This window comes from Vipera berus, assembly GCF_964194415.1.
Source record: "Vipera berus genome assembly, chromosome: Z".
In the NCBI taxonomy this organism is placed as follows: Eukaryota; Metazoa; Chordata; class Lepidosauria; order Squamata; family Viperidae; genus Vipera; species Vipera berus.
The window spans coordinates 124,064,779-124,353,136 of NC_138205.1; positions in this window are offsets into that span (position 1 = coordinate 124,064,779).

A 288,358-nucleotide genomic window follows, 5' to 3' on the forward strand; every position below is an offset into this window, starting at 1 on the left:
GGGCGGTTCACAGGGCATATATAAATAGGTATACAAAAATTAAAAGAGAATTAAACCATGCCCAATTAAAATACAGCAATAGTAAAATAATAAAACCAATTAGAAAACCCATATTCCCCTTCAGGCCAGACCAGCTAACTCGAACAAGTGGGTCTTCAACCCGCGACGGAAGGATCGGAGGTCCGATGCCATCCGGAGCTCAACCGGCAGTTGGTTCCATAGTGCCGGGGCACCCACAGAGAAGGCCCTCCCCCTGGGGGCCACCAGTCGACATTCCCTGACTGGAGGCACCCTGAGGAGGCCCTCTCTGTGGGCACGCACAGGGCGGAGGGGAGTTGACGCCGGCAGCAGGTGGTCCTCGAGGTATCTCGGACCCATGCCATGTATACCTATGCATTTGATTTTTCCTGCCTAAGTGTAGAACCTTACATTTTTCACCATTGAATTTCATTTTGTTAGATAGTGCCCAGTGTTCGAGTCTGTCCAGATCCTTCTGTATCTTAAGCCTATCTTCTGGAGTATTGGCTATTCCTGCCAGCTTGGTGTCGTCTGCAAATTTGATGAGTTACCCATCTATCCCCTCATCCAAATCATTAATGAAGATGTTGAAGAGCACTGGGCCCAGAACAGAGTCCTGGGGCACCCCACTACACATAGAAGAGACATTCCCATTTCCAAGTAGAAGGAAATTACAAGGAAGCGAATTAAAATTTGGGGAGGAAAGAAGGATAGGAAGCAAAAGTAGTCAGAAATAACATTAAGATTAGATCCAGTTTCTGCTTAAATGTTCCCCAATTTACTGTTCTGGTGAAAAACTGTGACTTCTTATCCATTAATTTAGAAGTGACGCTGATTGAAATGTGTCGTGAAACTCAAAGACGATGCTGAATTTTCATGAGTTTTATAACACATTTAGATATACAATCATTCATTTTTAGTGACTATTCAAAGTTACAACAGCACCGAAAATAGTTTTGACTGTTTCTCACACCTACAATCGTTGCAGCTTCCCTATAGTCACATTATCAAAATTCAGGCACTTGGCAACTGGCATGTATTTATGACAGTTGCACTGCTCCAGGGTCATGCGGTCACCATTTGTAACCTTCCCAGCCGGCTTCTGACAAGCAAAGTCAATGCAGGAAGCCAGATTCATTTAATGATCGCATGTTTCACTTAGCAAATGCAGTGATTCACTTAACAACTGTGGCAAGCAAGGTTACATAATGGAACAAAGCTCAATAACAATTGTGTGGCTCAATTTTAGGCTCAGTTGTGTTTGTAAGTCCAGGACCACTTCTACCTTCAAATGCACTGTTAGCAGGTCGCAGCTTTCCTGCTTTAGCAACGAGACCACCTTTCCTAAATTGGTATCCCTAATTCCCAGCCTGATTGACCTTGGGCTGAACAAGCAGGAGCCTGAAATAAACATAGATCCTGGTTCCATGTGCTGCACAGAGGTGTACATGAACAGATGTTTTACCGTTTTTGTTTATTGTGAGCATTCTACTCCACTGGATTCATTCTGTCCTTGTAAAGCATAAATCAACAGGAATATTTAGGAGCCTTGGTGGAGCAGTGGGCTAATGCCTCCTTAAGTAACACCAGCTGCCTGCAATTAGTGCAGGTTCGAGTCCCACCAGGCTCAAGGTTGACTCAGCCTTCCATCCTTCCGAGGTAGGTAAAATGAGGACCCAGATTGTTGGGGGCAATAAGATGACTTTGTAATAATGCCGCTTGGGGGGGGGCAAAAGCCCTAATAAGCAGGCATATACATAGAATGAAGGCTATTGCTAAGCACATTGATTTGTGCTTAAATTGTAAGCCGCCCTGAGTCTTCGGAGAAGGGCGGGATATAAATGGGATTAAAAAAATAAATATTTACCCAAGCCATTCAAAACCCAGGTTGCTATGCAGAATACTATATACCTTCATTAATAAAGTGCCTGTAAACCTGTCAAGGTTTTCATGTTTTCTAAGCCTGGGTCAAAACACGAGAAGATTTTCAATTTCTGATGGGAAAGGCTGCCTATTAACACCACCAGCACCCTTTCTCACAGTAGGAAGTTGTCTTTGGGTGAGCCAAGAAAAGAATAGGTGGGTGGTACAAAGGCAACATCAGTGTTTGGGAGTCAGGCTCTTTCAGCTTTGCTGCTGAAGAGATGCCCAGGGTGAAGCATTTTTAAAAATCTTGAGTGTACTGTCATGGTCAAGACTCACATCTGGACTACTGCAACATGCTCTATGTGGGGCTCCCCTTGAAGAGTATTCAGAAGCTACAGTTGGCACAGAATGCAGCTGCGCATACAGTTCTTAGAGCCCCTAGGGTGGTGCATATACTGTAGCCCCACTGCTGTATGAGCTGTACTGGTTGCCATTGCTTCAGAGTGTTGGTTATTACCTTTAAAGCCCTTCATGGCATGGGTGCAGGATATAAAAGGAACTATCTCACCCCAATGGGCCGACCTGCCTCAATTATACCAGCAGAAGTGTAGTATATGCGGCTAAAGCATACACAGGCTGTCAGCACAGCAAGGGGCTGGACAGCTCCAGGCTATAACCGCATTTGGCGGGAAAGCCTGGTTTGAACGAGTTTGACAGCCCTGGGCTATGGCGAGCCCTGGCGGGAAGCCAGAGTTTAAATCTATTGGTCACCTGCACTGGCGGGAAGCCCAGGTTTGAATCCATTGGTTGGTATTCACCTGGGCAGGTATAAAGATACGCCAGGTAACCCCCTTTCCCCAGTTTCGTTCCTGACCTAAATAAAGAAGTTACCACCCAGCTGAGTGTCCGTCTCTGTGTGCGCCCACGCTACATTACAAGAAGAAACATTCTTGGACCCTGTCAATCAAGGAATTCCATTTGGTGGGGTCAAGGAGAAGAGCCTTATTCTGTCATGGCTCCCACCCGCTGAAACATCATGTCCCTCTAGGTGAGATCCCAGAACCTCGCACTGCTGATTGGCCTGGGGTCCCTATGAAGGTATTTCCTACTGGAGGTGGTTATTGGACTGAGAAAAGATTCTGCCTCCACCTAGTTTGTAGCCTGCTTCCTTCCTTAGCCATTTTTAGTAATTTTAATGCTAATATTTACTTTCTTAATATTTTAATGTTTTATATTGCTGTTTTTGTTGCGCTGATGTTGAGATGGGCACCAGGTAAATGTAATAAATCAATAATGTTCCTTACAGCCAGTGGTGGGATTCAAATATGTGAACAACCGGTTCTCTGTGTGGATGCCGCTTCCAGGAGTCCATTCTGGGCCTGGGCAACAAAAAAATTAGCGACTGGTTCTGCCGAAGTGGTGCGAACCAGCTTTAATCCCACCACTGCTTCCAGCTATTACAGCACTCTGCCTATTGTTTTAGCAACATGGAATTCAACATCCAAAGTTCAGCTGCCATTTTAAGGAGGTTATCATTTATAATATATACTTTTGAAGTAACGGTTGATACAAAGCAGACTTAAACCATCAGTTCAATGTTGTTTGAACATTTAGAACTGCAGCCATGGAAGACTTTGCCCACCATTTCTTTTTTCCGTCTAATCTCAAAAGAACAGAGTTGGAAGGAACGTTAGATTGTAATCCAATCCCCTGCTCAAACAGGAAACCCACACCATCTCAGACAAATGTCTGTCTAATCTCTTTTTAAATGCCTCCAGTGATGGAGCACCCACAACTTCTCAAGGCAAGTCATTCCACGGGTTAATTGGTCTAACTGTTAGGAAATTTCTCCTTAGTTCTAGGTTGCTTCTCTCCTTGATTAGTTTCCATCATCTTCTCTTATTCAGGGCTTATAAAACCATGCAGATTCACAGTGGGACCTCCTCCAAGATTAGATGAAATTAGAATTATGGCTTTTGCTTGCCTGGTGCTCTTTTCCAGGAGGCAAAAGCAAGAGAAATTACAGAGACAACCTGTATCACCACCTTTAGCTATTGGAAGCTATTTTTGCAAGATCTACTTCAAAGTTGTTGCTACGCAGCAAAGCGCCAAATGACTTATTTGCAAAGATAGACATGGTGGGTGAAAGCATTAACTCTGCACACAATTTCATGATTTATAGCTTTTAACATTTGAGTTGACTTATCTCAACGTTAATTATAAGGCACAAGATAAGGAGCCATGAAATAATATTACAGCAATTCAGATCACTAGTCCATTAAATAACCCTGTACTGTTTTCTTTTGCCTGACATGAGAGGCTGCACCAGAGACATTTCTTATCTTCTGTTTTCTGGCTACTTAACTAAAGATGTTGTTAGGAACTTAATTCATCATCTATGTTTGCAGGTTCTACCTAATTATATCTACTGTTCAAGAGTCTTTCATCTTACTGCAAGGGAACTCTGCTATCTTCTTTACAGTAAGTAAAGGTAAAGGTAGTTTCCCCCGCACATGCGTGCTTGTCGTTTCCAACTCTAGGGGCCAGTGCTCATCTCCGTTTCAAAGCCAAAGAGCCAGCGCTTGCCGAGGATGTCTCCATGGTCATGTGGCCGGCATGACTAGATGCCAAAGGTGCACGGAACGCTGTTACCTTCCCACCGGAGTGGTCCCTATTTTTCTACTTGCATTTTTACATGCTTTCGAACCGCTAGGTTGGCAGAAGCTGGGATAAGTAACAGGCGCTCACTCTGTTACACGGCACTTGGGATTCGACCTGCCAAACTGCTGACCTTCTGATCGACAAGCTCAGCGTCCTATTAACTATGTATTTCCTGCAGTCAGTGTTAGATATTCACTTTCTTCTCACTGAAATAATTGTTACATGACTTGATATATATTTTTTTCCCAGGGGAGCAAGAAGTAAATAAAACCCTCCCTTGTGCAGAAGTTGTCTCCATGAAGTTCAATCTCACATGGGATTTATGCAAACAAAGTCAGAATCCCTTCATTGATCCATATTAAAGAACACATAAAAGAACTTAAATAAACATGCCTATTTCTGACCATGAAGTAGACATGCATTGTTTTAAAAGATGCATTACAATAAACTTTTTTTATGAGTGTCACACAGTTATTCTCAAGAGCAATATAGATTTAAAAATATGGCGTGCCAGTAGCTTTCTTGCATATTTAACAAAACTGTTGTAAAATTTCAGTGTTGTTTAGCAGCAGTGCTTATGCTAAACACAAGATTTAAACTCACATAATTACACTCTGTGGTCAGAATTTAAAAGCTACTTTAGACGTTACAGAGTCTCCAATACCCTACTATAGTTTTTTTGAATAATATTTTTCCTGTCATCGTGGCCTCAATGGAAATTTCTCTAAAGCAGGGCTTTTCAACCTTTTCACCCATTGTACCACTTTTAGGGTATGGCAACATCCAAGTACCACCAGTCGCCTAGCAAGGTGTCAAAAACTTGATGACCAAAAAAAAAAAAGGGAAAAAGTGATGAAGTACAGGTAGTCCTCGACTTACAACAGTTCGCTTAGTGACTGTTCAAAGTTACAGTGGCACTGAAAAAAGTGCCCCCCAAGCCACAGCCGAGCAAGACACCTGCTGCCCACCCGGCAGCGCTCTTCCTCCTGTCCGAGGTTTTCATTGTTGTGAGCATTTCTGTTGAAGATTGGCAGCAGGGGGGTGGGTAGGGTGGGGGAGTATTTGGTTTTTATTCCCCCCTCTGCTGGGTGGTTGCAGCAGGTTTTGGTCACTTCACATGACCCTGGGACTCTGACTGTCATAAATATGAATCAGTTGCCAAACATCTGAATGTAAATCACAAGACCCTGGAGATGCTGCAACATTCCAGCTGGAGCCTGGCGCTGATCCTGGCGCTTCCGCTGAGCCCTGACAGCCCTGCAGCTCCAGCCATCTCTCACTCAGGCTTGTGCGGTGCTGCCACCAGTTCAGCTCATTCCCCTCCCCCGCTACCACTTTTCTAGGATGGTCACGTACCACCTGCCAGGTGCCAATGTACCACAGGTGGTACCCGTACCACTGGTTGAAAAGTCCTGCTCTAAAGCAGAGGGGGAGAGAGAGAGAGAGGGAGGGAGGGAGGGAGGGAGGGAGGGAGAGGGAGGGAGGGAGGGAGGGAGGGAGGGAGGGAGAGAGAGAGAGAGAGAGAGAGAGAGAGAGAGAGAGAGAGAGAGAGAGAGAGAGAGAGAGAGAGAGAGAGAGAGAGAGAGAGAGAGAGAGAGAGAGAGAGAGAGAGAGAGAGAGAGCACTCTTGGTTGTGATGCTGATAAAAGAGCTATTACATAAGCAACACAAATCCAAAATTGGAATACAATCGTGTATAAGCAATACCTTATCAGATATTTAAATCCTAGCATTGTATTGGTGCACAGTTTTTTTCTTTCCAAATTATATGTATTTCTTCTTCTCACAAGAAGAATGTGATGCCTTTTATTATTCATAGGTTTAGACACAGGAAAATCAATTTCACAGACTGGCATGTGTAAAGCCATCTTCTTCTTTTTTAAATAGAAAAATCTGTGGGTGACTGAAAGAGGACATGTTCCCCTTATAAACTACTCTTATCTTCAAGATTATTGGTGGAAACTCTTTTTGTGGTGGGTGGGTTATTTATTTTCAGAATATCCTTCCAGTACCAAGTTAAAATTCATTTACTCTGTCATTTTACCATACGGGAAAGAAACTTGTTAAGGGCATTTGTGGTTGCCTGGATTTGAAAGATGCACTGGAGAAGGTAGAAACATTAATGAGACAATTAAAGGACTTGGTTTTAATAATCAGAAGACAAAGATATTAACGAAAATCAGCAATTAGAAAATCAAATAGAACTGATGGAGAAAGCTAATTTCAAAAAGAAAAAGTGAAATACTTGAGTATTGCTATGATAAATGTGAACTTGTGTTAAGACATGGGACGGAATTAAGAAGGGATGTTAAGATGGGAGAAATTAAAACTGGCACTGTTGAGAAGAATCTCTGTGATAAAAATGAAAGTTTTGCCAAAAATGATGTTTTTGTTTCAGACAATTCTTGTTTTAAAAAACGATCTACCCTTCAAGCAATGGCAAAAAGATAAACCTATATGGCTGCAGGGGTGGGGTGGGGGATATAAGTGTAAATATAAAGTGTTACAAGATGCAAAAAAAAAGTGGTATAGGTTTTGGGTGCATATGAACCAGAGCCAGCTGAGTGGTTAAGGCACCAGGCTAGAAAGCGAGATACTGTGAGTTCAAGTTCCGCTTTGCCATGAAAGCCATCTGGTTGACCTTGGGGCAGTCATTCTCTCTGACTAACTCACCTCACAGGTTTGGAGCATGAAGGTTTGCTGGATATGTTTGCTAACTTGAGTTATTTGTAAAAATATAAAGGTGGAATACACATACATACATACATAAAGGTAAAGGTTCCCCCGCACATGTGTGCTAGTTGTTTCCGACTCTAAGGGCTGGTGCTCATCTCTGTTTCAAAGCCAAAGAGCCAGCGCTTGTATACATACATACATACATACATACATACATACATACATACATACAAACATACATACATACAAACAAACAAACATACATTCATAGTGTCAGTTCATCTTCTGTAGAATGTAAGGCAGAGGACCTTGAGAAAAAATATGGAAGAATTGTTTCATAAGGAAAGGAGGTTAAAAGTTTAAATTCCAAGAGGCAAAATAATTTCAACAGAAGAGAACATCTGCAAATTCATGGTTAAACTGTAAAGTCCTTGATGGTCTCTGAGCTTGATTGATTGCGTGTTTGTAGATATTTCATGATCCAACCAGATAACATCATCAATGCTGGTAAATCTGCAATTGACTGCCTATATTTGTACTGATGGTGTTACCCAGCTGGGTAATAAAACGTCTGCAAGCAAGCTCAGAGACGTCTGTTTACAAGCAGGATAATAATCATGATCCTACCTAATTTATTGGAGTCTATGAAGGAAGGGAGGTGAAGCTCAATCAGGATTCTGTTATTATAATCTATATTCAATATCATAGTTTTAGTCTCCTTGTAGGGCTTGTTTCCTGATCAGACCTGCCCAGTGGTGCTGACAGATAAAAGATACATTTAGTCAAATCATAAGTTTAATTAATTTAGCTACTGGAAGATGGGAACTTTCCTTGAGGCAACGTTTTTCAGGGAACATCCTCAGGGCTTTTATCATGCAAAACATACACTCTATCACTAAAATAATCTTCAATTTCTCAACTAGCTTTAAGATGTCATTAATCCAACAAGAACTAACTTTGCTTAATATACTTCCATTTTAGATAGCGATGGTTATTAGATTTTGAGTTTTAATTCCTAGGTCTTAAAAAAAGCCTAACAGCTGGAAGCCTAAATCAATCTGTACTGTACTGCCTTCCCTGATGGGAGGGAGGGAGGATGGTAGGAACAGAGGGAGGGAAGGAAGGAAGGTCTTTGAATCAAAACAGTATCAAAGTTCTAAATAATTTATTAAAAATACAGGATACTATGTGAAGTCAAATAAACACAAAAAAGCAGGGTAGGAAAAAAGAAAGCTCCAGATTCAGAAAACTAAATTTTATTTTTTGCAAATAAAAAGTAAGTCATGCAGATTATAGGGACGCTTACAGGATGGATTTCAAAGGGGAAAAAATGACTTGGAAGACTCTACAGAAACGTGATTATCTTGAGCCAACCTGCCCATGGATATTCTCACTAAACATATCATAAAATTCTTGACTTTGACAACCTGGCTAACTGTGTAGCATAAAAATATCTTTCTATATACTCTCCATATTCCTTGATCAATAGAAAAATCACTATGTAATGCATTTTAATTTCAAATATATTATTGTCGAGTCGGTCTGGATTATTTCCTTAAATTCCAGTTATTTCCTTAAATTTTATTCCTTCAATTCTTCTCTCTACAGCATCACAGTATAACAGGAGGGGGCAACTGGAAAAGCATAACATTCCTTTGAGGATCTTCAAAGGTCACCTTAACCCAAAATATGACAGATCAAGCAGTATCACCATTACGGGTCCCACTGAATTGAACACATCAAGATGCTAGAATTAAACACAAAACCACCCTATTCATGTGTGGGCTTGCCCAGCCAAGTTATTTTTTAATCCAAGTTTCAAATACACCCCAAAAATGCTCAGGGAATTCACCAACTTGACTGAAACATTTATTCTCCGGTGTGATGATCCAACACAACATCAGTGGTGGGATTCAAATATGTGAACAACCAGTTCTCTGTGTGGATGCCACTTCCGGGAGTCCATTCTGGACCTGGGCAACAAAAAATTAGCTACCGGTTCTGCCGAAGTGGTGCGAACCGTCTGAATCCCACCACTGCACAACATGAACCCTTACACTTCAAGCCACTTTTTTTTTTACTGTTTCTCAAAATACAACTCCTGAATTCATAAACACAAACCACAGTCAGCCAAAAATAAATTTGGTGAAACAGTGTACGACTCTTATTTCCTTGGTTACAGAAGGACGGCTTTTCTTTACATTTTTATTCAATATCAGACAAGTAAACAAATTAGACTAATTTTTGGTACCAATACTATATAAGAATTGTACGATAAAGATTCAGTTCCTTTCTTCCATTTTACTAAGCTTTCTACTGTACCACTGTAAATAGGATCCAGGCCAAGATTATGTGATGTGATCCTAATTCCTAAGCACCTAAGTAAAAACTTCATAACTGTAAGTTCTAGACTCGCCTGTCACTTACAACCACTGAAAGAACACAATGGCAAACTACTTCCAAAGATGTTGCCAAGGCAGTTGCTAGGAGTCAAGAAAATACACATATGGCTGGAAAAATGACAAAAAACAAATTAACTGCAGCAAGAATTATATATTATATTATATTATATTAATTTTATTTATATACCGCCCTTCTCCCGAAGGACTCAGGGCGATGAACAGGGCAGATGTATAAAATACAAAAAATACAAAAGTTAAAAGGAATTAAACATAATGCCCAAGTAAAAACGATAAATACAAATGTTAAGAGCAATAAAAAACCCAACCCACCCCCTATCAGGCCAAGCCGGCTTGTTCAAACAAATGCGTTTTCAGATCGCGTCGGAAGGAGCGGAGGTCGGGCGCCATCCGGAGCTCAACCGGCAACCGATTCCATAGCTCCGGGGCGCCCACAGAGAAGGACCTCCTCCTCTTACTAACAGAAGAACTAATTAAGAAAATTTTAGATTGTGCAGAAAGCCCCAAAGGCCCCCGCGCACACACATGCACACATACAATTTTCTTAGTTGCCAAATGTATACAGAATTAAGTTGCTTATAGACTGCCGTGGTCACTATCAAGGAAAGAACAGTGGCTCATTGATTTAACTGCTTAAATTAATTCTTTTCCTGGATGGTTCAATGCCTCTAATTTTATTAGATAATTTTCATTCTGCTCAGAGGAATTCTCCAGTAGGAAAGCTATAGTTTTATGGATATACGTCTGATTTTTAAAAAGTTTTTGTATGCTCGGTTAGCTCCAAATTGTCCTCAAACCAGGAACACACTGAACCTCAGAAAGATATAAGTGCAATAGTCTTTTCTTTTAGGATGGCTTCTATTGTGTAGTGGGTTCTGGAACGCAGGAAAGACACCAGGCAGAGGAGTTCAGCATGCAGCTCTTTATTGGTGGTAGAAACGGTACTGAGAAATCAGGGGTACCTGTGCCCCTTATATACTTGGCCAGGTATGCATTCAACCAATAATTTCAAACCTCAGATTTCCCGCCGAAAGCTGATCCAGCAGTTTTGGTACAGCGCCACCTGGTGGTATCCGCTGCGCAGCTGCTGCAACTGTTCTCGTTTAACCCAATACATAACAGCTTCCTTCAGAACAAATTCTGATCTTGCACAATATGTTTGAGAGCAACCAGCTATGAGCAGAAGAGTTTTGCACTAGGATGTGTTTTACACATTCTGTATTTGACCTTTGGGTGGTGAAGATGCCACAACATCTTCCTTTGGAACGTGCTTATCTATGTAATATGGAAAAAAGTAAAAATGGTTATTTTATTTATTAATTAATCAAATTTATAAAGTTGTCCAATCTCTTCTTAAAAATTGCCAATGTTGGAGCACACAACTTCTGAAGGCAAGCCATCCCATTGATTAATTGTTCTGTCAGGAAATTTCTCTTTAGTTCTAGGCTGCTTCTCTCCTTGAATAGTTTCCATCTGTTGGTTCTTGTCCTGCCTTCAGTTACTTTGGCCAAGCACCTGGGGATGCTGTAATGGTCATAAGTGTGAGGACGGGTTCCATGTTGCTTTTTTCAATACTGTTGTAACTTCAAACAGTTGCTAAATGAATGGTTGTTAAGTTGAGGAGTACCTGTAACTAAACTGGCTTGATACACTTATCATTTCCTCCTCTTTCAAATTATGATGCAGTAGATTCTGAATAAATGGGCATATTTTTGACAGTGGCTATTTATATCACTTCAACAATTGACCAAACTGAAATAATTCTGTTGGTGTTACTTTTGAAATAATTTGATTTTGTGCTTCCTGAAAATGATGTACTCTATGCATGTATTTTGATTTATGGCAGGCTTATACATTTATGCATTTGTTTATTTCCTGCCTTTATTATTTTTGCAAATAAATCAAGGCAATGAACACATCCAATGCACCTACTTCCTCCTATTTCCCCACAGCAATCCTTTTTCAGAAAGGTCATTATCTGCCCCTCCCCCTCCCCAAATTAGGAGACCAAGCTAGATGGCTGAGGCTTCTTTCAAAAACATATATTGCATATGACTTCATATATTTAAGTAACCTTACTCAAAATGGATTTTTAAAATCCATAGTCTTTAATTATAAAATCCATGCTCTGTGGGAAAATTGAGCAAAGATGTACATGAAATTTATTTTATAATTATCTCTTTTCCCCCTTCTTTATAACTTTTAGGCTAGGAATTGATCCAAAGGGTTGGACTAAAACTGAAGGATTCACATGTGCAGTGGTCCTCAACTTGCACCCATTAGTTTAGTGACTGTTCAAAATTACAACAGCACTAAAAAAAAATCGTTCTTCACACTTACAATTGCCATAGCATCACCATGATCATGTCATCAAAACATAGGCACTGAGTAACCAGCATATATTTGCAAGAGTTGCAGCATCTGTAGGCATGTGATCACCATCTGCAACCTTCTCAGCTGGCTTTTGACAGGCAAAGACAATGGGGGAAGACAGATTAGTTTAACAAATACACAATTCACTTATTGCAGTGATTTACTTAACAACCATGGCAAAAGGTCATAAAGTTGGGCATGACTGACTTAACAACCAACTTGCTTAGCAACTGAAATTCTGATCTCAGTCATGGTCATAAATCGAGAATTACCTGTAATCACCATTCAGCCAAAAAGCACACTGACTATCTTTCTGCCATATAACTGCTCTCAAACTGACCTATCAAATGAACAGTATAAGCAGAAACCCAGAGAATAATTATGTGTTGCATTCAGTTCTTGGATGAAAAAAATCTAGTGAGCAAACAAATCTCAAAGACTAACAGGAAACTCTACTGGAAACTGCAGATTACAAAAATAAACTAAAATAAAATAACATTATGTATTAAATAAAATATCTCAGGGGCTACCACAAAGAAGAGGGAGTCAAGCTATTCTCCAAAGCACCTGAAAGCAGGACAAGAAGCAACGGATGGAAACTAGTCAAGGAGAGAAGCAACCTAGAACTAAGGAGAAACTTCCTGACAATTAGAACAATTAACCAGTGGAACAACCTGCCTCCAGAACTTGTGAATTCTCCAACACTGGAAGAAGAGACTGGACAGCCATTTGTCTGAAATGGTATATGTTGTTGTTGTTGTTGTTAAATGTGTTACTATATTATCCAAATTAGTTCAAAGAGGGATGCAACATTGTTAAGCTAATTTATTGCATTTGTAAATATCTCATCTTTAAGATTGCAATTCTTTCTAAAGAAACTACCTAGTAACAAGTTACAACTGGAAAAAAACCCCAAGACTTAACACTATACTTTTATAATGAGAAACTTTTTTTTTAACTTTTGCAATCACACTGTCCTGAGGTAACTATGTTAATATTAAAAAAAAACCCAGGTAGTCCTCATTTAATGACCATTCAAAGTTTCAACAGCACTGAAAAAGTGACTTATGATCAATTTCCACACTTTTGACTGTTCAGCATCCCTCCTTTCATGTGATCAGACTTTGGGGGCTTGGCAATGGCATGTATTTACCATAGTGGCAGCATCCTTGGCCTCCAGGATTGTCCTTTGTAGGCTTCCCAGTCAGCTTCTGACAAGCAAAGTCAATAGGGAAAGCTCGACCACATGATTCTCCTTCAGCGATTCTCTTAACCAAGGCAAAAATACAGCACGATTCCCTTAATAACTGTCCTGCTTAGCAATGGAAATTGTGAGCTCAATTGTGTTTGTAAGTCAAGGACTACCTGTAGAGCAATTCAGAATTAAAAGGCTCTTTTGGGGTTATGTATGGATATAGAAAGGGACGCGGTGGCTCAGTGGGTTAGGACGCTGAACTTGTCGATCGGAAGGTCGGCAGTTTGGCGGGTCGAATCCCGAGTGCCGTGTAGCAGAGTGAGCGCCTGTTACTCGTCCCAGCTTCTGCCAACCTAGCAGTTCGAAAACACGTAAAAATGCAAGTAGAAAAATAGGGACCAGTACGGTGGGAAGGTAACAGCGTTCCGTGCACCTTTGGCGTCTAGTCATGCCGGCCACATGACCACGGAGACGTCCTCGGACAAGTGCTGGCTCTTCGGCTTTGAAATGGAGATGAGCACCGGCCCCTAGAGTCGGAAACGACTAGCATGCATGTGCGGGGGAACCTTTACCTTTACCTTTATGGATATAGAGCATGGTTTCAAAGAAGTGTTTATTATGTATGCAAGACGTGTATAGTTAGTGCTTTTCCTGAACACTTAGAACAGCAACTGTTAGTTAATATTGCAAGTGAAAACGGAATAAAATTTTACTGTCTGTTTAGCACTCATTAAAAATGAAAACAGCCAAACTTGGTATCCCAAATAAAAAAGAGACCTTTAGCAAGAAAGCAAAGCAAAACAAAACACTGGGCTATTTGATGTGGGTTTAATCACACCTAGTTTGATCTTCTCTTTATGTGGACATCAACCATTTAAGGCAATTAAATATGTATGACTTGTATACACAATAAAGAGACTAGGGCTGTGTGAAGTTTTGATTTGGAGATTTAATCCAAATCACTGAATCAAACTGAAATGGAAAGTCAAATAAAATCTGAAAATAGAATCTGATTTTGCTGAATGGCAAACAGAATGCAACAGAATCAGAGTATCTTGAATAATGAGATAGTTTTAACTGCTATCTAAATTATTGAAGTTCAGTATTATTCGGACATCAGACAGTTGTCCAGAATTTACAACCTAACAGACAGAATGAAATGCATTAAAACACAAAAGGGAAAAAAAAGCCTTTTTCTACTGCAACATCAAACATTTGCAAGACACTGCAAAATCTGATTGACCGTGACATATATTTTATGGAGAATTATGAAATTACACAGTCTGGATTGAATCACATTGTAGTAAATCACTGGCTTTAATGCTGTGAATCTGGATGGTGTTTAACTGGGCATTAAGTAGTGTATACAATGAAACCGTATGCTTGTTTTATGAGATAATTTCATTATATTATATTAATACATATAAAATAAAGAAGCCAGTTTTGTAGTTAAAGTAGTAACAGGGAAATTGTGAGATCTAGTCCTGCCTTGGGCACAAAGCTAGCTGGATGACCCTGGGCCAGTCCTTCTCTTTCTGCCCTAGGAAGGAGGCAATGGAAAGCTGCTTCTAAAAAAAACTTTGCAACGTAAATTTCAGGGACTTGTCAAGAAAGTCTCTGAGAATAAGAGAAGACTTAATAGGGAAAAAACCCACACAAAATAATCACAGTTTTCCCCAAATATTCTACAAAACATGAAAAAGGTAGAATTTAGAACTACCGTATATACTTGAGTATAAGCCGACTCGAGTATAAGCCGAGACCCCCAATTTCACCCCCCAAAACTGGAAAAAGTTATTGACTCGAGTATAAGCCGATCCGCCGTTCTGCAAGCCTGAATACACAGGAATACCCTGTGTGGCCGCGGCTCGTCGGCAGGTCTCCGTTCCTCCTGCCGACCTTTGGGGAGGTTTGGGCGCCTCCCCAAACCTCCCCAAACGTCGGCAGGTCTCCGTTCCTCCTGCCGACCTTTGGGGAGGTTTGGGCGCCTCCCCAAACCTCCCCAAACCTCGGCAGGTCTCCGTTCCTCCTGCCGACCTTTGGGGAGGTTTGGGCGCCTCCCCAAACCTCCCCAAACCTCGGCAAGTCTCCGTTCCTCCTGCCGACCTTTGGGGAGGTTTGGGCGCCTCCCCAAACCTCGGCAGGTCTCCGTTCCTCCGCGCAGACCTGCCGACCTTTGGGGAGGTTTGGGCGCCTCCCCAAACGTCCCCAAACCTCGGCAGGTCTCCGTTCCTGTTTGGGGAGGTTTGGGCGCCTCCCCAAACCTCCCCAAACCTCGGCAGGTCTCCGTTCCTCCGCGCAGACCTGCCGACGTTTGGGGAGGTTTGGGCGCCTCCCCAAACCTCCCCAAACCTCGGCAGGTCTCCGTTCCTGTTTGGGGAGGTTTGGGCGCCTCCCCAAACCTCCCCAAACCTCGGCAGGTCTCCGTTCCTCCGCGCAGACCTGCCGACCTTTGGGGAGGTTTGGGCGCCTCCCCAAACGTCCCCAAACCTCGGCAGGTCTCCGTTCCTGTTTGGGGAGGTTTGGGCGCCTCCCCAAACCTCCCCAAACCTCGGCAGGTCTCCGTTCCTCCGCGCAGACCTGCCGACCTTTGGGGAGGTTTGGGCGCCTCCCCAAACGTCCCCAAACCTCGGCAGGTCTCCGTTCCTGTTTGGGGAGGTTTGGGCGCCTCCCCAAACCTCCCCAAACCTCGGCAGGTCTCCGTTCCTCCGCGCAGACCTGCCGACCTTTGGGGAGGTTTGGGCGCCTCCCCAAACGTCCCCAAACCTCGGCAGGTCTCCGTTCCTGTTTGGGGAGGTTTGGGCGCCTCCCCAAACCTCCCCAAACCTCGGCAGGTCTCCGTTCCTCCGCGCAGACCTGCCGACCTTTGGGGAGGTTTGGGCGCCTCCCCAAACGTCCCCAAACCTCGGCAGGTCTCCGTTCCTGTTTGGGGAGGTTTGGGCGCCTCCCCAAACCTCCCCAAACCTCGGCAGGTCTCCGTTCCTCCGCGCAGACCTGCCGACCTTTGGGGAGGTTTGGGCGCCTCCCCAAACCTCCCCAAACCTCGGCAGGTCTCCGTTCCTGTTTGGGGAGGTTTGGGCGCCTCCCCAAACCTCCCCAAACCTCGGCAGGTCTCCGTTCCTCCGCGCAGACCTGCCGACGTTTGGGGAGGTTTGGGGAGGCGCCCAAACCTCCCCAAAGGTCGGCAGGAAGAACGGAGACCTGCCGAGGTTTGGGGAGGTTTGGGGAGGCGCCCAAACCTCCCCAAAGGTCGGCAGGTCTGCGCGGAGGAACGGAGACCTGCCGAGGTTTGGGGACATTTGGGGAGGCGCCCAAACCTCCCCAAACAGGAACGGAGACCTGCCGAGGTTTGGGGACGTTTGGGGAGGCGCCCAAACCTCCCCAAAGGTCGGCAGGTCTGCGCGGAGGAACGGAGACCTGCCGAGGTTTGGGGAGGTTTGGGGAGGCGCCCAAACCTCCCCAAACAGGAACGGAGACCTGCCGAGGTTTGGGGATGTTTGGGGAGACGCCCAAACCTCCCCAAAGGTCGGCAGGTCTGCGCGGAGGAACGGAGACCTGCCGAGGTTTGGGGAGGTTTGGGGAGGCGCCCAAACCTCCCCAAACAGGAACGGAGACCTGCCGAGGTTTGGGGAGGTTTGGGGAGGCGCCCAAACCTCCCCAAAGGTCGGCAGGTCTGCGCGGAGGAACGGAGACCTGCCGAGGTTTGGGGACGTTTGGGGAGGCGCCCAAACCTCCCCAAACAGGAACGGAGACCTGCCGAGGTTTGGGGACGTTTGGGGAGGCGCCCAAACCTCCCCAAAGGTCGGCAGGTCTGCGCGGAGGAACGGAGACCTGCCGAGGTTTGGGGAGGTTTGGGGAGGCGCCCAAACCTCCCCAAACAGGAACGGAGACCTGCCGAGGTTTGGGGACGTTTGGGGAGGCGCCCAAACCTCCCCAAAGGTCGGCAGGTCTGCGCGGAGGAACGGAGACCTGCCGAGGTTTGGGGAGGTTTGGGGAGGCGCCCAAACCTCCCCAAACAGGAACGGAGACCTGCCGAGGTTTGGGGACGTTTGGGGAGGCGCCCAAACCTCCCCAAAGGTCGGCAGGTCTGCGCGGAGGAACGGAGACCTGCCGAGGTTTGGGGAGGCGCCCAAACCTCCCCAAACAGGAACGGAGACCTGCCGAGGTTTGGGGAGGCGCCCAAACCTCCCCAAAGGTCGGCAGGTCTGCGCGGAGGAACGGAGACCTGCCGAGGTTTGGGGAGGTTTGGGGAGGCGCCCAAACCTCCCCAAACAGGAACGGAGACCTGCCGAGGTTTGGGGACGTTTGGGGAGGCGCCCAAACCTCCCCAAAGGTCGGCAGGTCTGCGCGGAGGAACGGAGACCTGCCGAGGTTTGGGGAGGTTTGGGGAGGCGCCCAAACCTCCCCAAACAGGAACGGAGACCTGCCGAGGTTTGGGGACGTTTGGGGAGGCGCCCAAACCTCCCCAAAGGTCGGCAGGTCTGCGCGGAGGAACGGAGACCTGCCGAGGTTTGGGGAGGTTTGGGGAGGCGCCCAAACCTCCCCAAACAGGAACGGAGACCTGCCGAGGTTTGGGGAGGCGCCCAAACCTCCCCAAAGGTCGGCAGGAGGAACGGAGACCTGCCGAGGTTTGGGGAGGCGCCCAAACCTCCCCAAAGGTCGGCAGGAGGAACGGAGACCTGGGGAGGTTTGGGGAGGCGCCCAAACCTCCCCAAAGGTCGGCAGGAGGAACGGAGACCTGCCGAGGTTTGGGGAGGCGCCCAAACCTCCCCAAAGGTCGGCAGGAGGAACGGAGACCTGCCGAGGTTTGGGGAGGCGCCCAAACCTCCCCAAAGGTCGGCAGGAGGAACGGAGACCTGCCGAGGTTTGGGGAGGCGCCCAAACCTCCCCAAAGGTCGGCAGGAGGAACGGAGACCTGCCGAGGTTTGGGGAGGTTTGGGGAGGCGCCCAAACCTCCCCAAAGGTCGGCAGGAGGAACGGAGACCTGCCGACGTTTGGGGAGGTTTGGGGAGGCGCCCAAACCTCCCCAAACGTCGGCAGGTCTGCGCGGAGGAACGGAGACCTGCCGAGGTTTGGGGAGGCGCCCAAACCTCCCCAAACGTCGGCAAGTCTCCGTTCCTCCGCGCCCTGCCTGCCTGCTTCTTTCCGCTGCGGAAAGAAGCAGGCAGGCAAGGCGCGGAGTTTGGGGAGGTGCGCGCGCACCTCCCCAAACCTCCCCAAACTTCGGCAGGTCTCGGACGGCGGTGGCTTGGGAGAGGTGCGGGCGATCCCGGAAGCACCAAAGCCTCGGCCGCGCACAAGTCCTCGGTAAGTTTTTTTTGTTGACTGGAGTATAAGCCGAAGTGGAATTTTTCAGCCCAAAAAGTGGGCTGAAAAATTCGGCTTATACTCAAGTATATACGGTAAGCATATTTTCTGCTCTCCTCAAAACGATAAGAGAGCTACAGTATTATGGATCAGGAGACATCACTGAAAAATTTATAACTAAAAAGTATAGTGCAGCAACATACAAAACAAATACAATAAATATCTCATTCCTCTGTGCTTCCTGTCTTCCACGTGTTGTGATGTGCTACACAATGCATGAAGATCAGAAAATTTCCTCTTAGTTGTTACTTGAGAAAAACAAGCATATTTTAGTATGAGTATAACCAGTGCTTTTTTTCTAAAAAAAAAAAAGGTGCTGGAACTCTCATCTTGGCAGGCGCAGGAGGTGGGGGCGGGCGGCGCTGCTGCGGTCATGGGTGCGAGGGGTGTTGGTGGCGGGCTTCCCCCCAGGGCCAGAGCTGCTGCGGCTGGTGCAGTGGGAGCAGCGGGGCCCACTCTATATGGCGGGGCTGCGCGGGGCGGGTGGCAGAGGCGGTGCAGGCCAGGCGATGCAGGGCGGCCACTTAGGTGCGCAGGGCGAGGTGATGGTGGCGCAGGTCCAGCACCAGGTAGGCCACCAGCCTGGCTGACACGGGTGAGCATAAGGAAGGAGTGCACATGGACTCTGCAGAACCCACCTCCCATTCCTTGTCCTCTCTTACTTACCCAGTTGAGATGGTGTAGTTGGGCAGCAGGGAGGGATTCAAACTTCCTGCCAACTCACCTTCGCTGCAGACAACTTGCCGGTGCAACGTTTGCCGGCCGGGTCTTTTGGCGCTCTCAGCAGCAATTCCTATTGGCTTTCAAAAGCCAATAGGCTTTTGAAAGCCAATAGAGGGAGTAGCATAGCTTGTGCAAAAGCTTTTTTTTATGTGTGTGTGTGTGTGTGTGTGTGCAAAAAAAGATGCCGGAACGCCATTCTGAGCATTCTGTGAGAAAAAAAGCCCTGAGTATAACAGAGTTGGAAGGGATCTTGGAGGTATTCCAGTTCAATTTCCTGCCCAAGGAGGAGACTACATACAATCACAAATGGCTTTCCATCTCTTCCCAAAAATCTCCAGTGATGGTGCAACCACAATCCCTGAAGGCAAGCATTCCACTGTTCCCACTGTCAACGTCTCACTGTCAACTTCTCTGCGCATTATTTTTTTTAAAAAAACAAAAAACTGGCAATGCTGCATCTGATATAGTAGGCTGAGAAATTGGAACAAGTATTACCACAGTACAACAATACAAACTGACCCGGACATACTCAGATTAAATGAAACCTGGCTCAAAAGCAGTAACTGTGAGAGGGATTTTAGAGTCCTAGTGGACAATCACTTAAATATGAGCCAGCAGTGTGCTGCAGCTGCCAAAAAAGCTAATGCAATCCTTGGTTGCATAAACAGAGGCATAAGATCAAGATCACATGAAGTATTAGTTGTTGTTCTTAGTTGCGAAGTCATGTCTGACCCATCGCGAGCCCATGGACAACATTTCTTCAGGCCTTCCTGTCCTCTACCATCTTCTGGAGTCCATTTAAGCTCATGCCTACTGCTTCAGTGACTCCATCCAGCCACCTCATTCTCTGTCATCCTCGAAGTATTAGTACTATGTAACAGTAAGCAGGATCACACCTGGAATATTGGTCACCACATTATAAAGATTTTTAGACTTTGGAAAGAGTGCAGAGAAGGACAACAAAGATAATTAGGAGGCTAGAGGTTAAAATATATGAAGAACAGTTGGAGGAACTGGTTACGGCTAGTCCAGAGAAAATAAGGACTAAGGGTGACATGATAGCAGTCTTCCAATATTTGTAAGGTAAAGGTTCCCCCGCACATGCGTGCTAGTTGTTTCCAACTCTAGGGGTTGGTGCTCATCTCCGTTTCAAAGCCAAAGAGCCAGTGTTTGTCCGAGGATGTCTCTGTGGTCATGTGGCTGGCATGACTAGACACCAAAGGCGCACGGAACGCTGTTTCCTTCCCACTGGAGTGGTCCCTATTGTTCTACTTGCATTTTTACGTGCTTTCGAACTGCTAGGTTGGCAGAAGCTGGGACAAGTAACAGGCGCTCACTCTGCTATGTGGCACTCGGGATTCGACCCGCCAAACTGCCGATCTTCTGATCGACAAGCTCAGCGTCCTAACCCACTGAGCCACTACATCCCTTATCCAATATTCGAGAGGCTGTCAAAAAGAAGAAGGGATTAACCTATTTTCGAAAGAACCAGAAGGCAAGACAAGAAACAATGGATGGAAACTAATCAAGGAGAGAAGCAACCTGGAATTAAGGAGAAACTTTCTGGCAATAAAAACAATTAACCAGTGGAACAACTTGCCTCCAGAAGTTGTGGGTGCTCCATCACTGGAGGTTTTTAAGAAGAGACTAGAGAATCACTTGTCTGAAATAGCATAGGGTCTCCTGTTTGAGCAGGGGTTGGACTAGAAGACCTCCAATGTCACTTCTGAGTCTATTATTCTATATTATTTTGTATTCTATTCTATAACATCTATAATGCCATAAAGGGTGCTCATAGTTCCCCAATACTAAACTACTCAATTAAAAATAAAACGCTCAATATCTAAAAACATTCAATATCTAAAATCCCACATATAGTTGGCATAAATATGTCAACACACCCCTGTTAAAATGTCATGGTTTTGAGATGTAAATATATATATATATATATTAGGCCAAGATAAAGTGCTTATATTTTCTCCCCACATTTAATATAATGTGTAAGCTGTAGAATTCAAAGGAAAAGCAAATTGAAAACTTTTAGGGGGGAAAAATAGCAGTTGAATATACGTGGGTGACCTGAAGAGGGCTATGCACAAAAGATGCCCTGGCAATCAGACAGATTTGGACCGCTTTTGCAAGGGAGAGTGGGCAAAGATTCCCAAGGCAAGATGTGCAGGCTGAATGCCATCATAAAATAAAAAAGGTGCTTCAACAAAGTATTAGTTTAAGGGCGCACATCTTTATGCAGTCACATTACTGTATGTTTTTATTGTTATTTTTTCTCTCTCAAAAGATTTCAGTTTGTTTTTCAATTGAATTGTACAGCTTATATGGGATATTAAAGGTGGAAAAAAACCCTGAAGTGATTTAGCTTATTTTTATAAAAGGGAGCAAAACTCACTTAAGAAATGTTATACCTTAGCAACAAATTATGGGTTCAATTATAGTCATAAGTTGAGGACTACCTCTAACTCAGGGGTGTCAAACTGCTGGCCCATGGGCCAGATGCATCATGGCGAAACCGCGCCCACCTCATTGCCGACAATGGCAAAAAAGTCGTGATATGTCACGACACATCACGTGACATTGCGAGTTTGACACCCCTGCTCTAGCTGTACAACAGTTACTCAACTTCATGGGCACCAAATGTCACATCAGCTAACCAGTAATTCATCAGTAGGAGGGAAGTCTCAAATGTAAAGTCTCCCTTGATATTTTTATTGTTATAACATTTTGCATCATTTTATAAGCTTGCATGTCTTTCCTCTACTTAAAATTGTTGGTCCTCTCTAGTGTCCAGTTTTTTGAAATCATGACAGTGCTTACATTAGTTATGTCTTGTAAAAACCAAATGAATATTAATTTCTCACAAGTTGTTTGTTGTTTATGATTAACTCCAAAATTTTATTGTAAAAGTTTAAATACTCCAATTTTATCTGGACCCTTCATTTTGTAACAACAAAACCTTATTTAGCTTTCTGCTGTTTATTTCAGATTCTTTATATTCTTATTATTAACAAGTTTTTTTTTCCATTCAGGATTGAAGATAGACTTACCTGATATTCTCAAACTTGTCTTTCTAATGGTCAGTAACAGCTTAGAAGTAGTTGTCGAGCAATTTCCAAAAGTGAGCAGAAAGTGCGATTTGCAAATTTAGTTTCCTTTAAAAGTCTCCACCGTGATTATGAGCCGGATGGCTAATCCCATAGACTCCCAATACTGAACTGAATAACAGAATAACAGAGTTGGAAGAGACTTTGGAGGTCATCTAGTCTAACACCCCTGTTCAAGTAGGAGACCCTATGCCATTTCAGACAAATGGTTGTTCAATCTCTTCTTAAAAGCCTCCAGTTTTGGAGCACCCACAACTTCTGAAGACAGGCTGTTGCACTGGTTGATTGTTCTCACTACCAGGAAATTTCTGTTTAATTCTAGGTTGCTTCTTTCCTTGATTACTTTCCATCCATTGCTTCTTTTTCCTGCCTGCTGGTGCTTTGGTGAATAGGTTGATCCCCTAGTCCTTCTTTTCACTAGACTAGACATACCCAATTCTTACAACCATTCTTCTTATGTTTTAGCATCCAACTTTCTAATCATCTTCGTTGCTCTTTCTAGAGTCTCAACATCTTTTTTATATCATGGCAAACAAAAATGGAATATTCCAAGTGTGGCCTTACCAAGGCATTATACAGTGATGTAATGTGATCTTGATTCTATCTCTTGGTTAATGCAGCCTAGAACTGTGTTGTCTTTTTTTGGGAGCTGCAGCACACTGCTGGCTCATATTTAAGTGATTGCTCACTAGGATACCAAGATCCCTCTCACAGTTACTACTGTTGAGCAGGTATACTATACTATACCTGTGTGCTTGGTTTTTCTTGCCTAAATGTAGAATTTTACTTTTTTCACCATTGAAATGCATACCATGGAACATTACTGTCCTGCAGTTTCCTTAGGGTGAACAGATGTCTGGAATACATGTGGGCAATCTCCTGTCCTCTCCTTATCTGGATAGGTGGTTTGTTTGTTTGCCACAGTTGTCTGCTCTGCTTTACAAAGCTGCCTTCAAGTTCACCATATGTTGCCTGGAAGTGTCAATGTGACTTCATTGAAGATTTTCAACGAACCAAGCCCTGTGTGTGAATTTAAGTCTAGCTAAGCCATTAAGAGTTAGGAGATCTGTAATTTACTGCTAAGTATCCTAACACCAAGAGTACTGTAGTTGTGTTATTTCCTCTTATACTACGATAACATTTTCACCTGCACAAAGGTTAATTTTGAGGGGCTTCTGTACAACACATTTGAATAGGAAGTGATTAACAAAGAGTGAGCCCGGGGGGGAACCGGTATATATTTGTGACAAGTTGTTGATCTTTTTAGATAGTGAAAAATTTAAATTTGCAAAACACGTTTCCTTTAGCTAAACACCCAGACATGTGCGATATCAGCCTACTCGGTGGCTTTAGCTTTTAGCATATGGCAGATTGAATAATAAAAGCAAACACCATACATTGCTCCTCCACATGGTAATAGAAGTTGTGACACAGAGGGAGAAGTGCTGGAACATATTTATAAGTGTGAAAGAACCTCTCACAAAAATCATTAGTGTTAGTCACAGCTGCCAGGAACATCAAAGAGAGCTCTTTAATATGGCCCTGAGTAACACGTTTGTTATTCTTTTCATAATTCTGACTCAAGTTGGGAATCCCCTTTTCTAGAAAGCCAGTAAAAGTGATTATAGAGGAGTGGGAGGAAAGTCCCAATTAATCAACTGAAAATCTACACCACAAACTTCATCTATGGCACTCCTCAAAATTCACTCACTCTTTCAACATAGAGAGAAAAAAGTAAAGGCACATGTAAAAATGGAGCAGGATCTCAACCATTCAGTCATTGAATGAAGCACTATTCAATCACAGCCACCATTTTGATTTTTTTTAATCCCATCCCGTCCCTTGCAACCATTCCTGAAATATGCCTTCATAAGAATATGAAGTCCTGCTGGGTTGGGTCAAGGTCCACCTTGATGTCCATTTTATTTCCGAAGACTTTTTGGGTGCTCACAAGTGTGATATGAAGATACAACCCTTTCCTGCTGCAGCTCATCATCAACTGGTATGGTACCCCAATCAGAGATACCAATGAATCTTCAAGAGTCATCAATTATCTCAAGACCTATCTTCCACGAATCTATCCAATTCTTCTCTGACTGAAGAATTCCATAGGTTAAATATATGCTATGGGATATGACACCACCCATCTCCTGTTTACAACACAGTCCTTTCAGCAGTTCCAAGAAGCTTCCATACCTATTTGCACTGTTCAGGTGACCCTGAGGGCACAGATAAATCTCCAGGTACCCTCAATGACTCTCAGAAAGAGGGCTAATGACCAGATGACTGCAAGAAATGTAAATCCTTCCATCTTCCACCATCATTCTGAACTGAAGAAGCTTCTTAGTTGAGAAGCGAAGCATCTTCAAGCAAAAAGCAAAGTCCAGTTCCCTTTTGAAAAAAATAATATCTTTGGAACAAATGCTATGGGAAGATACATTTCCTTTTGTCTGTTGCAAATCTAGTTCCAATCAGCTAATTAAATGACCCTTAATGCTAGTGTTGGAGCAGGGGGCCGAAAATCTTCCTTTTTCACTTTCTCCATAACCCACATGATTTTATATACTTTAACTATATTTGCCCATCCATCACTCTTTTTCCATGCTAAAGAATTCCAAACCTTTTAGACTTTTCTTGTAAGGAAGATAATCAAGTTTACAATCACTTTAGTTGTTCTTGTTGATTGTTTTTTTTAGATCTGTATTCTTTTTTTAAAAAATATGCCAACGAGAAGTGTACATAATGCTCTAGGGATGGATTCCAAGGTGTTACAGCATAACAATTTCATTTTCAATCCCTTTCTTAATGGGGACTAACATGGCATCTGTCTTAATCTGGCTTTTTCTGAAGCGGCATTATGCCCCTAAATGACCTAAAAGGACTTGAATCCCAGAGTTAATACATCAGCCATGCTGACTCAGGATTTCTGAGAGTTGAAGTCCACAGGTCATAAAGGGGGCATGTTGCCCACCCTCTTTTATGCCTTTTTCTAAAGCCGCCTTCTGAAAAAAAATTCCTTTTCCTGGTCTAGTCTATAATCATAGGAAATTCCAAGTGATCCATCAGCCAGGTACTCATGAGGTCTGAAGTCCACTTCTGCTGTGCATGGTTTGTTTTGGTGTCTTCAAATAAATATTTGACTCTTAAAAAACTCCCTGGAAAAGTCCCTGCAATTTTCTTAGCAAGGTTTTTCAGAAGTGGTTCACTACTGTATGCTTTCTAGGATTCATAATCTCAAGTTACTAGCTTGGTGCACTAATCACTACATCAAAATGGCTTATTTGTTGTTTTAGTACAGTGGTGATGAACCGTTCAGAGATTGAGTGCCCAAACTGCAACCCAAAACCCACTTATCGCTGGGTGCCAGGTGGACGTGGCCCACTGGGTGGGTGTGGCAAGGGCCTGACACCACCGGCTCCCACATGGGAGCCAATGGTGTCCGTCCGCAGCCACAGCCTGCCGGCCCCTCGACAGGCACACTCTGGGGCTCCGCAGCCCGTCGCCAGCAGTTCAAAGAAGCCGCCTCCGAGATGGATGGTCAGCCAACAGCTGAGGAGGCGATGCAGTGGGTTGTGCCTGGGAAAAGGAGAGCATGTGAGGCCAGGAGGGATGGGATGGGGGGGAGGGAAACCAGCTGTGCCAGGATGCATTCAGCCACGTGGGACCTCAGCAAATTAGCAGGCGGCTGGTTGAAGAGGGACAGTTGCTACCTCTGAGGCATGGCGCGGGTGCCCACAGAGAGGGCTCTGAGTGCTGCCTCTGGCACCCATGCCATAGGTTCGCCACCACTGTTTTAGTATATAACAATAGCAACAGCAAGGCAATAAACACAATTTGCTTTGGACTGATTCAAACTCCATTTCATTTTCTGTGCATAATTCACTCACAACCCATGTCTCAGTGTAGAAGCCCAATTCTCTCATTAACTATCCCTGGTCATAATTCAGTGGCTAAAACTTTTTTTTTTTTTACAAAAATATGAATACATAATATGCAGTGCTTTTTTTGTAAAAGAAAAAGGTGCCGGAACTCACACATGTCGTACAACCCGCCTTGCCTACCCTACAAGGTTCCATCCAAAAAAGGTGCCGGAACTCCGTTCTGAGCGTTCTATGAGAAAAAAAGCCCTGATAATATGACTTTTTAGGGGTGATACAAAGAATAGACCAATTTCAAGCAGGTGTCACTGTATCTCTTTTTTCATTTTGAACATGCTTAGCAAGTTAATTGCAAAGGCTGTTCAGTTTTGGGATGCCAGGGTCAGAAACTGTTTAAAGCAGCTGTGTCTTTTACAGGGATACTGCAGATTCCCTCCTTGGCTGTAGTATGATCTCAGGAAAAGGCACAATGCCCCCTCCCAGCCGGGGCTATATGAGTACCCCCATCTGCTCTGAAGCACTTTCTCCTGGAATCTGAAGCACCACATAGCCTTTCTCACTGTCATGACTGACAGCTGTTTTTAACCCTATAGGCAAATGATCAAGAAGTGCTATTTATACCTGCATGGGCTTTTAAGAGTATGTTGAATCGGTTATCTTTAAAAAGCACAATTTAAACTGTTATCTTTAAAAGCACAATTTAAATTGGAATCTTTAAAAGCTCACTGTAGTTTAATTTCAGTCACGTGTGATGTAATGAAGGCAAAAAACACCATCTTTCCTATGATTTAAATGCAAACACGGCTTGGAATTGCAGCCTCTACTCTAGTCCTCTGCAGGTTCAGCCTCCTGCTCTTTGGATTGCTAACACCATTTGGAGCCACGTTCCCCAAAGACCATTAAATGCCATCCCATCCATCACATTCTCCTTCTTCTGAAGTCTCCTTCATCACCAATCTCCATGATGTGGAGCAGGTTTTCTTCACTTACATATCTAATGCATTTCTCCATAACGGTTGAGTAAAACCCATTAATCCCTCTAGTGTCCCCATCAAACTGCCTAGACACTAAACTTTCTTGTTCATCATATCTGACCTGTCTTTTACGTTTTACAAAAGAACATCCCTTCATTTTGCCAGGAAAATAATTACTGCAGAAGGAAAATAAATGCCCTGAATTGGCTACTATGGTACAGAATGGAAATTTTTCTTCCATGTGTTTGCTGTGAACAAACCAACCAAATCACATCATATATTAAGATGTGGCAAGGTAACAAGACTCAGAACAAGTTAGCTATGGATTATAGTACCAATTAACCAGGTTTCAGTAAATGGAAATATTTGTGAAGAGAAAATACAATATACTTAAGTTTGTTAGTGGAAAGAATATTAAGCTTTTTCCTTGTTTGTGGCTTATATCGACACCAGAATATTCTGGCGCTCCAATGTTGATGCATCATCTATCTTGAATCCTTTCACACTCACGAGAGATCTAAGTCCAGCCCACCTTGAATTCCTTTGACTTTTATTTACCACCAATTCACTTTGACTGTTAGTAGTTCAGATTCTTGTAGAGAGCTTTAGCGTGCAATAAACCAATTCATTTGAATTGCCTGGATTCCTACTTTCCTGTGCTTGACAGTTGCACTTTGATCATATAATGATGATATGATAATGCATTTGTCATCAGATGTGTAGGTGACCTTGGGGGATGAGGGGAAGAGATGCAGCCTAGGAAGCAATCAGACAAGAGAGTTGCCCCCCCCAATGGATTAACAGAGGACTTAGGAAGGACCTGTCCTAATTGATCAGGTAGTTAAAAGGAGTGGCAGGAAGACCTTTACCCTTGCAAGATTCTGTTAATGTAGCCTTATTATAATAAAGTGGAATTAGCTTATCTAATTATGTTTCCTGCCTGGTTTACCCAGAAAGGGTGACCGCGCTGCAGTGAATTAAAGACTGAAACAGTATTAGGTCTATCCTTCACATTTTGAAAAATAATGACTTTGACCTACTTAATCCACCATGTAGCTTTGTAACAGAGTAAACTCTATTATGCTTCCTGATGTACATGCACACACACATATGCAATCTTGCTCAGCCTCTGCTAGTTTCACAGGTGCCTGTATTTTAGGGTGGAGAACTAGCAACACTGTTACTTGCATACGAACCACTACAGTATATGGAATTGTCCTGTCCTTTCTGCAATTCTTGTCTGCAGAGAAACATGTCTGTAAAATCAAAACACAACTGAATGACTTTCTCTTTGACTCAGAAGTGGAATTGATCTTCTGCACAGTAAAGAAAACAGAAGCTTGAAAAGCAAGAGGAACAGCAGAAACAAAAGAGGAGGAGGAGGAGGAGAAATAGGCACAGATCTGGATTTAACGTGCTGAATTTTTAGTCCAGGGTTACAGGAGTGAGGGAGTCTTTCCCAGACAGCAAAAAGAGAGCAGAGTTTGGAATGTCTCGTGGGCAAGAAAAGAGCAAATCAGGCCTTCCCTAGCAATTCACAGAATATGCTCTAGAGTTATTGCAGACAATTGCTTCAGTCTGGCAAGATTCAGTCTGTAGGCGCAGAGAGATAAAATAACTAATTCCACATAGCTCTTTGGGTTCTTTGGGTCTGACACTTAAGTGGCAAAATGTGATCTGGAACAAATATGGTCATGCACTTAAACCAAACTGGCCTTTCCTAGGAATATTTATTTATTTAGAAAATTTCTAAATAAATGTCTATGATCACCCAACTCACAGTGACTCTAGGCAGCTCACAGAAATGAAACTCCAGCACAACCCAATAAACCCTGAACCCCTTGGAGACAACAATCAAACCAGCCACCATTTGAAGGGCTCCACGTTACCTTAGGGTCCCAGACCTGTTGGCAAAACCATGTCTTCAAGGCCTCTTATAAGAGTGTCAAAGTGGGGCCAATCTTATTTCCAGAGGGTTGATGTCCCACAAGGAGGGAATCACCACAGAGAAGGCCCTTCTTTTTGGTCCCAGCAGATGGATCTCCTTGAGAGACAGGGCCCATAATATACCCCTGAAATCACATTTTGCCTTTTAAATCCAGCTCTAGTCAACAGCAATTCTCTTTTTAACTATCTCAGCTGTAGTAGCTTATAGTATCAGCTTCTATTACAGCATGGGTGTCAAACTGCCGGCCCACAAAACCATGCGCACCCCAGCTCCAGCAATGGGGAGAAAGTCGTGATACATCGTGACATGTCACGTGACGTGGCGAGTTTGACACCCCTGTACTACAGTATCATTCATCCTGGCTTAGGCTATCTGAGCTTCTGTTACAGCTGCTTTAGAGGGTTATCTGATTTATGATTTGGCTCTAACTTATCTCATTCCTCACTATGAATTGACTGTAAATGGATGGCAAAACTCATTTCAGATCTACAGCTTTGTGAAAAAAACTTCTCTGCTGGATGAATTCTTCATTTCCTTAATTTAGTTAATTTTTTTGTGCTTGTCTGCTTTTTTTTAATCTTCAGCAACTTTCAGTGGAAAGATAGAATGTAGATTTAGTAAATAAAATAAATAACTAATTCTTATCATTGGTTATGAGAATGCTGCATAGGGCTTTTTTAAAAGCAGCTTTGCAAATAAATGATCATTGTTTTATTAGTCTCATGTATCAGCACATTTTTCTTAGTTGCATGACAGAAGCATTTTTCCACATGTATTTTTAGCAGCTATATTATTGCTTTTATTATATTTTTAATTAATTAATCAAATTTATACAGCCACCCATCTCACAATTGATGATTCTGGGCAGCATACAGTAATTACTCCTCTTATTGTTTTTTATACTGAAATAGTTAAGCATACAAACACATTTAACCTGTAAAATATTTTTTTTAAAAAATATATCAGGGCTACTATGTCAATGCTGAATAAAAGTGATAACTGTACTATGAAAAGTCCACTGTTTTAAAAATGTTCTTCACTCAAGAACCACTGTTGATGGTAACTATTCTTTTCACTGCTTATTCTCAATTATTTCCCCTTTGCCTTCAGCCTTTGGTTGCACTGTATTATTTTTAGACTCTGAAAAGCTTCTTTGCAATGAACTCAGTCATGGGTAGAGATACTGTATTTAATTGTTTCAGATTACACAGTAAAACATGCTTTCAAATAAATACTGTCCTAGTGTGTTTAAAATACTGTATATACATGTTCTATTAACCAGTGATTATTCTGATTATGTGCTATGAAGACAGGATTGACTCTTAGTGGCCACATACAAATAGTCCTCAACTTATGACCACAACTGAGCCCAAAATTTCCATTGCTAAGCAAGGCTGCTGTTAAATGTGTTTTGCCCCATTGTATGACCTGTCACAGTTCTTAAGCAAATTACTGCAGTTGTTAAGTGAATCACACATTTGTTATGTGAATCCAGCTTTCCCCCATTGACTTCGCTCGTTGAAAGCCAATTGGGAAGGTCACAAACAGTGATCACATAACCCTGAGACAGTGCAACTGTCATAAATACATGCCAGTTGCCAAGTGTCTGAGTTTCGATCACATGACCACAGAGATGCAGCAATAGTTGTGTGAAAAATAGTCATGTCACGTTTTTCAATGCTGTTGTAACTTCAGTCACTAAATGAATGGTTGTAAGTCAAGGACTACCTGTAGATTTTCTCCAAAAGATCTGTCCCTAATTTGATCTTCAAGAGCACCAAAATCACCACTATAACTCAGTCCATTGCTCCCTTAGTACTGCTCATCTTCTTCTTTTGCTTTCTACCATTCCCAGCATCTAAGCATTCTTTAGAGATATAGGTTTTCTCATTGAATAATTATAGGCTATTGTTGTTGTCAACTGTTAGTGACAATCTGTTTCTCACCTGGTCTTTCAGCTCTTCCAGCTGTTCACCCTTCACTACTGTACCTGAACACATCCACCTTGTTGCTAGTCACCATTTTCTCTTGCCTTCCATCATCCCCTTATATACAATTCCCATAGCATCTTTGTAAAATAGGTATTAACTCAGAGACAAGAGAGAAGGCAGTTAGAAAGAAAATAAAATTCCAGGTTAGTGTGTATGTGTGTTTGTGTGTGTGTGTTATCTATCTATCATCTATCTATCTATCTATCTATCTATCTATCTATCTATCTATCTATCTATCTATCTATCGATATATAGGGACACGGTGGCTCAGTGGGTTAGGACGCTGAGCTTGTCGATCAGAAGATCGGCAGTTTGGCGGGTCGAATCCTGAGTGCCGTGTAGCAGAGTGAGCGCCTGTTACTTGTCCCAGCTTCTGCCAACCTAGCAGTTCGAAAGCATGTAAAAATACAAGTAGAAAAATAGGGACCACTCCGGTGGGAAGGTAACAGCGTTCCGTGCACCTTTGGCATCTAGTCATGCCGGCCACATAACCACGGAGACGTCCTCGGACAAGCGCTGGCTCTTTGGCTTTGAAATGGAGATGAGCACTGGCCCCTAGAGTCGGAAACGACTAGCACGCGTGTGCAGGAGAACCTTTACCTTTACCTTATAGATATATAGAGATAGATAGATAGATAGATAGATAGATAGATAGATAGATAGATAGATAGATAGATAGATAGATAGATAGAGACAGACAGACAGACAGAAAGACAGACAAATAGATAGATAAATACATTAGTCCAAGACAGGAAATGATTCAGTGGCTGGAATTCTTGCAGCCCAAATTGCTGTCTTCTCAGTGAATTTTGCTAAAGAATTACTTTTTGGTTCAGGCAGATGGCAAAAACATGAAAAAGGAGGCAGGGGCAACTGTATTGATTACGGATTGAATAATTGCTCATGAAGCTTTGCACAAGTTCTTGAGCATCTGAAAATCTAAAGCAATGGTCTCCAACCTTTCAGGCTCCAGGGACTGGCAGAGGTGGCAGCAGCAGCAAGGGATGGTGGGTTTCATGCTTGCCACCTAGATCCTGTGCATGCACAAATGAAGCTTCACCCATCCCACTGAACGACCGGGGTTGGGGACCCCTGGTCTAAAGAAAAAAGAACAGCCCATATGACTATCTATTCACACATGCATATATAGAAAAGTTTTATTTTTTTTCTGAATTTAAAGTTCTAGATTTCCTCTTACAGTTACAATTTTCTATTCCAGATTTTATATATACACTATATTTACAGTGTAATCTTATGCTTATCTACTCAGAAGTAAGTCCTGATGAATTCAATAATGCTTTCTCTTAGGTAAATACTGGGTTAAAAACATAATGATCAGGACTCTTTTCCTTAAGCTGATGCCACTGAGATGTGTGATAGTATTGCATTTCCGGGAATTTCCAATCATTCTGAAGAATAACAAGTTGGGAAAGCTCTAATAACAAGTTGGGAAAGCACACAAGTATCTTGACTTGTGTTGTTTTTCTGGTTCTGTTCTGAAAAAGTGAAATTTTCTTTCAAGTTTCCACCAAACCCTACTGCTATGTTTGAAAGCAAAAAGGTGCTTCAGAGCTTGTGAGATAAAAGGTAAAGGTAAAGGTTCCCCCGCACATGTGTGCTAGTCGTTTCCAACTCTAGGGGCCGGTGCTCATCTCCGTTTCAAAGCCGAAGAGCCAGCACTTGTCCGAGGACGTCTCCGTGGTCATGTGGCCGGCATGACTAGACGCCAAAGGCGCACGGAGCGCTGTTACCTTCCCACCGTAGTGGTCCCTATTTTTCTACTTGCATTTTTACGTGCTTTCGAACTGCTAGGTTGGCAGAAGCTGGGACGAGTAACAGGCGCTCACTCTGTTACGCGGCACTCGGGATTCGACCCGCCAAACAGCCGACCATCTGATCGACAAGCTCAGCGTCTACTTGCCAAAGTTGTTGTTGTTCTACAGTCTTTCTCCTGCCTACCTTTGAGAGACAAAAGAAGGGGAAAACAAAAAAGAAACATAGCTCAAATTAAGTTATACCAACAGCATTCACCATACTGTGCAATTGGGTCCCATTTTCTGTGCATGTATTGGTGATCCTGGTATTTGCTATTATTAGCATGATGGCTTTAACCTTGGAGCGCTGTGGCCATGCATTCAAAGGATTCAAAGATAAAGAAGGAAAGCGCCTGTTTTGCTGGATGCGATTCAGGAACTGAAAAGCTATTTTTATGCATGTGTTGTTTTTACTCTCGGTGTTGGTTTTAGCATGCGTGAGTGTTTCTTGTTGCTGGAAAAAAATTAATCAATAAATAATAAAAAACTTTTGGATTTAACAGACATTTGGATTTAACAGACAAACAGTTCCATCAATTAGTCTGTTAAATTAAAGGCTTACTACGCTTTAAACAACCTAGAGGTCCATACCTGCCATGTTCTTATTTAATTTTTAATTTTTTAAGTACTTCAGTATTATGTAGTTGTATTAGTTTTATCTGTGTGATACAATCTTCACTAAAATTATTGGAAAAATAAAGGAATATAGTGAGTTGAAATTTGCAGCAATATTGATCATTCTTTTGGAGAACACCAAGGCTAAAATCTGAGATCTCTTAAGAATTTATTGTGCAAAGGAAAAAAAAATCTCCATAAGAAATGATTCGGTTTTGCTAAATATTATGAAGATGATTGAGAGCCAATCTTATACAGCTGCTGTTAACAAACCAGTCCAGAAATTGGGAGACTGTGAGTTCTAGTCCCACTTTAGGCATGAAGCCAGCTGTGTGACCTAGCCACACTCTCAGCCCTAGAAAGGTGCCAATGGGAACTCACTTCTAAACCTGCAAGGATTAATCCAGGCCATCACCAGGAGTCAACATTGATTCAAAGGCACGAAAAAGATAATGAAATAGAGTGGATAATTCAAAAGTCTTTTTCATTCAATAGAATGTCCATTGTTATACCATCCCACTAACTCAGGCAACCTTGGCTCTTTTATGCCTCGTGGACTTCAACTCCCAGAATTCCTAAGCCAGCATGGCTCAGCTTGGAAACCTCTCCCTTTCCTCTCATCATGGCTGGCTCAGGAATTCTGGGAGTTGAAGTTCACAAGTCATAAAAGAGCCAAGGTTGCCTACCCCTGCACTAACCCAATTTTTAAAAGATACATGTTTTCAGGATGATATAATGAAGCACATCATGTAAAATGGTAAAAATAAATGTTCTTTTTCTTAACCCCCCCCCCTTCTGCAGTTGAATGACCTCACCAATGATGGTCTGATTTGAGGGCACTTGCCAGCTGTTCCCGAATGTAATCCTTACTCTTTGTTGTCCACAAAGGGTTTTCATTTCCACATTTAACTCAATATTTAGACCAATCTGAACTACTTTAAGATATGTGGAGGAATTTAGATTTAGTTTTTTTAAAAATATCCTGCCTTTATTATTGTTATTTATTTATTATATTTTATGCCACTCATCTCCCCATAACATGAGTCTATTATTTACAAATAACACAGCGACCCTACCTAATATTCCCTTCTTCCTTCTATTTTCCCCACAACAGCCCTGTGAAATGGGTTGAGTTGAGAGAGAAAGTGATTGGCCCAAAGTCACCCAGCTGGCTTTCATGCCCAAGGCAGGATTAGAACTCACTGCCTCATGATGATTGGCCCAAAGTTATGCTGCTGGCTTTCATACCTAAGGAGGGACTAGAACTCACATTCTCCTGGTGATTGGCCCAAAGTCATCCAGCTGGCTTTTGGGGCTAAGAAAGGACTAGAACTCACTGCCTCATGATGATTGGCCCAAAGTTATGCTGCTGGCTTTCATGCCTAAAGAGGGACTAGAACTCACAGTCTCCTAGTGGTTGGCTCAAAGTCACCCAGCTGTCTTTTGTGGCTAAGGGAGGACTAGAACTCACTGTCTCCTGGATTCAGGTCTGATCCTTTAACCACTAGACCAAACTGGCCCTAAAGTCCACACATTTTAAAGTTGCTGGTGTTGAGAATCACTGGTCTAGAGAAATATACGTGGACTAAAGATTATAAAAGCTACCGTGTAAATGTATGCCTTCTTTTTTCTAATATTGTCTCAAACTAGATAGTCCTGGCTGGGGATTGTTACTGAACTGGGCCTCATGCTACATGCCTCCGAATCAGGAGGGGAGGAGGGCATATAAAGTTTTAGAGCAGACATGTCAAACTCGCGATGTCACGTGACGTCGCGCAATGTATCGGGTCAGTTTTGCCATTGCCAGCAATGGGGTGGGCGTGGCTTCCAGATGATGTGTCTGGCCTGCAGGCCAGGAGTTTGACACCCCTGTTTTAGAGCCTGTATTAGCTACTGTATGAGCCTTGGTGGAGCAGTGGGCTAATGCCTCCTTAAGTAACACCAGCTGCCTGCAATTAGTGCAGGTTCGAGTCCCACCAGGCTCAAGGTTGACTCAGCCTTCCATCCTTCCGAGGTAGGTAAAATGAGGACCCAGATTGTTGGGGGCAATTAAGCTGACTTTGTAATAATGCCGCTTGGGGTGTGTGTGTGAAAGCCCTAAAAAGCAGGCATATACATAGAATGAAGGCTACTGCTAAGCTTGTAAGCCGCCCTGAGTCTTCGGAGAAGGGCGGGATATAAATGGAATTAAAATAAAATAAAATAAATAAATAAATACTGACTAGTAGAAGGCCTCTAACAGGTAGATCTTGCCTTACAACCATTCATTTAGTGACCGTTCAAAGTTTCAAAGCCCTGGAAAAGTGACTTATGACCATTTTTCACATTTGCAGCCTCTCCATGGCCACATGATCAAAATTCAGATGCTTGGCAACTGGGTTGCATTTATGACGGTTGCAGTGCCCCAGGGTCATGTGATCACATTTTGCAACCCTCTGGCAAGCAAAGTCAATGGGGGAGCCAGATTCACTTAACAACCATGGCAAGGAAGGTTATAAAATGGGGCATGACTCACTTAGCAACGGCGTTGCCTAGCAACAGAAATTTTGGGCTCAATTGTGGTCATAAGTCGAGGACTACCTGATTACGACTGGTTTTGTCCTTCTGGGATGATTTCATCCTTATGTAGTCTTCAAGTTTATGTATTGCCCAAACTACATACCTGCGTAGGAATTAGAGTTTGTTCAAAGCAGAACCTCATTCCCCTTTGGAGACCAGATTCATTGCTCAGTATTTATTTTTATGTATTTGTTTAAAACATTTACCTAGCCACCCATCTTCTAACAATTTTTGAGCAGCTCTCAGTCAATTTCTGAATTCTACTTTAAGACTAGATGTTCCTTGTCACCTGTAATTATTCCTATCTAGGCCCATGTTTTAGCTGTCCCACAACTGGACTACTGTAACATGTTGTACATGGAACTGCCCTTGAATATTAATAAGAAGCCTCAGGTAAGAAGTAAGGAAAATGACCTTGATACGCAAAGCATACCTGAAGCATTTTATTTAGTCTCCAAGGATAAAGATATTGTGGAGCCCTTGATGCTTTCTGAGCTTGGCTGTTTGTTTGAAGATGTTTTATCCTAAGACTGATGTTACTTAATTGGGTAATGAAAGAACAAATAACCAGGTTCACAGACCACCAAGGCCTCCACAGTTCAACGTATATTCTCTTCTATTGATTCAAATACATATGTAGATTCAAGTAGACGCCTTCCTAATTTACTAAACTATAAGGGGAAAGATGCACAGCAGAACCAGATTTGAGAGGTGTTGCTATTATGGGCCATCTCAATCAAAGTAACTTACCTTACCTGTGAGGTTGATTCCTGTCTGATCTGCCTACTGAGAATGACAATCTACTAATGTAGACAGCGGTAGCAGCTAGAATGTTAAGAGATCCATCCATTTTACAGTGATTCTAATGGAACTGCACAGATAATCTATTTGCTCTGGGATCCAGTTCAAGATTTTGATATTTTTTAAGGCTGTAAAATATTTGGGCTCTGAGCACTTAAAGAACTTGCCTGTAGATGCTTGTCCCATAAAGATCTCCAGGTAGGACTGTGGGTATTAAGGCACTTTTAAGACAGCTCACATAGGCTAGAGAGCCCACCAATATCAATCTAGCAATCCTAGACATTTTCCATTGGCGTTGAGTATTTTAAGATGTTTATCTCACTGTGTTTTTTATTTCTTTCTCATGATGATTTTGAGACAGTAACTTTCATCATTTATTATATAGCTATATCAGTGATGATCATCCTGCCTCTCAATGACTTTTCCCAAAGCATCTTTGTGTTAGAGAGGTTACTCTACCTTCAGAGAGTCTGAAACACAGTCTGTTGGGAGATTGTGTGACACCGGCTGCCGCCTTGTCGTGTATAAGAAAGAGACCACACGCACAAGATCCAGCACACTTTTCAGCAACATGTTTGCACATTTCACAGCGTTTATTTCGCTCCTTTCCATTCCACCAGCTAGAAAATTCGGAAATGCCAAAGATTCAGTCTGGTCCCGGGCAATTCACGCTAATTCCTCAACTAAGACGCGCTGGAAATGCGCGGCAGGAAAAAGGAGAAGGGGGATAAAACGCGATAAAAAGAAATAGCTTGGGATAACTTGCAAAGCAAGACACGTCGCCACGACGCGCCTCCCGTTTTGCTCTTGCAAACCTCTTCCAAGAAACACCACCACCCCCGTGCGCGCGCAGCTACGTGCAAAGCTGGGGGGGGGAAACCCCCCCCCCACAGCGCTGCGTTTTTAGATCTGCTCCAACGTGGCAAAGTACAGGTGGCAAAAGCTCGATCTTTCAGGTGAAGCGCGCCGTTCTCCAAACCTTTCCTAGGAAACACCGTGTAAGTGTACACGCTTTTTTTAAAAAAAGCATAACTGGTTGTTTTTTTTAAAGCATAATTGGGTGCACGCACGCGCGCCGTCAACCAGCAAATAACTTAGCTGTGTAAGAAACCAACGGCAGCTGTCCCCATTTACACACACACACACACCCTTCCTCTTTGTGCACCCCAAACTTTCCCAAGGCACATTCGGGGGCTTCCTTCTTCTTTGTTTTTTTTTTTTAACCACAGAAGCCATCAGCTTCCCACATACCTTCATTCCTCCTTTGCCGCTGGGGCAGCGGACGGTGTTGGAAACGCCGGCCGTCTGGTTCATTTTTGCGAAGTTTTGCGGGAGAGGGAGGGGGAGAGGAAGGTCCTTCGAAGTTTTCACCCAGGCGCTTTCTTCCCTGGCGAGCAGGTCGCGTTGGAAGGCGGACAGAGAAGCCCAGCTGCTTCCTTTCGCGTGGGGACCCGGGAACGGGGTGGCTGAGGTGGCGTTGCGTTTCCCAGGCGCGCGGGGAGGGAGGTGTCCAGAAAAAGCGCGAGGAAATCCGGATTCCCTTTCTGGTGTGGAAGACGAAGCTGACGGAGCCGCGGCAGCCTCTTCGGCGAAGGTTTTGCTTGGAGAGTGGCTGGACTTTCCGCAGTAGAGGCGCTCCACCTCCACGCGGCCGGGAACCCGAAGTTTCTGCTGGAGAAGAGGGCGAGGCGGGAGAGGAGGCGAGGCGCTAGGCGCGGCGCCAAAGATGCCGCTGGCTGAGAAAACCGCTCTTCAAGAAAATGGGTCTGTTGCCCACGCTGGGGATACCCGGCATCCCACCTTCTTCTTCAGCCCCTTGGTTGCGCTGGAGGGAGGGGTTGTCTTCCTTCCAACCAGAGCTTTTCCTCACCCCTTTTCCCCTCACACCCGGCCACTCTGAGGCGAGGCTGTTTGGCAGTGGGCGCGAGAGGTGGGGGGGGGGGCGGGGGACTCCTTAACTGGCCGTCAAAGACACGAAGCTCAGCCGCCGCCCCCTTTCCTGCCGGCTACCTGCCCTGCCGCTTTCTGACGAGCGGTGCGTGACCCAGCCCGATGCGAAGCTGAAGTGCCTGTTAATGGCCAGGTGGCCACGCCGAACCGGAGAGGCGGGCCGGTAGCTGCGACGTAGGGGACCCCTCGCCCACCACAGGCTCCACGCTGGCCGAGCAGAGCTTCCTCGCGGTTTGAACCCTACAACCCCGCCTTTTCTACAGACTTAGCCAGCTATGAATCCTGTTGGATTCCAGAAACCCGCTTCCCGCAAAGCAGGAGCCAGTCAGGGCTTCCAGGGCAAAACGCCAGCCTGTCTACAGCTGGTTTTCTACAGCGCGGGTTTCTGAAAGTTCCTTTCTTTCCGTGGTCCTGAAATTCCGTCACTTTTAAGAGCTGGACTGCACTTTTCACTTCTGTCCTAATATCGTCTCTCTCTCTCTCTCTCTCTCTCTCTCTCTCTCTCTCTCTCTCTCTCTCTCTCTCTCTCTCTCTCTCTCTCTCTCTCTCTCTCTCTCTCTCTCTCTCTCTCTCTCTCTCTCTCTCTCTCTCTCTCTCTCTCTCTCTCTCTCTCTCTCTCTCTCTCTCTCTCTCTCTCTCTCTCTCTCTCTCTCTCTCTCTCTCTCTTTCCCCCCTCCCCCCATAGCCTCGGAGATGCTGGTTTGCACTTCTTGGGCACTCTTGAACACTGAAAATTTTTAAAGGAACCGGATCTTCGTTGCAACCATGGGCTCTGTTACTCAAATGTGGTGTCCTGAAAACGGTTGGGTGACCTTCTCTCTTGAGAGAAAGTTGGGGAGAGCAAGTCTGTGGTTTGTTTGCCACAATAAAACCACGAGGCTCTTGAACTTTGGCAACTTTAAGATATCTGGACTTCAAACTCCCAGAAATTCTAGAAGTCTAGCTATCTTAAAGTTGTCAAGTTAGAAACACAGACCCAAGTATTTGTAAGCACCAAAAGAAATCTAAGGCACATGTGTGCTAGTTGTTTCCAACTCTAGGGGCCAGTGCTCATCTCCATTTCAAAGCCAAAGAGCTAACGCTGGCATGACTAGACGCCAAAGGCGCATGGAACACTGTTACCTTCCCACTATAGTGGTCCCCATTTTTCTTCTTGCATTTTTACATGCTTTCGGACTGCTAGGTTGGCAGAAGCTGGGACAAGTAACAGGCGCTCACTCTGTTATGCGGCACTCGGGATTCGACCCGCCAAACTGCCAATCTTCTGATCGACAAGCTCAGTGTCCTTACCCACTGAGCCACCACGTCCTTATAAAAGAAATCTATACAGATTTAAAACTGTGGACTTGGCCTTGAAATAGCTACACCAATTTTTAGATATCCTTGCTTGTTTTATGACATTTTGCCTAGGAATAAATATTTTAGGTAGCTGTAGAGTTTGAAGTTTCCCCCGTAGATCAGTACATCTACATCTAGTGCAATTTTTTTTGTATTCTTTATAATTCCTAAAGAGTTTCTATGCAACTATTAAAAGGAATACTCTATTTCTTTATCTCTGGTTATCCTAAATGCAGCAGGTTTTCTAAATTACCATGTGACATTGACATTTCTGTATTATATGACTATCAAAAATATAGTTGCACATGTTTTATGTGGGATTATAGTCTAATAAAGGTTGCATTTCCATTCAAGTAGAAAATTATTCCACTTAAATTTTTGGTTGTATTCCAGTGATTGTGGTTATCCCCGTTGAGTAAAATTTCCAGATTATTATGCCCTGCTTTGCACAACAGATTTTTTATATTCTGATTTATTAGACACAGATTGGTTTTCAAGGCCAACTTGTTAGTAGAAAAATAAGAACTTCACAGAACACATAATGCTTAAATAAGTGATATTTCCTTTTTTTCTTTTTCATTTATCTAGTCTGGCCAAACAAGAAAAAGCATACAGTGTACATCACTGATAAGCAAGCATGATAGGATGATTATAGAGTTATAAAGAATTGTTTTTTATTGTTACATGGGCATTGGATCAAAATGACACATCCACATTTTAATCCTTGAGATGATTGTGAGATTGTTCGGCTAGAAATGTAAATAAAACTTCCTTCCAAGACTGTGGAGTTCTTAAGCAGAAGTAATATCAGAATTTGTAATAACTCATCTATAAATTTGGTAAATAAATCCATTGGTGGGAAGTGCTGCCTGACAAGCTGTGCTATAAATTCAGTGGTTCCTCCCTTCTCTGTACAGTGATGTTGAATCACCAGTCATTTGACACCAAAGAAGATTTAAAATATTCTGTTCCAAGTTCACGGTTTAGTAGGATGGTGTTCACTCTTTGCTGAGCAAAGTACTTTCCCTCTTATAAATCAAGCTACAAATTTTGCATTGCATCCCTTAAAAATATTAGTTGAGTTGAGTCTCTTGGATATGAAATAGTACAGTAACCTTGTACAAGGAAAAATATGATTAAGGTTGACTTAAGTCCCCAGCATCTTTGGACCAGTAGGAATATTTAGAACAGGAGTCTTCACACTTGGCCCTTTTATGACTTGTGGACTTCATCTCCCAGAATTCCTCAGCCAGGCACACTGGCTGAGGAATTCTGGGAGTTGAAGTTCACAAGTCATAAAAGGGCCAAGTTTGAAGACCCCTGATTTAGAACCTTAAAATCAGAACCTTGGAGGTCTACTAGTCCAACCCCCTACCCAGGGCAGGAGTCTTTATACCATCCTGGACAAATGGTTGTCCAATCTTTTGTTGAAATCCTCCAGCAATGGTGCACCCGCAACTACAGGAAGCGAGCAATTCCATTGGTAACTGTTCTCCCTTTCAAGAAATTCTCCTTTTTTTCCAGATTGCATCTCCCTTCTACCTGTTGCTTCTTGTCCTGCCCCCAGCCACTATGGAGAATAAATCAATCCCTTCCTGCCCCCTTGACAGTCCTTTCAAGTATTAGAAGACCGCTACCATGTTTCCCTCAAGTCATCTCTTCATTAGGCTAAACATCTTGACAAGACGTAGTAGGAACTTTTACATATTAATGGTGGTAGGGGAACTCTGCTCAGTCCTTGGCACTATATTGGAAGTGGCCAGCCATAAAAACCTACTGTGCTTCCTTGAAGGGAAACTAATGATTTCAAGCAAATTGGTAGCTAATTATTATGTTTCCATGGGAAACTCCATGTCCTCAGTTTTCTCTTTCTATGATTGTTGTGATTAAGTTAAGCAAAATAATAGATTTTTTGATAAATTTACCCACCAATTATGCCAATTTTCCTGGTATTCCACAAAGCCCAGTGATTAGAGCCAGCAACCCTACTCCTACTTACCTAAACAAGTCAGGGAGCTTTTTTCACTATTGTGCAAATACTCAGCAGCAAGGAAAGCAAGTAAGAACTTGCTTTTCAGCTGAAGGCAATTTTTATCCAAAAAATAGATGAGTATTTCTTTTCCTCTTACTAGTTGTTCTTCTCCCCAATTTGTCTCTCTTCTTTTATCACTAACCTCTATCTGTGTCTTGCACTCCACACATCATGAATGTCTTTGCTTCTATTAGCTCCTTGGCTAATTATTTTCCCCTCCTTTCTTTATCTTATTCTACTCCTTTTCCTCTTCATTATTACCCAGCTAATGAACTATTCTTTAACTCTTGGTAATGTGCCAGTCTTTTAAGCAAGGTCTTCTCTGTTCCTAATGGAAGAAATCTTGTTTGGTCTTGCATCTCTGCTTTTTGTGTTCGCTCGTTCGTTTGTTTGTTTTATACTGTATCCCACCTTTATTATTCAATTCAAGGCGGCAAACATATCTAACATTCTTCATTCCTCCTATTTCCCCTGTAACAATAAACCTGATAGGTGAGTTGGCTGAGAGAGTGTGTGTGACTGGCTCAAGGTCACCCAACCAGCTATCATTGCTAAGGCTGGACTTGAATTCAGTCTTCTACTTTCTAGCTTGTGCCTTAAGTAGACCAAATTGGCTCCCTTCTTCCTTGTTTTATTTTTTATCATTCACGTTTCATTTTGTCCCTCCTTTTGCATCCTTTCTTTAATTATTCTATTCCACCATTTCTTTGATATTAGTGTAACTCTTGTCCCGCAGTGAGTTGTCCCCCAGCAAGTTGCCCATGGCAATTTGGCTGCGGTGAGTTGGTTGTGCAGAATTGTCATAGACCCTTCTCCACCTAGATTAGTATTTGCCAAACTTGGCCACTGAAGATGTATGGACTTCAGGTCCCAGACTTCCTTAGCCAACCAGGCAGGTTGTGGAATTCTGGTTTTGGTCAGAAAGGAATATGCAATATTCTAAATAAAAATCAAGGCCAGCAAAAGAAATGTTTGCAAAACAACAAGTTGCTCAGAAATTTTTATCTATTTAGATATCACTTTCACTGCTTTTTTTTAACCCAAGCAATGATTAAAGAAAAGTAAAACAAAATTAAATTAGAGTGATGTAGATATTCAGGATTCCTGGCAAATAGATGGGGAAGAAATGGAGGTAGTGACAGATTTTATTTTCCTGGGCTCCAATATCATTGCTGACAGGGAACTGCAGCCAAGAAATTAAGACACTTGCTCCTGGGGAGGAAAGCCATGGCAAATCTAGACAACACACTAAAAAGCAGAGACATCACCCTGCCAACAAAAGTGTGTATAGTCAAGGCTATGGTCTTCCCAGTTGCAATGTATGGCAGTGAAAGTTGGAGTATAAGAAAGGCTGAGCGCCAAAGAATTGAGGCCTTTGAACTCTGGTGCTGGAGAAGACTCCTGCGAGTCCCTTGGACTGCAAGGCGATCAAACCGGTCAGTCCTAGAGGAGATCAACCCTGACTGTTCTTTAGAAGGCCAGATCCTGAAGTTGAAACTCAAATACTTTGGCCACCTAATGAGAAGGAAGGACTCACTGGAGAAGAGCCTAATGCTGGGAAAGATTGAGGGCAAGAGAAGAAGGGGACGACAGAGGATGAGGTGGCTGGATGGAGTCACTGAAGCAGTAGGTGTGAGCCTAAATGGACTCCAGAAAATGGTAGAGGACAGGAAGGCCCAGAGGAACATTGTCCATGGGGTCACGATGGGTCAGACACAACTTCGCAACTAACAACAACAGATATTCAGGATGTCCAAGGAGACTTAAATCTGCAGTTTGGAAACTGAGGCTGAAATTCAGATGATAGCTGGCGAATTCAATGTCATCTTTTAAGGACTACATTTAGAAGCTCTACATTCAATCACTGATAAGTCAATCCTCTCCAGTATCAATTATTTTACCTCATTGTTTGTCTTCAGAAACCTGAATGAGAATAATTTTAAGAAGTCACCCATTTAGGATACTTTGTACTCCATAGCAGCAGCAAGCAATATATATTGAAACTGAGCAAGGGAAGCATGCTCTGTACCTTATATTCAAAATATGTAATTAAATTAGTAGCCACCAATTCTATATTTGGGGTCTGTGATGTCAACAGCAAATATATAATACTTATAAAACAGGTAGTCATCAATTTACAACTATGACAAGAGCCAGGGAAATCAGAAAATCAGTTCAAACAGGTATAAAGATTTATTGTAAGGTTAAACTCTCTCCAAGAATCTGAACTACTAATGGCAAAGGAAAATTAGTGGGAGATAAGAGTAGAAGGAATTCAAGGTGGGCTGGACTTAGACCTCTTATGGATGCAAAGAGATTCATGACTGATGACATATTTGACCACTCCCTCGGGCTCAGCCTGATCATCTCCTACAACCATTTCTTTAGCAATCATCTAAAATTACAACAGCATTGAAAAAACTGACTTACAATTGGTCTTCACATGACCACCACATCCTCCCCATGATCACATAATCAAAATTCAAGCACTTGGTAACTGGCAGGATTTACAATGGTTACAATATCCCAGGGTCATGTGATTGCCATTTGTGAGTTTTCCAGCCAGTTGCCCACAAGCAACGTCAATGGGGGAAGCTGGATTTGCTTAGCAAACACACATGATTCATATTAATACTGTGATTGGTGCAGGGGTTAAAACACAGTACTTCAGGCCAACTCACTGTTCATTCCAGGAGTTCGATCCTGACTGGCTCAAGGTTGACTCAGCCTTCCATCCTTCCAAGGTTGGTAGAATGAGGACCCAGATTGTTGGGGGGCAATAGGCTGACTCTATAAACCACTCAGAGAGGAATTTAAAGCACTGTGAAGCAGTATATAAGTCTAAGGGCTATTGCTTTTGCTATGCACTTAACAAATACGAACCAAAAAGGACATAAAATCAGGCATCACCCATTTAATTTCTACCTTGTTTAGCAACAGAAATTCTCATTACAATCGTGGTTGTAAGTCAGTGACTACCTGTACATGAGAAAAACCAATCTAAGTTCATTGACATGGTCAGCACCACAGACAGTTCCACCAGCACTTCACTACAGCATTAATAATGCTGTAATAGAAAGAGGGAAATGTTGGTATTTTCTTTTCCTTAATTTTAAGACAATGTCTTTCCGAGGAACAGTAAGGTAAACACACATAACAACCCATTCCTTGTCAACGAGGGTGGTCAGCTCTATCAGAGTCCAGCACATGACATACTTGTGAAGTGGATGTTTACATGCATATAGATTTGCCAAACAGAGGCTGCATCCAAAATAAGACTAAATAGCATGAAATGATGACTTCTGATGAAAAATAATTGACTATAAAATAGCACACGTGTGTGCACTCGTGCACATGCATGGACACACACACACACACACACACAGAGACACACCAGGTAAAATTACCTCCCATCCCATACCCTAATTATTTGCCATGGAGAATTTCTATGAGGATTTTATATCTATTAAGGATCTTGATTTTTTGTGCATCCTCACATGAAGGGTTTTCATGGATAGAGGAGGATATCCAATGCAGACCCTTCAGTTTAAACATTAAATGCTATGTCACCATTTGGAACCACCTGGAATTGAGAGGCATATACATATAAAAAATAAAGTGAAATAAAAGAGGACTTGACAAAAAAAAGTGAGGGCTAGCATTTGAAATGAGAACTGAATCTTTTCCACCCCTCATTACAAGCCTCTGGTTTCAGCTCTCTGTTGTTTCCTTTCTAGTCACTTGCTGTTATCAGCATCTTCCATTAAGAGATAGATAGATAGATAGATAGATAGATAGATAGATAGATAGATAGATAGATAGACAGACATAGATAGATAGATAGGTTTAGGTTTAGGTTTTATTAAATTTTTATACCGCCCTTCTCCCAAAGGACTCAGGGCGGTGAACAGGGCATATCATAAAACTACAAAAATACAAAAGTTAAAAAAGAATTAAATTATTGCCCAAAGTAAAAACAATAGAAAATATATATAAATATTAAAACCCTAGGTAACTCCCCATCAGGCCAGGCCAGCTTGTTCAAATAAATGGGTCTTTAACCCGCACCGGAAGGAGCGGAGATCCGGTGCCATCCAGAGCTCAACCGGATAGATAGATAGATAGATAGATAGATAGATAGATAGATAGATAGATAGACATAGATAAATAGGCATAGATACAGATAGATAGATAGATAGATAGACAGACAGACATAGATAAATAGGCATAGATACAGATAGATAGATAGATAGATAGATAGATAGATAGATAGATAGATAGATAGATAGATAGATAGATAGATAGATAGAAGGATGGATGGATGGATGGATGGATGGATGGATAGATGATAGATGGATAGATGGATAGACAGACAGACAGACAGACAGACAGACAGACAGACGACAGATAGAATATATTCCTTCTGGTTCAAAGAAGTTACCCCCGTTGTGCAGTTTATCTGTGGACAGAAAAGTGGCTCTGCAGTCCCAGTTTGCAAGCACAGAACCTAACACAATGGGTGCACTGGAAATTCATTGTTTCAATAATTGTGATGACACTCATGATTTTCTATCCGTTTCTGCAGTGCCTTCAAAGCCTTTCACATCACAAGACTCACCAGCAAATTCTGTCAACAGCTGCAGATTCTATTTCCCTTGGCTGGAGGTGGCAGAAGCATAGGGTTTCCTTCACAGTATTGTTGTACCACTGGCACGAATAACCTTGAGGTCTGCTTCTGATCTCTAAGTTGCCGTACAGCAATTGGTGTAACATAGGGTGGTCATCCATTCTGATGATATGTCTCACCTATTTCATTTGTCTCTGATAATCAAGCACTCAATGCTGGTGGACTCCACACAATTCAAGACCTGGAGACACGGTCTTGCCAACAAATGCGAAGGATGGAGTGGCGAGCATGCATGTGAAAATTCCCCAGTTATTTTATTATTTTACTTTACCCCATTTTACTTTATTTTATTTTATTGACAATGAATTAGATGGTCCATAAGCCTCATAGGTGGCAGACACGATTACTTCCTTTCAGGTAGATATGGAATTTTACTTTTTAAATTATAATATGATATATTTATCTTTCTGTCTATAAGTTTCCACAGAGATTGAGCATATATTGCATTCATTGGTATCTCCCATAGTATCCGCCCCATTGCTTTTGATCTGGCATAGTTGGCACACTCTGGGTTCCATCAATTAAGCAGTGCCATCTGGCTGAATCCTATAGCACTGTCTGCCCTCCAGAATCAGGTTTTCCCTGAAATTCAAATGGCTTCCACCCTACTGGTATTTTCAAGGGTCTTCAAGACCTGGCTGTTTGCCCAGGTCTTTGGAGAGGATGATAAACACCCCCTTTTTCCCTTTTGTTCCCCACTGGGTTTGTTTTCTTTGCCCTTTGTGTTCTTTTCTCTTGTACTGTTTTTTGTTTTTATACTGTTCTATGTTTTTAAGGGACGCGGTGGCTCAGTGGGTTAGGACGCTGAGCTTGTCGATCAGAAGGTCGGCAGTTTGGCGGGTCGAATCCCGAGTGCCGCGTAACAGAGTGAGCGCCTGTTACTCGTCCCAGCTTCTGCCAACCTAGCAGTTCGAAAGCACGTAAAAAATGCAAGTAGAAAAATAGGGACCACTCCGGTGGGAAGGTAACAGCATTCCGTGCGCCTTTGGTGTCCAGTCATGCCGGCCACATGACCACAGAAACGTCCTCGGGCAAGGGCTGGCTCTTTGGTTTTGAAACAGAGATGAGCACCGGCCCCTAGAGTTGGAAACGACTAGCACGCATGTGCGGGGGAACCTTTACCTTTACCTTATGTTTTTAAACGTTTTAACCGTTGTAAATTGTCAAGAAATGCATTGGCGTTGAATGGCACATCAATTCAATAAGATTATTATTATGGATATTTAGACTGCCTTTAGCATTTTTTGACCACCTATCAAGTCCTTCCCACGGACATGGGACAGACAGATGTAATGTTAAGATATCGTCAGAGGATGTAAGCTGTTTCAAGAAAAGCTGCCTTTTGCGATTGACAGATGATGATTTTATTAATGTCAATGGTGTTCAAGCAGTGCTCCAGATGTTTTGGGATTGCACTTAAGTCACGTACTACTGCATGGATGAAGGGCGTAATTCATCATCATTGTGTTTCTGGCTTTCCTCTCCAAGGATTTTAGTTCTTTTTGAGTCCAGTTCTGTATTCCAGCTGTTTATCTAATGACTAGAATTGCCCTGGTGTTAATTGCTATAAAGGTATTTCCTCCACTGAGTTTGGACTTGAATATCTGCTTCATTCTCACGATGTATTCACTTCTAAGCTTCTTCTTGATGTCACTGTGCTTGATGTTAGCAAGGATGCTCAGATATTTATTGTGATTGTCTTCAAATAACTCTTGATGTTATTTCCATAAGAGATCTTTATTCCTTCACTTTTGACTATTCTTTTTCCTCTGTTCATGATGAGGTCCAAATTGTATTACAGTATCTTGGCTACTTATACAGACTGTACTGAGCAGCAATAATTATTATAATTAAATAATTATTATTGGACATACATGGTTTTTTTCTTCATTGTATGATTTGCTAATTTTGGAGTAGCTAACTTCTAAATTTAATTAATAAAGTATCCTGAAAACTGAATTTATGACCCTGAAAATAAATATTGTGACAATTGTGTTGAAAGTTCTATGAGTGAATGTTTGCCTTAATTTTCCTTTTAAATTTCTTAGTTTCATAATTATAAAATATTTTATTTTCACAGAAATAATTTAAAATTTACTTATCAGCTACAAAGTAAAAAGAAGCAACATCAGGCCTGAATACTAAAAAGTACATTCTTATAGCCCGTATATGATTTTTATAGCATCACAACCCAGGCTGTTTTTCTCTTTAGAGAAAGTAGCAGAGGGAAAAAAAAATTAAGTACAATATCTGTTTTTAAATCACTTTTTGAGTTTTCTGAAAAATGTTATTGTACAAATCGCTTAAGCTGATCCTCGACTCAGTTTGTAAAATATTCCTTGTTGCAAATATTGTAAAGCCAATGCAAAATCCTTTTCATCAAATATCATGGCTTAAGATATTTGCAAAACTGGATCTTTTGAAGAACCCTTCATATTGTTCTCTTAAGCACACTGTTATTCAGCCAGCTCATGTTAAATGGTAAATTTTATTTCTTCTTTTTCCTGCACGGATGCATTCAAATGCATTTTTATATAATCTGTTTTGATACTTAATCATGGGGAAGGATAATCCACAAGAGGTGTTTGGGTGGGCCATTTTTATAATCATATTTGCCAAAATATCTTTCCTTCTGAATAGGCACAAACTTTGGGATATTGATCTGAAAAAAAAAGGAATTTCCAATGCTAATCTGAATACATTCAATGCTTGCCAAATGTATAATATGATTGTGCAGAATTTGTGTTAGACCTTTATACCTGTTCATACATTGCTTGCCATTAAATGGCTGTTTGATTTAGGTTTAGGATGTTGTGTGAATCCACCATTGTGGTTCGTAAACTATGGCTTCTGTTTTACCATATTGCATGAATTTTGCCGGTTACTGTTTATTCAGCCAGGAATAGTTAAACAACTTATCTGCTTTGATTTTCTTTTTATCTACTGTGTATTTTTCTTCTAATATGTAATACTGGTGTGGTCTAATTACATGGTTAATGGTGATGGTGAATTTATACCCATACAGATGGGTACCCAAAGTGGTTTCTTCTAGAAATATCTCAGTTTCTATGACTAAGCAGGAAGGAAATTAAGTAGGCAGACTATGAAGTGATGGTGACAATGCATTGCAAAATCAAATTTATGAAGTCTCTTGCTTTAGGAATTGTCAAGAATCTGTTGCAGTCCCATTAAATATGGGCCCAATTTCTAATTTTTGCAAGTTTTTGGAATTTAAAATGGTTTAAATGCTGCAGTCCCATAAAGTTCTCATTCTGCTTACATTCATCATGAAATAATATTGATGGTAGAATAGCTATCTAACCAGGAGCTCAGTATTTTTTTTTTATTTTTATTTTGTGAAAGACCTTTGTGAAGCAACCAAATGGAAATACAGATGTGTCACCATTTAATGCCTGAGTAAGGAACGATGCTTGTTTTCTAGAGCATGGTGGATAGTTTTTAGACATATCAGTGATGGGCTGAAGAAATATTGTTGGAACAAAATACGAGATTCACATCACTGCACGTAACTTGTTTCAGAGCCAGTCCAAAACGTGTCGTGACTAAAAGGCTGGAGATTCCTTAGTTCTGAAAAAAAAAGGCGGGGGTATCTCTTTACTCTCCTACCATCGGGTAGGAGATATAGGAGTATAGCCAGCCGCACCAACAGGCTGAAAAACAGCTTCTATCCGTGGGCTGTTAGGCTTTTGAATGAGAAATAACGTTTGTGAACTTTATGCAGAATTGACTTGGGAGGCCGGTGTGTGGTGTAGTTGGTTCACATGGTGTAGTAAGATGGAGGGTTTGTTGTCACTGTGTGTTGGGGGGTGGGAGCACAAAGGGAGGCTCAGCTAATCTCAATGTACACATAGTTGTACTTTGACAATAAAGGTTCATTTCATTTCATTAGTCCAAGCTGCTGCTTAAAGCAGAACCTATACCATCCCAGTCAAATGGTTCTCTGAAATTTTCTTGAAAACCTTCAGTGACTGAGCACTTATAATCCAGGAGGAAAGCTATTCCATTGATCAATTGTTGTCACTGTCAGAAAATTTCTCCTTAGTTCTAGGTTGGATTTCTCTTTGACAAAATTCCACCCATTATTTCATGTCCAGCCCTCAGGTGCTTAGCAGAAGAGGTTGCCTCCCTTTTTGTGTGACAGCCCCTCAAATACTAGAACAGGGGGCCCCAACCCCCAGTCCATGGCCGTGGCATGCCAGCAACTTGGCCGCACAAACAAGCAAAGCCCCCATTCGTGGGATGCAGGCAGCACACAAAACCATGCCCCCTCTGGTCCATGGAAAAACCTCTCTCCATATAAATGGTGCCCAAAAGGTTGGGGACCTCTGTACTAGAACACAGCTATCATGTCTTCCCAAACCTTCTCTTTGTTAAGCTAGACATACCTGGCTCCCTCCATTACTACCTCTGAACTGGAAGCTTCATGCAGCCAAGTATTGGACTAAGGTGAGTTTTGGCTTGATGCAGCAAGGTGTTTTTTTTGCATAATATACAGAAGACTAGAATTGGAAAGTTTCAGCCTCTTCCACACACTGGAAGGAGCAGTGTATTCCCTAAACATTTTAGCATCTTTTATCTTAAGCTGCCATAGGAGATAGTATCACAAATCTCGCCATACTATATGTGTGTTTGTCCTTCGGGAGGTCATAGGAGGCATATGATGTCACACACCACAACAATGACACAAATTATGTGATTTGTATATTCTTCTTGTTGTTGTTAGTTGCAAAGTCGTGTCCGACCCATCAGGACCCCATGGACAACGTTCCTCCAGGCCTTCCTGTCCTCTACCATCTTCTGGAGTCCATTTAAGCTCATGCCTACTGCTTCATCACTTCATCCAGCCACCTCACTCTCTGTCGTCCCCTTCTTCTCTTGCCCTCAATCTTTCCCAGCATTAGGCTCTTCTCATTAGGTGGCCAAAGTATTTGAGTTTCAACTTCAGGATCTGACCTTCTAAAGAGCAGTCAGGGTTGATCTCCTCTTTGTATATTCTGCATGATATTATTCTGTGATATCAGCATGGCTTCTGGTGACTTTTGCCTAAGTGTTCTTTGTTTTGCTATTGCTAAATAAATTGTGTATCAATCAATCCTAAAGGAAACCAACCTTGACTGTTCCTTGGAAGGACAGATAATGAAGCCAAAGCTCAAATACTTTGGCCACCAAATGAAAAGAGAGGACTCATTGGAAAAGACCCTGATGTTGGGAAAGATGGAAGGCAAAAGGAGAAGGTGATGGCAGAGGATGAGATGATGGTTAGATAGTATTGATGCAATGAACATGAATTTGGGCAAACTCTAGGAGATGGTGGAGGTCAGGATGTCCTGGCATGCTATGATCCATGGGATCACAAAGAGTTGGACATGACTTAGTGACTGAACAACAACAATAAATTGTGTGAACCCCTGCCATTTGTAAGTTTACTATATGGAATAAAAAGGGCCAATCTCAGTTTATTTAATGAACTATAGTTAGGTGAACCATGAATAAGTTTTATCATAGAATTTCTAGGTGGACTGGGGCAGTTATTGGATAAGATTCAAACTTTTCAGGATTAACCTCTACCCCCTCCTTTTTATTATGATGATGATCCCCCAAAGAAAGCAAGAAACCATAATTACTATCTAATTAATGCAGTTAGGTAATTGGAATTCAATATGTGAAAGTGTACAATCTGGGGAAAAAAATCAGTCGTAACATTTAGAAGTTCTAATCCTGCCATCTGCTGGAGACAAACGTCATTATTACTCTTGCTGGCAATATTGATATTTTTAATTATGTCATTTGTGGAAAGGGAAGTAAAAATCAGAATGTATTGAACAAGTGTTTTTCAACCATGGTGACTTTAAGATGTATGGATCTCAGCTTCCAGAATCCCTAAATGAAATCTAGGTGCCTGCAATTAATACCCTTATTTCTGTTCCTAGTTTTAGTGGCAATGGAAATATTTGCTGATTATATGCACTTTTTTGGGGTACCTGAACAATGATATCATTTCTCCCCATAGTCTTCTTTTCTCCAGGCAGAACATTCCAAGTTCCTTCACCTCTTAGCGTAAGCCTATCTTCAAATTCCTATGTTCTAGCCTTTCAATATGCAAAGTGTGGACAGAATCACGAACAATACAGTATATACTACACGTCTCTTGGGAATGGACCAAGGAATTTGCATGTCCTTGCTTCAGTGCTTCTTCTAATTCAGTGTTTCTCAACCTTGGCAACATGAAGACATGTGGACTTCAATTTCCAGAATTCTGAGTGTTGAAATCCACACAACGTCAGGTTGCCACAGTTGAAAAACATGATTTCTAATGCATTTGAACCTTCTGGCAGGTGAAAATGCTATCTCTTGTTATTAATCACATCCATGTACTTCTGCAGTGTAGCCCTGAATCTCCCATCTATCCTGTAAGTGCGAACTACATTCTTTTCACCCTCTTACATTCCCCCCCCAGTTGAAGAATATTACATTGTTTCCAGTCCAAGCTTCCAACTAATCAAAATTAGATTGTAGTCTTGTTCTAGCCTCCTGAATGCTGGTTAGGCCTCCCAATGTTGTATCCTCTACACATCTGATAAACAGACCATCAATCCCTTGACTCAAGTCATTAATCAAAATGCCTGCATATTTTATGTAGTGGTGGAATATTTTACAATTTGCTGTTGCAGCAAGCAGTCTTATATCTTAAACCATTTTGCCAGCAAAAGTAAAAGCTGTACCCCAAAAGCAATATAAAACTTTCACTGTACTATTTGCGGTATAACTTAGTTGAATAATAATTAATCTCCTTTTTTTAATACAGGTAGGATATTTTGCCTCTAAAATCTCTAACGGTGATAATATCCCAAATGCTACCACATATGCATGCAATAATTGCTGAGAAAGATATTGGCTTCTGTGTATCTTAAGTGTTTTATTTTTCAAAGTCTGTTACAGATTGCACCGGGTTGTACATAATTTATTTTATAATTATCTTAAGAGAAACTATTGACTTTTTTCTCCCTGTGGTAAGGAAAGGTACAAGAAATATGGTTCACCACAGAATCTTTTCAAAAGATTTCAGAAGACAAGATTTTGACATTACACTAGAAACTGTAAGTAAAACAGTTCTCAAATGTGGCATTGGTGCCATTTTCTTTAATCTACAAATCAATGCAGTTGTCTTTAAAAAGACTATAATAATAAATAGAAAAGAAAATCAACAGCCTAACCTTTTATTTAATAGGGATTCCTCCAAAATTATTTCTGTCGATGTGTTTTCCTAGATTTTTAGGTATCTAAGTCACCCCAATCTTGTTCCTTAATTGGATCTGATGCTCCATTCAAAAATTTCTACTTTTCTGGCTTTTATTATATTTTGTACCAAATGCTGACTGCATCCAGTTTGCCACAATTTTCAGTTCTGTGTTATATGACTTCCTCTATTTTTCAAGTATATCACTCTATCGATAAATCATTGTAGGAGATATTTTGAAGCCTTAATGTGTAAATCTATTATTATATTGTGCAGTAGCTTAGAGCAAACAAGGCATCATAATTTACTAAATCCATAAACATTTTTCAATGAACCTTGCAATGCAGAGAAGTGTTTTGTCGTGATCATTCAGAATCAAAAGCTTTTTTTTTTTGCCTGTTACAGACAATGGGAGGGTCATCTAGTCACTTGATAAAGAGCAAAAACTGGGACCTATTTTAAGAGAGGCAGGTGGTGTGCTAAATGATACCCTGCCATTGTATTATCAGTGGAATTAATCAAATAGCACATTGCAGATGTCTGTTTCTGTTACAAAGTGGAAAAAAGAAAACTTTTGTCAGTTTAATGCTCTCTGTTTAATGAAAGAAACCCATTTGAACAAACACTCTTGAATGTCAGGCAAAGCATCTACGTCCTGATCCGTAACATTGCTTGATTTTAATGTATTGGCTCCCTAAACAGCAGATTGCTTTACAGAAAATCCAATCTTGATTTCTTCCCAGGCACCAGAGATCAATAAAGACTCATTTGCATTAAGATGTTATAAAGATCCAGGGGAATTTATCCAAACACTGATGGGGAGGGGGGCAACGATCGGATTGTATCTCATTCCAATTAATATTAAAAGGAAATAACCTAGACTTCCAGCATACAAGTTTTAATATAGTGCTATCCATAGTTAAAACTTTTTTAAAAATTTCACTGGGTGATTAAAGCAACAACAACAACAACAATACTACAAACCCAGGGCAGAGAAAATAAAGCATGAAATGTTTATTTATTTATTTATTTATTTATTTATTAGTTTTTATAAACCGCCCTTCTCCCGAGGGACTCGGGGCGGTGTACAGAGGAAGGAAGGTCTACAGATGAACAATAAAAAGTAATAAAAACAATATTGAAAACAAACTGGGACCCCAATTAACGCTATCATGCCAGGCCGGACTGCTGGAACAGGAAGGTTTTTAAGTCGCGTCGGAAGGTACGGAGGTCGGGGGCCATCCGGATTTCGGTTGGTAAGCTGTTCCAGAGGGCTGGCGCACCCACTGAGAATGCCCTCCCCCTGGGGGCCACCAGCCGACATTCCTTGAGCGGTGGCACCCTGAGGAGGCCCTCTCTGTGGGAGCGCACAGGACGGTGGGGTGCTGACATCGGCAGAAGATGCTCCCGTAGGTAGTCCGGACCCATGCCATGTAGGGCTTTGTATGTCATTGTTAGCACCTTGAACTTCACACGGAAGGCAACCGGAAGCCAGTGCAGCGCACGGAGGAGAGGTGTGATATGGGAGTATCGGGAGGCTCCCAAGAGTGTCCGTGCCACTGCACTTTGCACCAGCTGAAGCTTCCGAGTGGATCTCAAGGGCAGCCCCATGTAGAGAGCGTTGCAATAGTCTAGGCGAGAGGTCACAAGGGCATGGGTGACTGTACGTAAGGAATCCAGGTCCAGATAAGGCCGTAGTTGGCGAACTAGTCGTACCCGGGAGAAGGCCCCCTTGGTCACAGCTCCTATGTGGTCTTCTAGGGAGAGCTGCGAGTCTAGGAGGACACCCAGGTTGCGGGCCCTATCAACAGGGGGTAGTAACATGTCCCCGATGTTAAGCGATGGGACATTCTGAATATCCTGGTTTGCCGGAACGTACAGCCATTCAGTCTTGTCCGGGTTCAGTTGAAGCCTGTTCCTCCCCTCCTCTCCTGTTCCTTCTACTTATTTATTAAGAAAATGTATATGGCCTTCCAACTCAACTCATGGTGTCTCTGGCTAATTTACAGAAATAAAGTCCAATAATCCCCACCCTTCTGGTGACAACCACTTGCTGGGCTCCACGTCATCCTGGGTCTCTAGGCCAACTGTCAAAACCATGTCTTCAGGACTTTTGGAAAGAGTGTCAAGATGGAGCCCAGTCTTATTTCCATGGGGATGATGTTCCATAGGGAGGAAGCCACAGAAAAGGCCCTTCTTGTTGGTCCCATCAAATGAACCTCTTTAAGAGAGGAGAATCTGTCAGGGAGAGACTGGCTGAGCCAGGGAGAGGAGTCAAGCAAGGAAATAGTCTGGAGTCATTATGTAGACATAAGAGGGCAAGATTTGAAAAACAAAACCCTTCCCATTGTATGCCACTGAACCTTATCTAGTCTAGCCCAAGGGCAGACTACCAATCTGGGGAGATTCCTGTGTAATAGGCATGAGCAATAAAGTAGCTAATTGTACTCTTCACATCTGGATCTGGTTGTTCATGCCTGATAGGACCCATAACATAACCTCCCTCCCTCCTCCATTAGATCAGTTACAAGTAGCTAAAAATATTGTTGTTCAGATAACTTGGCCCCAAAGCAAGTAGGGCTTTAAAGGTGGCAAGTAGCACTTTGTATTGGACCTGGAAGCAGATCAGCAATCAAAGCATCTCCCACTTCTCTATTGAGAGCTGTTTTGGTTGCCAATAAATGAATGTAGACTTGCACAGAACCTTACCACCTCTCTTTTGTTCCAAAGCTGGATGGAATAGCTGTGGTTGATTTTCACTTTCCTCAAAGAGAAACTTGGCAAAGACTTCTGAGGATACTATGGACAGCCAAGAAAACAAACCAATAGATCATAGAACAAATCAACCTAGAGTTCTCACTCAAGGGATAAAGGACCAGGCTCCAATTGTCCTGCTTCAGACACATTAGGCAAAGATCCAGGTTCTGGACAAAGCTCTGATGTTGAGGAAGATGGAAGGAAAGAGGAGGAGAGGATCTGCACAGTCAAATGAGGCACAGCTAGTTTTCATTATTTGAACTAAAATATCAAATTCAGCTGGTTCTTCTGGTTAGGCAGCCCATTTCTCTGTAGGATTAAACATTCACTGGAGTTGTCAGCAATGTAAAGAGACGTGGAATTACAGCACCATAATCCTATTAAGCTTTAAATAAAAAATGTTTGGGGACAAAACTGAATTGGCATTGGAGGGATGCTGGAATTCTTGAAGCACAGGTAGTCCTCGACTTATGACCACAATGGAGCCCAAAATTTCCATTGCTGGGTTTTCTCCATTTTATGACCTTCCTTGTCATACTTGTTAAGTGAACCATTGCAGTTCTTAAGTTAGTAACATGGTTGTTAAGTGAATATGGCTTCCTCATTGACCTTGCCTGTCAAAAGGTAATCACATGACTCTGGGAAACCGCAACCATCATAAATCCAGGATAGTTGCCAAGTGCCTGAATTTTGATCACACAACAATGGTCGTAAATGCAAAAAACTAGTCATAAATTACTTTTTCAGTGACACTATAACTTTGAATGGTAAACGAATGGTTGTAGGTCAAGGACTACCTCTATTTTTTTTAATTGAAAAGTTTTACAGTACATTTTTAAATACAAAACCCCTCCCCTCCCCCTCCCCTCTCCCCAAACCTCCCCAACTCTCCCCTCCCCTCCCCCCTCCCCGACTTCCCAGAGCTAAATACAGGGTATAAAAATACAAACAAGCATAATTTAAAATATGCAAACAACAATAAAAGATTAAATTCTATCGCACTTTAACTCTTAATAAAATAACTACAAGCTAATTATACATCATATAAATCCATTACTTATTCTGTGTACGGTCACTCATGTGCTCGTGACCTCTCGTCTGGATTACTGCAATGCTCTCTACATGGGGCTTCCCTTGAAGACCACTCGGAGGCTCCAGCTGGTACAGAATGCAGCCGTGAGAGTTGTCTTGGGAGTCTCCCGGTACTCCCATGTTACACATTTGCTCCGCGAGCTGCATTGGTTACCAGTTGTCTTCCAGGTGAGATTCAAGGTTCTGGTAATGGTCTTTAAGGCCCTACATGGCATGGGTCCGGAGTACCTCGGGGACCACCTGCTGCCGGTGTCAACTTCCCTCCGCCCTGTGCGTTCCCACAGAGAGGGCCTCCTCAGGGTGCCTCCTGTCAGAGAATGTCGGCTGGTGGCCCCCAGGGGGAGGGCCTTCTCTGTGGGCGCTCCGGCTTTATGGAATCAGCTGCCGGTCGAGCTCCGGACGGCACCTGACCTTCGCTCCTTCCGACGCGGTCTGAAGACCCATCTATTTGAACAAGCCGGCCTGGCCTGATGGGGGATATGTTGGGTTTTAATGGGGATTTTTATATTGTTATTGATTGTTTTAGCTGGGCTACTATTTAATTCTTTTTAAATTTTTGTATTTTGTATTTTTTATATGTGCCCTGTTCACCGCCCTGAGTTCTTAGCTACCTCTGATAAGCTGCAGCTCTATGTCCAGCACATATCATGGCATTGAGAATTACCCCCCCCCCTCATTTTCTTCCCTTGAACTGCTTGACATTTGAATGGAGAGTATGGCTAGGGATAAAGTAATATATGAAGAACATTTTGAGCTAATACATCTTGTCAAGGCAAAAGTCTAACAGAAATTTTATAATTAGCAGTGCATTGGTTCATGCAACAAGTCAACACTAAAAATATCATCAAGCTTAATATGATGTATGAAGCCTATCACCTATGCCAATTCAGTGTAGAATCTAGCACAGGGGTCTCCAACACCCAGTCCATGGACCAATTACTGGGCCGTGGCATGCCAGCAACTGGTCCACAGAAACAAGGAAAGCCATATCCACAGGATGCAGGCAGCATACAAAATCACGCCCTATCCAGCCCACGGAAAAACCTCTCTCCACATAACTGGTCCCTGGTGTCCAAAAGGTTGGGGACCTCTGATCTAGCAGTTAAAGCATCTGTGTAGAAACAAGGAGATGGGCAGTTCTACTCCTGCCTTAGGCATGGGTGGTGCAGTGACTCAGCAGTTAGGACTCTGGGCTTGCTGGTTGGAAAGCAGGCAGCCCAGGTTCGTGACCCAAACAGCACATGACAGGGTGAGCTCCCATCCTCGCCCCAGCTCCTGCTAACTTAGCAGTTTGAAAACATGCAAATGCGAGTAGATAAATAGGTATCACTTTGGTGGGAAGTTACAATGCTCTGTGACATCACACTGGCCACATGACTATGGAAATGTCTTAGGAAGCGCCACCTCAGTGGCTTTGAAATGAAGATGAGCACTGCCCCCTATAGTCACAAATGACTAGCGGAGTAAAATTCACTTCTTAGGAGTGAAAACCAGCTGGGTAACTTTGGGCCAGTCACTCTCTATCAACTCAACCCCCCTCACAGGGTTGTTGTGGGGAAAATAGATGGAGGAAGGAGTATTATGTATGTTCGCTACTTTGAGTTATTTATAAAATTAATAAAGGCAGGGTCAAAATATAATCGAATAAAAGAATTCTAAGAGTTAAATTCAATACTTTCAAAGGACTATAATGAGGGAATGGCTGCTTTAAATTATTTGCTTATCGAATATCTTTTTTTTCCCCCAGGACAAATCCTGGATGTAAAGTTTTGTCATACATTAATCTTTCTTGCCTTTTAGTGTTTGACAAGTAACATTTGAGGTGACCTTTCTTTGCTATTAGATGCTACGCTTTACAGAATTTCCTTCTCAGATTCTCCATCAGCTTTTCATGGTAACTTGTCAGAGAACAAGTTCATTTTATTTAAGTATCATGAGTTTTTTTCCACTGGCATACTTTTAGATTTCTATTTTTGCACTTTCAAGTTGGGTAACAAGGACTTACATTGTAACACTGGCACCAAATAGATATCATCTTCCTAATAAAATGAGGGTGCACTTTAGGAGTTCAATGCCCTCTGCTCTTTCCTAATGGCTCCAATATAATGCCTTTAATGGACGAGAATATGAAACAACATTCTGAAGTATGTCTGTGTGTTTACACATTTTTACACATGTCTGGGATGGAGGAAAAAATAGTAAAGTGGGAAATAATAATAATAATAATAATAATAATAATAATAATAATAATAATAATAATAATAATAATAATAATAATAATAATAATAATAATAATAATAATAATAATAAAGTTGGAAGAGACCTTGGAGGTCATCTAGTCCAACCCCCTGCTCAGACAGGAAACCTTGTACCATTTCAGACAAATGGTTGTCCATTCTCTTCTTAAAACTTCCAGTGTTGGAGCATTCACCACTTCTGGAGGCAGGTTGTTCCAATGGTTAATTGTTCTAACTATCAGGAAGTTTCTCCTTAGTTCTAGGTTGCTTCTCTCCTTGGTTAGTTTCCATCCATTGCTTCTTGTCCTGCCTTCAGGTGCTTTGGAGAATAGCTTGACTCCCTCCTCTTTGTGGCAGCCCCTGAGATATTGGAATACTGCTATCATGTCCCCCCTGGTCCTTCTCTTCACTAAACTAGACATACCCAATTCCAGCAACCGTTCCTTATATGTTTTAGCCTCCAGTCCCCTAACCATTTTTGTTGCTCTTCTCTGTACTCTTTCTAGAGTCTCAACATCTTTTTTACATTTTGGTGACCAAAACTGGATGCAATATTCCAAGTGTGGCCTTACCAAGGCATTGTAAAGTGGTATTAACATTTCACGTGATCTTGAGTAGGAAGCCAAAAGATAACTGGAATAACAGGCAAGTTTGGCCTTGGAGTACAAAATGAAGCAGGGCACAGGCTGATAGAATTTTGTTAAGAGAATACGTGGTCATAGCAAACACTCTTTTCCAACAACCCAAGAGATGGCTCCACACATGGACATCACCAGATGGTCAACACAGAAATCAGATTGAATCAAAAGTTGGAATTAAGATTGCCAGAAGAAATATCAACAACCTAAGATATGCAGATGATACCACTCTAATGGCAGAAAGTGAAGAAGAACCAAAGAGCCTCGTGTTGCGGGTGAAGAAGGAGAATGCAAAAGTTGGGTTGAAACTTAACATTAAGAAAACCAAGATCATGACACTGGCCCTCTCAATTCCTGGCAAATAGATGGGGAAGAAATGGAGGTAGTGACAGATTTTATTTTCCTTGGCTCCAAGATCACTGCAGATGGGGACTGTAGCCAAGAAATTAAAAGACGCTTGTTCCTCAGCAGGAAAGCCATGGTAAATCTAGACAGCACACTAAAAAGCAGAGGCATCACCCTGTCAACAAAAGTGCGTATAGTCAAGGCCATGGTCTTCCCAGTTGCAATGTATGGCAGTGAAAGTTGGACCATAAAAACGGCCGAGCACCAAAGAATTGAGGCCTTTGAACTATGGTGCTGGAGAAGACTCCTGCGAGTCCCTTGGACTGCAAGGCGATCAAACCGGTCAGTCCTAGAGGAGATCAACCCTGACTGCTCTTTAGAAGGCCAGATCCTGAAGCTAAAACTCAAATACTTTGGCCACCTAATGAGAAGGAAGGACTCACTGGAGAAGAGCCTAATGCTGGGAAAGGTTGAGGGCAAGAGAAGAAGGGGACGACAGAGAATGAGGTGGCTGGATGGAGTCACTGAAGCAGTAGGCGTGAGCTTAAATGGACTCCAGAAGATGGTAGAGGACAGGAAGGCCTGGAGGAACGTTGTCCATAGGGTCGCGATGGGTCAGACACAACTTCGCAGCTAACAACAAAAGCACACTGCTGGCTCATATTTAAGTGATTGTCCTCTAGGACTCTGAGATCCCTCTCACAGGTACTACTATAAACTAAGTTTATAGTATATACACTTAGTTTATAAGTTTATATTAGTTTATAGTTTATAAGTTTATATTAGTTTATAAGGAAATGAAATGTCGAACATATAAACAATGATAATTATTTGATAATGCCAGCTCACAAAAACCTGTTCAGGTTTCATAAATATACAGTACTTACATGAACTTATTAACATGTAGATTCATACAACATGCTTATCAGTTGAAGACTTAGAAGCTTCATCTCACAACTTAAAAATAAATTCATTTAAAAATGGGGTAGTTTATGTAGCCTAGAATGTAGAAAAAAAATCCACAAAATGATTAATTGATTGCTTTCTGATTCAAGATATTGGGTAAATCCAGAAAATGGATTTATTTGTTGACCAAGTTGAGCATGTTCAATGAACTAGCTAAAATGTGATAACAATCTTTTCTGTTTGATCAATACAACCTGAGAGCCTTACACAATTACACAAGTTTCAATTATACAATGAAATTAGTCTTTCCAATTATTTTGCTCAAGTAATGATACTTTTGAGGTCAGTCATGAAGTTTTCTGTTTAGTAGCATTAGTAGCTAAGTAGTGTTCTACTCACTGGCTTGGAAAATGAATGATTTCTGATGTCAGCTGTATTATAGCAGCCTTGAGTAAATTGCTGTTCTCCCCTTGCAACTCTGTGTATGAGAACCTGAAACCTGAAACAGGGCAATCCTTACTTAATGAGCATTTGTTCAGTGACCATTGAAAGTTACAACAGCAGGGAGATAGGTGGGTGGAAGGAATTAAAGCAGAGACCAGTATGACAGACCCAGAGAAGCATGAAGTCCTTGCCTGACAAATGATGGAGATGTAACTTAATGATCACAACCAGGTCTACTGGAACTGCTGGAATTGCTAAAAGTTATGGTCATGTGGTTCCACTTCATTTAGCAGTGGAAATTCTGGTCTCAAATAAGTTAGTTAAGCAAGTTCTACTTATAACTAGCAGCTCGAATTGCAACCAGAAGTAAATCAATCAATTTATGGAGCAAACGTTTAGCATGAATGTTATGCAACACTCAAGTTTACAAGTATTCTTCAAAGACAGCCCCATATGAAATGCATTGCAGTAATATCTCTTCTTAAAACTTCCAGTGTTGGAGCATTCACCACTTCTGGAGGCAGGTTGTTCCACTGGTTAATTGTTCTAACTGTCAGGAAGTTTCTCCTTAGTTCTAGGTTGCTTCTCTCCTTGGTTAGTTTCCATCTGTTGCTTCTTGTCCTGTTGGCACACAATATGAAGCTATGCAAAGGTCCTTTGGCCACAGCTGCCAACTGCTCTTCAAACAGAAACTGTGAATCCAGGAGGCTCCAAATTGTGCACTGATTCTGTAGAGCAACCCAAAATAGAACTAAGGATGGTAGATCATTAGATTCACAAGGTCCTAACATCCAAGCCCACTCCATCTTAACAGGGTTAATCTGAATCCTGTTTACCAACATCCAGACTTTACAGTTCCAGACGTGAAGACAAAACAGCATCCACAGCATCACTTGGTGGGTGCTGTGTGTGTGTGAGAGAGAGAGAGAGAGGGGGGGGAGGAGAGAAAATATAGCAAGAGTAGCATATTGCCTCCAAAATTCCGGATCTTTATTTTACCGACCTTGGAAGGATTGAAGTCAATCTTGAGACCTGTCAATATGAACTCCTGGCAATGGAATGCAGAGTTAGCCTGCAATACTGTATTTTAACCACTGCATTACCAGCATATAACCTTAGGGAGCACCTGCGACCAGCATCAACTTCCCTCCGCCCAGTGCGCTCCCACAGAGCGGGCCTCCTCAGGGTGCCGCCGTTCGGAGAATGCCGTCTGGTGATCCCCAGGGGGAGGACGTTTTCTGTGGGTGCGCCTGACCTATGGAACCGTTTACCGGTTGAGCTCCGGATGGCTCCCGACCTTCGCTCCTTCCGACATGACCTAAAAACCTATTTGTTTGTACAAGCCGGCCTGGTCTGATGGGTTTTGTTTTAATTATTGTTTTAATGTAATTTATTTTCTGCATTTGGGCACTAGGGTTTAATTTGTTTTTAATTTCTGTATTTTGGGTATTTTGGTATTTATGTCCTTCGGGAGAAGGGCGGTATACAAATCAAATAAATAAATAAATATAAAGCTATGTTGCATGATCTCATTTAGCCTATCCCTGACATAGGAGAGCTTGAGAGGCAGTCCTTTGTCACCCCTCAATAGCAACTGGAACTGAACACAGAGGGAGGAAGAGAGCCACTATGTCCCCAATTCTTAATCTCAGGAGCTGGTTTAGAAGGATATGGTCAATAGAATTGAAGGCCACAGAGAGATCAAAGATGGATGCATTATCTCCATTCCAGTCCCCCCCCCCCCGTTGATCACCTACAACTGCGACCTATGCTCTTTCAGTCCCATAGCTAAGCTCCAGACCCAACAGGAAGTAAATTTACTTCCAAGAAATTCCAATTTACTTCTGCTGCTTAATGAACATTTTTTCCTCTATTTTTCCACATAAAATCTTTTATCCAGATTAATAGCATTTTCTTTCCTCATGGATGATTATGAAACCTAACTCTTAAAAACAGCTGTATTGTTTATTTGCAGATCTCAGCCTTTAAATTTGAGATGGGTGATATGATGGCCTTTCTGAAACCCCACGTTCTGTCTTAGCAGCTAAACTACAGAAATAAGATCCTTTGGGCTTTAAACATTACAACAGCATTTATTATTTGTTCTATCTTAAATAGGCAAGAAGTTGCTAATTTTAAGATCCTACAGGGATTGATAATAACTCTGTATAACATCCATAGGGGGGCAAGTTGATCTGTCTAGGATTGTGTGTTTGCTACTAAACAGACCAATTTTAAATCCACTGTGGAGGCAGGCCTACTGGGTAGCATTATGTTCCTTGGTAATCAAACAATTACTCACTCAGCCAAGAAATTAATGCTTAAAATCTATACCAGCTTTCTTACACTTCATTCAAGATGGGCTTGGATTATAATTCTTATATTAGCTAACCAGAATGTCTTAAAACTTAGGCCCCCAAACCTATCATCCTGATTGATTGAATGAATTAATCACTACATTTACATCTTTGTCTTCCTGTAGGAGTTCAGTATAATGTACTCAACACTGCATTGAATGTTGTCCTCCTTTTTTTTACTCCAAAGAGTGATCCTATGAGGAAAACAGGATTTGGAAAGAGCGATTGGCTCAAAATCACTCTGTGAACTTCTGTATCTGAAAAGGGAATTGAGCTCAGATCCTCCAAGTCCATCAACCTAACCACCTGGAATTCTGGGAGATGTAGATCCCTTGATTTGTTCTTCAACTTTGTGCTGTAAATTGTGCATGTCTGTCAAAAACAGTTAGTTGAGCAAACTGTGGTTATGTAAATGTTGGATATATAACATTTTGATTTTATTTTTAGGACACTAGGGGGAGGCCATAATGGGGAGTGAAACTGATCTTAGAACAAAGACCAACCATCAACAAAATGACATCCAGGCTCTTAATATGTGGTTGACATTGATGTCCTACTCCAGTCTCAAGGCCTTCTTATTTGACGAAGAAGACCTAAAGCTGCATACCAAGAATCAGACATGGTCTTCTGTTCCTTAGAAAGCTTTGCTGACATTGAGCCAATAACTCCTACTATCCCTAATCCCTAATCTGGATACAACTCATCCTGACTTAGACCACAAAACTTCCCCCTGTTCAGTTCTTGTGAAGGTTATGCTTTTGGGGCTGAAAGTTGAAGACCTAGAAACATAGGGATGTTCAGGTACAATGAGAAACAGCTGGACTATTGAGAATAGCCTGTTCAAGAATACCTGGCTTGACTAGAGCCCAACTGCAGGATCAAATATTCTGGTATTTAGGATCAGCTAAGGCACACCACAATCTGCTGGAACAATACTGATAATTGGAGACCAGCCTCAACTCTCAATTTAACTGGATTTTTTTTTTACAACCAAATCTTTGGCATTGACTTCTCTATTCATTTACTCTGAGGGTTGCTGTCTTAGTGAACTTGTTTTTTGTTCACTAAACCTGAACTAGACCATGACATTAACTTGACAGATTTATGATGATAATAGCCTTGTGGATAATCATTCTTCTGAGATTAAGTCAATTGGAACCCCTTTAGCAGTTGGTAGCACCTGGTTAAGTTGACCAGCTCAGAAGCTAAGTAGGATCAGGGCTGGTTAATAGATGAATGGGAACTTTCAGGAAAGTCCAGAACTCTGTGCAAGCATAGGAAGTTTTTTTAAAAAAAATATCCTGAAATAATGATAATTATTTCTGTATTGTTGCAAGGAAAGCTGCATTAGGCTTCACTGACATATATAGTGTGCAAATGTTGAAAGGCATCATGATATAGAAAGTGGGGAACACAAAGCAAAGGAATTCAGATTTTTGCCCATCAATATAGATCCTACATGTGAGAAATTTTGGTTTTGACAAATTTTGGAGTGTGATTTCAGCTGCACTGGTGTGTAAATAAAGGTTTCTGGTTTAGTGTTCTGTATAAGCCATCCTGTTCCATGAAGCATAATTAAAGATATTAGATAATATATATTCAGTATACACAGTGAACCACACAGTATCCTATTTTCATAGAATTGTTGATGCTATAGGTAGTCCTCGACTTATGACCACAATTGAGACTAATTTCCATTGCTAAACAAGCTGGTTGTTAAATGAGTTATGTCCAATTTTATAATCTTTTTTGCCACAGTTATTAAGCAAAATATTGCAAGTTTTAAGATATTATGCAAATCTGGCTTTCCAATTGACTTTGTTTGTTGGAAGCTGCCTAGCAAGATTGCAAATAGTGATCACATGACCCGGGATTCTGCAACTGTCATAAATACATGCCAGTCGCCAAGTGCCCGAATTTTGATCATGTGACCATGAGGATGCTTTGACCAGTTGCTTTTTTCATTATCATTACAACTTCAAAGAATTGCTAAACAAATGGTTGTAAGTCAAGGAGAGATACATCATCCAGAGCAGAGAAAAAAAATTATTCCATAAAATAAAAGCAAGGAGACATGGATAGCTGATGGAGCAGATAATTTTTGATTGGATAAGGAGCAGTGTCAGTGTCAGAAGTATATAAGGGGATAATGGCTGGAAATGCTGAAAAACTATTTGTTTGCTGCATAATAAGCTTGATATTTTTGCATGCTTACCTGTTGATATATAGAAGTTCAACTATTCTGGTGAACATAAAATATTGTTTGCTAAAACCAATTACTTCTGGTGGTCCTCATTTAGCAACTGCCTTATTTAGCAACTATTTGCAGCTATAGTAGTGATGAAAAATTAACTTTATGAATAATCCTCACATTTACGTCCTTCAACAGAGCAAAAAAACAAACAAACCTGAAATAAGATTAGGAGCACCATCATGATTTTATATCGTATTTGCTTTACCTATTGACCACCATTACAAATTACAATTACAATTGTGGTCACTAAATGAAAGCTACCTGTAAAGATTTCCTGATTTTGCTGAATGTTATTCTCACTAAAAGGTCACTTCCAGATAAAGCTCTATTTAGGCACATTCTTTTTTTTTTTTTATTGAAAAGTTTTAACATACAATTTTTCCTTTAAATATCCCCCCTCCCCCTCCCTTCTCCCTCCCCCCCTACCTCTCCCCCCTCCCCCCTCCCCCCCCGACTTCCCAGAGCTAAATACAAGGTATATATAAAAAAAACAATCATAAACAACCATATACTAACAATCATAAACTCTAAAATCCATCACTCTCTAGCTTATATAGGATAAAACAAACCTTAGTAATATTAAATATATATAGAAAACAAAAATAAAAAAAAGAAGAAAAGAAAGAAGACTTATTCAAATGCTACATGAAACTTCTTAACCCTATACTTGTTCTGGATAAACTCAATCCATTTTCTCCATTCCATAATATAGCGTTCTTGCGAGTGATCTTTCAAATAGGCCGAAATCTTCGCCATCTCAGCCAGGTCGGAAACCTTTAAAGTCCACTCTTCTATGGTCGGCAGTTCCTCTTTCTTCCAATACTGGCCTATCAAAAGTCTCGCTGCCGTAATTAAATTCAACATCAACTTAGTGTCCACAACTGTAGCATCTGTAATTATTCCCAACAAAAAAAGTTGCGGACAAAACTTTATCCTCTGTTTAAAAATTTTCTGCACGTTCCACCAGACTTTTATCCAAAAAGCCTTAACCTTTTTACAAGTCCACCATATGTGAAAATATGTTGCATCTTCATCACCGCACCTCCAACATTTAGGCTGATAATTCGGATACATACTTGCAAGCTTTTTAGGATCTAAATGCCATCTATAAAACATTTTATAGAAATGTAAAAATTGTAAAATTTACACAAGCTCAAAACCTAAGAGAGAATTTCTATAAAATGTCTTTTTTTTTACTTCATGGAATTTTATGGCTATTTCATATTTGGAACCTGCCCATGTTCTTCTATTTCTTGTGTATTAAAAAAAAATAAGAAAAATGGTATTAATACACATTACCTTTCAAATTCTCTTTCCATCACCTAGCAAAGAAAGTTTCTAGCGCTCAGATAAGAACTATTTATTTTCATCTCAGTATGTTGTTGTTAGTTGCGAAGTCGTGTCCGACCCATCGCGACCCTATGGACAACGTTCCTCCAGGCCTTCCTGTCCTCTACCATCTTCTGGAGTCCATTTAAGCTCACGCCTACTGCTTCAGTGACTCCATCCAGCCACCTCATTCTCTGTCGTCCCCTTCTTCTCTTGCCCTCAATCTTTCCCAGCATTAGGCTCTTCTCCAGTGAGTCCTTCCTTCTCATTAGGTGGCCAAAGTATTTGAGTTTTAGCTTCAGGATCTGGCCTTCTAAAGAGCAGTTAGGGTTGATCTCCTCTAGGACTGACCGGTTTGATCGCCTTGCAGTCCAAGGGACTCGCAGGAGTCTTCTCCAGCACCAGAGTTCAAAGGCTTCAATTCTTTGGCGCTCAGCCTTTCTTATGGTCCAACTTTCACTGCCATACATTGCAACTGGGAAGACCATAGCCTTGACTATACGCACTTTTGTTGACAGGGTGATGTCTCTGCTTTTTAGTGTGCTGTCTAGATTTGCCATGGCTTTCCTCCCAAGGAGCAAGCCTCTTTTAATTTCTTGGCTACAGTCCCCATCTGCAGTGATCTTGGAGCCCAGGAAAATAAAATCTGTCACTACCTCCATTTCTTCCCCATCTATTTGCCAGGAATTGAGAGGGCCAGATGCCATGATCTTGGTTTTCTTAATGTTTAGTTTCAACCCAAGTTTTGCACTCTCCTTCTTCACTCGCAACAAGAGGCTCTTTAGTTCCTCTTCACTTTCTGCCATTAGAGTGGTATCATCTGCATATCTTAGGTTGTTGATGTTTCTTCCGGCAATCTTAATTCCAACTTTTGATTCATCTAGCCCTGCCTTTCTCATGATGTGCTCTGCATATAAGTTAAATAGGCAGGGCAACAGTATACAGCCTTGCCGGACTCCTTTCCCAATTTTGAACCAATCAGTGGTTCCGTGTCCAGTTCTCACTGTTGCTTCTTGGCCCGCATATAGGTTTCTCAAGAGACAAATAAGATGGTCTGGTATGCCCATCTCTTTAAGGACTTGCCACAGTTTGTTATGATCCACACAATCAAAGGCTTTAGCATAGTCAATGAAGCAGAAGTAGATGTTTTTCTGGAACTCTCTAGCTTTCTCCATGATCCAGCGTATGTTAGCAATTTGATCTCTAGTTCCTCTGCCTCTTCGAAATCCTGCCTGTACTTCTGGTAGTTCTCGATCCACATACTGCTGGAGTCTAGCTTGTAGAATTTTAAGCATAACTTTACTAGCATGTGAAATGAGTGCTATGGTGCGATAGTTTGAACATTCTTTGGCACTGCCTTTCTTTGGAATTGGAATGTAAACTGATCTTTTCCAATCCTGTGGCCACTGTTGAGTTTTCCAAATTTGCTGGCAAATTGAGTGTAGCACTTTTACTGCATCGTCTTTTAAGATTTTGAATAGCTCAGCTGGAATACTGTCACCTCCACTAGCTTTGTTGTTGCTCAGCTTTTCTAAGGCCCACTTCACTTCACATTCTAGGATGTCTGGCTCGAGGTCAGTGACCACCTCATTGTGATTGTCAGGGATGTTAAGCTCATTCTTGTATAGTTCTTCTGTGTAATTTTGCCATCTCTTCTTAATCTCTTCTGCCTCTGTTAGGTCCCTGCCATTTTGGTCCTTTATCATGCCCATTTTTGCATGAAACGTTCCTTTCATCTCTCCAATTTTCTTGAAAAGATCTCTGGTCCTCCCTATTCTATTGTTTTCTTCTATTTCTTTGCACTGTTCATTTAAGAAGGCATTCTCAGTATATCAGGAATTAATTATACATGAAAAATTTATATACCGCACAATGACTCGTAATTCATTTTGCTCTTGATAAGGGAGAATATAGAAAGCCGGTGGTTGCTTCATAATGTTTTTCCCACAAGTGTCTGCTTTTTTTGGATCTAGCATGTGTTGATGCAATGGGATTGACAGGAATTGATCTGCCCAGCTTGTAACTCAATCCTGACATTGTGGGCTGAGGATTTCAGTGGAAAAAAAACAAGATATCCTGAGCTGTGGTGGACTTGCCATCTTTGACATGAATAAAAATCGACTTGATAATGTCCTTTGTTGACGGTTCTTTGACATTCAGAAGGAGAAGCCTTGGATACAATGCAACAAACTAATAAAAAAACCTAAGGTACATAAGGTTTGAGGCAATGATCCTTGGCTCCTCTATTTGGCAAAGAACATGATCATCTGAAAATCTATTCCTCAAGGTAGAGGCATGTGAAAATATGATATGATCTGATAGAAGACAGCCTTCTAAAGTTTTTCAGGGGACATGTTCAAGATTGCTGTCTTGAACCTCAATATCTGTTTAAAAATATTGTAGTTTGTTAGCATTTTTGTAAGTAACATTCTTTTTAATTTTATGAGACTAATGTCCATGGGAAGAATTCTCAAAAGGTCTAAAATCTAGAATTAAAAACTGCTGAGAAACTATGGAAAGATGGGTGGGTTTTCTTGGAAGATTTGAGATTTTTGTTTCCATCCTCCAACTAGGTTGGGTTTATTCTAGGAAAGAAGAAGTTGAGGCTTTAGAACAGGCAGGTCAAATTTGCGGCATCACGTGATGTGTTGCGACGTATCTCAACTTTTTTTCCATTGCCAGCAATGGTGTGGGCGTGGTTTCACCATGACACCTCCGGCCCGTGGGCTGGCAGTTTGACACCCCTGCTCTAGAAAGAGTGGAGAGAAGAGCAGCAAACATGATTAGGGGTCTGGAGGATAAAGCGTATGATGAATGGTTGCAAGAATTGTATCTATCTAGTCCAGAGGTAGACAACTTTGGCTCTTTTTATGACTCGTGGACTTCAGCTCCCAGAATTCCTGAACCAGCATGGCTCAGCTTGGAAGCCTCTCCTTTTCTCCTCAGCATGGCTGGCTCAGGAATTCTGGGAGTTGAAGTCCACGAGTCATAAAAGAGCCAAGGTTGCCTACCCTTGATCTAGTCTAATGAAAACAAGGACTAGGAATGACATGATAGCAGTGTTCCAATATTTGAGGGGCTGTTGCAGAGAAGAGGGGGGGGTTCAATCTATTCTCCAAAGCACCTGATGGCAAGACAAGAAGCAATGGACGGAAGACTATTAAAAAGAGATCAAATCTAAAATTAAGGAAAAATTTCCTGTCAGTGAGAACAATCAGTGGAACGGCTTGCCTCCAGAAATTATAAGTGCTGCATTACTGGGGGGTTTTAAGAAGAGATTGGACAGCCATTTATCTGGAATGGCATAGGTTCATCTGCTCATGTAGGGGTTTGGACTAGAAAATATCCAAAGTCTCTTCCAACTCTGTTATTCTGTATTCTGTAGAGCAAAAATACAAAGAGTAATAATAACATTCACTGTCAATAATAACATTCACTGTTGCCCTGAGCCCATATTAGCTTCTTAAGTCACACCAATTTCAGCAGAACTTAGGAATCTTTCCAATGGTTAGGGACAGAACCAGAAAGTATAATAAGAATTTGCAAATGCCATTCTTTTTTTGTTCACTGTTTAAAGTTACATTGGGATATCAAAATTAATCAGCTGGATCAAATATTTCACTGATATTGGCACCAAGCCTTGTACTTAAACATGAGAACTATTGAAATACTTTAGATTTTATAAAAGTAGAATACAACTCGCTCTTGACCTACAACTGTTCCTTTTGCGACCATTCATGTTCCAGCAGCATTTTAAAAAGTGCCTTATGACCAGTTTTTCCACTTATGACCGTTGCAGTTTCCCTACGGTTACATAATCAAAATCTGGCTACACTTGACTACTGGCGTGTATTTACGACATTTGCAGCACCTCAGGGTCTTGTGATCACCATTTACAACTTTCCTAGCCAGCTTCTGATAAGCTAAGCGAGTGAGGGAACCTGGATTAGCTTAATGACTGTGTGATTCACTTAACAAATGCACTGGTTTGCTTTACGACAATGGCAGAAAAGGTCATAAAATTAGACATGACTCACTGAATAACTGCCTTGTTTAGCAATGAAAATTCTGGTCTCAACTGTGATCATAAGTAAAGGACCACCTATATTTTTCAAAGAAATTAGAGCCCAGATTATTAACAACAACAACTCAACACCTGGACAATTCCAGTCATTAGATACACAGCTCAAATAGTGGACTGGACTCAAGCAGAACTAAAAGCAATGGATAGGAAGACCAGAAAAATAATGACAATGAATCATGCCCTTCACCCACGCAGTGACATTGACAGACTCTACCTACCAAGGCAAATAGGTGGATGTGGAATGCTGCAAGTACATCAGATGGTTGAAGAAGAAAAAATGGCTTTGGAAGAATATCTGAAGGACAACAATGAAGATGCACTGAAATTAGTATATCAGGAAGGCTTATTGACTACTGGAGAGACCAAACTGGCCTACAAGAAAGACCAAATGAAGAACAGAATAGAGGCATGGGAAGACAAAGCACTACCACACCTGGAATACTGCATACAGTTTTGGTCACCACGATGTAAAAAAGATGTCGAGACTCTAGAAAGAGTACAGAGATGAGCAACAAAGATGATTGGGGGACTGGAGGCTAAAACATATAGGGAACGGTTGCTGGAATTGGGTATGTGTAGTTTAATGAAGAGAAGGGTGAGGGGTGACATGATAGCAGTGTTCCAATATCTCAGGGGCTGCCACAAAGAAGAGGGAGCCAAGCTATTCTCCAAAGCACCTGAAAGCAGGACAAGAAGCAACGGATGGAAACTAGTCAAGGAGAGAAGCAACCTAGAACTAAGGAGAAACTTCCTGATAGTTAGAACAACTAACCAGTGGAACAACCTGCCTCCAGAAGCGGTGAATGCTCCAACACTGGAAGTTTTTAAGAAGAGACTGGACAGCCATTTGTCTGAAATGGTATAGGGTTTCCTGCCTGAGCAGGGGGTTGGACTAGATGACCTCCAAGGTCCCTTCCAACTTTATTATTATTATTATTATTATTATTATTATTATTATTATTATTATTATTATTATTATTATTATTATTATCATTATTATCATTATTATTATTATTATTATTATTACATGGCCAGTACATTAAAAAAATAGCTGGGAAAGCAGATAATAACAAGATCTGGCAATGGCTAAGAGCAGGAAAATTGAAGAAAGAGACTGAGGCACTAATTCTGGCTGCCCAAGACCAAGCCTTAGGGACAAATGCATACAAAGTCAAAATTGAGAAGACAGCAACAGACAGTAAGTGCCGCCTATGCAAAGAAGCTGAAGAAACAGTGGACCACCCAGTAAGCTGCTGTAAGAAGATCGCAGAGACTGATTACAAGCAGCGACATGACAAAGCAGCAACAATGGTGCATTGGAAGATCTGCAAGAAATATCATTTGCCTGTAAGCAAGAACTGGTGGGATCATAAAATAGAGAAAGTCATAGAAAATGATAAAGTTAAATTGCTCTGGGACTTCAGAATTCAAACAGACAAGCACCTGCAACATAACACCCCTGACTTAACAATTGTCGATAAGAAAGACAAAAAAGTCTGGATAGTGGACGTGGCAGTGCCTGGAGACAGCAGAATAGACGAGAAAGAACTGGAGAAGATAACAAAATACAAAGACCTACAAATAGAAATAGAAAGACTGTGGCAAAGGCAAGCAAGGGTAGTACCAATAGTAATAGGCGCCTTGGGTGCAATCCCAAAACAACTGGAGCACCACTTGAACACCATTGGCATTGACAAATTCGCCATTAGTCAATTGCAAAAGGGGGCCTTACTAGGAACTGCTTCCATCCTGCGATGATATCAAAGATCTACATCTGCCTATCCCAGGTCCTTGGTAAGGACTTGATAGGTAAACAAAAATGTCAAATCCAGTCTGAACATCTGGCTCACTGTGCAATGAATAATAATAATAATAATAATAATAATAATAATAATAATAATAATAATAATAATAATAATAATAATAATAATAATAATAATAATTGCTGCTGAACACTGTCCGTATATATAGCCAAGATATTCCAATGGAGTTTGGCTTGGACAAATGTGCCACACTTACTCTCAAACAAGGCAAAATAATGAAAACTGAAGGAATAAACATCTGGCTGACTGCGATGATCAATAATAATAATAATGGTGATTATGTTGGAAGGGACCTAGTCCAACCCCCATTCAGACAAATGGCTGTCCAGTCTCTTCTTAAAAACCTCCAGTGTTGGAGCATTCACAGCTTCTGGAGGCAGGTTGTTCCACTGGTTAATTGTTCTAACTGTCAGGAAGTTTCTCCTTAGTTCTAGGTTGCTTCTCTCCTTGACTGGTTTCCACCCATTGCTTCTTGTCCTGCCTTCAGGTGCTTTGGAGAATAGCTTGACTCCCTCTTCTTTGTGGCAGCCCCTGAGATATTGGAAGGCTGCTATCATGTCCCCTCTCGTCCTTCTCTTCATTAAACTAGACATACCCAATTCCACCAGCCGTTCCTTATATGTTTTAGCCTCCAGTCCCTTGATAATCTTTCTTGCTCTTCTCTGCACTCTTTCTAGGTTTCAACATTTTTTTTTTACATTTCTTTAAAAGTAATACTGAGATGCAGAAAAAAAATCATCCAAAACTTATTCTGTATTCGGGATCACTCACAAATTTTATTAATCTTCTTACAGCAGCAGGCTCTTTTTAAAAAAAAAACTAATTATGTACTTTTAATTCAAAACTCTAAGAAGTATAATTAGTTGAAAAAAAACGCATGAATGAGGAAAAACATTCTCTCTTGCTCCCTTTTTTGCAATGTTCTGTCTTGGGAGCACCTAATTTATGAAAGTTCAACAAGTGTGGCCATTAGAATTTTTCCAGTGTTTTGGTGAACTGTTTTGCATAGACACTTTAAGTTGTGTGCACATCTTCTATTTATGGTATTGCTTTGCTAATTCTGACTCTCATTTTTTATTGTTGTATAATAGTTTATTTATTTATTTATTTATTTATTTAATAATATTTATATACCGCCCTTCTCCCGAAGGACTCAGGGCGGTGAACAGGGCAAGAATAAAAAGACAAAGTTACAAAGTTACAAAGTGCGACCAAAGTCAAAAATAACAAAAAATGCTTCTTTCAACATATAAAAAACAAGAAAAAAGTTAAGGAAATGATTGGTCCATTAGTGGGGGAAAGTGGCAAGAAGGTGACAAGCAATAGGGAGAAAGCAGAACTATTTAATTCGTTTTTTGCATCTGTCTTTACACAAAGGGAAAAAACAGTCCAACCTACCCAAACCAGTGCCATAAAAAACAGAATAGAAACGCAAGTTAAGATAGGCAAGAAAATGGTAAGTGAGCACCTGTCCAGCCTAGACGAGTTCAAATCACCAGGACCAGATGGATTACACCCCAAGGTTCTCAAGGAACTGGCAGACGTGATCTCAGAACCACTGAACTATATTTTTCAAAGATCCTGGAGCACTGGGGAACTACCAGAGGACTGGAAGAGAGCTGATGTAGTTTCCCCTCTTCAAAAAAGGGAAAAAAATGGATCCAGGAAACTACAGACCTATCAGCCTGACCTCAATACCTGGGAAGATTCTGGAAAAGATAATCAAACAACAAATCAGTGAACACCTTGATGCAAACAAAGTCATCACTAAAAGTCAACATGGGTTTGTCAAAAACAGATCATGCCAGACAAATCTTATTACATTCTTTGACCAAGTGACAAAACTAGTGGACCAGAGGAACGCTGTAGATATAATTTACTTGGACTTCAGTAAGGCATTCGATAAAGTAGATCACAACCTACTACTTGATAAGATAGAAAAATGTGGGTTAGATAGCATTACCACCAGATGGATTCGTAGCTGGCTGACAGGCCGTACTCCGCGTGTGGTCCTCAATGGAACCGCATCTACATGGAAGGAAGTGTGTAGTGGGGTGCCCCAGGGCTCTGTTCTGGGCCCAGTGCTCTTCAATATCTTCATTAATGATTTGGATGAGGGGATAGATGGGGAACTCATCAAATTTGCAGACGACACCAAGCTGGCAGGAATAGCCAATACTCCAGAAGATAGGCTTAAGATACAGAAGGATCTGGACAGACTCGAACATTGGGCACTATCTAACAAAATGAAATTCAATGGTGAAAAAAGTAAGGTTCTACACTTAGGCAGGAAAAATCAAATGCATAGGTATAGTATAGGTGGTACCATGCTCAATAGTAGTAACTGTGAGAGGGATCTCGGAGTCTTAGTAGACAATCACTTCAATATGAGCCAGCAGTGTGCTGCAGCTGCCAAAAAAGCCAACACAGTGCTAGGCTGCATTAACAGAGGGATAGAATCAAGATCAAGTGAAGTACTAATACCACTCTACAATGCTTTGGTAAGGCCACACCTAGAATACTGCATCCAGTTTTGGTCACCACGATGTAAAAAAGATGTCGAGACTCTAGAAAGGGTACAGAGAAGAGCAACAAAGATGATTAGGGGGCTGGAGGCTAAAACATATAGGGAACAGTTGCTGGAATTGGGTATGAGTAGTTTAATGAAGAGAAGGGTGAGGGGTGACATGATAGCAGTGTTCCAATATCTCAGGGGCTACCACAAAGAAGAGGGAGCCAAGCTATTCTCCAAAGCACCTGAAAGCAGGACAAGAAGCAACGGATGGAAACTAGTCAAGGAGAGAAGCAACCTAGAACTAAGGAGAAACTTCCTGACAGTTAGAACAATTAACCAGTGGAACAACCTGCCTCCAGAGGTGGTGAATGCTCCAACACTGGAGGTTTTTAAGAAGAGACTGGACAGCCATTTGCCTGAAATGGTATAAGGTTTCCTGCCTGAGCAGGGGGTTGGACTAGATGACCTCCAAGGTCCCTTCCAACTTTATTATTATTATTATTATTAAATTAAAAAAAGAATTAAATATATGCCCACTAAAACAATCAGTACAATATTAAAACCCCAATAAAACCATAATAAAAAACCCCACCAATCCCCCATCAGGCCAGGCCGGCTTGTTCGAATAGGAATGTTTTTAGGTCGCGGCGAAAGGAGTTGTTCTTATTAACCTTATAATTCTAAAACTTTCCGAGTATTGTGCCATATCTTAAAATTAATAATACCAATCTAAAAAAAAGTTTTGTCTCAATAAGCAACAGTAATAAAAACAAATGCATTTTTGCATAACCTTAAAATAGTTTGATTTGTTTCAGAAAAATTGTTTTAATTCTATGCAAATATATGCAAATGCAATTATAAGATTCATCACTTAAAACTCACCCAAATGAGAAATTAAAATCAATGGAAAAAGATTGCAAGCCCACTAATGATTCATTCCAGATCTATATCTGGAATGACATGAAACCGCTGGGTGAGATCATTCGTGGTTTTGGAGTTGGGTATCATCAATATGCTGATGATACCCAACTTTTCATTTCGACCCCAAACCACCCCAGTGATGCCCTCGCTGTGATGTCCCGTTGCCTGGAGGCGGTTCGGGTCTGGATGGGGAGGAACAGACTTCAACTCAACCCTGACAAGACTGAGTGGCTGTACATTCCAGCATCCCGGGACATTCAAAATGTTCCATCACTTTCTATGGGGGGTGAGTCTTTACCCCCCGTAGATAGGGCTCACAACTTGGGAGTCCTCCTGGATGCACGGCTTACCTTAGAAGATCATGTAGTAGCCGTGACCAGGGGGGCTTTCGCACAGGTTCGCCTGGTGCGGCAGTTGCAGCCCTATCTAGACCGGGATGCCCTGTGTACGGTCACTCATGCGCTCGTGACCTCTCGTCTTGACTATTGCAATGCTCTCTACATGGGGCTTCCCTTGAAGACCACTCGGAGGCTCCAACTGGTACAGAATGAGGCCGCGAGAGTTGTCTTGGGAGTTTCCCGGTACTCCCATGTTACACCTTTGCTCCGCGAGCTGCATTGGTTACCAGTTGTCTTCCGGGTGAGGTTCAAGGTCTTAGTGATGGTTTTTAAGTCCTTACATGGCATGGGTCCGGAATACCTCGGGGACCACCTGCTGCCGGCGTCGACTCCCCTCCGCCCCGTGCGTTCCCACAGAGAGGGCCTCCTCAGGGTGCCTCCAGTCAGAGAATGTCGGCTGGTGGCCCCCAGGGGGAGGGCCTTCTCTGTGGGCTTTGTGGAACCAGCTGCCGGTTGAGCTCCGGATGGCACCGGATCTCCGCTCCTTCCGGCGCGGGTTAAAGACCCATTTATTTGAACAAGCTGGCCTGGCCTGATGGGGAATCACTTAGGGTTTTAATATTTATATATATTTTTTATTGTTTTTATTGTGGGCAATAATTTAATTCTTTTTTTAACTTTTGTACTTTTGTAGTTTTAAGATATGCCCTGTTCACCGCCCTGAGTCCTTCGGGAGAAGGGCGGTATAAAAATTTAATAAATAAATAATAAATAAATAAATAATAAATATATATTTCCAGTTTGCATACCTGCTCACAGTTAAAATACTTTTTTGTGAATGTTATTAACCAATTCATTTCCTCTAAACATCTCAACTACCTTTGATGTTATAGTCTTCCTTTTTTTATACTATACTTTTCATAATTACATTAAGGGGAACTGTGATTTATTGTCAATTGGTTAATGGATGTAAAGCCAGTTTGTAGAGCTGTTAATGCATTAAAATGAAAGGAAGAATTATTTGGTATTTGTTTTTAAATCTTCAAGTTATAAACATTCATTTAATGCCCATTCAAAGTTACAATGGCACTGAGAAAAAAAATGGCTTATGATCAGTCCTCACACTTACAACCACCACAATATCCCTACTCTATAATCACCTGATCAAAATGTGGACACTTGGAAACTGGTGAATATTTACAACAGTTGCACTGTCTTGGGTCATGTGATCACCATTTGCAACTTTCCAGGCCTTCTGACAGGGAAAGCCAATGGGGGGAGCCGGATCCACTTAACAACCAGATGATTCACTTAAAACTGCAACGATTCGCTTCACAAAAAGGTTGTAAAATCGGGTATAACTCAGCTAATAACACCCTTTTTTAGCAGCATAAATTGTGATCGAAAGTTGAGGGCTATCTGTGTTTCAGTGTTTCTCAACCTTAGCAACTTTAAGATGAGTAGACTTCAAATCCCAGAATTCCCCAGGCAGTCTTGGCTGGGGAATTCTGGGAACTGAAGGAAATTTCTGAGAGTTGAAGTTTATTCATCTTAAAGTTGCTAAGGCTGAGAAAGCTGTTCTATTGTTAAACAACTGGGATAAACAATCCTTTTTTTAAAAAAAGGATCTCTGTTGCTCTGATGCCCTCCAGATAGATTAGGACTTTAGCTCTTTAAATTCCCAGTCAATCTCTTTCAATCTATTCCCAACACATGAAGAGGGTACCAAATTGAAAACAACGGCCATTTCACAGTAATTTAGAAACACTGCCAATCCATAAAAAAAACCCCGATCAATTGCTATTTTTGTAACTATCTCATGCAATAAAGCAAACAAATGCGTACAGGTGGAAAAAAAGTGGATGGAAAGGTTTAAGAGGCCAATGCTATCAGAACCTAAAAGCTACCTCATTAAATTGCAATGAGTATTTCTATGGGTAAAATGCACGGATGTTTAATGCTGTCTGTCCATTAACTTCCAGCGATAACTTCAGATTTAGCATTTTTAATGGTATCCATTTCAGACTGAGCAGAAACATTACTTGAAGCTTAACCGTCCCAAATGAAAATCTACAAAAGACAATCAAGCTTGGAAACTTTTCTGCACAGAGCCTGCAATAAAACAATTTTACATTTATCATCCCAGTTAATTGTAATGAGACTAAACTCTAATGATCCTTAACTCTAAACTCCATTTAAGACAATACTTAATTACTTCATTTTAATAAGTGTTGACAGAAAAGTGGACCGAACAATGATTGAACGTTCAATTACTACATAAGCTAGAAAATGAAGATGCTGAAGGCTGGTTAGGGTTATGTGCCACCCTAAATGGAATTAGATCCATCCAAAAGATAAGAAGAGGCATTGATTTCCAACACAAGGAAAAGAAGCAGTAAAAGGGTGTTTTGGTGTGAGAATATTTATTTACCTATTCGTTCATTCATTTTTACATTTCTAAATCATCCATCTCCCTCAAAGAAGGATTCTGGGCAGTGTACAATAAAGCCAGGTAACATCTGGAGTGAGGTTTGCCCCAGTGGTGGGATTCAGCCAGTTCGCACCAGTTCGGCAGAACCGGTAGCTAATTTTTTGTTGCCCAGGCCCAGAATGGACTTCCGGAAGCAGCAGCCACACAGAGAACCGGTTGTTCACCTATTTGAATCCCACCACTGGTTTGCCCTGTCAGTGTTGGTGGTAGAGGTCTTGATGCTTCTTTGAGTAGGCTGCTGTTTACTGCTCCAAGTTTCAACCAGTAGATGCTATTCGGTGTGTCAAAACTCCAGTCAAGGAATTACCAACTCAGACAAACAATCAGACAATAAACTCCGCTCCCTTCTAGCACGGATGACGTTACCTAGTTGGGTAATGAAATGTCTGCAAAAACAAAAAACCCCAAACCAACCAAGCTTAGAGACCGCCAAGGTCCTCACAGCCAGCTGATTCCTAATCAGGGAGAGTTTGCAACTACATTTCTCACACAGGTTTAGCTTGACATACTGAGTCCTTTTAGATGCTGTGTTGTTATTCTCTCTTTCCCCCCCCCCATGAGAGTCCCTTTGAAGTAGAGTCCATTGAACAGGATGGAGTTCCCCACAAGTATTTTTTTTTCACATTCAGTTCACTTGGGGGGAACTGCAGGTCAGAAGGCCATCAAGGTGTGGGAACCTGGTGTGGAGAAGTCAATGTTCACCCAGGAAACTTTTATTTTGATACAATTTACTACAGGAAACAAAAGTCAGAGGATTGCTGATTGGTTGCAAAATTGCATGACAGTCGAGCCTATGCTTCCAGCAAAGCCATCCCCAAATACTCTATGAATGATATAGTTCTACTTCTGTCATATAAGTTGATTACCTCTGATTGTGGTTTTTTTCTGTGCTAGGGATAAACTTTGCTTACCTTGTCTGGATGCCTCTAACTACTGCTTAAGCTAAATACCATATCACTTTTATTGATTCCAGTCCTTCTTACAAACATTCATTTAGTGACTGAAGTTAGAAGAACACTGGAAAAAAGACTTATGACCTTTGCAGCATCCCTATAGTCATGTGATCAAAATTTGGAGGCTTGACAACTGGCATGTATTTATCAGGGGTGCAGTGTCCCAGAGTCATGTGATCCTCCTTTGCAAACATCTGACAAACAAAGTCAATGGGGCAGCTATTCGCTAAACAACCATGTTACTAACTTAACAATTGCAGTGATTCACTTAACAACTGTGGCAAGAAAGGTCATAAAATGGAGCAAAACTCATTTAACCATCTTGCCTAGCAACATAAATTTTGGGCTCAATTGTGGTCAAGGGTTACCTGTAATGGGTTCACTTGTAAGGCATCTTAACTGAGGTTCAAAGTCACAATTCTGCTACAATTCTGACACATTTGTGGTCAACTCTCATACTCCCACCAACAGGTGTTAAAGAAATGTTACTTCTAAACAGGCAAAGGCACAAATAAGCTAATGGCTCTGGCTAAGGTTAATGTATAGCTTCCCAAAGCCTCTATTTATAAATAAGCTTTGTAAGCTGGATGGGTGTCACAGCTATAAGTAAGAACCAGGCAAATTTCCATTCATCCTGTGACCCAAAGAGGCTTACAGTTCACTTCTCGCCCAAGAAGCTTCTTCAGCTCTGACTGGATGGTGGGGAATGGAAAGATTTATACTCCTTGCAGAAAGCTAGCCATTTGCATTCTTTGAGAGGGTTGTTGAGGCCACCTGGAGGCATATATGTGTCATCAGGGTCACCTGAGAGGTGCAAATGGGCGTGGAGCCTTCTTGGAACTGCTGAAAGGACTGTGTTGTAGACTGGAGATAGATGATGTCGTATCCCTCCCCCTCTGTTGAGAGAGGGCTGTTAAATTTCCAGTCATCCTTTGGGGGCCCTTTACTTCAGCCCCTTATATCAATACTGCTAGAGAACAGCCATATGGTCTTTATTAATCATGCAAGCTTCAGGCACTTAAAAAAAGTAGAACTCTTTTTCAATTGCTTTGCTCATCATTCAGAAGCTCTTGAGGTATCTACTCCCTGTTTACGCCAAGCTTGCTGCATTAAGAGGAAATAAAATCTTTCCAAGAGAGCCTTTGGAGCACCTGGACCTGGTGCCTTTATATAACAATGCAGCAGTATTATCTTTTTTTTATGCACTCTATATTCTGTTTGCTTCTTAACTGGGCCGTTTCTAAACAGCTTTGCTTTTACACCCTTCAGTTATGCACTCCAAAACTCTTGAAAACATTGAGTGGGCCGTTTTCATTTTATAGTTTGGGTTTCAGGACAATGTTTTGCATTTTTGTCTCTTTATTTGCATTTGTCATTTAAGACACTGTGCTGCTGGATTCTACATACGTGGGAAAATTTAGATTCTAGTTTCATTATACATGACATCACCAAAACAGTAAGCACAAAGGAAGTATTCCCAGGATCATCTCTCGCAAAGATTTATCACTCACTATTATTACAGGCATCCACCGAAAAGATTTTTCTCTTTGAAATCCTGGATAATTTCTAAGATCTCAGCTAATGAATTTCAGCCCCATGACTGTGCCTTGTTATTTTAATTAGCAGCCGAGCAATTATATTGAAAGCTTAATGGAAATCTGAGCACTTTGTAGTTTCCCATGGTATTACAGAAGCATTTAAAATTAGGATTACACAAGGCTTCTTCCATTTTGAGCATAGAAACTAAAAATAATCTTGAGATTATTTTGAGATTCAAGGTGCTGGTGATGGCCTTTAAAGCCCTAAATGGCGAGGGTCCGGGATATTTGAGGGAACACCTGCTGCCAGCATCAAGTTCCCTTCGTCCAGTGCGCTCCCACAGGGAGGGTCTCCTCAGGGTGCCGCCGGTTAAAGACTGCCGGCGGGTAACACCCAGGGGTAGGGCCTTCTCAGTGGGTGCGCCTGCCCTGTGGAACCAGCTGCCTGCGGAGCTTAGGACTGCCCCCAACACCCAGGGGGTAGGGCCTTCTCAGTGGGTGCGCCTGCCCTGTGGAACCAGCTGCCTGCGGAGCTTAGGACTGCCCCCAACCTCCGTTCATTCCGCCGGGACCTGAAGACCTGGCTCTTCGAGCTCTCTGGCCCAGGCTGAGAATATTTTTAATTTTAATTTTAACTGGGTTTTAATTTTCTCAAGGTTCTATTTAATCTCTTTTAATTTGTTTTAACATTTGTATTGATTGTTTTTTAAATGCCCTGTAAACTGCCCTGAGTCCTTTGGGAAAGGGCGGTATATAAATCTAAATAAAATAAAAAATAAAATAAAATACCGTATATACTTGAGTATAAGCCGACTCGAGTATAAGCCGAGACCCCCAATTTCACCCCCCAAAACTGGAAAAAGTTATTGACTCGAGTATAAGCCGATCCGCCGTTCTGCAAGCCTGAATACACAGGAATACCCTGTGTGGCCGCGGCTCGTCGGCAGGTCTCCGTTCCTCCTGCCGACCTTTGGGGAGGTTTGGGCGCCTCCCCAAACCTCCCCAAACGTCGGCAGGTCTCCGTTCCTCCTGCCGACCTTTGGGGAGGTTTGGGCGCCTCCCCAAACCTCCCCAAACCTCGGCAGGTCTCCGTTCCTCCTGCCGACCTTTGGGGAGGTTTGGGCGCCTCCCCAAACCTCCCCAAACCTCGGCAAGTCTCCGTTCCTCCTGCCGACCTTTGGGGAGGTTTGGGCGCCTCCCCAAACCTCGGCAGGTCTCCGTTCCTCCGCGCAGACCTGCCGACCTTTGGGGAGGTTTGGGCGCCTCCCCAAACCTCCCCAAACCTCGGCAGGTCTCCGTTCCTGTTTGGGGAGGTTTGGGCGCCTCCCCAAACCTCCCCAAACCTCGGCAGGTCTCCGTTCCTCCGCGCAGACCTGCCGACCTTTGGGGAGGTTTGGGCGCCTCCCCAAACCTCCCCAAACCTCGGCAGGTCTCCGTTCCTGTTTGGGGAGGTTTGGGCGCCTCCCCAAACCTCGGCAGGTCTCCGTTCCTCCGCGCAGACCTGCCGACGTTTGGGGAGGTTTGGGGAGGCGCCCAAACCTCCCCAAAGGTCGGCAGGAAGAACGGAGACCTGCCGAGGTTTGGGGAGGTTTGGGGAGGCGCCCAAACCTCCCCAAAGGTCGGCAGGTCTGCGCGGAGGAACGGAGACCTGCCGAGGTTTGGGGAGGTTTGGGGAGGCGCCCAAACCTCCCCAAACAGGAACGGAGACCTGCCGAGGTTTGGGGACGTTTGGGGAGGCGCCCAAACCTCCCCAAAGGTCGGCAGGTCTGCGCGGAGGAACGGAGACCTGCCGAGGTTTGGGGAGGTTTGGGGAGGCGCCCAAACCTCCCCAAACAGGAACGGAGACCTGCCGAGGTTTGGGGACGTTTGGGGAGGCGCCCAAACCTCCCCAAAGGTCGGCAGGTCTGCGCGGAGGAACGGAGACCTGCCGAGGTTTGGGGAGGTTTGGGGAGGCGCCCAAACCTCCCCAAAGGTCGGCAGGTCTGCGCGGAGGAACGGAGACCTGCCGAGGTTTGGGGAGGTTTGGGGAGGCGCCCAAACCTCCCCAAACAGGAACGGAGACCTGCCGAGGTTTGGGGACGTTTGGGGAGGCGCCCAAACCTCCCCAAAGGTCGGCAGGTCTGCGCGGAGGAACGGAGACCTGCCGAGGTTTGGGGAGGTTTGGGGAGGCGCCCAAACCTCCCCAAACAGGAACGGAGACCTGCCGAGGTTTGGGGACGTTTGGGGAGGCGCCCAATCCTCCCCAAAGGTCGGCAGGTCTGCGCGGAGGAACGGAGACCTGCCGAGGTTTGGGGAGGTTTGGGGAGGCGCCCAAACCTCCCCAAACAGGAACGGAGACCTGCCGAGGTTTGGGGAGGCGCCCAAACCTCCCCAAAGGTCGGCAGGAGGAACGGAGACCTGCCGAGGTTTGGGGAGGCGCCCAAACCTCCCCAAAGGTCGGCAGGAGGAACGGAGACCTGCCGACGTTTGGGGAGGTTTGGGGAGGCGCCCAAACCTCCCCAAACGTCGGCAGGTCTGCGCGGAGGAACGGAGACCTGCCGAGGTTTGGGGAGGCGCCCAAACCTCCCCAAACGTCGGCAAGTCTCCGTTCCTCCGCGCCCTGCCTGCCTGCTTCTTTCCGCTGCGGAAAGAAGCAGGCAGGCAAGGCGCGGAGTTTGGGGAGGTGCGCGCGCACCTCCCCAAACCTCCCCAAACTTCGGCAGGTCTCGGACGGCGGTGGCTTGGGAGAGGTGCGGGCGATCCCGGAAGCACCAAAGCCTCGGCCGCGCACAAGTCCTCGGTAAGTTTTTTTTGTTGACTGGAGTATAAGCCGAAGTGGAATTTTTCAGCCCAAAAAGTGGGCTGAAAAATTCGGCTTATACTCAAGTATATACGGTAAATAAAAATCTACTTAGAATAAAAAAAAACAATTCTACAATTTCCCAATTTGTTTCATTTTGTTGATATTAGTTTTTGTTCTGTTCACAAAATCTTGCTTCTTTTACCTTTTACAAAGATCCCAGCTAATTAGGTAGGACATATTTGATGTGATGGCATCTTGATAATACCTAGTGCATTTCATTCTATGACAGTGTTGAAGATGGGTAAATGTCTATGGAAATTCTCAGTCATCCAGGTCCTGGCTGTGTCAAAGGCGCTTTTTCAAAATGTAACTAGACTTTGTTTTTCCTTGAAGAAAAAGTTTCGCTTCTCATCCAAGAAGCTTCTTCAGAACTGGTCACCAAACATCCTCATTTCCATAGATAGAAATTGTCATGAAAAAAAATATTTTCATGAAAAGTAGAAACAAATTAATTAATAGAAGAACTTTTTTTCATGTATGGTCAAATGTATACATATCACTTCATTTCATTTGCAAAGAGGTAGCCCTTAACAATTATCTGATTTTCTGTCTCTGAAAATGATTGATTAAAAATTGCCCTTAGGCAGTGAACAAAGATTAGGAAATCACAGCAAAAAATGGACCAGATATGAAACAGTGATACGGTGGATAGCGAATTTTTCCTGAGTCATTTGGATGGCAAAATAACAAATTCTTAATTTTTTTTTATTTTATTTTAATTCCATTTATATCCCGCCCTTCTCCGAAGACTCAGGGCGGCTTACAAGCTTAGCAGTAGCCTTCATTCTATGTATATGCCTGCTTATTAGGGCTTTCACACACACCCCAAGCGGCATTATTACAAAGTCAGCTTAATTGCCCCCAACAATCTGGGTCCTCATTTTACCTACCTCGGAAGGATGGGAGGCTGAGTCAACCTTGAGCCTGGTGGGACTCGAACCTGCACTAATTGCAGGCAGCTGGTGTTACTTAAGGAGGCATTAGCCCACTGCTCCACCAAGGCTCATAATAAGAATGACTTTATGAACTTCATACTCCAGAGAATTGTAGATACATCAAACAGTTGACCTGATGCCATGTACTGTAGCATCCTCGTGGTCATATGATCAAAATCCAGATGCTTGGCAACTGGCCGGTATTTATGACAGTTGCAGTGTCCCAGGGTCATGTGATCACCTTCTGCAACCTTCTGACAAGCAAAGTCAATGGGGAGGCCAGATTCACTTAACAACCATGTTACTAATTCAACAACTGCAGTGATTGACTTAACAACCGTGCAAAAAAGGGAGTAAAATGGGGGGGAAACTACTTACCAACTGTTTTATTTAGCAACAGAAATTTTGGGTTCCATTGTGGTCATAAGCTGAAGACTATTTGTACATTGTGAATTGCTTTCACCCTCTTCTGTGCCGCGAATTACCATGTTATTTTTGTGATGGGCATGGCACAAAGTTTCCCTAGACTCCTGATCTTAGAGCATTGTCCCCACCTCTTTCTGCTGTCTGAAGAATTCATAGAGCAGCAGTTGAAAAAGGGAAAAGAGGAGCTTGAAATCCTCTGATGGATCAGAACAGATGGGAGGGATGAATTTCACAGTAATGAAATGTGTGGACATAATTTTGCTTTCCTGCACATCTGGCTTTAGCAATGTGGTTGCAGAGGTTTGTTTTTTCTTCCTCTTGAGGTTCAGTATGATTCATGGCTACTTTCTCCTTGGATGGTCCATCTGGGGATCATCTTCAGAGAGAGGAGGGGTGAAAATCAGAAAGGTATATTCTGAAACTGCACATATATGCATGGGATCCTGATATTTATAGGCTGCCTGTAAGGGGGAACATCGGTTATTGTCCGAGATCAGATCAACTTATTTGCCCAGTTTTGTATGGATTTAACTGATATGGTTTTCATATCACATGCTAATTAATCAATTAACTGATGAAATAAACTTTAACCTGTACTAGTGACATATGGATGCCCTGCTGTTGTTCCTTAACAGCTTCTCAAACATTAGTAGTCATGGTGTTTATTTATTCGTTGGTTTTAAAATCATACTAATATCTACATAGGTAATAGATGAATATGGATAGTAATACTCATATAATTCTGCTGAATTTATTTAGTTCTTCCTGCCTGGTAAAACTGGTTAGAACACAGTAGTGAAGAACTCTCTTAACAACTCTCCTGCTTAGCAGCAGAAATTTTGAGCTTGGTTGTAAGTCGAGCACTACCTGTGGTTTATTAAAACATAGTCCACAAGTACACACATTGAAACACAGGCGTGCAATATGTCTACCAAAAGGGAAGGCAAGTGGAGCAAAAGATAAAGTGGTCTTCTGCTGGATAAAATAAAGTTTGGAGATCTAAAAAGCTCTTGCTGGAGAATACCAGCATTTCAAACACCATGTTTGATACTCTTTGCTATTCAGCTCATGGTATCTTTGCAAATCCTCTGCTTTGGCCTCCAGCCTCTCCTTCTTCTTTAGATGTGTTAGTACTTTCTTAAGAAAAAATTGCTGATTAGTACCAGCTCAGTAATCATGATAGATACGTATTTTCCTTAGCCTGCTTCAGCTAAGAGGCATCAAGTTGTGATTGCAGTCTGCATCTCTGGCCTGGGCTATTTTAATGTCTGTTTGAACCCCTTCAGGCATGCAGAATAGAAAGCAAATAAAATGGATATGGGATATCGAGAAAAATAGAAGAATATGTACAGATTGTTCTTGACTTACGACCATTCGTTTAGAAATGGTTCAAAGATATAATGAAGAAGTTGGATTTGCTTAATAATTGTGCAATTCATTTAAAAACCACAATGATTGGCTTAACAACTCTGGCAAAAAAAGGTTGTAAAATTGCGTCCCTTGAGCAGGTAGTTGTATTTAACCCTGGGTAAATTCTTGCTTTTATTACTAAGGCAAAATGGTATGGTATATTTCTTGTTAGAAGGGAATGAATTCATATGTCCGGTATGATTTCCAGAAGGAAGTCACGAAATCTATACTGATTTTATCCTGTATTTTAACTGCATCTCCAGAGAAGATTCCTTACTATTGCATTCATATCTGCTATTCATTTTTTCTCTTTATTTTATTGATCTTGCTGCATTAAGATAATAAATGTAATCTGAACCCTTTGTCAACCCACAAATTCAGGCTGGTCATCAATTTTTCCCATCAGTTCACAGAGGTTTCCAGATGTGTCAAACTTTGGTTCAGGAGAGCAGAATTAGTTGTACAAAATCTTCTGCATTGAAAATGACAGTATTTTAGGAAAAGACCTGGAGGAGATAATTGCATCTGGTTTAATTTCCTGCAGTAAAATGCAAGTCATGCAGAAAGAAGAAATATTCTCTAACTACAGGTAATCCTTGAGACCAGAATTTCTGTTGTTAAGCAACACAGTTGTTCAGTGAGCCGTGCCAAATTTCATGACCTCCCCCCCCCCCAGATTATTAAATGAATCATTGCAGCTGTTAAATAAATCACTGAGTGAACCTGGCTTTCCCCATTGACTTTACATGTCGGAAGCCAGCTTGCAAGATCCCAAATGGAGATCACATGAACCTGGGATCCTGCAACCATTCATATGAGAAATAATTCGGAAATAAACCTCTGTTTGGTTATCAATGACAGACACTCACAGAAACAGAACTTTTATTATACACACTAGAAAACTACAAAATCACATTATTTTTTAACAAAATCACCATTCACATTGAAGCACTTGTCATAACATCTTACAAGTTTTGAAATTCCTTCTGCAAAAAAATCTTCCACCCTGAAGCCACCCTGTAACAGCATCGTGAAGCACCACTTCTTGCCTCAATGGGCACATCAGTTCGTCCATCTTTAAACATGCGACACCATTGATATATGACACCTTCACTCATTACATTTGGTCCATAAACATTACACAGTTTACAATGAATCACAGCTGCTGAAAGTTTTTTCGCACACAGGAATTATTATTATTATTATTTATTATTTATTGAACTTATATACCGCCCTTCTCCCATAGGACTCAGGGCGGTTCACAAGGCAATTAAAAATAACACTACAATACAAAAAGTTAATAGCAATTAAAATAATTAAATTATCCTTGAGTAAAATATAAAACCCCTGTAACTCTAATTAAAACCCAATTACAATAAGTTAAAAATTAAAATTCTCAGTCCTGGCCGGAAAGCTCAAAGAGCCAGGTCTTCAGGTCCCGGCGGAACGAACGAAGATCAGGGGCAGTCCTGAGCTCTACGAGTAACTGGTTTCAAAGGGCAGGCGCACCCACAGAGAAGGCCCTCCCCCTGGGTTTTGCCCACCGGCAATCTTTTGCCGGCGGCACCCTGAGAAGGCCCTCCCTGTGGGAGCACACTGGACGAAGGGAACTTGATGCCGGCAGCAGGTGTTCCCTCAGATATCCCGGACCCAAGCCATTTAGGGCTTTATAGGTCATCACCAGCACCTTGAATCTCACCCGGAGGGCAACCGGAAGCCAATGCAGCTCGCGGAGCAGAGGTGTTACATGGGAGTATCGTGAAGCCCCCATCACAACTCGCACGGCTGCATTCTGCACCAGCTGAAGCCTCCGAGTGGTCCTCAAGGGCAGCCCCATGTATGATTGTATGATTGTATGATTGCACACAGTTCCCATTTGGTGGGATTTTCTATGGCAGGGTTCATTATTAATTGATCTAGCGGATGAGTTAACCGCAACATAACTTTCTCCTTCCACTCCTCCCTGCCTTCTGAATTACTGTGCAGGGCGCCATAGAACGGGCATTGCTATCCCCGCCTATTTCTCGCACAAGCTCAGACGGAGGTTTATTTCCAAATTGCCCTCATTAGTTGCCAAGTGCCCGAATTTTGATCATGTGACTGTAAGGATTTTGCTACAGTCATAAAAATTGAGAACTGTAAGTTGCTTTCTTTTCCAGTTACGTTGTCATTTTGAGCAGTCACTAAATGGATGGTTGTAAGTTGAGGACTACCTGTAATGATTTTCTTTTTCTTCTTGAAAATGTGCCAGAGAAGCATATGGGGCGAACTGAGGGGCTATGTCAAGACATTTGTAAAAAAAATAGGCTGTGACCTCCATCTCTGATCCCCTTTTGACCACACTCTTGCAGAGAGCTCAGCACTGCAGTTAGAATAAATTGTTTTAATATGCACCAAAGAGATGAAGTTGAGATTTTGAGCTTTAAGTAAGATCATCCTTACATTCTGTAATGTTATTACAGTCATCCTCGATTTATAACTGTTAAATAGCGGGTTCTTTGACGCAGGAATGAAGATGCAAACAGAGTACAGGTAACTCATAGTTTATTTCGTGCTGTGACTGTACTGAGGGAAATGGCTGCAACCAGCCGCAATATATAGTTTAGCCCCTAGGCGGCAGCCAATAGGTTTGAATCAACCATTGCAGCCTGGGGATAGCCAATTGCAGCACAGGAGACTGGTAGTCTGGGTTGCTGGAGAGCCTAGCTGCTCCAGCAACCCACGTGGTATTCCCTCAATAAGCCCAGTACGTAACAATAACCATAATACAACATTTACAGTGGTGAGTTTATGGAGTAAGTGACATCCATTGGGACTTTAGAACTAAGTAGCCCTGTGGGAAATCACTTGTAACTTTGAATGGTCACTAAGCAGCAGATCATAAGACAAGGACTTATTGTACTCATTTCCTGATCAATGGCTGAATTCCCAGAAGCCTCCGTGAAATTTCCCCCCCCCCAAAAAAAAGAACAGGGTACAGAACTATGTAAAGAGAAATAAAATCTCCTCAATCAATCAATCAGATCAATCAATCAACCAACCTTTATTATCAAAGTACAGCATGTGTACAATGAAACTGGCTGAGCCTCCCTTTGTACCTCACCACCACCACCACAACTCACAGTGACAACAAACCCACCATCTTGCTACACCATGTGAGCTAATTGCACAACGTGCCGGCCCCGCAAGTCTACCATACATGTAGTTATTTCCCATTCAGGAGCCTGACAGCCCATGGATAGAAGCTGTTCTTCAGCCTGTTGGTACAGCTGGCTATACTAGGAGAGTAAAGAGGTACCAACCAGGGTGTGAGTTGCCCCTGAGAATTTTCCTCACTCTTCCAAGGCAGTGGGCCCTGGCTATATATGTTCATTGTTATTCTGGAGATTACAACAACCTTGTGAAGTTGATTACTACTATACTATACTTGGAAAGAACATTCTGGGGCCAAAACCTCCTTATCAGTTTCAGAATTGGCTTTTCATTTCTGAATCAAAAAGTTTTATGCTGGCTACCCTGTACTTTTGATAAAGTCTAATAAAGAAGGATCAGCATGTTCACGTAGAATGTTCGGCCTGCAGATACATTTCCAGTTGTGTAACATATATTATGTAGTTTGGTGTAGTGGTGAAGGTGGTGGCCTAGAAACTAGGAGACTATGAGTTCTAGTTCTGCCTTACGCATGAAAACCAACTGAGTGACTTTGGGACAGTCACTTTCTCTCAGCCCAAATCACCTCAGAGAGTTGTGGTTGTGGGGAAAATAGGAGGAGGGAGGAGTATGTTTGCCATCTAGAGTTATTTATGAAATAATAAAGGTGGAATAAAAAAATCAAATCAATCAAATTAAATATACTCAGAATTCTAATGGTCAGAATTCTCATTCAGAATTCTTACTGTCTTATCCAGTGTTTCTCAAACTCAGCAATTTTAAGGTGAGCTGAGGAATTCTGGGAGTTGAAGCCCACACATATAAAGTTGCATATAAAGTTGTTGAGGTTTCTCCACTGATTTACTGGATTCTTATTCTCAAGGTTAAGTGTGCAATGCCTGGCTAGATAGCAGCACATATCTGATCTTGATTGATCTCAGAAAACTAACTGAGGTCAGATCTGTTTATTATTTGAACGGTAGACCACCAGGAAATCCCACAGCTGTAGATTAGACTAGGAGGTAAAAAATAAAAAAGTCTAAAAACTGACAAATCACTTCTGTCTTCCAATAAAGGAGAATATCTGTAGCTCAGGACTGAAATGAGGGGCCCTTGGTGCTCTCTGAACGTGGTTGTTTTCTTGCAGATGTTTCATTACCCTAACTAGGTAACATCATCAGTGATAACGATATTATCTAGTTTGGATAATGAAACATCTGCAAGAAAAAAAGCTAATGCAATCCTGGGTTGCATAAACAGAGGCATAGAATCAGGATCACGTGAAATAATATTACCACTTTATAAAGACCTAGTAAGACCACACCTGGAATACTGCAGCCAATTTTGGTCATCATATCAGAAAAAAGATGTTGAGAGTTTGGAAAAAATTCAGAGAAGAGCAACTAAGATGATCAAAGGCCTGGAGACTAAAACATACGAAGAACGGCTACGGGACTTGGGTTTGGTTAGTCTAAAGAAAAGAAGAAATAGGGGAGACATGATAGCAGTGTTCCAGTATCTGAGGGGCTGCCACAAGGAAGAGGGGGTCAAGGTGTTCACCAGAGCACCAGAGGGAAGGACGAGAAACAATGGTTGGAAAATGATCAAAAAGAAAAGCAACCTGGAATTAAGGAGAAACTTCCTGGCAGTGAGGACAATCAACCACTGGAACAGCTTACCCCCAGATATCGTGGGTGCTCCATCACTGGAGATTTTTAAGAGGAGACTGGATATTCACCTGTCTGAGACAGTATAGGTTCTCCTGTTTGAGCAGGGGGCTGGACTAGAAGACCTCCAAGGTTCTATTCTATTCTATTCTATTCTATTCTATTCTATTCTATTCTATTCTATTCTATTCTATTCTATTCTATTCTATTCTATTCTACTCTACTCTACTCTACTCTACTCTACTCTACTCTACTCTACTCTACTCTACTCTACTCTATTCTATCCTATCCTATCCTATCCTATCCTATCCTATCCTATCCTATCCTATCCTATCCTATCCTATCCTATCCTATCCTATCCTATCCTATCCTATCCTATTCTATTCTATTCTATTCTATTCTATTCTATTCTATTCTAAAGTAAGCAAGCACCATAGCACTGGTGGTGTTACCTAGTATGGGTAATGAAATGTCTGCAAGGAAACAAGCAAGCTCAGAGAGCACGAAGGACCCCTCCTTTCTGTCTTCTTCTATTGGCTCTTCCATACTGCTAGTAAGAAAACTACATGTTTGGCCTTAACTTGAAGTGAACATTATTTTATCACATCCTTAATCCTCTCAACATAAGAGTAAATTTCTCCAAGTCCTCTTTCCTGTCAATCATGTGCATTAAAATGGCAGTTTTTGACAAGACCACATATATTAAGGAACATACAGTATGGTGCTTTACCTGTGTGAAAAAAAATAGTTCAAGAGTCAAAGAGCATACCTAGCACTTATTTTTCCTCTGTTATCACACCCCTGTAAGGTAGGTTGGGTTGAAAGACAATGAAGGGCCCAAAATCACACTGCGTGATTCATTTAAGCTCCTGCTCTTTTGCAACCCAGCACAACACAACGTTCTTTCTTTTGCGAGAAAGATAGGATTGGGGCCACAGTAAAATTATTCATGCTTAAGGTGCCACAAAATCCATTACTTATGCAGAGAACAGAAGGCTTTTATTGAGAACAACAGCACCAGCCATTCTATTCCTGACTCCATCAATTGAAAATGCCAATAATCTTTGAAGCATGCTTGAATTACACATGGGAGTGAAAAGGGAATAAAATCAAACTCTTCAGCGCCTAAAACTCCAGCTTCTTTCATGGTGAACTTTTCATGTTGATTTTTGCACAGGTTTACTGTTGACTAAAGAAATAGCTTTGCTAATCCTGCCCCCTTTTTAATCACAGCTGAGACTATCATTTCCTGCTACTCAAGAACAAACTAAAATGTGATTTATTGCTGCACTAAAGATATTGAAATTATGTACCAATCATTAACAGCCAGTTCATGCTGGCATTTGTTATATTAGAAAGCTGTAAAGGTGGGATGGTGAAATGTTATTGAATTTGCATGTTTTAACAGTTGCTAAAAGACAGATTCTCTCTGTTTTGCTGTATTGATTTCACTGACGTGCCCTTGCCCCACATGATATTATCACGTACTGTGGACCTTTAAGTAGCAATTGAAATTAATGATGTTCTTTAGAAGTTTGGGAATTTTGTCATAACCTTTAAACATCATACAGAATAGAAATAAAAAAAATGGGTCAAAGCTCCTTCACAACAGCGCTTAAATTGTATAGCTGGATGGATGTGCTTTTTCTTCATTTAAGGATTTCAAGAAGGACCAAGATCTGGTTGTAACTTTATTTAGATGTTTATCATGGTCCATGGATACTTCCCCACCTACATCTTTTTTTTCTGATGGTGATGTTATCCATTCAGTTGTGTATGACCCTTGGTGATTCTATGGGCCAGGTTCTCCAGATCTTCTGATCTTGCACTGCTCCACATCTTCTAGACTCACTCTTAAGCCAAAATAATGGTAACCAAGACAGGCTTTATATATCACTTCAACAATGGCTGTGTGATTCCATGAAGATGTTATTAATCTTGGTGGACTTGGCCTAAATTTACCTAGTATTCAGAAAGGTATACAGCATGTGATCATATTGGAGGATAGATATAGATATAGGATAGATAGATAGATAGATAGATAGATAGATAGATAGATAGATAGATAGATAGATAGATAGATAGACAGACAGACAGACAGACAGACAGACAGACAGACAAATACACAGACAGACAGACAGACAGACAGACAGACAGACAGACAGACAGACAGACAGACAGACAGACAGACAGACAGACATTTTAGTGACCATATCAGTAGATTTCCTCCATGATGATCTATCCCAAACCTTTTCTTCCAATTCTTCTTACAGGGTCTCCATCACCACTGTAACTGCATCCATCTATCCTTTGCTTGTCATACTCTTCTTCTCTTTCCTTCCAACTTTCCCAGCATCAAAACCTTCTTCAGAGACCTAGGTGTTCTCACTGAATGATTACATGCTTTCAATCTGGTATCAACACTTAGTGATCACATAGATAGATTTCTTGTTTGATGTTCTCTCACTAACCTGGTCTTTCAGGTCTTCCAGTGATGCCACCATCCCTACTGTAATTGAGTCCATCCATCTTCTACTGGTTGCCCTCTTTCTGTCCTTCATTCCACTTTTCCCAGCATTAAAATCTTTCCAGGGAGCTAAGTCTTCACATAATGTGTCCAAAGTAGGATAATTTGAACCCAGCCATTCAAATTATATATATTCCCAGAAGTCTAAATTTTCTTACAATTTGGTCTATTTCTAATCTGCCCTTCTGCTGTACAGTTCTTAAATGTTAAGAGCTTCCAAAAGCATTGAATGAAAATGTTAAGAAAGACAATCTGTAAACAAAACTAGAAAAGGGATGCAGTGCATTATTGCAGTGTAGAGAGGTCCCTGAATTCACAGTATGGAAGTATTTGAGAGAAAAGGATTATCTCTGCCTGTACTGAAAAGATATTAGCCAGGGCACCAACACGTCTTCTGAGATCATTCCATAAACAGACTCTACAACTGGTGAGTTGTAATCACCTACTTCATTCTTGACTGGGGAGTATGAGATCTGTGGTCCAGGGCACAAGGTGGACAACAATTCACTCACAGCATTACTGTGACTCATTTACAATATCATGCTTTCACTCTTCTAATAATTGTATTCTGTTTTTTTCCTCCAGAGTTGGAAAGGCTGTAGGCTATTTGGAAGAAGATATTTTCCCTAATCTGCTTAAAATTTAAGCCCTTAATCTATTTAAATATTTACAAAGAGATACATTTCTACCCAATATAGCTCCTACAATCCTCATACATGTTTATCAGAGACTACGTCTCATTGTGTCTCTTATTTGGAGTGCTCATGTACAAGACAGTAAACAGAATTTCTCTAGGCAAGGGAAGAAACACCAGTGAGCTTGTGGTTTTGTTATTTTTTCCTTGTGCCCAAGTACACAAGCAGTGCGGATTATAAATATCCATTATTCAGAAGTAGTCAACAACAGGCTTATTACAACAAAGACAGACGTGAGTGGAGTCAGCTCCTGGGAGTTGGTTCCATACAGTTTTTTGGCAGTGTTATCAAAGTGGATTGCCCTTGTCTTCTTGCAAGATGTTTTCTCAACTTCCAAGCCTAGCCAATAGCTCTAGAATTCCCAGGTAGTCCTTTATCCCTGGACTAACTAGGACTAACCCTTTTGAATTCAGAGAGGGTCAACTAGGAAATGCCTGGGCATATGGTGTTTTTTCCCCTCTTCAGTTGTGTCTAATTCTCAGAAACTGCATGAGAACTTGCTGCAATTTTCTTGGCAAGACTTTTTTGAAGTGATTTGCCATTGCCTCCTTCCTAGGGCTGAGGGAGAGAAACTGGCTCAAGATCACCCAGCTGGCTTTATGCCAAAGCAAATCTAGAATTCTTGGTCTCCCGATTTCAGCCTGATGTCTTAATCACTTAATCATAAGCCTTTGACTTATGGCCACAATTTAGATCAGAATTTCCATTGCTAAGGAAGGCACTTGTTAAGTGTGTCATGTCCAATTTTACAACCTTGCATGCCATTGTTGTTAACTGAATCATGTAGTCATTATAGGAATCCTGCTTCCCTCATTGACCTTGCTTGATGGAAGCCGTTTGGGAAGATCACCCTGGGGGCCGTGTAATCATTGTAAGCCCATGTGGATTGCCACGCCCCCAAATTTTGATACTGAGGCTGAGGAAGTTGCAATGATCATAAGGTGAAGAAAGATTGTATGTCACTTTTCTCGGTGCCCTTGCAGCTTTGAATAATCACTAAATGAATGGCTGAAAGTTGAGGACTACTATATACCAAACTGCTCTATATGGAATATAAAGTAAAGGTAAAGTTTCCCCCGCACATGTATGTTAGTCGTTTCCGACTCTAGGGGCCGGTGCTCATCTCCGTTTCAAAGCCGAAGAGCCAGCGCTTGTCCGAGGACGTCTCCATGGTCATGTGGTCGGCATGACTAGACGCCAAAGGCTCACGGAACGCTGTTACCTTCCCACCGAAGTGGTCCCTATTTTTCTACTTGCATTTTTACGTGCTTTCGAACTGCTAGGTTGGCAGAAGCTGGGATGAGTAACAGGCACTCACTCTGCTGCGCGGCACTCGGGATTCGACCTGCCAAACTGCCGACCTTCTGATCGACAAGCTCAGCGTCCTAACCCACTGAGCCACCGCGTCCCTATATATGGAATATAGGAGCAATCAAATTCCTCATCTCTATTTAAAAATTGATGCATCTTTCCCTAGCAGGAATATATAGAACTGGCACTGAGATGCTGTTAAAGTTGAATTTAAACTGCAATTAAACCATTGTTTAAGAAAAATGTAAACTTGTATTTTAAAAAGCATGTTTTGTTAGCAAGAGATGTACACCTCCTCTTTGTCCTTACCACTGTTTTGAAGGCCACATTTCTAAAAGAGAACCATAAGGGCACTAGTAATGACTGTTTGCATTGTCCTCTAATATATAATCACATTTCCCCCCCTCCTATCTGTTGTTTTCCTCCATACAGAATCCATTATAAGAAGAAAGACATTTTTATTGGTGGTATTAGGACCCTCCTGGATAGAATTTTCCCCTTGGCTCTGCTATTCTTTTATATTGGTTAATGATAATTTATTCTTTCTGTTAAAAAAAAATCAGTTGCATCCCTCGCCATAGTCAGAAACCACGGATTCGTTTTTCTCTTCTGGACTGTCAGCAAGGAAACAGCACAATTAAATACATCTTGAAGTCAATAAGGATGCCAGCTGCTTGTTGAGCCATTGATTTGTAAATAAGCTTGCTTGTTTGTCTGATTTTTAAAGTTGAACATTTCAAACCTGGCAAGAGATTCCTCTTTTAGATGTTTGCAGAAATACTGATTAGATTAGACCAGCCACCCCATTTGATAACTGTCAAAATCCTATGCAATATAAAAGTGAAATCTATTTACAGGCGGGGAAAATAAGAGAAGCCAAAGCTGGTGTTTGCTTCAAGATCCCAACATCATTACATCATCATTTCCGAAACAGCAAGTTAAACTTACTTAGGATTTATAAGAGAATGAGGTGGCGGGATGGAGACACTGAAGCAGTAGGCGTGAGCTTAAATGGACTCCAGAAGATGGTAGAGGACAGGAAGGCCTGGAGGAACATTGTCCATGGGGTCGCAATGGGTCGGACACAACTTCGCAACTTACAACAACAAGGATTTATAATCCCAACACACAGTTGCACGTGGAGTATTTTTACATTTCATAGCAAGCTGTTGTTCCATGCAAAAGCTACACAACTCAGTTTCCATATTCTGAGCAGGATAAGTTGAGAACAAGTTTTGAGTCTTCTGAATCTCACCCTTCGATCATCAAGTAAAAATGGTACCACATTTATTCCTCGATTAAATTCTAGATTTTAATTCTAGATTTATTCCTAGATTAAATCCTAGATTTTAATTCTAGTTTATTCCTAGATTAAAATGTTGATCCAGAATGGTTGCTTGTTAGTTAAGGTGGAACTTTCTGGCCTCGGAATTCCTTGTCGGAATGCTGATTAAGGAGTAAGAACATTTAACAATATTATCAAAAGGAGGCAACATTTTGAGATTAAGGATTTAGAAAAAGCTAGGTCTTTGCAGGAGGCCTTGTTCTCAGACTTGGCAGCTGCCTAAAAGTGAGCAGCTGACTTCTTAACCCATCGCTCTCATAAGCATGATCATCATCGCTAAAGCATATAATTGAACCTGTCCTAGTGTGGAAGAAAGTGTCATAAAGACATCAAGGTGTCTTTAGGTTTCAGCATGCTTACATATACATGTATGACCACAGAAATCCAAAATTTCTGTTGCTAAGTGAGACGGTTGTTAAGTGAATTTTGCCCCATTTTACAACCTTTCTTGCCACAGTTGTTAAATGAATCACTGCAGTTGTTGAACGAGTCTGGCTTCCCCCATTGACATTGCTTGTTAGAAGTTCACAAAAGGTAATCACATGACCCTGGGATACCACAACTCCCCAAAATATGAGTCAATTGTCAAGCATCTGAACTTTCATCATGTGACCATAGGGCTGCTGCAACAGTTGTGTGAAAAATGGTCATAAGTCACTTTTTTTGGTGCCGTTGTAACTTCAAATGGTTAAATTAAGTTTTGTAAGTCAAGGTCTACCTGTTTCCATGACATAAGATTCCTCACTGGGAAGCTTCATGTAACGTCTGAGGACTTCATGTAACTTCAATATAGGAGAAACTTCAGTAGAAGCACAGCATAGATGTAGAAGTTCTTATATGGTGTTTCTACTACACATAGCCCTGAATTTATGACCAATCATTTAATGACTGTTCAAAATTTGGACAGATTGCTTTTGGGGTCTGTATGACCCAGATTCAAAATTTCTCCCTCCATGGTCTGGTCACTTTGGGTTTTTGGCAACTGTCTGGCATTTATGGCCATTTGCAGCGTCCCATGGTCACAAAAGTATGTTTTATGACAGTTTTACTGAAGACCAGCATTTAGCAAAGAAACCATGACTTTACTTAATAACTGTGGTGGTCACAGTTTATGACTATCACATTTGCTTAATGACCACCACAAAAAAGGTTGTGAAATCAGGTGGATAATGTCAATATCCTGACTTATGACCATCATGACTGTAGTCTCCATTAAGGTCATAAGTTGAAGATTACCTGTAGAGGGTGCGTGCCACTTAATGGAAGTGCTGGAGAAATTGTCCTGCTTTATGAAGGAGCTTGGTTGGGTGATTTTCTTCCAAGTATCGTCAACTGCCTGCATCCTTTTGCAGCTTTGCATAGCCTGAGCAGCTTTGCAGCTTTGCAGCTTTGTATAGCCTGAGCACATGAATGTATCAAGATGATTTTACTCTGACTGTAGATCTTGTGGTTCACTTGCAAAATGCATAAATTCAGGAAAGCATACCTCAATCCATCGATTTTAGTACAATTGGTCCTGCTGTAATCTTTTTTATAACCTGAAGCAAATATCTCTAGAAAATTTACTTTCACTACTGCTGGGAATTATAAACACTACCTTTACAGCCTACGCCTGTCTGAGCACAGCAAGAGTAATGTTTTCTTTATTTCTTCCTTCATCTCTTCTGTCTTGCAGAAGATATCTCTGCCACAACTTCTTTAGAAAGCCCATCCCTAATTTTTCTGGACCAACAACATTTTGTTGTGACATTTACTTCAAGTCCCATACAGGTGATCCTTGATTATGACCGGTTGCTTAGCAAAAGTTCAAAGTTACAATGGATTACCCCACCCCCCCACACACACACACACCAACTAAGGGTACTTAAGGCCTGGATTTGAAGTTCTGATGGCTGGGCCATGGTCACATGATTGCATTTTGAGTGCTTAGAATCCAGCTCACATTTACAACCATTTTTGGTGTCCTCCTTCCAAGGCATGGAAGAGAGAGAGTGACTGGCCCAAGGTCACCCAGTTGGTTTTGTGCCCAAGGTGGGAGTACAAATCACACTCTCCTGGTTTCTAGCCTGGTGCTTTAACCATCATACCAAACTAGCTCATTTATTGTTGTTTTAGTGTGCACTAACAATAGAGTTCAACTTGGGCTTTGTTATAGTAATAAAGACAATTTGCCTTGGACCAATTCAAGCACCGCTCCACTCTCTGTACAGTCATTCACTCACAGTCCATGTCTCAGCGCAGAAAGTGAATTCTTTTATTAACTATCCCTGGCTATAATTCAATGCTTAATTTTTTTTAGATAAACATGAATATACTGGATGATTTTCCAGCGTGGTAGTAACAACTTATGAAAAGAGTAACCTTGGCCAATTTCAAACAGGTGCTCATTGTCCCTCTTTTTCCTTTGAATCTTCTTACCAAATTCATTGCAAAGCTGTTCAGTTTTGGGATGCCAGGATCAGAAACGCTTTACAGCAGCTGTGTTTTTCCATGTGTGCTGAAGTTCCCCTCCTTGGCTGCAATGTGATCTCAGGAAAAGACACATTGGGTTGTATTAAAAGAACAATAACAGGGGCCGCATGAATACCCCCATCTGCTCTGGAACCCTTTCCCCTGAAACCTGAAGCACCATACAGACTTTCTCACTGCCACGTGTGACTTTTTTAATATACTTTAACCACTATTCCATTTTTTTGGTTATGTCTACCCCACTTTTTCTCTGTGATATCAATGCTCTTCATGCTAGATTTCCAAGCCAACTTTTAACAAAAAGCAATGGTTTGGTAAATACCACTTAGCTTCATCAAAACTACTGCATTCTGTGCCTTCACCCTATGTCCTGGGGCTAATGAGAAATCTGCTAAATACCCTGACATTTTCTTGCTATTTAAACCTGCTACTTTCTTTGTCTATGGCAAGATATAATGTCTCTAGGAATTAATTGCAGTAAAGAAATTGGAGACGTGAGCTTGTGAGAATCTAAATACCATCTCAACCTTGATGCTTCTGTCTAATAGGATTTCAGAGGTATAATGCTATCACTAAGCATTTTATACAGATTGGATCTAAAGGATAGCAACAAAGGATTGAAGGACAGCACTTTTACCCTTGCATTTCAAGGGCAGATAGCCCTGTCTAGCTGCTAAGTTGCCCCCAAAGAAAACTTTTTTATATGGAGAATGTTGAGAATGAGTAATGCAAAAGACCTTATTTTCTTTTGGAACACACTTCTATTAATGAAGTGATATAGCTGATAATTTAGAGCATGATCCCAATTTCAAGTTCTTAGCTACTCACCATCTTAGATGAGACAATGCACAAGAATGAATGGATTAGTCAGTGTCTACGATTCTTCTTCATAATGTGCTAAAATAATTGTCCTTGCAATAGATAAAGAAGCAGGAGAGAGGGGGCCCCCGATCCAACTTTATTTGGTGTCAAAGCTCATTGGACACTTAGAGCAACCAGAAAGTGGAAATATGGCAAAATAAACGTGTAGATTTGCCTGACATTTGCATATGCTGCTTTGTGTGTTTCCATGCAACTTTTGAAATAATTACAGTACATTTTACTTTTAATGGGGAAGAGTGAGACTGAACCACTAGAGCTATGTAGAGATTTGATTTGAAGAGTCAAATCAAAGATAATTCGGTCAAATCATTCTATTGAATTGATGCGTCAAACTGTATTAGACGTCCCTGAGTTGATTCAAAGTTTTGGTGGAATTTTTCCTCTTGTGAACACATACTTTTGCTACATCAAACTGAGTCAGCTACTGTTCATGTTCAGCTACTGATTTTAATTGGTGCACATTAAGTTGACTCAAATGCCACTGGCTGGCCTGTTATTCTGTCACAGACTGTTATGATTAAGCTGTGCTTCAGACAACAAAGGATCTATTCAAAATAAACATCTATCTTTCTACACCACTTACATTTGAAAATTATTCTCTGTAAGGGTGGAACCAGGATCTGTCCTCATGGTTACAGAAACCTAAATGGAAATCACTTGGTCAGTTCAACAAGGATAATGTAGGGGTATGTAACATTCTCCACCTTACGCTTGACTGCTCCATTCCAATGGTTGCGTTTCATTAGAGGTGGTCCTTGACTTATGATGGTAATGGAAACTAGAAGGTCCAGTGTAAGTCATAACATAAGTCAAGGCACAAATGCCACTGAATCCAGCTTTATGACTTTTTGTGGCAGTTGTTGGCAAACAATGTGGGCGTTAAACGAACCCATGTATTTCTATGGGTATATATATATATATATTACTGAAAACTGGATAAAAAAACCAGAGAATGGCAGAAAACATCATGAATCAGAGTAAATCTGCTCAGAGTTGCCTTAACTCGACTTCCCTCCGCCCTGTGCGTTCCCACAGAGAGGGCCTCCTCAGGGTGCCGCCGGTCAGAGAATGTCGACTGGTGGCCCCCAGGGGGAGATCCTTCTCTGTGGGCGCCCCGGAGCTATGGAATCAGCTACCGGTTGAGCTCCGGACGGCGCCCGACCTTCGCTCCTTTCGCCGCGAGCTAAAAACATACTTTTTTGAACAAGCTGGCCTGGCCTGATGAGGGGATTGGGGGGGTTGTTATTGTTATTTTATTGGGTTTTAAAGATGTATTTTAGTATATGGGCATTTATTTAATCTTGTTTTAACTTTTGTAATTTCTGTATTTTTATTCTTGCTCTGTTCACCGCCCTGAGTCCTTCGGGAGAAGGGTGGTATAGAAATATTATTAAATTAAATTAAATTAAATTAAATTAACTGGAGATGGGCAGCAAATAAATTTGATAAGTAAATAAAAATAAATCATGGTCACTTTAGTGTAGGAGATGACAATTCTAAGCCTGAGGGAGGGGTCAAATGTGTCATCAGTCAAGAGTCTCTTTGCACCTGCAAGAGATCTAAGTCCAGCCCACCTTGAATGCCTTTCTTATCTCTCATTTCTCTTGACCGCTAGTGGGTCAGATTCTTGTGGAGAGCTTAGGCTTCCAATAAATCTTTATACACATTTGAACTGATTTCAAATCTCCTGATTTCCCCAGAGCTTGACATTGACAGTGGATTGTTACAACCAGTTGTAAATGAGTCAATTGTCAAGCACTCCCAATGCAGCTGTGTGACTGTGGATGTGGGTGCAGCTGTCAAAACTCTGGAACCGGATCGTAAGCAGTTTTTAGCGGGTCTATTTTAACTTTGGTTGCTAAGCAACTGTTTGCTAAATGAGATGTATCTATATTCGTTATATTTAATCTAACCTTGCTATGTCACAGAAGATGCAATGGGTCAGCATGCACCAGTTCTATATTTTATTTTATTTTTTCATAGAAGTCTTTCGTGCTTAGTAAACAACATGTTGTCTGGGTTCAAATATTTAACATTGACTTTTTCAATATAAATCTGTTTAATACTACACAATCCAGTATTTTTTCCTCTTTTCTTCTCCATATTTTTTCCATTTTCCCTTCATTACACCATTACAATTTTTGGTACTGTTAACGTAAACAAAGTTAGATACAAGCATATTCATCATATTTTACTAATATCATACAAATAACAATAATATCAATTCATAACTCAATAATGTCAATTCATTAATCAATATCCTGTTTTTCGTGCTCTTGTTAAAGTTTGATTTCCCATCAGTATTTGAAATAGCCTTATATTTTCTTAATATTAATTACATTTATATAGCTGAACGTTTTGTTTAAATAAATTCTCCTATCTTCATATTTCCCATATTAAGAAAACCTAATTCTAAATCATATCTTTCATAAGAAAAGTCTAAGAGGCTGAGAGGCTGAGAGATTTTAATTGGGGTTTTATATTTTTCAGGGATCAAATTTAATTATTTTTAACTGTTTTTATCTTTTGTATTGTATTGACGTTTTTAAATACTTTGTAAACCGCCCTGAGTCCTACGGGAGAAGGGCGGTATATAAATCCAATAAACTTAAACTTAATTATGTCTAAAAGTCTTCCATTCTTTTAATCTTATTCAAAAAAGTATTTAAACATATAATGCCCCCTCTTGAAGGTTAAGTCTTCTGTTTTTTTTAAATCTGACTCTTGCTTTCTTTCTTTGCCAAGTCACTTTCCATGTCAGGGCAATTAGATCAATCAGGAATTTTCTTTTTATTTTTGTGAAAATTGCTTGGCATGAGGGTATTCTTTAAACAACTCCCAGTTCCCTTCTCCCTCCATTTCTATTTTCATTTCCTGTCTCTCAAGTTGTGACATTTTCCTTAATAGCTCTATATTCCCTTTTTCAAAATCTTTTTCTTTGCCATCAGATATATTTTGCAGACCTAAGGGGTAAAAGGTCTTTTGCATTTTCATTGTTATAGCTAAGTCTTGTATATATGGTATATGGTATAGTGTTTCCTGCCTGAGCAGGGGTTGAACTAGATGACCTCAAATGACCCTTCCAATTGTTGTTGTTGTTGTTGTTATCATCATCATCATCATCATCATCATCATCATCATCATCATCATCATCATCACCTCTTCCATCTCTAAATCTATTTCCTCTGTTTTATCTTCTGATTTCTGGATTATTTGTTCATACTTTGTAGTTGTTATCTGGGAGCTTTCTAGCTGTAGATTTAATTTGGAGATTTGCTCATTTATATTGTCTAAATTGTTTTTAGTCTCATTATGATTTATTTTTATATCTTCTTTGCATTCAACAATTGTTTGGTGAATTAGTTGTAGCACAGCATATATTTATTTCTGAAAGGTGTTTGTTTTTTCTTGAGACATCATTCCTGGAGATTAGTTTTCTGGTCTTTATATGTATCTTTTATAATCCAATATATTCCAAAGTATGCAGCTCTGAAGACAATATTTTATAGTAATCCCTTGTCTCAAGTATCCCAAAAGTTGTCAGTCAGACAAGGTTGTAATCCACAACATTCAAAGTGTTCCAAATGTGCAACTTCTCTGAAAACAGCTCAAAGTCTCTCCCAGCCAGGCGTGGTCCAAGGTAAAATTTTTCTTTCTCTCCCACTAGCTCTTAAAGTTAAAAGTCCAAGCTCAGTAGGTATTTATAATCCAAGAAGGTCAGGATGATAAGTATGCCTAAATATTTTCCTTTATTTCCAGCTGTTCTCCCAGGGTAGGAATCACCAAGCAAAGCAAATTATAGCACTATACATAAATCCACCACTAGATGTCACTCAAAGTCCATTTTCCACTCTTAAAACAAAGGATTGATATCTTATATTTTGCCTCATTGTTTTTTTTCTTTTTTCAAAGAGAAAATCTTAACAGTTATCTCAGTTCTCAAATTTATCAAAACCATAGCTTTATGTTACTTCCACTTTGGTATTGTATGTTTCTGTCCCCCATAAAATTAAAATGCCGCTTCCATTTACATTTGGAGGTTTTTCGCTTCTTGGGAGCCTTTCCGAGAAACTTCAGTTGTAAAATAGTAAATAAAGGATCAATATTCTCACCCAGTTCCAAACACGCTATTTACGGTGTATTGGTGCTTTTTTCTTCTTCGGTTGTCAGCAGCTAATGGCCGGCCACAGGATTGTAGCCAGTCTTTCCCCTGCCAGTTTGGAGGGCTTTCCTTGGATCAATTGGAAAAACCACCATCTTTCTGTGATCGACAAGGCACTTCTCCTCTTCATCGTCTCTTTGGGGCAATTTTAGGCCCTCAGCAGGGCAAAATCAGGCGCAGAAGGCAGAGCCCTGCCTTCCACCATCCCATTACAGTGAGACACAAACCAGAAGTCTCACCAGTTGTATATTTTAGATCAGGACGGTTGCTGGAATTGGGTATGTCTAGTTTAATGAAGAGAAGAATGAGAGGAGACATGATAGCAGTGTTCCAATATCTCAGGGGCTGCCACAAAGAAGAGGGAGCCAAGCTATTCTCCAAAGGGCCTGAAGGCAGGACAAGAAGCAATGGATGGAAAGTAATCAAGGAAAGAATCAATCTGGAACTAAGGAGAAACTTCCTGACTGTTGGAACAATTAACCAGTGGAACAACCTGCCTCCAGAAGTTGTGAATGCTCCAAAACTGGGGTTTTTTAAGAAGAGACTGGACAAACATTTGTCTGAAATGGTATAGGGTTTCCCATTTGAGCAGGGGGTTGGACTACAAGACCTTCAATGTCCCTTCCAACTCTGTTATTCTGTTACTTGATACCCCTAAAATATAATTTTAGATTACCAATACCATTGTTTGCATAGCTGAATTATTTTTGAACACTACAACTTCAAGGTATCTTGACTAGATTTGTCTGAAGTAATACACCAGTTAACCTTTGACTAAACCAACTCAACAAAAAAAGTGAATTTACTTATCAAGGAAGAGAATTCTGTATCCGCACAAGGTTTTAAAAGTTTTAAAACTCTGAGAAAAATAGACAGCATAAAGAAATGTTTATTATAGCAGATCAGTTTTGCAACTGCCTAACGATGATACTTTTGAGGTTGAAATTTGCTTTTTTAAACTCAGACAAGTACATATTAACATTATTTGAGAAAGGATTGGCAGTTTAACAGCTTTATTTCCTGTGGACACTGAATGTAAAGTAGCCGTGGTTGTATTATACTAACCATTGAGGGTTTATTTTGCCATTGATTACTGAAGAAGTTTTATTGTCTTGTGTTTATAATATAATTAATGATTTAATGGAATTGAGGTTTGAACTTTATCTATTTTATGCTTCTGAACAGCAGAACCACTTTAAGGTGGAAGAATTTTTCTATTGTATAATTTAACAACTCTTAAAAACAGACTTTTGAGTAGGCTGATCTAAACATAATAGTGCTATTATTAAAAGTAACAAGAGCACCTGAAAGGGTTTACTGACAAGATGGAGTATTCAGCAGCTGAAAGGAAACAAATCTTTCTTTAATGATGAAATATAAATGTTATTCGAACTATACAGGTATGAGAAAAGGAAAGCAGATCATTTTTAAAGTTTTAGTAGTGGCATAAAATGAACCTGCTGCATTTGAATGTTCCATACATCAATAGTTTTATTACCAAATCATTTAACCTCTTTTAATAGCAGCACAGCACACTCTCTCATGCTCAAATCCCATCTGAAGAAGAATGAAACCTTGGCTACATTGGGGAACCATCTCCTGTGAATTTTAAAGTTTCATATCATAAGCATCAACCTGATCTTTTACTGTAAATCAGTTCTTGCAGTGTTGACACAGACAGGTATCCAGCTATAGGTTCCCTCAGCATATAGCTATATCAAGGTATTTTTCAGAAAGATTCACCCAACTGAACTGAAAGGAATACAAATAGGAATAGGAATAGGAAAAAGAATAGGAATGGAATGGAATGGAATGGAATGGAATATAGAATAGAATAGAATAGAATAGAATAGAATAGAATAGAATAGAATAGAATAGAATAGAATAGAATAGAATAGAATAGAATAGAATAGAATAGAATAGAATAGAATAGAATAGTGGAATGAAGAATAGAATAGAATAGAATAGAATAGAATAGAATAGAATAGAATAGAATAGAATAGAATAGAATAGAATAGAATAGAATAGAATAGAATAGAATAGAATAGAATAGAATAGAATAGAATAGAATAGAATAGAATAGAATAGAATAGGAGTAGAGTGGAGTGGAGTGGAGTAGAACAGAACAGAACAGAACAGAACAACAGAATAGAATAGAAGTAGAGTAGAGTAGAACAGAACAGAACAGAACAGAATAGAACAGAAAAGAACAGAATAGAACAGAACAGAACAGAACAGAACAGAACAGAACAGAACATATTTATCTCTGATACTTGACTTAGGACCATAGTTGAGTCCAACATTTCCATTGCTAAGCAAGACAGTTATTAAATGAGTTTTGCCACATTTTACCCCCTTTCGTGCCACAGTTGTTAAGTGAATCACTGCAACCATCATAAATTTATGCCGTTCGCCAGGTGTCAAACTATCCTGTCTTCCCTTCTCTTATGCTATGAATAAACTCCAAAAGGATCTTCTGGTCTATAGCTGGATTTCATTTTGCCAAATTTATTTCCAAGACCATATGAGACCATAGATATATTGGATGCTTATCCTTAATTAAAAGCACTACTCATAGCCGGTAAATGTGACACGTGAGAGGGCTCCTAATTTTAAGCACACATTTCTTCTGCTACTATGCCCTTTCCCCCCTTAATAAGTTAGATTTTCTAGTGGCCAGAGCCCAACTGTCTTACAGTTGTTGCAGAATAATACAAAATCTCAACTTTCTTAGCTGTACAGCTGTTGGCCAGCAGATTAAAAATTATCATAATCCTGTGTTTTTGATAACTATAAAAAATGCTGATGAAATGTTGTCAGTGAATTTTTAATGTAAGCAAGGGAGAGAACGTAGAATATTCCCACAGCAAAAAGAAACCAACTAAAAAAGCCATTTATCTCTTACTCAAACAATAATCATTTGATTCAGCAATCCATATCTAAACAATGGCATGCTGTATAGTTTGAAGGTAGAACCAGTTCTTCTTTAGGATCTTGGAGATTTGAGGCTATAGGTTCTGCGGGGAGATTATTCAACTTGAATCGGTTCTGTCCTGGAGTTTCACCGTTCCACTTTTGGAAGTGAGCAGGACAGAACACCAGATATAGGAGAGAGGGAAGCCATAGTTCATTAATTCTTGAACTTCATTTCTTGGCTTTAAATTTAAAGGATCTAAAATGCAGAGTTAGAGTTGTAGAATGATTACCATCTTAAGGTGTTCATGGGCTTCATAGAGACATCCATTTTTTACTGCACAAGGTAGGAAAATAACTAGGCAGGAAACTAAATAGCACACACAGAGAACAGCCGAAAGCATGCAGAGAAGTTCCCTGAGACGATGGGTTCATTCACAAGTCCGAAAGCTCGGAAGATTAAACCTCTGGTCCCAGTGACTGACCCAGACTGGACCCTGCAACATTATCCTTGGACCCATGTGTTTGCCTTCATTCGTGAGGAAACTAACTCCACAAACCAAGAATGACACGTGGAGTTACTTCTGAACAGTTTTTTTATTGTTCACCCAAAGACAGACTCTTGCTAGACTAAAATAACTTTATGCATAAATACAGTCTGCAAGGGTCCATCTTTACTTTTTCCTAAATACCAGATAATCCAAGCTCTGCTGGCATTTTTTTTTTATATTCCATTTATATCCCGCCCTTCTCCGAAGACTCAGGGCGGCTTACAAGCTTAGCAGTTTTGCCCTTTAAGAAACATCCTCTTCCTCCTGGGACTCTGGATTGTGTTCCTCCACAAAACTGGGTTCAAAGAGCTGCTCTTATGCACCAGGACTTCAGAACTGAACACAAATGGACAGCAAAGTTCAAAATGCCAAATACGACATGGATCATCTGATCCCATGAGAGGGGATAGATGGATGATGAAGTCAAAGAATTAGATGAGATAAAATGTGCTACAGCAAATGGGCCAAGAGTCCTAAAATTTTCTGAACAGTCAAGAGGAAAAAAAATAAAAATAAAAACACAACTGCAAAATGAAAATCCAATGAATAAGAGAAGAAGATAGCTCCAGGATGATAATACACTGAAAACGGAGGGAGAGATGAATAAAAAGTATGGCGAAGAAGAGGAAAAAGAGGTCTTGACAAAAAATTTTTTTAAAAAATCTTTCCTCCAAATATGAAAAAAAGTGCTTTAGAAAAACGCAGGTGGAAAGGAGGTATACTGCACTGTAGAAAATATACAAGTGGATGGAAAGGAAGAATGTGAAAACTTAAAGAAGAGCAAACCACCATAAATGGAGACCTGAACTAAGCAGAGATTTATGGTGACAGGGAAGATGTTGCTGCCCAAAAATGGATCATGGCAAATGAATGAATGAACCTTTATTGTCAAAGTACAACCATGTATACATTCAGATTGGCTGAGCCTCCCTTCGTGCCCCCACCCCCCCCCCCAGCTTACAGTGACACAAACCCTCCATCTTATTACACCCTGTGAACCAATTGCACAACACACCGGCCTCACAAGTCAATCATGCATAAAGTTTATAAAAATTATTTCCCGTTCAAAAGCCTAACAGCCCATGGATAAAAGCTGTTCTTCAGGCTGGCTATACTCCTATATCTTCTACCCGATGGTAGGAGAGTAAAGAGATACTGTCCAGGGTGTGAGTTATCCCTGAGAATTTTCCTCACTCTTCCAAGGCAGCGAGCCCTGGCGAGGTCATCCAGTGGTGTCAGGGGACAGCCCACAATGTCTTGTGCTCTGCTCACCACCCTCTGTAATGTCTTCCTATCCGCGGCTGTCAGACCAGCATACCAAACCACAATACCATACGAGAGGACGCTCTCTATAGTAGACCGGTAAAAGAGGGTCATTAGCTGTTGTTCTACCCTGTTCTTCCGCAAGACCCTAAGAAAGTGAAGCCTCTGTTGGGCCTTTCTAGCCACCTGAGTTGTGTTAACTTTCCAGGTCAGATCTTCACCGAGGTAGGAAAAATATGAAAAAACCCATAGAGGTGAAATAATGCCCGCAGTGTTTGAAAGGCAAAGGTCAAATGGAAGAAAATAAATCATGAGAGAGATGGGAAAATATGGTAATTGAAAGAATTAACCTACTGAACCGATCCCCAGGCAGAAAGCTCAAACAAGTGGGAAAACCTGCATAGAAAAAGCCACCATGAGATCAATTTGAATTCCGGTGGCCACACACAAAAAAAAGTAATAATGCATAGAGGTAGGTCTCTACATATGACCACAATTGAGGGCAGAATTTCCATTATTAAGCTACATGATTGTTAAATGAGTCGTGCCTGATTTTATGACATTGTTGCCATGGTTAGGTGAATCGTCACAGTCATTTAGTGAATCACGTGGTCATTAGGCAAATCCAGCTTTCCCCATTGATGTGGCTTGTCAGGAGTCAGAATTACAGAATAAAAGAGTTGGAAGGGCCCTTGGAGGTCTTCTAGCCCCACCCTCTGCTCAAGCAGGAGACCCTGTACCATTCCAGACCAGTGGCTGTCCAGTCTCTTCTTCAAAGCCTCCAATGATGGAGCATCCACAACTTTTGGAAAGGTAATAAATGGTGGTTACATGCCAGCAGGCCTGGGGAACTCAGAGCAGGCTAGAGTTCATTAAAAGGTTAGTTTGAATGTGTGTTGTCGACAGGGTGGGGTCTGGAGGGGTTATTATTTCTTTTTTTGTTATTTTTCTTCTTTTTTATACAGTGTTTTTATATCTGTGCCACATTGGTACAGCAACTGAAGCATAAGAGTTTGGCATGATTAACATGAGATTAACATGACTTCATAGGAACTTGAAGCCAAGAAATTAAAAGACGCTTGCTCCTCGGGAGGAAAGCCATGGCAAATCTAGACAGCACACTAAAAAGCAGAGACATCACCCTGTCAACAAAAGTGCGTATAGTCAAGGCTATGGTCTTCCCAGTTGCAATGTATGGCAGTGAAAGCTGGACCATAAGAAAGGCTGAGCACCAAAGAATTGATGCCTTTGAACTATGGTGCTGGAGAAGACTCCTGCGAGTCCCTTGGACTGCAAGGCGATCAAACCGGTCAGTCCTAGAGGAGATCAACCCTGACTGCTCTTTAGAAGGCCAGATCCTGAAGCTGAAACTCAAATACTTTGGCCACCTAATGAGAAGGAAGGAGTCACTGGAGAAGAGCCTAATGCTGGGAAAGATTGAGGGCAAGAGAAGAAGGGGACGACAGAGAATAAGGTGGCTGGATGGAGTCACTGAAGCAGTAGGCGTGTGCTTAAATGGACTCCAGAAGATGGTAGAGGACAGGAAGGCCTGGAGGAACGTTGTCCATAGGGTCATGATGGGTCGGACACGACTTCACAGCTAACAACAACAATAGGAACTTGGGCTCTACCCAATAGCAACGCCAAATACAGAAGAGGTTGTTGGCTGTGGCCAATCCTCTCTCCAAAGAATTGTTCCCTCGTGGGCAGCCATTCCTGCTGTATGATAGTTAGCAGCAATGGGAATGCTAAAAAAAAGCAGCTTTCCAAATCTTTCTGGAAGCAGAATGAATAAAACTGTTTACTCATCTCTCCCCAAATATAATTCAACCTGATTGGCAGCTGAATTTGAATTTAACATGGGGCAGGAGTCAGTGGTGAGATTCAAATACGTGAACAACCAGTTCTCTGTGTGGATGCTGCTTCCGGAAGTCCATTCTGGGCCTGGGCCTCTGAGGCCCAGAACGGACTTCCGGAAGCGGTATCCATGCACTCCCGGTGGTCTGTTCTGGGCCTTGCAAAAAAGGGCTAGGGCTTCAGCCAGTTTGTTGAAGTGAACAAAAAATTAGCTACCAGTTCTGCTGAACCAGTGCGAATTGGCTGAATCCCACCACTGGCAGGAGTTAATGGCTTATACTGAATGTGTAAGCGAACAATTTACAATTCCCAGCATCATTTTTGGTTGTATTGGCTGGAATCCCTGGGTGTCCTACTTCAATAGCAACTGGAGGGGGACAGTTGAGCCATTCTGAGCCCTGATTTTCTGTACCTGAGAAGAGTTGGGGACTGGGAATTTTTCTTCATCTGCTGATATTTTTTTCTGCTCTTCCTACAGATAGGGCAAGTTTCCGTCAGATCCAATATGTGAGGAAAATATGCCTAACTATGGGCTGCAGTAGATTTTTTTTTTCTTTCGATTTTACCAAGCAGGAAAAAAAACTCGATCACATACTCAATATAGCCCAGGGAAGATAACAATCCAAAAGGGCCATTTTCTCTGTTTTGTTTTCTGCCCATTATTTTTATTGCTTTTTTTTCTACTGCTTTTATTGTCATAAAACTATTTGCTGCAGGCAAAAATAAGAACAAAAGGGGGGGGAGGGGAACAAAAGCTGAAAGCAATACAACTGTACTGTTAACAATTACGTTGTGCCATACAGTATCAATATTTAAAGTAGTGACTTTTGGCTCCTAAGTGCTTTCTTTATTTTTCTTTTTTTTTTTTCAGGAAAAAGAATTATTACATCATCATTTCCCCACATTTCCAGTACGAGCAGGACTCAAATTATTTTGTGTAAACAAAAATTGTTGCCGTGTTTGAGGATTTCTGTCCTCTTTAAAAAGGTAAAGGTATAGGTTCCCCCGCACATACGTGCTAGTCGTTTCTGACTCTAGGGGCCGGTGCTCATCTCCGTTTCAAAGCCGAAGAGCCAGCGCTTGTCCGAGGACGTCTCCGTGGTCATGTGGCCGGCATGACTGGACGCCAAAGGCTCACGGAACGCTGTTACCTTCCCACCGTAGTGGTCCCTATTTTTCTACTCGCATTTTTACGTGCTTTCGAACTGCTAGGTTGGCAGAAGCTGGGACGAGTAACAGGCACTCACTCTGTTACGCGGCACTCGGGATTCGATCCGCCAAACCGCCGACCTTCTGATCGACAAGCTCAGTGTACTAACCCACTGAGCCACCGCGTCCCTGGGTTCTTAATACTTTGTGTTATATTCTGGAATCAACATTGAGAGAATCTCCTGTTTGATGAGGGGTTTGGACAAAGAGCTCCAAGGTCCCTTCCAACTCTGTCATTATACCATTGAAGGAAAGTTGCTGTAAAGTTCTGTAAAGACGTTCTTTCAGACATGAGAATTACATTCAATTAATTATCTAGAGTACTTCCTGGTGGCCAGTGTGCCTTCTTTCATCCTTGTGCTGATATAAAAACTGACTTTTCCTTGGTCTTAGAAATGACACACTACATCAGGGGTGTCAAACTCAATTTCATTGAGGGCCGCATCAGCATTGCGGTTGCCCTCAGGGGGCCGGGTGGGTGTGGCCAGGGTGGGTGTGGCCTACTGGGTGGGTGTGGCTAGAGTGCATATGGCCTACTGGGTGGGCGTGGCCAGCTCTACATCGTTCGCATCAAGGGTGCCTATGGGGGCCTGGGCAGGAGTGGGACAGATCTGAGGGTCTCTGGGCCAGGGCCAAGGCAGTGGGGGCCGTTCCCTCACTGTTTCCAGGATGGCTTCGCGGGCCACATGAAACCACTTCGCGGGCCGGATTCGGCCCCCGGGCCTTGTGTTTGACATGTCTGCACTACAGGAAAAATAATTACCCATCGCTATCCAGAATGTATGGGAGGTTGTGTTGGGCAATCCCTGGTGTTCTTTCCTGCTTCATCCTGCAACTCTCTTATGTCCCATTGGCCAATCAACTTAAGTATTTGGGGGGGAGGGGAGATCAATAATCCTGTATAAAAACAAACCAACTCCTTCCCCCTTCCTCCTCTTCTTTATCTTCAGAATCACTTCGGCTTTTTTCTTTGTGCATTGTACTGGTCTTGAGAGGCAGGTGGAAAAAGTTCAGGCTGGAAAACTGGCAAGAAAAAAAGATTTCTCAGTCCACAAAAGGAAGAAGGGCACGAGAAACATCTTAGAAGGGACCCTCCCTCATTTTCCAGAGAGTAAAGGAAAGGAGGGAGACATGCTTTCTGTCTTGCAACATTCTGTTAATCTATCTGAAAATCCACAGCAAGGCCTGGAATGCTTCATATTTCCCACTAAGACATGGTCTGTTTAGCTACAGTTTCTATGTGGACCACATATTGGATTGGTTGGATTAGTTTATGCCACCTGCTGAGCTAAACAAGCCACATTACAGTATTACACCGATCCAATCAGTATAGTAGACAACATTGTATTAGATGGATCAATGAAAATCATCAGCTAGTTGGAAAATGTCTTTGAATTCTGTCTTTGTCTCCTAAATAAAGGTCTGCAAAAATGAAGTTTGTTGCAATATCCTAGCAGATTGCTCCAATTTTCAAAAAACAAAAAATGAGACCAATAATAAAAATCCCTACATTAAGATCTAGAAAAATGTAAATGTAGATTTTACAAAAGAAAATTGGTTTAACCAGGGCTTTTTTTTCTCATACAACGCTCAGAACGGAGTTCAGGCACCTTTTTTGGATGGAACCTTGTAGGGTAGGCAAGGCAGGTTGTATGACATGTGTGAGTTCCGGCACCTTTTTCTTTTACAAAAAAAGCACTGGGTTTAACTCAGTCCTTGGATTCTGCAAAGCAACCTCGCTTCTCTCTCTCTCTCTCTCTCTCTCTCTCTCTCTCTCTCTCTCTCTCTCTCTCTCTCTCTCTCTCTCTCTCTCTCTCTCTCTCTCTCTCTCTCTCTCTCTCTCTCTCTCTCTCTCTCCCTCCCTCCCTCCCTCCCTCTTGAAAAAACCACTCTTTTTTCTGAGTCATGTCAGAATAGGGAATACATGGAATGTTCAATAAGTTGCAAACTGTTCAGGCTGTATGTAAGATTGCTCTTGGATCTGAAGGCTTAGAGCTGTTTGGGAAACCTCCCAACCCAGCAGCTAGGACAGAACAGAAGAGCAGAATGCTAAGCGTATTCTTCAGAATCTGACCAAAAGTTGACCCAGCCCAAAGACTTCTGAGCTCCCAGCTGAGAATTAAACTTGGCCTAAGTGAAGGGATCACTATGTTTCCTGCATCTTGCAATCCAATCAAAACCTAGCATATGTGTAATGTAGTGGGTCCGACGCAAGGAAGAGATGCCAGCCGGAGTATGTGTTCAGCTCTTTATTGTGGGGGGTTCGTACTAGAGAACAAGGGCTACCTGGCCTCCTTATATACCTGGCCAGGTGGGCGGCTAGCCAATGGGGTTGGCCCTAGGTTTCCCGCCGAAACTGGGTTTCCCGCCAAAACCGTCCAGGCCAACGCCCCCTGGTGGCTGCTGCTATGCAGATGCCTGCACCTGGATACATAACACCATGGATGAGAATTTATGGTTCTTGGGTGTTTCATTGTTAGACGTGCCTTCGATCTCCTGGGTATGCCATAAAGGACACATGTGAGAATTGAGTTTTGCAAAGAAAGTGTCGATCTGGCAGTTAAGACACACTGTCTGATGGGCTCCTGCTCTGCAGTTAAGAAAATAAAACTTAAAACACGCACACACACAAATACACAGAGAGAAGCATTCTGTACAGGTAGTCCTCCACTTATAACAGTTTGTTTGGTGACCATTCAAAGTTACAATGGCACTGAAAAAAAATGACTTATGACTTTTCACACAAGAGTTGCAGCATCCCCATGGTCACGTGATCAAAATTCAGATGCTTGACAACCGACTCAGATTTATGAAAATTGCAGTGTTCTGGGATCATGTGATCCCCTTTTGCGACCTTCTGACAAGCAAAGTTAATGGGAAAGCTATATTCACTTAACAACCATGTTAGTAGTTTAACAACTGCAGTGATTCACTTAACAACTGTGGCAAGAAAGGCCATAAAATGGGGCAAACATCACTTAACAACTGTATTGCTTAGCAACAGAAATTTGGGGCCCGGTTGTGGTGGCACATTGTATTCAAGAATATTTGAAACTACAAAACGAGATGACATGTGTTTCATTTGGGCATTGTTTCTCAACTTCACTCTGTCAATGCTGCTAACATCGGGTATTCTTGCTTTGACAACAAATGGAGATGCAACCATTTTCTTCTTATGTTTTACTCTTAGAATTAGAGTTAGAGTTAAATGTTGCTGGTTGGAAGAATGTCCATGAGAGTTTAGCTAGACATAACAATACTGAACCTAGTGTGAGAACCAAGGTTATTGAAATAAGAGATGATAAGAATTGGTGGGCTGGAGAACTGGAGGGGAAGCCTGCATTTTAAACTAATTAGATAATGTGATTTATGACTGCTAATTGGAGGAGGGAATTGTGTTTTGATACTATGTGCGCAGGGGAGGGAAACTCAGATTTTGGCTTCAACTATGTAAGTGCCAATGCTATGCTACTTGAATAAAAATTCTTTAAGATAAAGAACGCCTTGAAGTTCTTTGAAGAGTTTCATCTGTCGGAACCATGACACACTCACTTTCAGAAGTACGGACTTCAATTTACAGAATAACCTTACAATAAAGTTAGAGGTGGCACCTCTGGGTATGCTTCCTATCTGGACTACCTCACAAGACCTCTTGCTTCAATATTGCAGATCTGAAATTACATCTGCCATGCAAGGAAACTGAACCAGGCTGTGGACAGTGGCATTTGTTGCACCGGTATGGTTTTACCCTGAACCATGGAGCAGATCAGAAAATCTTGTCTGCAAATGTCAGCTTTACCAGGCAGACCTGATAGAAAACACGACACAAAAGCTTTATTGTAAAGCTACAATAAAGATTACAATTAACAAATTATTACAAGTCTGAAAGCACAATTCTCCCACTGTATCCTTTAGAATGGAATAACAGAGTTGGAAGGGAGCCTGGAGGTCTTCTAGTCCAACCCCCTGCTCAGACAGGAAGCCCTATACAATTTCAGACAAATGGCTGCCCAGTCTCTTCTTAAAAACTTCCAGTGTTGGAGCATTCACTGATTCTGGAGGCAGGTTGTTCCGTTGGTTAATAGTTCTGTCAGGAAATTTCTCCTTAGTTCCAGGTTGCTTCTCTCCTTGATTAGTTTCCATCCGTTGCTTCTTGTCCTACCTTTGGGTGCTCTGGAGAATAGCTTGACTGCCTCTTCTTTGTGGCAGCCCCTGAGATAATGGAACACTGCCATCATGTCACCCCTCGTCCTTCTCTTCTTTAGACTAGACATACCCAGTTCCAGCAACCGTTCTTTATATGTTTTAGCTTCCAGCCTCCAAACATCTTTATAGCCCAGTAACTTACAGTTCTGCCCACTTTACAAATAGGAGGATTATGTTCCCTCTTATCTAATTCTTCCATAGGGATCTAAAAGCCCTAATAAGCAGGTATATACATAGAATGAAGGCTATTGCTAAGCACATTTGATTTGCGCTTAGATTGTAAGCCGCCCTGAGTCTTCGGAGAAGGGCGGGATATAAATGGGATTAAAATAAAATAAATAAAATAAATCTTCTCTTTGCTGGTTTCTATACGTAATTCCCACATGCCATTACAGCAAACCTACAGCTGTTGCCTTACCTGATTCTCAATGGAAGGATATCATTGCAATCTCTTTTTCAATCTGCACCCATGTCTGATGGTCTCTAAATTTCAGGATCTCATTCTGTGGCACTCCTGTTAATAAAGGGGCAGGAAATGTTTGAAATTACTTTGTTAAGAATCAAGATGAATGAACAATGTCCTGCTCAGTAGTGTGATAGGAATATATGCTGTTTCTTTTCTCTTTAGGTAGAGCCGGGCCTTTAAAGATACCGGCAATATGAGGTAGCCACACAGAGCCAGATTTTGTGTCAACCTCCTTTGAAGAGGCAGAAGCAATTTGGAAAGAAACCTTTGAAGATACATATTTTTATTCATTCCCCAGTACATCTCATGTGAAACCTACGTACACCAATCAGGAAGCCACAATACAAAAAAAATGGCAAAAATCAGGCTGACAAAAGAGTGAGAGAAGACTGTATACTTTCCCCTTATTTGTTTTATTTTTATGCTGAATATATATTATGTGAAACCGATGGGAAGATGATGAATGTAATTTTAAAATTGGAAGCCAAAACATCAATAAGCTGGGCAGTACTGAAGATACTAGGGACGTGGTGGCTCAGTGGGTTAGGACGCTGAACTTGTCGATCGGAAGGTCGGCAGTTTGGCGGGTCGAATCCCGAGTGCCGCGTAGCAGAGTGAGCGCCTGTTACTCGTCCCAGCTTCTGCCAACCTAGCAGTTCGAAAGCATGTAAAAATGCAAGTAGAAAAATAGGGACCACTGCGGTGGGAAGGTAACAGCGTTCCGTGCGCCTTTGGTGTCTAGTCATGCCGGCCACATGACCACGGAGATGTCCTCGAACAAGCGCTGGCTCTTCGGCTTTGAAACGGAGATGAGCACCGGTCCCTAGAGTCGGAAACGACTAGCACGCATGTGCGGGGGAACCTTTACCTTTACCTTTACTGAAGATACTATATAAAAACTTCAAAATGTAAAGGATATGCAGGATCTAATAATACAAGTCAAGGATCATGGTGAAAAATATACCTAAATTGAATGTAAAAAGATCAAATTTTGACTCAGCCTTCCATCCTTCCGAGGTAGGTAAAGTGAGGACCCAGATTGTTGGCGGCAATAAGCTGACTTTGTAATAATGCCGCTTGAGGGGTGGGCGAAAGCCCTAATAAGCAGGCATATACATAGAATGAAGGCTATTGCTAAGCACATTGGTTTGTGCTTAAATTGTAAGCCGCCCTGAGTCTTCGGAGAAGGGCGGGATATAAATGGGATTAAAATAAATAAATAAATAAATAAATAAATTTATGAGAACAGGTAGAATAAATAGCCTTAGAATGGCCAATGAACATAACAAAGCGGTGGGTAGCTTCTGACTTTTAGAGTCAGCCATCAATAAGAAAAGAATAAGCAGTAAAGCAATAGACCAGGGACTAGCACCATGAAGGTCTTGAAAAAGATTCAGACACTATGATGTGTCTAAATGTAATGATTTGTGGGAATGGCCTTGAGAGACAGGAGGAAGAGCCAAGCCAGGGAAACAGTCAAATGAGGGGCAGTTCAGCCTGCAGAAGGAATGTGATATAATGCAAAATATCGTGCAAGGGACTCTACTCCCAGTTTCTTGGGTTATTAAAAGCATTTGGGATAAACATACTTTCAGACTTGATGTCAGTCTTGCGAGGTAGTCCAGACAAGACGCAGAAGTAATAGTTCTAAATTTATTGAAAGGTTACATTAAAAGAATTGTGCAAATCAGCAAATACATATCTCCCTTGCCACCTTCACAGGCCAAGGAACTAAGGAGGGTCCCTTCTGAGAAGGTCTAGGGCAGGGGTAGGCAACCTCGGCTCTTTTGTGATTCATGGACTTCAACTCCCAGAATTCCTGAGTCAGCATAGCTGACTCAGGAAGTCTGGGAGTTGAAGCCCATGAGTCATAAAAGAGCCAAGGTTGCTTACCCCGGTCTAGGACAACTTGCTGCAGGACAACTTGCTGCGGGACAATTCGCCATGGGACAATTGTGTGGGGTAACTGTTTCTTCACATTATTTTCATTTTTGTCACTCACATTTCATTTTGTCCCTCCTTGAGGAGCCTTTTCTTATGACACTACTCCATCTTTTGTTTGATATTAGCATAACTTGTCTTTCTCAATTCTCTTAGTTCCTTTTACCTACACTTAAGGTACACAAGATTGCCTTTTGGGTAGTTGCAGGTGCACCTGCTGCTATTGGATAAACCTGGTTTTTTTGGCAAGATTCACTATAGGACCACTGCTTTTAACAGAATAACAGAGTTGGAAGGGACCTTGGAGGCCTTCTAGTCCAACCCCCTGCTCAGGCTGAAAACCCTATTCCCATTTCAGACAAATGGTTGTCCAGTCTCTTCTTGAAGACCTCCAGTGTTGGAGCATTCACCTCTTCTGGAGGCAGGTTGTTCCACTGGTTAATTGTTCTAACTGTCAGGAAGTTTCTCCTTAGTTCTAGCTTGCTTTTCTCCTTGATTAGATTCCATCCGTTGCTTCTTGTTCTGCCTTTGGAAAATAGCTTGACTCCCTCTTCTTTGTGGCAGCCTCTGAGATATTGGAACACTGCTATCCTGTCCCCCCCTCGTCCTTCTCTTCATTAAACTAGACATGCATAATTCCAGCAACCGTTCCTTATATGTTTTAGCCTCCAGTCCCCTGATCATCTTTGTTGCTCTTCTCTGTAGTCTTTCTAGAGCAGACATGTCAAACTCATGATGTCACATGACGTTGTGCAACTTATCGGGACGGTTTTGCCATTGCCGGCAATGGAGTGGGCACAGCTTGTGCATGACACATCCGGTCTGTGGGCCGGCAGTTTGACACCCCTATTCTAGATATATATATATATATATATATATATATATATATATGTTTTCGTAGATTGCTCCTGGAAGCAGCAGGAGGAACACTCCGGCCTGATGATGACGGATGGGATTTCGTCGAAACGTCGCCACAACTTTCTGAAGATGAAAGGAACGCGGGAAGAAACCCGAGACTCTAGATCTACATATATATATATATATATATATATATATATATATATATATATATATATATATATATATATATATATATAGTACACACACACACACACACACACACACACAAGAAATAACACAATGGAATTATTAAATAATTGTTGCTAAAGGATGGACAAATTTAAATGTGAATGACCAAAATGAAAAAAAAATGAAGAAACAGTGGCAGATAACAAGTTATCTCGTGTTGAATTGTCCTGCAGCAAATTGTCTCACAGTCAGTTGGCCAAAGGAAGTTGTCCCACAGCAGATTGGCCACCGCAGTTTGGTTGTGGCGAGTTGGTGTTGCACAGTGTCCCTTTCCACTTCTGAGATGTTTCCCGCACCCCCATTTTTTCCCTATGAGCTAGCTTCCTCATGTCCCACTCTTCCCCTGGCTGTGTCTCTTCGCCCAAGGTCATTCCCATATACCATTATTGTATACCTACAAAGATCAAATCCTGCAAGTCATGGTATTCCCTGCATTACTCTTTGGATGCAAAAGCTAATCTTTGAAGAGAGAGAATAGAAACTTTCATGCCTCTGGACTTTGGTGTTGGAGGAGACTCCTGAAAGTCCCACAGACTGCCAAGGAAAGAAGCCAACAGATCATTGAAAAAATCAACCAGGAGTTGGCTCAATTTATACTACCTTGGGCACATTATGGGGAGACCTAGGTTCTGTTGCTGGGAAAAGTAGAAGGAAACAGAAAGAAAAAAAACAAGTAGAAGGAAGTTGTGGGGATCAGTTATAGTGGTGCTGGATATATGTTGGGGAGACCTGAAAGGTCAAGTTAGAGACAGATCATCATGGAGAACATCTCTCCATGTGATCACTAAGAGTTGATATCAGCTTGATGGCACATAATCCATTTTCATTCATTGGCAGAAGAATGATGATAAATGCAAACCACTGTTATGGCGATTTGTGGTTCTGAATGTTTTCTTCACCACGGACCCCTTTAAATACCTGTTGTGGCCACAGACTATGGTCACAGACCACCAAGACTTAACTCATAACATTTCTTCAAGCCTTCACAGACCCTCTGTGATGACATTGCAGCCCACCCCAGGGGTCCATGGACCAGAGGTTGAGAATCACTGCCTTAGTCTGTTACGTTAGATCTTGAAAGCCAAATTCATTTTATTAGCAGTGTACAGAATCAGCAGTGTTTGCAGAGATAATAATAAAAGTCAAGATGTTGATAATCGCAGCGTAGTGGTATGTGAAAAGGGGGCGGGGCTTCAATTGCTTTGCCATGATGGGTGCTGCCATGTTGTATTATCTAAATCAGTGGTCTTCAAACTTGGCCCTTTTATGACTTGTGGACTTCAACTCCCAGAATTCCTCAGCCAGGCACACTGTCCTCAGCCAGGCACATGGACAAATGTTGTAAGAAGCTACCAAATTGTTTTCATGTGTATCTGGGAAAAGTTGGAAAACCATGATGGAAAACCAACAACAGTTCAACTTCTTGTAAATGACATTTACAAGTAAATGTAAAGCTTAACTTTTCTATCTTGACTTCATATGGCCTCTGCTGAGCTCTTATCTATGGAAGGTGTATGGATGCAAAACTGTCATTTTGCAATACAGATTGAAATAATAATTTAGACAGAGGGAGGGGGGGCACTATTAGACAGGCACCTTATTAGTGGTACCTTCCTATCTCAGCATATCTGATGAAGCCTTGTCTTCTGAAGTAAGATGTAGTGGGATTTTCTGAAGGAAATGGAGCATCCATAATTATTTCAGTTTTGTGTTGCAAGACATTTTATCACGGCACTCAAATAAAAGTCACTATACTCTGAAAATCTCAATGGAGCACTAGATGAAGGTGTTTTCTGCAGAAAGAACATTGAGGGAAGTGAGTAAGAGATCTTACATCAGAAATTAGATTTCAAGATGCCAAATCTCTCCCCCCCTCTCTTTCTTTCTCTCCCTCCATCTCTGTTTATCTGTCCATCTGTCCGTCTGTCTACCTACCTATCATCTACTTATCTACCTACCTATCCCCTGCTCTTCATCTTCATCTTCACCTTCACCTCTGTCTGTCTGTCTGTCTGTCTGTCTGTCTGTCTGTCTGTCTGTCTGTCTGTCTATCTATCTATCTATCTATCTATCTATCTATCTATCTATCTATCTATCCATCCATCCATCCATCCATCCATCCATTCATCCCTCTGCTTACCTATCAACTTACCCATATAAAGAGAAAAATAAAAGTTAGTCAGTCTTATTATTAGCTGATGTTTACTGAGGAGAAACTATTTTCAGACACAAAGCTATTCGTTTAGAATAATATTTTTCAGTTGTAATATCTCTGGGCTGATTTGGGGAATTCTGGGAACTGAAATCCATACATCTTAAAGTTGTTGAGATTGAGAAACACTGTTTTAGGCATTTTCTTTTTGGGTTTATGTATGTAAGGTTGTGTGTATACAGATGTACCATGCAACATTTGTTTAATCTTCTCTTTCTCTTTTTAACTGATATCTGGATTTTCTTTTGTGTTGGGGGCAATACGCTGACTTTGTAAACCACTTAGAGAGTGCTCTAAGGCTCTGTTGGGTGGTATATAAGTCTAAGTGCTGTTTGTTGCTATTTATGATCTTCCCAGCTGGCTTTGGACAAACAATGTCCATGGAGAAAGCTGGAATCATTTAACAATTGTGGCCAAAACCTGGTAAAGTTAGACTTGGATCACTTAACAACCACTTGGCTTAGCAACAGAAAGCCTGGTCCCAATTTTGGTTATAAATTGAAGACTCTAATTCGAAAGGGCCCTTCTTGACTACCTAGTCGAAAACCCTCCAAAACCATCACTGGCAACTGGCTACCCAACCCTAATCCCAATTCCAAATCAATGTTATTCACCTGAAATGAAATACAAAAGCCAATTAATCAAAAGGTGTAAGGCACAGAATAGTAAAAATGCATAAGCCCAGAGTATAAACCAGTGTTTCTCAACCTTAGCAGCTTAAGGATGTATGGATTTCAATTCCCAGTGTATCCTAACTAGCCATGTTGGCTGGAGAATTCTGGGAGTTGAAGTCCACAGATTTTCAAGTTGCCAGCGTTGAGAAACATTGGTATAAACCATAGCTAGATCCACTCAATAGAACTGAACAAATGTGTTTTACTCAAACCTGTGAAAGTTTTCCCATAATTTTATTTTAATTCTCCTTTATCCTGTAGTTCTATCTTCAGCTTATGAAAGGATCTATTAGCACCTGGCATTTTCCTTTTGTAAATCACATTCCTCAAGCTGTGATTTGTTCAGCTGGGGAAAAATACACCTTTCTCATATTGTATTATCTCCTCTACAAAAAATCTTTGTTTGATTTTTTTCTGGTTACACAATTCAGATGAACGACAAAACAGTCCTACATTGTTCTGTGGGTTATACAGTGACATAACAAACTATGTGCCACACTTCCAAAATATTGTTAAGTTTTACTGGTCAAAACTGGAGCTGTCAGATGTTGTGATTCAGGGTCAGCCTGTGGGTTCGGCAGTTGGGTCGGACAATTCAGAAGAGGAGGAGGGGGGTGTTGGAGAGCCTGCAGAGGACAGCCCTGAGGCTTCGCAGAGCCCTCAGCCAGGCCCCTCTCATCTGGTCACTACGCAGACCCAGCTGTGTGAGCCTGACAGTGTGGATGAAGATGACCCACAGCTGACCCTGTTCAAGGATGCCCGACGCAGGAGGCAGTCAATCAGGAGTAAACAGAGGAAGGCAATGGGGCACCTCGGAAGGAGGCAGAGAGAAGCCACACCTTGAACTGTTTAAAAGGGGAATGTGTGGGAGGGCTGGTTTGCTGAAGGCAACCGTTTGAATAGCTCCTGTTTCATGGTTCGTGTTTTGGTTTTGCTCTGTTTGCTCTGTTTTGTGTCAATAAATTTGACAGGCTTAGTTCCAGCCTCTTGCCTTTTTGTAAAGGGGTTGTCCCTGCTTTTTCTGCAGGGCCGGTAGTAGGCTGGTACAGAACATCAGATGTATTCTCTAGAGCAGGCATGTCTAACTGCTGGCCCGTGGGCCAGATGTGTCACACCGAAACTGCACCCATCCCTTTGCCAGCAATGGGAAAAAAAGTCATGATAAGTCGCACGTCACGTGACATCATGAGTTTGACATGCCTGCTCTAGACATATGCTAAGCTTTTCTTTTTGGCCTTCCTTCCATTGAAATAAGAGATGAAAACAGAACACATCCAGGTTAGCCTATTAGCATGAGAAGCAATGCATGAAAACTAATCAAGGAAAGAATCAACCTAGAACTAAAGAGAAATTTCCCGACAATTAAAACAATTAATCAGCGGAACGATTGGCCTCCGGAAGCTGTGGGTGCTCCAACACTGAAGTTTTCAAGAAGAGATTGGACAGCCATTTGTCTGAAATGGTATAGGGTTTCCTGCCTGAGCAGGTTGGGTTGGACTAGATGACCTCCAAGGTCCCTTCCAATTCTGTTATTCTGTTATTCTATTATTCTTATTCTGCTATAGGCTCTAATCCTGTGGTTTTTATGTGGCTTCATATTTATGTTAGCCTTAGTAGCCAGACCAGACAGGAAACATGACCGGATGAGCTAATTCTACATTAACAGAATCTTGCAAATCTGGAAGTATACCGCATTTTTCCATACAGTATATAAGAATAATGGTAACCTCCACAGCCCAGGGCATGCCTGTTTGGGTTGCCATGCCTCTTGGTGCAGATGACAAGCCCCTGTGGGCTTGCCACTAATGGGACAGGGGAGGGGGCAAGATCATCGGCCGGCCAAACTTCCAGATTTGCCAGCTCAGCTGTCCAGCACTCTGCCAAACAGCCTATTCTCCAAAGTCTTTACAACACATCACTACATTTTATTTCTGGAGCATGGGTGTCAACTTTGCCACGTCACGTGACGTGTCGTGACATATCATGACTTTTTTTGCATTGCCAGAGCTGGGGTGGGTGCAGCCTCTGTATGATGCAACCGGCCTGTGGGCCGGCAGTTTGACACCCTGTTCTGGAGGATTTAAGATTACGCAGCTCTGACATCATCCAGAATCTCCTCATTTGACTTTCTGTAAGACAAAAACTGGCTGTAATTTTCTTAGGCTTGCCTGCACTTAGATTCAAAGGACATATGGACAGGGCTTTTTTTGTCATAGAATGCCCAGAACGGAGTTCCGGCACCTTTTTGGATGGAACCTTGTAGGGTAGGCAAGGCAGTTTGTGTGACATGTGTGAGTTCCGGCACCTTTTTTTTTTAAAGCACTGCATATGGATGTATTAAAAAAAAAGTATTTGGCAGAAAGACTGTGAAATAGGGGAGCCAATATTTGGGGAAGTAAAATAGATGAAGAATGAATACAAAGAAAGCAGCATATATATGTTTTCTGAGGTTTTTGCGGGTGTTTGTATGTGGATCTTTGGTCATTCGGGTTTTTCCCCGCGTAGAACTAAAGGTGTAGGAGCAACGTTTCGACGGAATCCCATCCGTCATCATCAGGCTGGTGGCTTCAGGTTCCTTCTTCTGGGAGAAGCATGTGGAAGCTGAAGCCACCAGCCTGATGATGACGGATGGGATTCCGTCAAAACGTTGCTCCTACACCTTTAGTTCTACGCGGGGAAAAACCCGAATGACCAAAGATCCATATATGTGTGTGTGTGTGTGTGTGTGTGTGTGTGTGTGTGTGTGTGTGTGTGTGTGTAAATTTTATATATATATGGGTGAAATCTTTTACCTGTATCATCCCAAACTAGGGCCGTCCATAGGCAGCAGTCGCAACTGCAACAATCATTTTTATGTTAAATTTGGATTGCTAACAAAGAATAAAAGGGAGACAAAGAATTAAAGATTTCACCCATATTTGGGTTGACAGGGTGTACAAAACACTCAAGACACATCTCCTCCCCTAGTCTCTTTCCTCCCCAATGCAGCTAACAAAAGTGAGAAAGAGCCTGTGGCCTAGAGTTTAAAACAGCTGCCTAATGTGCAATCAGCCCAGGTTCGAATCTCAGAAGGGTGTGGCTGACTGATGAGAACAAAGAAGTTTGAAATAGCTATAACAGTCTCCCTTTAATTCTTTGTTAGTAATCCAAATTTAATATAAAATGATTGTCGCAGTTGCGACTGCTGCCTGTGGACGGCCCTAGTTTGGGCTGATACAGGCAAGAGATTTCACCCGTATTTGGGTCCACAGGGTGTGTGTGTGTGTGTGTGTGTGTGTGTGTATGTTAATAAACATGGAGATTATGTGAACAAGGAGGACCACATTAAAGGAAAGAAGAGCAAAGAGATTACTGTAATAAAAGCAAATTTTGAAAGAAGAGAGAAACAGTTGTTGATGGAGGTATATTTTCACAAGTTGAAATGAAGCAGCGGAGTTTTTAGGTTGCAGATTTTGTGCCCATGGATCTTATGAAATCATGCCTAAAGAACAATTCGACAATCTTAAAGCCATGTCACATTGTTCTCAAAGAGATAGGTAAGGAGAGAGCTCATATGAGCTTTCTTTTTTTTAAAAAAAGCACCTACAATGCTATCTTTGGAAATCTTTTCTCTTATGTAACAACTATCTTGCTGCTTCTTAGTTTTCAAGATGAGTTTTCCAATAAGTTAAGTGGTACTGAGGCTCCTGGTGACAATCTCAATAAATACTCAGCATCTTGACTACTCTTCAGTAATAAGTTGTAGGTCTTCAAAGACATTCCAATATGCCCTTTGAACCCATCCATCCATTTATCTATTGTCTTCCCCTCAAACTTGCTGAATGTAACTATTTTCTAGTCCAGTCTTCAAACGGAAGTTTCTCTGTATTGTTTGACTCTCAAGGGAAAAGTCAGTCTTGATGTATATGGTCAAAAAGGTATTGAATGGTTCTTTTTCAGACCAAAGAGCCTTGGTGGTGCAGTGGTTAGAATGCAGTACTGCAGGCTAACTCACTGCTCACTGTCAGCAGTTTGATTCTGACAGCCTTCCATCCTTCTGAGGCCAGTAAAATGAGGACTCAAATTGTTGGAGGCAATATGCTAACATTGTAAACAGTTGAGAGTGGGTCTGTAAAGCACTATGAAGCAGTATATAGGTGCTATTGCTATTATATTTTTGATAATCATCTCCAGATTCAACACTGGAAATGTTCTTTCTCATATATTCTCACTATCCCCCTTTCCCAATGCATATTATCTCTAGCAAAAGCATAACTTTAATTAGAGATAGTCCTTGACTTACAATAACAATTAGGACCAGAATTTTTCTTGCTAAGCAATGCTCTTGCAAAGTCAGTTTCACCTGATTTTTTGCCAAGGTTGTTTAGCAAATCACTGCAATTGTTAAGTGAATCACATAGTCATTAAGTAAATTTGGCTTTCCCCATTGACTTAGCTTGTTGGAAGCCAGCTGGGAAGGTTGCAAATGGTGATCACATGACCTCAGAATAATAAAATCTTCATAAACACATGCTGGTTGCTAAGCATCCAAAATTTGATCACATGGAGATGCTGTTAAGCAGTGGTGGGATTCAAATATGTGAACAACTGGTTCTCTGTGTGGATGCCGCTTCCAGATGTCTGTTCTGGGCCTGGGCAACAAAAAATTAGCTACTGGTTCTGCCGAACTGGTGCAAACAGGTTGAATCCCACCACTGGTTGTAAGTATGAGGACCAGTCATAAGTCACTTTTTTCAATTGTCACTAAATGAAGTTTGTAAGTCAATGACCACCTCTTTGCTGTTATTTAAAAATATCCCTAACTTTCATGATTTGTCATTTTCTTCCTTCCCATGTTTAAATCATCCCTTTATTTTTTCTTGAGCTTAAAAACTACCTGTTACTTTTACTTTTTCATATTTTTCATTCTCCCTGTAAATATTCAATCTTGAGACTGTTCTTTCTATACATTATATTTATAAGAAAGGCTATTAAAGAAAAATAGATTCCCCAATATCATAGATATCTGCCAAACTTTCACTTTTCAAAATTAGAAACTGTCAGGCTAATAACAGTTATAAAACATAATAGCATGCCTTAGTAAAAGGCAACAGTGATGCATTTCTTTGAAGATTGTATCACATCCCATGGTTACAAAATAGATGGGATCTTGCATGCAATGTCATAGTAAGATTTCTTTATCTGACCATTGTTTTGGGTACTGGTTCTTTCTCCTGTCCTTCAAGGTCATTCCTTCCATCCCCTACATCAGGGGTGTCAAACTCAATTTCATTGAGGGCCGCATCAGCATTGCGGTTGCCCTCAAGAGGCCGGGTGGGTGTGGCCTGGGTGGGCGTGGCCTAATGGGTGGGCGTGGCTAGAGTGCGTATGGCCTACTGGGTGGGCATGGCCAGCTCTACATCCTTCGCATCAAGGGTGCCTATGGGGGCCTGGGCAGGAGTGGGACAGATCTGAGCGTCTCTGGCAGAAGGAGGGTCTCTAGGCCAGGACCAAGGCATTGGGGACCGTTCCCTCACTGTTTCCAGGATGGCTTCGCGGGCCACATGAAACCACTTCGCAGGCCGGATCCGGCCCCCGGGCCTTGTGTTTGACATGTCTGCCCTACATCCTTATGCATAGACCAAGCTCCACCTGGAAGATAGAAGTTTGCCCACAGTGTCAATTGTCTTTTAGACCCAGACAGAATGCAGCTTTTGCTGAGTTCTTCCTACTTTATGTAGAGAGAATCTCATCACTGGTTGACTTATATGTGACTCTGGTTTATATGGATATTGGTTGTTCTGTTATTATTTATTGCCTTTTAACATGGATGTTCAATCTTATTGTGGATGTTTTATGCTCTCATAATGTTGTACACTACAAAGATTCTTTTCACTATGGCTGTATAGACATTTAATAAATGTTTCCATAATATTCTGCATGGTTTTTCTGAACATGGGGGCCAGTGAGTTATAACTGTGATTATATGGCTGTGTTTCTGATAGGGTTTGTTTCTTTCTAACCCTCTTTTTCTTTTTAGCAATTTCATGAGACATGTTGAAGGATGAATTTGTTAGTCCAAAGAAAAAATCTTGCAAAGGTCTTTTAGAAAGCAAAAGCCTTGCTGCTTAAAATGGGTTTTGCCCTGCCAAACAGTTAAGATGCAAGGCAAGGACACCATCCAACATCATGATGAAATAAACACCAGTAGGGGAAGGTAATAATTTATATCAGAAATATTTTCCCCTGTAAGAGGTATGTATAGGATGAACTGATTTTAGTTGGCAAGTGCAAACCAGCCAGGTCCTTGGTGCCAAGCTATTATTCAAACACATGCCACCATTACCCAACCCTCATGTGTCACAGAGATTTTAAAAAATGTCATTCTATAATCTAGCATCTGTGATATAGGTGGGGATACACTGAGTAAATCATAACATAACAGCATATTCGAATTCTCATGAAAATATATATAATTTGTTTAAAAAAAACATTGTAAGGAGAGCTTTTTTCATAGATAGGTGATTAGATGTGTGGAGAAGAAGAATATGATTTATTTACTTAAAATATCTAGATAATTTTATTTTATTTTATTTTAATTCCATTTATATCCCGCCCTTCTCCAAAGACTCAGGGCGGCTTACAAGCTTAGCAGTAGCCTTCATTCTATGTATATGCCTGCTTATTAGGGCTTTCACACACACCCCAAGCGGCATTATTACAAAGTCAGCTTAATTGCCCCCAACAATCTGGGTCCTCATTATGCATCAAGAGTTGATGCATAATCCTATGCATCAACTCTTGCAGTCAATTTTTTATGGAGGAAAATAATTTTAAACATCTTGGCTTAATCCTATGTCTCTGAGAACTCCAGTGGGCACACAATTTGTACAGATTGTCTTCAATTTACATGCATTCATTTAACAATCATTCAGTGTTAGGACAGTGCTGAAAAAGTGACTTTTACGATTGGTTCTTGCAGTTAAAACTGTGCATCCCTGCAGTCACATGGTCAAAATTCATATCCATGGTGTTAGGCATATGGTGTTAGCCTACAATGTTGGGTTGAAAATATATTAACCATAATGCTATGTCTTTAAGAAGTTAATTGGCCAATGGGTGTGTAAGTGTTCTCATGGCCATAAGAGGAAGCTAGGAACGTAGCTTCTTTCTCTCTCTGAATTCACTGATCTCTACTATTACTGTTTTTGCTCTGCTGTTGGTTTACTACTGTTGTAAGCTGAACTGTGTATTTGACCTCTGGACCGGTAAGAAGACTTTGTAGTTTGGATTGCTATTTGGACTGTTGCTATTGTTTATGACCTTGGACTGTTTATTTTTTGACTGTGCATTTTTTGTTTTTACACCACCTCAAAGTAAAATACTTTTTGCTTTTAGAACTCAGTGTATTTCTGTGTGTGACTTTTACTGCTCTCAGTGCCCTTCCTTGTCTGTGCAACTCTTTGGTAGCACAAGGAGACCTCTGCACACTAAATTCCATAACACTGGTTATGGGCCCAGGCCTGTACTGAGAGTAAGTACACACAGTTTTCCTAGCTGAGTTTGTGTTAGCTTTTTGGTGTAAAATGGCACAAGAACTGTTGTCAGGCATCTCCTGGATAACCCGGTTGGATGGGACAAACTATGTTTCCTGGTCCACAAAATGCTGCTTGCTTTTGTGCAAGGAAGGACTATGGACTGTTGTAAATAACCCACCAGATACTACTGCTTGGGATCCAGATGACGAAGAGGATGCAAAGAAGTTAGACAACTTTAAACGTAGCAACGAGAAAGCTCTTTGCATTATTGGACTAACACTGAATGACCAGCAGCTTGTCCATATTCGTGGTGAGGAGTCTGCTGCTAGGTGTTGGGATGTTTTGCGAAGGCTTTATGTTCGTGACAGTGTGGGTGCACATATACACCTTACACGTAAGCTGTTTAGGACTCGTCTGCAGAAGAATGGAGATATGCTGACCCATTTAAATTACATGAAGGCAACTTTTCAAGAGCTTCATGAAAAGGAGCTGATTTTTTCAGAGTTGCATCAGGTCTACATTATTCTGTCATCTTTGGATGAGAGTTATGATGAGTATGTTTCTTCTTTGGAAGTCCTGACCAGAGAGGAACTGACATTGACTAACATTACTGGGAGACTGCTGGAAGAGTCCAGAAGGAGGCGTGACAGAGACCAGCTGAGAGAGACACAGCCATGAGAGAAGCAGCAATTCACCACTGCTTACAACGTCAAGAAATGTTATTCTTGTGGGGCTAGAGGGCATATAGCCAAATTCTGTAGAAAGGGTAGAAAACAGAATGTAAATAGCAGTGGGAAGGCTAAGAAGGGCATTGGTTTGGCTATTTCTGGTAAACCAACATCCAGAAATAATGGATTGTGGGTTGTTGATAGTGGGGCTTCACAATGCATTACTAAAGTGAAAAAGAGGTTTGTTAATATGAAAAACAGCAACCAATATGTTTCACTAGCCAACGGTTGGAAGATGAAGGCCTCTGGTGAAGGTAATTCCTATTGTCCATGCATTGATGAACAGTTACCTATGTTATATATACCTAAACTAAGATTCAACTTGTTATCTGTAAGGGAATTGGTTAAAGTTGGGTTTGTGGTAACATTCAGAGGGGAGCAATGCACTATTGAGAGGAATGGAACCTGTGTAACTGCTAATTTGAAAAATGGTTTATTCGTTCTCACAAGTAACCAGGTTAGTACAGTTAAAGCTAACTCGATATGTGAGAACAAGAAGCCACATGATGAATGTATACATTTATTGCATAGGCGGTTAGGGCATGTAAACTTTAACTCACTACGTAAAACAGTGGAATTAGTAGAGGGAGTTAAACTGAAGCCATGTAGTAAGTATTTGAATTGCAATGCCTGTAATCAGGAAAAGAGTAAGGCAACTCCTGCACACAGGATAAACAGCTTCAAAACAACTGTTCCTTTGGAAGTTGTGTTTGCTGAGTTAATTGGACCCATGAAACCAAGTTTAGGAGGGTCATGTTATATTTTAAGTATCCTTGACCACTACTCTCGTTATGGATTTTGTTATCTGCTTAAGTCAAAGGCAGACACTTTCCAACAATTTGCAAACTGGCTGAGGTTTGTGGAGAGAAAAACAAAGAGAAAGGTACAGTGCATAATTACTGATAATGGTACTGAATTTACAAACAAGCGCTTTGTTGATATGCTACAATCAGCTGGCATTGAGCATAAACGTTCAGCCCCTTATAGGCCACAACATAATGCTTTTGTTGAGAGACGTGGGCAAACGTTACAAGCCATGATTAGAACCATGTTAAGAGATTCTGGCTTAACAGATAGACTGTGGGGGGAAGCAGCAAAATGTGCAAACCATGTTCTGAATATAGTTGTTAATACTTCTACTGGTAAAATACCATTTACAATATGGCATGGTAGAAGACCAAACCTTGATTACCTGCACACATTTGGCACCCCAGCTTGGGTCCACATTCCTGCACAACTCAGGAGTAAAGGCCAACATAGGGCTAGGCAATTATACTTCGTAGGTTACGAAGCTAACCATAGATCCTATCGTTTCTGGGAACAGGGCACAACTAATGTATATAACAGTTCTAGTGCAAAATTCCTTGAGCACGTTTGTTGGGATAGGTTAGAGCAAGTAACTGTTAATACTGATCCTCTAGTGTTTGAGGACTCCTCTGATAACGTAACTAGTAATGATAATACATCTCCTGTAAATATAAAAGATGAAGAGGAGATAGGGGAGATAAAAGATGAATCAGAGGAAGGAAAGGAGACAGAAATTCAAAGCCCTGTAATTCCTTGGCGTTCAACGCGCATCAGACATCCACCTGATCGCTATGAAGCAAGTATAGTATGTCAAGTTAGTGTAGTACCTTCTAACTATGATGAGATCAGGATGTATCCTGAAAAGGAACAGGCATCATGGAAAGCTGCAATGAACAGGGAGTTGAAGTCTTAGACAGAAACACATAAGCTTGTCTACAATGGAGGCTGAATTTTCATGTCTATCAGTGTTATGTACAGAACTGTTAGTGTACAAACAATTATTGTTAGATATGGGTTTAAATGTAAATGATCCATTTATTGTGTATGAGGACAATCAAGCTGCGATAAAGATGGCTAATAATGCTGCAGTAAGAACAAGATCTAAACATACTGATCTTCGTTATTTGAATGTCAGACAATGTATCAAAGATAAATTAATACAGCTAGAGTACAGTATTGTTCATCTGATGTAAATATTGCAAACCATTTTACGAAGGTACAAAGTGCTGTGAAACACAATGCTAATTGTGAAAGAATGTGCATAAGATTGTAAGAGTTATATATTATTCTACCCAAAGGGGAGAATGTTAGGCATATGGTGTTAGCCTACAATGTTGGGTTGAAAATATATTAACCATAATGCTATGTCTTTAAGAAGTTAATTGGCCAATGGGTGTGTAAGTGTTCTCATGGCCATAAGAGGAAGCTAGGAACGTAGCTTCTTTCTCTCTCTGAATTCACTGATCTCTACTATTACTGTTTTTGCTCTGCTGTTGGTTTACTACTGTTGTAAGCTGAACTGTGTATTTGACCTCTGGACCGGTAAGAAGACTTTGTAGTTTGGATTGCTATTTGGACTGTTGCTATTGTTTATGACCTTGGACTGTTTATTTTTTGACTGTGCATTTTTTGTTTTTACACCACCTCAAAGTAAAATACTTTTTGCTTTTAGAACTCAGTGTATTTCTGTGTGTGACTTTTACTGCTCTCAGTGCCCTTCCTTGTCTGTGCAACTCTTTGGTAGCACAAGGAGACCTCTGCACACTAAATTCCATAACACATGGTAGCATGGATTTATGATGGTTGCAGAAATCCAATGTCATATGATTGTCCTTGTAATTTGAAATGTTATAGGGTGGTTGGACTAGAAGATCTCCAAGGTCCCTTCCAACTGTTATTCTGTCATAAAATTGGGTACAACTCAGTTAACAATTGTCTCACTTAGCAGCAAAAATTCTGGTCCCAATTGTAGCCGTAATTCAAGAACTATCCATATTTCAATTCTGGATCTCTGGAAAGTCACTTAATGAGTTATGAGTCTGATGCTATCTAACCTTAAAACTTTCAGCTCAAAGGGCTTGTAATAACATTGAAACCTCTCCATTTTTCCAAAAGAATGCATTTGTTCTAGGTGAAGGAACATCAAAATCTATGACACTTCCAAAGCTACTTAAACTGGGAATTGTGTAAGTTCTAATCAATTGTCTCCTAGTTGTACTTCCAAGCATGCCACATAAAATAAAATGTTCTGTTCCTTTCATTTATATGTCTTCTGAGTATGAAAAACGCTGCTAACCATTTTCTCCAACCCCATCCTGATATATATAGTTAAATCTTCAGCCAGGGGTATAAGCCAAATATTGCACACCACATAAACTTGATAAATAGTCTTATTTGAAAGAGAAGAGCACCAAATGTTTCTGGAATCTGAATTGATTAAATTTGTTTTATATTATGTTAGATAACTACTCCATTTACTATCGTTTGTACTATGAATACTGCCTGTATTTCTAAGAAGATGGGGAGGATTTTTCCCCCCAGTTTTATTGTTTGAAATATATGCCCCCACACAAGACTTCATTGCAGGATGCAGAGCCTTGCCCCATTAATATTCTTTATGGGGCAAAAGGGAAGAAAATATTAAAAGGCTATGTGGTGAGTAATCATGTTCATTTCCATAATCCAATTTTGAGCTTGATCATATTCCACTTAATTACTTAAATGAAATGAATTTTAGCTTCCCCTGCCTCACTCCAGCCACTCTTTGTTTCTGAACAGCCCTTCCCCCCAATATTAGCAAGTGATTGTTAGATCAATCTTGTTTTTCAATCTTGTTCCGTGCTGCTAAGTTCAACACAACCAAGTTAAATTGATGTGTTGCTTACGCCAGGGGTCTTCAAACTTGGCCCTTTTATGACTTGTGGACTTCAACTCCCAGAATTCCTCAGCCAGGCACACTGGCTGAGGAATTCTGGGAATTGAAGTCCACAAGTCATAAAAGGGCCAAGTTTGAAGACCCCTGGCTTATACAGTTTACACCACAGATGGGCACCTTCACTCATTTTTTAATATGAAAATATTAACTACATTAGCTTTATGTTGGTTCTTCCAGAGGACTCCTGGAGCCAGTAGCCGATAGTTCTCTGGAATGCTGGGAACTGTAGTTTTAGCCCATCTGGACAGCACTAAGTTGGAGAAGACTGTAGTAATCTAACTGGATGGAACTGGAGTTATGAGTAACATATATTAAAAAACTAATCCAAGGCACACATTTTTTGTTTCACAGATTTGAAAGACAACGTTCATTTCCTGCACTGAGAGAAATGTAGTATTTTCTCAATTTTTCTTGACAAAGAATTGCTTGGATTAGAGATGCAAAGAACTTGGGTTGTCTTGGACTTAATATTTAGAGGGGAAGGTAACATTTGATCAGATCTAGATATTTCATTAATGCACTTTAACACAGACTTGGTTTCCCAGCCTCAGCAACTTTAAGACATGTGGACTTCACTTCCCAGAATTCCCCAGCCAGCCAATTCCCCTTGTCATCTCAGCACCGCCATCTTGCTATGGCCACCTCGGCATGGCCATCTCAGCACTGCCATCTTGGCTCAGGACAAATCACTACAGGAAACTCCCCGAGGGACAACTTGACGCCCACCCCCCACGCACCTCTTTTCGTGGGAGGCAGATTCAAACATGGCTTTGCAACAGGCCATATCACTGTGGGCACAGCCTCCTGCGAGCACAGCCAGTCAGTCAAGTTGGAGCACATCCACTCCATGTGTCTGTCTGTGGTGTCTCCTTGCACTGCCCATGTGCCAGAGGTATCTCTATCCCTGGAGGGTGGCAGGTGGGCAGCATAACATGAAACTGGCATTGGATGCCATCCTCCCACAAGGGCCTGTGGGGACAAAGGAATGGCTGAATGTGGTCTGGGTTGAAGGCCTCCCCGGTGGGCAGCAGGCCAGATGCTCCTCTCATATGTGGGCAACACAACGCCTAGACTGGCACTTCTGCCACCCTCCAATGAGGGCCTGCAGGCAACAAGGAATAGCCAAATGCAGCCCGAGTAGAACGCCTCCCCAGCAGGCGGGTGACAAGTGGGATGTTCCTCTTGTGCACCAGCAGCAATGGTGACACCATAAACAGCCACACAGATGTACATGCTCTGACCGGACTGACCAGCTGTTCCCATAGGAGGCTCAATCTGAAGACTCAGCCCATCACGATACCACAATCGATGGCTGCCTCCCATGAAGGGAGATGCCACAGGGAGCTTGAGCTGTCCCATGGTGAGGTTTCAATGGTGATTTGCCCTGCGTCAAGATGGCCATGGTGAAATGGCCATGGCAGGATGGAGGCAAGGAAACACTGTTTTAACATCTCTTTATCAACTGTTCTTGAACCATACAAGAAGTCCATTATTTGTTGAATCAAGAAAAATTGGCACTATATCCACTCCCTTCCCTGACTAGTATGAAGCTTCCAGGGAGGTCTACTAGCAAGGCAGTTTATTTATAAAAAGAATATCTGGGAGTCCATGAAATGTATCTCACCATCTTTCTTGATAACCAAAGGGCATCACTACACCCCTTGAAGGAAACATCAAGCTGTTTTCCTAACAACTGCAGTGCATCTTCCACTTTCTATCTTCTGCACTCCCTCATTCTCCATTCTTCCCCTCCCCTCCCACTCTCCCTCTCTCCCTTCAATATTTTTACAAATAACTCAAGGTGGTGAACATATACATTCCTCCTCTTATTTTCCCCACAACCGCAACCCTATGAGATACGTTGGGCTGAGAGAAGGTGATTGGCTCAAGGTTACCCAGCTGGCTTTCATGGCTAAGGTGGGACTAGAACTCACAGTCCCTTGGTAATTGGCCCAAATTTGCCCAGCTGACTGCTATGCCTAAGGTGGGACTAGAATTCTGTGTCTCCCACTTTCTAGCCTTAATCACTAGATCAAACTGGCTTCATTGGAGGGGATGACTTGATAATCCACAATTCATGTAATTTTTGCAAGTCGACCTCAAAACGTTCCTTTTCCATCAGGCTGACCTGGATTGATGATGGGTTTTTAAAAGTTTTAATTTTTAACTATGTAATTAATGTTATTTAATTTTTTCTTAACTTTTGTACTGTTGTTTTTTATTGCTGTTAGCCACCCTGAGTCCTCTGGGAGATAGGGCGGCATATAAGTCCCATAATAAATAAATAAATAAATAAGGCTTCAACTGAACCCGGACAAGACTGAATGGCTGTACGTACCGGCAAGCCAGGAGATTCAGAACGTCCCACTGCTTAACATTGGGGACAAGTTACTTCCCCCTGTTGATAGGGCCCGCAACCTGGGTGTCCTCCTAGACTCGCAGCTCTCCCTGGAAGACCACATTGGAGCTGTGACCAAGGGGGCCTTCTCCCGGGTTCGGCTAGTTCGCCAACTACGGCCTTATCTGGACCTGGATTCCTTACGTACAGTCACCCATGCCCTTGTGACATCTCGCCTAGACTATTGTAACGCTCTCTACATGGGGCTGCCCTTGAGATCCACTCGGAAGCTTCAACTGGTGCAAAGTGCGGCGGCACGGACACTCTTGGGAGCCTCCCGATACTCCCATATCACACCTCTCCTCCGTGCGCTGCACTGGCTTCCGGTTGCCTTCCGTGTGAAGTTCAAGGTGCTAACAATGACATTCAAAGCCCTACATGGCATGGGTCCGGACTACCTACGGGAGCACCTTCTGCCGATGTCAGCACCCCACCGTCCTGTGCGCTCCCACAGAGAGGGCCTCCTCAGGGTGCCACCGCTCAAGGAATGTCGGCTAATGGCCCCCAGGGGGAGAGCATTCTCAGTGGGTGCGCCAGCCCTCTGGAACACCTTACCAACCGAAATCCGGATGGCCCCTGACCTCCGTACCTTCCGTCGCGACTTAAAAACTTTCCTATTCCAGCAGGCTGGCCTGGCATGATAACGTTAATTGGGGTCCCAGTTTGTGTTATTAGTGTTTCTTATTATTTTATTGTTCGGTCTGTATACCTTCCTTCCTCTGTACACCGCCCCGAGTCCCTCGGGAGAAGGGCGGTTTATAAAAACTAATAAATAAATAAATAAATAAATAAATAAATAAATAAATAAATAAATAAATAAATAAATAAATATGCTTTATTTCCACTCTGCATTTCTCCATTTTGCTCTCTCTGTTCATAATTCCAAAATAAACAGTTGCTTCATCAACTGTTTGTGTTCAGTCAATAGTACATTCAGTCTACAGCTTTCATTCTGGAAACAAACAGTGTAGTTAAGTTTTCATTTTATTCTTTTCTTTCAGTTCCCTCATTCATAGAATGTACAGTAATAAAAAAATTCTAGAAGATTTTGAAAAACTCATAGGTTAGCTTGCCATGCCATCCAAATATACCGGGTCAACAAAAGTGAAATGATATTGATTCAGATAGAAGATGTCAGTTAATGAACATGTTCAGGTACAAATTCCAGTTTATTCTGCAGCAAGGTCAGATAAAAAGATCCCAGAACAAGTTGGTAAAAGTTTTGTTTTAAAGTTTAGTTGATCCAAATGTATCCCAGAACAATTTTTTTCTACAAAAGGTTTGCTAGTTTTGCTTCCAAGTTGTAATCAAAGCTCAGAATGACAGAGCAAATTCAAGATTCAAATGCTGCCAATATTAAAAACCAATAATCTAATGAACTACAAAAACATTGCCAATTTATGACAGTTGATCATTCAGTATCAGTTTACCGTACACTGAATTAATCCTGTACATTGAATTAATAGCAGATATTGAATTTTATTTTAGCAAGAAAACAGCCCTAAAATATTTAATAGCTATAAATAAATAATTCTAGAAACATTTTTCAGTCTCCTTGAGAAAAAAATACTTAGAAGCCAAACATACACTTTCAAGGAAATGAAAGCTGAAATTTTATTCATGTGTCTTGAATATAAATGAATAAATTAACTGCTTTTATCCATACAGGGTAGAAGTGCAGGCAGAGGTGGAGGTGGTGGAGTTAAATGTGTCATCAATTTAGAATCCTTGTGTTTCCACAAGCAATCCAAATCCATCCCCCTTTGAATTCTGTTGACACATATGTCTGTGTCCAGTGGTGGGATTCAGCCAGTTCACACCACTATGGCAGAACTGGTAGCTAATTTTTTGTTGCCCAGGTCCAGAATAGACTTCCGGAAGTGGCATCCAGAGAGAGAACCGGTTGTTCACATATTTGAATCCCACCACTGCCTGTGTCATTCTTTGGTGTAAAATCAAGATGTCCATCCAAAAAGTAAAAGAATCCTCATGGTGGCAGGGGGATGGCCCAAGCAAAATCTTAGTAAAGGATCATGTAACTCATTTATAATAAATTGCACCTTATTTTTACGTAAAGATGTATCTCTCCAAGTGTCATCACTTCAGCCAAAGTTATTTCAGGAGATAAGGAAAGCCAACTGCTGTGCTCCATGAAACCATAGAATTCTTCAAAAATCAGTGAAGTTCCATGAAGGGGGGTGGGGGGAGAGAAAGGAAGAAAGAAAAAGAAAGAAAGAAAGAAAGAAAGAAAGAAAGAAAGAAAGAAAGAAAGAAAGAAAGAAAGAAAGAAAGAAAGGAAGGAAGGAAGGAAGGAAGGAAGGAAGGAAGGAAGGAAGGAAGGAAGGAAGGAAGGAAGAAAGAAAGAAAGAAAGAAAGAAAGAAAGAAAGAAAGAAAGAAAGAAAGAAAGAAAGAAAGAAAGAAAGAAAGAAAGAAAGAAAGAAAAAGAAAGAACGAAAGATTCAAACTATCAATTTTGTGCACTAGAATTTTGCCTCTGGATCAAAGCTTCTGGGATTTTTTTTTTAAAATAACAGGTTTGACAACTTGAGAAGTTTGAAAAGCCCTAATAGTGCTAATAAATGTTTTAATTCCAAGTTAACAACTGTGGTCCTCACCCCATATTTAAGAGGTTCCTAAGGGGGTGTTGCTCGTTGCATAAGTGCACTTAACAAGCCTTTCATCCCAGTTTCCATTTTGCTTGTTCGAATTTGTAGTTTTCATTTGACAAATAAAAGCATGGCGAAACATGTGCTGGGACATTTCAGCACAATTCCCAGGCTATTGTATCCTAATGTCACATTTAAGTCATAAGGTTTGCAAAGTTCAATTGCCTTCTGAAAAAGCAGCTTTGGGTTTGCAACCTGAGATCACTCTGTGTATTCCAACCCTTAACTCTTTCTCTGCAGATCCCTGTGAGTGGAAAACAACCCAAAACAGAGATGGGCAGGGCCATTTTAAACATCCATACAGGTAGTCCTCAACTTACCACACAATGGAGCACAACATTTCTGTTGTTAAGTGAGACATTTGTTAGGTGAGTTTTGCCCCATTTTACAACCTTTCTTGCATTAGTTGTTAGGTAAATCAATGCAGTTGTTAACTTAGTGACACAGTTGTTAAGGGAATATGGCTTCCCCCTTGACTTTGCTTGTTAGAAGTTCGCAAAAGATGATCAAATGACCCCGGAGACACTGCAATGGTCATAACTATGAATCATTTGCCAAGTGTCTGAATTTTGATCACGTGATCATGGGGATGCTGCAGAGATCATAATGGTGAAAAATGGTCATAAGTTAGGTTTTTCAGCGCCATTGTAACTTTGAATGGTCACTAAATAAACTGTTGTAAGTCGAGGACTATCTATACCTATCAGAATGCTATCAGTTTATAGCATTTCCTTTCTTTGCAAAGGAAAGATTTTAAGAACTCTCTCCCCCTTGTTTGAGCTTTCAGAGTAGAGAGAGAAAGCTGTGCTTTTCTTTGTTGTGGGTCCTCAAGACTTTCCGTGATCCCTGCTTATTCCAGGGAACCGGCTATTTCCGCATATTATATTCCCTTCGTTTTATATATTTCTGCCTCCTGGTGGTCAAGTAATGCGTAAAACCACAGGAATATATACATATATATACTTCAAAAGAAAGGTTATCTTGGAATTTGCTGTCATTTGTAGAAATGCGAGCCCTTCCTTTTTATTACACTATCCATTCAATATTACAAAGTGAGGTTAGTGATTTTACGAAACAATTCTAAGATCCAGAGACAAAAGAAAAGGTTAATATTCAATCATTTAAGCCTGGTATAAATTCTACTTTATGACAAAGGTTTGAGGGATTTCAAGAATCTCTTTGAACTGATGTGGATGTCACGCATGGACGCAAACTCATACACAAACAGCGTGCTATTATACCGCTCATAAGCGATGCCAAGAATTGTATAATATGCTACAACAGTTCCTTTCCACCCCCATCCTGCTTGCAATCACTGAATGAAAAAAAAATAGTTAAAAAGGCATGAAATTGCTCTATTAAAAACTGGGTGGAATTAAAGACATCACACAAAAGAATAGGGTGCTAATGCGGTATGTGATTTTTCTTGGCTAAATGTTTAATTTCTAAAACCTGGGAAAATGCAGAAAACTTTTGCATAGATTAATGTTTTAAAAGTAGTTGGGGTTCAATCATAACAGGAAAATCCAGTGAGCATATTAAATTGCATTAGTGCACAAAATCTTCTTTGCAGCTAATTTGGCTACCTTTCAACCAATTTCAAAAAGAAGATACTATACAAATTATCTATAACAAACGCAGTCTGTTTCTAATATGTCATGTTGCATTTAAAAAAGGTATAGTTGTAGCTGCCATTTTTATTTTTTTTAACCCTCTCTGATGTATATCATCTCTCTTCTTACTTATTTGTTCCTACATTTTTTTCAACATTTAAGGTTTTGCAAAATTATCTTTAGCTTAATTGGTTTGAGAGCCAGTTTGGTATAGTGGTAAAGGCATTTGGCTAAAAACCCCTGGGAGACTAATCCTGTTCTAGGCACAAAGTCAGCTGGGTAATCTTAGGCCAGTCACTTTCTGTTAGCCCTAGGTGGAAGGCAATGGCAAGTCCCTTCTAAAAATGTTGCTAGGAAAACTGCAGAGTCAACACCGAGTGGAAGGCAAAGGCACAAATAATAGTAATAATAACATAATAAAGATAGAAGCAATCTGGAATTAAGGAGCAACTTCCTAACAGTGAGGACAGTTAACCAGTGGAACAGCTTGCCTTCAGAAATTGTGGGCGCTCCATCACTGGAGGTTTTTAAGAAAAGACTAGACAGTCACTTGTCTGAAATAGTATAGGTTCTCCTGCTTGAGCAGTGGGATGGACTAGAAGACCTCCAGGGTCCCTTCCAGCTCTATTCTGTTCTAACATTGACAAAACCACCATCGGTCAATTGCAAAAAGCAGCTTTATTTAGAATAGCTTACACCCTGCGACAATACCTGTAACACCATGAAATATCAACATCCACCTATCCCAGGTAAATGGGAAGGACTCAATAGGTGGACAAAAATGCCAAATGCAGTCTAAATATCTGACTGACTGTGCAATGAACCATGATACTAACAAGGAACACACTAGATGTTGTTCTTGGACATCTGTTGACAAATGAGCTACAGGACTCAGGACTATTGGCTGAGTAACCAGGGCCAGCAACTACAGGACTACAGGTGATCCTCAACTTATGACCACAATTGGGGTCAAAAATTATGTTGCTACATGAGACATTTGTTAAGTACGTTTTGGCCCATTTTACGGTCTTTCTTGCCACACTTGTTAAATGAATCTTTGCAGTTGTTAATTTAGTAACATGGTTGTTAAGTGAATCTGGTTTTCCCATTGACTTTGCTTGTCAGAGGGTGGCAAAAGGTGACCACATGACCCCATCATAAATATGAATTAGTTCCCAAGCATTTTATTTTTGATCACATGACTATGGAGATGCTGCAACGGTTGTAAGTGTGCAAAGCGGTCATAGGTCACTTTTTTCAGTGCCATTGTAACTTTGAATGGTCACTAAATTGAAGATTATCTGTGCTGGAAGGAAAGGTGTTTATCCATCACAAATATACAAAGGCTGAAAATAAAGAAATAATAAATGACTGTGGCAAAAGAAAGCAAAGATAGTATCCGTAGTAATAGGTGCCTTGAATACAATCACAAAACAACTGGAGTTTCATTTGACCAACAAATGCATTGACGAAACTGCTATCAGTCAATTGCAAAAGGCAGCTTTATTAGGAACAGCTGATATCCTGTAATGATAGTTTAACACCATCAAACATTCATATCTGCTTATCCCAGGTGCTTGGAAAGGATGTGATAGGCAGACAAAAATGCCAAATCCAGTCTAAATATCTGGTGGACTGTGTGATAAATCATAATAACAACAACCGTTGATATACATGTGGCAAAAAAACGATAATCCCAGCAAATCATGTCAAGACATGTGTGGATGAGGTTAAGCTTCATTGCCAAAAATATAATTTAGTTAACCATTCTTGCTGGGCAAGCATCCTTTTATTTTCCTTTAAATAAGAAATGCTACTAATGCTACTAATACTAAACATTGGATATGTAGGTCAGCTTGAATTTTCTATCATTTCATGCCAAGATGTTCTTTAAAATGTCAAAGGGAGGTCAGGCTGCTGCAGGCAATGAGGAATTTCATGGAGTTGGGCTCACCTGTTTTCCTTGTTACCTTTTTTTTTGGGGGGGGGGCTTTGTGGTATCCGAAGCAGAACATCCAGATTCAGTCACAGCTTTGTTCCATACAATGTTAACCTTGTGAATCTAAAGCTTCCTCCTTCCGTTCTGTATTCAAGATGGACAGTGATTAATATTTATATGTTACTTATATGTAAGGGTGTAGGTCTACACATATGTTGCATATAGTATGTTTAAATGTGTGTTATGTATGTGTACACTTTGAGAGGAAGCAACTAAATTTCATTTTTAATGTGTGCCGTTGCGCCCACAGTAAAAAAGGTTATCTATCTATCTATCTATCTATCTATCTATCTATCTATCTATCTATCTATCTATCTATCTATCTATCTATCTATCTATCTATCCATCCATCCACCCACCCACCCACCTACCTACCTATCCATCCACCCACCCACCCACCCACCCACCCACCCACCCACCTACCTACCTACCTACCTACCTACCTACCTATCTATCTATCTATCTATCTATCTATCTATCTATCTATCTATCTATCTATCTATCTATCTATCTATCTATCTATCTATCTTATGGCTGCAGTGTTTAGAAGGAGAGGTTAGAGGCAGAGTTTAATTACAGGAGTGGAGTTGGCTACTAGGACATTGAATTTAGCAACATACTTAAGAAGGCTCTGTGAGTGAACTCATTGTGGTCAATATAGCTTCATTTATTTGGCTAAGAGAGACCAGCGTCAAGGTTAACTTCATTTGCTTTCACAACATTTGCATTGCAAATACAAAGGATCACAGTTCACCATGCCCTTGTGGTTATATTAAAATTCTTTGCTAGGTGATGATCAATAAACTCTAAGCTCCCAGGATTGCCAAGTAGTGCTGGGGAAAAAATTATAATCATGCAAAGATTAGCATTAAGGGCAATAAATAATTACTACAGTTACCAAGAAATAACTATTCTATTTATCAAGTTTAAACCATTCTCGCCTAAGGATTAACAGTGACCCACATTAATCACTGAATATTTAAAAGTGCAGGATGACAGCTCAAGACTATAAGAAAAACTGCAGCATCAATTCACAGCTCGTTTTGAAGGCTTGCAGTGTCTATATAATCTAGATGTATAACCTCCTTTTGAGACGATTCAGGATATAACATATAATTATAGGAACAAGAATGATATGATTGCCAAACACCTTTGGAGGAAGTCTCAGAAAACAGGGAGGAAAACAAATTTTTTCTCACATCGTCTCTGAATTATAAAAGCTGCAATCCATTCGTGTCCAAGTGGTCCTCAATTTACAATCGTAATGGAGCCTGCCCATCATGGTTGTAAGTAGTGATGGCCGTTAAACGGGTCACCCACATGACTAAGCCAATTTTATAACCTTTGTTAAGTGAAAGCCACAGTGAAACCAATGGTCTGATATGGACCGGTGTTCCTGAAAAATGAAAGTAGTACCAGGCTTTCAGCAAAACTGTCATAAAATGTGAACATGTGACTTAGAAAACAGCTGCAAATGTGGGCTGGTTGTTTGATATGGTCACATGACTGTACGGGGGCAGTCACTGGAACTTCAGAACTGGGTTGTAGGGAGGTCTGGCATAACTTTGAAAGGTTGCTAAGCAACTGGTAATAAGTTGAGGACTACCTGTAATACGCAGCATATTCATAGCAGAATCAAGACAAATGAATTTGTTTGTTTGTTTGCCTTAGAGGATGCGTCAATTGTTTAGGATCTAAACAGTGATGGCGCAATGGTTAGAATGCAATATTGCAGGCTAACTCTGCCCACAGCCAGGAGTTCAATCCTAACTGGCTCACAGTTGACTCAGCCTTCCCTCCTTCTGAGGCAGGTAAAATGAGGAGCCAGATTGTTGCGGGCAATAGGCTGACTCTGTAAACCACTTAGAGAGGGCTATGAAAGGGTATATAAGTGCTATTGCTATTGCTAAACCACAAGTTAAAATAATACCACAATACAAAAACAAAACAACCGCCACATCAAAAGTTCTGAAAAAGCACTTGGACATAATAAGCATGGAATATACTGTGTAATTCATCTCTTTGTCCTTCGCTGTATCTTCTAATAGCTGGTAGACAGCATTGTTCAGAATTATTGGAGATTTGTCATTTGATTCTTCCATAATTTTCAAGCTGTCCCTTTCCAAATTAGAGACTCAGTATCCTCCTGGCTAGTGGGAAAGATGATCTTGAGTCACCCTATCTATTTCCTACATCCTGGCCCTGCTCAAATATCTTTGAAATGTAGTTCTAAGCATCTCATTAAAAACCATGCATAGCTTTTACCCAGAATACTTTGCCTAAGGGGACAATGCAAGAAGTAAACAACAGCGTGCAGGAGTGTATCTGCAAAGAGACTCACAAGTTAAGATGCAAAGTTATGCCATTGCTGTGATTCTTTTGAGTTTTTTTATCTGTTCCCAGAGAGGCCCAGGCTGAATAGACTGCTTCATTGCCCTGGATTCCAAACAATCAGCAGGACGTCCAAATGGATGTTTCTTCCTCAACACATTTATGGATGTAGCTACCTTCATAACGGAAAATTCATGTAACGTCACATGGTGATCATATAATTTTAATACAGCTAGTCCTTGAGTTACAGCCATAACGGAACCTATCCATTATGGGTTTAAATCAAAGTGGGCATAAAATGAGTTGTAACTCCCCCTTCTATCTTAGTTAAAGAGCTCTCGTTCTCTTCACTTCCCTCTCCGTGTTTGTGTGTGTTCTTATTGGAAGATTTGAGGTCTTCCCTGAATCTTTCACTTCTGAGACCTCTCGGGATTTCTTCTTTAGCCTAAAAGGTAAAGGTAAAAGTTCCCCTGCACATGCGTGCTAGTCGTTTCCAACTCTAGGGGCCGGTGCTCACCTCCGTTTCAAAGCTGAAGAACCAGTGCTTGTCCGAGGATGTCTCCGTGGTCATGTGGCCAGCATGACTAGATGCCAAAGGCAGACGGAACACTGTTACCTTCCCACCGTAGTGGTCCCTATTTTTCTACTTGCATTTTTACGTGTTTTCGAACTGCTAGGTTGGCAGAAGTTGGGACAAGTAACAGGCGCTCACTCTCTCACGCGGCACTCGGGATTCGACCTGCCAAACTGCCGACCATCTGATCGGCAAGCTCAGCGTCCTAACCCACTGAGCCACCACGCCCCTTTTTTTTAGCCTACACCCTTCATATTCAAAGCTACACAGTTCCTCTGAGGTATGTGGGAACACACACCTAGCATCTATCCACAGCTAGATAAAAGCTTGTGACATAATATGAAATGTCATGAAACATTTCCTGTGCTATCATTTGACTCTATTGTCAGTACAGCATCACTCAACAGGGTCGGTTTCTCTCTGAGTGTATGCCGTGCTTTTAAAGTGAAGGCATCACATTGGGAGCTTTCTCCTTCTTGAAGGTGCTGAGGATCCTGGTAAGGAAGCAGCTTCAAAGAGATGACCCAGCGGGTCATAGGTTGTCTGCTAGACATTTAACGTTAAGTATAACAATAGCAGAGATCCAAATCTATCCTTATTTGCTGAGGATGTCTTCTCCTATACCAGGGGTAGGCAAACTTGGCTCTTTTATGAATCGTGGATTTCAACTCCCAGAATTCCTGAGTCAGCATGGCTCAGCTTGGAAACTCTCCCTTTCCCCTCAGCATGGCTGGCTCAGGAATTCTGGGAGTTGAAGTCCACCAGTCATAAAGCGGCCTAGGCCTAGGCCAGGGGTAGGCAGCCTTGGCTCTTTTATGACTCATGGACTTCAACTCCCAGAATTCCTGAGCCAGCATGGCTCAGCTTGGAAACTCTCCCTTTCCCCTCAGCATGGCTGGCTCAGGAATTCTGGGAGTTGAAGTCCAAAAGAGCCAAGTTTGCCTATCCCTGTCCTATACCATTGGTCTTTTCTTGGGGAGGGGGGGAAGAGGCAACAGGAATCTCACTTCTAGATAAAGCATTATGTTGTCACCACCCACCCTGTATTCTGCTCCTGTAGGTCATAGAAGCATTCATGGAAATAAAGGTGACTGGCATTCTGCTTGCAGCTCATCAGGTTTATATTACATTTTTGCTTTCAGTATTTATTTTTGACATCCAAAGTGGGGGCAGACACCTTGGTGGATGTCTGTAAAACTCTGGTTGCCAGTCCCTATCTTAAAAGGCAGATAAATTCTAGGATGGATGTAGAATGAGAAGACCTTTGTTCTGATAAACCTTTTTTTGGGGAAAAGCTGGGGATGTCAATACCTGCGTTTCTTTTTTATATGAAGCTTCTCATTATGTTTGCAAATTGTAGTGAAACAGTTGTGATCTCATATGACCTCACAAAAAAGGTACTGCCTAAACTGTGAGAAAGCAACTACCTTTACAGTTCGGCCTTTAGGAACAAGGTGAGAATATTTCCCACCTACTGCTCCAAAACTTTACTTCTAGAAATTGTTTTGAATTGTTTGTGGTTATGGAAGAAAAAAAAGTTCTATGGATTGAAAGACTTTTCACAGGGAACATTTATGCATTATTAGATTAATAGATTAGTAGATTGTGCAGGTTCGCATCCCACCAGGCTCAAGGTTGACTCAGCCTTCCGTCCTTCCGAGGTAGGTAAAATGAGGACCCAGATTGTTGGGGGCAATAAGCTGACTTTGTAATAATGCTGCTTGGGGGGGGGGGGGGCAAAAGCCCTAATAAGCAGGCATATACATAGAATGAAGGCTATTGCTAAGCTTGTAAGCCGCCCTGAGTCTTCGGAGAAGGGCGGGATATAAATGGGATTAAAATAAATAAAATAAATTGATCTATTAGGCAGATGGAAGATAGTCCTTTCCTGCATCCCAGAGTTTGGAAGGCATAAGTAGTTGCATTTGGCTACCATTCTGTCTATTTATAAATACATTAAAAAGATTACTTATTTTTAGTCGGTCTTTAGGGGCCAGTGGTTTTATTGTTTCAATTTTAATTTACCAATGAAATTTTTCATCATTGTAACTATTCCTCTAGTTCCTTTGGGAGAGGAACATTATTTATTTGCTTATCTTTTTATGCTACTTTAAATTATAAACTGCTTGGCTGTTCAACAGTTGTCCTAAAGGGGGAACTGGAAGGCAAACACATTTAGAATATTATGTGCTGTTTTGGATACTGTCTCTCAAAACCTATATTCTGATTTCCCCCCCCCCAAAAAAAAGGGGGTTTAATCTGTTCCACATTCCCACTGATTATCTTCTAGCTGCCAATTGTCACTATTTCATGACAGAAGGCAATTTCCTAAGGAGATTGAGAAACTTGTTGATGGCTTTCTGAGAAGAGGTAAGAGAATATATATTTTTCCATCACCCATATTAAATGCTCTTGATGGGCCATATAGAAAAATGATAGGTAGGCAGACAGACAGATAGACAGAGAAGCTGGCTGGCAGGCAGACAGACAGACATAGTCAAGGCAGTCCCTGAAAATCAAACACAAATGAATGGAAAGGAGGAAGAAAAGAGTGACCTGGAGTCTCAATTGCATGTTGGACAGCCATATATTGGATGAATAAATCAGTGAATTTGCAGACCTATCTTAAGTCATTGTAAAAATTTAACATATTTACTTGATCCGTTTCCTAACGGAGATGTTTCATGACTTTAGCATGAATGCGGTTCATCTTTTGTGCACTTTCCACTTAAAATGAAAGGGCAGAATAATCCCTCTTTTAGGGCACCCCAAGATCTTCCAACCCTGATTAAACTAGGATAAATGTAAAAGGGAAAGGAAATAATATTCTGTTCTTGAAATGCTTTAAAACACGCACACTGATATACACACAGAGGAGGAACAGCATTAGAATATTTCAAGGATTTGTCCATATTTTTTGCTATTGAGGGATATGGTGGAAAACTTTCTGTCTGTCCCATTTCTATTTATTCCAAACCTTAATGCTTTTTTTTATTTTAGTAACTTCCAGTATTGTACTACAAATATCCATATTTCTGTAAAACATACTTCCAAGAGAACAACAATAAAACCCCTTACTATGTATAAAGATATTGTTACTACTGTAACTATTGGTGTTACTACAAATAAATTTTATCATGAACATTTATATAAAATTACAATGGAGGTTTTAGGACAATGTAACATTATTAGCTGAATGTTACATATAACTCTCTTCAGTTATTGATCAAATAATGAATTAATGAATGAATTATGGCTCATTATACTTAATGAATTATGGCTCATTACACTTAATCCTGCATGTACAAATTTAAGAGTGAGTATAGGACAGGGGTCTTGGCCCCTTTTATGACTTGTGGACTTCAACTCCCAGAATTCCTCAGCCAGGCACACTGGCTGAGGAATTCTGGGAGTTGAAGTCCACAAGTCATAAAAGGGCGAAGTTTGAAGACCCCTGATATAGGAGAAGACCAGGCTGAGGCCAAGGGTGGGGTCTGTAGTTTGAAGTTGCTATGCTCACGCAAGTCTAAAAGGTAAAGGTTCCCCCGCACATGCATGCTAGTCGTTTTTCCGACTCTAGGGGCCGGTGCTCATCTCCGTTTCAAAGCCGAAGAGCCAGCGCTTGTCCGAGGACGTCTCCGTGGTCATGTGGCCGGCATGACTAGACGCCAAAGGCGCACGGAACGCTGTTACCTTCCCACCGGAGTGGTCCCTATTTTTCTACTTGCATTTTTACGTGCTTTCGAACTGCTAGGTTGGCAGAAGCTGGGACGAGTAACAGGCGCTCACTCTGCTACACAGCACTCCGGATTCGACCCGCCAAACTGCCGACCTTCCGATCGACAAGCTCAGCGTCTTACCTAGCTCCAATTTGCCTTGACCATTAGTAGATCAGATTTTTGTAGACAGATAGTGTGAAATAAATTCACACTTTTGAACACTATCCTGGCTCCTGATTTCATGTGCCTGACATTAATCTGATCTACTCCCCCCAAACTTTCACAAACTATAACAAAACCACAGTATGGCATCCAATCCACAAGCTGGAGAAACAGCAGACTAAAATGGATGGATACCATCCTCAGGCACCAGGACAGAATAGGAAATTGAGGCGCAGAATTTAGCAGCTAATATGTATCAGATGCTCCAACAGATGCAAAGGTTAGCTCAACAATTGGCTTTTCCCCCCCCATCCTGTACTGCCTATTGCATTACAATGACTTCAAGGATCCTTAGAAAGCTTGTCATTTTCTACTGAACCTAAATCAATTCTGGAAAAATGGCTTCATGATTCATCGAAAAACCTGGACAAGGAAGATTCTGAAGCATCCAAACAAGATTCCAAAAGAAAAAAGAAAAGAAAAAGAAAAATGGCTTTAAATATCTATAAAGAACTTCAAGGAGGAAGGACTAAACTACCTCATCTAGGTACTTAAAAAGGTAAAAGTAAAGGTTCCCCCGCACATGCGTGCTAGTCGTTTCCGACTCTAGGGGGCGGTGCTCATGTCCGTTTCAAAGCCGAAGAGCCAGCGCTTGTCCGAGGACGTCTCCGTGGTCATGTGGCCGGCATGACTAGACGCCAAAGGCGCACGGAACGCTGTTACCTTCCCACCGTAGTGGTCCCTATTTTTCTACTTGCATTTTTACGTGCTTTCGAACTGCTAGGTGGGCAGAAGCTGGGACGAGTAACAGGCGCTCACTCTGCTACGCGGCACTCGGGATTCGACCCGCCAAACTGCCGACCTTCTGATCGACAAGCTCAGCGTCCTAACCCACTGAGCCACCGCGTACTTAGGAGTCCTTAAAACATACATTAAATGCATTCAGGATCTACAGCCTACAGTAGAGTTTTTAGGATGTCTGTCATAAATTCAAACATTCATACCTCAAGTATTACCTATACCGCATTAATGAAACCACACTTGGAGTACTGCATCCAGTTCTGGTCACCATAATGCAGAAATGATGCTGAGACTCTAGAAAGAATGCAGAGAAAAGCAACAAGGATGATTAGAGGTCAGGGGGTTAAATTATATGATGAACGTTCAGGGAACTGGGAATGTCTAGCCCAGTGATGGCGAACCTTTTAGAGCCCGAGTGCCCAAACTGCAACCCAAAACCCACTTATTTATTGCTGGGTGCCATGTGGGCGTGGCCTACTGGGTGGGTGTGGCTATGGTGGTCATGGAAGATTGGGTGGGTGTGGCCAAGGTGGATGTGCTCACCTCAATGTCGCTCGTGGGGAGGGACACCTGTGGGGGGTGGGCAGGGTTGGGGGGGATCCAGGGGGTCTCTGGTAGGTGTGGCGGTAGGCAGGAGGCTCATCCTATGGGATAAGGTGAGGCAGGGTGCGGGTGCCATTGCCATTGGGGCAAGGCAAGGGCCAGGGCGGCTGCTGCCTGACACCATCGGCCCCCGCACACAGAGGCCAGCGAGTGCATGGGGGCCGACAGTGTCCGTCCGCAGCCACAGCCTGCTGGCCCCTCGACAGGCACACTCTGGGGCTCCGCACCCCGTCGCCAGCAGTTCAAAGAAGCCGCCTCTGAGATGGATGGTCGGCCGACAGCTGAGGAGGCGATGCAGTGGGTCGTGCCTGGGAAAAGGAGAGCATGTGAGGCCAGGAGGGATGGGATGGGGGGGAGGGAAACCAGCCACGTTGGGATGCATTCAGCCACATGGGACCTCAACAAATTAGCAGGCAGCTGGTTGAAGAGGGACAGTTGCCACCTCTGAGACATGGCGCGGGTGCCCACAGAGAGGGTTTTGAGTGCTGCCTCTGCCATCCGTGCCATAGGTTCGCCGCCACTGGTCTAGCCTAATGAAGAGAAGGACCAGGGGTGATATGATAGCAGTCTTCCAACATTTGAGGGGTTGTCACAAAAAAAGAGGGGGGAACCACCTATCTTCCAAAGCACCTGAGGGCAAGACAAGAAGTAACAGATGGAAGATTATCAAAGAGAGAATTAAAGAAAAATTTCCTGTCATTCAGAACAATTAACAAGTGGAATGGCTTGCCTCTGGAACTAGGTATTCCATCGCTAGAGGTTTTCCAGAAGAAATTGGACAACCATTTAAAGTAACGGATGGAATCTTATCAAAGAAAGATCCAATATCCGTAGAACTAAGAAGCAGTTTCCTGAGAATGAGAACAATTAATCAGTGCAACAGTTTGCCTCAAAAGTTTGTAGGTGCTCCATTACTGGAGGTCTTCATTTGCCCAGGATGTATTATGTTTTCCTGCCTTAGGCAGGAGATGGATTAGAAGACCTCTGGACCTCTTTCCAATCCTAGGTTTCTATGATTCTATGAGATTTGTATTTCAAAATCAGCTCTACATACAGCGCTCCAAGCTCGGAAACTATGTCAAAAGCTTGTCTTAAAGTATTAATATGAGCAGAAGAATAAAAAGAAGCCTTTTCCCTTCCTCTTGCAATTCTTGCTGGATCGAGTTGCTATCAGAGCCAAGATGAATTGGATTGAAAGGTAACACATTCAACATTTATAGGGGGAAAATGTAGTTGGATAAGCCTAAGCTGGAACTGAGGGAATTTTCCCTGTGGTTTCAGCGGTAATGAACAGCCATCAAGTTTAATGGCTATTGATAGAGCAATGCTCCATGAAGTTGTACAACCTTTCCAAAAAGCTAGCCATCATTTTATGGCAATCAATTCCACTGTTCAATTATGTATTCTATAAAACAATTAGTTTGGGCACAATTTCCCCAAATTAGTATTAATCACACACCCCAATTCAAACATTATAAAGAAACCTCCTCCCCATTCCAATTCTCTGTAGCCTTCTTGAAAATTTGATGGAAGTGGAAAATTGTGGACTGTGGGGGATAGTCATGGTATGATTGGATGAACATGCTGGCAAGCTTTGTCCTGACTATTTCCTCTTCCTGGCTCTGTCTGTATTTTAGAGATAAATTCAGCAGGCGTCAGTCAAGAGCCAAAGGGACCAATTGAATAGAACAAGGTTGTGTTGAGCACTGTTGGTCAACCTTACCATCTTTAAGATGTGTGGACTTCAGCTCCCAGAATTCCCCAACCAGCATGCTCCTCAGTCAGAATCCCCCAATCCAGGAATTGAAGTTGTTAGTGTGGTGGAGAAACACAGCTCAAGAAGAGGAACCTTTACATCCTTGTGTCTGCCACAACCGGTTGCCACACTCATATACTACATTATATCTTCAAACCTGGCAATTGTTGTGGGTAAAGGAATTGTAGATATATGTAAAGTTGTAAAATTGGGTGCAATGCACTCAACAAACGCCTTGCTTAGCAATGGAAATTCTGATCTCAGTTGTGATCATAAGTCAAGGACTACCTGTATGGGCAATTAAATTCCATGGCCTGGTTCAAACCTTTTATTGCCACAAAGCACATTCAATTAATCTTTAAACCACAGACTTGGATGCCTCTTTGAACAGACACAGCTATTTGACCTTGAACCCTGGAGGCTCTTGGTAATGACTCCAAATTCTGTAATGTCTTGATAAATACCACAGCTATTTATTCCATTTGCAAAAGGAGTTGGGTATCACTTTTTTTTTTAATGGAAGGCTTAAAACCTATTCTGGGAAGCCATGCCTCGTGCTTCTGCAAATGTTTAGCAATATGATGTACCAATGACAAAGATGTAAAGCATACCTATGGCCCCAAAGTGGCTTTCATCAAACTTCCCAATCAATACCACACTAAACATAATCCAAACCACAAGGGCTAAAGAAGAAGTTGATCAAGCTCACTTAGGAAACGGGGCTAAAAATAAAGATTATGGTTTGATACCATTGTGAGGTCTTTGCCCTTTCTAAATTCACACACTGCACACAGGAACAAACTCAGACAAACAGAGAGGGAGAAGTTAAGTGACCTCACAGAGACTGTGCCTTCAGGAAATTGGTGCTTGTTTAACAAATCCTAATGGAAAAGTTAGTGCAAGTCAAGAGGAGGATTTTATGCTGCGTTTCTCATCAGAGGTTTATCCCCAAAATGCTCCACAGTGATACAGATAGTCCCTGACTTATAACTACAGAAGGGATTGAAACTTCCATTGCTAAGCAAGAAGGTCATTAAGTGAGTTGCACCCAATTTCATGACTTTTCTTTCCACAATTGTTAAATGAATCACTGCAGCTATTAAATGAAACATCCGACCATTAAGCGAATCTGGCTTCCTCCATTGACTTTGCTTGTTGGAATCTGGCTGAAGTCACAAATGATGATCATGTGACCTTATGACACTGCAACCATCATAAATCCAGGCCAGTTGCCAAAGTCCAATTTTTAAATTGTGACTGCAGGGAAACTGCAACTGTCATAAGTGTGAGGATTGGACATAAGTTACCTTTTATTGTTTGCAAAAGCAATAGCACTTACCACTTAGACTTATATACTGCTTCACAGTTTTACAGTCCTCTCTAAGCAGTTTACAGAGTCAGCCTATGGCCCCCAACAAATGGGTCCTCATTTTTCTGACCTCGGAAGGATGGAAGGCTGAGTCAATTTTAAGCCAGTCGGGATTGAACTGCCAAACTGTTGGCAGCTGGCAGTCAGCAAAATTAGTCTGCAGTACTGCATTCTAACCACTGGGCCACCAGGGCTCTTGGAGGAGTTGATATTGCTTTTTTTTTAATGGAAGGCTTAAGGTCTATTCTTGGTTTTAAGCCTTCCATTAACTTAATGTCATAACTCTGGATGGTTGTTCAAGAATGGTTTTAAGTACCTGTAAACAGAAACATGAGTTCTCTTGTTAAGTGAGATAGAAGTCTCCTTCCTTTGTTAATTTAATTATATCCCATCTTTATTATTTTTACAAATAACTCAAAGCGGAGAACACATTCTTTATATTCAAGTCTTGAAAGCACAGAATTTTTGTTGTTGTTGTTTTAATTATTCAACATTCCAGCACTTGGCCAAGCTATACAAAGGTCACTTTACTAGGTACAGAATAACAGAGTTGGAAGGGACCTTGGAGGTCTTCTAGTCGAACCCCATGCTCAGGCAGGAAGCCCTATAACATTTCAGACAAATGGTTGCCCAGTTTCTTCTCGAAAACCTCCAGTGGTGAAGTACCCACAACTTCAGAAGGCAAGCCCTTCCACTGGTTGATTGTTCTCACTGTCAGGAAATTCCTCCTTAATTCTAGGTTGGTTCTCTCCTTGTTTAGTTTCATCCATTGCTTCTTGTCCTGCCTTCTGATGCTTTGGAGAATAGCTTGACTCCCTCTTCTGTGTGGCAGCCTTTTAGATATTGGAACACTGTTATCATGTCACCCCTAATCCTTTTTTTCATTAAACTAGACATACCCAATTCCTACAGCTGTTCCTATTTTTAGCCTCTAGTCCCCTGATCATATTTGTTGCTCTTCTCTGTACTCTTTCTAGAAATCTTAACATCTTTTTATATCGTGGTGACCAAAACTGGGTGCAGCATTCCAAGTGTGGCCTTGTCAGAAGAGCAAAAAACTCTTATCAGAGGGGATGGATCGTGGTTCATTTTTGATGCATGATAAACAAAGAAAACCCGAAGCATATCTTCTACTGTTAACCTTTTTTAATTACAAAGAAACTTATAAAAACACAGAAAAGACTCCTGCCTACATGTCTATCTTCACAGAGAGCTCAAAGAAGAGGAAAGAGAAAGTAACTTTTTGCTTTGGACATGCGCACACAGTAGAAAACTGGCTAAACATGAGACACTCACCATGGTTACAATGATAAGAGAACAAGACAGCTTGTAAAACATACAAACTATACCTTGCTTTACTGAGAAAACAGAAAAAACGCAGTGGCAGGCCTTAACCAGGGTGTTGTAAAGTGGTATTAACACTTCATGGGATCTTGATTCTGTCCCTCTGTTAATGCTGCCTCTGTGCCTCAGAGTAAAGAAGGAGGAAGCAAACCAGCATACAAATGGATTAAGCAAAGCAGATAAGGGCACTAAAGTCTTCATCATTTCTCCTGCAGATAAGAAAAGGCAACAGCCCTTGATTTCTAGGCCACTATCCTGATTAAGGTTAGCTGTTATATGTCAGTTTGTTCAACTTTCGATACTTCCTTTTGTTCCCCATTCATTTATATGAGTGTTTCTCAACCTTGACAAATTTAAGATGTGTGGACCAACTCCCACAATTCTACAGCTATAATGTACTGACTGGGGAATTCTGGGTGTTGAAGTCCATACACTTTCCAGCTGCCAAGGTTAAGAAACACTGCTTTTGTAGATTAGCAGTGAATGAGGATGAGCAGAGATGCCAGCTAAGATCCATGCCAGAAATTTATCAATCAGAACAAAATGTCAGTGGGTAATGGTCTGACAGCTGGGAGAATGAATCGCTTTCATTCATTTAAAAACCAATATTCAGAAGTAGCACGTGGAACAAAGAAGCTTCCAGTCATACCTCAGAGTGCAACGATGCTGATGTTGTCAAAAAAAATTTTTTTTTAAGACCAGGAAACCCTTAGGCATCCAGTTGAATTGAAAGGGGGATCTAATCTACTAGATAAGATTACAAATCTAGAAGGAATTGACTAGACATCCAAAAACTGCATTGGTCCAAAATGCTGGAAAAGAAGAAACTTGTTTCAAGAAAATAAAATCACTATGAATTGTGAGGAATTTACAGACACAGGTGTTGGAATAATATGACCCAAATTAAATCAGATTTCTTAATTCCAGTTTTTTCTTGGAGCATGAATTTTTTTTAAAATTCCATTTATATCCCGCCCTTCTCCGAAGACTCAGGGCGGCTTACAATTTAAATTTACATTTAAATTTAAAGCACAAATCAATGTGCTTAGCAAAGAAATGAAGGTTGTGCATTTGCAAACCCTGAATAATTGCATTTTTTCCTCAACCTGGTTCATGGCGAGCTACGATTACAAGTAGCATGGCTTGGCCATGAATGCAGAGCTCGCCACACATCAAATCTTGGTTTTGAATTCTGAATAGAAATTGCTACAATTTCTGATAGGCAATTGTGCATCTGCAATTGTGGCTGTAACTGGCTCAGTCTATTATTATTCTCCAGCAGTGTTTCTCAAACTTAGCAATTTTAGCATGCTGGACAGGGAATTCTGGGAGTTCACACATCTCAAAGTTGCCAAGGTTGAAAAACACAGTTCTACAATAATAAAGGTAAAGGTAAAGGTTCCCCCGCACATGCGTGCTAGTCGTTTTCAACTCTAGGGGCCGGTGCTCATCTCCGTTTCAAAGCCGAAGAGCCAGTGTTTGTCCGAGGACGTCTCCGTGTTCATGTGGCCGGCATGACTAGACGCCAAAGGCACATGGAACATGTTACCTTCCCACTGTAATGGTCCCTATTTTTCTACTTGCATTTTTACGTGCTTTCGAACTGCTAGTTTGGCAGAAGCTGGGACGAGTAACAGGCGCTCACTCTGCTACGCGGCACTCGGGATTCGACCCGCCAAACTGCCGACCTTCTGATCGACAAGCTCAGCGTCCTAACCCACTGAGCCACCGCGTCCCTACAGTAATACCTGAGGTCAAATAGTTGTGTGGCTTTTTGAGGCTGTGTTGTTATAGGCTTGTTGCTAGAACTTTCATGAAACAGTTCTGTGAAATAGGACTTGTTCTGAAGAAGCTTGTGTTGCTTTGTCATGATATAGTAGTGTTTCTCAATCTCAGTAACTTTTAAGTTGTGTGGACCTCAACTCTCAGAATTCCCCTGGGAGTTTGAGAAACACCTGAATAGATGATCAAGGAAAGGTGGCAACTGTCCCTCTTCAACCAGCTGCCTGCTAATTCGCCAAGGTCCCACATGGCTGAATGCATCCCGGCACGGCTGGTTTCCCTCCCCCCAACCCATCCTTCCTGGCCTCACATACTCTCGTTTTCCCAGGCACAACCTACTACATCACCTCCTCAGCTGTTGGCCGACCATCCATCTTGGAGGCGGCTTCTTTCAACTGCTGGTGACAGGTTGCGGAGCACTAGTGTGCCTGTCAAGGGGCTGGCAGGCTGTGGCTACTGATGGACACCATTGGCCACCATGTGCTCACTGGCCTCTGTGTGTGGGGGGGTGATTGTGTCAGGCAGCAGCTGCCCCAGCCTTTGCCTTGCCCCATGGCAATGGTACCCCCACCCTGCCTCACCTCACCCCACAGGATGAGTGGGGTACCGCCCCACCTGCCTACCGCCCCACCTGCCAGAGACCTCCTGGAGCTCCCCCAACCCTGCCCACCCCCACAGGTGTCCCTCCCCATGAGCAACATTGAGGTGACCACACTGACCTTGGCCACACCCACCCAATCTTCTATGACCACCACAGCCACACCCATCCAGTGGGCCATGCCCACCTGGCACCCAGCGATAAATAAGTGGGTTTGGGGTTGCAGTTTGGGCACTCGGTCTCTAAAAGGTTCGCCACTACTGTCTTAACACATGCCTCCCACTGGATTTCGACAAACACCAGTTTGCCTACAGGCAGAATAGGTCAACAGACGATGCCATAGCTGCTGCCTTACATTCTGTAGCAAGTCATCTGGAGAAACCAGGAAGTTATGTCAGGATGCTTTTCATTGACTATAGCTCGGCTTTCAACACTATTCTGCCGAGCATCCTTATTGAAAAGCTGACTGACTTGAATTTTCCCCCCTCCATCTGCGATTGGATTAAAGACTTTCTAAGGGACTGGCTACAAACAGTGAGGGTCAGGTCTGAAGCTTTAAAAAAAATCTCTAGATGGTGAAATATAATGAGAATAAAGTCAAATTTAGTCAACAAGTATAACCATGTGTTTAGCAACTGTTTGAAGTTACAATGGTATAGAAAAATGCAATTTATGACCAATCCTCCATGATCATGTAATCAAAATTTAGGCACTTGGTAAATGACTTTTATTTATAACTGTTACAGTGTCCGAGAGCTGGCGTTTTTGGCCTTCCTAGCCACTTACACAACAACCAAAGTCAATGGGAGAAGCCAGATTTTATTAATGGCTGAGTGATTCACCTAACAGCTGTGGTTATTTGCTTAACAACCATGGCAAAAAAGTTGTAAAATCAAGCATGATTCACTTAACAGCATTCCTTAGCAATGGAAAATCTGCTGTCAGTTGTACTTGTAAGTCAAACTATATTTGGACTTATGAGACCCTTCTGCATTTGAAAAGAAAATGAATAAATACATCTTTCAATGAAAAGAATGTCTACGTTAAACATATGTTTCCACAATGTACTCAAATTGTTATATTTTAGGAAGACATCATTACATAATATGGGGTTTGAGACAGGTTTTAATATTTTTGGATGTCCGTTTTCTGACTCTACTACATTGAACTGATAGCTGCTAAATGAAAACAGATTTTCTGTACCCTGCTTACTAGCATATTGGTTCATCAACATTAGAATGATAAATTTATGGACCCAGTTACTCACTGGACTGAAGAAATGATCTGATGGTGGATCAGCAAACAAGCTACTGACAGCCATAGATTATCTGCAGATGATTTTACTGAAATATTTTCATTTAAACTGTTTGTATAAAACTCTATACACATATGCATACATCAAATGTACTAGTTTATAAATAAGATTTCTTATGTCACTTCAGCTAGCAATTGGGAAACATTCTGCAGAAAATGTTTCACTCCAAGTCTCCTCTCATTGGGGTTCATGAAAAGTGAGGACTTTGATCTCATAATCAAGGTCTCATCCTTATTTTATATGGACTGCATCTTGATTTCTTTAAATGAATTTTCTCTACTACCACTCACCCAGATGCACCTGGATTCCCACTAAATACTCTATGGGCATAATTAAATTGTTTTTCTCTAGGTTTGTTCAGTTTTAAAAAAGGGGGGATACACATGCAGACAAACTGCAAGAATCATCAAAACAACTGAGTTATTGAGAAGATGCAGCTGCTTCAATGCTTCAAAGAGAGAAGTGTTATATCTGCTAATATTCTCTGGAAAGCACCTCTTTCTAATGATCTGCTTTAGATTTGATTGGAAAGAGCTATTGTAGAATGTAAAGCCAGCATTCCTTTGTCATTCATTAAAGCAACAAAAACATTTTTCCAAGGGAGATTTGTGTTGTAGCCGTACAACACCAAAACAGATCTGGTTGCCTTAATGAGTTCCAGACAGTACACATATTCCTGTGTATTCTGAAGAATCTCTTCTTAATTAAATGACTAGGCAGCAATAAGAGGAGCTTAGCCTACAGAAGTAAAGGGGAGATGCCAAATGTCTCAGAAAAAACACTCCCTTATTTTTGGGGTTCTAAAAGTGAGGTGTGTGTGTGTGTGTCGAGATGTACTTGCAACATTAACATTTGTTGTTGTTGTTAGCTGCGAAGTCGTGTCCGACCCATCGCGACCCTATGGACAACATTCCTCCACATTAACATTAGCCCATCCTAATAATCCAGGCAAGAAGCACCAACCATGAGTATATCACTACCTTCATGTTTAAGTTACTGTAACCAAATCTTGCAATGCTTAGGGCATCAGCTGGCTTTAATGTGATCCTGATCATGCTGCTCAAGCAGAGTCCTGAAAATGAAGTCATTCTCCTTGGAACTATATTTCAAGGGATCAGCTGGCAACCCCAAATCATTCAGTTGAGAAAGGTTCCTGGAGAAGTTAAAAGTTAAAACAGGGCAATCAGCGTGACAAAATTGTAGTTGAGCTCATTTCTAGCACTGATATCCTTGGGTTGCCAAGCTTGAAATGGGTTCCTAGAATTATAAAGGACTCGGCCTTGGGCTGAATTGCTGCAGAGCATTGGTCCAAGCAGCTATAAAAGCAGTTTAGCAGTTGACATGCTTTGGCATTTCCACCGAAGTTATTTGTAGAATGTTAATTCCTTCAGAGAGACTGGATGGTTGGTTTGGGCAAAGGAAGAGAAAGAAACTTGAGTTTATTTCATTAATTGGCAAAAGAGTTCTATAGGCACTCTATCATTGATAATGTAAAGTTCTAAGCATTGTTTTGTGGTGGCAAAGTGCTGATGCTAGGATGTAGAGCTGTTTTAAGCAATGCAGCATATATAGTTTTAATAGCTTGTGTTTTGGACCTTCTGATCTGGATAATTATTTGTTCTGTTCTGGATAGCTGCACGAAAGAGATCTTTACTAACGTATCCTTAGGAGGACATATGGAGCTGAGACAGTTAAATAGTTCTTGAGCAAGTACAGTATCTGCTGTCCCCATAGCTAACTTTCCTTCTGAGTTGGATAGTCTGCAGATTGTTTTTTTTCAGTGGAAGAGACCCAGCAGAGAAATTTAGAAACAAAGATTTGATGTTCAAGTCCCAAAAATAAATTTGTGGAAAGATTTGAAAATATTCTAAATATTTTTGCATTTTGAAGGACACAAACAGGACAGCTTGTTTGAAGTTAAGATTCTGCAGTTGATTAACTACAGAACAATCTATTGCTTTGTTTCTACAAAGAAAACTGGAGCTTTTAAGAGGACGCTGAGCTTGTCGATCAGAAGATCGGCAGTTTGGCGGGTCGAATCCCTATTGCCGCGTAGCAGAGTGAGCGCCTGTTACTCGTCCCAGCTTCTGCCAACCTAGCAGTTCGAAAGCACGTAAAAATGCAAGTAGAAAAATAGGGACCACTCCGGTGGGAAGGTAACAGCGTTCCGTGTGCCTTTGGCGTCTAGTCATGCCAGCCACATGACCACGGAGACGTCCTCGGACAAGCGCTGGCTCTTCAGCTTTGAAACGGAGATGAGCACCGGCCCCTAGAGTCGGAAACGACTAGCATGCATGTGCAGGGGAACCTTTACCTTTACCTTTACCTACCAAGTAACTTGCAAGAATTCCCTCTGAATTGGCTGGCAATGTTGTTTCTTATAATGAACATTAATTGAGTTGGTTGTAGAATGGAGTAGATGGAACATCAGAAAGGTGAGGTGTTGTCACTTTGATTTCTTCAGAAAACGATAAATTGGCCTTCTTTCCATCTTCGAATATCCAGTCAAAAGTCAAAGGAATGATTTGTTAAGTGTACAGATGATCAATTTTTTCATTACAAAGCACTGCCTTAGCAGCACATTGAGTTGAAAAAGAGTGGCTGCTAAATGTTTATGTGAATGTTCTCTGCCTGACCTGTTCAGCTGGTAATCTGAAAATTCCACTTCGAATGTTTCATTTTATTATTGAACTGTAGGTCTTCAAATTTGTTTTCTATTAAACAGAGAGAGAGAGTCAAACCGGTTACTTAAAGTGAATATCATTCTCACTTATTAAGATTCAGTCCACAGTTGTCATTAATTCATCAGTCTAAAATTGTTTGAAAGCTTTTCTGGTACATGGTTAATCAGAATTTGGACAGCTTTCTTCTTTTTCATGATCAAGATTGCTTAGAGTTTATTGTCCTAGGAATAAGCTCCTAAAAGGTGGGTGAAGTGAAATGCAATAAATGGAATAAAATGGAATAAAACAGATGGCTAAGAAAATTGAATAAGTGAATGAAGTAATATAAAAAGAAGTTTTCTGCAAAGACTGGAGTTTAAAACAATAGAAATAGCTAAATCTGCAACAGTTTCAATGCCACCATGGGAAAAAAACTATGATAAATCTACATATAGGAAACAAAAAAGGCAAAATGTGTCCTTTCTAGTCAACAAAAAAGAATTTCAACTTGGGCATTGCTAGCACCATTTCAACACTTTGACTATTACACCGTACTGCCAGTGGTGGGATTCAGTTGGTTCACACCATTTCGACAGAACCGTTAGCTAATTTTTTGTGGCCCAGGCCCAGAACGGACTTCCAGAAGTGGCATTCACACAGAAAACTGGTTGTTCACATATTTGAATCCCACCACTACGTACTGCCTCATTCACAGTAATATCTCTCTTTTTGATACAATACACACAATGGGAAGATAGCATTCAGTCTGGTTTCCCCAAGAGCATCCAAGCAATACCTTTATGGAAATTGACCTTTACTCTCCAGTGTCAAGTCAATCACAAACTCTTACAGCCATCAAAGGTGCAAAAGAAAAAAAACAATCTTGGTCATCTTCATAATTATTCTGGTTCCTGTATGAAATCAAAAACAAGCAACTAGATGCTCAAGGAGATCCGAAAAGATATTGGATCACATCCTGCAGTTTAGGGGGAAGGCAGATACCTCCATGTCTACATCTTGATGGGTATTTATAGACCGAAGGATGGAACTAATTTATGAATTACTTCCTTATAAATATCCCTGTAGTAAATGCAGGCTGGCTGGACTAGCTTTCAAAAGCCTCACCAAAACAGCTACAATATTAACCCAAGAGAGATGTAGCTATCCCTGTCAGAGGTACCTATCAAGGAAATGTTAAATGATGCCTCCTGAGTCTTCAGTTATGGACACTGATTCCCATGTTGTATCAGGAAGGTTATTTATCAGCAGAACTATTTTCTAGTTTTGTTTATTTCATTTTATTTATTAAGAAAATTTATATGGCTGCCCAACCATTCATGGTGACTCTAGGACGCTTACACCCTTCTCCCTGGCAACAACTGTCAAACAAACCACTTGATGGGCTCCATATCATCCTGGGGTCCCCAGGCCTGCTTGCAAAACCAGGCCTTTTCAAAGAGTATCAAGATGGAGGTCAATCCTATTTTGGAAGGGATGACGTTCCACAGGGAGGGAGCGACCATGAAGAAGGGCCTTCTTCTTGGTTCAACTAGATGGACTTCCTTAAGAGAGGAGATCCATATATACCCTGGTCTCTGCTCTGGTAGGTCAGGTAGATGTAACACGGAAAACGTAGTCCTTCAAATAACCTGGCCTTGGGTCCTATAGAGCTTTAAAGATGGCAACCACCACATTGAATTAACTGGAGCCATTTGAAGGGAAGATGAGCCATTCTGTTCTTCAACTGCTCTAAAGCCATCAGGGAAAGAGTGTAAATATGGAAGCAAAGCTTTGTATGAGACCTGGGGATGTTAGAGCCCCCTTGGCCATATCCAGCTCTTTGGCTGCTCCTGGCTGGCCTGGAAGAGGTCCATAGGATGTTAGAAATAAAATGTAAATAAGTATACAGCCTTAGTGGTTCAGCCCTCTACAATAACCCAAGTTTCTCCTGTGGCCTCTTGGGAAAATTAATTGCCCACCCCTGCTTTATACTGAAGGCAAAATGGTTGCGTTGCTAGCAAAGAGTGGTCAAACCATGAGTGCCCAGAACACTACCAGAAGTACAATGGACAGATGTAAGGGGAAAGCAAACATTCCCGTTTTATGATTCACAGAAGCATAAAGTTGGAAAAGCAGGCTTCGACTCAATCCTGCCAAGACTGAGTGGCTGTGCATACTGGCATCTTGAGTGAACCATTTTTCTCCATCATTAACGATGGGGGGTGAGGTGTTACCCCCCCCCCATTGGTAGGGCCCATAACTTGGGCATCCTCCTGGATTCACGGCTCAGTTTGGAAAATCACATAGGAGCCATGACCAGGGGGGCTTTCGCCCAGGTTCGCCTGGTGCTCCAGTTACAGCCCTATCTGGACCGAGATGCCCTACGCACAGTCACTCATGCGCTCGTAATCTCCTGGTTAGACTACTGCAACACTCTCCACATGGGGCTGCCCTTGAGGACCACTCGGAGGCTTCAGCTGGTGCAGAATGCAGCTGCGCGAGTAGTAATGGGAGTTTCCCGATACTCTCATGTAACACCTCTTCTCCGTGAGCTGTATTGGCTTCCAGTTGCCCTCCGGGTTAGATTCAAGGTGCTGCTGCTGAACTATAAAGCCCTAAATGGCATGGGTCCGGATTACCTTAGGGAGCACCTGCTGCCAGCATCAACTTCCCATTGTCCTGTGTGCTCCCACAGGGAGGGCCTTCTTAGGGTTCCACCAATTAGGGATTGCCAGCGGGTGATTCCCAGGGGGAGGGCATTCTCTGTGGGCACGCCCGCCCTTTGGAATGAACTGCTGATGGAACTTCGGACTTCCCCCGACCTTCGCTTATTTCGCCGGGACCTAAAAACCTGGTTGTTTGAACTGTCTGGCCTGGACTGAGGGGTTTTAAATTAAATTAATTTTAAATTTAAATTTTAACTTTGTCTTAATCCTGTGGGCTAGTATTAATTTAATTCTATTTTATCTTTCCTTTTTTGTATTGTTTTAACTTGCCCTGTGAACCGCCCTGAGTCCTTCGGGAATAGGGCGGTATATAAAATCAATTCATAAATAATAAATAAATAAATAAAGCCTTCTTACCATCCTTCAGCATACTTTATAACGTATTGTATCTCAGCAAATTATACCAGGCAACAGTGGAGCCTCTTACGAGTTAAAAGTAAGAAATTTATTAGAGCCGATCAAAAAGATCATTCTCTGCACATAAAAATATTTATGGCACATTTTGTTTTTGCGTTCTGATCTTCTTCTCTTCTCCTTTCCAATGGGTGACTGAGTTTATGTTCAAGAAGAGCTAAGTAGGTTATATGAAACCTCTACATTCAACTAGCTTGTGGATCCTACTTCATACAGTATGTAGGAAATATTCCACAATAGTAATGAGCCAAGAGCCTTGGTGGAGCAGTGGGCTAATGCCTCCTTAAGTAAAACCAGCTGCCTGTAATTAGTGCAGGTTCGCATCCCACCCGGCTCAAGGTTGACTCAGCCTTCCATCCTTCCGAGGTAGGTAAAATGAGGACCCAGATTGTTGGGGGCAATTAAGCTGACTTTGTAATAATGCCGCTTGGGGGGGGGGGCGAAAGCCCTAATAAGCAGGCATATACATAGAATGAAGGCTACTGCTAAGCTTGTAAGCCGCCCTGAGTCTTCGGAGAAGGGCGGGATATAAATGGAATTAAAATTAAAAATAAAATAAAATAAAATAATGGGAGACTTAAGGTTTGCCCTGCCAGTGTTATTGAGAGTGTTGTTTTCTTCTTGCTACAGGTAGTCCTCGACTTACAACAGTTCATTTAGTGTCCATTCAAAGTTACAACCATACTGAAAAAAGTGACTTATGACCATTTTTCATGCTTATAAGCATTGCAGCGTCCCCATGATCACATGATCAAAATTCAGATGCTTAGCAACTGGTTCATATTTATGATAGTTGCAGTCGTCCAGGTTCATGTGATCACCTGTTGCGATCCTATGATAAGGAAAGTCAAGGAGGAAACCAGATTCACTTAACAATCATGTTGCTAACTTAACTACTGCAGTGATTCACTTAACAACTGTGGCAAGAAAAGTCGTAAAATGGAACAAAACAAGTGTCTTGCTTAGCAACAAAAACTTTGGGCTCAATTGCGGTCATAAGCTGTGGGCTACCTGTAATTCCTTGATTTTCTGTTTGCTGTTCAATTGTTGTTTGACTGAAGTTTGAATGTCTGAACTGGTAGGTTTTTTTACTGCTTTGCTGTTGGACTAGTATTAATCCTGATCTTAATACCTGCTTATCTATGTTTCTTAAATTTTTCAAATATTTGTATATTTGTAAAAAAAAGATTAAGCCTCTAAACTCACATTCTTGGAAAATCCAACTGAATTCAAGACTTCTAGAAAATGATCCCCTGGATTGAAGCCTTACTACTCTAGTAAAAAATGTTTATGGCTGCAATCCCATTGTCACACTCATATGAGTACCACACATTTAACACTATGACATTGCACTTATACGGCGGATAGTAAACACCGAACAAATAGATTCTAGTTCCACTGCAACAAATTTTGAGAACAAGCCATAAGTCACTGAAATGGAATTCAGAATGAAAACAATATTGATTCACAGAATACCAAAAAACATAAACTTTGATGTTTTGTTCATCCTGGAAAAATGATTCAATTTATATACGCATAGCAAGAAAGAGAGAAAAAGAGAAATCAGGACTTACAGATAGAAGACTAGCAGAGCAGATCCATGAACACCAACTAACAGAAGACATGATGAAAACTTCTTAATTTCACAGCACATGGACAGACATAACCATAGTTTCAACTGGGAAACTATAAGCATCCTAGAACAAACTAAATCCACAATACCAAGGAATTCCTGGAAGCTTGGCACTCAGTCAAATCAGCCATCAACAGGCACATAGAAATAAACAATATTTACACACTATTGACAAGAGAAAATAAAACAGGTTAAAAAGGAAATAGAGACCAGAATACTTCCTTGCCAGCAGTCAACACCCAGGGATTAATGCCAGACAAACAAGCAGTAAACAATATGCTAATCAGAGAACTATCAAGAAGAAAATAACAGCTCACCAAAACTGAGAGGCGAAAAAAATATGATTGTAAGTTGTGCCACTCATTAAACAGATCATCCCATGACTATAGGAAGGCCTTGCTGTTGAAACTTTGAATCTAGGTCATAAATTCATTTTTTTAGTCTGTCATAACTTTGACCAATTGATAAACAACTGGTCATAAGTTGAGCTCTACCTGTATTTGGAAGCATCCCTGCTTCAGACAGGAAGGCAGTGCAGAGAGTGGTGAGGATGGCCAAAAAGATCATTGGCAGTTCCCTCCCTGCCATCCAGGACATAGAACAGAAGCGTTGCTTGAGCAGCATCCGTAAGATTATCTGGGACACTACTCATACTCTTCACAACCTGTTTTCCTTGTTACCTTCTGGGAGGAGGGGGCTTCGTGGTATCCGTAGCAGAACATCCAGATTCAGCCATAGTTTCATTCCATACAGCATTAACCTTGTGACCTCTCAAGCTTCCTTCTTCTGTTATATATTCAAGATGGACAGTGTTTAATATTTATTTGTTATGTATATGTAGAGGTGTGGATCTATACATATGTTGTATATAGGATGTTTAGGTATGTGTCATGGATGTGTTCACTTTGAGAGCGGGCAACTAAATTTAATTTTTGATGTGTGTCATCGTGTCCACAGTAAAAAAAATGACAACAAATCTTATCTTATCTTATCTTGTCTTGTCTTGTCTTGTCTTGTCTTGTCATGTCTTGCCTTGCCTTGCCTTGCCTTGCCTTGCCTTGCCTTGCCTTGCCTTCCCTTGCCTTATCTTCAGATGCAATGAAGCATGTTGTATGACTCCAGAACAGAAGTAATTATATCCAAATACATATTCAAGAACTCCTATCCATTGCGCAGACACCTTTTTATCCCTCCATACTAAATGTAAGGGAAGTTGACCGGTGCATTTAACTCATCTTATGTCCATGCATTCAGCAAATGAGATGAAAGGCTGTTCTTGCATCTCTAAACTTGAAAGGTTGACAGAATTCCCAGGCAAGTATAAGACATCATAGCTGCATTTTAACACACTTTCACTTCAATCAACCATGTTATGTAAGCCAGTTCTCAAGAGGAAAACAACCAATAGATACATACAGCAGGAGGAAAATAGATAGGAGAAAACACAGCATCCTCCAAAAAGACAAAAGAGAATGGTTTTGAGGGTGGGGGGAATGCATCTGCTAATTTTTACACATGGATGCAAATGTAGAAATCGTTGTAATTTAAATAGAAATACACTGCTAAAGTCTGGGGAACACTGTGACTAGTTTACTTGAAATACTGCTGATGATCCACGGTCCAGTTGCCAGTTGTTGATGTGTCATGTGAAGATTTCCTCTCTTCTTTTTCCTGATGGTCCTTTCTTATCAGTCCAGAGTTAAACTAAAAAACCTTGCAAACAAAGGGCTGCCCTTTGAAAGTAGGACACACAACCTTGGAGCTTTTTAATGATCCAACATAAAGTCCCTTCAGAAATGTGAACCAACATTATAATTTTGGATAATGACCTTCACTTCTGCCTTCTCTGTGTTGATGGGGAGGACAAGGATGAAGGAGGTTCTGCAAAAAATTCCCCAGAAGAAGTGGGGCAATAGTATCGCCACATTTAGCTTCTGAGTCCTTCTGCCTAAGTATGGAATTGGGGATGATCCATGTGGCTTGACCAAAACATATACTTCTACATACTGAAATCTTGTCCAGATTCCCCGGAGGGAGAGAGTGCATTCCAGAAAAGCAAGAGAAAACACAATATAAATTCCCAGAGTATATGTTTTATGGCGCAAATACTTCGCTTTAGTTTAATAAGATTTCTCTTGATGAGTGTGATGGAATCTTTAACTAGACTGGGGAGCAGAATGAAAAGACTGGAGTCTTTGCAGAGGAGGAAGTGAGAGAACCCAGAATTCCCACCCACCCTAAAAAAAATTCCTGGAGCTTTTATCTGGCTGTTCTCAAAAGAATGTAGTCAGGCTGGAGAGGTTCTTGTAAAATAGTTAGGCAACAATAAAGAAGCACCTCTGATCAGCTCATGGTGTCCTTCTAGTTCCTTGCAGTCAACAGTGAGGAACTACAAAGGCTGAGAGCAGATAATGTCAGCTAATTCATTTCCTTAGCCTTAAATTTAAATGAGTAATTGAGAAAAGGGATGTACCGGTATATTTGCTAGGAACATACAGGTAGTCCTCTACTTAGAACTATTAGTTTAGTGACAGTTCAAAATTACACTGGCACTAAAAAAAAAAGGATTTACAATTAGTCCTCATACTTTCAATTACACATAGCAACCCCACGATCACCTAATCAAAATTTAAGAGCTTGGCAACCAACATGTATTTATGATCTTGCAGCATCCTGGGGTCATGAGATCATCATTTACAACCTTCCCAGCTGGCTTCCAACAAGCAAATAGGGAAGCCAGATTCACTCAATAACCATGTGATTCACTTAACAACTGAAGTAATTCACTTAACAACTGAAGTGATTCGCTTAAGAACCGTCGCAAAAAGGTCGTAAAATCAGGCATGATTGACTTAAGTGCCTTGGTTAGCAATGGAAATTCTGTCCCCGGTTATGATGATAATTCAAGCACTAGTTGTACGTATGCTCACCCTCTATCATAGTGTGTTAAGATTTGCTGACTTGCAATGATTTTCAGAACAAGGGCAAATCTACAGGGAAAACACTGGATAAAATGTGCAAACTCTTCGTTTAATCAAAAAAGGAAAGTGAATTAATACAAAGCAATTAGTCTTGTTGAAGCTGCTAGGTTAAAAAGTACTTGTCTGGTTTGATAAGGCTTGACTGCTACTGTTGTGACTCAGGGCCAGCCTGTGGGTCCGACAGCCGGCTCTGATGTATCGGATGACTCTGAGGGGGAGGAGGGAAACGAACCGGCTGATGATGGTTTGGAGGAGGGAAACGAACCGGCTGATGATGGTTTGGAGGCTTTGCAGAGTCCTCAGCCGGGGACCTCTTCTCAGCTGCGTGAGCCCAAGAGTGCGGAGGAAGATGACCCACAGCTGGCCCTGTTCAAGGACGCCCGACGCAGGAGGCAGTCGAGCAGGAACAAACAAAGAAAGGCTGCAGGACTCCTCGGGAGGAGGCACAGGGAGACCACGCCCTGAGCTCTCTATAAAAGGAGTGTTTGGGGAGGGGCTGGTTGCTGAAAGCAACTTTTCCGCTTGAGAAGACAAGCTCTAGTGTTTTTGTTAACTGCGTAATTAAATCTTGGCAGAAGCCTTTTAGCCTTGGACGCTTTCCAGTCTCTTCTTTTCGAATAGGGGTTGCGAGAAGAGGGCTGGTTCAGAACAGCTACTCTAATTGCTTCTTGCTGACTCTACTATAAAAATGGTTAAAACAGTTTTTTAGGTTTACGGATTGTTGATTTCCCCCCCCCCTTGCGTTCAGTTTACAGAGAGAAAAACAACAAACCTGGAACCGGTGTTATTTTGCCTGCTTTAACTAGTTCTCTGAATTTGTGTATAAATATTGGAGGTTGTGACCCTTTGAGAGCTGTATGCAACAAAATTTCATTTTAATGTCTGCTGATCACGTACGTTCAAAGTGACAATAAAGTTATTATTCTATTCTATTGTTCTATTCTATGCCATCCTGGTAATGGGTATAAGAAAGCAGGAAGTACCCATTACACAAAGGTATTCCTGAGTGTGTTAGTTAGCTCCATATAACAGGATGGTGACTAAATCTGAAACATTGCAAGCTTCATGGGAACGTGAGTCAGATAATTGTCCCATCTAGCTTAACGCAGCAGAGTAGCAATTCTCCAGAATTTCAAACAGGAGTATTTGCAGGCTGTAGCAAATGTGCTACTAAAAACCATCTCAAGACATAATAAGAGAACTCTTAATTATGGGGAATGCAGCTCATGAATGAAGTACAGATACTCTTTTTCTTTTTTTACTTTTAAAACTCAAAGGTTTTAAAGGCATGCTGGCTGAGGAATTCTGGGAATTGAAGTCCACAAGTCATCAAAGGGCCATGTTTGAAGACCCCTGTACTAAACCATAATATACAGCAGGTCTTCTCTGGAATAGCCCCCGTCTTAGGAAATTTCCCTCCCGCTGAAGGATGGGTAGCCATCAGTTTGTTGCTATTCTGGACAGAGGTTATAGCTGGATTATTTCAATGAGCTTTTTGATGAGTTGTGGGAACCTATTTTGGGTTTTATAGGGGAGTTTATCCTTGCTCTCCTTGCGTGTTATTCTTTGTTCTTGATAACAATTTGCATTGAACTATTGTCTTTTCCCCCATCTTTGTCATGATGTTCTATTGCCTGGAGTGGAGTGGGATGAGAATGGTTTATGTTACTAATTAATAATATTTTATTATTAGTTAAGTGCTGGTCTAGAAACCAGGAGACGATGAGTTCTAGTCCCAGCCTAGGCATGAAAGCCTCTGGGTGACTTTAGGCCAAACCCCAGGAGACAGTGAGTTCTAATCCCTCCTTAGACATGAAAGTGGTTGGGTGGCTTTGAGCCAATCATCAGGGGATTGTGTGAGTTCTAGTCCCGCCTTAGGCATGAAAGCCAGCTGGTGACCTTGGGACAGTCATTCTCTCTTAGCCCAACCCACCTCACAGGGTTGTTGCTGTGGGGAAAATAGGAGGAGGAAGGAGAAATAGGTATGTTTGCCACTTTGAGCTATTTATAAAATAATAAGGTGGAATATAAAATGAATGAATGAATGCATACATACATACATACATACATACATACATACATACATATAGCTTGCTTGGTTTGGGTTCATTGTGTGAGTCAAGCCAACTATAGATTATCACAAACCACCATTTGAACCAGCAATGACAAGCGTGAGCCCAATTATGTGTCAGTAATTTGGATCATTCTAAGGTCTTATCAGGCACCGTGTTTTTTTTTTTTGCTTATGGCCATGTTTTATTAAAATAAAATACCTGAGTACAAATTAAGTGTCAACAGATTGGGTCAAGAGGGGGGAGATATAATGGCCTGTGATGCATTCATAATGCTCATGGAGACCATTTAATGGGTTTTTTGCTCTTTTCGTCCTTTTTCTACAGCTCTTTCTCAGGCTGAGAAATAGAGATATTTATTGCTTTTCCCTGGGTGGGTATATGCAGGGTGAATCCTTAAGGTTGTGATAAAAGAAGGAAATCTATGCCACAAGTAGAAACAACAAAACCTGAAGGAGGTTTGACGTGATCTCCATAAACCTCCATCAATTGAGTGAGCTGGCAAGATCCTATCTAACGTGTGCGACATATCAAACATCTCTTGAGCTCCTCATCTGCAGATTGAACAATGAATTTATTACTTAATGCACATATTAATTGGAGGCTATTCATTTCTCAGACTATTTCAGAACGTTCTTTTCTTCATTAACATCGTCTTGCTATTTTCATTATTGCAGCACCCTGATGTTAATTTGCTTTAGGTAGATGGAAAGTGCAGAAAGGCATAAATCTTCTCTATAGAACAAAGGCTGTGTGACTTCCTGGCTGTGAAAAATGGACAGCAGTGAGGTCTTTCCCTGTTTACAAATTTGCCCAGCTGATGGTACCAGTGATGCGATCTTAGCATTTTATTTGTATGAAGTTTCTCCAAAAGCTTATTAATGGCATCTTTGCAATCCCCCGGACCCCAGAATGTTATCAACAATCTCTGAATGCTATCTTGCTGTAAAAACAACCCATAAAAACTATACATGTAATCCTTGACTTATAACCATTCATTTAGTGACTGTCCAACATTACAATGACACTAAAACTGTGGCTTACAACCAGTTCTTATACTAACAACCAACACAGCATTCCCATGATCATAGTTTGGTTGGTATCTAGCATGCATTTACAATGATTGCAGCATTCTGAGGCTACAGCCATTTATGACCTTCTCAGTTGGCTTCTAGTACGCAAAAATCAATGGGAAAAGCCAGCTTAAAGAATGTAGAATAGAATAGAATAGAATAGAATAGAATAGAATAGAATAGAATAGAATAGAATAGAATAGAATAGAATAGAATAGAATAGAATAGAATAGAATAGAATAGAATAGAATAGAATAGAATAGAATAGAATAGAATAGTTGAAAGGGACCTTGGAGGTCTTCTAGTCCAACACCTTGCTGAAGCAGGAAAGTTTGTACCATTTCAGACAAATGGTTGTCCAATCTCTTCTTTAAAAGTTCCAGTGTTGGAGCATCCACTGATTAACTGTTCTGTCAGGAAATTTCTCCTTAGCTCGAGGTTACTTCTCTCTCTGATTAGTTTCTCTCCTTGATTAGTTTTCATCCATTGCTTCTTGTCCTGCCCTCAGGTGCTTTGAAGAATAGCTTGACTCCTTTGTGGCAACCTCTGAGTTATCATGTCACACTTAGTCCTTTTTTTCAAACTAGACCCAATTCCAGCAACCGTTCATATGTTTTAGCCTCCAGTCCCCTAATCACCTTTGTTGCTCTTCTCTGTACTCTTTCTAGAGTCTAAACATCTTTTTTACATCATGGTGATCAAAACTGGATGCAATATTCCAAGTGTGGCCTTACCAAGGCACTGTAAATTGGTACTAACACTTCATGTGATTAACATGTCACATGATCCCTCTGTTAATGCAATCTAGGAGTGTGTTGAGTTTTTTTGGCAGCTGCAGCACACTGGTGGCTCATATTTAAGTGATTGTCCACTAGCACTCCGAGATCCCGCTCACAATTACTATTATTGAACAAGGTACCACCTGTACTGTACCTATGCATCTAGTTTTTCTTGCCTAAATGTAGAACCTTACTTTTTTCACCATTGAATTTCATTTTGTTAGATAGCGCCCAAAGTTCAAGTCTGTCAAGATCTTTCTGTATCTTAAGCCTATCTTCTGGAGTGCTGGCTATTCCTGCCAGTTTGGTGTCATCTGCAAATTTGATTAGATGAAGATGTTGAAGAGTATTAGGCCTAAAACAGAGCCTTGCAGTACCACACTGAATACATCTCTATGTAGATGCAGTTCCATTGAGGACTACACATTGAGTGCAGTTGGTCAGCCAGCTACGAATCCATCTGGTGGTGATGCTATCTAACCCACATTTTTCTATCTTATCAAGCAGTAGGTTGTGGTCTACTTTATCAAATGCCTTACTGAAGTCCAAGTAAATTATATCCACAGCATTCCTTTGGTCCACTAATTTTCTCAAAGAATGCAATAAAATTTGTCTGGCATGATCTGTTTATTGAAATTAGCTCTCTTAAAGTCCAAGACTCTAGTTGGACTTTGTTCTATTGCTTGTGCTTGCATAATGTTGAATTCCAATATTGCATGATCACTTCCCCCCAAAGGTTCCTGTGGCTTCAACACCTTCTATCATTTCAACTCTGTTAGTGAGAATTAAGTCCAATATGGCTGATCCCCTAATTCCCTTTTCTACTTTTTGGGAGACAAAGTTGTCTGCTAGGATTGTCAGGAACTTGTTAGATTTTCTACTTGGTGCAAAGTTTGTCTCCCAGTTGAAGGATAGTTAAAAACTGGATGGTGGGGAATGGAAGGATTTATACTCCTTGCAGACAGCTGGTCATTTGCATCATTCAAAAAGAATGCAAATGACCATCTGTCTGCAAGGAATGTAAATCCTTCTATTTCCCCACCATCTAGCAGAGCTGAAGAAGCTTCTTGGATGAGAAGTGAAACGTCTTCAAATAAAAACAAGAAAGTCCAGTGATTATGTTAAAAAATCAATAAAATATATTTTAAAAAAAGAAAGAAAGAAAGAAACTCCAGTTGCCTCCCAAAAAAGCATCTTTGGGACAATTATGCTTGTATGTGATGACAGTCTTAAAACAGTTTGGTCATACAAATGAACCACTTTATGATACTTTTTGTGATAGCCATTAACCAAGTCACCATGGTTGTTTAGTGAATCAATGGTCCTTAACTGAATAAATATTTACTGCAGGCATATTTTGCAAAAACTGGATGGAAGTGCCAATTTTTGGCAAAATTGTTGTACAACACAGTCACATGGTCACGGGATGCTACAAACAGTCGTAAACAAGCTATGTTGCTGAGCACTTGAAGTTTGTTAGCTCTTTGAGTCCAGGTCATATGTCCTCTTTTCAAATGAATGAATGAACTTTTATTGTCAAAGTACAACCACGTAAACATTGAGATTGGCTGAGCCTCCCTTCTCCAGTTTAGATGTAACTTCAAAATGGTTGCTAAGCAAGCTGTTGTAAGTTGAAAAGTACCTCTGTACAATGGATTTGGGAGGTATAATACCCAGCACAGATAGGCTAATGTGATGGAACGTCCTTGGGAGGCAGGAGGAAGACATGCAGACTGAACAAGCATCAAGTATCAAATAGCTCACAGAAGGAAGTGGGGTAATGGGAAGCATTTCAAAGGGACCCATCTTGTTTTCTGAAATATTTTCAGACTTGCAAGGTTTGGTTTACAAGAGTGTTAGTACTCCTGGTAGTGCTTTTTGTGTGGACTAATGTATCCCTGCAGGGCTAAACAGCTAGTTATTGAAACAAGCCTAGCATGTAAAACTAGGCTTTTTAACAAACAGTAGTCCCACACTTTTAGTAGTTTTTGCTCTTGTTCATGGTAAACTAAAATGTACTGGTGTCCTTGGTACTTTCTGAGCTTCTTTGTTTTCTTCAGACATTTCATTACCCAACTAAGTAATATCGTCAATTCATCCCTGAGCTACAAATATTTTCTTCTGTCAGTTGTTGTTGTTAGCTGCGAAGTCATGTCTGACCCATCGCGACCCCATGGACAACATTCCTCCAGGCCTTCCTGTCCTCTACCATCTTCTGGAATGCATTTAGGCTCACGCCTACTGCTTCAGTGACTCCATCCAGCCACCTCATTCTCTGTCGTCCCCTTCTTCTATTGCCCTCAATCTTTCCCAGCATTAGGCTCTTCTCCAGTGAGTCCTTCCTTCTCATTAGGTGGCCAAAGTATTTGAGTTTTAGCTTCAGGATCTGGCCTTCTAAAGAGCAGTCAGGGTTGATCTCCTCTAGGACTGACCAGGTTGATCACCTTGCAGTCCAAGGGACTCACAGGAGTCTTCTCCTGCACCATAGTTCAAAGGCCTCAATTCTTTGGCGCTCAGCCTTTTTTATGGTCCAACTTTCACTACCATACATTGCAACTGGGAAGACCATAGCCTTGACTATACACACTTTTGTTGACAGGGTGATAACTCTGCTTTTTAGTGTTCTGTCTAGATTTGCCATGGCTTTCCTCCCCAGGAGCAAGCGTCTTTTAATTTCTTGGCTACAGTCCCCATCTGCGGTGATCTTGGAGCCCAGGAAAATAAAATCTGTCACTACCTTCCCCATCTATTTGCCAGGAATTGAGAGGGCCGGATGCCATGATCTTGGTTTTCTTAATGTTAAGATTCAACCCAACTTTTGCACTCTCCTTTTTCACTCACAACAAGAGGCTCTTTAGTTTTTCTTCACTTTCTGCCATTAGAGTGGTATCATCTTCTGTCAGTAATACTAATGAATTAACTAGCAAGTTGGATTTCAGAGCATGGTATAAATATTTGTTATGTTTTATCAATAGGAATAATAACATACAAAATAGAAATACAAAACAGAAAAAAATACATCCAACAGTAATAACAAGAACAAAAAGGGGAAAAAATGTGTACATAAAAGGGGGGGGGGGAAGGAAAAAAATAATGACCTAAACATCCAACATTAAACATATGAAAAATTCACCTTGGCTGGATGGTGAAAAGAAAAAAAAACCCCTGATAAATTCTCCTCCCCTTATATAATGGGTCTAAATATTTATAAACTTTCTCATCCTTCTTTAACAAGAAAAATATATTATTTAAACATATTTCAGATGAGGAAGTCTATAATAATCAAATTGACCTAATATCTAATATATATAAAAATAAAATAAAAAATAAGTTAGCAGGTTAGCCCAAATATTATGCTAGTCTTCAAATCCCTCTGTTAACCAGTATAATTCTGATCCTATTTAGCATATTGGTTTCAAAGATGGTGTTCTGGAACTAGCTTATTATATCCAAATAACTAAAAATTCAAATAAGATTGTAACAGCTCAGAGTTTACAGAGTATAAAATAATAACAGAGTTGACTATACAATCTTGTCAGAGGATACTGCCTTTCATGGTAATATTCTGTTGCCTCCTTCTTATTTCATCTAAAACTGTTCATTATTCAGGAGTCTCACTGAGCTTTAGAGAATATTAAATTAACTGACCTGGGGCGAAATTGCCTTGTCTTTAGGATAGAATTGATACTGGATGTTTTCAGATCTGAATTTTCTATTATTTTTCCTTTAGCCTTTATGTAGTTTTTTTTTAAAAAGCTACAATTAATTCCTATGCTTTATTATACAGACAGAAAGCAGAACAGATGAGCATATAAATGCATTGCACTCCCACTTTTGAATCTGAGCAAATTATACACCCCGTTTCTTGGAAATATTTGGAAACACACACCCACGGTGGGAAATACTAGCAAAGCACTTCAGAGATTTGTCTTTTCATTGACCGGCATTTAAAAATTTAGCATTCTTGTACTCAGAGAAGAAATAGAACAAGATAAAAGATCGAAAAATTGGCTGCTTAATAGTAAAAACTTCAACAAAGGAAAATTTTATTTGGGAGAAGGTTCCATAAATTGTGATAGTTCAATGTGTATTGATCAAACCTGAAACAGCTGTAGCATTAGCTAACAAATTAACAGTGTCTTCATTCACACTTCTTAGAACAAGCTGTCATTCTTTTTTTTAAAACAATATTTAACTGAAAGCATTATTTCATCTAAAAATGCATGCAACATGTAAGCATTCATTTTATTGTTTGCTTTGTCTTCGGAAAGGACACTCAAGTAGGATAGCAGCTAAAAATAGGGTAAGAATAAACAAATTCAACCAAGTTAAAGACCAAAAACCAAAATAGATTGTTAATACCATGCAAACCCTTCCTTGGCTAATCCAGCTACACATTTGTTTTAATTTTGCCTGATTTGTTTATGATTCAGCTTCAAAGATATAATGTTTGTGAGGTTCTTGCAGACGTTTCATTATCCAACTAGATAACATCATCACTGCTAGAAGGCAGTGTGGGGTTTGCTCTCTGTTTATATACAAGTGTCAGTGAGGATGGGAGGGTCATGGTAATTTCTTGATCAGGTTGTTATTTACTGTTTGGTTGGGGGGGGGGGTTGTCCGAATTGGCACTTGGTTGATTGAGGTATTGTTTACTGCTTGACTGTTCATCTGGTATTGTTCCTGGTGTTAATCCAAGAAGAAAACAAGGCTTCCACCAACACTTGACAGGGCAAGCCGCCTTATATAAACACAGAGCAAACCCAGTGGTGTGATTCAGCTGGTTCGCATTAGTTGAGCAGAACCGTTACCTACTTTCTCTTGAGTTCCACGAACGGGTTGTTAAAATGGCACTTGAAAAAAGCAGAGTTCATGTGTGCACCTACCTCACACTTGCCCTGCATCCACCATGTTCTTCCCAGCATGCTGCAGCTTACCCGAGGCAGCCAGCCAGGCACCGAAGTGCTGCCAAAGACAGCGGAGTCTGTGTGCATACCTGCCTTGCCTGCATCAGCCATGCTCTCCACGGTGTGCTGCAGCTGATCTGAGGCGTGGAGAGCACGGTTGATGGGTGAGTGTGTAGCAGGCACATGCACACACTCCACTGTTTTCAGCAGCACTTCGGTGCCTGGCCAGCCACCTTGGTGAGAAGAAAGAGGAAAAGTAGCCAAGTGAGAAGTGGGGCCATCCTGGCTGGTCAGGCACTGAAGCACCACTGAAAACAGCAGAGTCTGTGTGTGCACCTGCTACACATTTGCCCCACATCAGCCATGATCTCCATGCCTCGGATCAGCTGCAGCGCACTATGGAGAGCATGGCTAACACAGGGTGAGCATGTGGCAGGCAGGCACATGGGCATGTGGGCAGTGGGGGGGGCAGGCTCTGACGTACTCCTACACCGCTGTGGGCAGTCCACAAAACAAAGGAAGTTTGTGGGACAAAAAAAAGTTCAATCAATTCCAACCTCTTGCAAAAAAAAAAAAAATAAGATCTTGCAAAGTTGGAATTGATTGACTGAACTTTTTTTTAGTCCCACAAACTTGTGGAACTGCCCACAGCGGTGGCAGAGTGCACGAGAGATGGAAAGAAGGTTAGCAAAGAAATGCTTTGGGAAGGGAGGTCATCTGGGCGAAGCAAGCTCTCCAGCTGCACGGTGGCAGAGAAATGCAATGCTTTCTGGCTCCAGAGTTCCACCTGGTGTTTTGGTGGCTGTGTGGGCAGAGCTGTGAAGAGGGCCAGGTGGCCGAAAGCACCAGCAGTCTGGCTCGGAAGGGGAATGAAAGGGCAAAACCACTAAGGGTGCCAGGCCTGAAACAGGCCCGTCGCTCTCTAGCAGCTGCCCAGACCTGCCAGAAGGAAGGCTGGCATCTACTGCTATCAGCACTTATGGTAAACACGGTGGCATTCTGGCTCTGGCAGGGAAGGGGCAACCGGCATGGGTGCTGCAGGCAGGACACCGGCTTGCTTCAGCACCCTCCCTGACCCTTCGGTATTCTGCCGGTACTTTGGCCTTGGGCTGCCGCCGCATGTGCAGGCCATGCCCTGCCCCCACGTGCTCGCCACCTGCTGTAGTGTAAGACATCCCCCAAAAATAAGATCTAATGGGTCTTTTGGTAAAAAAAAAAGACCCATTCTTATTTTGGGGAAAACATGGTAACATAAACTAGTTTTGTGTACCTCTTTTATTATTCTTTTTAAAGTATTAAATAGGGATGCAGTGGCTCAGTGGGTTAGGACACTGAGCTTGTCGATCAGAAGGTCGGCAGTTTGGCATGTCGAATCCCAAGTGCCGCGTAACAGAGTGAGCGCCTGTTACATGTCCCAGCTTCTGCCAACCTAGCAGTTCGAAAGCACATAAAAATGCAAGTAGAAAAATAGGGACCACTACGGTGGGAAGGTAACAGTGTTCTGTGCACCTTTGGCATTTAGTTATGCCAGCCACATGACCACGGAGACGTCCTCGGACAAACGCTGGCTCTTCGGCTTTGAAACGGAGATGAGCACCGGCCCCTAGAGTTGGAAACGACTAGCACATATGTGCAGGGGTACATTTATTTATTTATTTATTTATTTATTTATTTATTTATTTATTTATTTATTTATTTATAATGAGACTTGTATGCCGCCCTATCTCCCGAAGGACTCAGGACAGCTAACAACAATAAAATACAAATGAATACAAATATTAAAAAAGAATTAAATTGTGTTGAAGTCCCACTAAAACCAATAAAAACATTTAAAATCATAAATAAAAACCCTATTATCATCAGTCCAGGTCGGCCTGTTGGAAAAGATATGTGTTAAGGTCATGGCGAAAGGACCGAAGGTCTGGGGCCATACTTTACCTAAAGTATTAAATACATGAAATAATAAACTACCTTTCAGTATGTTGGGTTTTTATACTTAAAACGGTCATTAGGGCAGAGAACCAGTTGTTAAATTATTTGAATCTCACCACTGAGCAGACCCCACTCCTTTCTAGCACTGATGACATTACCTAGCTGGGTCATGAAACGTCTGCAAGGAAACAACCAAGCTGAGAGAGCACGAAGGACCCCACAGTTCAACCCTGAGCTACAAATTTCTCTTCTGTTGGTGTAGTAACTTTTCCCTGCCCTTCATTAACCCCTTATTGAACTTAGCTGAAGACTTTTTTTGGAAAATGGTGAGAATGTCCATCAAACTCAACTGCTGATGGAGCCTGTGTGTTCCATGTTTTTAGAACGACATCAGAGCTGTGTCCTTCAGACCCACCAAATAAGCTTCTGAGAATAGTGGGTATTTTTCAAAGGACATCCCATTCAAATGTTAATATCCAGGTAGGGATATTCAGATATTCAGGACCAAATAATGTAGAACATTAAAGGATAAAGCCATTATATCTTAAAAGCAATTGGCAATTAGTGCAAATTTGTTTAACAGGGAGATAATATAGTGCTGATATCATATCTCAGTTGGAAGGTTAGCTATTATACTATAACCTTGATTCAAATGTTCCAGGAATAGCTTCATATGCAGATCCCATTGCAGTAATGTAATTATAAGGGAAGCAAGATACAAATAGACCTCAACTTATAACCACAATTGGGGGCAGAATTTCCACTGGTAAACAAGGCAGTTATTAAATGAGTCACAGATGAGGTTTTTTTTAACCTTTATTACCACAGTTGCTCAGTAAATCAGTGAAGTTGTTAAATGAATCATGCAGTTCTTGCAAAAAAACTCACCCACTGCAGAATGGATTTGCTTAATGACTGCTGCAGAAAATCAGGTATGATCACATGGTGATCTGCTTAATGACTAGCATGACTTACAACTATAATTCCAAGCTCAATTATGGTCATAAATTGAATGTTTGTATACTATTACAGGCTGTATTATAATCAAGAACTTGAAAAATATTCCAGCATTTCATACATTTACCAAGAAAACAAATAGGGCTATACATGAGTACTAATGTACTGAGTAAAAATCAAGAGCAATTTTACCTTTATATAAAGAACAATTTGGTTGTTTAGTGCATTTATAGATTTAAAACAACTGAATGTCCCCTAGAATTATTTTGAAGTTTTCCATTCCTGCCTTTCTTACTATTGCAAACCAGGACTCAATTAGCACAAACCTCAATGGGCATTTTGTTGTGAAACACCTTTGGAATTTTGCTAATACAGGAGCTAAGGTAGGTTACAATAATAATAATGCTGGTATTGGCTTGATTTTGTTGTTGGTAATAATTGGATGCGATTTTTCAAACATTTCATTCGCCTTCTTATTGTCCCAGTAAACCCAATTCTTTGTTTTGCAATAGAGGTAAAATGAAATTGAACTGTTTGGGGTTCCCCTGTGTAAAACCTGCAAAAGCTCATCTACAATAGTTGTCTCAAAGCCATTATGTTCTCTTGGGGGGGGGAACCACTAATAGCATACCATTTTGTTTGCTTCATTTCCCATATATGCCACTATGGAAAGGTTGGCACTGCTTGGTTGCTGGGATTGACCTAATAAATGGACACATCTGAGCTACACTAATGTAGATTAAGTAGCTTCAGATCTTCTCTTAAAGACACAGCCAGTATCAGCATTAAAATGAATAGCTAGAATGAGCAATGCTATTACTCCCTGATCTGAAGTCGCTAATAAGCATTGCAGAAAGTAATAATTCTGCATTGTGAAGTAATTCACATTGTAATAATTGAGCTCATGTGAAAAATCTAATGGTCCTGGGCTAAAAGCTGTGAGGTACTGAGCATAATCAATAGCAGCGAATGTTTGTAGCTCAGGGTTGAACTGAGGGGTCCATGATGCTCTCTGAGCTTGATCATTTTCTTGCAGGCTTATCATTATGCAATTAGGTAAAATCATCTGTGTTAGAAGGGAGTAGGGTTGTGGCTTTTTTAATATACAAGTGGTCAGTGTTGATGGGAGTGTTCTTGGTGGTTCCTAGATGAGGCTATTGTTTTACTGTTTGCTTGTCTCAGTTACTAGTTCCTTGATTGGGGTGTTGTTCACTGCTTGGTTGTTGGTCTAGTGCAGGGGCCTTCAAACTTGACCCTTTTATGACTTGTGGACCAATCCCCAGAATTCCTCAGCCAGCATGCCTGGCTGAGGAATTCTGGGAGTTGAAGTCCACGTCATAAAAGAGCTGTTATTTTTTCCTCTTCATTGGTATTGTGCTAGACTGGGCTTTTATTATCTCACTTTTCAAAATTTCCCAAGCTTCTTGTTTTCCCCTTGAGGATTCTTAAAGTCCAAGACTCTAGTTTGGCTGTATTCTATTGCTTGTGCTTCCATAATGTTGAATTCCAATATTGCATGATCACTTCCTCCCAAGGTTCCTGTGGCTTCGACACCTTCTATCATTTCATCTCTGTTAGTGAGAAGTAGATCCAAAATGGCTAATCCCCTAGTTCCCTTCTCTACTTTTTGGGTATTCAGTATGGGATGGAAGAAATCAGTATGAAAATATGTAGTTTCTAACTTCATTTTTTTTTATCCACCTTCCTCTGAAATTCATTTATTCCCCAAATTCTCAAGTCTCTGAATTTTTCAAAACAATTTTTTTAAAAAAGGAAAGTTGCAGCAAATTGCATATAACGCACAAAGTAATATCCCAAAATGCATTATATTAGGTGAAATATATAGATGAAAAAAAACCTGTATATATCTTGTGAAATTGCGATTAAATGACACCCATTTGGAGAATAATGCATCTAAGGACATCATTTTAGCACAATGATGCACACGCAACCCACAAAACAGAAATAAGATGGACTGCAAATTGAAAAGAAAAGGAAAAAGGAAAAAGAGACTGAAAATACTGTGTCTTTACAAGTAATCCCTGACTTATAAGTTGCAAGAGTATTGAAAAAAGGGATTTATAATCAGTCCTCATACTTATGACCATTGCAGCATTCTCCATAGTCACATGCTCAAAAGCTGGGCACTTGGCCACTTGCATGTAATTATGATGGTTGCAGCAAGATGGTTGCTTACTTCAGGGCTCTTCAACCAGTGGTACGGGTACCACCTGTGGTACATGGGCACCTGGCAGGTGGTACGCGACCATCCTAGAAAAGTGGTAGCAGGGGAGGGGAATGAGCTGAACCGGTGGCAGCACCGCACAAGCCTGAGCGAGAGACGGCTGGAGCTGCAGGGCTGTCAGGGCTCAGCAGAAGCGCCAGAATCAGCACTTCTTTGGGGTTGTCAGGGCTCAGCGGAAGCGCCAGGATCAGCGCCAGGCTCCAGCTGGAGCTCAGCGCTGATCCTGGTGCTTCTGCTGAGCCCAGAAGTAGCGCCAATCAGCTGGAATGTTGCAGCATCTCCAGGGTCTTGTGATTTACATTCAGATGCTTGGCAACTGATTCATATTTATGATGGTCACAGTGTCCCAGGGTCATGTGAAGTGACCAAAACCTGCTGCAACCACCCAGCAGAAGGGGGGGGGATAAAAACCAAACACCCCTCCAACCCACCCCCACTACCAATCCTCAACAGAAATGCTCACAGCAATGAAAACCTCGGACAGGAGGAAGAGCGCCACCGGGTGGGCAGGCAGGTGTCCTGCTCAGCTGTGGCTTGGGGGGCACTTTTTTCAGTGCCATTGTAACTTCGAACTATCACTAAGTGAACCATTGTAAGTTGAGGAGTACCTGTACTTCATCATTTTTTTTCCTTTGGGGGGGGTCATCAAGTTTTTGACACCTGGCTAGGTGACTGGTGGTACTCGGATGTTCCCATATCCTAAAAGTGGTACAATGGGTGAAAAGTTTGAAAAGCCGTGGCTTACTTGATCACTTTGTGGCTTTCAACACCATCAACCATGGTATCCTTCTGGATCAGCTCAGGCGATTAGAGGTGAGCAGCATTATGTTGTGCTGGCTAACTTCCTTTCTCCGGGGTTGGTTTCAGTCAGTGTTTAGTGGGGGGGAAAATCCCACCCTCAACTCCTACTCTGGGGGTGACACAGGGTTTGGTGCTTTCTCCTATTCAACATTTACATGAGGCCACTGGGCCCAATATACATCTCTACCTCTGGCAAATTAAATGATGCCATGGACATCTTAAGCCCAAGGCCATAAGGTTGTGAGTGTCTGCATCAGGAACTGCAGGTTTCAACTGAACCCTGGGCAAGACTGAGTGACTTTGGATTTGGGGACCTGCTGGTTCTAGAACTATGCCATCTTTGGTGTTAGATGAGGTTGCACTATCCCAAACATACCTAGTACACAACCTTGGCATTCTTCTGTAGTCATGACACCTGTTCCAAAAGCAGGTGGCAGTCATGGCTAGAAGGGCCTTTGCACAGCTTTGTATTGTGCCAATTGTGCCCATTTCTTGATCCAAAGACTCTGCTCAGGTCTACTCATACCCTAGTCATCTCCTGATTGACTACTGTAACTTGCTTTACATAAGGCTGCCCTTGAAGAGTATCTAGAAGCTTTAGGTAGTGTGGAATGCTATGGTGTAGGCAGTTATGCATCCCTCTAGAACAGGGGTCCCCAACCCCCGGTCCGTGGACCGGTACTGGGCCACGGCATGCAAGCAACCGGTCTGCACAAACAAGCAAAGCCCCATCCATGGGATGCAGGCAGCACATAAATCCACGCACCCTTCAGTTCACAAAAAACCCCTCTCTCCACGGAACCAGTCCCTGGTGCCCAAAAGGTTGGGGACCATGAGTTCTTCCTAGTCCAGTTATTTAAGAGACCACTTCTTGATTATATCTGCCTGTCCCTTTCAGATCAGCTGAAGAGGCATCTACAGTTCCTATCTGATAGGGAGCTACACTTGGTAGATCCCAGGAAGGAAATTGTCTTATGGATCATCCCCCTTGCCCCCTACCTAGAAGTGAGGCTGGCTCAATCTGTGTTGATTTTCCAGAAGTCCCTCAAAACTTGGTTATGACATCAGACTTGGGGCCCCAGGTGACCAACAAGAAACCATGGTAGCTGAGTGGTTAGACTGCAGTATTGCAGGCTAATTCAGCTCACTTCCAGGAGTTCGATCCTCACCAGCTCAAGGTTGACTCAGCCTTCCATCCCTCCAAGATTGGTAAAATGAGGACCCAGATTAATGGGAGCAGCATGCTGACTGTAAACTGCTTAGAGAGTGCTGTAAAGCACTATGTAGTGGTATATAAGTCTAAGTGCTATTGCTAATGTTACTGAGGTGGGTCTATTGCTATGAACGTCTGCAGTCCTCTCTTAGTCTTTGAGATTTTAAAAAATATTTTTAATAGTAATTGTTTTACATGTCAGTTGTTTTATAATTTGTTACCTATCACTCAGAGATGAACAGCCAGGGCTTTTTTTTCTCATAGAACGCTCAGAACGGAGTTCCGGCACCTTTTTTGGATGGAACCTTGTAGGGTAGGCAAGGCGGGTTGTATGACACGTGTGAGTTACGGCACCTTTTTCTTTTACAAAAAAAGCACTGTGAACAGCCATATAAATTGAATGGATGGATGAGTAAGTGGGTGGGTGGGTGGATGGATTGATGGTTGGTTGATGGATGGATGAACAAATCACACATGTGATTCTGCATGGATTACAAAAGTCACAGACTAAGAAGTATATAAATGTAAATATCAGAACTAATTCTACCTTTTGTGTTATTGGGTTTTGCCCCCTATGGATTAATCTCTTTTTAGTTTACAGTAGCTGAGTTTCTGTCTTCTTAACATAGACAGCTGCATCCAAGCATCCTTTTCTGCTAAAGTCTGTAACGGAAGATGTATCAATGCTTGAATGCCCACATGCAGTAACAGAATGTATGTGTTTATTTCTAAGAATAACTAAAACAGGTGGATACACAGGGAAGCACCCAAATGTTCCATGAGGTCAGTAAGGGATTAAGAAGAGGAATAGAATGAAACAAAATGTACAAGTACAGAGAAAATGCTTCTTTAATTATATCTTGTTTTCTGCTCTTATCAGGAAGAACATGTGTTTTAAACTAAAAAAAATCTGTTTAATAAAACAGAATTAAAGCTATAACCTTAAGCACATCTGCTGGAGTATATCCACTGAATTTCATTTGACATTTGTAAGTATCTCTGCCTAGTAGGTTTCTCTCATGGTGCATTGATTATCTCAGGTTGGGGTGATCAGATAAATGTGAATAAAACTATAGGGTGGTGCAGTGTTTTCAGCCTTGATGCTTTCCAAGAATCAGACATGACTGAGCAGAAGGAAAAAAAATGTAAGTAGTAGCTCACAGCCAAAATACACGAAATAACTCATACATTTGTGCAACATCTTGGACAGGATGTTTACCTTATGTACTAAACCTCTTCTGTCTGTTTGTCCGCTCTAGTTAGCTCAAACGGTGCATTATACCACAACAATTTTTGACTCAAGGTAGCTCAAATCCACTAATTTAAAGAATGTGCAAAAAAAATCCAGGAATCATTATTCTGTGGAACTGAAATTTCCACAATGTTCACATGAGTTTTAATGGCAAAGTTCTAGCCATTGCATCATCCATGCAGTCAGTCCGTTCCATCTTTAACCATGGGGTTGAGGTGTTACCCCCCCGTAGATAGGGCTCGCAACTTGGGTGTCCTCCTGGACTCACAGCTCAGTTTGGAAGACCATGTAGGAGCTGTGACCAGGGGGGCTTTTGCCCAGGTTTGCCTGGTGCGCCAGTTGCGACCCTATCTGGACCGGGATGCCCTGCACACAGTCACTCATGCGCTCGTGACCTCTCGTATAGACTACTACAATGCTCTGTACATGAAAGTAAGTAGAGTACCCAAGAAAGTACTCTACTTAGTGTTTTATCAGCTGCTGTTTCTGCAGCTATGTCCCCTGCATGGAGGGGAAACTCTGGCAAGTCCTGGATGGACAAAACCTGGGCTGCTGGGGCCTGATCTGGTTCGATTTGTGGCAGTGGAAGCCTGCTTCGGCCACCTGCATGGCCCAGTTTTTTGCTGGGTTTGTGAATCAGCTTGAAAGTGTACGCTGATAGGAAAACAGACCATCTCAGCATTCTGGGGGACAGTATCTGGGGTGTCTGTTTGTCTGTGGTGAATAACCCCAACAGTGGTTTTTGGTCTGGGAAGACCGTGAAGTTCCTGCCATATAAGTAGTCGTGGAATTTTTTAATTCCAGCTACAATGGCCAATGCCTCTTTGTCAATTTGAGCGTAATTACCCTCAGCAGAGGACAGTGTCCTTGAATAAAATGCAGTGGGAACTTGTTGTCCCAAAACAACTAGAGCACCACTTGAACACCATTGGCACTGACAAATTCGCCAAGGTACCTCAAATGGACTAACTTACAGAAGGCATCCAAAATCTGGAACCCATGACTCCCAAGGAATGAAATTTGGGGAAATTGTAGTTGCTTTGGGGCTGCTGGGTTGCTGCTGCAGTCATGTGATGCTCATTTTGAATGTTCCATAGCAGTTTCCCAGTCATTCTCACAGTCTCTTGCCCTGTCCCCCATTCCACTCCCATGAGCTCCATTCCAATGCTACCCCTGTGCACTTTCCTGACCCTTTGTGGTACTCTTCTGCACCCTCCCTGACCCGTGCCACCTCCCCATATGCCTTCCCTGATTTGCACAGCATGCCTTATGCTCTCCTAACATAGGTAGTTCTCGACTTACAACAGTTGGGGGGTGAGGTGTTACCCCTCGTTGATAGGGCTTGCAACTTGGGCGTCCTCCTGGATTCACGGCTCAATTTTGAAGATCACATAGGAGCCGTGACCAGAGGGGCTTTTGCCCAGGTTTGCCTGGTGCGCCAGTTGCGACCCTATCTGGACCGGGATGCCCTGCACACAGTCACTCATGCGCTCGTGACCTCTCGTATAGACTACTGCAATGCTCTGTACATGGGGCTGCCCTTGAGGACCACTGGGAGGCTTCAGCTGGTGCAGAATGCGGCCGCGTGAGTTGTGATGGGGGTCTCCCGATATTCCCATGTAACACCTCTTCTCCACGAGCTGCATTGGCTTCCAGTTGCCCTCCGGGTGAGATTCAAGGTGCTGGTGATTACCTATAAAGCCCTAAATGGCATGGGTCCGGATTACTTACGGGAGCACCTGCTGCCGGCGTCATCTTCCCTTCGTCCTGTGCGCTCCCACAGAGAGGGCCTCCTCAGGGTGCTGCCAGTCAGAGAGTGTCGGCTTGTGGCCCCCAGGGGGAGAGCATTCTCTGTGGGCGCGCCAGCCCTTTGGAATCAATTACCGGTTGAGCTCTGGATGGCTCCCAACTTTTGCTCTTTCCGCCGTGATCTGAAAACCTATTTATTTGAACAGGCCGGCCTGGTTTAAGGGTTTGGGGTATTTTTAATTATTTATTGTTAGGGCTTAATTAATTTAATTTTACTTTTAACTTTTGTATGTAATGTTTTTATTGCCCTGTACACCGCCCTGAGTCTTTCGGGAGAAGGGCGGTATAGAAATTCAATCAATCAATCAATCAATCAATCAATCAATAAATAAATAAATAAATAAATAAATAAATAAATAAATAAATAAATAAATAAATAGTGATTATTGGATGTTCTCTGACAGCTTCTCACAATCAAAGTCAGTAGGAAACCAGCAGGAGAACAGGAATTACTTCCACTCCTGGTGCATTATACTGCAACCGTTTTTTGAATCAAGGTTAATTTCCAACCAAACCAATAGCAATACAACTCAGGAAAGTTCATTCTGCTCACTGCCTTTCTTTTAAAGGGTGACCCAATGTATCTAAGTTTCTCTAGTAGCTTATAAACTTTAGGATGCCATTGTTTGGGTGGCCAAAACACACCATGTCTTTGAAACCTTTCCAGAAAGATGGACCAAACAGTTGCTGAAGCTGTGAAATTCGTAAATAGAGCTGAACCCAACCCACAAGATCAATGACTGTTGCCGGTTGCTGCAAGACATTTTCCCTTAAAATTGGCCATATGTCACCCATACCTGCTGTAAAAGTTCAAGTTCAATTAAAAAAAAATCTGCACCATTTTCCAACCAAATGGGAAATTTTATAACATTAATATGTATATTGGGCCCAAATGAGAATTCTGGCAAAATATAAAGATTCTTTGATTTTTGTTTTCTTCATTTGTGCCTGCATGGTAAATTTGTAGAATAAATTTATTCTGGAAAGGGGAGGAAGAAAAGCAGACAGAGTTATTCCTAAGGGTAATTCGGCAGAAAATAAATGTGCAATGTTGAATCCACCAGGTCATCATCTGCCGACAATCACCCTTAAATCCCAGTAGGGTCTGAGAACTGAAAGACAGCATGAAATTTTAATCAGAGGGAGATTTGCCTCTTCTAGGAAGCTTATTTTCAAAGTAGAAAATCTTGATGATTTCAAAGGAAGATGTAATCCTTGAAGAGGCATAGATTGGAACCAAGAAGCAAGAATTGCTTTAAAACCCCTGGCAGGTGGGGTGAAATAAGGCCAACAAGCCAAGGCAAATAGAAGCTAAGGCTGCTGAAAATTTTCCCCCTCTCTGATACTTTAAGCCTCTACAAATAAATTGCATTATGGAATCTCCATCATTTCCAGGGTGCTTAAAGCAAATACATTTGTTCTTTCTATAAGCCTTTCCTGTAGATAATGCTAACATGTGAAACATTGCTTCTATATTTGTCTTGGGAATATTGCTGGGGCACCTGAAATGACAGAATAGGTCAATGACCATCATTGAGCTTACAATTTTGGTTGTAAGTCTTTGCAGTCTCCAAGTGGTGACTGATTCAATTTTATGACTATTTTCATAATGGCTACTAAGGCAGTCACCATGATGGTAAATTGTATCATGTGGTTGTTAAGTGAACCATATGGTTGTTAAGTGAATCCAACATATCCAATGGGGGAGGTTGTTTTCTGTGGAAAAGGACAAAAAAAATGGGAAGAGGGTCAGACGAGGAGACCCAAACACATTGCAATAAGCAAGGACATATATTCAATTTTGCAGCTACTAAGATTGTTGGATGAGCAAGCACAAAAATAGCCAGGAAGATGATTGAAGAATATTGGTCTCAGGTTGTACAGGGGTGTGTGTGCATACATGCACAGGTGTGCACATGGGTGCCTTTGAATCAGTCTTCACTCCTGTCAACTGCTTGGAGACGTCCTTGTGGTTTCCTTGTTAAAGTCTTTCAGAAGTGGTTGCCATTGCTTCCTTCCTTTAGCTAAAAGAAAGTGGCTGGCCCAAGGTGACCTAGCTGGCTTTGTGTCCAGGATGGGAGTAGTACTCATGGTCTCCTGATGCCTTAACTACTACGGTACACCAAACTAAATTAAAAAATGATCTGTGTTCTGAACTAACAGAGAACAAGTCGCAACATACCTTCACCTATCTGAAAATTCACAGCAAGAAGTGTAATTCTTCCCTCATGCCACTTTTCACCTGCATTTGCCTTCAGCCCTGGGAGTAGATTCTTGTTGTAACTGGAATGTTATATTACTGGTAGTCCTCAACTTATGACCACAATTGAGCCCAAAATTTCCACTGCTAACCAAGATAGTTGTTATGGGAGTTCTCACCCAACCTTCTTTGCCAAAGTGGTTAAGTGAATCACTGCAGTTGTTAAGCTAGTAACACAGTTGTTAAGTGAATTTGGCTTCCCCATTGACTTTGCTTGTCAGAAGGTCACAAAAGAGGATCATGTGACTCTGGAACTCTGCAACCGTCATAAATACCTGCCAGTTGCCAAGTGTACAAATTTTTATCATGTGACCATGAGGACACAACTGTTGTAAGTGTGAAGACCAGTGACAAATCACTTTTATTGGAGCTGTTGTGACTTTGAACAATCACTTAATGAATGGTTGTACATACAGGACTACATGTATTTAATTTAACAACCTCACAATGCCTCACAAAGATTCTTCCTTTTATAAAGTATGGAAGAGAACAGTTTGAAAGTAGCACTTTATAAATCTTTAGTAAGACCACACCTAGAATATTGCTCATCATATTACAAAAAAGATGTTGAGACTTTGGAAAAAGTGCAAAGAAAAGCAACTAAGATGATTAAGGGCATGGAGACTAAAAGATATGAAGAACAGTTGTAGGAACTGGGTATGGTTAGTATAGAGAAAAGAAGGACTAGGGGTGACATGACGCAGTATTCCAGGATTTAGAAGTTGTCATAAAGAGAAGGGGGTCAGTTTATTCTTCAAAGCACCAGAAGGCAAGACAAGAAGCAACGGATGGAAACTAATCAAGGAGAGAAGCAACCTAGAACTAAGGAGAAACTTCCTAACAGTGAGGACAATTAACCAGTGGAACAGTTTGCCTTCAGAAATCGTGGGCGCTCCATCACTGGAGGTTTTTAAGAAGAGACTGGACAGCCACGTCTGAAATAATATAAGGACTAGAAGACCTTCAAAATTCCTTCCAGCTACAGTATATTCTGATTAATAGGAATGTGTTTTTAATGGTTATCTGCATTTTGATTTTTTTTAGCTTTTGTTGATTGCATGAATTATTACTCCCTAATGATGCTGTCAGTGTTATCACAGGGATTTTGTTGCACTGGTTTTTTTTTTCTTTCTTCACCATTTCACTTCTCTTCACACATGTCTTGATACCACTGGTGGCACTTTTCAGCAATCTTCTAATTTGATCAGCAGTTAAAAGTAAAATGATATTTATTCTTACAAAGAACCGTAAACTCTTAAATTTTCTTCAGGATGATGGAAGTAAACATATAAGGATGCATTATTTAAGATTAAATGCCAATGCAAATCCTATTTGCAAAAGGCAAATTACTCAAAACTTGGTTAAACGACTCACGTTTTCCTGTATCTCAAAAATATATGAAATGTATAAAATATTTTCCATCTGCCTTAAAAGCTCCTGGGGCTCCAGTTTAGGTCTTATGAAAGCTGTATTTCATCTTCACTTCAATTTTATATATACAGAGAGGTTTACTGCTGCGGGATGCTGTTAGCTCCTTTACATCGGCAGAGGAGACTCAGGAAAGAAAATAATTATGTGCTTTTGGGCCATTACACTCACAGTTTCAAAACAATCTTGCTCAGCAACTCCATCACCAAACACAAGTTGACTTTCCCGCTGGTTCGGAAGATGGTTTTGTCTAGACGAGGGATGCCATCTGGAGTAGAAGCAGAGAGGTGGAATTAAGATATCCTGGCCCCCTCCCCCAACTTTCCACTTTTCATTCTATTCTTGGGAGTGGGAGGGAGGAAAAGAAAATTGTCCTTTGGTTTCCCAAAAGCCTTTTTCTTTTCTTCAAAGAGGCTTTCATTTTGTTTCCTAACTTGTGGGATATTCATTGAATGATAATCCAACCTCAAAACTCCTAGAACATAAGATATGAAAAAGACGTGAAAACAACGGGACTCTATAAGGAACAGACAGAACTTGATCTTATGTTGTTAAGATTGTTAAAAACAGATGAAAAACTGATTAAAAAACTCTATAGATTTCTGATTAATTTAAAGATGTGTTGTGATTCAGGGTCAGCCTGTGGGTTCGGCAGTTGGGTCGGACGACTCAGAGGAGGAGGGGGGTGTTGAAGAGCTTGCTGATGAGAGCCCTCAGCCAGGCCCCTCCCACCTGGTCACAACAGAGACCCAGCTGTGTGAGCCTGACAGTGTGGATGAAGATGACCCACAGCTGGCCCTGTTCAAGGATGCCCGACGCAGGAGGCAGTCAATCAGGAGTAAACAGAGGAAGGCAATGGGGCACCTCGGAAGGAGGCAGAGAGAAGCCACGCCCTGAACTGTATAAAAGGGGAATGCGTGGGAGGGCTGGTTTGCTGAAGGCAACCGCTTGAATAGTTCCTGTTTCATAGCTCCTGTTTCATGGTTGGTGTCTTGTTTTGCTCTGTTTTATGTTAATAAATTTGGCAGGCTTAATTCCAGCCTCTTGCCGTTTGTAAAGGGGTTGTCCCTGCCTTTTCTGCAGGGCCGGTAGCAGGCTGATACAGAACAAGATGGAGGAAGAACAAGTTAAAGAAACAGTGATAATATGGGCAAAAAACATTGGACATATTATAGAGCTTCAAGAATGGGAAAAGTTATAGGACAGAAATATTAGATTAACCAAAGCTGTACCATATAAAGAAAAATTGTATAAAATGTTTTATAGACGGCACATGACACCAGTGAGACTAATGAAAATGTTTAAAAATATTTCAAATGTGTGTTGGAAATGTAATCAAAGACTACAGTAGGTACTTATTATCATAGGTACTTATTATCATGTCATGTCCTAAAGCTAAAAGGCTCTGGTTTAAGATACATTTATGGTTTGAGAAGATGATTAAAAAACAGAATTTAAACCAGAATTGTTTCTGTTAGGAATGATAGGTCCCAACTATGATACGGAGAGCGGATACCTAATGTTACATGTATTAATAGCAGAGAGAATTGTGTATGCCCAATACTGGAAAAATGAAAAGTTACCGACTGAAGAAGTATTAATTAAGAAAATATTGGATTGTGCAGAAATGGATAGATTAACTGATATTAAAGAGAAACAGCATTTAGTTTACTATAGAATTTGAAATACATTTTATCAATGGCTAGATAAGCGAGTTAGAGAGAAATATGAGAGATATGTAATTTTGAATTTATTTATTTCAGTAAGAAAAATACTACACATTGAAAACTTAGTATTGTTTATGATAATTTATTATATCTATTATTGTTATCAATTATTACCTTTATCACTTTTATTTATATATATTTACCCAGACAATATGTTGTTTGCCAAATATTGAGTGCTATTGGGAGGAAGCCCAACCATCACCCCCAACCTTCCCTGTACCCTAACCCTAATTCCCACCCCCTTACCCTCCACCCCAACCCTATAAAAACTAATAAAAAATTTCCAACCCCCCCCTCCTAGAACATGAAAGGAAGAATTGAGCCACACTAAGAATATAATGTTTTCGATTGCAAATTCTGATTATCGAAAGGGGAGAAAAAGGATCGAGTAAATATATATATCCATTTGGCTTTCATGCCTAAGGCAGAACTAGAAATCACAATCTCCTGGTGATTGGCCCAAAATTACCCAGCTTTCATGTCTAAGGTGGGTCTAGAACTCACAGTCTCCTGGTTTCTAGGCCAGCACCTTAACCTTTAGACCAAACTGATGAAGATGGTGGTGATGATGGTGATGGTGATAATTATGATGACAAGGTCTCACTTTTCTTACAGGAGTTCAAGGCCACAGTCTTCTGGTGATTGACCCAAAGTCACCTAGCTGGTTTTCATGTCTAAGGCGGTACTAGAACTCACAGTCTCCTAGTTTCTAAGTCACCATTTTAACCACTAGACAAACCAGTGGTGATAATGGCGACAAAGATGACATTTCACTTTTCCTATACCTTCCATGATGCAGTATTTTCCTTACCTGCATTTCTGCCACACCTTTTCCACAAAATCTGCAACATCAGCAAAACAGGTGATACATAAGCAGACTGAATGCACAGTCCTTTTGAATCAATATTTAACAAAATCCTAATCAGCTTCTGGGATCTGGAGGCTCTTTAAAAACAACCCACTTTAGAATTGCTGATTTATACTTTCATACATGCATATCACTGAAGCAAGAGGCAAGTAATACAGTGCATTTTTGTGTCCTATGTATGCATCCACTTGAAATAAAACAATCTTTGAAATCCAATCCTCTGTAAATTTAATAATACTGTATATCTCAACTAGGAGGAGAAACACAACTTCTTGCAAGCAGAAAAAATGTCTTCAACCAACAAGGCCCTTGGTCATTTTCCACGAACCTTCGATCCCTTATTATTTAAATGAACCAGCAAGCACCAGAAGATTTAAAACTCATAGCTGAAAAGTTATTTGGAAACATAAATCCAGAGATTTTATCTACAGCTAGAGAGTTTCAAAATAAATGAAATGCTGATGGAAGTCCTGTATATACAGACATTTTAAAAAAAAAGCTATATTTTGAGAAATTCAAGACTCCAGTCGCACATTTTTGGACTACAGGTATAGGTAGTCCTTGACTTATGACCACAATTGAGCCTCAAATTCTGTTGCTAAGTGAGACATTTGTTAAGTGGGTTTTGCCCCATTTTACGACCTTTCTTGCCACAGTTGTTAAGTGAATCACTGCAGTTGTTAAGTTAGTAACACAGTTGTTAAATGAATCTGGCTTCCCCATTGACTTTGCTTGTCAGAAGATCACAAACGCAGGTCACATGACCCCGGGACATGGTGACCATCATAAATATGAGTCAGTTGCTAAGCGTCTGAATTTTGATCATGTGACCAAGAGGATGCCATGATGGTTGTAAGTGTGAAAACAATCATAGATAACTTTTTCCAGTGCTGTTGTAACTTTGAACAGTCACTAAACAAACTGTTGTAAGTCGAGGATTACCTGTAGTCCTTGGTTTTTGACCTGTTGCTTAGCAACCACCATAGTTATAATAGGCCTCCCTTCAGGCTATAAAAGTGACATGGCTGAATTTCGAGGACTCAGAAACCCGCATTTACAGCAGCCCAAGTGACATGACTGCATTTTATGATGGTTTCACTGAAAACTGGTCCTTCTGGTTTTTGGCAAAACTGCCATAGCAAGCAATGAATTTGCTTAATGACCACAGCATTCACTGCTGTTTGTTTTGCAACTGTGTTGTTTGCTTAACAACCACTGCAACAGAAGTGGTAAAAATTGGATTGGTTATGTGACTAACCCCTTTTCCAACTGTCACAATTTACGATCATGAGCAGGCGCCATTAGAATTGTGCGTCAAGGCCTACACGTAAGACATTTTTATTAATAGGTCTAAGCATTCTTTTTTTTACTGAAAAGTTTTACAATACATTTTAAGCATAAACTCCTTCCCTCCCCCTCCCCCCCAGCTTCCCCTCCCTCCCCCTCCCCCCCAAACTTCCCCTCCCTCCCCCTCCCCCCCCCTGACTTCCCAGAGCTGAATACAGGGCATTCTTGAGCTTCAGTACTCAACAATATGTATAAGATTTAAAAAGTGCTAACTGAATTTTAGCTACCAGAAACTAACACAGCTATCCTCTGGTAACACTAACAATTTGAAAACAACCCTATGGGAGAGTTAAAAGAACTCATTAAAAAAAGTCAATATGGATTTTGAAAAATCTGGGTTAACTTCAAATATCACTAAAAGAGGCCAAGCATCAGGTGAATTTTCAGTTGACAGTGAAGAAGATATTTTTTTCCTTCTTGGACTCAAAAATAGGGGAAAAACAGACAGTGTGGTGGTGATACAAAGAGGGTGGTAATACCTGAGTTGGAAGAGACCTTAAAGTTCTTCTAATCCAACATCCTGCTCAGGCAGGAGACCCTACACCACAGGTCTGCAACCCACGGCTCCGGAGCCGCATGCGGCTCTTTCAGCCGTCTCCTGCGGCTCCCAGTCCTCTGCCATGTGCAGTCCAAAAGAAAAAAGAAAAAGTGGGACTAAAAAAGTTCAACCAATCAATTCAAATATGCAGGGTAGGTGCATATCTCACCTTGGCTCCACTCTTCAGTCAAACCCTGTTCTGCGCATGTGCGCATGTACGCGCATGTGCACACATTTTTTGCGGCTCCCAGTTTTTCCTTTTGTGAGGGAACCGGTTCCGAGTGGCTCTTTCACTGTTTCAGGTTGCTGACCCCTGCCCTACACCATTCCAGACAAAAGGCTTTCCAATCTCTTCTTAAAATCTTCAGCTGATTTCCCATGAAATTTCCCAGGAAATTTTTTCCTTAATTCTAGCTTGGCTCTCTCTTTCATAAGCTTCCATCTGTTATTTCTTGTCCTGCCCTCAGATGCTTTAAAGAATCAGCCAATTCCCCCTCATCTCTGTGACAACTCCTCAAATATTGGAAGATTGCGATCACATCACCCTTAGTCCTTCATCTTCATTTGATTAGACATACCTAGTTCTTCAACTGTTCATCATACAGGCAACCAAAACTGGATTCAGTAATGCAATTTTTAATATCACTTTATAATGCCTTGGTAAGACCACACTTGGAATACAGCATCCAGTTCTCATCACCCTGATGTAAAAAAGATGCTGAGACTCTAGAAAGAGTACAGAAAAGAGCAACAAAGATGATTAAGGGACTGGAGGCTAAAACATATGGGGAACGGTTGCTGGAATTGGGTGTGTCTAGTAGTTTAACAAGGGACGCGGTGGCTCAGTGGGTTAGGACACTGAGCTTGTCGATCGGAAGGTCGGCAGTTTGGCGGGTCGAATCCCGAGTGCCGCGTAACAGAGTGAGCGCCTGTTACTCGTCCCAGCTTCTGCCAACCTAGCAGTTCGAAAGCACGTAAAAATGCAAGTAGAAAAATAGGGACCACTCCGGTGGGAAGGTAACAGCGTTCCGTGCGCCTTTGGCGTCTAGTCATGCTGGCCACATGACCACGGAGACGTCCTCGGACAAGCGCTGGCTCTCGGCTTTGAAACGGAGATGAGCACCGGCCCCTAGAGTCGGAAACGACTAGCACGCATGTGCGGGGGAACCTTTACCTTTACCTTACCTTAGTAGTTTAATGAAGAGAAGGATGGGGGGGACATGATAGCAGTGTTCCAATATCTCAGGGGCTGCCACAAAGAAGAGGGAGTCAAGCTATTCTCCAAAGAACCTGAAGGCAGGACAAGAAGCAAGGGATGGAAACTAATCAAGAAGAGAAGAAATCTAGAACTAAAACTAAGAAATTTCCTCACAGTTAGAACATTTAATCAGGAGGACAACTTGCCTACAGAGGTTGTGTACGCTCCAATACTGGAAATGTTTAAGAAGATATAGAACAATCATTTGTCTGAAATGTTATAGGTTTTCCTGTCTGAGTAGGGGTTTGGATTAGAATACCTTCAAGGTCCCTTCCAACTCTGTTATTCTATTCTATTCTATTCAGTATTTCAAGTGTGGTCTTACCACAATATTATAAAGTGGTACTAACATTTCACATAACCTCTCTTGATGCAGCCTAGGACTGCCATGTTCAAGTCTGTCGAGATCCTTCTGGATCTTGAGTCTAACTTCTGGAATGTTGGCTACTTCCTCCAGTTTGGTGGCACCTGCAACTTTGATAAGTTGCTCTTCTATCCATCTAAATCGTTAACACGAAAGATATTTTTCTTCTTCTTGGATTTAAGAATAGAGAAAAAGCAGAAAATGTGCTGGAGAAACAAAGAGGATGCCAATCCTGGGGATGAAAACACTAGGAAAACATAGACAAGAACATGACAACAAAGATCTGGATAGTTAAAGCAAATGATCATTCTCGTCGGAAACACATATCATGGTTCACAAGAAGAACCAACCAATCAATCCTGGATTAAATAAAAGCTGGCTGTTCCCAAGGCTATGATTTGTAAGTGGATACTCTGAGCTTTCAGCTGGAGAGATGGCAGGCCAGGTTTGAGACTCAAGGCAACAGAGTGAGCTCCCGTTCCTTGCCCCAGCTCTTCCCTACTTAGCAATTTTAAAGCATGCAAATATGAATAGATAAATATGTACCACTTCAGTGGGAAGTAACAGGATTCCGTGTGCTTCAGTGTTTAGCCATGCTGGCCACATGACCACGGAAAGTGTCTTTGGATAATGCAGACCCCTTGGCCAAGAAACGGAGGTGAGCATCATGGACACAACTGACAGGGAAATCTTTATCTTTTTACACACAAAGTTTGGGCTATATCATGCAAGTGAACGGTAGACTAGAAGAAATAACTATTCTTGAAGGCTGATGGAAGTAGAAGATAACTGTAATAAAGAAACTGGATGGATGAGATCAAAGATAAATTACCGTATCCAAGGGAGTGCTGTAAATCACAACTGGAGACAGATTAAGAAGCTGAGTGTTTGCCCAAACAATCAGTAGGAACCAAGTCCAACTTAATGGAACCTAACTAATTATTACCAGTTAAAATAATTTCCACAAGCTATAACCTGTATGTACAAAAAGCATGATATTACCAGACAAATATAATATTGAAGCTTTGGCTTTATTCTTCCAACTCAGTGCATGTCCTACAGCTTGTAAACAGGTGCAGTATGTACTGTAGTTTTATGTTTCTCTTACACAGAAATAATTCCCACCAGATACAGTAATAACAAATGGATTATCTATGTCACTAAAGGGAAAATTTAATTATTCTAACATGCCAGATGTTAAATCTACTTTCTCTCATGTTTCTTTGCAATGTTTCTGCCATTGGAAATTTGCTGCTGTAAAATAGATGTGTCTACCTTGAATTCATTCGTGCAATGCTGCTGTTCCCATATTATGATACATAGTCATTAAAATAGTCTTCAGCAAAGTTAATCTTTTGGATTAGAGTCGAAGGGGGAGAATTTATATTTTCTTATATGTAAATCTATATTTTTGGGTAGCCCTTTCCATTCTTCAGAGGGTTTATTTTACCAAGACTTACACACATAGGTGCACAAATACATCTGATTTAAGAATTACTTGGCCAAGGGCTGGAAAAACAAGCTTCCATCTGTTTCACTTTCCTTCCTTTGGACATAGCCTAACATTAGCAACACAGCATTTAACATCTGCCAGAGTTCTAATCAGTTCTCAGTGGATGATGCTGGCAACTATTTCCAAACCACACCACAACTGAGTTAGAGCAAACTTTTACTCTACCAAATATTGTGGGAAAAGAAAAAGGGTATTTTTTTATTCCAAGAAGAGAGAAGTAAATAAAGAATGCAGCAATTTAAATAAACAGTTTAGGAAGCGACTTGGTTATATCATTCTCCAATGGATGACTCAATGTTATGCCAGGTGTCAAGGCAGGGATCAGGTGCCCAGGCAATTAGTCCTTTTGGATCCAGAGACAATGAACACTCCAGTAAATAAAAGGATTTTAAGTTTTATTATTAGCTCAAGGCTGAGCGCCAAAGAATTGAAGCCTTTGAACTCTGGTGCTGGAGAAGACTCCTGTGAGTCCCTTGGACTGCGAGGCGATCAAACCGGTCGGTCCTAGAGGAGATCAACCCTGACTGCTCTTTAGAAGGCCAGATCCTGAAGCTGAAACTCAAATACTTTGGCCACCTCATGACAAGGAAGGACTCACTGGAGAAGAGCCTAATGCTGGGAAAGGTTGAGGGCAATAGAAGAAGGGGACGACAAAGAATGAGGTGGCTGGATGGAGTCACTGAAGCAGTAGGCATGAGCCTAAATGGACTCCAGAAGATGGTAGAGGACAGGAAGGCCTGGAGGAACGTTGTCCATAGGGTCGCGATGGGTCGGACACGACTTCGCAACTAACAACAACAAATTAGCTCAAGCAAAGTGTAACATAAATAGCATCCATACTGAGCAAGATGACACCTAAACCTTTTCAGTGCCCTTGTAAGTTCAAATGGTGACTAAATGAATGGTTATTAGTGGAAGATGACCTATATACTCTCCCTGTCCTAGAGTGGGGCAGGGCTGCTTGAGGCCAGGTGCATAAATAGCTGGATTTTTACCTGTCATTGTGTGCTGCAGTTGCAGAGATGCTCCACTTCTATGACCTGTCAATCAATTGGTTTCTAAGAATGGATCTAGAAAGTTTCTCAAAGTACTTCTGGCTTATGTCCAAAAATAAATCTGGCTAATAGATGGCATTGCAGAAGACAAATGCAAGATGAAATAGGAGGGTGCAAGCAATAGATAGCAAAGTTGTCTCCTCTTCAGCTCATGTTGCAATGGAATAGCAAGCTGGTTTCATGTCCAGCAGCCTCTAGAAGAAGCCCATGGACCTCTGTAGAGCCAGAATGAAGCAGGCAAAGGCCTTCCACTAAAACAAAGAGCAACAAAGATGATCAGGGGACTGGAGGCTAAAACATATAAGGAATGGTTGGTGGAATTGAGTATGTCTAGTTTAATGAAGAGAAGGATGAAGGGAGACATGATAGTACTCTTCCAATATCTCAAGGGCTGCCACAAAGAAGAGGGAGTCAAGCTATTCTCCAAAGCACCTGAGGGCAGGACAAGAAGCAATGGATGGAAACTAATCAAGGAGAGAAGCAAACTAGGAGAAATTTCCTCACAGAGAGAACAATTAATCAGTGGGACAGCTTGCCTCCAGAAGTTGTGAATGCTCCAACACTGCAAGTTTTTAAGAAGAGATTAGACAACCATTTGTCTGAAATTGTACAGAGTTTCCTGCCTAAGCAGAGGGTTGGCCTAGAAGACTTCCAAGGTCCCTTTCAAATTTATTATTTTGTTCTGTTAAATAAACAATAAATAAAATAATATAAGGTATAGCAAACCCAGTAATAACTGTAATATACCCAATGCTGGGCCTTTGAACTATGGTGCTGGAGAAGACTCCTGCGAGTCGTCAGTCCTAGAGGAGATCAACCCTGACTGCTCTTTAGAAGGCCAGATCCTGAAGTTGAAATTCAAATACTTTGGCCACCTAATGAGAAGGAAGGACTCACTGGAGAAGAGCCTAATGCTGGGAAAGGTTGAGGGCAAGAGAAGAATGAGACGACAGAGAATAAGGTGGCTGGATGGAGTCACTGAAGCAGTAGGTTTGAACTTAAATGGACTCCAGAAGATGGTAGAAGACAGGAAGGCCTGGAGGAATGTTGTCCATGGGGTCACGATGGGTCAGACACAACTTCACAACTAACAACAACCACCCAATGCTGATAGAACCAACAACAGCTGGAGGAAAGAGAGCACTAAGCCTGTTTTATCGTACAGATCTAGCCCTCTTTTTTTAAAAAAAATGCTAAACCTGAGTTTATAAGGAGCTTCTTCAAGACTTGAACATAGCTAGACCAATCCCATCCCTGACCACATTGGCAAATATGCTATTAATGAAGCGGCCTACATCCTACACACAGAAAACATTGTGCTGGGAGACAAAAAAACTGTTACAGATGACCATAGTATAGAAATGGGATAATATCTGGAAGACCTAGCATGTCTACATGATTTAGCACACCAAAACAATTATCAAACCCTGTCCATGCCATGGTTAAGATGTAAGAATTGACCTTACACAGTTGTATCATTGGTGTTCCCACTGTCCTCTTTTTGCTCATATACTATGATTTTCCTCATTTGATTAAATTTCTTTTTTTACTTCAGTTCTCATAATTCCCAACCATCTTTCAGTCTCATCAGCTCAGTTCTGGGAGGTGGAATCCCAAAGCCGTTTTTTTTTTTTAAGAAGTGCAAACAGTTCTGAAAGGCTTAATGGAATTGTTTGATATAGAAGTTAAGGTATTAAACTCTCACTGAGTGACCTAGAGTTACATGAGGTTTTAGTGTTGTATAACATGAGTGAACTCATTACTGGGTAATCCAAAAGTATATTAAACAAAACCAACATTGTCAAGTAGACTTTTACATTATAAACAATACCATTTCTGGGAGGAAAAAGCGCAGGAAATATTAGAGAAAAGTCAGAGAGGCTCCTGCATCAAATGAATGTATCTGTTAAATGAAAATGTGTGATCAGGAAAGTGGAATTTCTTCCTGAGCTTTGCTATTATGAATGGCTTACACTGGAAAGGCTCCATAACTCAAGTGTGCAATACCATTAAAAGCCACCTGTGATAAACTACCTATGATGTATACCCAGACATAAGTAAGAACTGAAAGCGTGTTGAAATAGAGTTTACTACTTTAGCTGACTTATGAAATGCCAGGCAGATCAAGGCAGATTATACATCCAAGGATACCTGTTGCATAGCCCTGGTCTACCCTCTATGTATCTCATGAGGAAGAGGGACCCTTAACAAATTCTGTCTAGATGTCAATAATTAGCAATAAATGTTGATATTTGTTTTTCTCTGTCCAAACTCATTTAGCTATCTCAGCATGGGTCAGGAAAAGTGCAGGGGATGCCCAAGAGTACAGGTTGGGGAAGGTGCACAAGGGAAGGTGGTGTGGGTTAGGAAGGATGTATGGTGATGCGCTAGAGATGCTCAAGGGTCAGAGAAGCTATGTGGATAGTGGCATGGGGTCAGGGATACTTTACAGTAGTCCTCGACTTATGGCCACAATGGAGCCCAAAATTTCTGTTGTTAAGTGAGACATTTAAGTGAATTTTGCCCCATTTTTACTATCTTTATTGCCACAGTTGTTAAGTGAATTATTGCAATTAATAAGTTAGTAACCCATTTGTTAAGTGAATCTGGTTTCTCCATTGACTTTGTTTGTTAGAAGTTTGTAAAAGGAGATCACATGATCTTGGGACACTGCAACTTCATAAGTACATGTCAGTTGCCAAGCATCTGAATTTTGATCACTTGACCAAAGGGATGATCAAAGTTCATAGCTGTGAAAAACGGTCATAAGTCACTTTTTTCAGTGCTGTTGTAACTTTGAACAGTCACTAAATGAACTTAACTTTACGTTTATTGAATTTATACACCGCCCTTTTCCCGTAGGACTCAGGGCGGTTTACAAGGTATTTAAGAACGTCAATACAATACAAAAGTTAAAAACAATTAAAAATAATTAAATTTGATCCCTGAAAAATATAAAACCCCAATTAAAACTCCAATTAAAAACTCTCAGCCTGGGCTGGAAAGCTCAAAGAGCCAGGTCTTCAGGTCCCGGCAGAATGAACGAAGGTCGGGGGCAGTCCTAAGCTCCACGGGCAGCTGGTTCCAAAGGGCAGGCGCACCCACTGAGAAGGCCATCCCCCTGGGTGTTATCCACCGGCAGTCTTTTACCGGCGGCACCCTGAGAAGGCCCTCCCTGTGGGAGCACACAGGACAAAGGGAACTTGATGCCTGCAGCAGGTGTTCCCTCAAATATCCCGGACCCAAGCCATTTAGGGCTTTATAGGTCATCACCAGCACCTTGAATCTCACCTGGAGGGCAACCAGAAGCCAATGCAGCTTGCGGAGTAAAGGTGTTACATGGGAGTATCGGGAAACCCACATCACAACTCGCACGGCCGCATTCTGCACCAGCTGAAGCCTCCGAGTGGTCCTCAAGGGCAGCCCCATGTAGAGAGCATTGCAGTAGTCTAACCAGGAGGTCACAAGCGCATGGGTGACTGTGCGTAGGGCATCTCGGTCCAGATAGGGTCGCAACTGGCACAACAGGCGAACCTGGGCAAAAGCCCCTCTGGTCACGGCTCCTATGTGATCTTCAAAATTGAGCCGTGAATCCAGGAGGACGCCCAAGTTGCAAGCCCTATCAACGAGGGGTAACACCTCACCCCCCAACTGTTGTAAGTCAAGAACTACCTATGTTAGGAGAGCATAAGGCATGCTGTGCAAATCAGGGAAGGCATATGGGGAGGTGGCACAGGTCAGGGAGGGTGTAGAAGAGTACCACAAAGGGTCAGGAAAGTGCACAGGGGTAGCATTGGAATGGAGCTCATGGGAGTGGAATGGGGGACAGGGCAAGAGACTGTGAGAATGACTGGGAAACTGCTATGGAACATTCAAAATGAGCATCACATGACTGCAGCACCAACCCAGCAGCCCCAAAGCAACTACAATTTCCCCAAATTTCATTCCTTGGGAGTCATGGGTTCCAGATTTTGGATGCCTTCTGTAAGTTAGTCCATTTGAGGTACCTTGGCGAATTTGTCAGTGCCAATGGTGTTCAAGTGGTGCTCTAGTTGTTTTGGGATTGCACCCAAGGCACCTATTACTATTGGTGAAGGATGGAATACAGGTTCCCACTGCATTTTATTCAAGGACACTGTCCTCTGCTGAGGGTAATTACACTCAAATTGACAAAGAAGCATTGGCCATTGTAGCTGGAATTAAAAAATTCCATGACTACTTATATGGCAGGAACTTCACAGTCTTCGCAGACCAAAAACCGCTGTTGGGGTTATTCACCACAGACAAACAGACACCCCAGATACTGTCCCCCAGAATGCTGAGATGGTCTATTTTCCTATTAGCGTACACGTTCAAGCTGATTCACAAACCCAGCTAAAAAGGGGCCATGCAGGTGGCTGAAGCAGGCTTCCACTGCCACAAATCGAACCAGATCAGGACCCAGCAGCCCAGGTTTTGTCTATCCAGGACTTGCCAGAGTTTCCCCTCCATGCAGGGGACATACCTGCAGAAACAGCAGCTGATAAAACACTAAGTAGAGTACTTTCTTGGCTGCATACAGGGTGGCTGGATAAAAGCCCAGGCCCTGAATTTCAGAGTTATTTCACTAGAAGACATGAGCTATCAGCTCACAAGGGTTGTATCCTATGGGGGAACAGGGTCATAGTCCCCACTTCACTTAAAGACAGGGTTTTGCAATCACTACATGAAGGATACCCAGGTATTGTCCGTATGAAAGCTTTAGCTAGAAACTACCTATGTTGGCCAGGATTAAACAAGGCCATCGAGGCCCAGGTGCATGGCTGTTATTTATTTTATTTATTTGTTTGTTTCGATTTATATACCGCCCTTTTCCCGAAGGACTCATGCCAACAATCAAGGCCTGAAATGCCGCACGCACCAGTTCACAGGTGGGAGGAGACTCACACTCCTTGATCTAGAATTCACATAGACTTCACTGGGCCCTTTCAGGGACAGCTCTTTCTCATGGTGGTTGACAGCCACTCTAAATGGCTTGAAGTAATGCCAGTTGCAAACATGACTACTACTAGGACTATCCAGGAGCTTAGGAAACTCTTTGCCATGCATGGGCTGCCAGACGTCATAGTATCTGACAATGGAGCCCAATTTACTGCGACTGAATTTCAGACTATCCTGAGAGCAAATCTTATCAGGCATGCAACATCGGCCCCATTTCACCCATCCACCAATGGTCAAGCTGAAAGCATGGTCTGGACCACGAAGGAGTCACTGGGGACTGGCATCACAGACTGGCAGATTTTTTACTTTGCCAGCATTCCACGCCCTGCACGGCTACAGGGAAAAGCCCAGCAGAGCTGCGCTGGGGGAGGTGGCTGATCACAAAACTGGATAGGTTACATCCAGATAGGGTGGCAGCAGAAGTTTTGCGTCCAAAACCCCCGAGGGGGCTGCAAGTGGGTGATGCAGTGTGGGCCAGGATCTATGGGCATGGGAATCTATGGGTACCAGGGAAAATGACTAAAACTTCAGGCCCCCTCTCTTACAAAGTGGGGCTGGAGGGCGGGCGAGTTGTCAGGCGCCACATCGACCAACTCAGAAAGCATTTTCCAGAATGGCCACAAAGTGAGGACTTCATCATAAGTCCTTACCAAAGCCCACAAACTGGCAGCCAAGCCAACCCAGGCATAGACTCTGAAGGCTCACACAGCCCAAGCAATGAGGAGTTGGCCGTAGAGGAGGGGAGTCCAGAAGTGCAACATGGGTCCCCTGATGGAGAAAGCCAACCAGACTTTTACAGCCACTGTGCTGACTCTGCTGAACAAACTGACTCTGGGGTGGGCCAACCTGGAAAGGACAGCCACAGAACACCAAGCCAGCCTGAATCAATTGAACCAAGAGACAATGGCCTACCCAGCCCAGCGGGCAAGTTGGTAGGCCAGGAAGCACCTGGGTCCCCCAGGCACTCCACAAGGGCATGCAAACCTCCTGCTTATCTGCAAGATTATGTGCTGAAGTAATAAAGCTACAATGTTGTATGTACATTGTGTTAACTGCTATCCTACAAGGTTGTATCAAAAACAATGGAGCTATAATATTGTAAAGTATTTTATTATGCTGCTAAGTGGAAGCTATTCACACAGTGTTAAGTCTTTTGTAAATTGTATTGCTGTAATTACTTTCTGTTGTTGCTATAATGTTGTTTGTTCTAACGGGGGAGGGGTGTAATGTATTGGGCTTGTTGTTAACACCACGTGGTAACTGCTGGAAGGCTGCTTAAGCTGGGAGCTTGCTAATGGCCCCCAGCACCTCAGACAACCCATCTCCAGCGGTGCTATTGGCTGCCCCTAGGCGGCAATGGGTTGCTTCAAACTTATTGGCTGCCACCTAGGGGCCAGGGGTATAAATTGCTGCATCTGCAGCCCAGTTCTCTAGTTCAGATCCTGCAAGCAATAAACCATGATCTTTGCTGAACTCACTCGCCTCGTCTTCATTCCTGCACAACGAACCCAGTACACAACATATACCATTTCAAACAGGTGACTGTTCAGTCTCTTTCTAAAAACTTCCAGCGAAGTGCCTTTTAGCGAGGTGGCTTGATTTCAACTGAGAGACAGCACCTGAGAGATGAGCCAGCTGTGATGTGATTGTTGCTTGCTTTTCTGTTCTGAGAGCTGCTTTGAAAGTAAGAAGGTAAGTATAAGGGTGTCGTCTAAAAAGGTCAAGCCAAAACCAACACTAACCCAGGTCAACAAGAGATGAGGATGCCATGTTGAGAGTCCTGATCCAGAAAATGAAACCCATTCATTCATTTCCCACAGGAAGTAGCTACCAAACATTTATGAAAGCTGTTTATCTTCCTAATTCATAAAAAATCTACTTATAGTTTGCATTTTCCTACAAAATTCCAGGTCTGCTTCTTAATCTGCCATCTTAACCAGCCATTTCACTGGGACTTGTTTAATGGCTTCCATTATCCAACCTTGGTCTTCTACAGGTAGTCCTTGATTTGCAACTGTAATGGAACCTGGAGTTTCCATTTAGGCACCCATGACGCTGAGCTTGTCGATCGGAAGGTCGGCAGTTTGGCGGGTCGAATCCCGAGTGCCGCATAACAGAGTGAGCGCCTGTTACTCGTCCCAGCTTCTGCCAACCTAGCAGTTCGAAAGCACATAAAAATGCAAGTAGAAAAATAGGGACCACTATGGTGGGAAGGTAACAGCGTTCCGTGCGCCTTTGGCGTCTAGTCATGCCGGCCACATGACCACGGAGACGTCCTCGGACAAGCGCTGGCTCTTCGGCTTTGAAACGGAGATGAACACCGGCCCCTAGAGTCGGAAACGACTAGCACGCATGTGCGGGGGAAACTTTACCTTTACTTTACTTTATAACCAACCCAGTTTTATAACCTTTTCTGCAATGGTAGTTAAGCAAGCACCACAGCTGTTAGGCAAGTCAATGCATTCCTATAGGCCTTTTTGCCAGAAACTGTCCCAAAAGCCTGGTTTATGGCAAAAAAAGTTGTTGTAAATCATGTTATGTGACCATGGAATGGTGCAACTGGCCATAAAATGAGCCAAATGCCAAGTGCCCCAAATATGGTCATCTGAACACACGAGGCGTGTGTGTGTGTGTGTGTGTGTGTGTGTTGCCATCAGAACTCTGCAATTAGTCCTAAGTACCTTTGGGAGAGTCTGTCTTACCTTAGAATGTCACTAAGTGATTGGTTGTTAAATGAGGATTATCTATAGCTGTGCCTCATTTTTATAGCTTGTTGCTTTTGTTATTCACACTGGATTCCATTATTTGCTGATTTTAATCCAGCTGTTCTGCTTTCATGCATGTTAATATGTCTTGCTGTATGTTTTATGCTTCAGAAAGCATGTGGTCCTGTGTAAGAAATGTAATTTTACACCTTTCAAAACCCTCCCACTCCCAAGACAATGGTAGCAAACGAGCTTTATTGATCCCAGCTGATCAAATATTTATCATATAGCAACGTACTGAGATACCCTGAGAATTATAATGCCGATTTTACTTACTTTCCACAGATCCCAAAACACCTTTATGTGCTGTTGGCCAGGAGAAAGCTCTACTTGTCACCACCCATCCCAGAAATGCAATTTCGCAGATAAATGGTTAGAATTGTACAAAGAAAATGACACACACGCAAACACAAATGAATCTGCACGGTGATTTGTATTCTCATTGACTGCCAGTGACTAAAGCTACATCCCAGGAGAGAATATCTCGTCTTTTGTATTTCAATCAGAGGAACAAAAGCGAAAACACTCCAATGAGCCGTTGCTGAAATGCCTAGTAAATACCCCATTGGCGCACAGCTTTTGTGAAATAAATCTTACTTGGTTTGCCAGCTAATGAAATACTTTCATTTCTTCTATGGTTTCAGCTAATATGCCCAGATGATTGCTTACAAGATATAATGTCTGATCATTTGTATTCCAGAACAGATAAACTGCTGGAGTCGCAAACACAGACTCCAAAACTTTGCTCAGGAAAAATATTAGATTTAATACATGGCTCCTATTTATTATCTGCCTCCCTTTATTGTTTCATGTTGCCCAATGAGAAGCTATTCTCTCCAGCTTTGTGGGTTGCATTTTAATGGTGGTGCTTGGACTTATCTGAGGTAATATAGGAAGAAAGTCTTCTTTGGCAAAACAAAAAAACATGGATGGACAACTGAGGCCTTTGGGGCCTCACAGGCTTCCGTGGAGCAATACCTGAATTGTGGGATTCTTAGTGTTTTCTGATATATATTTTTTCTTGCAGATGTTTCATTGCCTGAGTAGATAACATCATCAGTGTTAGACAGCAGTGGAGTATGCTCTTAGTTTATATACAACTGACTTGCCCTGTCAGTGTTGTGGATGTGTTGTCTGCCTTTTGGGTAGATCCTCGATTGGACTGTTGTTTACTGTTATTTGTTTGAGATGGTAGTTGCTTGATTGGGTAGTGTTTGCTGCTTGATTGTTGGTCTAGTGCAGACATGTCAAACACAAGGCCTGGGGGCCGGATCCGGCCCACGAAGTGGTTTCATGTGGCCCGCGAAGCCATCCTGGAAACAGTGAGGGAACAGTCCCCAATGCCTTGGTCCTGGCCCAGAGACCCTCCTTCTGCCAGAGACCCTCAGATCTGACCCTCTCCTGCCCAGGCCCCCATAGGCACCCTTGATGCGAACGATGTAGAGCTGGCCACGCCCACCCAGTAGGCCATATGCACTCTAGCGACGCCCACCCAGCAGGCCACGCCCACCCAGGCCACACCCACCCGGCCTCTTGAGGGCAACCGCAATGCTGATGCGGCCCTCAATGAAATTGAGTTTGACACCCCTGGTCTAGTGTTAATCTCTGTTTATTTGGGTGTTAATTGCTGCTGAGGAGGTCTTTTGGTCTTTTTGTTTTCTTTTTAGCTTTTAAATTCTCTCTTTTGTATGTTGGGGAGGGGAGGAGGAAAGGGGAAGGATGAGGAGAGGAAAGGAAAGGAGAGGAGAGAAAAAGTTATAAAGAACAGTCTTCATAATATCAGCTACAAGGTCATTTATATTTTATTCTTTTTTTAAAAAAAAAACAAATTTTCTTGATTTTCCAGCTTTACATCCAAATATTTAGAAAGCAGTGTGGTGATTGGGTAGTCAATAGTTCAATAACAAAATCTTTTGTACATGTCTCAGGTTGCATCATCAAAAATTCCTTCTCTATTTCCCTTAGCATTTATATTTTATTCTCTCTGTAAGATTACAACATAATTTCCTTCTTCTTTCTAATCATCAAACCTATAAGCTCATTTTTCTCTGTTTCAGCAAAAAGTCCATAAGGGTTTCCAGTCACTAATGAGTATAGATATTATCCTTCCTCTAATCAAGTAAGTGAGTTTTGCCATGTTTACTAATTCTGTCGTCTTCATCATCCATTCCTCCATTGTGGATGGACATGCACAAATGGGAAGAATGGACCAACAGGCTAGGTAGTTAAAAACAGAAATCAATTGTCAGGGAATTTCCACTCAGAGAAACATCTTCCCCTCTCTTCTTTTGTGATTCTGAAAGAGGCAACCTCATCAGCAACTTCTATACTCTGCAAAGGAGGCCACTGAATTATAGTAATTTGCTACACCCTGCACATAGATTGACCTACATGTACAAACATCTGTCCATCTACTAAGTTATCCAATTCTGCAGAAGTGAATTGCAGCCTGACTGATGGCAATTCAAATCTTGTTGTTGCTGTTGTTAGTTGCAAAGTCGTGTCCGACCCATCACGACCCCATGGACAAAGTTCCTCCAGGCCTTCCTGTCCTCTACCATCTTCTGGAGTCCATTTAGACTTACGCCTACTGCTTCAGTGACTCCATCCAGCCACCTCATTCTCTGTCGTCCCCTTCTTCTCTTGCCCTCAACCTTTCCCAGCATTAGGCTCTTCTCCAGTGAGTCCTTCCTTCTCATTAGGTGGCCAAAGTATTTGAATTTCAACTTCAAGATCTGGCCTTCTAAAGAACAGTCAGGGTTGATCTCCTCTAGGACTGACCAGTTTGATCACCTTGCAGTCCAAGGGACTCGCAGGAGTCTTCTCCAGCACCATAGTTCAAAGGCCTCAATTCTTTGGTGCTCAGCCTTTCTTATGCTCCAACTTTCACTGCCATACATTGCAACTGGGAAGACCATAGCCTTGACTATACACACTATTGTTGGCAGGGTGATGTCTCTGCTTTTTAGTGTTCTGTCTAGATTTGCCATGGTTTTCCTCCCCAGGAGCAAGTGTCTTTTAATTTCTTGGCTGCAGTCCCCGTCTGCGGTGATCTTGGAGCCCAGGAAAATAAAATCTATCACTACCTCCATTTCTTCCCCATCTATTTGCCAGGAATTGAGACGGCCAGATGCCATGATCTTGGTTTTCTTAATGTTTAGTTTCAACCCAACTTTTGCACTCTCCTTCTTCACTCGCAACAAGAGGCTCTTTAGTTCTTCTTCTCTTTCTGCCATTAGAGTGGTATCATCTGCATATCTTAGGTTGTTGATATTTCTCCTGGCAATCTTAATTCCAACTTTTGATTCATCTAGCCCTGCCTTTCTCATGATGTGCTCTGCATATACGTTAAACAGCCAGGGTGACAGTATGCAGCTTTGCCGGACTCCTTTCCCAATTTTGAACCAATCAGTGGTTCCGTGTCCAGTTCTCACTGTTGCTTCTTGACCTGCATATAGGTTTCTCAAGAGACAAATAAGATGGTCTGGTACTCCCATCTCTTTAAGAACTTGCCACAGTTTGTTATGATCCACACAATCAAAGGCTTCAGCATAGTCAATGAAGCAGAAGTAGATGTTTTTCTGGAACTCCCTAGCTTTCTCCATGATCCAGCGTATGTTGGCAATTGGATCTCTAGTTCCTCTGCCTCTTCAAAATCCTTCCTGTAGTTCTGGTAGTTCTCGATCCACATACTGCTGGAGTCTAGCTTGTAGGATTTTAAGCATAACTTTACTAGCATGTGAAATGATTGCAATGGTGTGATAGTTTGAACATTCTTTGGCAGTGCCTTTCTTTGGAATTGGAATGTAAACTGATCTTTTCCAATCCTGTGGCCACTGTTGAGTTTTCCAAAATTGCTGGCAAATTGAGTATAGCACTTTTACTGCATCGTCTTTTAAGATTTTGAATAGCTCAGCTGGAATACTGTCAAACCTAGACACCACTAAAACCCTTGTGTCTGTTTGATTGTTTGTAACCCTCAGCTGGGCAAAATAATGCATCCTGAGGTAAACATTTTTGAACCAACATATCTCAAATGGACTAACTTACAGAATGCATTCAGAACTGGGCATTGTGATGCCCATGAGATTGAAATTTGGTAATGTGTTGCAGTGCTGCTACGGCCAGCCTCAGCCACATGATTATCATTTCCAATGTTCCCTGCCAACTCCTTACAAGAAAGGCAATGGGGAAGGCAGCAGGAAGTCAGATGTCACTCCTGCTCCCACTGATTTTTTGTCCACCTATGATCAGTTTAAGAAAGGAAATATCTCTGCAAAAAATGAACCAATGGGTCAGGGTTTCTAGCAATTAATACAAGTAGTCCTTGACTTACAACCACAATTGAACCCAAAATTGATGTTGCTAAGGGAGACATTTGTTAAATGAATTTTGCCCCATTTTATGATCTTTCTTGCCACAGTTATTAAGTGAATCTCTGCAGTTGTTAAATTAGTAACACAGTTGTTAAGTAAATCTGACTTCCCCATTGACCTTTGCCTGTCAGAAGGTCACAAAATGACTCCAGGACACTGCAACTGTCATAAATATGAATCTGTTGCCAAGCATCTGAATTTTGATCACGTGACCATGGGGACACTGCAATGGTCATAAGTGTGAAAAACAGTCATAAATCACTTTTTTCAGCGCCATTGTAACTTTAAATGGTCACTAAATGAACTGTTGTAAGTAAAGGACCATCTGTTTTACTGTTTGTGTGTATACACACACACACACACACACACACCCCTTTGGTGGTTAAGGTATCAGCAAGGACAAAGTTTATAGTAGAAATGTTAATATTTTAGGAATATGAATTTCAAAATAGAAACATTCAGCATGGGCACACATAATATGCTAATGCACACAATGTACACATAATCAGCTAATTCAGGATAATGTACAAACCCATACAGTATAGTTAGATTATGGTTCAGACCAGGGCAATAGAGTTAATTCTACAACTCATGGATGGTTAATCATGATTCAGTGTATTGTCCATGGTGTATGCTTCTCAGTAAGAGGTTGCCTATTTCTAATGTTTTTAATTAGCTGCAAGTATGATAAGTAATTCATCCTGATGAAATTTTTCCTAAATTTGATTTAGAAATGAGGATAAAATTAGCAAAAAAAAGTATGTTGTTGTGTGTCCTGCTAAAAATCTGAAAGAGAAAAAGAATATTGTATCCAAAATGGCAAAAAGATTCCATACTGCAAGCCCAGCTACAGATTATCAAGTATCTATTTATTAAATCAAGTTCTCTTTTTCATCTGTGTCCGTGTCACACAACAGCATTAAGATAAACACCCATTTTACAGAAATATAAAAGGAAGAAGCTGATTCTAACTACACATGAATCAAAACAGCCCCAAACTGACTTACCAACACAACTGAGGCCAGAATTTAAGTGAGAAATTTGTTAAGAGAGTTTTGCCCCATTTTATGACTTTTCTTGCCATATTTCTTAAGTGAATCACTGCAGTTATTAAGTTTGTAACACGGCTGTTAAGGGAATCTGGCTTCCCCATTGACTTTGCTTGTCAGAAGTTCGCAAAAGATGATCACATGATCCCGGGAAATTGCAACTGTCATAAATATGAGTCAGTTCTCAAGCATCCTAATGTAAATCACGTGACCATGGAGATGCTGCAATGGTCATAAGTATGAAAAATGGTAATTGGTCACTTTTTTCAGTGCCATTGCAACTTCAAACGGTCACTGACTTGCGAGGCCGGTGTGTTGTGCAATTAGCTCACATGGTGTAACAAGATGGTGGGTTTGTTGTCACTGTGAGTTGGGGTGGGGGGGCATGAAGGAGCCTTGGTGGAGCAGAGGGCTAATGCCTCCTTAAGTAACACCAGCTGCCTGCAATTAGTGCAGGTTCGCATCCCACCAGGCTCAAGGTTGACTCAGCCTTCCATCCTTCCGAGGTAGGTAAAATGAGGACCCAGATTGTTGGGGGCAATTAAGCTGACTTTGTAATAATGCCACTTGGGGTGTGTGTGAAAGCCCTAACAAGCAGGCATATACATAGAATGAAGGCTACTGCTAAGCTTGTAAGCCGCCCATAGTCTTCGGAGAAGGGCGGGATATAAATGTAATAAAAATAAAAATAAATAAAATAAATAAATAAAGGGAGGCTCAACCAATCTCAATGTATACATGGTTGTACTTTGACAATAAAGGTTCATTCATTCATTCACTAAATTTACTGTTGTAAGTTGTGGATTACCTGTATATACACAAAACCATAACCAGAGTTCTAAATCACTGTTTCTCAACTTTGACCACCTAAAATGGATGCTGATTGGGGAATTCTGGGACTTGGAGTCCACTCATCTAAAGGATGAGAAACTGTTCTAAATTAACTACAAGAATTTTAACTATACGGTTTGGAAGTATTCATAGGGGGATGGGGAGGATCAAGAAATTCAAGATGGTAGCCATGACACCCAGTCAAAATCCCACTGCTTTTTGTGTGTGTCACAAGAGGATTTTGTTAGATGTAGAGTAATCCACAGCCACAGAAGCTCCTTAGATGAATTTGGCCAGTCATTTTCTCTCTTATATTGGACTGGGCCCTAGATTTCAGCTGCCTCTTAGATTCAAGAATATAATGCTGGGTTTTAAATCATGAAATCAACAGGGTTATTCTGTTACCTACTGAACTTGTATGGATAGTCTTGTATAATAAGGTGAGGTTGATGGACCGGATGTGAAAGTTCTCTTGGTGTCAAGTTTTAATGTTGCAGTCCTAAGTTGCATCAACAGAGCAACAGTTTCAAGATCACAAGAAGTGATAATATTGCTTTATACTGCACTAGGGAGGCCATACTTGGAATACGGTGTCCAATTCTGGTCACTATGATACAATAGATATTGAGACCCTAGAAAGAGAGCAGAGAAGAGCAGCAGAGATGATAAGGGGTCTGGAGGTAAATCATAATCAATGACTGAGGGAATTAGGTATGTCTAGTCTAACAAAGAAAAGGACTAAGGGCAGTGGTGGGATTCAGCCAGTTCACACTGGTTTGGTAGAACCAGTAGCTAATTTTTTGTTGACTTCAGTGAACTAGCTGATGCCCTAGCCCTTTTTCGCAAGACCCAGAACAGAGCACCAGAAGTGCATGGATGCCACTTCCAGAAGTCCATTCTGAGCCGGGGAGACCTCCCAGGCCCAGAACGGCCCACCAGAAGTGCATGGACACCACTTCTGGAAGTCCATTCTGAGCTGGGGGGGCTTCCCAGGCCCAGAACGGCCTGCTGGAAATGTGTGGACACTACTTCCAGAAGTCCGTTCTGAGCCTCGGAGGCCAGGGAGAGGCTCCCCAGGCCCAGACTGGCCCACTGGAAGTGCATGGATGCCACTTCCGGAAGTCCATTCTGAGCCTCCGAGGCTTGGGAGAGGCTTCCCAAGCTCATAACAGACTTCCAGAAGTGGCATCTATGCAGAGAACCAGTTGTTCAGCTATTTACTGTAAATCCCATTACTAACTAAGGGTGAAGTGATAGTAGTCTTCCACTACTTGAGGGGCTGTCACAGGGAAGAGGGTCTACCTATTCTCCAAGCACCTGTGAACAGGACAAGAAATAACAGATGGAAAGTCATTAAAGAGACATCCGACTTAGAACTAAGAAGACATTTTCTGGCAGTGAGAACAATTATTTAGTGGAACGGCTTGCCTCCAGGACTACTGGGTTCTCCAACACTGGAGATTTTCAAGAAGAGTCTGGAATGGTACAACTTCAATAAAGAAGAATATTTGTCGCTCAGAGTTAAAATGAGGGGTCCTTGATGCTCTCTGAGCTTGGCTGTTTTCTTGCAGATGTTTTATTACCCAAACTAGGTAACATCATCAGTGATAGTGATAATGATGTTACCTAGTTTTGGGTTTAGAAATGTCTGCAAGAAAACAACCAAGCTCAGAGAGCACCTAGGTCATAGGTCTGCAACCCGCGGCTCCGGAGCCACATGCAGCTCTTTCAGCTGTCTCCTGCGGCTCCCGGTCCTCTGCCATGTGCAGTCCAAAAAAAAAAAAAGTGGGACTAAAAAAGTTCAACCAATCAATTCAAATATGCAGGGTAGGTGCATATCTCACCTTGTCTCCACTCTTCAGTCGAACCCTGTTCTGCGCATGTGCGCATGTACGCACATGCGCACATATTTTTTGCGGCTCCCAGTTTTTCCTTTTGTGAGCGAACCGGTTCCAAGTGGCTCTTTCACTGTTTCAAGTTGCTGACCCCTGACCTAGGTGAAGGAGTTGAAGACTACCACAGTCCCTTCCAACCCTATTATTCTATGATCTATGGTTTTAATCAATATATTAATAAGTATTAATGATATACTAAGGAGTTTTTTTTTAAATAAATTAACCATTGGTTGGGATCCACCCAGTTTTTATACAAGATGGGCGGCTTTATAAATGTTTTAAATCAATAAATAAAATATTTATCAACTGGACTGTATCTATTCTATCTCTCCTTTCCCACCCTTTGAGTTCTGTGGAATAGTGTATCCCTTGGCCAGATGGAGGCAATTGGCAGAACACAGTAAGTCCTGAAAGCAGTTCTCATGCTAAGCATTGAGAAAGGCAGAAGCAGAACCAGAGTTTCTGGAAGAATAACTGGGAAAATGCAAGAAAGGACTACATTTTAAAAATGGTTGTTCTTGCACAAAGTTGCATTTGATATTATAACTTCAAACCCAGATTATACATTCATATATATGTTTATAAGCTGTAGCACCCCAATCCAGACCAAATTTTCTTAATCCAGCTGGCATCAATTAAAAGAGAAAGACAGCTAAATCAGCAATGTAGCTATGCTTTCCTGTGAATCTGTTTGGCACATTCCCGTTTTATGATATACTTAGTGATGTTTACTACAACTCTTAGGAATTTATTAAGCATTAATAATTCTTCAACCTTGCTGGATCTGAAGGATGAAACAAAATGGTTGGTGAAAAGGAGTGAGGTAAAAGCAGAAGGAAAAAACAAAAGTCACAAGGATAGTAATGCAATGCAGTGAGCGGAACCGAAGTTTCAGGCAGTCATTCAACCATGCAGCTCCTCAATCTTCAAACTCTACGCTGTCTTATAGCTACGGAAGGATTACACGTCATTGCTAATGACAGACATTGCAATGAAACCATTGGAATCTGACTCTTAGGATCAAGCTGGAAGAGGCCAGCACTTACAGGCAATTTGTTATGCTGCTAAGAAAGGATCTACAGGTAGTCCTTGACTTATGACCACAACTGGGACTGGAATTTTTGGCAGTTGTTAAATGAGTGATGCTCGATTTTCATAATCTTTTGCCACTGTGAATCACTCCAGTTATTAAATGAGTCATTCAGTTGTTAGGTGAACCCAGTATCCCTCATTGACTTTGCTTGTCAGAAGCTGGCTGAGACACTGCATGCATGTCCCTGGGACACTGAAACCGTCATAAATACATGCCAGTTGCCAGGTGCCTGAATTTTGATCACATGGTCAAGGGATGCTCCAAAAGTCATAAGTGGGAGAACTTTTTTCAGTGCTACTATAATTTCAAAAAAGTTGCTAAATGAATTATTGTAAGTTGAGGATGATCTGCATTAGCTCTTTTTGATGCATTGTGGATGCACAAATGTTTAAAAATGAGAGAAAGAGGTTTTACACATTCCTGAAGTTAAAAGTCTGACCGGACTTATTTCAGAGCTACACAGCTTTCCTAATATTTAGTTTGGAATGGTTTAGCTTCCTATTATATCTTGATGTTCAGGATGACCTAAGTCAGTTTTTTCAACCTTGGCAACTTTAAGATGGGTGGACTTCAATTCCCAGAATTCCCCAGCTACATGTTTTTTATGATGTTCTCAGGAGTCTTTTCCCTACTAATTTCCAAAGGCATCAATGCTTTTTCTACTTTTCTTCAAAGTCCACCTTTTGCTTCCCTAGAGTAAAAGGTAAAGGTAAAGGTTCCCCCATACATGCGTGCTAGTCGTTTCCGACTCTAGGGGCTGGTGCTCATCTCCGTTTCAAAGCCAAAGAGCCAGCGCTTGTCCGAGGACATCTCCATGGTCATGTGGCCGGCATGACTAGACGCCAAAGGCGCACGGAACGTTGTTACTTTCCCACCGTAGTGGTCCCTATTTTTCTACTTGCATTTTTATGTGCTTTCAAACTGCTAGGTTGGCAGAAGCTGGGACGAGTAACAGGCACTCACTCTGTTACACGGCACTTGGGATTCGACCTGCCAAACTGCCGACCTTCTGATCGACAAGCTCAGCATCCTAACCCACTGGGCCACCACGTCCCTAGAATATCACAGGACAAACCATTGCTTGAACAATTCTGGCCTTGATAGGTATAGACATATCACAGTACCTCAATATCCATCCCAAGACATTGTTACTCTACTAAATGTTAGTCTGTGATGTGCATTTTTGACTGCTGGTTCTTTTATTGTGGATGGTTGATCTAAAAAAACAGAAGATATCCACCCCTTCAGTATCTTATTAGTTATTTAATAATTTCATCTTGTATTAATTAAATATGCAGCGACTGTCCTAGGCTTTTAGGAGGAGTACTCCTGAGTAGATCTGAAATACAAAAACAAAGTGTCCTTTCACTATTCTAGTGCAAAGATGTTTAAGATTTAATGGTTAACAAGAGCACCTCCAACTGACCTTAGAACGGAATAGGAGCCAGTTTTGGTCTCATAATTTAACTTCATCTTAGTGTACAACACAGAATTTGGCAGCAATGCAGGCATTTGCTCCTTGAGGGCAACTTTAAGATTTCCTGTTGCTTTCTTATATTACTTTCCAGACAGGAAATGTTTTAGTTTACCTATTTCCTTCTGCTGCATTGCAGTATAGTTTGCTAATGAAATCAGACTACAAATAGTCCTCAGCTTATAACCATTCATTAACTGACCGTTCAAAGTTACAATGGGACTGGGGGAAAAATGACTTAGGACTGTTCTTCACGCTTCTGTGAAAAACATCCCCAGGGCCATGTGATCAAAATTTGGATACTTGGCAACCGACTCATATTTATGACAGTTGAAGTGTCCTGGGCTCATGTGATCACTGTTTGTGACCTTCTGACAAGCAAAGTCAATGGGGAAGCCAGATTCACTTAACAACTATGTTACTAACCTAAGAACTGCAATGATTCACTTAACTGTGGCAAGAAAGGTTGTAAAATGGGGAAAAATTCACTTAACAGCTGTCTTGGTTAGCAACGGGAATTTTGAACTCAATTGATGTATGGTCTATGGCAGAGATAGGCAACCTTGGCTCTTTTATGACTCGTGGACCTCAACTCCCAGAATTCCTGAGCCAGCCAATTCCTGGCTCAGGAATTCTGGGATCTGAAGTCCACGAGTCATAAAAGAGCCAAGGTTGCCTACCCCTGGTCTATGGCGTAAAAAAATCAGGAGGAGTCTAGCATTGTTTAATATATTTTATTAAAAGGCAGAAGCTTTCATGGGGTCTGGTTCCCCAAAAGATGTTTCTGAATGCAATTTATTTATGTCACATAATAAAATTTAATAGTTGGAAGAGATGCTGCCACAAGGTAGTCCATACACAAAGGCAGCTCCTGATTGCTACTACTCAAACTACCTGGATATTTCCCTTGAATCCAAATCACCTTTGAATTATTATTATTTATTATTATTATTTATTGAACTTATATACCGCCCTTCTCCCGTAGGACCCAGGACGGTTCACAAGGCAATTAAAACAACATTACAATACAAAAAGTTAATAACAATTAAAATAGATTAAATTATCCTTGATTAAAAATCTAAAACCCCTATAACTCTGATTAAAAAACCCAATTACAATAAGTTAAAAATTAAAAATTCTCAGTCCTGGCCGGAAAGCTCAAAGAGCCAGGTCTTCAGGTCCCAGCGGAACGAACGAAAATCAGGGGCAGTCCTGAGCTCTACGGGCAGCTGGTTCCAAAGGGCAGGCGTGCCCACAGAGAAGGCCCTCCCCCTGGGTGTTACCCGCCAGCAATCCTTTGCCGGCGGCACCCTGAGAAGGCCCTCCCTGTGGGAGCGCACTGGACGAAGGGAACTTGATGCCGGCAGCAGGTGTTCCCTCAGATATCCCAGACCCAAGCCATTTAGGGCTTTATAGGTCATCACCAGCAGAATTATGGTTTTAAAGATGGGAAACAGCCATAAAAACTACCAGCCGCTGGAGAGTTTCACACCCATGAATAGCAGAGTAGCAGAATAACAGAGTTGGAAGGGACCCTGGAAGTCATCTAGTCCAACCCCCTGTTGAAACAGGAGACCCTATACCAGGGGTAGGCAACCTTGGCTCTTTTATGACTGGTGGACTTCGACTCCCAGAATTCCTCAGCCAGCCATGCTGAGGGGAAAGGGAGAGTTTTCCAAGCTCAGCCATGCTGACTCAGGAATTCTGGGAGTTGAAGTCCATGAGTCATAAAAGAGCCAAGGTTGCCTACCCCTGCCCTACACCATTTCAGACAGTTGTCCAATCTCTTTTTAAAAACCTCCAGTATTGGAACACTTGCAACTTCTGGAGGCAACCTATTCCACTGATTAATTTTCCTCACTGACTGGATTTTTTTGTTTTTAGTTGTCTCCATTGCTTCTTGGCCTGCCTTCAGGTGCTTTGGAGAACAGATTGACCCTCTCTTTTCAGTGTTCAGCCCCTTAGATATTGGAAGACTGTTATCATGCCAATTTGTCTACAATCTTTTTAAAACCACCTTACTTCAACATCTGGTGACAATATACTGTAGAATAGAGAAGCGATAGCTATGTTATTTTAATAAATTAACTCTGCATTGTGTAAAGAATTAGTACTTTTTATCCATCCTGAATCTCCATGCATTTAGTTTTAATGGATAGGATTGAATTTTAACAATGAGAGAGGATTTTAAAGTGGGCTTAACAAGATCTGGGCAGTAGAAGCTAAGGTTTAAAATAACTAATTTGGTGTAAGAATGTATCCCTTGGTGAATTTCTCTTAATGGAGTGAAAATGAAAATCCTATTTTGTTATAGCAACCAAAACATTATTTATCTCTTTAGCAGACTCTTTCTTTTACCAAATTAAGCCTAATAGGGACTATTAAGAATTAGATGACTTCCAGCATAACTGAAATCCCAAAAGACGCAGTCTTTAAATTTTCTGAAATACTTAACCATAATTTGTTTTGTTCAAAGATTAGGTGTGTGTTACTCTTGAGATCAATTACACCTTAACTGTTGTGAGGAGAAACCTTTTCTTTTTCCCTTTTGCTTTGCTTTCCTTTTTTTTTTTTCTTTTTCTCCCCCCTTGAACCAACTCCTATTTTAAAAAACGCCAATAACTCAGCTCTTTATGTTTAATATGTTTATTAATTGATCTATTTATTACTGTAGTGGGCAAGTCATTCAACCTGCCTTTACTTGCCATGCCGTTTCTATTTATTTATATCCCACCTTTATTATTTTTACAAATAACTCAAGTGGGCAAACGTATCCAATATCTTCCCTCTTTTTTCCCCCACAACAAGGTGAGCTGGGCTGAGAGAGAGAAAATGACTAGCCCAATATCGCCCAGATGGCTTCCATGCCTAAGGCGGGACTAGAACTCATAGTCTTCTGGCAATTGGCTGAAAGTCACACAGCTGGCTTCCATGCCTAAGGCGGGACTAGAACTCATAGTCTTCTGGCGATTGGCTGAAACTCACCCAACTGGCTTCCATGCCTAAGGCGGGACTAGAACTCATGGCCTCCCATTTTCTAGCCTGGTGTCTTAACCACTAGACCAAACTGGCTCTGTATGCTAGAAACCTAATTGATTCTGTCACATAAATCCAATGTTTGCACTGCATCCTACAGATATAGTTCAGATTAATTCGTAAATAAAACATTCGGAAATTGAGGACACCTTTTTCACACTTACAACCGTTGCAGCATCCCCCATGGTCACCTGATCAAAATTCAGATGCTTGGCAACTGGTTCATATTTATGACGGCTGCAGTGTTCTGGGGTCACATGATCACCTTTTTCAAATTTCTAACAAGCAAAGTCAATGGGGAAGCCGGATTCACTTAACAACCACGTTACTAACTTAACAACTGCAATGATTCACTTAACGATTGTGGTGAGAAAGGTCATAAAATGGGGCGAAACTCACTTAACAAATATCTCACTTAGCAACATAAATTTTGGGATCAATTGTAGTCATAAGTCGAGGACTACCTGTAATAGTGATCACATGATAACAGGATACTGCAACTTTTAAAAATGCAACCTGGTTGCCGAGTGCCCAGATTATAATCACGTGACCATGGGAATGCTGTGACAGTCGTAAGTGTGAGTATTGTTCATAAGTCTCTTTTTTCAGTGCCAGTGTAAATTCAAATGGTTGTAAGTCAAAAACTATCTATATTTTCTCTAAATAAATCTTTCTGTCATAGTAATAAACACTTTCCCCTATTCTGTCATGGTCAGATTCCTGCTCTCAGAAATCCTCATACACACAACTGTGCACAACAAGACACAACATTTCAGTTCCCCACAGTGAACAGCGCATGGAGACAGGAGAGCAGCTGATTCATTTCCAGAAGGAATTAACAGCCCAGCTGAGCACATGTGGCAGAAGTGAAGCAGCAAATGTTGTGTATCTCACAACCCTCCAGGGGAACAATTGTCAAATAGCTCTGATCCATCCAAGGTAGAAAGTCTCACTCATGCCTCTCCTCCCATTAAAATAACATAAAAATAAATAATTTCTGCCCTTCAGGGAAACACAGTGCCTTTGTTCCCACATGGTAATTAACTGTAATTAAATAAGGAGTTTGTTGTGTAATGAAAACACCAAAAAGGGTTAACTGACTCAGCCAACTGACCCCAAAGACATCACATTAGTTCAGGGGTAGGCAGCCTCGGCTCTTTTATGACTCATGGACTTCTGGGAATTGAAGTCCATGAGTCATAAAAGAGCCGAGGTTGCCTACCCCTGCATTAGTTGAAAAAAAACGATCCAGTTGTGTTAAACTGATTCCACCCAATCGAGTTGTGGGAACATCTAAACCCAATCAGCTCCTCTTTAGCAGAATCTGCCATCCTTTCTTCCTTCCAGGCACAGAAGAAAGATATACACAGAAATTATGTAACTGCTTATAATCACCATAACGGGAGAATGGATTGGGGGGGGGGGAATCCTGATGGAGTTAGCAGAGAGGGCCAAATTTAACTGCTTTAAACAAAGAAAATACATCTAGTTTTGTCTCAGCTTGGAAACTGCTTCTAAATATTGTGCTTGAGGCAGAAAAAAAATGAAATTGTTATGGTGGAATTTACTAATTAGATAAGCTTGTTAAAGAAATGGCTAGTGTATATTAAGTATGTAAAAATATAAAGTTCAGGCTGTGATTTATTATGTTTATGCTACTGTGCTGAAAAAGTTGGAAATTAATGCTTTTTTTCCCTTTTTCCTTTACCCCACACTTATATTTATATTATTTATATATTTATATTTATTAAATTTTTATACCGCCCTTCTCCCGAAGGACTCAGGGCGGTGTACAGGGCAATAAATATCAAAATATACACACAAAAGTTAAAAAAGATTAAATAATTATTTCCCCTCCCCCATTTCCCTATTATCCATTTTCATTTGTATTTCATATTAGATAATTTCCAGAATACATATACATTTGCTTATCTATCTTTGTCTCTGTCTTTATCCTTATCTAAGTATATCTATCTAGCTATCTATTCCTTCCTTCCCTCGCTCCCTCTTTCCTTTTTTGCCTCCTTTCCTCCTTTTTTTTCTTCTTAACTCCTCCATTCTCTTCTCCTTCCCTCCTTCCTTCCTTCCTTCCTTCCTTCCTTCCTTCTTCTTCTTTCTTTTCTTCTTTCTTTCTTTCCTTTCTCTCCTTCCTTCTTTCCTTCCTTTCTCCCTTCCTTCCCTCTATCCCCTCTGCCTACCCTTCCTTCCTGAAACAACGACAGTTCCTGTTCAACAGTAAGTTTAAGACAGCCCCAAAACTTTCACAAACCTCTCCCCGCTAACAACTTAAAAACAAAAGATGCTGCAGCTTTTTTTTTTTGTTCCAAAGAAACAGTCTTGGTGAAGTCCCTCTGTCTCTCACCTGCCTTCCAGTCTCAGCAACTGCTGATCAATCACCTGCCCTCCAAGACAGCTATTAGTCAATCAGTGGAGAGGCAACTCAGCTACTGCATGCCCAAAGCACATCAATAATCCAAGGCACTGCTTTGATAGTTCTTTTCTTTTACAGAAGACCTTTATCTGCTTATGACTTGGCTAATGAGCTGCCAGGAAGGAGTCCAGCAAAGAATCCAGAACTAGGATGATCTACCATGAGAGATAATTGACAGTCATGATCATGATTAGATTACAAACCAGAAACAAAGCGGAGATGGTTTGTTTCAAGCAGAGAAAGAAGGGATGATCAAATCATCAGAACTGCAAAGCCAATAGAGAACTTTGTTCTTTTTTATTATTATTAAAGAGTTTTACAAAAACAAGATTTTACAATATATCCCCAAATCCCCCCCCAAACCTGCCCACTCCCCCCCCCCACTTCCCAGAGCTAAATACAGGATTGTGGTTATAATAATCATATTCTAAATAAAAATTATGCATAATATACAATTAACCAAATTCATAATGTGCTTTAACTCCCCTTTAGAACTTTGTTCTTTTGGTCATTTCTTGTCTTGCTAGACATTAAACAGCACTGCTTGATTCAGTGCTAGAAGAAGGAGCTGCAAGGTGACTCTCTGTAAATCTATCAGCCACTTGCACTAACATTGAGTAAAGTATCGGATTGGTTAATCTTCTCAGAATGAGCCACCTTTAACCTTGCATGTGAGAATTTACAAGCCTGCATCCTCCCTTTATTCTAAGTATCATGTATTTCAAAGCATTAAGCCAGAGGCTCACCTAATATTCTTCAGGGTGTCCTTGGTGCTCTCTGAGCTTGGTTGTTTTCTTGTAGACATTTCATTGCCCAAACTAGGTGGTATCATTAATGATGATGATTACCTAATTTGGATAGTGAAACATCTGCAAGAGAACAACCAAGTTCAGAGAGCATCAAGGATCTCTTGTTCTACTCTCTTTTTGCAAGTCCACGCTGTGTATAACCCATGATGTCACGGATGCAATGATGTCAAAATGAGAATTCATAGTGTCATTTTATCATTGCAGCAAGAATGTAATTTAGCACTTTTGTCATGAGATAGGTAGGTAGGTAGGTAGGTAGGTAGATAGATAGATAGATTGATAGATAGATAGATAGATAGATAGATAGATAGATAGATAGATAGATAGATAGATAGATAGATAGATAGATAGATAGATAGATAGATGGATAGATAGACAGATAGATGACTATTGTCATTTTTTACTGTGGACACATTGGCACACATTAAAAATAGAATTTAGTTGCTTGCTCTCAAAGTGTACACATACATGACACACATTTAAACATACTACATACAACATATGTATAGACTTACACCCTTACTTATAAGTAACATATAAATATTAATTACAATCCATCTTGAATACATAATGGAAGGAGGAAGCTTTAGATTCACAAGGTTAATACTGTATGGAACAAAGCTGTGACTGAATCTGGATGTTCTGCTTTGGATACCACGGAGCCCCCTCCTCCCAGAAGGTAACAAAGGAAACAGATCATGAAGAGGATGGATGGTGTCCCAGACAATCTTACGGACCCTGCTCAAGCAATGCTTCTGTGCTATGTCCTGGATGGGAGGGAGGGAACTGCCAATAAATCTGGCCCAATCATGTGTATCATACTATTTCCATCATTACACATGGGCTATTCTCTGCTTATCAACACCAGCTGCCCTATCCCTGTGGACACCTTGACATGGAAGTGTCTCTATTGCAGATGTAATGTAAGAGCAGTGGAAAAGTACTCTTAGTAGACCATTTGCATGGGCAGGAAAACAAATAATTCAGGAAAAAATAGAAAGTGCATGAAGAACTGAAGCAATATGAGGGAACTCTGTACAGATACTCCACTACTTATGATTGGTTGATTAGTGAATGTCACATTACAATAGATGTCCCCAAAGGTACTTATGATCCATTTTAGAAGTTCTGACAGCTGGATTTTCCCTGCAGCCATGTGACCACATCCCGGGTGCTCAGCAGTCAGCCCACATTTGTGAACATTGCAAGGTCCCATGAAAACAAGTTTGCTTTATAATTGCACCATTTTCTTAATAACACTGCAAAAGCCATAAAAATTGGGTCGGTCACATTTACAATCCTTATGACTTACAATTGTTATGGGCAGGCTCCACTATGGTCATAAATTGAGCACCACTTGTAGTGTATTTAGATTTTTATGCAGTCATTTAGTGTTTATAGTGGTGCAATAAAAAGATGCTTACAGGACACAGTACATCAATCATGTCATTGTTAACAGGTAAGAGCCTCATTTGCGCCAGTATGTTCTGGTTGCTGAAGGACAACACCAATTCAGTAATGCTACCAGATCTGAGCTACAAAACACCGCAGGGATGGTCAGGATTCTTCCCACACTAATCTTCTAGTCTTAGGACGTAGAGAAGAGCTACTCCTGGAGAGCTAAATGGATGGGAAGATGAAAAGATCTATGGCACTCATGCAATTTTAGATGGAGGGCCTTTGGAAGGAGCTTAAAAAGATCTCTGCCTGTTGAAATGTTCACATGGGCCTTGCAGAGGGCAGTTCAACCCTCATATTGAAAAATGGAGAATAGTTACAGATAGTTCTTGACTTACAAACATTTGCTTAGCAACTGTTTAAAGTTGCAACGGCTCTAAAAAAGTAGCTTACAACTAGTCCTTGCATTTACAACTGTTGTAGCATCCCTATGGTCACATGATCAGAATTTGGATGCTTGGCAATTGGCGTGTATTTGTGATGGTTGCAGCATTCCCACGGCCACCTGATGGCCATTTGTGATCTTCCCAGGGTCAAGCAATCTGGATTCACTTAATAACCACATGATTCTCTTAACATCTACAATGATTCACTTAACAACTGTGGCATGAAGGTCATAAAATTGGGCATGACTCATTTAACAGCTGCCTTGTTTAACAATGGAAATTCTGGTCCCAATGAGGTTGTAAGTCAAGGACTATCTGTATGTTTTCCTGTAAAAGTCACTGCACATATTTGTAATTACTTTTTTTAAATAAAAACTTACATGCGAATTCAAGAAGGGAGAATAATATCCTCCCTTGTTATGCTGCTATCAGAGCAAAGAGGTGCTTGACATAGATAAACTGAAAGATAATTCTCCTGAAACCCACCCAGAAGAGAAAAGGGCAAATTAATTGTGCCCCCAAGAATATCCCCATTAGAGTAAAATTTGGTTTTAATGGCCGATACTTAAAAGTCATCATAGGTTCCTAATGAATCATTTGTCCTTGCCAAAAACAGCTTATGTAATAACAAAAGTTTCCATATTTGATGTCCTTTTAATGGTCCATGAGTTTCATTTGTAATGATCTAATTAAGAGCCAGGGCTGGGGTGCCTCTAACCATCAAGTCCTAATATTGTTTCTGTAGCAGACCATTATTATTTTACACCCTGTTACCTCACCTTCTGAACAATAGATTTTGTCCCTCCTCCACCCCATCCACATCAAAAGATTTAGCAGTTCATTAAGCCTCAGTTTGGGAATGAGAGATGTAGAAAGAAAGGAGAACAAGGTCTGAGACCATTCCTAAAGGTGGGTTGTTGTTGTTGCTTCTTTTTTTTTAAAAAAAGGGGGGGCATAGAATGTGAGTAAAGGGACACGGTAGCTCAGTGGGTTAGGATGCTGAGCTTGTCGATCAAAAGGTCGGCAGTTTGGCGGGTCGAATCCCGAGTGCCGCATAACAGAGTGAGCGCCTGTTACTCGTCCCAGCTTCTGCCAACCTATGAAAGCATGTAAAAATGCAAGTAGAAAAATAGGGACCACTACGGTGGGAAGGTAACAGCGTTCTGTGCGCCTTTGGCATCTAGTCATGTCGGCCACATGACCACTGTTTTATTTATTCATTTAATATGTTTCATTTAGAAGCCAGCTAACTCCGAACATCTCTGGCTGCCTTACAGAAAGGCCCATGAAGCCAAGGAAAACAATCAACAGCGTTCAAAACCTTTTCTGCAGCTTGCACTTCTTCATGAGAACCGTCTTCATCAGCCACTGCCTGAGATGAAGCAGCAAAGACCCTGGCAAGAAATATTTGCTTAATGTGGTCAACTAAATGATATTATTTATACTATCCCAATCTCAGGAGAAGACTCCTGGAAATACCATGGACAGCCAAAAAAACCCCAAAACAATGGATCATTGAACAGAGTTCTCATTGAAGGCACAAAGGACTAGAATTAAATTATCCTACTTTGGATACCTTGTGTGAAGGCCTAGCTTTCTAAAGAAGGTTGTAATGCCAGAAAAGGTGAAAATAAAGAGGACAATTTGCAGCAAGATAAATAGACTCAGTGATGCTATACTAAAGACCTGAAAACCAAGTAGTGACGGATGTCATGGAGAAAATCTATGTAATGAATGTGTTTTCTAGGAGTCAAAAATGACTTGAGAGCACATAATCAATAAGCAGTCTCATGAATCTGGGCCCTGCACATCTCAATATTTCAAAGTCCTTGACCTATGACTGGTTGCTTAGTGACTGTTTGAAGTTACAGCTATCCCAAAAAAGGAGACTGTCAGACTTGCCATTACTTGAACCTTAAAGTCAGGGGTCTTCAAACTTGGCCCTTTTATGATTTGTGGACTTCAGCACGCTGGCTGAGAAATTCTGGGATTTGAAGTCCACAAGTCATAAAAGGGCCAAGTTTGAAGACCCCTGCTCTAAGTAGAAATGATCCTTGACTCCATTTGTTGAGAAAGGTATAGTTTTATTAGAGATCAAGTGCATTGCACTATTGCACAGCCAGAACTGAAGAATCATGAGCCAAATCCCTAAGATCTACTCCCACCCCCTTAACTGTCTCTCACTGTCCACCCCAGTGCAACTAATCAAGATCACGCAAGTTGTTTTCATAACAATCAGTCCAAGTGCAGTTTGGTATGCGGCTCCCTCCTTCTTCCAGCTGGGTGACCTTGAGGCAGCATCTTAAGGAGGTACAGCACCTACTTTCATTCCCCCCAGCTTTTTCCTCGTTCATGGCAGTCTGCCACTGTATAGCAAACATAAGGTGGCAGCTGAGAGACATCTGAAACTGGATTCAAAATTCTGATGGTCAGGCTCTCTCCAAACTTATGTGACTGAACTTTGGGTGCTGCATTTACAGCCATTTACAGTATCCCACATTCATGTGACTGCGTTTTACAACAGTTTGACCAAAAACTGGCACTTACTTCTGGTTTTTGGTGAATCCATGCCATTGGTTTGCTTAATAATCATGTTGTTTGTTTAATGACATCGCAAAAAAAGGTCATTAAATCAGGTTGGACACATGACTGACCTGTTTTATGACCATTACAATATAGGACCATAAGGGGCAGGCTTTAGTCCAAACAATGACATACTGTAGTAAGGAAAAATTAATACTGTGAGATGGTTATCCTGCTTCTCCTTTAGAATTAAAAGGATCAAATGCTACTTAAAAAGAGTTTTAGGAGCTTCATAGATACTAGAAACACGGGCGGGGATCAAATATTTCTCCAGGAACAGTTCAGTCCATATTTAATTACTGAAAGGCAGATGCAAATCTAGCTTTTAATCTGCTTGGGGGGGGGAATTTAAATGTAACCTTTTCTTCAAAAACAGAAAGAATGAACAAGAAAATCCTACATAATGCCAAAATAGAGAGAATAGAGGCTTTAGGGTTATAAGAAAATAAATTATTATATAATAAGCTACTTAAAAGAAATATGAGCCATGCTGCTGTTATTAACCTTAATGAACAATCCTTAATTTTTATTGCTTAATTATTATTCCCCTGCATGAACACTATTCCATGGGCTTAGTACAAGATCTCATCTATAACAATGTTTCTCAAGCTCAGTAACTTTAAGATGTGTGGAATTCAAAACCCGCAATTCCCATGCTGGGCAGGGAATTTGGGGAGTTAAAATCCTCACCTTTCAGAATTGCGGAGATTGAGAAACACTGATTTATATTTGAAGTCAAAAACTGCAAAAAGACAAAAAATCAACTAGAACATTGCAGTGTATGCCTCCCAGCATACACAAAGGACAGCACAGCAGGAGGCTGATGGTGCAGATCAGCAGAGGGGTTGGACAGCTCCGGGCGATAACTGCTCACTCAGGATAAGCCTAATGACTTAAGCTGTTGACAGCCCCAGGCATGGTCAGCCTGGTGGGAAGCCAGGATCTACACCCATTGTCACCTGCACTGGCAGGAAGCCCAGGTTTGAACTGATTGGATGCCATCCACCTGGGCAGGTACAAATAGACGCCAGGCTTCCCTGTTTCCCCAGTTTGTTCTGTTCAGAATAAACTCATCTTCACCCCAGCTCTGTGTCCGTCTCTATGTGAAGCACGCGACTTTACAACATTCTCACTGAGTATAACAACGTTGCCAACATTCAGGGGAATGAAAATATTTTTAAAATTTATTTTATATACAGTATTTAAAAGATTTGTCTGGTCACCCATTCTCAACAGCTCTTGGGTGGCTGACAATAGCTAGTAAGATAATTATTCACAATGCTGGATAAATTATTTCCCAAACTCAAAAAAGAACACTGTTGATAAGGCTTTCTTTGAAGTATAAGGTCATTGACATAGAAGAACAGAGAAGGCTAAGGCTGTTAAATCATGTAAGAGAACTCAAATACAATTTTGTGAATAGGTACAAGGAAAAATAATTCTCCTGACTTATATGCACCCCACCTTTGTGGGAGAGAAATACTGCCGTGCCTAGCAATGTTTCATAGAAATACCTCTTCATTTCTTCACAGTAATTGCAATATTCACCTTTTGCCCCTGGAAGCAAGAACCATCAGCCAACTTGTTTACGCAGACATCCCCGAAATAAGCTCTCTGGACAATTTCCAATCCTTGAAATATTGCAGACATACTTTTTTGCTAGAAGAGCTATCAAGCTAGGCTAATAGTTCAATCTGGGGGTCAATCTTAAATTTCTGTATGGGGTGCTGGAATTCCTGCTCAGCGTGTTATGTAATTGTGTAACAAAACAAGAAGAAGCTGAATGCTATGGAATGGCCCAAATCTTCCCACTAGATGACCTGATGAGAAAGTTTCAAGGAAGAATCTCCTTAGAAAAGAGAAACTTAGGCTAGAACACAGAAAGCCATGAGTTTTAGTCCTGCCTTAGCCACCAAAATCACTTGGATGGCTTTGGGTCAATCCCTGTTTCTCTCTGCCCAGCCTACCTCACAGGCTTGTTGTTGTAGGGCAGGGGTGCCAAACTGGCAGCCCATGGGCTGGATGTGTCACACACAGGCCATACCCACCCTGGCTCCGCAAAGGCAAAAACCATCATGATATATCACAATATGACACAGGACACAATTGAGTTTGACACCCATGTTGTAGGGAGAATAGGAGGAAGAAGGTACATTACATAAAATTGCCTCCTTGTTTTATTTGTAAAAATAATAAATAGGCAGCCACATAATAACTATTGTCAAAAAAAATTGCCAAACACTGAATGAATAAAGTTGACTTACAAAAGGGCCATTCAAAGTTACAACACCAGGAAAAAAAAGTGACTTGTGATGAATCCTTGCATTCTCATTTTTTGCAACATGTGCACAGTCACATGATCAAAATTTAAGCATTTGGCCTCTGGCAGATATTTATGACAGTTGTAGCCTCTGCGGGTCATGTGATCACCGTTTGCCATCTTCCCAGGTCTTCCAATATTTATTTATTTTATTACATTTCTATACCGCCCTTTCCTGGAAGACTCAGGGCGGTTTACAGGGTATTTAAAAACCAAAAATACAAAAGTTAAAAACCAAGTTTAAAAAAAGATTAAATTTATCCCTGTATAATAAAACCCCCAATTAAAATAAATTAATCCTCAGCCTGGGCCAGAGAGCTCGAAGAGCCAGGTCTTCAGGCCCCGGCGGAATGAACGGAGGTCGGGGGCAGTCCTCAGCTCCACTGGCAGCTGGTTCCAAAGGGCGGGCGCCCCCACTGAGAAGGCCCTATCCCTGGGTGTTACCCGCCGGCAATCTCTAAGTCAATAGAGTTTTCCACAAGCAAAACCAATGAGGGAAGCTGGATCAGCTTAATGACTTTGTGATTCGCTTCATGAACACGATGCCAAAAAAGGTTTGTAACAACCGTGCCAAAAAAAGTTTGTAAAATGAGGCACAACTCACTTAATGACTGTAATGCTTAGAGAGGGAGGGTCTAGTTCCTATTGTGACCGTAAGTTGAAGATTACCTATAGCAATGTTTTTGCCTGTCAGCAGAAGAATAATGATAGGACTAAACCAGTTTTCCATACAGAAAGTTTCAATGTTTAAGAAGTCCCAGGAAAGGATGCCCCCCAATTATGGGTCCTGTGAAGCTGGTTGTACATGATTTACCTCTGTTTTTCAACAAATGGGTCTCAATATGATTTAAAGTGAGTTGCATTAACATCTAGGAAATATATAGTGTTATGTTCTTGGTTCAGTTAGGAATTGATGAGGCAGAGCGGTGAAACAGCAAGCATGTTTATTAAGTAACAACAGAAGCAACCCTAATGGCTGCTGATCAGTGTTATATACAGTTTGCCTCTAGGTGGCAACCAATAGATTTAAAGTAACAATTCCCACCCAAAACAGCTTGGAGACAGGCAGTCTGGGTTGCAGCAACAAGAACCATTAAGCAATCATTCACTTAAGTACAGCAATTAAGGTCACTACATTGTGCAACTGATTGCAGCAATTAGGCCAATACATTACACCCTTTCCCCCTAGATATCTCATACTCTCAAATGCTTGACATAGTCCTGCAAATAGTTAGGCGATCGTCGTGAGCGTTCTGAACATCTAGGGGTCACTGGAGGCTCCCGGTCTACCCGCTCGCCTGCCAAGCTGGGTAGGCTGGGATTTTGAGGCCTGCTTGCTTCAGACCAACTTGAGTCCCTTTGGCTAGCCTGTTCCAGTAGGCCCAAACCAAAGTCCATTTGGGGAGCAGAGTCTGCTGGGCTGAAACTCAGTGCCGCTTGCCAGTTCTGTTCAGTGGACACAGTTTGTGTGTCCAGGAAAAATTCACCGCCAGGCACTCCCCTGTCTCCTCGGCGAAGAGTATTGTCAGAGCGTGTGGACTCCTTTGTTGAGCTGTTGTCGCGCTGCCCCTGTGGACAGCCCTCTTGAGAATCCTCAGCCAGCGACTGGTTTACTAGCCTTCGATGCAGTTGGTCGATGTGTCAGCAAATGACACGACCATCTTCCAGGACCACCTTGTAAGAAAGTGGCCCTGACACCTTAGCAACCACAGCTACCATCCACAAAGCCCCATGACCATAATTCTGGGCCCAAACCCTGTCATCAAGTTGCAGACTTCACGGTGGTTTTGGCTGTGCTGTGTCCAAGGCAACTCAGTCAGGATGCAGCCAGTCCAGCTTCGTAATTAAGCGCCGACCCCATCTGAATTCAGCCAGGCTCCTGCCTATGGAGGTGCAGGGTGTTGTGTATTGGCAGAGTAAGAAATCTGCCAGCCTATGGGGCCAGTTGCCGGTGTCAATTCTTTTGAGCAGTTCTTTGGTCATTCAGACCATGCGTTCCACTTGGCCATTCGAGGCCGGGTAAAAGAGAGCCGAAGTGGTGTGCTTATTAGGTTAGCCCTGAGGAAGGACTGGAATTCTGCAGCGGTGAACTGGGCCCCATTGTTTGAGACCAGCACATCTGGTAACCCATGTGTTGCAAAGATCTTGCGCAGTTCCTGGATGGTCCTGGCAGTTGTCATAGTTGGAACTGGTGTGACCTCTAACCATTTGGAGTGACTGTCCATCACAATTAGGAACAGCTGTCCCTGAAAAGGCCCAGCGAAATCAATGTGGATTCTTTTTTTTAACACATTTTATTGATTTTCTAATATTACATTCACATATTTGGAAAGCAACATGGTGGCTGGGTAGTAGTAATTCAATTACATACAGATATCATTAGTACAGTTTTCAAATTGCTACCATAAATATTTCTTCTCTTTTTCCCTTCATATATACTGTCTATTTGTAAATTGAAAGATAAGTTTTATCCTATCCATCACATAGAAAATAACTTTCTTACATATATCCATAGTTTTTAGTTTACACATATTCTAATTGTTTTAACATACAATCTTTTAGACAATCAATGACCTAATAGATTTTTCAATTTTAATTTCCACTAACATTTAGATTTAACGTTTGATATTTATCATTCCCAAGATTTTTAGTATGCTCCCAATTCATCTATCACCATTCCTCATGAAATCTAATATTCAAAATACACATCCTATTTATTTAACTTCTCACCCTCTATGTCAACAAATTAAGAATACAATATGATATCCTTCCTTTTTTATTTTATTTATTTTTATTTTAATCCCATTTATATCCCCCCCCTTCTCTGAAGACTCAGGGCGGCTTACACTCTAAGCACAAATCAATGTACTTAGCAATGTACTTTTTGCTAATTTTCAGTTGTTGTTGTTTTAAGTAATCAAAATTGCTTTTTATTTCAATATTTAATACTTCCTCTTTGTATCTGCTATCTCTTGCTTAAATGGATAATTTTTGTTTTTTACATTCCATATAGGCCTATTTATTACTTTCAACAATAGGTTTTTAGCTTGTCTATATTATTCACCTTTACATGACCTTTATGCACAAATCAATATTCAAATTAGCTATTAACATTTATACTGCTAAATTTTAATGACGAAATTTTTTTCTTTATCTCAGTTCATAACAATGTCTTGTGTTCAACATACACATCTTATCTATTTAAGTACATTCTGTTTTAGATTTCAATAAGATGAAATCTTATTCTGGCTTATTGCGGTTTGTCATGCAGCCGCTATGGATGGCTGGGAGACTTGCTCTCTCTCTCCCCCATCCAGTTTCACATCGCTGGGGGCCCCTGAAAAGGGTCAAAAGTCACCCCTAAGAGGCGACCAGCAAGGAGGGGCGCTCGCTGGATCGTGGGAGAGCTGCAACTCTCCTGTTAAACTTGGCGATCCCTCTAAACTGGCAGACGAAAGGACTGGCTATTGTGGCTCATTCCTAGGCTGTGAAAAGCCCAAGTCACATTTTCTACCAGGCAACTCTTAAAGCAGCGTGGAAGAGACTGGGTGAGATCTACCTCTTTTACACCCTAATTACATTCTGTACCTCCTTAAGCTGCTAAGCATTTTCCCCCCTGCAGTGAGGGAAGGGGGACTTTTGCCCTCCCTTCAGAAAGAGCGGTGACTAAATACCCAGGGGTGTTTTAAACATTGAAAAAGTAACTGAATCCCAATTGGAACTTTATTTCTCAAAGCATGTGGATTGAAAGATTTTTTATTTCCTATTTTTCATTGTCTACTTCTGTTGGAAATCTGGATCCTTTCTTATGAAAAAAAGAAACAAAAATTGGGACTCAAAGGGAAACTTTGAAAGGGGCCTGGCTGACTGCCCAGGGGAATAGATAAGATACATAACCTTGAGAACTTTGAAACAACAGCTGTGAAAGGCTTTGTCTTCCCTACCTAGAAAAAAAATATCTCTCTTTTGGATTTTCTAAGTGTAAAGCCTTTACCTTAAAATACCAATATGGAAGAAGACCAGGAACAAAATTTATTTATAGATGAAGATCAACAATCTCTTGCTATGTTGAAAACACTAATCCAAATTCTTACCACAACCAATGAAATACTAAGAGGCTATGTGAAGGGACATGGTGGCTCAGTGGGTTAGGACGCTGAGCTTGTCGATCAGAAGGTCGGCAGTTTGGCAGGTCGAATCCTGAGTGCCGCGTAACAGAGTGAGCGCCTGTTACTCGTCCCAGCTTCTGCCAACCTAGCAGTTCGAAAGCATGTAAAAATGCAAGTAGAAAAATAGGGACCACTACGGTGGGAAGGTAACAGCATTCTGTGCGCCTTTGGTGTCTAGTCATGCCGGCCACATGACCACGGAGACATCCTCAGACAAGCACTGGCTCTTCGGCTTTGAAACAGAGATGAGCACCTGCCCCTAGAGTTGGAAACGACTAGCATGCATGTGCGGGGGAAACTTTACCTTTACCTATGTGAAGGAACAAGAAGACAGCCCAGATATGAAAACCCAAACTTTAACCACAACTAAAGAATCATCTATACAAAATACAATAGAAAAAATGAAACATTCAAGTACGATGACAGAAGAATCTACTATTAAACAAATATTGATATTTGAAAATCCAGAAAAGACATTGACAACTTGGAAAAAGGAAAAGGTTTCTTATACAACTCAGAAGGAACTAGAGGATCTAGAAAAAGAACAGCTGGATGAGAAGACAAACAATTCAGAACAACTACATCAATATGAAAAAATAAAGAGACGGCCCACTAGACCTACAAGTCCTCTCAAAAAAATGGTGACTGGATGGTTCTGCCAATATCATTTAATATACATATTACAAGGAGATTGGTTCAATGACCCAAAAACAAGGATATGGAAGATGATTTGACAAAAAAAAGAAGCAATGTGGATTCTTGACCACGGTTTCTGTGTGTCGTCCCATTGGTGGACAGGGGTTTGCAGCATCTCAGGCCTGGATTGCTGGCAAGTGTAGAAGCTGTGTACTTGGGTCTCAATAGCTTTATCTAGTCCTGGCCACCAAAGGTAGCTCCTCGCGAGTGCCTTCATCCGGACTTTTCCTGGATGTCCCTCGTGCAGAGACTCTAAAACCCTAGGCCTCAATGAGCTCAGGACTATGACCCGACTCCCTCAAAAAATGCAACCTTTATGAGCTGAGAGCTCATCTCTCCTTGTGTAAAAACTCTGGAATTCTGGCCCTGGACATTTGTCCAGCCATCCTGTGTGCACCCAGTTTAACACGTGGCTAAGCGTCTTGTCCATGGCTGTCTCAGCAGCCAGATCCCCAGCATGAAGGGGAGACTCCAGCAAATCCTTGATAGTCAGGATGCGTGCAGCTGGAGCGGGATCTGGCTCTACATGTGGCAGGGGCAACCTGCTGAGGCTGTCTGCATGGCCCATTTCCCTGCCTGGTTTGTGAATCAGCCTGTAGCTGTAGGCTGAAAGGAAGATAGACCACCTAAGCATTTGAGGAGACAGAATCTGAGGTGTCTGTTTATTCGTGGTGAGCAACCCTAGTAGTGGCTTGTGGTCTGTGAAGAACATGAACTGGTGGCCAAACAAGTAGTCATGGAACTTTTTTATGCTGACCACGATGGCCAGAGCCTCCTTATCTATTTGCGCATAGTTGCGCTCTCCTTATCTATTTGCATATGACAGGGTCCTAGAGTAGTAAGCGATGGGAGTCTTCCTACCATCAGCCATTAAGTGGCTCAACACAGCCCCAACCCCATAGGGAGATGCATCACATGTGATGCAGACAGGCAGCCTCTCATTAAAATGGGTGAAGACTGAGTTCAAAGACAGCAGTGTTTTGACTGCCATGAAACTTCTCTCATGGATGCTAGTCCACTACCACTGTGCCTTTTTGTCCAAGAGCCAGTGTAACGGCTCTGCCACTACAGCATTGTGTGGAAGGAAGGCATGGTAAAAATTCAAAAGCCCCATAAAGGCCTGAAGCTCCCCCTTAGACTTCAGACTGGGGGCCTGCTGGAATGCCTTTAGCTTGGGTCCACCGGATGAATGCCTGCGGCATCGATGCGGAAACCAAGGAACTCAGTTGAATGTACCCCAATCTTACACTTCTCTCTTTCTAGTTTCAGTGCCATGTCACGGAACCGCTGAAGGACGGCTTTAAGCCATTCAGCTGATCTCTATTGATTCCCCAGCTATGAGGACATCATCGAAATAGGGGCACACCCCTGGAATGCCCTTTTTGCTCCATCACTCCCTGGAAAAACCCTGGGGCTACACTCACCCTGAATTGAAGGCGCTTAACCTTGAAAGCCCCCTGTGGGTGACAATGGTCTGAGCGACTGCCGTGGCCTTGTCCATGGATAGTTGCTAGTAGGCTTGCACCAAATCTAATTTGGCAAACACGCAGCCTCCTTGTAGTGATGCCAAAATATGGCTGACTACCAGCACCGGATATGCGTGCTGTTGAAGTGCCTTGTTGATAGTGCACTTATAATCCATGTATATGTGCACCTCACCGTTGGCCTTAAGTGGCATGACTATGGGGGTCTCCCAGACCCCACTGTCTATGGGCTGCAATACCCCTTGTTGCACCAGCTTGTCCAGCTCTGCATTGATTTTGGGCTTGAGGGCGAAAGGCACTCTAGGAGGGTTGATCCGTATTGGGGTTACAGTAGGATCAAGGTGAAGGGTGATAGGAGGACCCATGTACTTTCCTAGATTTGAGCTGAAGACATCAGCAAATTCTTGGCAGACTGTAGACAGGTCTGCCGCTTGTGTCCTATGAATGCTGGTCACTTGGATGCCTAGGGCATCAAGCCAGTTGAGGCCAATGAGGCTTGTGTGTTGGCCCTCCATTACTATGATCTAGTGGACTCTCAAACCCCTTGAATTGCACCTGAAGTGTGGCTTCTCCCTTGACCCATACGTGGGAGTTTTGGAAGTCCATTAGTAACAGATTTGATGACCTGAGTTTGGCCTGTCTGCCACTACAATTGCAAATGTGCTGGAATGTCCCTTGGGAAATTATGGATAGGGCTAACCCCCTGTCCAGTTCCATGTTGCATGGAACTGCCTGAAGCTTGACCCTGAGCCTACACTTCTTTTTAAGAGGGCGATGGGCACCAGTGTGGAACATGCTCCTCCAGCTGGAGCAAAAGCCTACTCAGTGTTGCCCTGGGGGGGTGGTACCTCTCCTGAAGGCATCTTCTGGTGGACCATCTGTCTGGAGACCTCTGCAGATAGTGGTGATGTGGCCTGGTTTGCCACATGCCCAGCATGTTGCTGCTCAGAACCGGCATTCTGAGTGATGATGGCAGCCTCCGCAGCCCATACATCTAGGGAAAGGAACTGCTTTCTCAGCTGCCCTCTGTCCCTTCTCTGGTTGTTTCCGCAGCTGATCGACTTCAAAGTCCAAACAGAGTCTTCCGTATGCTCAGTGTCCTTGTGGAGGATGGCTTCTGGGCTGGGCATGCTCTTGGAGGGCCACAACACTTTAATGGCCCCTCCAGAGGCTTCGGCGGCCATCACCTCCATCAAGGCATCTTGTAATGAGAGGGTCTCCTTGGTGAACAACTTCTGCTGGAGCTCTCGATTTCTCAACCCAGAGAATAAGTGGTCCCTCAGTCTTTCCTCCAAGTCTGCAAAGCCGAAACACCTGTTGGTGGGCAGCTACGAACTCAGTTGCAGACTCACCGGGCTGTTGCTCCTGCTGCTCAAATGTGTGCCTCCACGCTATGATGGATAGTTTCAGCTCAAAGTGGTCCCTGAGCTTCTTCTTCAGATCTGCGCAGGTGACCAACTTGAGCAGAGCAGGGGTGACCAGGTTCTTGGCTATGTTGAAGGTAGCCAGGCTGCACATGGACAGGAGTGTTGCGGCCTTCAACCCGTCTTTGCTAACCTGGTAAGCGCGGAGGTAATTCTCGACATGAAAGATGTAAGAACTCCACCTCTTGGGGTGTGCCATGTTGAATTACTCCAGTTTTCCGACTTTCGCCATGGTGAGTTGTTTCTTGCTCACAATGCCTTGTGCTACTGGCTTCTGTGCTGGCCCCAGGACGGATCCTCAGGGCGTGGTGGTCTACAGCATGGCTTGCTGGCAGACTGAGGGGGGGGAATGTAGTTCCTGCCAGGCCCTGGTGCTGGCCTCACCCCTTAGTGACTTCAGGCTCTCACATTTAAGCAGCACATCCCACCCTCATCGCCACTGTTATGTCCTTGGTTCGGTTAGGCATTGAGGCAGAGCAGTGAAACAGCAAGCATGTTTATTAAGTAACAACAGAAGCAACCCTAATGGCTGCTGAACAGCTTTATATACAGTTTGCCTCTAGGCGGCAACCAATAGATTTAAAGTAACAATTCCCGCCCAAAACATACTTAACAGCTTGGAGACCGCCAGTCTGGGATGCCGCAACAAGAACCGTTAAGTAATCATTCACTTAAGTACAGCAATTAAGGTCACTACATTGTGCAACTGATTGCAGCAATTAGGCCAATACATTACATATAGTACTGGACAAGATTAGCAGGTCATCCTGAAATGCTTTTTGGAAGCAATTATGGGTTCTGGTTTTGAAAAACTGAAAGACTCTTGACCCATTTTAAGCATGAAAATGTTCAACAACCTTCATAAGCAACTCTAGACCACAACTAAGATTTGGATTTGTCACTGGTTCCATTATACCCTAAAGGAGTCCTCAGTTGACTCCCCTTCAATGGTAGCATTCTTCCTATATTAGAAGATATTTCCAATGTAATGGATTCGAAAATGCAAAGAGTTGATTACCACTAGAATCACCAAAGGCAACCTGATTCTATGAACTGACTAGCCCTGTAGATCCACATTCTCCATGCTGGCTGGGGAATTCTGGGAGTTGAAGTCCACCCCTCTTAAAGTTGCTAAGGTTGAGAAAAACTGCTCTAGATAAGTTAAGAAGGAAGTCAGAAAGAGACAACCCCACTCTATCCTGTGACTGGCAGAAAATCCTTTACCACTTTTCCTTTCAAAAAGGCAACTTTGCCAACATCAATGTAAAGAAATTGCACAATTTCACTGGATTGCTTACCTTATAGTATAAATCAGTTTCCTATTTCAAATTCATCCAAAAAAGTCTTCCCATTTGTGTATTTCTCCAAGTTAGGGAACTAGAAAGAGTATAGTACAGCAGAAAAATATATCTGTAATATTTATGTATTATAAATGATGATCTTTTTTCCATAGCATACCCTGCTATCTTTGCATCTCATGTGCCACCTTGTGGCTACGGTGGAAATGTTGGGGTGAAGCCTAACATCAGTTAACCTTTTGGTGCTGTAAGAGTTGTAAGTTGCTTGCGTTTGTGGGAAGCCAAACTGAACTTTAACTTTCCTTAATAGTTGCCAAAAGATACATCACTGCAAGCATAATTCTAGTTTGCTTAGTAAAATAATGCTTAAAACATTTTGTTACATTACAAACTTCTGATAAATTAAGTCACCAATGCTGAAATATCCAGTCTTTTACCCTAAAGTCCTTCTGTCTGAATATATGACTAAGTTAAGCCGTGTTTACAAAGCTTTCATGATTTTATTTTTCCTACAAATATACCACTCATTTTTCTGTCAATTGTAGAATTTAATATTAATATTTAACATTCTTTTCTCATGACTAAAGAAGACATTTATGTGTAAAGTTCATTACCAATTTTAACTGTTTATCTTTGTTCACTTTCAAAGCAGACATTCAGAAAAATTCAATGATGTTTTTCAAATCAGGTTCTGGTACCATATTTAAGGAAGGAAGGAAGGAAGGAAGGAAGGAAGGAAGGAAGGAAGGAAGGAAGGAAGGAGGGAGGGAGGGAGGGAGGGAGGGAGGGAGGGAGGGAGGGAGGGAGAGAGAGAGAGAGAGAGAGAGAGAGAGAGAGAGAGAGAGAGAGAGAGAGAGAGAGAGAGAGAGAGAGAGAGAGAGAGAGAGAGAGAGAGAGAGAGAGAGAGAGAGAACTATTTTATGAAGATTCAGTGGAAGATAGAGCTCCAGTCTTACTCTTCCTTCTAGAAATTAGGTGTTTGGGCCATGCCTATTGTAGCATCCATTTTATGGAAATGCACATGATGTTCTATCAAAATTCTCAATGTGTTTGAACTCCCAAAGTTTGGGCTTCCCTCCGAAAGGATTCATGAGAAGGGAAACAGATTATAGGAAATACTTGACTTACAATTGGGACCAGAATTTCCATTGTTAAGAAGACAATTGTTAAATGAATCACACAGATGGTAGGCAAATCTAACTTTCCCCATTGATTTTTGCTTGTTGACCGAAATCCAAACATCCCCCTATTATTATTATTATTATTTGTGAGGTTCTGGTAGCAACCTGATGAGGTATCATTGTATTCTGTCCTTTTTTTTCTTAAATGGAAGAAATGTTGTTTGAGAAGCTCTCATTTGTAATTATAAGGCAGAGAAATCCTGACAAGGAGGCTAAAAAGAAATTATTGCTGAGCCCTAAAAAAATAAGAATGGTATCTTCTCCTTTACCTGTAGTTTCTCAATCTTGGAAACTTTAAAATGTGTAGACTTCAACTGACTGGGGAATTCTGGGAGTTAAAGTCCACATATCTTAAAAGTTGCCAAGGTTGAAAAATACCTTTGGAAAGTGAGGGGAAAAGAGAAAAAAACAGGATACTCCCCTTACAATTTATACTGTGTTCCTTCAAATGCCACAGGAGAAGGGTGCAAAATGTCTGGGACAGATTTGATTGCTCCATGGTAGTTGAATTAGAATTAGAATAACAGAGTTGGAAGTGTTATGTATTGGGCTTGTGGTGTTACACCACGTGCGTTGCTGGAGGAGCTAACGGCTCTCTAGCAACCCAAACTGGCTGTCTCCGGTCCTGCAATTGGTTAGCCCCAGGCGGCAAGAGTGGGTTCAAATCTATTGGCTGCTGCCTAGGGGCTAGACTATATATTGTGGCTGGTTGCAGCCCAAGTTCCAATACAGTTCTAGCAAGAATAAAGCATGTGTTATCTTGTACTCAGCCTCGTGTCTTCCTTCCTGCACCCAAGAGCCCACGACTTAACAGGAAGGGACCTTGTAGGTCATCTAGTCCAACATCTCCCTTGCTGTTTAAACAGGAGACCCTACAGAATTTCTGACAGATGGTAGGCCAGTCTCTTCTTGAAAGTTTCCAGTGATGAAGCTCTCACAACATCTGAAGGCTAACTGTTTCATTGGTTGATTGTTCTCACTGTCAGAAAATTTCTCCTTATTTCTAGGTTGAAATATCTCCTTGATCAGTTTCCATCCATTATTCCTTGTCTGGCCTTCAGGTGCTTTGGAAAATAGGTTGACCCCCTCCTCTCTCTGGTAGCCCCTCTAATATTGGAACACTGCTATCATGTCTCCCCTAGTCCTTCCGTTCACTAGATTAGACTAGTAAAACAGCCTACTTTAGAGTCTGTCAGATGTGTTATTCTCTCTCTTTTCATCATCCTTCTTAAATGTACACACATGAGCACACAAACACTGTTCATATGCATACTCCATTTCACTTATGCATTCATTTCAGTTCGTTTATATAGTCCCCTATCTTGCAACACTTGGATGTCAATCATAAAATAAAAACTAAGTTTATAAAAACCATTGATAATATTGTCCCTGAGGTGCAACTAGACTTTCTTGAGGTTTCTTCTTTGAAAGTGTTTCACTTTTCATCCAGGAAGCTTCTTCAGTTCTTTAGTTCAGAGAAGGGACATCCCATAAATAACCCAGCCCTGTGTGGTGAGAACCTTCAAAGGTCGCAACCAACCATTCCACCTGGGGCCAGTGCAGCTTGCTAAACAGAGATATAAGATGGGCGTGTCAAGGGTTGCCCATTATTGCTTTGGGGATGGATCTCTCTCTTTCTCTAAACACACACACACACACACACACACACACACACACACATCTTAGCTCAGTGGAAGAATTGCTTAAGACAGACAGGGACCTCTGAAACAGGGAGTGTCTTATGTACCACTTTATTCAACCAAAAACAAAGTCCAGTGAATTTTCTCCCGTCTTATGCCACCAGTAGCACCTAAAAAGTAGTTTGGTCCTGAGATGGATTCGTTCAACCTCGGCTGATGACTGCTCCTCCACCTCTCCATATCTGCCAGCTTCTTCATCAGTGCATGGAATCTCTTCTGTCCACCCATTTAAATTAGGGGCACCAGTGACTTTTCCCATCCACGTCCTCTACTTTCTCAAACCCTTGGTGAGAAGTTCTGATGACTCCTACTCTATCCTGGAAACCGCTGCCATTATCCAATCTGGCTCATGCAGAAGGGCAAATCTTTCACACTACCTTTTGCTCCAGCATCTTTCCCCAGGGGGCGGGGGCTGTGCAAGAGTGTGATTTTTTTAAAAAGACACAGTTGGCAATCACAATGGTACCCTTGAAGCTCCATTCTGCAACGCGCTTAGAAGGAAAAGAGTTCTAGACCCACCACTGTGGCTTCCGTATTAACTTTTTTAACCATGCCTGCTGAGTTCAAGGTTCTAGTAATGGTCTTTAAGTCCCTACATGGCATGGGTCCAGAGTACCTCAGGGACCACCTGCTGCCGGCGTCAACTTCCCTCCGCCCTGTGCGTTCCCACAGAGAGGGCCTCCTCAGGGTGCCTCCAGTCAGAGAATGTTGGCTGGTGGCCCCCAGGGGGAGGGCCTTCTCTGTGGGCGCTCCGGCTTTATGGAACCAGCTGCCGGTCGAGCTCCGGATGGCACCGGACCTTCGCTCCTTCCGACGCGGCCTGAAGACCCATTTATTTGAACAAGCTGGCCTGGCCTGATGGGGGATGTTAGGTTTTTAATGGGGTTTTTTACATTGTTATTGTTTTTATCTGGGCTATTATTTAATCCTTTTTAATTTTTGTATTCTCTATTTATATGTGCCCTGTTCACCGCCCTGAGTCCTTCGGGAGAAGGGCGGTATATAAATATAAATAAATAAATAAATAAATAAATAAATAAATAAATAAATAAATAAATAAATAAATAAATAAATAGTTGTCAGGCTAAAGAGATTCCTTACCTTTGGATTAACAGCAACAGCAGCGGATGGAAACTAACCAAGGAGAGAAGCAATTTAGAACTAAGGAGAAATTTCCTAACAGGGACAGCAATCAACTAATGGAACAGCTTGCCTTCAGTAAGGAATAATAATAATAATAATAATAATAATAATAATAATAATAATAATAATAATAATAATAATAATAATAATAATAATAATAATAATAATAATAATAGTTGTTGTTGTTGTTGTTGTTGTTGTTATTATTATTATTATTATTATTATTATTATTATTATTATTATTATTATTATTATTATTATTATTATTATTATTATTATTATTTGTGGTTCTCCATCACTGGAGGCTTTCAAAAAGAGATGGGACAACCACTTGTCTGAAATGGTATAGCGTCTCTTGCTCAAGCAGGGTGTTGGACTAGAATACCTCAAAGGTCCAGATCAATTATTCTATTCTATTATTGTATATAATGAAATGATATTTACACAATACAGGAATAGTCGATTGAGCTGATTTGTTTCGATCCTCTGACTGAATTTTCAATCTAGAATGGAAGACTTTTTTTATTCAATCACACCCCACCGAACAAGAAGGGCAAAGCTTGGTCTGTAACGAAATTTCCAAAGCCATCAACTACACCTTTAATACAGAGGGAGTGGAGGAAATATAGTCAACAGAAAATCAAAGAGTGCTTTTTAATTAACAAGGACAATTACTTCTAATTGCAAAGCTCATACATTTTTCAAAAGGGAAGATATTTTCTCCTTAATTGCTATAGGTGTGTTTGAATAGGCAATTAAAAGCACATTAAATTAAGAAACGAAAGATAAGAAGCCTGTCCTGAGCAGATTAAGGATGAAAATTGTAGCAGTAACTCCATTTTAGTAGAAATAAGGTCTTCTTTTTTATATATTGTTTTTCCTTTCCAAGCAATGCAAATAGAATGCGTATTATGCATGATTTCCTGGCCTGCTGTGTATAGGTAGAGTGGAAAAATTATATTTCTTCAAAATATTGATACAATCAAACTAGGGGGGAAATTTACCCTGTTTATTAATGTTTCAGCAGGTGGCAGCAATGGCTGTTCTTGTCCAGGCTCAAAACTAAGCAGCATTGTACTAGTTAATACAGGGATGGTGCACCAATAGGAAATCTCAGGGCTGTAGAATTGGAAATTGGGAAACAAAAGCATCCTGAAAACAAAGAGAAGCAAAACATTTCTGTATTGTTGCCAAGAAAATAATTTGGATTAATGCATGAAGCCATCTAGAAATGCACTTGTAATATCAATATATAAACACACAAACATATAACGGCAATACAATGGAGTACTTAATATTAAACAGTTCAAGAACCAAAACTATTATTATGTAATTAATACTTTGATGTGACTTACAGTGTTCTTTTTTCATGTTACGCTTCCTTTTGGATGAAAACTCAAGAAAACTCATCTTAACTCTGTAATATTGTACACGGCAATTAAAATTGTTAGAAAGTTTACTTTTCTTTTTTTATCTGCAGTACTGTAAGGTTCCAAACTAATAGAATGTTCATGATTTTAATCATACTGCAAAAATATTATTGCACTGAAATCTGCATTGAAATAATACAATATATCAAGATTTGTAGTATTATAATAAAAAGGAAGGAAGAGAATTGAGCTTGTAGTTTTTCACCCAGCATATTTTTAATCAGCGTTATATCAGAAAAAGCACACATGTTACCTAGTTCAGCTACCGGTAGTAAAAAAAATAATAGTTTAATGTTTATTTATGTCAGCAAACATCAAAACTGTTAACTGGAAAAATTGGGAAAGCAGGACGGTAAATGATCCCTCCTCTGTTCTGCACCAATAAAGAATTTTGTGAATGAGGACAATGTATCTAATCAAGTGTTTGTGTCATCTTAAAAAGAGCTCCTGGATGCCATTCGGCAGATTTCATCATATTTACCTGTTTGCAGGGCTTTTTTTCTCATAGAACGCTCAGAACGGAGTTCCGGCACCTTTTTTGGATGGAACCTTGTAGGGTAGGCAAGGCGGGTTGTATGACATGTGTGAGTTCCGGCACCTTTTTCTTTTACAAAAAAAGCACTGCCTGTTTGACCCCTCGGCAAAAGTGGCCCCCATCAGCCCTCTCAAATAGATCAGACAAAAATCATGACCTGATGAGCTAAGTCTTTTTTACAGCCTGAGAAGTGAGGGAGATTTATTCTGTTTTTCTTTCTTTGCCCAACTGTGAGCTAAGTCCTCTCTTAGCTGTTCTCTAGGCAACATCCCTGCCTTCCAATAGCACTTCTTAATCCAGCTCTGGTGTTTTGACCATTGCATTCTACAACTTCATAACCTGTGAGGTAAGTAAGATACTACCTAAGACCACAACTGAACCAAAGATTTCTGTTGCTAAGCAAGACGGTTCTTCAGTGAGTTTTGTCCCATTTTACGACCTTCCTTGCCACAGCTGCTAAGTAAATCACTGTGTCTGGTAAGTGAATCTTTGATCATCAAGGAAATCTGACTCCACCCATTGATTTTGCTTGTCAGAACCCAGTTACAAAGGTTATAAATGATGATGACATGAGCTTGGGTTGCTGCAATTGTCATAAATACATTCCACTTTGCTGAGCATCCAATTTTTGATCAAGTGACCCTTGGGATGCCACAAGGGTTGTAAATGTGAAAAACAGTCATAATTCACTTTTTCAGTGCTGTTGTAACTTACAACAGTCACTAAACAAACGGTTGTAAATCGAGAACTATCTGTATGCCCAAAAGTTTCCATTCAAGTTATTTATTAGAAAACAAAAAATGCTGCGCCCTTGAAGTCCAACACCCCTGAAATCTAGTTTTCAAGAGCACAAAGAGATTTCAGCATAATTAAAGAGCTGGGGACATCTCATTTCACTTGGACTTTAGAAGTTCATTGATTTCTTGCTGTTGTGATTTATGGACATCCTGGTATTACTTCATTCAGAGATTCTTATAGAATTAATAGGGAAATGAAAGAGAATCAGAAGGCCACTTGTCCCACTGTTGATAACAAATGAGCCATGTGATTAATTACCATTTCTGATTATCTACTCAAAATGTAACATCCCATGAGAAAAGTGTTAACTATATTTTTGTGGTTCTGTTTTTCAATCATTTACTGATGAGACCCCTGACAGAGTTAACTTCTTCCATGATGGTACAATTTTGAAGACCAGGCACCTGACTCAACATTTGGGAAGGCAAGGGAAAGCAAAAATGGGCAAGGTCCTATAAACTATGTGGGTGAATCCAGGATTTGCTGCCTTTTTCTTATGTTGGGGGCAAGAAGAAATGGGGGTTTGTGCCCTTTGCTTATGTTTAAGCCTATTTAAAATCCACACTACATTTATATTTCTTATCTAAAAATAGTAGGAAACTATGATACTGATTTTGGACAATTGGAATTAAAGGGGGCCTTCCAAGCGATGCAGACAAGAGGGAACAAATTGCCCTCATCTTGGAAGGTAAAGTTCCAACCTTCAAGGCCAATATGGGAAGCTTTAGAGTTGTAGAATGGAGGAGTTGGAAGGGACCATAAAGTTCTTCTCATCCAGGAACTTCAAGAGGTTTGGATTTCAGCTCCCAGAAAGGCTAGCTCGGGAATTCCCCACCTCCTGATGTTGTTGAGGCTGAGAAACATGGATCTAGTCAAGCTCTGTGCTCTGTGCAGGAAAACCAATTCAACCATCCAGGAGAATGACTTTGGAGAGTCTCAGTCATCCAGGTCATGGTTCTCCCGAAGGTATTTTTTCTAAAGACTACTGGACTTTCTTGGTTTTTTCCTTTAAAAACTTTTCACTTCTTATCCAAGAAGTTTCTTCTTCAATTTATCCTCCAAGGAGAGAATCCACGGTTATATAGGAAGTTTTTTCTTATATTTAAAGGAAATCTATATATTAAATGTAGGGACGCAGTGGCTCAGTGGGTTAGGACGCTGAGCCTGTCGATCAGAAGGTCGGCAGTTTGGCAGGTCGAATCCCGAGTGCCGCGTAGCAGAGTGAGCGCCTGTTACTCGTCCCAGCTTCTGCCAACCTAGCAGTTCGAAAGCACATAAAAATGCAAGTAGAAAAATAGGGACCACTCCGGTGGGAAGGTAACAGTGTTCCGTGCGCCTTTGGCATCCAGTCATGCCGGCCACATGACCACGGAGATGTCCTCGGACAAGCGCTGGCTCTTCGGCTTTGAAACGGAGATGAGCACCAGCCCCTAGAGTCGGAAACGACTAGCACGCATGTGCGGGGAAACCTTTACCTTTACCTTTACTATATATTAAATGTTGTATTGACATTTATGAATCTATGTTACAGAAATAAAAACAATGGATTGACATACTGATCCTCATGCGAGGAAAGAACTATTGGATTCCATTCTTATTGTCTCACATATGCTTGTCAAATTAAGCCAAGCTTTGTCATGTATCACATAATCTAACAAAGCCTCAGCATGTTACTTGTAAAATATTATTTCAGTTTTTATCACTCCCACGTTGCCAAGCATTGGTTCTTCCCCCACATGTCAAAACAAATGGCAGGATTCATTTGTAAAAGCCATAATTAATTTGCATTTTATTGCCCAGCCTAAAGATTGTTCACAGACTTAAACTATTGCTTAACTGAAGAATATAGGAAGATTAATCACATGCCATATTTTTATTATGTAAATAGTAAGGTGCCAGCTGCATAAATTACTGTGTATAAACATTTTTAATAAAAGATGAATGAGCATCAGTTTTAATTTTAAAAAAGGAAAGAGAAAATTAATGCCCCACCGGTAAAATATATGGGCAATAAACATCCATACAAACAATTGTTTTACTTGTAGCTTCTAAAATTATTCATACACACAATCCATTTATAACCATGAATACTTTCAGATTTTCAGCTTTACTATTACTGCTCTCTGGAGAGAAGGATGGTGTACAACTTTACAGCAAGTGTGCTCATATTTTATTACCTATATGAATCATCTTTATAACATTGGCTCAGTTTTCAGATAATCCTGCTCGTTTAATTATAAGGTGACACTCATATCTGAAGACTTGATGACCATCTGAAGTAAAAAAAAAGGAGGGGGTTGATTGTCTCTTTGGAGCTGAGAAGTTTGTTTAAAGCATGTTTTGGCTCAGATCATCTGTTCTACAAAATCAAGTCCCTTTATGCACATTCTAAGGGGAATCCACATAAGGAACAGTGGGGGGGAAAGTGTTATATAAAAACAAATAAGGTCTGTTATAAAAATTTAGCCAGAAGAATAAAGTTAAGAGCATGCTAGCAATTCTCATCTCAATTTTTAATCACGTATCTCCAAAATGTGACTCTGAGCAGAAGACACCAGTTAAAATTACGATCTTTCAGGAAAACCCAAAGGCCCAAAGCTACAGCACAGTCCAATTCATAAAGAATATAACAACCACATTTACCAGCAGAGCTCGTATAGTCAAACAGCCCAAATGATCGGGCCAACAGTCAGGTCTTTAATGCCTTAGGAAAAATAACCGGGTCAGTGCCATGAATAACGTGTGTGAAAATTTCAAAAATGTAGGGAGGAAAATGAAAATGTTGGCTCACATGCACTATTAAATGTGATAGCAGATGAATGAGAGCTGAACTGTTACTGTTGGCATAATCAACAAGTGAACTCGAAGAGATTGTGTTGTATCTCCAAACACAAAAAGCAGCAGATGGGGGAAATCTAATTGATTCCTATTCAGCCCTGCCACATTCCCCCCCCCAAAAAAAATAGATTCAAAAAGTTTTAAGTGACCCTTGCCTTAAAGAACCTACTAATAAAGGAGTTGTGTTCTCAGTATTTTGTACTTCAGTGCTTAATTTTGGGTATAATTAGAAGAAAATGCTGGCTGTAGACCTGTTTATTTAATAAACACAGATCTTGCAATGTTGTTTGGGATTCTTACTAGCAGCCTGGTATATTCTGATGAAGCAGCATGGTTGTTAAGCAGCTTACTGCTGTTGTTAAGTGAATCATGTGGTTGTTTAAAAAATCCAACTTCCCTATTGATTTTGCTTGTTGAAAGCTGGCTGGGAAGGTTGCAAATGGCAATCACATGATTCTTACAATCATTGTAAATACATGCCAATTGTGAAGTACCCTAACTTTAATCACGGAACTGTGAGGATGCTGCAATGGTTGGGACAGTCACCAAATGAATGATTATAAGTTGACAGCCACACGTACAGTAGTTTAGACCTTATGTCAGTGTTTCTCAAACTGGGCCAGATGAAAATGTGTGGATTTCAACTCAGCTTGCTGGCTGGGGAATTCTGGGAATTGAAGTCCATACATCTTCAAGTGGCCAAGGTTGAGAAACACTGCTATGTAATTTTGTTCTATATCATTTGACATGAAGATATTCCATCTCATTTTCAGGAATTTTAACACACTGGAAGAGTAAATTCTCTCCCACCTTGGTTTTATTTTGCAAAAGTTCAGATCTCAGTTAAAGAAGAAAACTATGTTCCAGATATAAGTTTATACCAAAATACCTACCATTTTTAGCTCAATTAAATAGCAAGCTGTACTTGTTGAAACTGGCATATTTGACACTCCATATGGTGGAGAATGTTACGAAGTATCTTATGAATTTCCTTATCTTACCATTTTAGCTATTAATGTACATAGACATCTATCTGATCCTTCTGACTTTTCAGTCAAACATGTTATTTATCTATCTATCATCTATCATTACAAATAGATAATATACACTGACACAGAATCAGTGGCTTTTCAATCAAATATTTTATCTATCATCAATCCCTCATCAGAAAGCTTAGTTTTGCAAATATTTTATCTATTTCTCTCTCTCTCTCTTTCTCTCTCTCTCTCTCTCTCTCTCTCTCTCTCTCTCTCTCTCACACACACACACACACATATCACCACCACCACCACCACCATCATCACAATCATCATATCTGCACAAAGCAATATCAGAGGCAATTGCCTGGACGAATAAATTGGATGTACAGTTATGAGGCCACTGCCATACTCCTGTAGACGTTTTGTATATAATTACATGCATTGTGTATATGTTTATTTCCTTTCTGTCATGTTCTCATTATACGCTAAAAAAATAAATACTCATCATTTATCATCTTATTTTTAGTTAGAAATAGTGTTATTACTTCTGTCTTTATTTAAATACTCATCCAGATTTTGGACTTTAATCCTGTGCAGAAATAGCATATACAATATGTGAAAAATGGACCAAGATTTCATTGCAGCCATCCTCTTAGCTTTTTTGACATTTATAATTTTTATTTTTAATAGCTTATTCAAAATAATTAAAAGGGGCTTAAACAAAAACATCCAGGCTCTATATTCACAGATATACAAAAATAAATGGAAGCCATGAGTAATTACAATTATCCTGTCAACATTCCCAGGTAGACTAGACAGGAGGTTGCAATTCAGAGAAATAAGAAACAACTCAGTCCAGATATTTAGTGTGAGGGAAAGAGGGTGAAGATAGTCCTTCCCTAATAGTTCACAGGGTATATGTTAAGATGCAGATAGGAGAGTGTTTAATCTGGCAAGATTCTGTCTATTGGTGTGGAAATAATAAAGAACTCAGCTCAGAGGAATCATCACATGTCATTCTTTGTTTTGGGGCCTTGACAGGCTACATGAACAGAATTTTGCAAGTCTGAATATCTAAATCTTCCTGTCTCTTTTACAGTCCAAGAAGCTAGAAAGACTCTCTCCTCTTTCTTATGTAGCCTATGAAGATGCAGGCACTCTCTTATCTAACAGTGAGAACAATTTCCTGATAGCAAAAACAATTAATCAGTGGAAGGACTTACCTCTGGAAGTTGTGGATGTTCCATATCTGGAGGTTTTCCAGAAGAGATTGGACTGTCATTTCTCTAGAATCACCTGTTTGAGCAGGGGATTGGATAGAAGACCTCCAAGGTCCCTTCCAATCTTGTTATTCTATATATCTGTGGAGATTCTCAGTCACCCAGGATGCAGTTGTCTCAAAGATTCTTTTTCAAAAGGCAACTTGACTGTTTTTGCCTTTGAGGAAGAAAAACGTCTTTTAAAAAAGCACCTTTGAGAGAGACCTATTATTCTATGTTCCATGTGATCAAAATCTTCTGTAGGCTGCATTTCTTCACTTGGTCTCCCGAGACCTTTCTCACATACCAATACACATCCATAGCTAATCCCTATTAATCAATTTTGCAAACCACTAAATAATTGGAGCCATATGTTTGTTGTTCCAATACTGAATAGATTTTTTTTGAGTCCCCTCTGCCACTTCCTTCAAACTAAGGAAGCAAATGGACAACAAAACTTTTCTTTGTTCCTGTTCCTCAGTTGAAATCACCCACATCTTATTGAATTTGCTTTGGGCACCTTTGCCCTAGCTAATAACCTCAGTTGGGGGATGGGAGAATGTGATTTTGAGAGGCAACCAGGAAAAATAAAAATAATCTTTTCTGTAATTGCAGGGACCCAAATTGGTCACTTCTCTTTCCAACCAACGGTAGCTTTTAAGTTTCCTTGTTTTTAAACCTTCAACAAATCAAGTCAAGGATCTTTGCAGTTTTGGCCAGAGTTTTTTTTTTATTGAGGAAAAGAAATCATTCTTGACAAGGTGGCAATAACAAGGATATGAGGTTAAAATTGTATTGCCTTTTCAGGTCATTTCATGTTTTATTTCCTCCCTACGTGTTTCGTGTACTTTAAGCTCTCTCTGGGCAGAAAAGGGTGTAAGACTATTTCTTAGAATGAAAATTCTAGAGCAATGGAATTATTTTATATACATGGTGCAGAGGAAGATCTAGCATTTATGTGCATTTATTCAGATTCTATTCTTATTCTTCCCCTTCATGGATTACTGCCTTGTCATGGCAAAGGAGCTTCCGTAATTCAATGAAGCTATGAGCTATGCCGTGCAGGGCCACCCAAGACGGACAGGTCATACCAGATAGTTCTGACAAAACGTGATCCACTGGAGAAGGAAATGGCAACCCACTCCAGTATCTTTGCCATGAAAACCCCATGGACAGTTCCAAAAGGCAAAACAATATGACTCTGGAAGATGAGCCCCTCAGGTCGGAAGGCATCCAATATGCTACTGGGGAAGAGCAGAGGGCTAGTACTAGTAGTGCCAGAAAGAATGAAGCAACTGGGCCAAAGCCGAAAGGACGCTCAGTTCCTGGCAAATAGATGGGGAAGAAATGGAGGTAGTGACAGATTTTACTTTCCTGGGCTCCAAGATCACCGCAGATGGGGACTGTAGCCAAGAAAATAAAAGACACTTGCTCCTGGGGAGGAAAGCCGTGACAAACCTAGACAGCACACTAAAAAGCAGAGACATCACCCTGTCAGCAGAAGTGCATATAGTCAAGGCTATGGTCTTTCCAGTTGCAATGTATGGCTGTGAAAGTTGGACCATAAGAAAGGCTGAGCGCCAAAGAATTGAGGCCTTTGAACTATGGTGCTGGAGAAGACTCCTGCGAGTCCCTTGGACTGCAAGGCGATCAAACCGGTCAGTCCTAGAGGAGATCAACCCTGACTGCTCTTTAGAAGGCCAGATCCTGAAGTTGAAACTCAAATACTTTGGCCACTTAATGAGATGAAGGATTCACTGGAGAAGAGCCTAATGCTGGGAAAGATTGAGGGCAATACAAGAAGGGGACGACAGAGAATGAGGTGGCTGGATGGAGTCACTGAAGCAGTAGGCGTGAGCTTAAATGGACTCCAGAAGATGGTAGAGGACAGGAAGGCCTGGAGGAACATTGTCCATGGGGTCGTGATGGGTCAGACATGACTAACAACAACAACAACAACAACAACAACAACAACATTCTTATTCTTGCCCTTTGCTGTTTACTAGGGTTAATTCTCTATATTGGTATATAGGACTAAATAATTGTAATAAAAGAGATTCACCTTTTTTTCCTCCTTACTAGGAAGAAAATATAAACCTTCTGCTGAAACTGGGAAAAAAGACTTAGTTGTATTTCTTGGTGGCTAACTTGGAAGGATTTTTTGAAAATGTTCAAAGTTTGTTGACTTCTTAAGTTAAAAATTATACATAACATGCCTGGAGCAAAAACCAATTCCTACTGCATTGCAATGCATTGCATGCTGGACCTGAAAGAAATAAAATAAATAAGTAATCATATGAGGTGGCATCAAAACCTTTGTCATGACTTGCTGCTTAAATAAAACATAAAGTGAATCTGAATACTCCACAGTTGTCTTTATTTCAAAGAAAGTTGTCCTATTTCCAGAATACTTATTAATTCATTTGTTTTCTATATTAAAGATGTGGTTATAAATGTGTTATTTCTAATGTTTCCTTGAACTGCTATCACAAAATGTACATAATTTAATCATGGGAGCTGTTCTGAACAACTCACTTTCTAAATGTGCATAAATTAGAAGTTCTATGTAATCTCCATAAAATAAATTATAACTTTGAAGATCAGCTAATTAAGAAGCATTAATATGATTGATTCTGGAAGGTGAAATTATCACATCTTGGTGGTGTCAGCAACTTAAATGTTGACCTGCACAGTTTTGGCTATGTGGGTAGAAGGTGTTTGATATAGGGTGCCCCCTTCAGTAGACCACCTTCTAAGTGATTAAGGAACCATTCTGTCAAAATATTTCACTGTCCTTTCATAACCCCATTCAAATTATTGCTCCTTCATCACCCTAATCTGAAGCATTTAATTGCTTCTCTAGTTGACTGCTTATTCTTCATGCACAGGTGCTCCCTTATTCATCAGATGTAATTATTTTATACTGGTGGATCATAGGGTTACCTTTTTCAGCAGTATAAATACATTGTGATAAAATTAACTAGTTGTAAATAAATACAAAGGAGAGTGGAGGGTTTATTGCTCATTATGATGGCAGGAATTACAAACTGTATGTAAATGCGTGCAGAATATATTTTTTAAAAATCCCTTCTTACTCTTATGGGTAATCTGTGTTTACCTCCGTCTCTAATCTTCTACCAGAGGCCTAGGAGTTTGGGGGCTTTGCACAGCATCTTAACTGTTCCCAGTACTGCCCTCTTCTGGACAGTCATGGATCCTGGAATGTTTTGGAGTCATTCTCCCAGCAAAGAGTCACAGCCCAAGTGTTCCTGCCACCACTGGGACCACTTTGACCTTTACTTTCCACATCCTCTGTAGTTCCTCCTTCAGGTCATGGGATTTCTCATACTCCTTCCTGATATTGTGATCACTTGGCAGATAGATAGATAGATAGATAGATAGATAGATAGATAGATAGATAGATAGATAGATAGATAGATAGATAGATAGATAGATAGATAGATAGATAGATAGATAGATAGATAGATAGATCAGCCCCCCCCTCCTGAGAAAGAAATATTAAAGAGGCAGAAGAGCATGCCCAGTATTTTTTAAAAGGCCCAAGTCTCCCTCCCCCAAGCAGAAACCAGCTCTGTAGAAATGCAGATGTAAACAATCCAGGAAGGTTGGAGGCCCCCAGCTAGAAGCTTAGGAAGACAGACACCTAAAATCTACATACCCTACCCAAACTCTAAGGCAGGACATAATAGGATTAACCCACAGATGCCAAAGGGCACACTCAGACTTTTTTGGCTGCTGCCACACACAACTGGCTCATATTTAAGTGATTGTCCACTAGGACTCCAAGGTTCCTCTCACAGTTCCTGCTATTGAGCCAGGTTTCACAAAATCTGTTCTTGTACCTTTGGTTTTTCTTGTGAAACCTTTCTTTCCTCTCCCGTGAATTTCATTTTGTTAGAGAGGGCCCAGTGTTTGAGTCTATCATGATCCATCTGGATCCTGAGCCTACCTTCTGGGGTGTCGGCTATTCCTGCCAGCTCAGTTTCATCTGCAAATATGAATGAGTTCCCCTTCTATTCCGTCATCTAGATTGTTTATAAAGATGTTGAAGAGAACTGGGCCTAAAACACAACCATGGGGTATCTCACTACTTCCTTCCCTCCATGTAGATGCAGTTCCATTAATGACTACTTGTTGAGTACAGTTTGTTAGCCAGTTACAACTCCATCAAGTCCACAACATTTCACTGATTGACTAATTTAGTCCCTTTGTAAAAGAATGAAATCTGATTTGTTTGGCACAATCTGTTTTTGTCAAACCCATGTGGGCTTCTGGTTATAACTTTGCTTGCTTCCAGGTGTTCACAGATCATCCAGGATCTTCCCACGTATTGATGTCAGCCTGATTTTTCTGCACTTTCCTGGATCTGTTTCCCCCCCCCCTCTTTTTTGAAGAATGGAACCATATCAGCTCTTTTTCAGTCCTCTGGTAATTCCCCAGTGCTCCAAGAACTTGGAAAGATACAGCTCAATGATTCCGAGATCATGTCTGCCGGCTCCTTCCAAAGTCTGAGATATAACCCGGCGGGTCTTGAGCTCTGGATGGCTCCTGACCTTCGCTTCTTCCACCGTGACCTAAAAACTTACTTATTTGAACAAGACGGCCTGGTCTGATGGGTGTGGGGTATTTTAATATTAATTTTATTAATTTTTATTGTAATTTGGGCTACACTATTTAATTCTTTCTTAAATTTTGTACATTGTATTTTTTATTGTATTGCCCTGTACACCGCCCTGAGTCCTTCGGGAGATGGGCGGTATAGAAATTAAATTATTATTATTATTATTATTATTATTATTATTATTATTATTATTATTATTATTATTATTATTATTATTATTATTATTATTATTATTATTATTATTTAGAGCAGACAGGTGTTGTATTACCATTTTCTTGCTTATTTTAATTTGTATTCCTAGTCTTTCTTTCATAGTTCTGTTTTTAGTAGGTTGGGCTATGTTTTCTTTTTGCATGAAGACAGAGGCCAAGAATGAATTAATCAGCTCTGTTTTCTCTCTATTGCCACTACTTTCTTGCCATCTTCTCCCATTGAGCTTTGGCTTTCCTGACTTCATCTTTGCAGGTTCGGGCTATTTGCTGGTATTCCACCTTAATTATTTGTCCCTCTTTCCATTTTTTTGTACTTATCCTTTTTGTCTTTCAGTTTATCAGAGTTCTTTGTGCAACCATGCTGGTTTCTTCCTTGATTTTTGTCTTTCTTTTTCAGTGGTATTGAATTGGTCTGGGCTTTTATACTCATATTTTGCAGAATTTCCAAAGCTTCTTGAGTTGTTTTTCCTTTAAGACAGACATGTCAAACACAAGGCCCGGGGGCTGGATCCGGCCCGCAAAGTGGTTTCATGTGGCCCACGAAGCCATCCTGGAAACAGTGAGGGAACAGCCCCCACTGCCTTGGCCCTGGCCGAGAGACCCTCCTTCTGCCAGAGACCCTCAGATCTGTCCCATTCCTGCCCAGGCCCCCATAAGCACCCTTGATGCAAACGATGTAGAGCTGGCCATGCCCACCCAGTAGGCCATACGCACTCTAGCCACGCCCACCCAGCAGGCCACACCCACCCTGGCCATACCCATTCGGCCCCTTGAGGGCAACTGCAATGCTGATGCGGCCCTCAGTGAAATTGAGTTTGACACCCCTGCTTTAAGATTTTCACCTATGGAATCCTTCCGAGACTCTAAGTTTATTAAAGTCTAGGGGGCTGGTTTGACTTTGTTCTGTTGTCTGTGCTAGATTGAATTCCAGCATGATACAGTCACTGTCTGCCAAAGACATTGTGATTACAAATTTTTATTTTTTTTATTTATTTTTTAATTCCATTTATATCCCGCCCTTCTCCGAAGACTCAGGGCGGCTTACAAGCTTAGCAGTAGCCTTCATTCTATGTATATGCCTGCTTATTAGGGCTTTCACACACACCCCAAGCGGCATTATTACAAAGTCAGCTTAATTACCCCCAACAATCTGGGTCCTCATTTTACCTACCTCGGAAGGATGGAAGGCTGAGTCAACCTTGAGCCTGGTGGGATGCGAACCTGCACTAATTGTTGTTCAAAAATGAAAGCACCAGGGTGTAGTTTTGGAGGTTTGGGAATTGATGTGAGCCTTTTTTATTAGATGTTAGAAAAGAAGGAAAAATCTTAAACTTTGTATCTATTCTTTATTTATTCCTATACTGCCTTTAGTCTATACGTATTAAAATTTCTGGAAAAAAATCCCTCCATCAACTCTTAATGTACTTCAGTGTATCTTGACTTTCCTAAGAAGTAAATTTTTCTGCAAAATTTCTATCCATGGATTCTGTCAGGACTTCCACAATAATAAGGCCATTACTTCATTCATCCATATATGGTGCTAGTGATGTACATGCATGTTTTGCATGTGTCATGATGTCAATAAAGCATATATGTATTTGGTCAATAACTGAAACACAATGACTGGATGACTGACATACATCACAATCAAATGTCTCTCTTTCTCTCTCTCTCTCTCTCTCTCCCTTTGTGCGCGCGTGTGTGTGTGCACATGTGTGTGCACGTGTGTGTGTGTGTGTGTGTGTGTGTGTACAGTAGTACAGTGAGCATTTGAATATGTATGTGGCATATATGTGCCTATGTGAATGAAAAACAAATCAGAATGTTAGGAGATAAAAATAGGCCTTTAAGAAAAAAGGAGGAATTAAAAAATGTGGAACAGGACTATGTGAATTTATTAATCTGGGATATGAATACACACGCAGAGTCTGAGCAAATGTAACTGGCTGGCATAAAATCACCGAGGAAATAAACAAGTAAATCATAATAAACCTGTAGAGTTAAACTAATAAACTAACAAGCATGCAAATTGGCCTTACAACACTCCAGCTGGAATTCCAATTTCCTTGACCCCAAGGACTGAAAGAAATCCCAGGTTTTTAGTACCTTTTCAAAGGTTGGCCTGAAACAGCCAATAAAATACTTGGGTCCCCCAAAGGCTTCTGGAGCAGTGTGTGTTACACGGTTTTGTAACTTCTAGATGTTCTCTTTGAGGGAAACCCTATGTGGATTTGGATGTCATAATCCAACTGGGATACAAATAAGGCAGGAATCCCCCAATTCAGCCTGTCCCATTCCATAAGACAAAAACCAAGATTCTTGTTTGTTCCCTCCCTACCCCATAAGCGAGACCCTCAGTAAGAAAGATCAAGGCCTGAAAAAAATGGGAAATTGTACCTGCTCTTCACACCTGTCCCTGGCAGAAAGTCCAAATAACATGTGATCAGAGACCTGAATAGCAGAAGGAGACAATATTGTCAAACACAGAAGGATCCTGAGAAAGAAAGAGGCAGACCTAACAATCCCCCTCCACTCTCCCCCATGTATCGGTAAATGAACATGCAGGTTGTTAAGCGAGACCCCCAGTAAGAAAGGTCAGGTCCTTGAAAAACTGGAAATTATACCTGGTCCATACAAGTTATCCTTGAAGTTCTGACGGTTGCAGGCTCCTCTGTGGGCAAATGATTGCAATTCCTGGCATTTCCTGCCAGCTTTCCATGAGCAAAGTCAGTGTGGAAGCTGGGAGGAAGTCATATGTTACAACCATGTGAAGTCCTCACTTAATGACCCACATAGTCCTCAGGTTACAACTACAGCCTGGGCTGCCAGAATTGCTGCCACTAAGTGACATGGTCACATGATATTGCACTTTATGGCCTCATCATTTAGCAATGGAATTAATTGCTTTCACAACTGGAGGACTATCTGTATACACATCCCACCCCAGTCTTGAATGCATGGCACAACACAGGAGAACAATCCCATCGGGGCAGGATTCAGCAATCCATCTGCATCTGAAAGACAAGGGTCAATCTTTTGAAGACATTAAAGTCCACATTCTAGACAAACTCTGGTTTGAAAGATGAGTCAAAGGCCGCCTATCTTAAAATTGAACAGTTCTCAAACAGAGATTGTACAGCCATTTATCTGAAATGGTACATACAGGATCTTCTGCTTGGGCAAGGCTGGGTTTGGACTGGATGACCTCCAGAGTCCTTCCAACACATGTATCCATCCCATAAAGCCCAAAGGAAGTCTGGAATGGTATTGTTCTGTACCAGCCTGCTACCGGCCTTGCAGAAAGGCAACCCCTGTACAAACGGCAGAGGCTGTAAAACGTCTGCCAAATTTATTAAACAAACAACAAAACATGAAACAAGATACCGGAGCTTTGATCCTCTATCGGAGCGGTTGCTTTCAGCAAACCAGCCCTCCCCCAAACACTCCCTTTATAAGAGTTCAGGGCATGGCCTCTCTTTGCCTCCTTCCGAGAAGTCCCACAGCCTTTCTCTGCTTGCTCCTACTTGACTGCCTCCTGCGTCGGGCGTCCTTGAACAGGGCCAGCTGTGGGTCATCTTCATCCACACTGTCGAGCTCACGCAGCTGGGTCTCCACCAAGTAAGAGGGGCCTGGCTGAGGGCTCTGCGGAGCCTCCAAGCCATCATCAGCAAGTTCTTCTTCAACACCCCCCTCCTCCCCCTCATCTGAGTCATCCGAGTCATCCGACCCAACTGCCGAACCCACAGGCTGACCCTGAATCACAACAGGTATAGGATCTCCTGCCATGAGCGGGGGATTGAACTAGTAGCTCTCCAACTCTACTATTCTGTGTTCTATGTCTTTAGGAGAAGTGTTTAGAAGTGATAGATGGACTTGCACTGTTTTCCTCATCCACTCAGAAGAAACATCCCCTTAGAATGTATGCTTCAGGAAAGAAATTCTCCGTGAAGCCGACAACAGCTAATTGCAATGAGGTTCACTGAATAATGACTTATTTTCAATACGACTTCAGTTTCCAAGAATTTAGTCAGCAGAAACTTCTCATCAGCAATATGTATTATCCTTTCCTGGATATTTTTTTCTTCATCAGCAACACATGTACAACTATTTCTCTCTGATCTTATCATACAAAAGCTATCACAGTGGACCAGAGGTTGGTGTTAACAAGATTTTTGGAGCCTGTAAAGGACAGGGTGGTTTAATTGGATTTTCTTGGACTCATTTCAGTTTATATGTCTTTTATTTTAAAGAATTACATATGCATGCAGTAAATCCTGATCCGTATATTTCTTTATTCCTCTATCCCAATGCATGTACAGGTAGTCCTTGATTTATAACCATTCATTTAGTGCAGACATGTCAAACTCGTGATGTCACATGACGTCACGCAACGTATCAGGAGAGATTTGCCATTGCTGGCAATGGGGTGGGCGTGGCTTCCAGATGACGCATCCAGCCCGCGGGCCGGCAATTTGACACACCTGATTTAGTGACTGTTCCAAGTGACTTTACCCCCAATACTCACACTTACAACCAAGGCATCATCCCCAGAGTTATGTAATCAAAATTTAGGTGCTTGGCAATCAGCATGTATTTACAACAGTTGTAGTATCCGGGGTCAAGTGATCGTTATTTGTGACTTTCCCAGCTGGCTTCTAGCAAACAAAGTCAAGTGGGGGGAGCTGGATTCTCATAAATCACTTAACAACCATGGCAAAAACAGGTAATAAATTGGGTATGACTCACTTTAGCAACCATATTGCTTAACAACAGAAATTCTGGTCTCAGTTGTGGTCGTAAGTTGAGAAATTCCTGCATTCTAAAATTTTTGCTGGAGGCCAATTTTCATTTTCACGAGCTTTTCGTTGTTGTTAGTTCTGTGTTTGCTCACTGCTAATCTGTTGAAGGCACCTTCTAACACCATCATCAGTTCCATCCTTCTCTCTTCCCTCCCCCTTTTCCCTTCGTATTTCCAGACTTCCTCTTCTTCCCATATTTCTCCTCATCCTGTGGACTTCCGGGAGAGAAACAGAGTTTCTCAAAAGACTGAGCGGAGGATTTTTATGCAGCTGTTCTCATGAAAACAGGACAAGGGACCCTTTGCAGCTCTGGAGTTATAGATTGCATTCTTTGATTCAGCAGAAGCCTTTTTTCCTTACAAAATTCTTTATTATTAAGGAATCCCCAAGAGTGTTGTTTATCAAACGGTTCTTTTGTTGTTGTTGTTGTTGTTGTTGTTGTTGTTGTTGTTGTTGTTGTTGTTGTTGTTGTTGTTGTTGTTTTGGAGGTGCATATAACCAGGAGAATTCACTGGATTCAAAGCACAGAGGAGTTTATTGATGTAATCCAGGGGTCTTCAAACTTGGCCCTTTTATGACTTGTGGACTTCAATTCCCAGAATTCCTCAGCCAGCATGCCTGGCTGAGGAATTCTGGGAGTTGAAGTCCACAAGTCATAAAAGGGCCAAGTTTGAAGACCCCTATACACAAGAATCTAGTCAACTAATGGTCAGAGCTAGATTGTCACTAGATAAGGGTCAACAGAATTCACCAAGGGCTGGATTTGGGTCTCTTGTGGCAATGTAATGACTTCAAACTGATGCCACATTTTCCAGGTAGTCCTCAACTTAAAATAGTTCATTTAGTGACTGTTGAAACGGCACTGAAAAAATGTAACTTATGACCTTTGCAGTATCCCCATGACCATGTGATTAAAATTCAGACGATTGGCAACCGGTTCATATTTATGATGATTGGTGTGTCCCAAGGTCATGTGATCCCTTTTTGCAACCTTCTGAGCAGCAAAGTCAACAGGGAAGCCAACTTCACTTAACCACCATACTATATACTAACTTGTCAACTGTAGTGATTCACTTAACAACTGCTGCAAGGAAGGTAGTAAAAATTCACTTAACAAATGACTCAACAACAGAAAATTTGGACTCATTTGTGATCATAAGTCAAGGACTACCTATATTCCACCTCACAGCTCTGCGTACTCTTCTCTTATACATTTTCTTAGATAGAGAAGGAGATTGTATAAGCTTCTTAAGTTAAAGGTAAAGGTAAAGGGGGAGCACATGCATGCTAGTCGTTTCCAACTCTAGGGGCCGGTGTTCATCTCCGTTTCAAAGCCGAAGAGCCAGCGCTTGTCCGAGGACGTCTCCGTGGTCATGTGGCCGGCATGACTAGACGCCAAAGGCGCACGGAACGCTGTTACCTTCCCACCGGAGTGGTCCCTATTTTTCTACTTGCATTTTTACGTGCTTTCGAACTGCTAGGTTGGCAGAAGCTGGGACGAGTAACAGGCGCTCACTCTGTTACGCGGCACTCGGGATTCGACCTGCCAAACTGCCGACCTTCTGATCGACAAGCTCAGCGTCCTAACCCACTGAGCCACCGATCTCAAACTATTATTATAATTAAGATGTTTTCTTGATCTTCTTGTTACCTTATTCTGGTTGAAGACCAAGTCAAGTCCAGATATGAGGAGCCTCCATCAGCTTACCATTTAAACCTCTGCTGAATCTCAGTCCTTTCTGCTGATGGAGGATGAGAATATCCAGTTGCTACCTAGAGCCCTTTTGCCCTGGAGCAATTAAATCTGACAGTTATGTTGCTGATAGCTTATTAGAAGGGAAAGAACATACTCAGAACTGAAAGAATATAGCGTTAACCATTTCAACCCATTCAAGGTTTTATTGAGTGTTTTTCAGATTTGGTTTTATCTAGCACAGTGGTTCCCAACCTTTTCTATACCCTGCACCCCTAAAATGCTTCTGATATATTCTCTTACACCCCTCACAAAAGTTTTATTTTTTTAATTTTAATTCCATTTATATCCTGCCCTTCTCCGAAGACTCAGGGCGGCTTACAAGCTTAGCAGTAGCCTTCATTCTATGTATATGCCTGCTTATTAGGGCTTTCACACACAACCCAAGCGGCATTATTACAAAGTCAGCTTAATTGCCCCCAACAATCTGGGTCCTCATTTTACCTACCTCAGAAGGATGGAAGGCTGAGTCAACCTTGAGCCTGGTGGGATGCGAACCTGCACTAATTGCAGGCAGCTGGTGTTACTTAAGGAGGCATCAAAATAATCAAATAATCAAAATAAATATAAATAAATATAAATAAATAAATATAAATAATAATAATAAATATAAATAAATCAAAATAATCAAAATAACGGCAACGAATTATGGATGTACACAATAATTTTGAAAACCCAAGTTTTCACACCTTCTGGAATATCATCTTGCACCCCCAGAGCATGCGAGCACCCCTGGTTGGGAAGCCCTCATCTAGCACAAGAACAAACAGATATATAAACCTAAGTGAAGTAAATGTGAGCGCAATTTAAACTGGAGGAACAGTAATAGTTAAAAGGCTTGCCTGAAGTATCAGGAATAATAATGTGTTAGGCTTACCAATCCTCTTAAGAAAATTGAGCTTTGTTTTCAAGGAACAAGCATAGCAGATTGAAGATTAAGCCCTCACACCCTCCACTGCAGACACGCCTATTTTTCTGTAGCATTTCTAGCTGAAGATAACCTGGACCTGGTTTACAAATTCAATTTTCAATCATCAAACACTCAGGAAGTGAAGTAGAGAAATACCCACAGAAGTTAAGCAGGCAAAAGATGGCTTTTTGCAAAAATGAGGGGGGGAGGGGCGGAGAACACAACAACCACAAGCATCCAAACTCACGAAGGTGTGTAATTTTATCATGTTTGTTTTCCTTCTCTACAATTACCCTTTATTATGGCATTTGGCTACAGCTGGCAATAATTGTGTAGGGAAAGAGAAGAGTGTCTGATTGGATGCAGCTGCTGCTGATTGCTGCTAATTGCTCTCTCTCTCTCTCTCTCTCTCTCTCTCTCTCTCTCTCTCTCTCTCTCTCTCTCTCTCTCTCTCTCTCTCTCTCTCTCTCTCGTGCTCTGCTCCTGTCTAAGCCCCAAGAAGGCAGTTGCTGGATTTAAACAAAACAGCATCAACAGAGGAAAGTGGATTGACAGGGGTAGAGTTGTATTAGGCAGGAAAGCCTGTTTTGCTTAGCTTCCTGGAGCACTGGGGAACTACCAGAGGACTGGAAGAGAACTGATGTAGTTCCCATCTTCAAAAAAGGGAAAAAAAACAGATCCAGGAAACTACAGACCTATCAGCCTGACCTCAATACCTGGGAAGATTCTGGAAAAGATAATCAAACAACAAATCAGCAAACACCTTGATGTGAACAAAGTTATCACTAAAAGCCAGCATGGGTTTGTCAAAAACAGATCGTGCCAGACAAACCTTATTGCATTCTTTGACCAAGTGACAAAACTAGTGGACCAGAGGAATGCTGTAGATTTAATTTACTTGGATTACAGTAAGGCATTTGATAAAGTAGATCACAACCTACTGCTTGATAAGATAGAAAAATGTGGGTTAGATAGCATCACCACCAGATGGATTCGTAGCTGACTGACAGGCCGTACTCAGCGTGTGGTCGTCAATGGAACTGCATCTACATGGAAGGAAGTGTGTAGTGGGGTGCCCCAGGGCTCTGTTCTGGGCCCAGTGCTCTTCAACATCTACATCAACGATTTGGATGAGGGGATAGATGGGGAACTCATCAAATTTGCAGATGACACCAAGCTGGCAGGAATAGCCAATACTCCAGAAGACAGGCTTAAGATACAGGAGGATCTGGACAGACTCGAACACTGGGCATTATCTAACAAAATGAAATTCAGTGGTGAAAAAAGTAAGGTTCTACATTTAGGCAGAAAAAATCAAATGCACAGGTATAGTATAGGTGGTACCTTGCTCAATAGTAGTAACTGTGAGGGGGATCTCGGAGTCCTAGTGGACAATCACTTCAATATGAGCCAGCAGTGTGCTGCAGCTGCCAAAAAAGCCAACACAGTGCTAGGCTACATTAACAGAGGAATAGAATCAAAATCACGTGAAGTACTAATACCACTTTACAATGCCTTGGTAAGGTCACACCTGGAATACTGCATCCAGTTTTGGTCACCACGATGTAAAAAAGATGTCGAGACTCTAGAAAGAGTACAGAGAAGAGCAACAAAGATGATTGGGGGACTGGAGGCTAAAACATATAGGGAACGGTTGCTGGAATTGGGTATGTGTAGTTTAATGAAGAGAAGGGTGAGGGGTGACATGATAGCAGTGTTCCAATATCTCAGGGGCCGCCACAAAGAAGAGGGAGCCAAGCTATTCTCCAAAGCACCTGAAAGCAGGACAAGAAGCAACGGATGGAAACTAATCAAGGAGAGAAGCAACCTAGAACTAAAGAGAAACTTCCTGACAGTTAGAACAACTAACCAGTGGAACAACCTGCCTCCAGAAGTGGTGAATGCTCCAACACTGGAAGTTTTTAAGAAGAGACTGGACAGCCATTTGTCTGAAATGGTATAGGGTTTCCTGCCTTAGCAGGGGGTTGGACTAGATGACCTCCAAGGTCCCTTCCAACTTATTATTATTATTATTATTATTATTATTATTATTATTATTATTATTATTATTATTATTATTATTATTATTATTATTATTATTATTATTGAACTGTAATCATTTCCCACATTGCATTTTGCAAGCTCAAAGGGACACTAACAATTTAACTATAGGAATGTAAACAGCTAGAATGGCCTTTCCTTGGTTTTTGGCTTGAGAAAAATCCAAGCAAGAACCCCATTTGTCTCTTGTAAAAAAAAATTGGGACTATCAGCCGTTCTGTGATGGAAAATCTTCAGTTTGTCATTTCTAGCCTGGATCCTCCCCGAAATATTAGTAAACAGGTCAGGTTGAACTGCAATACACAAACAGTGTAACATTGATTCTAGTTTAGCACCACGAGGACATTAATTCATGACTCAGAAGTCAGATCAATCCCTTCAACTAATTGTATCCCATTTTTGTTGTTGCCTGGGTGCTATTTCATGTTATTTATAGTTTTAGTTGGTTGTTTTTATTGTGTTTTTAATTGTTAGCTGCCCAGAGGCATGCAGTGAAGATGGGCAGCCATACAAATTTATATATAAATAAACTTTTTTTAAAAAAAAAATCAAGATGTGATTAAAAAATAGCTGACCCATTTACTCCCATGCCGTGGAGTGGCACTAGATGTGATATAAGTGCATGGCACAGCGTTGGCATGAGCCAGTGATTAGTATGCTAGGGCATCACCCCAAGATCCCTATGGGCTCTTCACTTTTAGGTGCATAAGGTAAAGGTAAAGGTTCCCCCGCACATGCGTGCTAGTCGTTTCCAACTCTAGGGGCCGGTGCTCATCTCCGTTTCAAAGCCGAAGAGCCAGCGCTTGTCCAAGGACGTCTCCGTGGTCATGTGGCCGGCATGACTAGACGCCAAAGGCGCACGGAACGCTGTTACCTTCCCACCAGAGTGGTCCCTATTTTTCTACTTGCATTTTTTGCGTGCTTTCGAACTGCTAGGTTGGCAGAAGCTGGGACGAGTAACAGGCGCTCACTCTGTTACACGGCACTCGGGATTTGACCCGCCAAACTGCCGACCTTCTGATCGACAAGCTCAGCGTCCTAACCCAACAATTTAAGTGCATAATGCATCAATTTTTTACATATTCTTTAAATTAGTGAATCTGAACTACCATGATTCAAAAATTGTTCTGATATAATGAACTGTTTGGGCTAACTGGAGGATATAAATGTACAAATAGACAAACTGGAGAATTTTAGTAGTGTATAAATTCATACGTGTGTGTAGAACATTCAAGTAGATTGAATAATTCAGATATTTTACTAAGATTATTATGATTAAGCCTGATTATTAGCTTACTTGAGCTATTGTCATTCTGAAAATCAACCTCCCAAAAATTCTCAGCAGAAGATTTTGGTCCGTCAATTATTTTTTTGATGTGCATTAGTTGGGGCAGGGCTTTCATAACAACTCTCCATGTTTGCTATTATTTATGTTTTTCTTTTTTTAAAAAAACTGCCCTGGATTCAACAGCTTCTTTGTCAACTTTTCCTTGGTTTAATTTCCTAAACCATGTCGCTAATATAATCACATCAGTGCTTTCAAAGAGGCACTTGGATTAGAAAGAGCAATGGATCAAGGGAAGATTTAATCCTCCCATTGTAAGAACTTTAAAAAGCGATAGAATGGCAGTGAGAGCTAATCTGAATGAATTAAATGAAGTACAAATGTTGGTTATATAAACTCTTTAAAAGATAGCGTGCACTGCGACACAAAACATGTCAGCAAGTTAGACCAGAAAATGTTCTGATAGCATTTATTTCCACCTTTGGGTTTTCATTATTTGAAATACATCAACAATGCAAGTTGTTTTGTTATAGCGGTGGTGGGGGAGGAGCAGCAGGAATCTGTTTACAATACAGCCAATTTCAGATATTTCTGAGGTCTCTGGAAGAGTAAAAAAAAATTGGTTTTTGTGTGGAGTCCTTGGTGCTCTCTGAGCTCAGTTGTTTACTTACAGACATTTCATTATCCAATTAGATAACATTATCAGTGCTAAAAGGGACGCGGTGGCTCAGTGGGTTAGGACGCTGAGCTTGTCGATCAGAAGGTCGGAAGTTTGGCGGGTCAAATCCCGAGTGCCGCGTAACAGAGTGAGCGCCTGTTACTCGTCCCAGCTTCTGCCAACCTAGCAGTTCGAAAGCACGTAAAAATGCAAGTAGAAAAATAGGGACCACTCCGGTGGGAAGGTAACAGCGTTCCGTGCGCCTTTGGCGTCTAGTCATGCCGGCCACATGACCACGGAGACGTCCTCGGACAAGCGCTGGCTCTTCGGCTTTGAAACAGAGATGAGCACCGGCCCCTAGAGTCAGAAACGACTAGCACGCATGTGCAGGGGAACCTTTACCTTTACTTTACCTTTACCTTTACTTATCAGTGCTAGAAACAAGTGGGGTTTGTTCTTTGTTTATAAACAAGTGGCTTGCCTTGTCAGTGTTGATGATGATGATGATGATGATGATGATGATGATGATGATGATGATGATGATGATGGAAGGGACCTTGGAGGTCATCTAGTCCAACCACCTGCTCAGGCAGGAAACCCTGCATGTTGTTTTCTTCTCAGTCATTCCTGGGTTTGGCTATTGTTTAATGTTTGTCTGAGTTGGTAGTTCCAGGACTCATAAAAATTCAAACAAAGGTATAGTTAGGTATGCTTATTAGCTAATTTTCATGACCTAATTTTAATTTTCACAGCAGCAAAAGAAGGCAAATTACAAAGATGGAAATTTTTATCTGATACATTGAAAATTCTGAGACAAGAAAAGATTGTTGAAGTTCTCAGAGAAAGGATACTTGAAGGAAAATTAAAAACAGTATACAATAGATTCTCACCCAGAGTACAAATGGGTCAGAGCCCCTATTACCTTAAACCACTATTATAACTTGATCAACTTACAAATAATACACTTCATAAAGACTTCACACTAATGGAGTTAATATTTTGCTATTACCATGGCTAGAGAGTGAATTCCCAAAAGGCTCTGTCCTTCTGAAAAAAGGAATACAGTATTAAACAATAGGTAAAAGGTAAAGGTTCCCCCGCACATACGTGCTAATCATTTCCGACTCTAGGGGGCGGTGCTCATCTCCGTTTCAAAGCCGAAGAGCCAGCGCTTGTCTGAGGACGTCTCCGTGGTCATGTGGCCGGCATGACTAGATGCCAAAGGTGCATGGAGCGCTGTTACCTTCCCACCGTAGTGGTCCCTATTTTTCTACTTGCATTTTTACGTGCTTTCGAACTGCTAGGTTGGCAGAAGCTGGGATGAGTAACAGGCGCTCACTCTGCTACGCGGCACTCGGGATTCGACCCGCCAAACTGCTGACCATCTGATCGACAAGCTCAGCGTCCTAACCCACTGAGCCACCGTGTCCCCTATTAAACAATAGGCCCAGTGTATTTTATTGTAATTTTTCCATGATATTCATAATGAGCTGCTAACAATTCATTTTAGCCATTTCCTGGATGAAGTACACAATTATGTATAATTTCTGGCATTGCTAGGTATATATTTGTAGAACATGTGCTTTGCTAATAGCAATGTAAAGTATTGCAGCTCTTTTTATTTAGCTGTGTTGAATTTGAAATTGTGTATTTCTTTTGTTTGAGTCTGTGACCCAGTGCAAGGAAGCACAATGATGCCAAAGATCAAAGAAAGCAAAGCAAACCATTTTGCTTTGATTTTTCTCAACTGGTCATTTTAACTGCTTCCCATCTTTTTTTAAGATCCACCCAAAGCACTGCATGCAATAAAGTACATTGTTATAGATGATCCTCGAGTTATGACTGATTGCTTAGGAACCATTCAAAATTATGATGGACCTCCCAAAAATACATACAAGCTAGTTTCGAAATTCCAGTCTCCACTGCCCCCCCAGGTCACATGATCACATTTCGGGCACTTGGCAGCTAGCTCACATTTATAGCCCTTTGTAGCATCCCACAACCACATGACAGAGATTTGTAATGTTCTGGTTCTTGGCAAACATTCCCCCATAGAGAACAATGGGTTCATTTAACAACTTCCAGCATAAAAGTTTGCAAAATCAAGTTGGTCACATGATGGCCTACTTTATGACCATATTACTTACAAGCAGTGGTGGGATTCAGCCAGTTCGCACCAATTCAGCAGAACCGGTAGCAATTTTTTTTGTTGCCCAGGCCCAGAATGGACTTCCTGAAGCGGCATCCACACAGAGAACCAGTTGTTCACCTATTTGAATCCGACCACTGCTTAAAACTGTCATCGTTCCAAAAAATACCTTTGTCGGGGCAGATGGACGACAGTGCAGTTTTACAAGGGATGCAAAATATGTTTGAAATAATCAAAAGGAAATGTTGGTTGCCAAGCAAAACAAGTAGCAATCTAATATATTTGAAAACTGGTCTCTCAAAGCTAATCATGTGAAGTTGCAGGCAGATGAACAGACTTTCAGTTCTGAATTCTGAATCCTTTATTATTAATTCTGAATCCTTTATCATTTTGAGCCTGACAAAGAATTAGCATATTTAATGAATCCAATTTCATCAGGCTGAGTAACACTGTTAACAAGACTGAAGAACTCCTGATAAAGACCACAGATTTTGCAGCCAGAAAAAATCTTTACATTTTAAAAAAAAAACTAAATGGGGCTATCTGGGAGAAAGCAGCTCCCACTCATTTCAAAATATAGGTAGAATTCAGTTTATGACCATAAATGGGACTAGAACTTCCATTGCTAAGCAAGGCAATTGTTGACTGAGTCATGTCCAATTTTGTGACTTTTTTTGCCATTAAGCAAATCCTTGTGGTTGTTAAGTGAATCCAACTCTCCCCCATTTATTTTTGCTTGTCAAGGCCAGTGGGAAGATGGCAATCACATGACCTTGAGACACTGCAACCATTGCAAATACGGTACATGTCAGTTTCAAGTGCCAAATTTTAATCACATGACATGAGGATGCTGCACCAGTTAAGTATATGCACCAGTTGTAAGTCACTCTTTTTCAGTAGAATCTGCTGACACAAATAAGGGCCAACTTCAAGTCAAGGACTATCTGCCCTTCAGTAATTTTGATTACTTTCCCAAAATAAAAAGATATGGGATTCAGGTTTTCAAGGAAAATTGGTTTTAAAAGGAATGGAACAAACCACGTAGTAGGAATTTAGTATATACTTGCAAACAAGATAAGAATGTTAGGTATCAACATACAGCCCCAGCAGCCTATCAGTCTGTAGGTTTCGCCAAATTGTCAAAAGGGTTCCTGGCATAAAATGGTTAAAAACTCCTGTCTTAAAAATATTCTTTTGTTTTGACCTCATTTCTAGCAACCTCGTTTGTTTCTAACAATCAGGACTGGCGCACACATTTGAACAGGCAAAGGAATGTCAGTTTTAGAAGAATGATGAAAGGTTGCTCCAGTTTTCAGCCCCAGAATGTTCCAATATAATGCATATTTTACATAGTTACTCCTACATTTCAACTATATTGACAAATAAATCTAGAAAAACAAAAGATGCTAAATCCCTGTACATGTGCAAATATAGCCTTTTCAACAACTGTCACTGCCAAGACAGACAAGAACTCAGAGAGAGAGAGAGAGAGAGAGAGAGAGAGAGAGAGAGAGAGAGAGAGAGAGAGAGAGAGAGAGAGAGAGAGAGAAATTACGTTATCTCAAGCACATACATTTGACAACACGTGTTTTTTGCTAGAATTTTCTTCGTGACTTTGAGCCTTGCTGTTCTTTTTGGAAGTGGGAAAACTTCCAAGAGAGCATTAGAATGGTGGGAGGGGGGAATTATTGCAGTATAGCATAATGTGGCACAACACATTTTATATAGCCTCCGCGCGGTTCTCAATTAGCAACATAAAATTCAAACACAGTGTTATGTACTGGGCTTTTGGGTACCACACCACGTGTGTTGCTGGAGAGCTAACGACTCTCCAGCAACCCAGACAGGCCGTCTCCGGTTCTGCAATTGTTCAGCCTCAGGCGACAAGTGCAGGTTCAATCCTATTGGCTGCTACCATAGGGCTTGGCTATATATTGGGGCTGGGAGCGGCCCAAGCTCAAGTACAGTTCCAGCAAGAATAAAAGAATGAGTTTCCCTGTACTCAGCCTTGTGTCTTCATTCCTGCTCACCAGAGCCCACGACATAACACACAGGAAATCAATAGAATAATCATAACAGCCAGCAGGTCTTTTCTGCCAGGCAACAAAACCTTTAGGTGCCCTCTTGAAGAGCCATGTTTTCTCAGCAATTTGAAAATATAACAAGGGAGTGCACACAGTCCTCAACTTATGACCATAATTGAGCTGACAATTTCAGTCATAAGTCATGACAGTCATGAAGCGGGTTACCATGTTTTGCAGCAGTTGTTAAGCAAATGCCACCGTCATTAAGCAAACCCATTATTTGCTATGGGGCAGATTTTGCTGGAAGCAAACACTGTTTCCGGCAACAGTGTTGTAAATTGTGGTCATGCGCATAGGACACTGCAAGTCGTCCTACATGTGAATCAATTGCCAAGGGCTCAAAATGTGTTCACATGACTGTAAGGGGAAGGGCAGACACTGAAGTTTCAAATGCAGATCTTAAGTAGCTTTTTCAGGGTCCAGTGTAACTTTGAATGGTCACTAAGAGATCAGTCATAAGCTGAGGACTACATGGTAATCTGAATATTGTTCCAGAGGCTAGGGACATTGTTGAAGTTTTGGCCATGGAGACTCCATAGATGGCATCCTCTCAGATTTAGAGCCTCAGGAGGTCCTCTCCAGACAAGGCATATTTAACATGGAGAAGGTTATCTTGCTATGTGGAATCTTGCTTGTTACCCCAGCAAACCGGAAACATTCATTAATTTACTGCATTGATATCCCACTGCAGTCAGTAAGACTCCTAACAGTGAAGCTGGAAATACAGTTTATTATTAAAGTGTCCTCAGAAATAAGCCACAATGAAGAAAATCTTGGTATAAGGCCAACCTGACCTAGTTTTCTTAACAACAGTGGCAAAATGCTTCCTCACTGCTTTCCATTTTGCAGTGTCATGATTTAAAAACAGGCATTTAAGAATTAAGAATTAGCTAAAATTTAAAACAGAATCTGGTTGTGTTTAAATAGTTCTAGACTGATAAACATAGGCCGTGGTCCTGTCAGTAACGTATGATGTATTAGGATGTGAAACAGACGATGTTTATTAGGTAGAACATAGCTACTCAGCCACTGTGTACATGTTAGATGCTATAGTTTTTGCTGTAATGAAATAAGGAAAATTTGGGTTGTGAATATTATTTGGGATGTTAAAGGCTAAATTTGAATAATATAATAAAAATTAAAATTAGGTAAACTTTAATAACAGGACATAGATATATCTCAATGAAATTGAATTGACAAATTTTTCAACTGCCCATGCTATTTCTAGAAATTTATTAGTTTAAACTGGTTGTATGAAATGTTAAGGGAAATTGAGAAGGATGTTTTGATAATGTAACCTGAATTATGTACTGAAAATTCTGTTACTGAATCTCTGATTACCCAGTCACCATGATGCTCTCTAAATATGTAGATTTTAACTGAAAAACCAATAAAACTTGTTTTGTTTTGTTTTGTTTTTTAAAAAAACAGGCACTGCTTCCATTGTACTCTCACAATTGCCATCTTGATTGTCTTGGCCATATGCTATGGACACCCCTATTCCATATAAGTACGTTCGACCTAGTTCAGAGACCAAACAAGACAACCACAGGTTATCACCTGCTCAGTAACAGCGAGATGTAATCACGAAAGGTATACTCAGAATACCAATCTGGGTCTTAATTTCTACATGCACTATTTGGCAGGATTGCACCCATTCATTCATTCACTCATTCATTCATTCATTGCCAGAATTAATCAATGAACAGAGGAAAACTGCTATCTAAAGAATTTTACCCTGGCCTGGAATAAGTGTGGATCTAAAGAAATGTCCCTGTCCATTTCTCAAGAGTTTCTGGCTTACAAAAAAAAAATTATTATTATTATTATTATTATTATTATTATTATTATTATTATTATTATTATTATTATTATTATTATTATTATTATTATTATTATTATTATTATTATTATTATTATTATTATTATTATTATTATTATTATTGGATTTGACTCTAAACCTTCTTAATTTAGAGCCCATACCAGAAAGGTTAAGGGACACAGTGGCTCAGTGGGTTAGGACGCTGAGCTTGTCGATCAGAAGGTCGGCAGTTTGGTGGGTCGAATCCCGAATGCCGCGTAGCAGAGTGAGCGCCTGTTACTCATCCCAGCTTCTGCCAACCCAGCAGTTCGAAAGCACGTAAAAATGCAAGTAGAAAAATAGGGACCACTACGGTAGGAAGGTAACAGCGTTCCGTGCGCCTTTGGCGTCTAGTCATGCCGGCCACATGACCATGGAGATGTCGTCAGACAAGCGCTGGCTCTTCAGCTTTGAAACAGAGATGAGCACTGGCCCCTAGAGTTGGAAACAACTAGCACGCATGTGCGGGGAAACCTTTACCTTTACCTTACCAGAAAGTTTAATTGACGCCTTGGAATGGAACTCCTGCAAATGAGTTGTTTGAAGGGAGATAAGCCAAGCATGATACAACACAAAATTAATAGTCTGCATAAATTATAAATTAGCCTCAGGGATTGGAATGAAAATGGGATGTAGAGGGGGGAAAAACTGCCTGATTTTAGCACTTTGATATTTAAAAAGTGGAGAAAGAAAAGGAAGAAAGCAAGCTCACATGCCAAATGCAGAAGACCAAAGGTTGCTGGGGAATAATGATATAGAAAGGGGAAGTGCATCGCATCTTACATGTCATGAAGTCTCAGTCATGAATAAAGATGCAAATCAAATCTTTTGAACAGCTTTCCTTATATTCAAAGAATCTGTTCCTTTGGCTCCAGCCCAATCACCAGTCTTTTCAGGGTTCACTGTGCATAGAAAGAGAATTGCCCTACATTACCGTAGTTTCCGGCGTATAAGACTACTTTTTAACCCATGAAAATCTTCTCAAAAGTCAGGGGTCGTCTTATACGCCGGGTGCTGAAAATTTAGGGACAGGGCTGGCTGGAAAAACCTGGAGCGGATCTCCCATTTAGCCTGCGCAGGGAAAGCGGGACCAATTGGAGAAGAAGCTGCAGTCTGTGATTTTTTACAGGCTGGGGTCTGGGCGTCTTTCCTTCTAAAGTTGAAGAGCAGCTGTAGTATATCCCAACTTGAAAGGCAGGTGGGGAAGGCAGCAGCCAGAGCAGCGGCTTAGCTCTAAGGACACATTTGACTCAGGAACTGGGCGGGCTGGCTGGAAAACCTGGAGTGGATCTCCCATTTGGTCTTTTTTTTTTTAAATCCCATTTATATCCTGCCCTTCTCCGAAGACTCAGGGTGGCTTACAATTTAAAGCACAAATCAATGTGCTTAGCAATAGCCTTCATTCTGTGTATATGCCTGTTTATTAGAGCTTTCACACACACCCCCAAGCAGCATTATTACAAAGTTAGCTTATTGCCCCCAACAATCTGGGTCCTCATTTTACCTACCTTGGAAGGATGGAAAGCTGAGTCAACCTTGAGCCTGGTGGGATGCGAACCTGCACTAATTGCAGGCAGCTTGTGTTACTTAAGGCTCTGCGCAGGGAAAGCTTTAGAGTGAATTAGGAAAAGTGAAAAAGTGAATTAGGAAAATAGGGAATGGTTGCTGGAATCAGGGGCTGCCACAAAGAAGAGGGAGTCAAGCTATTCTCCAAAGCACCTGAAAGCAGGACAAGGAGTAATGGATGGAAACTAGTCAAGGAGAGAAGCAGCCTAGAACTAAGGAGAAACTTCCTGACAGTTAGAACAATTAACCAGTGAAACAACCTGCCTCCAGAAGTGGTGAATGCTCCAACACTGGAAGTTTTTAAGAAGAGATTGGACAGCCATTTGTCTGAAATGGTATAGGGTTTCCTGCCTTAGCAGGGGGTTGGACTAGATGACCTCCAAGGTCCCTTCTACTACTACTACTTATTATTATTATTATTATTATTATTATTATTATTATTATTATTATTATTATTATTATTATTGTTGTTGTTGTTGTTGTTTAATCCACTTGCACTGTTTTATGTTTACATGTTTGATGACAAACAGCCTTTACCATATTAAAATCAAATCTGATGTTTTTTAATTTTTATTTGGTGTGCGTTGGAAGAGGGGTAGTCTTATACGGCGAGTATAGCCCAAACCCTATAATTTAACAGGAAATGTAGGGGGTCGTCTTATACGCCCAGTCGTCTTATACGCCGGAAAATACGGTATTTATTTTTTTTCAATCTAGGCAAGATTAAGATGTGTGTGGACTTCAACTCCCATTGACTCTGCTTGTGTGAAACCAGTAGGGAATGCCAGAAATAGTGATTACATGACTGTGGTTCATGAACCAAACACTAAGCCACCAGATCATGACACATGACTGTGGGGATGCTAATGGCTATAAATCCAAGGACCCATCATAACTCCAGCTGCTTCAGTGCCATCACAAATCTGAATGATTATGTCAAGCTATGAAGATTGCTTGCATTAGGACTGCCATGCTGCTTCTAGCTTGTCTACAGTTGTGAGTGGGCAGGGGAAGGTTTGGAATGCACGGATGGATTCTATCCAGATGGGAACCAAGGTCACCGAAGAGATGTTGTGGTGGACAGAGACAATCTTCTCATAACAACTGCCTGAGGGTTAATTGGATAATGTGACCTGAACTGTCAGAGAGGGGAGGGAAAGTTTTACTCTTTTAATTATCTTTTTCCCACCATATTGCCAGAGCTGGTTTTCAACTCTTTAGTGCCGGTATGCTGTACCCAATAAATTTTTGCATTAGAAATTTAAATCTCTGGTATATTTACTTCATTGGGATCATTAGCTGAAACCTTGACAGATTGCTGAATACGTAGTCATAACCCAAGGACCATCTGTATTCAAAATGCCTTGTGTGAAGTTGAATTCTGTGTATAATTTTGCTTGTACATGTATTCAGGATCTTTTACCTAGACTCTTAGCTTTGAAGACTTTTATTCTGTGACCTGAGGACCCAAACCCTACTCACCCAATGGCAGAGAAAGGAGGTGATTGCTTGAGATTTCTTCTTGGGGGTATTTTTTCCAACATTAGTTAACTACAGGTAGTCCTTGACTTCTAACAGTTCATTTAGTGAGTATGCAGAGTTAGCAAAGCTGAAAAAAAGTGACTTATGAGCGTTTTTCATACTTACGACATTGCAGCATCCCCATGGTCACAGGATCAAAATTCAGATTCTTGGCAACTGACTCATATTTATGATGGCTGCAGTGTCCCTGGGACATATGATCTCCTTTTATGACCTTCTGACAAGCAAGGTCAATGGGGAAGCCAGAGTCACTTTACAACCATGGCACTAACTTAACCACTGCAGAGATTCCCTTAACAACTATGGCAAGAAAGGTTGTAAAATTCACTTAACAGCTGTCTCACTTAGCAACAGAAATTTCAGCTTGGTTGTGGTCATAAGTTGAGAACTGCCTGTACTGAGCAGAAATCTTTACTGTAAATCATTTAAGAAAAATCGTTGCTTGATCGTTGCTGCTACAGTAATTCCAAAGACATTTCTCCAAACAACTTAAAATCTCTTTTCCTCTGGTGCAAAAGCTGCTTCTAGTTTAAGCTCTCTTCATTCCCAAGGTAATGGCAGAAAGTGAAGAGGAACTAAAGAGCCTCTTGTTGCGAGTAAAGAAGGAGAGTGCAAAACTTGGGTTGAAACTAAACATTAAGAAAACCAAGATCATGGCATCCGGCCCTCTCAATTCCTGGCAAATAGATGGGGAAGAAATGGAGGTAGTGACAGATTTTATTTTCCTGGGCTCCAAGATCACTGCAGATGGGGACTGTAGCCAAGAAATAAAAAGACGCTTGCTCCTGGGGAGGAAAGCCATGGCAAATCTAGACAGCACACTAAAAAGCAGAGACATCACCCTGTCAACAAAAGTGCGTATAGTCAAGGCTATGGTCTTCCCAGTTGCAATGTATGGCAGTGAAAGCTGGACCATAAGAAAGGCTGAGCGCCAAAGAATTGAGGCCTTTGAACTATGGTGCTGGAGAAGACTCCTGCGAGTCCCTTGGACTGCAAGGCGATCAAACCGGTCAGTCCTAGAGGAGATCAACCCTGACTACTCTTTAGAAGGCCAGATCCTGAAGCTAAAACTCAAATACTTTGGCCACCTAATGAGAAGGAAGGACTCACTGGAGAAGAGCCTAATGCTGGGAAAGATTGAGGGCAATAGAAGAAGGGGACGACAGAGAATGAGGTGGCTGGATGGAGTCACTGAAGCAGTAGGCGTGAGCTTAAATGGACTCCAGAAAATGGTAGAGGACAGGAAGGCCTGGAGGAACATTGTCCATAGGGTCGCGATGGGTCGGACACGACTTCGCAACTAACAACAACAACAACATTCCCAAGGAAAAAGTAAAAATGAAAGTTCAGAGTTTTACAAACTTTTAGCTCAGCTGAACGATGACTCTTCCAATGCAAAGTTTCGCAAACATTTCCTTGGGGGTCTCACCCTTTCAAGAACTCTCCTTTATACAGTTCCTTTCACATGAAACATGGATGTCTAGCATCTTTCTTTAAGCATTAGCCTTGCAATTAGGCTGCCCAATTACTTACTGAATAGATTCCCCAGGATTGCATTGACTGGAAATAACACATTAAGTGCAGCAGAAGCTTTGATCTCTGCAAGATACAAAGATACAAATGCCAGGCTTTGCATGAGTAAAATTGCCGGTAATTATATCACCCAGCAGGCTTAATAATTCAGGCTGATCTAAAGGCTCTAAATGAATGAATAAAATTGGTATGTTTTACAAAGATGGGTAAGTAACCAAATCCCTACAGGACAAAACAGATAAACTTGGGAACACACTGGAGGCAAAATGATGTCTAGCACTTAAATTCCCCCTCTTGAGCAGGCTGATTGTAAAAGCCTTTAATCAAACCTAAATAACCTGGAATAATCTTTCAAATAATCACAGCAAAGGATAGGAGAGGCCTGTGCAAATTTCTGGTTTTCAAAAATTGATTTCCAGGGTCCCTGACTTGCTTTGCAACCACTGAATTCAATTTATAGGAATGGGGTCTGATGCATAAATATTAAGCCACAGCAGAGGCAACAGCAGGAAAATGTGAATCATACCACAAATTAAGGCTAGCGCAAGAAATGACAGCAAGATGATGTATTTTTCTCAATAAGAATAAATTAAGCCAACCCAGCTGCACTTCCCCTATGTTGCTCCAAACGCCTGCAGTTTCTGATGTTTCTAGTGTCAAAACTTTTACACTGAAAGAAAACTCTGCATAACAGCCACTTAGGGGCACAATAAATAACAGAAATTTTTTGTAGGGAAGTCAACAGAGTTTTAAATTGCTCCTGTTTTATTCAGGTGTTGTGTATGATTAGTTTGTGTTTAGCAATTTGTAATCCATTTGAAATCTAATCTAAAGAGCTGCTTGAATTGTTAACAGTTTCTGAGTTCACTTGCTTTGTGAGAAGAGGTGGTGGATGATGGGAATTGGAATCTGTTCTAGCATCTTGTAGAGGAGGACTGAAGTGACCTTGGGGGAAAACTCACAATGAGCTTTGTTGTTGTTGTTGTTGTTGTTGTTGTTGTTGTTGTTGTTGTTGTTGTTGTTAGCTGTGAAGTCGTGTCCGACCAATCGCGACCCTATGGAAAACGTTCCTCCAGGCCTTCCTGTCATCTACCATCTTCTGGAGTCCATTTAAGCTCACACCTACTGCTTCAGTGACTCCATCCAGCCACCTCATTCTCTGTCGTCCCCTTCTTCTCTTGCCCTCAACCTTTCCCAGCATGAGGCTCTTCTCCAGTGAGTCCTTCCTTCTCATTAGGTGGCCAAAGTATTTGAGTTTTAGCTTCAGGATCTGGCCTTCTAAAGAGCAGTCAGGGTTGATCTCCTCTAGGACTGACCGGTTTGATCACCTTGCAGTCCAAGGGACTCGCAGGAATCTTCTCCAGCACCAGAGTTCAAAGGCCTCAATTCTTTGGCGCTCAGCCTTTTTTATGGTCCAAATTTCACTACCATACATTGCAACTGGGAAGATTGTAGCCTTGACTATACGCACTTTTGTTGGCAGGGTGATGTCTCTGCTTTTTAGTGTGCTGTCTAGATTTGTCATGGCTTTCCTCCCGAGGAGCAAGCGTCTTTTAATTTCTTGGCTACAGTCTCCATCTGCAGTGATCTTGGAGCCCAGGAAAATAAAATCTGTCACTACCTTCATTTCTTCCCCATCTTTTTGCCAGGAATTGAGAGGGCCAGATGCCATGATCTTGGTATTCTTAATGTTAAGTTTCAGCCCAACTTTTGCACTCTCCTTCTTTTTTTTCTTTTTTATTAAATTCCATTTATATCCTGCCCTTCTCCGAAGACTCAGGGCGGCTTACAAGCTTAGCAGTAGCCTTCATTCTATGTATATGCCTGCTTATTAGGGCTTTCATACACCCCCCAAGCGGCATTATTACAAAGTCTTCACCCACAACAAGAGGCTCTTTAGTTCTTCTTCACTTTCTGCCATTAGAGTGGTATCATCTGCATATCTTACGTTGTTGATATTTCTTCCAGCAATCTTAATTCCAACTTTTGATTCATCTAGACCTGCCTTTCTCATGATGTGCTCTGCATGTAAGTTAAATAGGCAGGGCGACAGTATACAGCCTTTCAGGACTCCTTTCCCAATTTTGAACCAATCAGTGGTTCCGTGTCCAGTTCTCACTGTTGCTTCTTGGCCCACATATAGGTTTCTCAAGAGACAAATAAGATGGTCTGGTACTCCCATCTCTTTAAGAACTTGCCACAGTTTGTTATGATCCACACAATCAAAGGCTTTGGCATAGTCAATGAAGCAGAAGTAGATGTTTTTCTGAAACTCTCTAGCTTTCTCCATGATCCAGCATAGTATGTTGGCAATTTGATCTCTAGTTCCTCTGCCTCTTCGAAATCCTGCCTGTACTTTTGGTAGTTCTCGATCCACATACTGCTGGAGTCTAGCTTGTAGGATTTTAAGCATAACTTTATAGCATGAGAAATGAGTGCAATGGTGCGATAGTTTGAACATTCTTTGGCACTGCCTTTCTTTGGAATTGGAATGTAAACTGATCTTTTCCAATCCTGTGGCCACTGTTGAGTTTTCCAAATTTGCTGGCAAATTGAGTGTAGCACTTTTACTGCCTCGTCTTTTAAGATTTTGAATAGCTCAGCTGGAATACTGTCACCTCCACCAGCTTTGTTGTTGCTCAGCTTTTCTAAGGCCCACTTCACTTCACATTCTAGGATGTCTGGCTCGAGGTCAGTGACCACCTCATTGTGATTATCAGGGACGTTAAGCTCATTCTTGTATAGTTCTTCTGTGTAATTTTGCCACCTCTTCTTAATCTCTTCTGCCTCTGTTGGGTCCCTGCCATTTTGGTCCTTTATCATGCCCATTTTTGCATGAAACGTTCCCTTCATCTCTCCAATTTTCTTGAAAAGATCTCTGGTCCTCCCTATTCTATTGTTTTCTTCTATTTCTTTCCACTGTTCATTTAAGAAGGCATTGTTATCTCTTCTAGCTATTCTCTGGAATTCTGCATTCAATTGGGCGTATCTTTCTTTTTCTCCCTTGCCTTTCACTTCCCTCCTTTGCTCACCTATTTGCAAAGCTTCCTCAGACAGTCATTTTGCTTTCTTGCATTTCTTTTTCTTTGGGATGGTTTTGGTTGCTACCTCTTGTACAATGTTGCGAACCTCTGTCCATAGTTCTTCAGGCACTCTGTCTATCAAATCTAATTCCTTAAATCTATTTGTCACCTCTACTGTATATTCAACAGGGATCTGATTTAATTCATACCTGAGTGGCCTAGTGTTTTTCCCTACTTTCTTCAGTTTAAGCCTAAACTTTGCAACGAGAAGTTCATGGTCTGAGCCACAGTCAGCTCCTGGTCTTGTTTTTGCTGACTGTATAGAGCTTCTCCATCTTTGGCTGAGGAGCACATAATCAATCTGATTTCTGTGTTGACCGTCTGGTGATGTCCATGTGTAGAGCCATCTCGTGGGTTGTTGGAAAAGAGTGTTTGCTATGACCATCGTATTCTCTTGACAAAATTCTATCATCCTGTGCCCTGCTTCATTTTGTACTCCAAGGCCAAACTTGCCTGTTATTCCAGTTATCTTTTGGCTTCCTACTTTAGCATTCCAATCCCCCATGATGATAAGGACATCATTTTTGGTGTTAGTTCTATAAGGTGCTGTAGGGCTTCATAGAACCGGTCAATTTCATCCTCTTCAGCACTGGTGGTTGGGGCATAGACTTGGACTACTGTAATATTGAATGGTTTGCCTTGGATTCGAACTGAGATCATTCTGTCATTTTGAGGATTGTATCCCAGTATTGCTTTTCCTACTCTTTTATTGACTATGAAGGCTACTCCATTTCTTCTGAGGGATTCTTGCCCACAGTAGTATACCTGATGGTCATCTGAATTAAATTCACCCATTCCTGTCCATTTTAGTTCGCTGATACCTAAGATGTCAATGTTCAGTCTTGTCATCTCTTGTTTGACCACGTCCAGCTTTCCTTGATTCATGGATCTTACATTCCAGGTTCCTATGGAGAAAACATCTTTACAGCATCGGACTTTCCTTTCACCACCAGACACATCCACAGCTGAGCGTCCTTTCGGCTTTGGCCCAGTCGCTTCATTCTTTCTGGCGCTACTAGTACTAGCCCTCTGCTCTTCCCCAGTAGCATATTGGACACCTTCCGACCTGAGTGGCTCATCTTCCAGCGTCATATCTGGGCTTAAATAGGGCTGGGCTTAAATAGGGGCCTTGGTTGCCTTGGTTGATGCCTGGAAAAGGGCGGCTGCCGAGGCATCGACCGGGCTGTGAGTGAGGGAGATAGGTAAGGACCCAAGCGCCATCTGGAACCGTTCTGGGTCCATTAGGCGCCTGGGATGGAACCATCTGGTTGGTTCCACAGCCCGGCAGCAGGGGGTACTAACCCTCCGGTTAGTACCCTTGTATCCGAGGGTGAGGGGGATCAGGACCCTGAGCTCAGACTGGTGTATTTCAATGCCAGATCCGTGGTGAACAAGGCTCCCCTTGTCCGGGAATTGATCAAGGAGGAACACGCGGATCTGGCATGCATTACGGAGACCTGGTTGGGCCCAGAGGGTGGTGTC